At 40.0% G+C, this 288358-nt stretch overlaps 13 protein-coding genes and 1 long non-coding RNA gene across 16 annotated transcripts; 9 read left to right on the top strand and 5 right to left on the bottom strand.

The window, feature by feature from the left end:
* The first annotated feature begins 753 nt into the window (after positions 1 to 753).
* On the top strand, positions 754 to 11660 carry pnp6 (purine nucleoside phosphorylase 6). Its single transcript, XM_080867187.1, has 6 exons — positions 754 to 893; positions 3412 to 3575; positions 3665 to 3768; positions 6876 to 7051; positions 7143 to 7333; positions 9947 to 11660. Exons 1-6 carry the CDS (start codon positions 859 to 861, stop codon positions 10177 to 10179), a joined length of 903 nt encoding a protein of 300 aa, XP_080723313.1. The 5' UTR covers positions 754 to 858; the 3' UTR covers positions 10180 to 11660.
* Positions 11661 to 15566: 3906 nt separating this feature from the next.
* calb2a (calbindin 2a) lies at positions 15567 to 39426 on the top strand. Its single transcript, XM_080874823.1, has 11 exons — positions 15567 to 15730; positions 19938 to 20014; positions 20099 to 20188; positions 22091 to 22171; positions 24220 to 24276; positions 27718 to 27795; positions 29159 to 29214; positions 29352 to 29391; positions 30848 to 30901; positions 36963 to 37034; positions 38703 to 39426. The coding sequence occupies exons 1-11, from the start codon at positions 15637 to 15639 to the stop codon at positions 38817 to 38819; spliced, it is 816 nt and encodes a 271-aa protein (XP_080730949.1). The 5' UTR covers positions 15567 to 15636; the 3' UTR covers positions 38820 to 39426.
* LOC308391981 (uncharacterized protein) lies at positions 31252 to 35704 on the bottom strand. Its single transcript, XM_080874822.1, has 2 exons — positions 34152 to 35704; positions 31252 to 34034 (listed from the first exon to the last, which is right to left on the bottom strand). Exons 1-2 carry the CDS (start codon positions 35526 to 35528, stop codon positions 32583 to 32585), a joined length of 2829 nt encoding a protein of 942 aa, XP_080730948.1. The 5' UTR covers positions 35529 to 35704; the 3' UTR covers positions 31252 to 32582.
* A 17107-nt stretch (positions 39427 to 56533) lies between the features above and the next one.
* LOC308392048 (C-signal) lies at positions 56534 to 64261 on the top strand. Its single transcript, XM_080874895.1, has 6 exons — positions 56534 to 56740; positions 59949 to 60000; positions 60309 to 60496; positions 61694 to 61867; positions 62207 to 62317; positions 63345 to 64261. Exons 1-6 carry the CDS (start codon positions 56588 to 56590, stop codon positions 63456 to 63458), a joined length of 792 nt encoding a protein of 263 aa, XP_080731021.1. The 5' UTR covers positions 56534 to 56587; the 3' UTR covers positions 63459 to 64261.
* Positions 64262 to 71214: 6953 nt separating this feature from the next.
* Positions 71215 to 78433, top strand: syt19 (synaptotagmin XIX). The gene is made up of 9 exons (XM_080875225.1): positions 71215 to 71379; positions 72773 to 73007; positions 73112 to 73185; positions 74229 to 74348; positions 75199 to 75384; positions 75544 to 75690; positions 75943 to 76062; positions 77298 to 77409; positions 77508 to 78433. The coding sequence occupies exons 2-9, from the start codon at positions 72806 to 72808 to the stop codon at positions 77813 to 77815; spliced, it is 1269 nt and encodes a 422-aa protein (XP_080731351.1). The 5' UTR covers positions 71215 to 71379; positions 72773 to 72805; the 3' UTR covers positions 77816 to 78433.
* Positions 78434 to 79889: 1456 nt separating this feature from the next.
* On the bottom strand, positions 79890 to 89991 carry LOC308391673 (myosin heavy chain, fast skeletal muscle-like; the record flags this gene model as incomplete). The annotated part of the gene is made up of 39 exons (XM_080874331.1): positions 79890 to 79910; positions 80079 to 80210; positions 80327 to 80422; positions 80548 to 80652; positions 80739 to 80909; positions 80992 to 81117; positions 81204 to 81407; positions 81489 to 81797; positions 81910 to 82034; positions 82118 to 82283; positions 82370 to 82553; positions 82635 to 82831; positions 82995 to 83113; positions 83225 to 83351; positions 83449 to 83838; positions 83945 to 84035; positions 84131 to 84276; positions 84370 to 84546; positions 84636 to 84878; positions 84968 to 85223; positions 85313 to 85449; positions 86042 to 86165; positions 86248 to 86365; positions 86468 to 86555; positions 86644 to 86708; positions 86819 to 87119; positions 87229 to 87399; positions 87491 to 87640; positions 87823 to 87941; positions 88069 to 88207; positions 88305 to 88408; positions 88490 to 88588; positions 88670 to 88733; positions 88816 to 88908; positions 89003 to 89108; positions 89189 to 89216; positions 89307 to 89463; positions 89566 to 89709; positions 89785 to 89991. 39 exons carry the CDS (start codon positions 89989 to 89991, stop codon positions 79890 to 79892), a joined length of 5799 nt encoding a protein of 1932 aa, XP_080730457.1.
* An 11208-nt stretch (positions 89992 to 101199) lies between these two features.
* On the top strand, positions 101200 to 140066 carry nlrc5 (NLR family, CARD domain containing 5). Its single transcript, XM_080874051.1, has 55 exons — positions 101200 to 101236; positions 102463 to 102812; positions 103970 to 104020; positions 106435 to 106503; positions 108801 to 108986; positions 109186 to 109340; positions 109867 to 109998; positions 110335 to 110650; positions 111417 to 111888; positions 112061 to 112223; positions 112494 to 112624; positions 115239 to 115464; positions 115541 to 115782; positions 118404 to 118487; positions 118585 to 118668; positions 118787 to 118870; positions 118965 to 119054; positions 119326 to 119376; positions 119460 to 119489; positions 119875 to 119958; positions 120202 to 120285; positions 120401 to 120490; positions 120631 to 120711; positions 120957 to 121040; positions 121678 to 121761; positions 122174 to 122263; positions 123159 to 123206; positions 123312 to 123341; positions 123435 to 123518; positions 123613 to 123696; positions 124703 to 124792; positions 124955 to 125014; positions 125456 to 125539; positions 125677 to 125760; positions 126164 to 126253; positions 126370 to 126435; positions 127777 to 127860; positions 128427 to 128504; positions 128658 to 128744; positions 128881 to 128934; positions 129099 to 129146; positions 129420 to 129503; positions 129600 to 129683; positions 133438 to 133512; positions 133660 to 133737; positions 133853 to 133936; positions 134430 to 134519; positions 134636 to 134719; positions 136043 to 136126; positions 136400 to 136483; positions 136581 to 136664; positions 136759 to 136836; positions 137793 to 137876; positions 138028 to 138111; positions 138217 to 140066. Exons 2-55 carry the CDS (start codon positions 102479 to 102481, stop codon positions 138296 to 138298), a joined length of 5727 nt encoding a protein of 1908 aa, XP_080730177.1. The 5' UTR covers positions 101200 to 101236; positions 102463 to 102478; the 3' UTR covers positions 138299 to 140066.
* Positions 140067 to 141285: 1219 nt separating this feature from the next.
* Positions 141286 to 202681, top strand: cpne2 (copine II). Its single transcript, XM_080875949.1, has 16 exons — positions 141286 to 141506; positions 147255 to 147448; positions 163800 to 163979; positions 164167 to 164241; positions 164923 to 164994; positions 166345 to 166428; positions 166603 to 166692; positions 166993 to 167091; positions 168905 to 168991; positions 171150 to 171209; positions 186028 to 186161; positions 187329 to 187383; positions 187804 to 187855; positions 191255 to 191388; positions 199519 to 199755; positions 201342 to 202681. The coding sequence occupies exons 2-16, from the start codon at positions 147272 to 147274 to the stop codon at positions 201447 to 201449; spliced, it is 1644 nt and encodes a 547-aa protein (XP_080732075.1). The 5' UTR covers positions 141286 to 141506; positions 147255 to 147271; the 3' UTR covers positions 201450 to 202681.
* Positions 202682 to 211794: 9113 nt separating this feature from the next.
* On the top strand, positions 211795 to 217510 carry psme3ip1 (proteasome activator subunit 3 interacting protein 1). 3 transcript variants are annotated; one of them, XM_080874722.1, is made up of 8 exons: positions 211795 to 211863; positions 213604 to 213735; positions 213827 to 213925; positions 214950 to 215072; positions 215405 to 215537; positions 216220 to 216305; positions 216500 to 216691; positions 217126 to 217510. In XM_080874722.1, exons 2-8 carry the CDS (start codon positions 213609 to 213611, stop codon positions 217128 to 217130), a joined length of 765 nt encoding a protein of 254 aa, XP_080730848.1. In that variant the 5' UTR covers positions 211795 to 211863; positions 213604 to 213608; the 3' UTR covers positions 217131 to 217510. The 3 variants fall into 3 exon arrangements, with proteins under 3 accessions (XP_080730848.1, XP_080730847.1, XP_080730846.1); XM_080874721.1 differs by lacking the exon at positions 217126 to 217510 and having other exon boundaries at positions 216503 to 217112; XM_080874720.1 differs by lacking the exon at positions 217126 to 217510 and having other exon boundaries at positions 216500 to 217109.
* A 1230-nt stretch (positions 217511 to 218740) lies between these two features.
* Positions 218741 to 221132, bottom strand: exosc6 (exosome component 6). The gene is made up of 2 exons (XM_080874719.1): positions 220391 to 221132; positions 218741 to 219412 (listed from the first exon to the last, which is right to left on the bottom strand). Exons 1-2 carry the CDS (start codon positions 220666 to 220668, stop codon positions 218866 to 218868), a joined length of 825 nt encoding a protein of 274 aa, XP_080730845.1. The 5' UTR covers positions 220669 to 221132; the 3' UTR covers positions 218741 to 218865.
* A 56-nt stretch (positions 221133 to 221188) lies between these two features.
* On the top strand, positions 221189 to 244896 carry aars1 (alanyl-tRNA synthetase 1). The gene is made up of 20 exons (XM_080874718.1): positions 221189 to 221302; positions 223691 to 223846; positions 224024 to 224212; positions 224842 to 224987; positions 228008 to 228199; positions 232998 to 233142; positions 233418 to 233563; positions 233694 to 233802; positions 234370 to 234520; positions 235243 to 235367; positions 236815 to 236959; positions 237044 to 237222; positions 237918 to 238031; positions 238168 to 238374; positions 238479 to 238663; positions 242182 to 242290; positions 242740 to 242853; positions 242956 to 243162; positions 243571 to 243684; positions 243779 to 244896. The coding sequence occupies exons 2-20, from the start codon at positions 223703 to 223705 to the stop codon at positions 243956 to 243958; spliced, it is 2901 nt and encodes a 966-aa protein (XP_080730844.1). The 5' UTR covers positions 221189 to 221302; positions 223691 to 223702; the 3' UTR covers positions 243959 to 244896.
* Positions 244897 to 245398: 502 nt separating this feature from the next.
* Positions 245399 to 267713, bottom strand: st3gal2 (ST3 beta-galactoside alpha-2,3-sialyltransferase 2). Its single transcript, XM_080874144.1, has 7 exons — positions 267167 to 267713; positions 257194 to 257253; positions 256625 to 256758; positions 254780 to 254959; positions 254421 to 254466; positions 253847 to 253966; positions 245399 to 253760 (listed from the first exon to the last, which is right to left on the bottom strand). Exons 1-7 carry the CDS (start codon positions 267563 to 267565, stop codon positions 253587 to 253589), a joined length of 1113 nt encoding a protein of 370 aa, XP_080730270.1. The 5' UTR covers positions 267566 to 267713; the 3' UTR covers positions 245399 to 253586.
* On the top strand, positions 262406 to 264000 carry LOC308391877. Its single transcript, XR_013970711.1, has 2 exons — positions 262406 to 262899; positions 263736 to 264000. It is a non-coding gene; the product is annotated as an uncharacterized lncRNA (long non-coding RNA).
* LOC308391876 (uncharacterized protein) lies at positions 263761 to 266179 on the bottom strand. The gene is made up of 2 exons (XM_080874636.1): positions 265499 to 266179; positions 263761 to 264610 (listed from the first exon to the last, which is right to left on the bottom strand). Exons 1-2 carry the CDS (start codon positions 265754 to 265756, stop codon positions 264356 to 264358), a joined length of 513 nt encoding a protein of 170 aa, XP_080730762.1. The 5' UTR covers positions 265757 to 266179; the 3' UTR covers positions 263761 to 264355.
* Positions 267714 to 288358: the final 20645 nt, after the last annotated feature.

Genomic DNA, 288358 nt, shown 5'->3' with positions numbered 1-288358 from the left:
ATGTGAATAAATGAAAAAAAATAAATGCAAAGAAGTTGCATTAAATAGGAACTATTCATATTTAAGTTGAAATGTTATACTAAACTATTTTTCACTTTTTCTGGAATGTTTATGGTTTATGAGTTGTTGGCTTTAATCCATAACCAGACCTGTTAATTGTAAACTCGTGATTTTTTAAGATAAAATATTAAACAAATAAGCTTTGTATTTACCTTACTTTATCCTGTCTCTGTAATTACATGCAGTACATTGCTCCCCTTTTCTTATGCCTTGTGTCACTGCTTTGTATTAGGTTTTTGTGTGTTTTCACGTTCATTCTTTTCTACTAATCCCTGAGTCAGCACTTTGAATTGTTAGTCAGAGCCACTATTTGTACAGCATGCTTCAGACACATGCGGGATTTCCCCGAACTGGTGTTCAATGGAACATCTGAAATCTGAAATGTTTGTTTATATTTGTGGGGTAAAAAACAATAACAAAAAAAATCCACAACATTACTGTTTAGATTTTATCTTATTATTATTATTTCCTTATCTTTTCCTTTCCCTTCTTCTCTGTCGCCCTCTCACTGTTTCTCCCTCTGTTCCCGGTCTTGTCTCGTCATGAGAAACGGATCAGTAAATTGCCCAGTCGGCTGGAAAATTGGATTTTGTATTCTTCAAAGTGCGACCGGCACTCTGTGTAAGCCCCGCCCCCATCCCCTACGAAATGTCTTGACGTCAACGCGCAACACCCCCTCCGCACTCCGTCCACCCAAGCAGAAGAGTCTCCATCGGCGGCTTTAACTGGCTTACCATACACGGGAAGCACCTGTGAAAATAAACACTAAACGGGACCTTATCGTCGCCATCGTCGGATATGGAAGCGGCAAACCCCTCCAGCAGTCACTGCAGGTAGGAATGACAAGGCTGGATGACAAGGCTGGATGTTAGTGAAAAGAGCCTAATGATTGTCAAGGCCACTACGCTGTCTAATTGGAATGTGGACGGTGTTGAAGAGGGTCTAAAGAATAAATCCTAAGATTTACATAAAGCATTTTGTGCGTTTTGAGAAACGTATAATGAAGGCAAAAGTGACAGGACGCTTATTTCTGAAGATTAGACCAGCCAATGAGGGTTTTCCTCTTATGAAGTGAGCTTGTCATAATATGACAGGTGGAAGCCTTTACCTACAGCGTGAGGGAAGAATAACCTGCATTGTTAATATATAAAAATGCAAATGTCATTGCTATCTATCATAATGATCTAGTCAGACTGGTTGCATGTTCGCCTACTTTACAGGCCTGTCTTGTGTGTCTAATTCAAAGCCTGGGGCTTAGCAACTACCGCGACTAGTCAAGCTGCCTTTTGTGTTTTCGGGACTTTGTGTTCGGAATGCCAGAAATATGTGGCAGTCAGGCTTCAGAGCCTGAATACAAATTTCCCGCAGCACCACGGACAGCTCCACACGATACCAGCCCACCAGTTCAAGGGAAGGAGAGCCCTTACAAACTCACTTCCTGCTTGCTGTTGTATAATTGAACATAATCACAAAGTGAGCTCAAAGACAAACGTAACCTAGATAAACATTGAGCTCAATTGAAAGGCAGGTAGGAGAAAAATCGAAATAAAATGTACTGGCTTACCCATATATTACTCTATATGTTGCTAGGTAGCTGTGAAAAACTACTGCCACAGGACTAAAAAAGTAAATAACATCCAGGTGTTATTAGCTCTACAAAAGCAGAAGGCTTTATAGAGGTTCTGCTTTTAAGATTCTGCTCTGTAAAATTAGAAGCTACTGTAGAGGATGACACGGAAAACAGCTACTTTAACTTATTGCAACTAAATTTGGTTTAGCTAATGAAACATGGATTGTACTGAGTTTTTCACAGTTTTTTTACAAGCTGTCATTTTGACATGACTTTAAAATGCTAACACATAGTAGAAATTGTAAGGTTATTATGTAATTTAAAAAACAGGATAATCTAACAGATTAACACCATCATACAAAGATGGCTAAACATCAAGTTCTTATAATTGTTATTTGGTAAGTCTAGTTGGCTACTCAAAAGTAAATTCATCTTGTTTATGGGGAAAGTTTACTTCCCCTTAAATAAAAGGTTACAGCAGAATTACAGGAATGAGAGCTGTCATCATGTTCTTGCTGAATAAGAGATGGTTTTATTGCTATGCTACATATTATACACCCCTGCTGATGTCTCCATGTTTCCATTGCTTGGGTTTATAAATCACTGATAAAAAAAAAACATGCAATGGTTAAATAACCTGACATGCTGTCATTTATTCTCCACCTTCTAATCCAGCAGACGTTTGTACAGCCATGTGTTAATCTTCCTGACTGGTGTTCTTGTACAAAGCTGAAAATTAGTTATTATTAGAAGAATTAGTTATAGAGCCACAATTGCAACTGACAGACTGGATAATGATTCAGTTACTTTCAGTTTCTTTCTTCTGGATAACATTTTTGATGCATAGGCCCCTGATATATTTGGCAGCTGGCCTACTTTCTTACTTCATGGAAATTTTATGACTTTGACTGAACTCTCCATCCCAGTTGCCAAAACTTCTACTGTTGCTAAAATAATTCCATGCTAGGTTTTTAGCAAAGAAACAGGTGGAATATGGAAAAGATAAGCCAGAACATCTAATTCTAATCAGATATAGCATATATCTTAGATGGGATTTCTAGAGTCTTTGGGCTTTCCCCTGCTTCAGCTTGATCTGGTAAAGGCCACGGCCTGAAGTGTCCCTGTATTTTAACAACAAGGCTTGACTTGAGGCATTGAGGGAACATTAACAAGGTTATAGCTTTACTACCACATTTATAACCAGAATTACAGACTGGTTCAGGCTTTATATAATGTAGTACCTTGGGGCATTCCCAATCAAATCAGCACCCCTGAATTATAATTTGCCTGGTGCACTCAAAATAGCAAAGTAAAAGCCCTTCAGTGTGTTGCACCCTGCATCATTGAATCATATTTTTACAGTGTTCATTTCTGTGGGTTTTTACTCCCACATTTCTCCTCCAGATGATCTTTTCACTTATTTTTAACATCGCTTTTGCTGAATAGTGGGTAACTCTACCAGTGCAATCAGTGAGACAATGAGCATTAGCTTTACATGAGTTGTGGAAACTTTGTCATCACAAAGGGACACACTTTAGCTGGATAGACAGGTCAGGCTAGTTGATCCACACAGAAAAGCCTTAACTGAACAAAACTCATTAATCTTTCTATTTTTTAGAGTTCTGACTTTTAATGATTGCCTATAGAAGTTAAAACAACTTTCAGTTGAAGCTGTTCTGCTGGTTCTTCTGTTTTCAACAATGTCTTACTTTTGTATTCTCAGTTAAAGCTGCACATGTTGACTTGATATTGTTTATGTTCCTTAACACTTTCATATACAGTTATGAAGACTATAAGGAGACAGCGGACTGGCTGCTTAACCGTACAAAGCAGCGTCCCAAAGTGGCCATCATCTGTGGTTCAGGCCTGGGCGGTCTAGCTGATCTGCTGGAGGAGAAGACAGTGTTCAAATATGAGGATATTCCACATTTTCCCACCAGCACTGGTAAGCGGTTTCCTAAAACTCATTATTACTGTCTGGACAGTGTGCATATTCATGCCAGCAATGGCTAATGCTACACGTGTGCTGTGCAGTGCAGGGTCATGCAGGGCAGCTGGTGTTTGGCAAGCTGAATGGCTGCGAGTGTGTCTGTATGCAGGGGAGATTCCATTTCTACGAGGGTTACAACATACAAACGGTAAGCAGCAGTATGTAGAGATAATCTACTGCTTGTGGTACCTTTTATTACCCAGATTAGACCATCTTTTTCTTTTCTGATGTCACATTGGCTACAGCCATCTTATATAGAGTGTATAGTTATTTCACAATAAAAATAAGTAATAAATTACCAATATTTAAACTGGCGTTGTGGGATTACAATTATAAATAGCTGCAGTTCTAAGAAAATGTTGGTTCCACACAAAGCAAAAGTTAAACTATTTCAGTCTGCAGTAAATACAGAGACATGACTGTTTTTAATCATCTAAATAGCAGTGAGGCTAGTATGGCTAAAAACAGTCATGTCTCTGATATGAGTTTTATATTTGTTACAGCCCTAGCAAGTCTGTGTGTTGTGTGGGTGCGTTTTTCTCATCCAGTAGTTTAGCTTCCACCCAGCTCGCCCGAGGAGCCAGTGGACAGCTGGCTTTATTCAGCAATCAGCCACCTAGCAGCATATAAGCAAGTGAAGAGCTGGTTAGTCAGTGTGTGGACCAGTCTTGTGTGGGGAGCTTTAGTTGCGTATTCTGCTTATGTTAAGAAAGCTTGGTGTTTTCTTTGAGCTACTGTGAGTAGCAGATACCTGGTGTTTACTCTTTGGGATGTAACCCATTAATTGTCCACTTCCATGCTCTGCTCTGCTGGGATTATATTTGATCTAACTGCATTTTGAATGGCCTCCATGTGAAAATGTGCAAAGATATACATTTATTTGTTATTGCTTTGCCTCATGAGCAGCTTTCTGTCACAATTTCTATCCCAAATTACAGAAGAAATACAGTAACGAAAGAACAAGACAAATAAAAAGCAGTCATCATTCAGAGTTTTCATTAAAAAGGTTATTATATGCATATGGGACTGAGACTCTGGCTCGGCACACAGACGAAGTGGTGTACTCATTTCACATTCATATGGTGTAGTCGTTCCCTCAGCAGAACATTCAGGGTCTTCAAGACTGTATCAATCATGTTTCATAGAATAGTTTCATAACTCATGAATCAGCATTATTGTGCTGTGAAAAAACAAGCAACTCTGGAACAAATACAACATTTCCATTACACAACCCAACTCGCTTCTGTGTCTTGAGACCTTGCTGATGCAAACGATGCACTGTACTGTAGAATTCAGCCAGCAGTTTAAATTCTGACATAGTCAGTCACACTGAGAAAAACATGCAGTTCCAACTGCCGTCAAAATAGATTGTTGCTCTTTAAATTGATGAGTCAAAATCAGACTTTCTTCCATAAAGCTTATATTCTATGAGAGAAAGCTGTTCTCTGAGACAATTAACCCTCTCAGGCTCAAATTAAACTTTTTGTTGCTAATGCACAACCAAGTCCTGCAGTGGTACTTCTGAGTAAAAAAAAAACCTCATAAAATATGTATGTGGGGTAATCAGGTTGTTAGTTTTTAACTGTTGCAAATCGGCAACGCCTGCCTTGAGAGGGTTAAGACTTTCTCCCAAATAGCCTAGTGACTTTTAATAAGCACTTACATAGAATAGAATAGAATAGAATAGAATAGAATAGAATAGAATAGAATAGAATAGAATAGAATAGAATAATCCTTTAATTGTCCCACAAGGGGAAATTTGGGTGTATGACATCAAGGATCAAGGATAGGTACAACTTGAGGTAACAATTTACCAAGTTTGTAGAATGATCAGCTGAAGTGCTGAGATGACAACCAGTGTGTCACATTGGATTGCCCTTTGGCCTGTGGAGACTGTATCCTGGTTTGACTTTTATTACCTGCTTTCACATGCCATATCCACATAAAATTCTCCATATGACCCCCCTGAATCATAAAGACACATTTTTTTTATAGTAACAGAAGGTCAGATGCTTTATAGTCCTCTTATATCCAGTTAGAAGTATAGACAAACAACATTTTAAATGTCTCTAGATGAATCGTCTGCATATGCCACCCCCCACCTATGCCAGCTTAAGTAAAATTTTCTACTACAAATTTGCTTTTCTGGTAAATGGTAAAATGGTAAATGGCCTGTATTTATATAGCGCTTTACTAGTCCCTAAGGACCCCAAAGCGCTTTACATATCCAGTCATCCACCCATTCACACACACATTCACACACTGGTGATGGCAAGCTACATTGTAGCCACAGCCACCCTGGGGCGCACTGGCAGAATGTACTGGACTTTGTCCTGTGTTATGGTCCTTAAGTCCTACTTGGCAACCTGAAAAAAATAAAGCCAAGATAACATTAGATGGGATGTTTTTATTAACCATGTACAGTAACTGCATGGCTCAGTGTCACTCTGATGTTTGTCCGCACATTTTAATTGTTCCAGTACTTTGCTTAATGACAGAATATCTGCCAAATTAAAGACACGCTTATCACAACTGTCTTGTGGTTAGGCAGATCAGCTATTGTTACCATGGCAATACACTCATCTGAAACATTTAGTATAGTAAAGATTACACCAGCAATAATAAGTGCCTATAATTGATTACTTTGTCTTATACAATGAATATGTTTTTTTAGAAGAAGTATTCCACCAAACATTATATCATTCGTTTGCTTTTAGAGGTTCTGCAGTCCTGTTATTACACACGGCTCTGCTTAAATTTTGTCCATGGAACAAAGTTTGTTGTGGGCTTATAATATGCAAATCCTATATCAAGCATACCAATGTTCCAAAGTGACAGCACTGACCTTATCAAGATAGCAAGCTACTCGATAACATTTCTGCACTAACTAGCAGAGCACTTTCATAGGCAATTCAATCTCTAGGGGAATGTGAAATAGAAAAAAACAATTTCTAAATGTGACTGCAGTGAAAAGTAGCAACAGTCATTTATGGGCCATCAGTTGCCATATAAAGGTTAGCACAGAACCACCACTGTACCACACATGCGCAAAAACCTACAGTAATAAAAATCTTACTGACATCAGTGCATAAAGAAGCTGGCACTTTTATAATGTTTGCTTCATATGATGAATTGTTTGCTTTGCTATTATTCCCAGGTTACCTGTAACTTCCTTCTGTAATTTACTGACAAACACTGAGACCATAAAAGAGTGACAGCTGCTGTCTCTGAAGCATACAATTTTTATCTTTCCAGGTGACTTACCCAGTGCGAGTCTTCTATCTGCTGGGTGTGAGCACTCTGATTGTGACAAATGCAGCAGGAGGACTCAATGACACCTACAGTGTGGGAGACATCATGCTCATTAAAGATCACATCAACATGCCCGGATTTGCAGGACAGAACCCTCTGTGTGGGCACAATGATGAGAGGTACAGAAACACTCGGGCAGGGCAGTGAAAGGAAAATCTGTATCTTATACATTACTCCTGTGTCTCATTCATGCATTAATTATCCCTGCAGGTTTGGAGTGCGGTTCCCATGCATGTCAGATGCATATGACCGTGACCTGAGAGCCCTGACCAGAAAAACAGCAAAGGAACTGGGCTATGACAGCTTCCTGCAGGAAGGGGTATACTGCATGTTGGCTGGCCCAACATATGAAACCATTGCTGAGTGCAAACTCTTGCAGAAGCTGGGGGCTGATGCTGTGGGTTAGTACAGCTCCTTCATCCTCAGTTCAGATAGTGTCCTTTTAAAAGGTACCATAAAGGGTTAAAACTTCATAACAGTACATCTACAAGAGCCACCATACAGACATTAAAAAAATATGAATACGGAGAGACGAATTACTTTGAAGATGTACCAACAGTTACATTTCTGCAGTAATATTACCCCAACAGTTGGAACTAGTGGAAGCTAACCCATATGGAAAAGATATATATAAATCTTATAAAGTTTGTATCTGTCTTGAGTGAAAACAGATATAAGATCCCTTGAAAAAATTATATAAATGAGACTTGTATGTTTTGGATACTTACTAAAACAATATATAAAAGTAATGAGAAAGTGGCCACTTTCATGAGTAAATCATATAAGCCTTATATGATTCACTGTATGAAGTAGGCCACATCTTATGCAAGTCTTTTACAAGTTTTTACTATTTCTTTTCCATATGGGAAAAAAGCATCAGTTTTCACCTGATTCACAGGACAGTGCAAAAACAAGCTTATGTGATACTACAGAGTTTTCCTGTCTGGTTCAATTGTCCGATATTGAACCCCAGACTTAAAGGTACACAAGATATGATGGCTTAACTAAATTAAAGACCTAAAAATGACTTCAAAATCTATGCATGCAAAATGTTGTTTTGTATAAAGGATAGTATTTTTCATTTGGTCCTCCTAGTGATCTATTATGTATTATGTATGAGTCTGTATTTGTTACTTATTTGTTCAGATCATTGACAGACCAACTTGGCACCTGGCTCTCCTGTTATTATTACATAACCTCCAGTTTTTACAAAGTCATACAGTATGAATGACTTTGCAATTCTTCACTCTTGAAAACGCTTCTTCTAATTCCCCTGTTTCTTTCCCCCCACACTTGTTTTTGCACATGTGGTAGTATACAGTTACACACAATTATACTGCACAATACTTTTGTGTTTTTGAAGGTGAAGTTGGTTTAAATACAAGCTCTGTTTTCTTATTTAAATAATTCAGCTCTGTGGTTAAAATAATAATTTATACATGCAGAGTCTACAAGTCAACAGTAAATGGTTTGGATTCAGGCTATGACTGGAACAAATCAGAAAAACTATCTGAGTAGTGTTATTTGTGATTTGTTGTTATGACAATACAGAAGGAGGTTTATGTTACGTGATTGGACTTGCTTATTGTTTGCCTTCATTACAGTTTTATTCACTTGTGCTCTTTAGATCCATCCATGAATAAATTCTAATTCTAAATAATTTGGTGGAGATCAAACTGGGAGCCGTAACACTGCCTCCCAGTTTGCTGTGCTACTTCCTCTCAGTTTGTTCCCTCACTACAAGAGATATTACTGAACCAAGAACACATCATAGAGCTCATATGATTCATTTCCACCTGTGCACATGGATCGAGTACCCTGACTTTCTTTAATTTACACAGATAATAATGGCATTAAATTTTACTTTCAAATTCAAACCAATAACTCCTTTCCAACACTTACTGCTCCGCTTAAGGGGCACAACACAAGACACCTCATCACTAAATCAGTTTCACGTGCACCTTTTTCAGTACCAACTTGAAAAATCAGCTATCATCAGAGATCATTTTTTCATCCTTGTAACCACCGGTTCACATCATATACATCACAGCATACACCCTCTTACTCTTTTTTCACTGTATAGCAATTGATGTTTTGTTTGTGTTATTATGCATCATAATGTGATTTAGACTTTCATGTCCTACAAAGCAAGAACTTGATATAAACCAGTTTTAACTACATCAGATCAGTTGCAGTAAATGTAGCATGTTTAATGGTAAATATTTTCTGTGTAGTAAAATTGGCAGAAAAAGATGATACATTTTGAAAGTTGTTACCTGGGTTCATTATCTTTTTGAGTTTTACTATAGTTTACTTTTACATATGTCAGTTCACAGCCAGAGTAGTTGCTAAATTATAGGAAAATATGCCATTTATGACAGAATAGTTATTACAAGATAGCTAATAAAAATGAATGTCTAAGTTCATGAACTTTCACTGCCATAATCCTTTTAAAAAAATTCAACACTTTATGCTACAGACGCAGCAACAAATGGCAGACAAGTTAATTAGGATCTTAAATACATCATATAACGATAAGAAAATGACTCCAAATGAATTCTTAATAAGCAACTGTTTGCTAAAACATTGGATATACCTATGTTTATTTATGACTTTAATAATATAGTCATATTGGCTTGTTTTGCTGCTCAGAGGAGGGCCACTATCACAATTTTTTAAAACTATCTTAGTACTACTTTTACACTTAAGTTTAAGCCTACTTGTTATGGCATGTTCGTCATGTTCTGTGAGGTGTTAGCTTGATTTGGGTTGGTAACTACACATTTATAAGAGAAAGCCAAGCCATGGAGATTAATTAAGCAGGGATGATCTAATAGAAATTGCTATAAAGTTGCATTTTGTGAAATGAAGGATCCTGTGTGACCTATACCACAGTGCTGAAGTCAAACCACCTTTTCTTTTTAACGTGTCTCTTTCAAGGTTCAGTACTAACTGAGATGTAAAGGAATGTTTTTATGTACTCAATTAAATGTCAACCTCTACCCTCTGTCTAGGTATGAGCACAGTCCCGGAGGTGGTGGTGGCTCGTCACTGTGGCACACGTGCCCAGGAGGACGTGGCTCCTGACCGTCGCTTACGTGTCTTGGGCCTGTCCCTCATCACCAACAAGGTTGTGACAGATTATGAGAGCAATGAAAAAGCAAATCACACAGAAGTGCTGAAGACTACTGAGCGCAGGACTCAGGAGCTCCAGAATCTTGTGAGCCGCCTCATAGCCAACCTCTAGTAACATCATCTACTATCTGATGGACCAATTGAACATTTTAGGCCTTACAGTCAAATTTGTGGTGACAGAATAATCATAGCTTTGAACAAAAGGTAAAAATGGTGCTTTGTGGGATAGATTATTATTTGCTATTGGGTAAAGTGGACATTTAGGAGAAGTTATAAGGTTTAAGATTTTAAGGGATTTAGCACTACCTCAGCAAGAGCTGCACAAATCAACAAATGTGATCCAGGAAACGTAAGCCTGAATCCATGCATCCATTCCAATGTTTCAACTTTCCACAGTCTCAGATATCACAGATAAATAACTGTAATAGTAATACTTTTACAACCACCGGTGTGCATTTCTCTCCTAATGTAAGTGCCGCAGGGTAGCTGGGGTTTTCCCTGTACTCCCTATTATTATCACAGTGGCAGCAAATTCTAATCTGGGTCCTTGTTGAAAACCAGACTTGAGTATCTGAGTGAATCCAAACCTTTAAGATTTGATGGTTAGTTTACGCCTTCCTTCCTCTCTCCCACTCATATTTTTGCTGCATGCATGCATGCTGCAGTTTGTCTTTAGCGAGAGCAATGCGAGCATCTACTACCTATGAATCCACCATTTATCTGTTTCAGGTGCATGTGGAAAACCCTGCTAGCTTATGGACTGGACTTATCAACTGGCATTATTTAGTGGTTTCTTCTTGTTAAGGATGCACTTTTAATAATTATTTTACCTGTAAATCAATGTGGGCATATTTATTATACACTTTAATCAAGAGTTTTATATTTCTAAGCAGGCAGACGACATATCTATCCAATGTATTTATCATATAATACTGGCCTACAAATAAATAGGCCAATCTCTGATATCATTCCTAATATTTAAAGAAGAAATCAATGAGTTTCTTAAAAGTTTGTCAAAAAATGAAAAGCACATGGTTTTAGTAATCTCTTACTGTAGATCAGCAGTTACAGTTATATATATATATATTTATACCATACATATATCATACATAGAGAGAAATCTAACTAATCACACAAAAAGCACACGGTATAGTCTGAAAGATATACCAGCAGTCTTGTTAAATGGTTGTGATGTGTGAGGGTTTTTTTCTTTAGTGGACTGCTTTATTTGCACACTGTGAGGCCTTAACACTGTAACATCAGAGAGGGCTGGAATACCTGCAGTTTTCAATCTTTTCTGTGCTCATCTGGAACAAGTTTGCCTGCCAGCTTGTCTTGACCATCTCATTCACTGGAAAGGCCGGAAAAATAGAAGCTCAGCAGTCCAAATTTGGCAATTTGTTTTAGTCTCTGGTTTTCTGGTCTTTCTTGTGGTTGTACTTTATTGGATGAATTAACCCTTATGTGTTGTTTGTTGATCTTATTTAAAGTACTGAGGTCTCAGGTTAGAATTGTATTCACTTATATAACAATGCACTCTAGCAAAGCAATTATTTGCCACACCAGCTTTTGCTGCTATTAAATAAAAATTTGGAGATGACATCTGGGTAATTGCATTTTTTCTTTGCCATGGGTGACTGCACACATTGGTCATTGTTTGTGTGTGTGTGTGTGTGTGTGTGTGTGTGTGTGTGTGTGTGTGTGTGTGTGTGTGTGTGTGTGTGTGTGTGTGTGTGTGTGTGTGTGTGTGTGTGTGTAAGCAGGCTACTACAGGGGTACAGCCCAAAATCAATCAATATGGAAGTCAGTTTCAAGGAGAAAAGGACTTTCTTCCTCTTTCAACGATAATGAGGTTCAGTGAACAGCGAGATAAAGGCAAACATAGCCCCAAACAAAGCACACACCTCATCAACACATCTACACACTCTCTGTCTGCAGCGCCACACTCTTTCAATCCTTCACTCTAAACATACTTCAAACAGATGAGGTCAGAGTCAGATTGAGATAAAGCGAAAATGGCTGTTCCGTCCACCCCACCTCTCCACTCTCTTATATAATTCATCTACATACAGCGTGCAGCCGTCTGTGGAGCTGAAATATTAATACAAATGAGCCCAAGAGCCAAACAACACACCACTGAGCTTGATTGTATTTGCACATACTCGTAAAAAAGAGTCGCAACTTAACTGCACAGCAAAACACAAGACATCTTCAAAGATATGTAAGATTCAAATAGCTCTCTCTCTGCTTTGGGATGAGAGGAAGTGGAAACGGGACACAGAAAAGCATAGATGATGGGAGCGACTAAAAGAGAATAAGAGAGGAGAACAAAGTGCTTTGACTCTTCAGTCCCTACGGCTTCATCTGTAATGTAATGTTGATCTATCTATTGTTGCTGTGCCAACTGAGGCTGGGGCTCGTTATTGATTATTATAGGGTGAAAAGAGAAGCTGAGGAAATAGAGCGGGACAGCTCTGCTGAGTTGACACTTTTAAACACTGTCACACATTGTCCCACACTCAGCCTTTGTCTCACTCACACACCCTGTGCCCTTATAGACTGTCATGTACCTGTGCTCATATCGGGGCAGCAGTGCCCCTCCTGTCCTGTTACTGAATGTGACTCTTACAAACCCGAGGAACAGCGTTAGTGAGGGAATGTCTCTGCTGACTTTCACACGCTGTCTCCAAATCGTGTCAGCTGCCAGCAGTGTGTCAGCACTGTACCAGTGTGCAGGGTGGAGCTGGAAAATTACTGCTCCAACTCTGTGGGGATGTGACAGGTCAAACTCAGCGCTGCAGCTAGTGGCGTGGTTTATCTCAGTTTATCTGGATTATCTCAATTATTTGCCTGCAGCTTCAAGTTGTGTACTGGTCTTGATTGATTGCAACAAAATTCAAACAAACAGCGCAGACAGCACTGTAATGTGCAAATTGTCCCACAAGGGCAAAACCTTGCAGAGCTCTACTAATAAAGCTGTCGATCAGAGAGTGAGAGAGAGAGACTATGAGTCTGGAATATGGTTTGAAGCGTTTGTGTAAAAGTAAACATGGATCCTTATTCACTGAATTTAATTTTCATAGAAAATAGGTCTACCCAGCCTGTGGACAAAAACACTTCAAATGTAGCACAAAAAATTGCAAACTGAATAACCCTGAAGACAACACCCTCTAAATTTGCATGGAATCATGTAAATATTTTTAAAAAGGTGAACCTACTAGCTATATATTCAACTACCAACACCTCTGGTATTCCCCTTTTACTACAGTGTGGGGATCATTATATCATATGAAGCTGCTAGGTACCTTGAACCAAATAATAAACAAATATATGCACTTTCCTTTGCCTACTTATGCCATAAATTAATTAAAAATGTTATTTAGTGCATTTTAAAATTATGATTAGGACTTATGTTCATGCTGCTGGATGAAATGACTTTAGACTCTAGAGAAAGACCAGTCAGGCCAGTTAATTCCACATGCACTACGCGGACAAAAGTGTTGGGCTCCAGCACTTTATCTTTGAATTCAGGCGTTTTCTAGCCCATTGCCACAGCTGTATCAAAAACCAAGTGCAGTCTGCCTGCACAAACACTTGTGAAAGACCTGAGCGTTGTAAAGAGCTCACTGAAATTCAAGTGTAGGACTGTAATACTATGCCCTCATTGTAACAAATCAGTGCGGGACATTTAATCCCTCCTAGATATCCCATATAAAGCAGCGTCTCCTACTTCCAAACCTGCTCTGACATTAACATCAGCACAAAAACTGTGTGCTCAGTGCTTCATGACATCAGATTCTGTAGCAGACATGAAGAATGTGATGTAATGCTTTTGTCCATTTATTATAACTCCAGTCTTTTTACTACACTCGACTAATTACTTCAATCACCAGCTCCCAGTCTGAAGCTCATAGCTACTGGACAGCTTCAAGCTTCTCAGCTGACTCTTAAAAAAGAGGATTAATAAGCTATAATATCAGTAGCCAGCAAACCTAATGCAGCATTTATGTGCTATGGAGACAAAACTTTCCGTTTGGAATCAGTGGAGACCAATGACTGTAGAAAACAGGGTTTTATCAATGTAAGGGTCATTTACCTTACATTATAAAGCATAGTCAGGTAACTGTTGTTGTGAATTGGCACTATAACAATAGCACTGACATGAATTGAACCAAACAGAAGAGCAAACAGAAGAGTGAATATGTAACAAAGTATCCAAAGGTGGCACAAAATGGGATGTTAGATGAATATTATTATTGTAATAAATCTGCTATCTGTTTAAATACTTCAGATACTGAAAGAGTGTTTATATATCAGTTTCCTGTTTGAAAAAGTCCTTAAGTGACCAAAAATAATAAATAATTAAGTTATTTTTATTTTTTTAACTGATATGAAAAAGATCCTCATTCAAATTCAAATTTTCATTGAATCAGTGTTTAAAGAAGTTTTAGCAGGAAAAAGGAAAAGTTCAGTTAATCACTTAACTAGACTGCAGTCTTTTAAATTATTTCTGCCCCATAAGCTTTATTTTGTGCTTGCATATTGGCATGACTCACTTGGCAACAAGATGAAAAAGAGACATTGTTGATGCTGTAGTTACATCTGCTGACTACTTTACAGTTTAAAAATAATAGCTGTTAAAGTATTGACTGACATCTGCCAGGAAGGCTCGAAGGACCCATGTCTTACAGGATTTCAAGCACAACTGAGTACAAAAGGGAAATATTCTTTACTTCATGTGCATAAGCTTTCTTCTTACACATTTCATCCAGCAGCATGAAGATGCTTCTGGGGATGCTTGCCCTCCTGCTCATTATGGTGTTATGAGTTCATTTTGAATATTATCCCCTTTTGCAGCAAATAGTTAAAGAAATATATAAGAGTCCATTTTTCCCTCCAAGCCTCATTCCGCTAATAGGATCTGTGGTCTTGCTTTGCACACAAGACTGGCCATTAATGAAAATCCCCCTTTTTTTTCCAGAATTTGCATTTGTTATGGGGGCTAATCACCGCTGGCTGGAGGTGGTGTGGGAAATGTGATTAGTGTGTGAGTTCTAATTAAGTCTGTGAAGCCTCACGCGCTGACAGACAGGCTCGGGGAGCTGCACGCTGGGAAGGAGAACACACACACGTATGCCTTTCCCCTGCATACAGAAATGCGTGAGCTCGCATGTATGCATTGCAACAGATTAAACACACACATGGGATCTGAGATGAATGATGATACAATGGCGAAAAAGTCAATCTGCTCACTATCTGCATCTCTCTCCCCGCTCTCTCACACACATACACACACACTCATCAGCCTACTGCAGTGCCCAAGACGTCCTATCACACAGCTACATCAAGCTTGGAAGCACATACGCTGGGACGCTGAGTCAGATGTACACTGTCGGTGGCAGTGCGCCCCCAGTGGTCGTGCAGCGGTGCTACCGCTCCTGCGCCGAGGTTAAAAAGCGGCGGGCGGCGCACTGGGGCCACAGTGTGGGGCGTGTTTGAAGAAGACACAGAAAAGTTAGTAGCGGATTTTTGTCGCGTCTGACTTGCAGCAGCATCGGTCGAGAGCATCATGGCAAACAAAGCTCAGCAGCCTCCTCACCTGCACCTGGCCGAGGTCACCGCGTCCCAGTTCCTCGACATTTGGAAACATTTCGACAGTGATGGTAGGATTTTATTTCCCCTCCTTAGAAATTAAAAGTTTATTTTTAACTCTAAATTAATGAAATATTAAATGATAGGCTGATTAGATACAACTGGTGTGTGAAGTCATCGATTTAATGACTGATGGAAAATGCGAAGAAAAGGTTGGAAATGCTTTTCAGCCTAAAACCGTTAAGCTTAGCAAAAAAAAAAAAAAGATTTTCGCGCAAAAGTTAGATTGTGCAGGCAGAACGACACTTAAGCGATGTGAAAGATTAAAAAAATTAAAAGAAGAAGAGGAAGAAGAAGAAGAAATTGAAATTCTTATGAGCCATCTTTGCAGCTCACAAAGTGAGATTTTAAGAATATGGGACTGTTTTTCATTTGGTCCCGAAGCTGTGATCTATTCTTTGTCTTCGTCGTTTGCCTGTTTGATGGATAAAGCAGCTCAAAGGAGACATTTTCTGGTTAGATCATGTTTAACAACTTCAGAATAGATTTTTTTTTTAAATCAAGAAATACATTTTGGTTGCATGGATTTACAATGAATCTATTTATAGTCACAGTTATAGTTACGCACGGTTTTACGTTTTTGGTTCTCTGATAAATCTATCAATCTAAATGGTAGGTAAACTAACACCATGTGAAAGTCATTAAAGCGCAATTCTGGTGCATGCTGCACAGAGAAGTGCGCCGCTTTTTAGAAATGAAGGCATTTCATTTAAACGCCTGTGTTAAGTGAAATTTTGCAGTCAGCAACTTGTGCTTCCATTGGTCCTTAAACTGCATTCATCTGTGAGCGATGCTGCTTCCACTGAGCTGTATCCGATCACAGCTGATGGACTGATGAACGTGCCATTCCTGAAAACTTCAAAATTGTTACTGACAATTTATTTTCCCATTAATATCCAACATACGCCCTTACGCATTTTTTGTCATCAAATGACTCAGTGCTGTCTTACCTTCTTGTCTCAGTGCTCTTTATATCACTCTTTGTCTGTGTGTGGATGTCTCTATGACAAATTCATCAGCATGTCACCACAGTAGTGAAAGTTTTATAAGCCTGATTAGAGATGCTTTCATTCCATTTGAAGGTCTGCAGACTCCTCAGCAGATTGAAGGCTTTCTGCAAACTGATGGATAGACTATACAGCAGTCTGATAAGAAGACCATCAGTTGCTGCCTGTAAAACCTATAAATTATTCTTTTATAGGTTTTTAGAGTCTTTTTTAGATTTTAAAATAGAGTCACTGTGTGCTTTAATGTGCCACATAACTGGGATCTAATATCAAACTGACAATATTACGAACCCTGTTGAAAATAGTAGTCAGGATCTGTCATCTCATTCACTTTTTCATGAATCTCTGGCAGTGATGTAAACATGATGAGGCTACAACTGGCCATTATTTTAAAAATATACAGTCTACTTCTCCAAGATGTCCATATCACACCTGCAGATGAGGCAAGTGTGCCACACCTATTTGCTTTAAACACATCCTCCCGAGAGTTTATTGTCACCATGATGTGTTTTGATGCTGGCACACTTGCTGAACTGCTTTCCATAGGGAAATCAAGGTGGAGGGACATTTCGGGTGGGGCAGAGAGGTTCCACAGCTGAGCTCCTCCATATGAGCCGCTGTGCAGAGAAGGTTGTTATGGCTCTTATTGCTCATCATGGTTTCAGCGTATGGATATTAGTCCAACCACCCAGGTACTTAAGTTCTTAAGCGGTGGTATTTTACATATTTTGCTCTGCAGTGAGCCACTTTGCAAATCAAATTTAACCAGTACGCTTCCACAGATTTGGCTACTGAGTCTGATTTCTGCACTCATTAATGGGAGTGTCTTCTGGCTCAGCAGAAAGAAACGAGAGCTAATTTGTTTGTTCAGGTTGAGTAAATATCTCTGAGTTCGAGATAAAAATACATGAGAGGCAATGCACCTAGAGATGATGAAACCACATATTCCCCTGGTTGGCCCAGGATCAAATCTCATCTGGATTGCGTCTCTTGCAGCTCCTCTGCTCAAGCGTCCCTCTCATCTTTCCCTGCTGTCTCCTTCGAGCCTTTTCAATTCAGTCACTTCAAAGCTGGAAAAGGAAACAACTGCAGTTTCGTTTGCTAATTATAGCAGATTTGCTGTCAATTATTTCTTATTGACCTGGATAAAAACAATTTGGAACACTAAGCAGAATCTACTTCCTGAATTGACCCAGCTGTGAGCTCAACACAAAATATTTGAATAGACAGGGCTCCACTTTCCTTTGAAAGGCAAATGCACTTTATATAAGCTTTAAATATGCACTTAGTTGGCACAACTGGCCCCTTTGAGAGTTTTTCCCGGTCGGGGTTGGATTATAGAATAAATAACCAGAAGTAAAATCACTTTACCAGCTTGTCCCAATGGTCTAGTGATGCATTAAATGTTTACTAGTGATGAAAAAGTGTTTATTTGGGTCTAAAGTGGTTTTTGTGAACCTTTTACAGTATCTGGGTGCTAGGTACAAACTTTAAGTGCGTGTGCAGAAATACAAAAGTACAAGTTGGCAGGAATGTTCTCATTGCGCTGTGCAAAGTATATATTTGACATTTGAGCAAAATTATCTGGGAGTAAGGTGAAATCAGCCATAAAATGTAGCTGCTGGCAATGATGCACATTCACATACTGCTATTTGGTCTAAATGTCTACACTGGAATTGGGACACTTCAATACAATCCGTACATACTGACGTTAGTCAGCAGCACACACAGCATTTCATACCTTAAACATACTGTTGTTATTTAAAGGCTGCTTGAAACAGAACTTGCTTATCCTGCTTTTGAATAAACAGAGTGTGAAAGCATTAACAGATGGTGGTTTGCACAAATGAATGGGTCTATTGCTGCATCTATTGAGCATATGAGCGCATCCCCAAACAATCATTTCATATATCTGTTTTTATTACATTTTTATGCCATTCGTGTTGTAGTTAATCACATCATACTTACTCTGTTTAATTACCAAGCGGGCCATTTCTCTCTACAGTGCTAAATGTCAAATAAGAGGCACAGGAGGGAGGCTCGACAGCAACAGAGCATTTCACTGTCCCACATTTTCATTAAAACAGCAGAGTTTGTATTCATGAGTTTTGATAACATCACTGAGGAATGCACACGCACGCACACACAATTTCCTTGGATAAAAGATGTTGTGAGTTTAGTTGAATAGAGAGAAGGAGTTAGATTGAAAATGACAGAGGGAGAAAAAGAGAGACAGAAAGTTAGAGAGAGGCGGAAGGAAGTGGATGGCATAATAATCTTTGTTAGCGTTTAATGAGGCAGCACTGCCTTCCAGGGTTTTATTGAAGCAGCTAGTCACATCGTTTGGAGCCATCTGTCCGGCCATTCAGCAGGAGTGTTGAAAGAATATTGGCACCGGTTCACATACTACCTGGGTGAAGCGGGCACCCTCATTTGTCCTCCGAATAGGAACTGTCAGGGCAACAGAACAACAGGAACAAGAATAAAATAGGATGAGAGAAAAATGAAAATCAACTCTGTGGCCACCGCAAGATAAATTTGTCATTAAAGAATCAAAAAAGTGTGATTGACACGATCACAGATTAAGCGCCGCCTGGCAAAAAATGACACTCATGCCATCAGTCATTATGACAGCTTGTCAAAATGACTGGTGGCACACAGCAAACCAAGGTTAAGATATTTTCTAAAGGATTGTAGAAAGCCACACTGTTCTTGGCAAAATATCACTTTCAGAGTTTAAGTTATCTCAAATAAAAAAGCATATATAGGCTAGAACTATATCTAAATTAACCATTTATTTTCGTCTGCTTAATATCTGCCAGATTGCCACTGAATGCAGTATTGATCACTACTGAATAACCGAAGTGGCCCATGAATCATCACCTTGAATATCAAAGAAAAGTTATTTCCCATATATAGCCTCTCCTGGCATCCAATCTTGTGAACACAAAGTCTTTTGAAGAGTGATCACTGTGGCAGTCAATAATGAAATCTTTTAGAAGGAGAGGAAGAGAGTTACTGTTGAAAGGCTCGTGTTTGAATCAATACCAGGGCAAACCCAGGCCACGTTGGGATCTGTTTGACACTGTGACCGTGTCTCTGTTTGGGAACTTTTTGCACATCAGCATTACTGGTAAAAAATAAAAAAACAGAAAAACAATGCCATTTGTGATGTTGCATTAACATGCAATTATGGTCTCTCTGTTCCAAGGTAATGGATACATCGAGGGGAAGGAGCTGGAGAACTTCTTCAAAGAGTTGGAGATGGCTCGGAGAGGAGCGGGGGTGGTGAGTTCAGGGGCCAGGAATTAATCACATATCTCCACACTGACAACTCAGGCTTCACTTATGTTGAGTAAAATTGTTTCCTAGGACCCTACAAATCCTACATTCAGAGAAAAGATGAAGGAGTTCATGCAGAAGTTCGACAAGAACAAAGATGGACGAATTGAGATGTCAGAGGTAAGGCCTCAGAGGACCTCTTTATTTTATAGATTTTATTTAACAGAACAGCTCGACTGCCTGGGAAATATGCATTTTTGCTTTCTTTCCCTGATTTGGATGAAAAGATTGATACAAAACGTTTATATGGAGCTTCACAGTTTAGCTTGGCATAAAGATTAGAAACAGCTAGGCTCCACCAAAGATTGGTTTGACTTTTTGAGAAATATACCATCACAACCTGGACTCAGATATGCAGCAGAAAATGGATAGATGTATGGGTTTTTTCACATTCTTTACAATGATTAAGATAGAAGATCATTGCTCCCACATAAAACAAAAAGAAGTCGTTTATCTTAGCCTAGCTTAAAGCTATAACTACCAGTAATGCAAAGAGGGTGGGTACCCACTTACAAGAAGAAGACAATGAGAACCTAGACTGTCCAATAATGAACGACTGTCAGCTCGGACGACAGGATGATTTCACATTCTCTTTTTTGACAAATTTACTGTAAATAGCCAAACACTGACTACGCTGACAGTTAGCTTAACTTAGCATAGAGTGCATGAGTAATTACTGGTCACTTAAATAGGATACACTAATCAGCCACAACATTTAAACCACCTACACAATATTATGCAGGTCTCCCTTCTGATGCCTAAAATGTTTAACCCAGAAAACCGAGGCCACAGAATCTCCATGAGTGTCCAGTGGTTTCTAGCACGGAATCATTTTGGTGTTGTGGCTCAGCTAGGTGGGGCTTCTTGTGAATTCTCGATCACAGTGGGCTCTGGGAATTTTGGAGCCAAGAAATTTTGGTGCCAAGTTAACAGCTCAAGGAGCTGTTCCTTGAACCATTCCTGAATAGTTTCTGTGGTGTGGTGGAGCACATTGTTCTGCTGGCAGTGGCTGCTGCTGACTGGGAGCACCATATGGAGCGTTGCTTGGTTTGCAACAATGTTTAGTTGACTACTACTTGGCAAAGTAACATACGCATGCAGCACTTCTTGGACCCAGGGCCCAAAGTTTCCCAGCAGAACATTTCATTGTAATGACATAATTAATGTTTCTTGCTTCACCTGTCATTTTTTTTCAGTATGTAAAAATTCCGAAAACAACAATTTGTGGCGTTACATTTACATGTTTATTGTGATCACTTTTAGGCCTATTTCATGTGATCTTTTGAATTTTTAACTGATCTGGGAAACCTTTAGTTCAGATAGCACTGCCACAGTCAAAGGAGGATTGTTATTTCCAGTCATTTACATTTGGCAGAATGACTTTCTTGTGGAAGCTCACTGCCCTTACATGTGCAGACATGGAAAGCTGGGGGCAAGAAGCTCACATGACACACCGTATATGAGTCTTGTGCATTGGATATCAGACCATAAACAGACTGCAAAATAAAGGTGAAGGTTTTCTGCTCATTGTGAGTGATGAGAAAAGGTTCAAAAAGAGAGCTCAGATAACTCAGAGATCCAAAAATAAAGACCCCAGAAGTCTGGTCAATATTTAACTGCTTGCATAAATGCGGTCTTCGTGATGTTCTCTATGGACCATCAGTTTGGGATATTGGTTTTCCTCGATTTGACCACTTTCACAGTGATTTGACAAAGCTGTGAGAAATAGGGCTTCTGCAATATCAATAATCCACTGCTGCCAGAGAAGTAAATGAGTGTGCAGTCCACTTGGTTGTGTGAACATGCAGTTTATAGTCTTTGTCTGAACAGCTAAAAATATGTATTTTAATAAATATTTCTAACTTAGGCATAGTTGTGCTTCTGAGGTTGTGGCTCTCTATTATTTATGCTGAGTTGCCCATTTGAGGCCTTGCAGACAAAAAGCTTCCCCAGTCTCTCCAAGAATATCAACTGTACCATCTTGTGTTCTCACCACTCCCATTTCCCTGTCACTTTTCCTAGCTGGCCCAGATTCTTCCAACTGAAGAGAACTTCTTGCTCTGCTTCAGACAGTTTGTCAGCTCCAGCGCTGAGTTTATGGCGGTAAGAGTGTGTTCCTGAGAATATCTCTCATATATTTTTTTCATAAGAACCTGCCACTCCTCTTGACCAACTTAATTATTTGATCTCTTCTTTAAGGCACTTTTGAACTTTTTGCACAGGAGGTTCTTGTTCACCGTTAACATTGGCCAGGGCGTACTTACTTCACTCAACCATAAAGTTATAGGCCAGAGTCAGTCAGCCTCAGAGGGCTTTAGTAACTGGAAAAAGCTTTAGTAACTTCATGGTGAAAACCATGCCCAACAGGAAGGAAAACAATCACCCCCACAGTATGCAACTGAAATGCTAACAAAATTGAGCCGTAAAAGGCTAATACTAACTGTGGATTATTTTCTGGAGACACTTAAAAATAATAAACATACAACTTTTGCTTATCTTACAGAAACATATGAAGACATTGGATATTTGTCTTATCAGTGATGATGCTTGCTGCATCCCCATTCCTCCTGCTAATAGCATCTATTTAATTCAATTCAATTCAGTTTTATTTATATAGCGCCAAATCACAACAACAGTCGCCTCAAGGAACTTTATATTGTAAGGCAGACCCTACAATAATACATACAGAGAAAAAAAAACAATCATATGACCCCTGTGAGCAAGTACTTTCGCGACAGTGGGAAGGAAAAACTCCCTTTTAACAGGAAGAAGCCTCCAGCAGAACCATCCATGGTGGGGTTGGGGCAGCCATCTGTCGCACCTGGCAGGGATGAGGAACTCTTGAGGAACCCAAGGGTGTAACTTCTGGCAGAACCATCTCATGTCTTATAGTCACAATCGATGTGTTTCTCCTGAAAAACTGCATTTTTTATTCAAAGTTCCTAAAAAAATACTTCTTGCTTCCTTTTTGCTAACAGATAGAATTAACAGGAGGCACTTTCACACAGTCGAAATTCAATAGAGACCAGAAACAGAAATCAACATTTACCCAAATTTGTGGGAAACTTTTGTCTCACATTATTAAATGGTTAAGTGGAAAGTGGAGAAACTCTGCTACCATTTATACTAAACATTTTCTGAAGTTTAAGTGGCACTTTGAATTTTGGATAATAGGTGAAGAGAAGTAGCAAAAAAACCCTCGAGACCGATATAGATTTATATCCTGAAAGGTAGCAGAAACAGAAAATAATCTATTCTACCAAATATCTCAAGAAGATGAGACAAAATGGCAGATTTCATGTTAGATCTGCTAAATGGAAAAAATGAAGCCAATTAGAAACCAATTACATGTGAGGAAGAGGCTGTCCTTGTCTCTTGTGTCATATTGAGAAGGAATAATGAAATGAGAGAAGGGAAACGAATGAAAGAGAAGGTGTGCAAAGAGAGAAGGATACAAAGGGCAAACGAGCGAAAGCAGGAGCAGAGGAGACGTAAATGAAATGTCGATGGGAAGTTGAGAGCCAAAGTTTGAGAGCATAAAACAAGAGAGGGGAGATTAATCAGTCTTTGCTGAAGGGTGCAGGGAGGAGGAAGGGGGCAGAGACGTTTTTAAAGGGTTAGAATGAGGAAGCGGAGCCTTCTATTTTCAGAGTCATATATAATGGATAACACCACTGTAGCTCCTCTCTGCAGAACCCAGAGGAGGAGAGGAGGAGCAGAGAGAGGGGAGGAGAAGGAGGAGAACAAGAAGGGGGAAGGCCATCCATCTTTGATAAGGAGCCCTTCTCTGGACAGGGACAGCTGCTAGATTAAAACATTCATTAAAATGACTTTCTCTCCCCTCTTTCCTCTCTTTGTCCACTGTTGCCCTTTGCTCTGTATGTGGGCAAATAGGATTGTATTGAAAACTGTATGATTACAGTGATGGTCCAGGCATTTGTGGTCGGCTGCTCTGGAATGATTTCTGCTGTGCACCAGAGAAAAAAGGCAAACCCTTGGCATAGTCAAAGAGTAAGCTGGGAGTTGATCAGAGAGGATTTATTCAAGGGGAAAGAATGTAAATCACTCTGGAGACGAGCTTCTCTGTGCTTTTGAGCTGAGAAAACGCTTTCAATCGATTGCTTCAGTTTGTTTCGTTGATTTCTTTTTAGGCATGGAGGCGATATGATACAGATCGCAGTGGCTACATTGAAGCAAATGAACTGAAGGTAAATTCTCAACAACATTAAATCAAATGTTAAGAAGCACTGACACATGTTTATTCATTTGATCATATGTGACCAGTAACATGCAGTGTCTCATTTATTACAAATATTGCTTTAACCTGTTGTCATACTTATTTTATGCATTTTCTTCTCTTTTCTCCCCCTACACACATTCATTTGCACATCAACACACACAATAACAGAGCACACCCCCTAAAATGTAATTATCAAATATTATGAACTAGGAAACTGCACATGTCCCGAAAATCTTTAATCTCTGTATTTTCTTACACCTTTCATTCCAACATTTTATTGACATTTTAAATATATACAATATATCTTTATGTGTACGCATACTTGTATGTATATTTCAATTTTGCGTTACACCTGCATGCTTTGTTTTTGGTATCAAATAAATCAAAGGGGGAAAAAAATTTGTGTCATTATCATAGACTGTATAGCAAAGATGGGCGTACCTAGCGTAACCCATTGTTTATGGAGTCTGGTTTTAGGCTTTGATTTTGGGATTATGGCTAGTTTTTAAACAGTCTATTAATGCTTTTTTGTTTTTTGTTTTCGAAGCTCGTAGCAACCAAATTTGGCTAACAAACCCCAAATACAAAGTTATGAGCTGATGCTAGCTTCATTATCAAGGTGCTTTTAGAGTATCACTCTTCAAAATTGCATCACAATCCAATTTAAAGAAACAATATAATTACATTTAAAACTGTTTCAAAAAGCAGCAGCACCATGAGCACAGTTTAAAATAATGAGAAATCCTGTTCAGTCACCTGAATTAACTTGAGTAAATAGCTAACAGCTACAGCCTGTCAGTATAAACATCTCTAACAAGATGAACTTTGATTTACCTGCATATATTTTGACAAAATTCATCTTTGTATAGTTTTGATCAAGGGGAAATAAGCTAAGAGACCAAAACAGTTTTTGATCAAACTGACTCACTTTTGGAGCCAGCCTCAAGTGGCCACAAGAGGAACTACAGCTTTTGGCTTAATTTTTTTTAAAGAAAAGGATACAGCCCTCGTTCTTGCACACTCACTGTGTCAAGGCTGAATGGCCGGTGAGTGGTGTGGACCCAAACGCAGACAAAACGAGGCGTGAAATGTGAATAACCAAAAGGGGAGCTGTTTCATATAGGCTGAACAGAGTAACGAAAAGGCTGAAGTGAGCTAAACTATAACTAAACCTGACAAAGAACGAATGACAACTCACACCATGAATACAGAACAGGGTAACGAGGGAAGAGGAAACACAAGGGGAAGACAGCTGGAGTGAATAAACATAATGGCACAGGATGAAGCAAAACCGAACACACTGAACACAGGATGCGACACTGTCAGAGTAAACAGGAAACATTACAAGTACGCAGCTTCACATAGGACCAGGAGGAAAGAACAGACAGGAGACCAAGACAGACAGGGGGAGGCAAAGGAAGGTGACACAAAAAGGGAAACACGGAAACAATTAAGGAAGACGAGACACAGAGGGAGAGAGAGAGAGACGAGACAGGTTGGGGAAAACATACATGACTGCACATGACAGACAGGGGAGAATGGAATGAAACATCAGGAGGGCACATGTAAACAGAAAAGGGAGACAAAACACAAAGACGTGACTTGGACCTGGGGAACAAGGAAATGAGACACAGAGAGAGGAGAGACGTAGATGACATGACAGACATAGAGGACACAGAGGAGAGACCAAGACACAAGGGGAACCTAACAGACAAGAAACTAAACTGGGAATACAAGGAACTCAGAACATAGAATAAACTCAAGACTAACCAATGAACCTTAAATCACCATAAAGCATATTCACCAAAACACAGGAAATTCAAAACGCTGGGTCAAATGGCCCAGAAGCTCGAACCGCCATCAGTTATTAATAATCAGTTTAGCATACATTTAGGAAGCAAACATAGGTACTGTTTGCCCAGCACATAACTTTAAATACCTGATAGAAGTAGAAATGTCACATTCATTTATGTTTTTCTTATAACTGAATGTGGCATTCTTTTGAGACGTATAAATTGTTTGCCACTGAATATTTTCAGTGTGTCATCTGTGAGCATATGGATGAGCCTTTTGACTCAGGAGAGATAAATGTCTGCTTCACAGGAAATTCCCCACTGACCTCAAGTGTTTTCTTTTTCTTTTTTATGTAGCGAGGATTCAGATACAAAAAAAGCTTTACTGATTACACAAAGGTTAGTCATTAAAACCCTTCTAGGAAATGTTTTGTCAAATTATATAAAGGAAAGTGCACCACAGTGGCAAGCTGCGGATTAATTGGGGTCAGTGATTACTCGTTGTATACAGATTTGGCTGCTCGGGTAGTTGTGGGAATAAGATCTCTTCCAGCTGACCAGGTGCAGATGAGTTACTCAGGTGTGGCTTTTTGAAAGCTTTAGAAAAAGTGCAGATGAGATCTCAGGAAGCAGACATGTGTCTCACCACATAATTGTGAGCAGGCGTGGAAAATATTGACTCAAGTAGCACATAACTGATACCTTTGGTCTAATGCTACTGGAGTACTTTATTTATAGAAGATGTTATACTGTGCTAAGTTCAGAAGGAATTGTAGTGTTTGCTGCTCTACATGTACTCTTCAATTCTAATTTCAAAACAAAACACCAGATAAACCAATAAATCAAATTATAATTTAATAATTCAGTGTCTCGTTTTTTTCTTCCTTTTTTGTCCCGTTTTCGTCATTTCTTTCTCTTATTCTTGCATTTCTCTCCATACCTAATTTTCACATTTTTTCTTTGTCAAATATGGTAAAGAAAAAAACCCAGCCAGCCCAAACTTCAACACTCATGAATATAACTTTATTTTGCAAGTTTATGTTTTTTTGATATGTTAGGGTTATATTCTCCAGGGCTTATTGCAGATGTTTTGAGTGTTTTAAGTTTTTCAGATTGTTAGCATATGTTAAGTAAATGTAAATGCATCTTCATCTAAGATCTCTGTATTTGTTTTCTGGACATTTTGCCTCAGCTTAATGAAAGACCAGGCACAGCCGCTGGCTCTTTTTACTAATCCATGGGTGCTTTTCATTATGCCTCTTCGCTTCAGTCTCTCGTGTCTCTTTCTCGCTTCCTAGCTCCTCCTGGATATAAGAGAGAGATGAAAGGAAGAGATATAAAGGCGGAGGAGCTAAAGCTGCTGAATGCTTAGTTTTAGTGTAATTTCATGTCACGGCATTTGATAAAATTCTTCCATATAGGATGCGCATATGTTTAATTGCAAAAGCTTTTCCAAAAGCCTTCTCTCCAGTCACTCCTCATCACCCAGACTTGCATTTTAGGGCACTGCAAGATCCTCCATGATGGGCAATGATTTTTGGTTCATGGGAGGAGAGAGAATACAAGGAAGCACAAGTTAGCATAATGAAAAGCACCCTGTGTGTCTCTGTCCTCAGGGCTTTCTGTCAGACCTGCTGGAGAAAGCTAACAGACACTACGACGAGCAGAAGCTGCAGGAGTACACACAGACCATAGTAAGACTTGCTCTCTTGCACATTCGAACGCTCAATCACACAAGCTCAGTTTAACTGGACAAACTTTACACTGGACAAACAAAAAGCTGACAATCTTTAGAAGTTGCTTCACTTGAAGAAAACTAAACTGTATACATTTCTGATAAAAGGCAAATGTCTAGCAATTTGTGGAGGTACTCATTGGCCTGTTATAGTGGTGGCTGCAGCCCTGTGCGGCTCACTGGTTGTGACCCATCATGTCCTGCAGGTTGTGAGACTGCAGCCCAGATGTGCTAACATCTGCTTCTTCCTGGAAGCCCCAGAGCTGAGCTGACCTAATTTTCTGAAGCAGTTTCTTCATAGACAAATTTATTGTTACTTCATCTAGTGCAGAGGGACATATTAGAGATAAAGCAAAAAACAGAGGCTGAGATTAATGTAAAGAATGAGTCATTTTAATCAGCATACTGCTATGATGCAGGCAGTGTTGCTAATTTATGAAAAGTAAGGTGTAAACTAATGACTAAAATTAGTCTTGTAATGAAAAGGAAATAATACAGTACTGCCAGCAACAACGGGCATTATACCCATGCATGATCTCTACTTGTGCAATCAGATTCACACATCGCTGTTCACATCTGTGTCACCTTCAGTCTCCAAAGAATCAAGCTGACCAAATGTTCTTAGATTTTATGCACACACTTATTACATTTAGTTATGACATATGTACAGTCCAAATTTTGACCTCCAAAAGGGTCCAGGAAAAACACCAAACCTTCAATGGTGACATATTTTCCTCCTGTCTTGTTACTCAGAACAAATTAGACCACAGACATGTTGTCAAATGCATCCCACGCTACCTCTCGAAGTAGTTTGAGTGATCCGTCAGTTGTTTTTTGGGTTAATTGTTCAGCCAATAAAAATGCTCATCACTATTTGCATAGACCATAGTGGCATCAAGATGCCTTATTGCATGTGACAACAGTGCAAAACTTCTAGGCATTTTTTACTGTGTGTAGGTTTTCATTTAATAAATAATTTAACACTCTTCGATGTAAAAGAGTGGGTAAGTCTCCATTTTATTATTCTTTTCCTCCAGTGTAACTCTCTTCTAAACCTTCTGACTTATTGTATAAGGAAAACCTGCCATACTGGCTGAAAAACTGAAGCAAGGTTTATAGACCGCTGCTTTTAGTGTTCCTCTGTTAGACATGTAGTATTAAGGAGGAAAAAAAGAAGTGGTGAATATATCATAAATTTATGGCTACTCCTTCGGCGTCTCAGCCAATGAAATGCACGGAACCACGTGTACCTTTACTTTGACAGAGTATACCTATAAAAAGCTTCCTTTCACTTTCTCCTCTGTTCTACTTCTGCTTTGTAGCTCAAGATGTTTGATCTGAATGGAGATGGGAAGCTGGGCCTGTCAGAGATGGCAAGGTAATATGTAATTTTGCTTGTTTTTGCTCATTGTGTAAATGTTGAAGCACACTGCCCGCTGATGCTCATTCACTGTCAAAGAACGTGAATAATTTAACAACTATTGTGTCCACTAATGAAGTCCTTCTCTGCCGCAGGCTTCTTCCTGTACAGGAGAATTTCCTGCTGAAATTCCAGGTAGGGGACAAACATGGGGCTGAAATAAAAGCAAAACAGAAATGATATATTATACTCGGAGAACGCCACTGAATTACATAATACACTGTAACCATTTTATAAATTTATGATTCATAGTCCTGTTTTTGATGATGGTTAAAGTAGATATTCATTGACTCTTCAAGAGTAGCTTTGTATAATTCACAGTTTAAAATAATCCTTATATGTATTATAGTGGATCTTACTGCTTCATATCAATTCATCCACTGTCTGAAAGAAGCTGTTGTAGCACCTCCCACTTGAAGCCAACTTTCATCTGATTGGCTGCCCCTCATAACCGACGGGGTGGAAAAGGCTGTGGGCAGGGCTTCTCTGCTTAGAGACAGAGCTGTGTGCCAGACCATATTAGAGATATCCATCCTCAGCTGACATACAGAGTCAGATGTAGAGAAGACTTCTGTGTGAAATCAAGCTTGAGGTTTTGGCTAACAGCAATTAGTTGACTATAAACTGCCCTCCTTATTTGAAAATTTCACCATGTTTCATATGAGCATAAACCACAGCAGTGTTGGTCAAGTTACTTGAAAAAAGTAATCAGTAACTAATTACTGATTGCTTCCCCAAAAAAGTAATCCCATTACTTTATTTTCAAAAGTAATTAATTACTTAGTTACTTAGTTACTTTTTAAAAACACGATTTACAACCTGAATAGGTAATAAAGCAATAGATCTTTCAGCCCAATTCTACTTTTTCTGCATAACCCATCAGAAAAAGTAGAATCATAATCAAATGGAAACGTCTCTTTTTAAAACTTGTTTTATTAGTTTTAATCTTTTAACTTTATGCATCAAGCAAAAATTAAATTATATGCACCATATTATAAAAATATCAGTTAAAGAATCCGCGAGTTTCTCTGTGAGTTTCCCATTACGTCGTAGCGCACTCGGTGCTTGCTCGGAAGTTTAGGGGGTTTTTTCGCTGTAAAAAGAAGTTTTCTTCCCACGCACAACGGACACTAATGTCACTTTTTATGGAATCAAACTCAAAGTAAGGTCAGTACTTCCACACTTTAAACGCTGAATGCTCATACTCTCTCCCGCACTCGATATATGATCCATTGTTGATCTGCACACAGCTATTGTCACAAATGTCTTACTCGCTTACGTCACTGTCATGAGACATTCTCGCAAAGAAATCATGGTTTTAGTAACGCAGTAACACATCGTTTTTATGGGAAAGTAACGGTAATCTAATTACCATTTTTGCAATAGTAATCCCTTACTTTACTTGTTACTTGAAAAAAGTAATCGGATTACAGTAATGCGTTACTTGTAACGCGTGCCCATCTCTGCACCACAGTAGGAGTTCATAAGTGACAGAAAACAAAGTATACTGGGTCTGAGTTAGTTGCACATATACATGTCTTTATTGATTTTTTTGTAGTCTTGTAATTAAAGTGAAACCTTGTGTTTACAGGGTGTCAAGCTGACTTCTGAGCAGTTCAATGCCATCTTCACATACTATGACAAGGTAGGTGACATGTTATCAAAAGTGGTAAACTGAAATTCAATAAATGTGATTTTTTTTAAAGAAAAATCAAAAAAGAAAAAGAACCAAGACTGTGATGAAACTATTTGGCCTTCTTTTATTTAATCAAAAAACAGGTTTGATTTTTTATTTTTATTTTTAATGACTGATAATAATTGTGGGTTGTGGGGCATGTTTTCCAGTCTCAGAAGGATATGTCAGAAAAAGTTTCAGAACAACTGCTTTAGTGTACTTTGGCAAGAATGGATTCTTTGATCTGTCTTTCTGCAACGTTGGGAGCTCTCCCGGGGATTTCCTCCATGTGTTCTGAGCTAGATTGGCATCTGCAACAACAACACACGAGAACCTCATCATATCTAGTTATTTTGTTAGCGACAGCTCCGTCTCCCATGAGTCTTCCCTATGGGGAAACGTTTAAGGCTTCAGGCTGTTGTTACATGCTCGTGAAATCATTGTGAAAATAATTAATGGTTAGTCCACACAAAGACAGACAGAAAAACAGAATGGAAGTGTGTCTGAATAAGGGTGGGACTCTTTACAGTGTAAAAACACGCCAGCTTGAGTCAAGCTGTCTGGGTGACTCAGTGCTGTTTGTTTAGGAGATCCCTTTTTGTTAAAATCATGAATATGTAAATTCTGTCTTTTACCTTGGGCACTCTTCATTTACCTAGGGAAATGAGTCAGACTTGGCACACCTGTCCTTTTGTAAACAGCCCAGGGTGGCTGAGCAGTGGTTTGGTTAATGGGCATATTTTCCACATTAGCAGTAGAACGGTGGGGAGGGACTATGGTACAAGACGGGAGAGAGCAGCGCTCTGTGCATCTGTTATATCATTTTTCTTGTTTATGGTATCGTGTGTGTTTTGCACAGCTGAGGGACCAGCCATAATCTAAGTAGCTATAAGAAGGCTGACTCAGTTTTTTGCAGAAATAAACAATTCAGTTTGATGTAATACAGCGCTGGTGCCTTTTAGCCCAGTTGTTAGCATTACCTTAATGTTCAAAATGCTTTTCATTTTCCCCCGATTTATATTAGTGATGAAATAGAGTAGTGAAAGTAAATTAATTACAGTAAATTAAAGTATGCGCCTTACTGCTTTTTCAGCAACAGTGATTCAACTGCTGCCTGAAATTCATCCCCTTTGTAACCAAAAGATGGGCAATATCCTAATGTGAACTACATGAAACTACAAAATGCAAAACTTTGAAATGTATTTAGTATTTTAGTATTTAGTATTTATTTATTTATTGTCATTGTCAAGAACAATGAAATTGCATTTGGGGCTTCCATACAACCCAAAAAAAAGAAGAAAATAATAAATACCCCTTAAAACCCAAGTGTACATATTTAACCCAGTGTGACTCCAATGCAATAAGACAATCCTTAGCAATAATGTTCGTAGAAATTCAGACAAAGACCTGAGAAACATGACAAAATACAACAACGCAACCCATTCAATATTATTGTACTTTGAATCACCTTGTTGTTGAATTGTGCTATACAAATAAACTTGCCTTGCCTTGCCTTACTGTGAGATATGATATCAGATATGATAGTTATCTATTTAAGAAAGAGGGGGGGGGGGGGGCAGGAGGGGGAAGAGAATAAAGATATGATGCACCAATGCAGACCAGTTCATTGCTATTAAGAAGTTGGATATGGTTATTGTCCGTGAGAGGGGGGCAGAGAGTTCAGGAGCCTCACAGCCTGTGGATACAGGCTGTTGGCCAGTCTGGATGTTCTGGCCTGTATAGACCTGTACCTTCTCCCTGAGGGCAGCAGATGGAAAAGGTGGCGCGCAGGGTGATGTTGGTCCCGCAGGATACTGTGCACCCTCCTCAGACAGCGAGTGGGGAAGATATTACTGATCTCTGGCAGACTTGTTCCAATAATTCTGCCAGCTTCTTTCACCACCCGCTGGAGTGCTTGCTGATCGGCCTTGGTGCAGCTGGGGAACCACACTAGAAATCCATACGTCAGAACGCTGCTGATGGCACAGTTGTAGAAGTTCAACATCAGAGATCTGGGAATGTGTGCGCTCCGCAGTCTCCTCAGGTAGTAGAGGCGCTGTTGGGCCTTCCGTACAACTGAGGTGATATGGTTGCCCCAGGACAGGTCCTCGGTCACAGTTACCCCCAAGAATTTAAAACTGCTCACCCTCTCCACCGCCTCACTGCCAATGAAGAGAGGCAGATGGTTGTTATGGCCCCTCTTCCGGAAATCTACAATGATCTCCTTGGTCTTTTTGGTGTTTAAGACCAAGTTATTGTCGTGGCACCATGACTCTAGTTGTTGCACCTCTGTCCTATAGTTTGTCTCATCATTGTTGGATATAAGTCCGAGCACTGTAGTGTCATCTGCAAACTTAACAATGAGATTGGACGCACAGGAGGAAATACAGTCATGGGTGAAGAGAGTGTATAGCAGAGGGCTCAGAACACACCCCTGAGGGGCACCGGTGTTGACCACAAGGGTGGAAGAGGTGTTCTTACCCACTCTGACACTCTGTCTACGGTTAGTGAGGAAGTCCACAATCCAGTTGCACAGAGAGGAGTTAAGTCCCAGTTGGTGGAGTTTGGGACGGAGTTTGTATGGCCGGATGGTATTAAAAGCCGAGCTGTAGTCTACAAAGAGGAGCCGTGCATAGGTGTTCCTGTGTTCCAAGTGCTTCAGTAATGTGTGCAGCACTGTGGCGATCGCATCCTCGGTTGACCGGTTCTCCCTGTATGCAAACTGGTGCGAGTCCAGGGATGGTGGAAAAGCAGCTCTGATGTGTTTAATGACCAGTCTCTCCAGGCATTTGGCGGGAATGGGGGTGAGTGCCACAGGTCTGAAATCGTTCAGACATGTGACATTTGACTGTTTTGGGATGGGAACGATGGTTGCTGCTTTGAGACAGGATGGTACCAGTGAACAGGACAACGAGGTGTTATATATAGAGGTGAAGACGTCCGCCAGGTCCGCAGCACAGTCTTTTAGCACCCGGCCCAGCACTCCATCCGGCCCGGCCGCCTTCCTGGTGTTAATGCTCCGGAACACACGCCTCAGCTCATGAGTGCTCAGGACCGGAGCAGGGTCGGTTGAGGGGAGAGGGGACAGGACAGGGTCGGTGTTCTCCCTGTCAAAACGGGCATAAAAGAGATTTAGATCCTCAGCCAGAGTAGAACTGTCGGCTGAGGGTGATGGTGTTCTTCTTTTGTAGTCCGTGATAGCCCTGATGCCCTCCCAGACCTGCCTTGGGTTTGTGTTGTTCTCAAACCTGGCCTCGATACGCCTCCTGTGCTGCTGCTTGGCAGTCTTGATGCCTCTTCTCAGGTTGGCCCTGGCAGCACTGTATGCCTCCTGGTCCCCGGATTTGAAAGCGTTGTTCCTCGTTCGAATAAGTTGTTGAACTCCGTGTGTCATCCAGGGTGGATTATTAGGGAACACACGGAATCGTTTCCAAGTTGTTACATTGTCCACACAGAAACAGATGTAGTCCAAGACAGTGGAGGTGTAACTGTCCAATGCGACACGATTGTCAGTGTCCTGCACCTTGAATACATCCCAGTCTGTGCAGTGGAAACAGTCCTGAAGCATCGGAATAGCGTCCTGCGGCCATGTTCTCACGGTTTTGGTTGTAATCCCAGTGCTCTTGATCTTTTGTGTGTATATTGGGTGTAGCAGAAGGGAGAGATGGTCTGACAGACCCAGGTGGGGATAAGCCTGGGCTCTGTACGCATTCGCCATGTTGGTGTACACCTGGTCCAACGTTCTATCTCCTCTGGTAGCACACTTCACATTACGGTGGAAATTGTGAAGTACAGATTTCAGGTCCGCGTGGTTAAAATCCCCAGCCGCAATAAAGACACTGTCCGGGTGTGCTACCAGGCTGTTATTGATGCTGCTGCTCAATTGTGCAAACGCTAGCTTAGCATTAGCATCTGGTGGAATGTAAACAGCGCAGATGTAAACGGCAGAAAATTCCCGAGGGAGATAGAATGGACGGCACTTTAACACCAACAGTTCTACCTCTGTACTGCACAGTTTTTCCGTTACCGTGACGTTCGTGCACCAAAGGTTGTTAATATAGATGCACAGCCCCCCGCCAGTCTTCTTACCCGAGTCCGCAGACCTGTCGGCTCGATAGGCGGTGCGGCCTGCTAGATCGATAGCCGCATCGGTAATGGCGCTGTCCAGCCAGGTTTCAGTGAAAATCATGCACGAACAGTTATTAAAAGTCCGTCGAGTGGCGATCTGCAGTCGTATTTCATCCAGTTTGTAACGGATTGAACGGGCGTTGGAGAGGAATATGATCGGGAGTGGTGGTTTAAACGGACTAGTCTTTAGCCGTGCCCAAAGGCCTCCCCGCTTGCCTCTCTTCTGCCTCCGCTCGCAACGTCTCCTCCTGCGGCTTGCTGTTGCGGGTAGCCCCGGGGGTTGCTTAACGATCTCCGGGGGGATGAGATACTCGGATGTTAGTTGAAGATCTCCACGGCTTAGTTGTAGTAGATCATCTCTGTTGTATTGAAGTAACCCCAGACTGTGTGAAATAATACACAGTACCTGCAAAAGTGTAGGAGCTCCGGGCCGCTGCGTCTGTGCGCGCCGCCATCTTAAATGTAGCATGTATATTATAATTGCTTCATGTCTTCTATCCTATGACAGAACAGCTACACTGCTCACGTGCAGCCTTGCACACACGAGAAGACAGGATGCAGACACTCAGGGACTTTTTAGGTCAATAACAAAAAAATAAAAATTGGAAATAGTTTTCTGTGCCCTGCTGTAGCAACAAGTAGAAGGGCTGCAAAATGCCCGTTTATCTACTAAGTTCACTTTGAAGCACAAGGCCACACCATGTAAGTCCATGACCTTAAATCATGTCAGTGCACTGACGTTGTGATTAGAAAAAGAATAAAAACAAACAGCTATTCATGTTTTCAACCTCTGTGTTTTTGTGCTCTCTTTTTGTCCCATACTAAGTAGTATGGTTGGCAAATTTGTATAGAGCCGTCCATGGCAGCGATGGGAGGGGGGGGTTGGAGGTTGCGTGCGTATTCATGACTTGAGTCAGACTGAAGGCTTGCACTCTCTTCACTCTCTCTAGTTCACTAGTAGAGGACAGGGTGGAATGTTTAATTATAGATTAGCCACTGCCGTCCATTCATGTAGTCCCCCCTCTGCATATGGAGCACTTGCATTTATGTGTGTAATTAGTTTCATCATTTTGTTATGAGCTCAAGCCCCTGCAGCAGAAACACAGGCATCTGCCGAGTGGCTGGGCAAAGTGTGGCCGGTCAGCTGAACACTAACGTGGCTCACAGTGCCATGGCCCCACACTGTGCAAGACTTGAAAATGTCTGAAAAGCAAGATGGCGTGGAGTGGAAGACAGACTGGCTCATACCTGATGTTGCTCTGCTTTCCCATAGCGCTGCAGAGTGCAGAGTCTTTTATCCTTAAAGGGAAAATAAATAGAATTTACACTTTATTCCCAAGATCTAGGACACTTCAGTCTGGCTTTGTGAACATCAAAGAGCATCTCCCAGAGTTAAAAAAAATATATAAGTAAATTGGCAAGACACTCAGCTCTGAAGTCATCTTGAGACCGAGCCTAGATGAACAGAACATGTTTTGTGCCATTTGCCAAGGGAAAATGTCCAATAATTTGGGCTTATTTTCTGGCCGTAAACTCTCTAAACACGGCTGTGAGACATAGCTCATTAATTAGCAAGGGGGCTCCGTATTAACTTAGCAACTAACCCCATACACAGAGTTTTGAATGGGAAGTCTTTTTTAAATGATTTGCTGATTGCTGCCACAAAATACTGAATGAATGAAGTCGAGTAGCAGCGAATGAATCAAAACATTGTTGACAAAAGGCTGCCTTTAAAGAATGAATTACACGAAGGGAATGAAAATATATATGTGACATCTATATTTTCAAAAGCTGTGGTAAAATTTGGTACAGTATCATTATTATTAACGGTAATTACTTGCCTCCATTATGATTGTTTGTAAGTGAAAATTACAATCATGATGTTTTTGGTGACTCCTTCCAGGATGGAAATGGCTACATCGATGAGCAGGAGCTGGACGCTTTGCTACGAGACCTTTACCAAACAAACAAGAAGGTAAGACGGGTGTTCACTCAAGGTGATCAGACCTACAGCCTGCTAGTGCATACTGAAAAGAGCGCAATGGGGAGGTTTAAAAGATCCTATGATGTATGGTTTGGAGACAGGGGCACTAATAAAAAGAGAGGAGGCTGATCTGGAGGTGGCAGAGTTCAAGATGTTAAGAATTTTATTGGAGTGACTAAGATGTGCATGATTCATGAGAAAGAGTTGGAAAGGCAAGGCTGATTTGGACATGTGCAGAGGAGGGATAGTGGATAAGCTGGAGAAAGGATGTTGAATATAGAGCTGCCAGGAAGGAGGAAAAAAGTAAAACCTAAAAGGAGGTTCATGGATGTAGTATGTAGATGTAGATATGCAGAGGGTTGGTGTGAGAGATGCTAAGGATTGGGAAAGCAGATGATTTGCTGTGGTGACCCCTAAAGGGAGCAGCTGAAAGAAGAAGATTGGCGGATACTAAGATAAGCATATGTGTATGCACCACATGTGGCTTGCCTTTGAACTCCTTAGTTTTTATTTTGGGTTCTTCAATCCAACGTGTTTGCGGTCTAAAAAGGTATTTTAAACAGAGCATTCTGCTAGTCCATGGTATGCCTGGTGCTGATTTAAGGGTAATAATAGTTTATCGCCTCCCTCAACGATGTATTTATTAGGCTAATTAGAAGTGAGCGTATATTACTTTTTGGCTGACATCACAGTAAGGCATACATTAAATCAAACTAAATGTGGGTGGCACAGTGGTGCAGTGGTTAGTATTAATGTCTTAGAATTAAAAAATCCCTTCCTAAGCTGAACCTCTTGGTTGGCTTAAGCCTTTTTGTGCAGAGTTTGAATGTGCTGCCTGTGTCTGCGTGGACTTCTATCAAAACTGAGCACAGACTAAGGATGAGAATGTGGTAGTCCCGTGGAATACACCAGCGACTAGCAACCTGTCCAGGGTGAGACAGAAAAGTTTCAAGATCTTACTTAGTGCATTTAGTATTCTAGCAAAATGAACTGCACATAACTGGAACATTTATAGTCTACAGAGTGTCTCAGCTCTTTTTAGCAAAAGGGCTGTATATCCATACAAAGCCTAGTAGGTCTTTCCTTCAACATTAGCTACCAAAGCTGTTTAAAGCACTCTTTGGAAAGATAAACACTTGAATTCAAGCCCAACAGAACCCCATTTAAATTATCCTGAGATATGTAGATTTTTTCTCCCCCTCGCCAGCAGTACTACAGAGTGATGTTTTGATGAGTGAGTGGCCATATGCTGAGCTCCGGCAAGCAAATGTGGATACTCTAAAAACTGGTCTTTGTAATATATTACAGAAATGCTCCATAAACAAAATGTTTTAGTGAGGAAAAAAGATGATTGCAATCATAAGTTCTTATGCTTAAAATACAACTCGGAATACTTTTCACTATTTTGTTCCAAACCTTTTAACTTCAAAGAGATAGAACAATCAAAACAAAAGAACTTGCCTTGGATTTACTTTTCTGTCATTCAGGTTTCTAGTCAGAAACATAATAACATTTTTTAGTTTCCTCAATATCTTGAAAATAATCAAAACCTAATGCTGGGAGGAGAGTAGGAGAATATTCATCAAAATGAGCTATAGGATCATAACATGTTGCTTTTTGGCCTCCTCAGTGTATCATATCACCCTGTCTCTCATTCAGGAGGTGGACCCCACAAATCTGTCGGGCTACAAGCAGAGCATCATGAGCCTATCTGACGGAGGGAAGCTCTACCGTGGCGAGTTGGAAATTGTCCTCTGCAGGGAGCCAATTGTGTGACTCTTCCTTCTTTCTGTTCGCATATCATCATTTGCTCTGCCTGCCCCACCCTCTTCCCCTAGACCACATCCACTTCCATCTGAGTGGCAACATATGTATATCAGGTGCATGTGCCAGACACCTCCCGCCCCAATCATTACCTAAGCCCCTCCCCTCTCTCAAAGTAACAGGTTCAGATTGAATGATAAGTGCACTGTCAGCACCAACAGCTCTTCTTCTCTAAACCTTGTTTTGTTTTTTGCTACCTTACCTCTAATAATCATGACCCATCTGAATCCCTGTAGCTCTCTCTAGTAACCCTCCCACATCTTCCATTTCTGACCTCATCCCTGCCCATGCTGTGCGTGACTTGCAACTGACCAAAAGTCTCCCTAATGCCACCAAAATGCCCTGATGATAACTGCTATACCTTAACCCCAGCTTTACTGACCCCTTCGTTCCCTTGCTTTTTCAACTTTGAATTAGATACAATATAGTCAAAGAAAACTGCAGACAGATGTGTTTGAATTGATTGCATTTATAATCTGTGATGGAGCTGATATTAATTTTCCATCTCTGTTTTTCCTGAAACTATCTTGTTCAATTAAAACTCTTGTGTATCATTGCCATGAAAGGATTTTGGTTTTCAGTGTTTGTTTTTTGGCTGATACTGTCAATTGAAAATATTAATAAAATATCTTAAGATAAAATCATCTTTGACATGATTTTGTGTGAGTGACTGAGAGTGGTACAATACCATGCAGACCTCCCCTTGCCTATTTCAGCTATGCAGTGTTTCGCTATTCTGTCAGTTGCTTGATACATCCTGTAGTGGTGACCTTTTGCGTACCAGCTTGGCCATTTTTATCAAGGACTCCCAGCTTTTCCTGCTCCCCCACCTTCAATCCGCAAGCCGAAGTGTAAGAAGGATTAACGATGGTTGCAAATCCCAACAAGAGTGAGACGGTGTGCAATTTAAGGCTTTAGTGAAGTTACTTTGGAGACATTCAAAAACTGGAATCAGTTGATGTTAGCCTGCAGTATTAGGCTAAAGCAAGCAAGGGGTCTAATGTTTTGTTTTTTTAACTGTAGCTTTAGTGGGCTAAAGATGATGAAGGGAACTTAGCTGCTGTTATTTACAGGATAACGTCTTTCCTCCATTTGCATAATGAAAATGACTGAAGAAATAGGTGGCAATAGGTAAAATAAAACAGCATTACAGAAATCCTCCACTCCATAGAGATGCAGAAGTAATTCTGGACTGTTGCACAAAACACAGCCTGACCTACGGTTCTCGCTGACATGAATTTAAAGTGAAAATGTAACTGGCTTTCAGCCTTATTCAGTTCTGTGGGAATTAAATGTCAACACCAAATAAAGGACTTTTGAAGTTTACTTAAGTCCAAATATACTGATAAAATATGTTGAGGATGGAATAGTTATTGTGGCTTGATTGAGGTTTATAAGTCACCGGCTAAATTATGTCATCAAGGAGAGCTAATAGGATTTGACTTGACTAAAAAAGTAACTGAAAAGCTTTAAATGTCAGTAGAAACATGTATGCGGAGCCTGTTACATAAGAGCTGCAATAAAATATAACTACAGAACTTAACCTTAACAATTATTTAAACTGACAGCCTTAAAATTTTGGCTGAATTCCAGTACAGGAAGCATTCAACTCCTCCAGTTGAATACAGGATAGGAGGTTTTCCCTGCAGCTGAGCTGACATGTTACTCCTGAGGTAGTAGGACAGTACAAGATATTTCTACTAAAACTCCTGTAATCGGTTTGACAGGCTTTTAAAGCAATGTGAATAATACAGCAGCCACACAAGCGCCCCATCATACTGAGGAACTGGTGCAAATCCACATCAGTTAATCAGGAGCATTTAAATCTTTATACACACATCTGTACTAGAAAAGTGTGTAGATCACTGGCCATAAGTAGCAATCATAGGAAAATGTTAAATTAATCACAAATTAATCAAATCCTAAATAAAGTCACCTGTACAGAAGGTACACCTTACTAGTAGCAGGTTGGAAGCCCTTTTTGCCTTCAAAATGTCTTTAATTCTTCACAGTATATATTTGACCAGGTACTGGAACCAACCCTCTTAGATGATGGTCCATATTGGTATGATAGTATCACACAGCTACTGAAGACTTGTCAGCTGCATGTCCAGGATGCCTGTCTAGTTCCATGCAGAGTGCCATCAAACCCCAAAGGTTTGATGGCACTCTGCTGGACTGAGATCTCTTGACAGTGGAGACCATTTGAGTATAGTGAACTCACTGTCAAGTTCAAGAACTTGTAACATGGCACATAATCCTGCTGGAAGCAGCCACGAGAATATTGGTACACTGTGGTCATGAAGGGATGGGCATGAGCAACAATTTCCAGGTAAGCTGAAAGATTCATACAATGATTATTTGGTTCGAGGGGACCCAAAGCATAAGCAAATATGCATGCCTTGTTAATCGAGCAGATATTTGAAGTTTACACAGCACCGTTCTCGCATGAAAATATCTTAAAAGTTTATTTCGTGACCCAGAAAGAGTAATATTTCAAACTCTGCCACTCTGTGTTCCTCCACCACTGCCTCGTTTGAGTTTTGGACGAAATGGATTCTGGGATATTGCATTTCATCATTTCGAGCTAATTGGAGACCAAAACAGCCAATCAGATTTTTTTGCATCCAAGTCTGTGATTGGCTGGTTTTGTGGCACAACTATAAAGGTTTACAGAAAGAGTGCGCACGGGCAGAAATGTGTGTATGGATAATGGAAAACACTGAAATACATTTTTTGCATGCAGCAATGAATTTTGTTTACTCAAATTTAGCTTTTCTTCGCTCAAAATAAATTTCTCCTCAAAATGCAACACTTGCACCTGCAAATTTTTTTTACGTGCACTCAAATTTTTTTTACGTGCGCTCAGAATAGTGGCACAAAAATAACGCCATACACACTCACCTTAGTTTTGTTTTGCAGCTAAACATGTATTTCAGTAACATAATTCATTAACTACAGTGATATTACAAAACACACACATAAGAGCACTGTTTGGTTTCTAAGATGTATTCTGTTATATTAATTAGGTTTCTCTTTTTTTCAAGTTTCCTGGTTTGGGGAGTTGGCTGTTTCCTGTCTGGGCAAAAGGTGTGGCCAAGGCCTGAAGACTCAGAACCAACCATGTGCTTGTCAGTTAGGGGGGTATTTTAGGTTTAGCTAGGTTATTTTGTGCGTAGATAGTATTGATGTTTAGTTCGGTTTCCCCTTGTGTGTGTAAATCACGGCCATCGGCAAAATAAAAAAAATTGCTCGTACTCATGCTGCCCCGACATTATGCCAGCGCATACTGGGGATGGCATAGGCACTGTCTATCGCCCATTTGCTGGGAGTAAGGGCGCCCTCCGTTTGCAAGGTGCGCCCGCTGCTTGCGGCACAGTGAGGAGAGGGCGGGGCGGAGGGGTATTCTCGGCTGGCAGGAGCAGCATCTAATAACCAACTCGCAAAATAAAGCAAAATAAAAACAAACCAACAAACACGAAAACACCAGACATTATGATACAGACTTATAATTTGCACCGATGTTTTGTTTTTTCGAAATTCTATATGCTAGTGATGTGTCGGTCACGAACGAAATGGCTCTTAGAGCCGGGTCTTTGACGTGAACGACATGAGCCGACTCCTTATCGTGAGCTGTGTTTTTTTTTTTTTTTTACCTTCTCTCACCCTCTCTCGCACTTTTTTCCCGCTTCACTCAGCATGCAAGCCTTGTGCTTTGCGCTGGGAAGAGGGGGGAGGGGCGGTAGTTACACTCTCAGTAGCACAGGAACAGAGCGGGAGGGAAAGAGAGAGAGAGAGCCGGGGAGAACAACGTCACTTTAGAAAGGTATAGTAATCATCCACAACTATTGTGGATGATAAAGGATTCAGAAAGTTTATTCATGCAGGCCTATATGACAGAGAATATGCATCTTCTTTTTGTTTTCATATTTTAATTTATATTTAATTGTGTTGTGGTTTGCAGTGTTTTGTGTTGTTTCATTTTAAATTTGTTTAAAAGGAAAAAGCTGAAAATTTAAATAGTTAAAAGTTGAACTGTGACTAAAACCACTGTTTTTTGTATTATATGATTTATTTATTACATTTTATGTGGAGTGAATACATAAAAGCACGTACAAACTTCAAAACACATAAAAACTCCAAAACACGTACAAAAGACAACAGAAGAGCTTTTGTTACCTAGAGGCTATACAAGCAATTTTTAATTATTTGAATATATATGAGTGCTTGTGTATAAATACACAAACAATACACACATGCTTTCAATTGTGTAATTTAAGTGATCAAGTAGCTCTGTTTTGGAAGTTCAGTTAACGCTAGAAATGCGTTTTGGAGTTTGTACGTGTTTTGTCTCTGGGGGCCACCACATATATTTATATATAAACATATATAAATAAAACCACTTTTTTTAACATTAGTAATTCCTTTTGTGCATATTTTATATTATTGTTAATAATAAATCAATTAAAGCAACAAAACAACCTGAAGATCCGGTTCGGAGTCGAAAGAGCCGGCTCTTTTTAGTGAGCCAAGCCGAAAGATCCGAAAGTGTCATGAATCGCTGTGCGGCAGGCAGGAGTTGGACCCAAAGTGCAGGACTCACAGACTCAGGGAGGTGAACTCAAAACTCAGCTTTATTTGCTGGCAGGGAAAAAACATACAAACTAATCTAAACTGGGAACTTGGAAAACTCACAGAGAGACACACAGGGGGATCCACACAGCAAGAGGGACGACGCGACACTGGCTCAGAGAAACACAGGGTTTAAATACACTGGGAAGTAACGAGGGGAATGAGACACAGAAGGAGGGCACAGCTGGGAGAAATCAGGACTGACGAGACAAGCAAAGCAGGACGCATTCACATGAGACACGGACCATCAAAGTAAAACAGGAAGTATCACACAGAGACGCGAACTTGACACAGTGGAGACAGCAACTAAGAAATACAGAGACATAAACCATAAGGCAGAGGTCTAAGAACCAAAATACACAGGGAAATACTCAGCTGGGAACACAAGAGACTAGACTAGAGAGAGTAACAAAAAACCAACCATGAGAACATAATGCACAATGCAGAGTGACAGAAAACAAGAAACTCAAACATGCAAAGACACACAATTACACAGAACAGAGGGGACACAGGGAGACATGAAGGGCAAGGGATCAAAACTAGAAGCCATAGAATAAATCACACACAAGTACAATAATACAAAAATCACAAAGAACTAAAAACGCTGGGTCAGGAGACCCAGGACCGTGACAGAAAGAGCCGGTTCTCTAAGAAGAGTAAGAAAATAAATATACGCTTTAGGACGAGGGGTAAACGGATCAATAACAATTTAAAAATTATAATTTACAGTTTGTTGATTTAAAGTCTCACACACAAGCCGTTGAAAGGGCGGGAGAGCTGCTTCCAAATAGAGCACATTTCATTCATAATGTTGTAAATCCAAGCCCATTATGGATTCATGATTTGAATCCTGGGTTGTGTGAAATCCCAGAAATACACCTTAGACAAAGTGAATCTGTGAACTAAGGTGTAGGTCTATTAGGTTATGTTGTGGTGATCCTTGGGTTGGGGGATGGGTGTTCATACTGGAGTGCAAAATTAAAACCAAGATGGACTAGAAAAGTTCAAAGCCATCAGCTCCTCAGTTTAGAAAAACGAGAAAAGAGAAGGAGGAGAAACGAGCAAAAGAAACAGGTAAGCAGATTTGTTATTGGATAATGGCAGAGGAAGTTTTCGCCCAGGGCGCCAAACAGGCTAAGACCGCCACTGCACACAGGTGTATCCCTGCAGTCCTCACAAAAGCTGAAAGCAGCACATTTCTCTCCTTAAATTCCTTTGCACTAGTCTTTAACTTGGAAGCCCTATCTAATTAAAATCACAACTTCAGGAAGATGAAAGGTTGAACAACATAAGTCCCTTGCCAGGATTGTGTAAATAATCCAAAACAAAGACATCATCTTTGCGTTTTTTGGTACCTTTTGCCTAAACACTGGAATTTAGTTTAAACCTGCAGGAAGAGACTGAGCTGAAGACAACGCAGAAGGCAGGATGTATCTACAATCCCTGGGTACAGTCTCTAAGTACTTCCTTCTGCCACCATCTGGGAGTAGATTTTACATCTAAAATCAGACTGTTCTCAGGCACACGCAGAATGAACTTTACTCTTCAGCTAAAAAAGAGATGAAAACGAAATTGCAAATTAAAATGACACAACCTTCTTATCTGACAACAAAAGGTAAATGTAAATATATATTTTTGTGATGAGAATATGATTTCTGGCCATTCAGCTCATTGTTTTATAAAGGTTTTACTTTACAGTGTGTTGCATTATAGTTTCTACCATGACGTCTTCTTACTTTTCCACTTGTTTTTAATCATATCAGTGCATCATCAGTCATTTGTAATTCCCAGAGAGGCAACCCAGGTGCTAGTTAAAGCTGAGCTTAAATAGTAGATTTACAAGAATAGCTACATGACATCACCATAAAGAGCATATAACAGATTGCCACTGTGGCATGACCTTTTATTTTGTTTATTCCTTTTACATAGGTTTTTTGGGGTTTTTTGTTTTTTTGTCACAGCTTTAAATCCCATCTTCATCGTAAGATGGGGTTTGTGTGCCTTGATGAGATTTACATAACAACTTTTCTCCCAAGGACCATGAGATAATGTTGACAGTCCATCTGTATCATATTTCAGTGAGAAAAATTAAATGATTTCTGTGTACAAATACCGTAACAGTAATAAAAACTTTTCAGAGGTAGACCTGCTGGTGTGTTTCAGATTAATATAATGTTAAAATGATTAGTATAATATAATGTCTGACTGTTGGTATGATGTGCTTTTTATGAAATGCTGTTTCAGGTTTATGCCAGATATAACATGGCATAAACCTTCCAAAAAGCAAACATTTTCTCTCCTCGGTCCACAGAATATTTTCCCCCAAACTCTTTTGGATCATCAAGATATTTTTGGGCAAATGTGAGACGAGCATTTGTGTTCTTTTGGTCAGGAGTCCCCGTGGATGTCATTTTTACCCTGTGTCTTTCTAACTGTTGAATCATGAACACTGACCTTAAATGAGACAAGTGAGGCTGGGAGTTCTTCAGATGTTGTTCTGGGTTCTTTTGTAATCTCCTGGATGAGTCACTGATGTGCTTCTGGAGTAATTTTAGAAGACACTGTCATTTTCTCCATTAGTGTATACTGGCTCTCACTGTGGTTCACAGAAGTCCCAAAGTCTTAGAAATTGCCTTGTAACCCTCTCTAGACTGATAGATATAAATGCCTTTGTTTCTCAGCTGTTTCTTTAGATTGTAGAATGATAATTTGTTTTTTGATATCTTTAGCTTACTTCACCTAGGCCTGGGTGTAGCTCGTGAAATTGACCTTCACTTTCCAAAAAATGAATCACAGTTAATTCATGATTTAACCAGGAGGCGGAATTACTTAATTTCATGTAAGACCAGGTAGGCTTGGATAGCTTTATTCCCAATAATGAATAAAATCACGATTTAAAAAATGCATTTTGTATTTATTTGTTGTACAATTGACTAATATAAAAAAATTCTAATGATATTAAAGATTTAAGTTTAACAAATATGCAAAAAACTGAGAAATGAGATAATAGGCAAATAGTTTAACATTGATATCTAGTAACAAAAGTAATATTAAAGTTGTGTGAAAGAGCCAATCTATGGAAAGCAACTTCAGTGCTTTGCCTTAACCCATATGTTTAATTTCAGTCAGAGAGCACACTGGTGCTGTCAGTGTGAGATAAAACATGATACTCCATCTTAGATGGGAGACTTTATTGAGCCATACATTTTTAAATCAAATGGATAATTCCAAATTATAAATTCATCAGTCCATTTGTTAATATTCTCATTTGGGAACATGATATATAACATGATTTCCTAAAATGCCGGGATTTCTTTTGTTTCAGAATCATAACATGTTGTTCGGTAACCTGCACTATTTTCTGCCTTGTTCTAGCCAAGTGCATTTCCCTCAGGATACTAAACACTGCTGAATCTTGTGTCATGTTTAGTCCTTTGAATGCAAGGGAGAATGCCATTTTTTCCAGCTACTGAACAAACTCAATAAGTGAACAGCTGAGCAGACTGAATAACAAAAGGATACTGCAGTGCATGTAAACACACTCTTTCATACGTCTAGCCGACTGTGATAAACCATTGTAATGAAGACCAAGGCAGCCAACTATGTTTTACAGAAGAGTAAGAAATAGGAAAATATAGGAGGATAAAAGTCATGATTTATTCATTGATGAAAGAAACCCTGTTATTTTATTTATGATGTCTTTAAATATAGCTCATGTGAATTAAATAAGTGATTGAGAATGGATGTTCCAACCTAGACTCTTGTGTTACACCCAGGCACTAGCATGATTGGAGTCATCTATTGTGTGCACATAAACACATCAATCACACATGCACACATTCAAAAACAGACATAAGTTACTGATGGGAGATACACTCCTGAGCCATGCGTCAGCTCTTTACTGGCTGACTCACCAACTGGGGGGAAAACTGCTACAAAATGTTATAATGATGTTACAATAAAGTTATAATTATGATAAGTGGTTACTGCTCTTTATGATTAAATAGGCAATTTCTCATTGGGGGAAAAATGTGCAGGTTTTGGTCTGTAGGATTCAAATTATTATCAAAAGCAGGCTGGTGAAATGACATGCAGCTACATGTCACTGGGAGAATTGTCCTTTCACATTCATTTCTCAGGTCATTAAACCCAGTTTTGTGCTGAGCTGACATGTTAGTCTTTATATAGATGAGTGTTTTCAAATAAATTATTCACAAAAGCCAGAGGTCTTATTGTTTTCTTTTGTTTATTTTCAATTTTATTTATCATTATTGTGGTTTTTTACATTGTTAACATGATATTGTAGCTGTAAAACAGCCGGGTGCACCCTGAACAGATTTCTTGTCTATGCAGGGTTAACAAATCAGTATGTGCCAACTACAGTGTAGTGCCTCATGTTAAAGGATTTTATTGATTTACACCAATTAGTTATACTGATGATCCAATTTACTTAATAGGATGCAGCAACTTAATTCTGAGGCTCAAACAGAGATTTATTTGGTAAAAATAGCTCATGAATGTCTCTCCTGAAAGTAATGTTCCCAACACCTGACACACATCTGTATGATAAATGTGGAGCTTCTCCTATAACTGTAAATAAGTAAGATTTTGGCTTAAAAGATTTAAATCCAACTAACCATGCTAGAGGTCACTGATAAAGATGTTATAGGTTTTTTAAATCAAAAGCAAAACTCAATCAATCAAAACTATAAATAATCTGTGAATAGAAAATACATGTGTTATCATTCCTTTTGACTGTTTCAGAGGTTCGTTTATTTTATATTTTTTAGCTTTGTTTATTTTCAACTTTAGCTTTAGTTTTTTTGTTTCTACCAAATCCTTATTTGTAATATATGCAGCTCTTTAGCCCACTGTGTCTGTTGTTAACGTGGAAATTAATGCTGTTCAGCCCCTTTTTACATGCTGACATTTCATTCGATACAGTCATGTGAAAGTAGACTTTATGATTTGGTAGTTAGTAGAACCACATTTAGCAGCAAGAACTTGAAGTAATTGCTCTCTGTATAATGTTATCAATCTCTCACGTCATTGTACAGACATTTGAGTTCACCCTTTTCTACAGTGTTGCTTTCCTGAGGCATTACCTAATTTTGGACAAGCTTTAGCTGTTGGACAGATGATCTCACATTCACCTCTAGAATACTTTGGTGCTGTTTCTGATTTTTTGCATCACATGCTGCACTCCATTTTGGTCTTGAATGTCCAAAGACATTGTTCCAGACGTCCCGTTGTTTGTCCTGTTGTCAGATGCAACTTTGCAAACCTATGCTTCTATACTTCTTAGATATAAGAGCCTTTAGTAAACAGCCTGAGCACTGCATGTCACGGAGCTTTCAAAAGAGTTATAAATGCCACCTGTATCGGATGATTCAAAATACCTGACCTGCGTTTTTGTCAGAAATTTCACGGTGAATTAAACTGTAGATTGAGTTGAAAAGTTTGACTACATTAAGGTTTTTCTTTTCATGCTCAGATTCTTGAACATATTAAAGTCTAAAACTTTAAAGAGAGCCTTGCACTGAGCTATTGGCCCTAAAGCCACACGGCCAGGTTATCACATTCACATCCAGTGCCTTTGTGTCACTTTGCCATCTTTTTTTTTAATGAAATTAAAACACTCTGATGCATTTCTGATGAGGGTTTTGAGGGTGGTCCTAAATTTTTTATTTTTCAATATTTGAAGTCCACTAACTATAATTAGAGTACTGTCTGGTCATTCATATAGTCAGCATAGCTCAGAGGCAGCTGTTTTAAGTAATACAACTCTGGTGGACATGGACTGTGTCATTCATTACCAGAGGTTTTTTCTTAGAGTCTGTAAATGTGTAAAGTTGCAGTAGAACCAGAAAAATGGAAACACCATGTTCTGCATGTCCCTCTGCTTTGTCCCTGATTACCAGGCAGACCAACTGCAATATAAGCCATTAACTTGCTGTTGTCTTGTCTTTAGCACTATTGTGTGTGCTTAGGCAAGCCACTTAACACTCTCCAGTTCCACGAGCAAATCTCTGCACCACACATTGTACCACTACCTCATCACTTGCACTGTGCGCTTGGTGCCAAAGTAATGTGTCTGTAAATGGAGGCATAGCAGCCAAATTCCAAATTAACTGACCCTGGAGCAGACCCAGAGTATCTGCCGCTCCCAAGCACCAGAAGCTTTAAGAAAATCTGGACTTAGGAAGCTGCCAGAGAAACCATCTGTGTGCTGTGACTGCATAAGCTCCATCAGCTGTGCTGTCACCCTTATCGCTGCGCCTCCATCTTAGCTTCAATATTTGAAAACGAAATGAATGCAAAGAGTAAGTCCCCTTTATAAATTTAGTATTCATGAAGGCCAGACTATCTAATCATATATTTTGACTGCATCAGTAGAATCAAATTCCCTTAAATGTGATTAATATTAGCTTCTTAGATGGTACTCCTTTCACCTTGTGTAGATTCCAGTAAATTTGAGAAAGTAGAAGGAAACACATTAACAGCTACTGGCTTTAATAAGCATTCAAGTGTGAATGCATGTTCATCAGAGCAAATTAATGCATATGCTAGGCAGTGTCTTTTTTTGCTTTGTCACTATTTCTTTTATAAAGGCACTAGTTATTGTACTGTAGGTAATTCAATTCAATTTTATTCATATAGCGCCAAATCACAACAACGGTCGCCTCAAGGTGCTTTATATTGTAAGGTAGACCCTACAATAATACATACAGAGAAAAAAACCAACAATCATATGACCCCCTATGAGCAAGCACTTTGGCGACAGTGGGAAGGAAAAACTCCCTTTTAACAGGAAGAAAGAACCAGGCACAGGGAGGGGCGGAGCCATCTGCTCCGACCGGTTGGAGTGAGAGAAGGAAAACAGGAGGCATGCGATGGAAGAGAGAGAGATCAATGACAAGTATGACTGAATGCAGAGAAGTCTATTAACACATAGTGAGTGAGAACGGTGAGTGAAAAGGAAAAACTCAATGCATGATGGGAGTCCCCCAGCAGCCTACACCTATTGCAGCATAACTAAGGGAGGATTCAGGGTCACCTGATCCATCTCTAACAATATACTTTAGCAAAAAAGAAAGTTTTCGCCTAATCTTAAAAGTAGAGATAGTGTCTGTCTCCCAAATCCAAACTGGAAGCTGGTTCCATACAGGGAGTCCAGAATTATTAGGCAAGTTGTATTTTTGAGGAATAATTTTATTATTGAACAACAACCATGTTCTCAATGAACCCAAAAAACTCATTAATATCAAAGCTGAATGTTTGTGGAAGTAGTTTTTAGTTTGTTTTTAGTTTTAGCTATTTTAGGGGGATATCTGTGTGTGCAGGTGACTATTACTGTGCATAATTATTAGGCAGCTTAACAAAAAACAAATATATACCCATTTCAATTATTTATTTTTACCAGTGAAACCAATATAACATCTCCACATTCACAAATATACATTTCTGACATTCAAAAACAAAACAAAAACAAATCAGCGACCAATATAGCCACCTTTCTTTGCAAGGACACTCAAAAGCCTGCCATCCATGGATTCTGTCAGTGTTTTGATCTGTTCACCGTCAACATTGCGTGCAGCAGCAACCACAGCCTCCCAGACACTGTTCAGAGAGGTGTACTGTTTTCCCTCCTTGTAAATCTCACATTTGATGATGGACCACAGGTTCTCAATGGGGTTCAGATCAGGTGAACAAAGTGGCCATGTCATTAGTTTTTCTTCTTTTATACCCTTTCTTGCCAGCCACGCTGTGGAGTACTTGGACGCGTGTGATGGAGCATTGTCCTGCATGAAAATCATGTTTTTCTTGAAGGATGCAGACTTCTTCCTGTACCACTGCTTGAAGAATGTGTCTTCCAGAAACTGGCAGTAGGACTGGGAGTTGAGCTTGACTCCATCCTCAACCCGAAAAGGCCCCACAAGCTCATCTTTGATGATACCAGCCCAAACCAGTACTCCACCTCCACCTTGCTGGCGTCTGAGTCGGACTGGAGCTCTCTGCCCTTTACCAATCCAGCCACGGGCCCATCCATCTGGCCCATCAAGACTCACTCTCATTTCATCAGTCCATAAAACCTTAGAAACACCAGTCTTGAGATATTTGTTGGCCCAGTCTTGACGTTTCAGCTTGTGTGTCTTGTTCAGTGGTGGTCGTCTTTCAGCCTTTCTTACCTTGGCCATGTCTCTGAGTATTGCACACCTTGTGCTTTTGGGCACTCCAGTGATGTTGCAGCTCTGAAATATGGCCAAACTGGTGGCAAGTGGCATCTTGGCAGCTGCACGCTCGACTTTTCTCAGTTCATGGGCAGTTATTTTGCGCCTTGGTTTTTCCACACGCTTCTTGCGACCCTGTTGACTATTTTGAATGAAACGCTTGATTGTTCGATGATCACGCTTCAGAAGCTTTGCAATGTTGAGACTGCTGCATCCCTCTGCAAGATATCTCACTATTTTTGACTTTTCTGAGCCTGTCAAGTCCTTCTTTTGACCCATTTTGCCAAAGGAAAGGAAGTTGCCTAATAATTATGCACACCTGATATAGGGTGTTGATGTCATTAGACCACACCCCTTCTCATTACAGAGATGCACATCACCTAATATGCTTAATTGGTAGTAGGCTTTCGAGCCTATACAGCTTGGAGTAAGACAACATGCATGAAGAGGATGATGTGGACAAAATACTCATTTGCCTAATAATTCTGCACTCCCTGTAGAAGAGGGGCCTGAAAACTGAAGGCTCTCCCTCCCTCCCCTCCCAGCTTCACATCAAACTAATGAAAAACTATTGGTAGTTCTGAGAGAAAACTAATTTACCTTCATTTTAGCTTCAGTGTTGTTGTAAATAATTTAGTATAAACTAGGCAGACATGTAAGTGTTTGCAAAATGTTGCACATTTTTCTTATTTTTGAATGTGCTTCAGCACTTTCAGTTCGAAATATAGTAATGGGTTATAAAGTATGAACCAGATAAGATCTTTTCTACTGACACTGAATGTAATCCAGTGTGTATTCTACTTGGAATGGCGAATGACAAAATCAGAGGGAAGTTTGGAAAGCAGCTCTACAGGCTTTTAATGTTCTGTGTAAGGAAATGTGTCCTTTAGGATCACGGATATGGCCCCATCTAAAACTCAATGGCAGCAGACGGAATTACTCACTGGAATATGTGTCATTAGACCACCTAGCAGGCAAGTTACATAGCAGGGACAATGTGTTTGTATGGTGTACGCAAGTTTGGATATTTCTGCTATTCTCTCATGGGCCCTGGTCTACAATGTAATCAGAATCAGAAAGACTTTATTTATCCCCAAGGGGCAATTAACAAATGTAAGCATGTCATTGCTACTTTACATATGAGTATTGCTAACTTTATCTCATAACCAGAGTCTCTGGACTTTCTTTGCCTTTTCTTGGGTTTCTATCACTGCACATAAGTGAAATACAGCCCTTCTGCCTAGCAGAAGTAATTTGGCACTTGTTATGTTTGGTTATTGGGTGTTTTTTTGCCGGTGTGTGTGGTTCAAGTACAAAAATGATGTCCAAAAGTTTTCATTTAGGTGTAGCAGTCTTATCAATATGAGAAGAAAAGAGGTGAACAAACCAAATGTAAATGAGAATATGATTCTTATAAGATTAAAAAAAACAAAAAAAACAAAACTGGTAATAGTAAAACTCCTGTCATGAAACTAATATATTATAGGTGAGTTTACCAGGAAAGAATATGACCAGTTTCACCAAAATATGACAAGCCAGAAAAAGAAACCAGCAGATTTCTGCGACAAAGTTCTTTGAACTGATTACACAGAACCTGTGTGCCATAAATGGGTGAGTCTACTCCCCTTACACAGAGCAAAACTGAAGGCAAAGGATCGCAGGGAAGATACAAAGATTTTAGATATGTGTGGATCAAAAAGGTAGTGACTGATTGCAATACATTTTCCTAAAACATTTAACCAGCATTAATTATTTTATGCTTTTACCTGCACTTCTGTCTATTATAACAATCAAAATAAAGCAGAGACTTGGGACAAACTCTTATTTCCTCCCCACTCCTGCACCTCCATTTCCATAGTTTAATATTCTTGCTCTTTTTTTAACTTAAAAATTATTAAATAAAACCCAGAACTGTGTTTGTTTTTCCTCTATGATCCCTGAACTTATGGATTATTAGCTTTCATTGAGAAATGCACTTTGCTGCTTAAGTAAAGATGACTCTGCTGCAAACACAGCTGTTTGGGGCTTTCTGCACAGTGAATTGTGGAACTGTTCAATCCAGAGCTTCATAGCAATGAAAGTTAAAGGGGCCCCCCTATTTATTAATTTCATTGTCTGCAGTGTTGACGCCTCTATTTTATTTTTCCAACTACTACCAGACTCTGTTTGTGAGGTTATTCTTGGTCAAAGTCTCAGGTATTGTACACAGTGGCCACACTGGCATTTCAGAATCAGAATCAGAAAGGGTTTTATTGCCAAATGTTGAGCAGGTTTACAACATTAGGAAATTGCTGCGGTACTTAGTGCAAACATACTGTCATATAACGCTTAAATAGACATAAAAATAAGAATTAAAAGTGCTAAGTAGATAGTTATATACATGACTGCAGGTGGTGATCAGTGCCAAACATGGAATGATGCAGTGAACACAGCGTAGGGTCATGTGTTAGTGGTGGGAACAGTCATACGGTTATTGTTCATGTGTCCAACAGCAGAGGGGAAGAAACTGTTCTTATGGCGAGAGGTTCTGGTGCGAATGGACCGGAGCCTCCTGCCTGAGGGGAGCAGGTCAAACAGACTGTGTCCAGGGTGAGAAGGGTCAGCTGAGATCCGGGCTGCACGCCGCAATGTCCTGGAGGTGTACAGGTCCTGCAGAGATGGGAGTCTGCAGCCAATCACCTTCTCAGCAGAGCGCACAACACGCTGCAGTCTCTGTTTGTCCCTGATAGTGGCTCCAGCGCACCACACGGTGATGGAGGAGGTGAGGATGGACTCGATGATTGCAGTGTAAAATTGCATCATTGTCCGTGTTGGCAGGTTGAATTTCTTCAGCTGCCTCAGGAAGTACATCCTCTGCTGGGCTTTCTTAATGACGGAGGTGATGGTGGGCTCCCACTTCAGGTCCTGGGAGATGGTGGTACCCAGGAAGTGGAATGAGTCCACAGAGGTGATGGGGGTGTCAGTCAGGATGATGGGGGGGAGTGGAGCTGTGTGCTTCCTGAAGTCCACAATAATCTCCACTGTCTTCTGGGCATTCAGCACCAGGTTGTTGTGGCTGCACCAGGACACCAGACGTTCAACCTCCCTCCTGTAGGCAGACTCATCCCCGTCCGAGATGAGTCCTATAACGGTGGTGTTTTATGCAAACTTGATTAGCTTGACAGACTGGTGGGTGGAGGTGCAGCAGTTGGTGTACAGGGAGAAGAGCAGAGGAGAAAGAACACAGCCCTGAGGGGAGCCGGTGAGGATGGTCCAGGAGTCCGAGACATTCTTTCCCAGCCTCACATGCTGCTTCCTGTCCGTCAGGAAGTCAGTGTTCCACCGGCAGATGGGATCAGGCACATTCACCTGGGAAAGCTTGCCTTGGAGATGGTCTGGAAGGATGGTGTTGAAGGCAGAGCTGAAGTCCACAAACAGGATCCTGGCGTAGGTTCCTGGGGAGTCCAGATGCTGCAGGATGAAGTGTAGAGCCATGTTGATAGTGTTGTCTACAGACCTGTTGGCTCTGTATGCAAACTGCAGGGGGTCCAAGAGGGGGGCCGTGAGGGTCTTGAGGTAGGAGAGAACCAGGCGCTCAAAAGACTTCATGACCACAGATGTCAGAGCCACGGGTCTGTAGTCATTTAGTTCAGTGATCCTTGGTTTCTTGGGGACAGGGATCATGGTAGAGGACTTGAAGCAGGCAGGCATTTGTAGGAGAATATCAGCTTATTTGAGTGTTTGTGCTGTTAAGCTATATACATTCCTGCTACCATTATAGGGTAGAAAAGCAGAAGAAAATGAAATACTCTGTGGAATGAGTCACTGTTAGCACTGTCAACCATTACAACAGCCAGGAATTAATTCAGGGAAGACATCACATTTTTAGTTGCCAGAGATTTACATACAGTGAGGGAAATAATTATTTGTTGCCCCTGCTGAATTTGGAAGTTTTCTCACTTACAAAGAAATAAATCATCTCATTTTAATGGAGAGAGACAAAACATCAACCCCAAATCTCAAAGCTATAAATTGATTTGCATGTCAATACGTGAAATAAGTATTTGATCCCCTACAACCCAAACAGAATTCTAGCTCCCACAGATTAGTGATTGCAGTCAGTTAATCAATTACAGATATTCCTGATCTCAATTTGTTATGTGTATAAAGCACACCTGTCTACAGAATCAATTTCTTCTTTTCCACCCTCTCCTACACCATGGGCAAGACCAAAGAGCTGTCATCAGAGGACACCAGGAACAAAATCGTAGACCTGCACAAAGCTGTCTGTCGCCCTTGATCTGGAGCTCCTACAAAAGGATCTTGGCTCATGGATGAAAATGATCATGAGAAAGTTGGCAAATCACCCCAAAACTACACGGGAGAGCTTGTTAATGATCTGAACCGGAGAATGAACCGGTTTTGATTTGTGTTTGAGATCATTGTCCTGGCAGAACACCAAACTGTGTCCAACTTTCAGCTGTCTAACTGCTGATTTGAGGTGATGTTGAAGAACTGGGGTAGAGTAGAAAATAGTCAGTCATTAAAAGTTTAAAAATAATTACAGTAACTTACAGGTTTAGAGAAATATCCAGTGTCCAAAAACTGTGGGCAGAGAAGAGAGTGGAGCCATGCGTGACTTTTTGCATATTTAAGTTTTTAGAGCAACTGAAGTAACAGCAGCAATTATGTGACAACAGTGGGCTGCAATGAAGAACTAAAACCAGAAGGAGGCAGTAATGAAACTTACAAGGATGGCAATTTAATGAAACTAAGAAGCGCAAGCCCCAGTAGAGCAAGCCTTCCCCCTGCTGGAGGAGTCGCGTGACGCCTGCAGATTATCTAAGAGCTCGCGCACAGGGACATATACAGTCCGCCATGAGTGCTGCTATGAATTTTAAAAAATGCGGCTCTGTGCTGATTACTGGAGCCAGCCGGGGCCTCGGGCTGCAGTTAGTGGACAGTCTGGCAAGTGGACAGTTTTCACCTGGAAAGATAATAGCCACGTGCAGAAACCCTGGTAACGCACAGGTAAACACCAACACGAAACTCGGTGTGCGCATTGATGGCGTAGCAATAATGGAATAAAGCTGATGGACCACTCCAAAGACAGCTATTTGGATAATACAAGTGTGTATGTTAACTCCCGAGAATAGTCAAACAGCGATTCTTCGTATTTCAGTGAATGTCGCTTTGGTCGCATTTAAGTAATCCGTCGGCGCATGCGTATTTGACTCATCTGTGCAGACGCGTGAATATAACACGTTGAAACGGAATAATTCCCCCCCTTCGTTAAAAAAAAAAATAGAAATAGAAAAATATCTTCCAAAAAGTATGAATTGGTTAAAAAAAACCCCGCTAAAAATGAACATTTCGTATAAGTTTTACAACTTATTCGTAAAGTAAAAGAAGAGGTTAGGTATTTATTGAACAAGATGTCATATTTTAGTAAAACTATAAGAAAAAAGTGATGTACACTATATTGATCTTTTCTTTAAAAACCCACAATTTAAATTAAAATATGTTCTTAATAAAGATGTGTTAAATTTAAGATTATTTCAAACATTGTCATGTGTAGGATAAAGGCTAAATAAAGATTTGTTTCCGCCAGCGCTGATCCATGTTTAAAGTGTTTGAGTAAAAGATCATCCTAGAAGTTTCCATACACCTATCATGGGCGTGAATATCATGGTAATTTTGACCCCAAAATGGTCATGGCTGATGGCTCCCTGTCTTCCTGTTAAAAGTCTGCTTTTCCTTCCCACTGTTGCTAAGTGCACGCCCAAAAGGCATCTTCTGGTTGTTGGGGTTTTGTTTATTTTATTGTAGGGTCCTTACCACGTGAATTAAATTCTATTTTATTTTTAGCTAAATTTTTGGAGTTTGTTAATATAAAACAATCTCAGTATACATGGGTAACATAATCGGAAATTACAGTGGCCTGTATGTTATAGTGGAATCTGTGCGTGAGAGAGAGCTAGTCTGGTTGGGATCTCGCATTGTGTTACTTGTCATTATGCTTTTGTATCCTTATCCTATCAGCAGCCTTTGTGTCTTTATGCAGCATTAAAAATACAGCAAAATTTCTTTTAGGTGACATGTTCAAACAACACTCCACTGACAAGGCAAACATGTTGACATTCAAGTAAGGAAAAAAGTACACTGGCCAGTTATTCTCCTCCTTTGAGCAAACACTGATGGTCACCAGAGGGCTGTACTATGAAGCAGGATTTATAATTTAGCAAGTCATGTTGAGTCTGAATTTTAAATGTCACAAAGGTGGTGGTTTGAAATTTATACATTTTCACTTTTCTTGACAATATGCTCTGAGTGTGATTATGGATTTTCTGAGGAAGAAATGCAATTTGCATAAACAACCTGTGTATTTGTCACATTGCTGTAAGTGCCGCTAATAATTGGAAATTGGTCTTTTGCATCAGAAAATATGCACAGCCGGTAAGGTTTTCTTGAGGCAGCTAACACAAACAGACCCTGGCTATCGTGAGCTTGGTTTGTAGTACGCCCCTCAGTTAACATAGAAATGTTAACCAGTGTGTGAATGTGTGTGTGAATGGGTGGATGACTGGTTGTGTGAAGCGCTTTGGGGTCCTTAGGGACTAGTAAAGCGCTATACAAATACAGGCCATTTACCATTTTATTTATTTAGAAATAAACAGGATCCACACATGCATCAACACTACAATGAGCGGGTGGAGGGAGGTTTGGAGTCTTCTCTCACCCCCGTTCTCTGCGGCCTGCTGGAGTGGGGGGCTAGGAGGAGGAGTTGGCCGTCTGGAGTGTGGGGCCTCCCTGCTGCTGCGGAGTCGGGGCGGTCTGCTTCTCCCCACCGCAGGGAAAAGGGTAACACCACCTGGGTCTGGGTGCAGTTCCCCCCTCCAGGGGCAAGGGTACCTAGACCCGGTTCGTAGAGTACGCTTGGGGAGTGTGATCGTGTGTACAGTGTCTCTTCATGTCTGTCTCCACGTTGGTTGAGTGTGGAGTAAGTGCATATGAGAGCATGAGGGTGGGAATGGATGTTTGTATCTGTGTGTGCCTGTATTTCTGTGTCTATATGTCAGGTTGGGTATCAGACGCCACCTCTCTGGGGACATCTCAGGCCCTCCAAGGTTTGGAGGCCTATCTCCCCCCACCACTTCCCCTGCCGGTGGCGGACTCCCTCAGACATCGGTGCGTTGGTGGTTCTTTGTGTCCGGGGATGGGCGTCCAGGTATACTCCGGCTCACTCCTTGGCGGCCGCTTATCGGGGCCTGGAGCCTGGGGCTCGCTCGGGCCACTTCAGGGGTGGGGTGCCCCCGGCCCCTCGGCCTGGGGCTCGGTCACTCAGGCACAGCTGGCTGCCGGCGGAGCTCACGGGCGCGTCACTGCAACCCCCCTGGCTTCTGCTCCACGGCTGCTGAGTGACCCCTCATCTGGGACTCTCCTCAGCTCTTTCTGGGACAGTGGCGCGGCTGCCCCTCTGTTGGTCTTCCTTGGTCTCTTGTGTTCTGGGGGCCTCTGGATGAATGGAGTTTTGATCTCCTCCATACCTGCTTCATGCCCTGGTGGACGGGGCAGTGGCCCCCCCACACCCTCTAGCAGATCATTACATGAAGGAACCTTTTAAAAAAAAAAAAAACAAGTGCATCCATGCTCACAGGTGTACACACGGGTGATCACACACACAAACTACACCCTTTTTGGCTCCTACCTCAAAGCACACTGTGTTCTGTTGATCTTACGTGCTGCACAATAATGTTTAATATTTAGTATTTACTGTCATATTCCCATATATCATTGTGATGTTGTTTATTCTATTACTCTCGTTTTCTTCTGCTTGTTTTCTTTTTTCTTTCTCAGCAGGTGATCCAGGTGATCGATATATGCATTTTTTTTTCTGCTTATTCTGTTGGTTTTTGGTTTTTGCCCTTCTCCCCCGTCCCTCTTCTCAGCTGTTTTTCTTTCCCTCTTTCTTTCTCCCCTTCTTTCCCCCAGTCAAGTCTGTCCCGTATTCAGCAAATGAAAATAAAATAAACAATAAAAGGTGAATCAAATGGACCATTACGGCAAGGCTGGGATGGTCAATTTGGTAAAGTAAATCCGTTGGGCATCTTTCTTCGCCTTTAGACAACAATTCTGATGGCAAAAGAGCCAAACGGGACAGGCAAAAAAAAAAAAAAAGAAAGAAACAGGATCAAGACATCCTCCCTCACCACTATCCAACTGTGCTTTTGACCTACAGGAACTTCAAGAACTGGCGGAGAAGCATCCCAACATCCACATAATCACTTTGGGTAAGACTGAGAAGAACATTGTTTTCTGTGTTTAGACAGAAAAAATTTAGGAAAAATTAAAACACAAAGTCACAGTCTTTATGACAGGCCATCGGCCACTTTTTTAGATACACCCATTGAACTGCTTGTTATTGTAAATATCTTATCAGCCAAACACATGGCTTAATGCAATTCATTGTATTTAAGATCTGAGCCACATTTCATGATCACCTTGTCCTTTTATGGTTCTTTAGCCCCCAATTTCTTGTTGCTGCGAGTGTTGCATGATTTTTTTTTTCAGCTTTGATTAGTTTATGTCTCTTTACTAGACGTAGTGAACCAGGAGAGCATAGAGAAGTCTGTAGAAGAGGTGAGCAAGCTGGTGCAAGAAGAAGGTCTGAACTGCCTGATCAACAATGCGGGCATCAAAGTGGTGGCCGACTTTCATTCTGTTACCGCCGAGATGATGATAGAAAACTTCCACACCAACACTGTGGCTCCTCTAATGATCACTAAGGTAAATTTTATTTATATATTGTGTGCCTCTTGCCACCTTCTGTGCTTTGAATCAGCTACTTAGTAGCTCTAAAAAAGTTTTATTTGGAACATCTTGCATCATCAGACAGTGAAATAACCAAAAGAAAAGAGTGCAGCGTTCTGTTTTCCTCAGTCGCCGCAAGCAGGACCCATGAGTGTTTCAGTTCCTCAGTGCTGGAAGCCAACATAAAGACACGACCTTGATGGACAGAAGTAACAAAACCCTGTTGTCTGGGGCAGACTGAATGCCATAAATATTAATTAAAAGTCAATTATTTTGTCGGCCGCTGATTTTAGGGTGGACTACAGAGTAAGCCTCCTGTGCTGGTAAAACTCAGGCACTGATCAGAAGCATGGCAGATTGTTCCTGACACACAGTTTGCTTCTGTTAAAGAGCCCTTTCTGCAACTGTGCAAGGCCAAATTGCTGCCCGGACGTCTTCTATAATCACCGTCTGCAAAGTTGTAAATGTGGTTTTAAATCAACACTACATCACACACTTTAGAGCAGACAACTGCTTCTCGGCCCTCTCTGCAGGTTTTGGGAGATAATTACACTTCAGATTGTAACAAAACTGAAAATGTCATCTTAGGTCTTTGTTTGTTTTTTGTTTCTTCCAGAGAGTTTTAATGACTGAATGATTAATCAGTAATTTGAGGAAAAACTTGTTTTAACCTATAAAAACCCTAAAAGGGTGTATCTCTCATTTGTCCTAAAAATGCTTGTTTTTAAACAGTTGCTTTGTGGAGAATCAAGCAGTTTGAAGCTGTCTGACTGTATTATTAGTTTTTTTTGGAGACCCATCGTTGATCTCTGCTTCAACTTGTTGATTTTTGCTTTTTGCTTTTTTTGTTTTGATTTTTTTTAAAGTAAAAAATAATAATTAAATAAAAGCAGAATATTTCAGTAGCATCAGTAAAGTTTGAGAGAATTGAAAAAGTGTGTGTGGAGAATTGTGGCTTTTTGCCCACTCCATGGAAATGCTGCCACCAGAGGGCAGCACTAGCGTCATCTCTAAAGACATACAGTGTGAAATGTGTCAGTCTGACAAGTTCATATTTAAAATGTTAAAAGTATAATAATCAGCATGTTTTTTTAAATAATTTTAAACCATTCATAAACTGTGACTTTATTGCTGCTTCCAGCTATAATGTGTGTGTCTTCTTTTTTCTGCCAGGCTTATCTGCCTCTTCTAAAAAAAGCTGCATCCAGAGGAGGGGCAGGAGGCTCAGCTACAATGGGAATCCAGAGGGCAGCGGTTATTAACATGACCTCACTGCTGGGCTCTGTGGAGCTCACTTGGGGTGAGAGGGCCAACAACTTCAAATGGTACCCCTACAGGACATCCAAGGTATTGTTACTGTGATTTAAAGAATAATTACAGTTTATTTAAGCTGTGAGTATTTCACATTAATATTGCTGTTATAGGTGTGTGGACCATGTGGAGTTGCACAAAACATTCAGAACAGTAATTATTGGCTATTAGCAGCTAGCAGGAGCTCCCAGCAACTTCCAGGTTAAAGGAAAGAAGAGTTATTAGAGAATACTGCATAATAAAAAGTAACAGACTGCTAAGGGACATCACTTAACTTGGGTTAACTGTACTGTGATGTGAGTATGAAAAGAGGGGTCAAGGTGAAATTCATTTTCTTTGTGTTTCATGGTAATCTGTTTGTGCTTGTCATTTTAGAGTGCACTAAACATGGTTAGTCGCTGCATGGCTGTAGACCTAGAGCCAGATGGGATTCTCTGTATGGCTATACACCCTGGCTGGGTACGCACTGACATGGGGGGGTCAGAGGTAAGGGCCTGCTCTGAATGACTTTAAGATACGCATAATTGATGAGGAAGGAAGAGAGAATGCATTGGACTTATGAACGGGCTATACCACTGTGATATATACCGTAAATGGTGTGTGTGTGTGTGTGTGTGTGTGTGTGTGTGTGTGTGTGTGTGTGTGTGTGTGTGTGTGTGTGTGTGTGTGTGTGTGTAAAAACATGTCATGGATTGGACTATAGTAGTTAAAAGGACTCAAATATAAGCTGCTGCTTGTAACTATACCAAGTCCAGATCCAAAATAACAAAAGCCTATTGGTTTAACAAAAAAAACCCCAAAAGAGTGTAAAATACAAAATACAAAACGCACAAAAATAAAAGCAACAGTTGCCAGCATATCCCGGGGCAGATCCAGGACACGCTGGAGAGATTATATCTCTCGGCTGGCCTGGGAATGCCATGGTGTTCCCCCAGACAAGCTGGAGGAGGTGGGCTTTTCTGCTTGGGCTGCTGCCCCCGCGACCCAGCCCCGGATAAGCGGAAGAAGATGGATGGATGGATGGTTAAAACACATTATGATGCAACAAAGAACACAGGCAAACTGGGGCTAAAAATAAACATGAAGTAATGAGGAGAGCAGAAACGTAAGAGAAGCGAAACACAGCTGAGCACAGTCAAGGTAAATGAGGAGGTTAAACTACAAACAATACACAAAGAGTGTGATTAGTGAAGTAAAATAGAAACTTATAAAGTAAATCTGAGTGAACTTAACTCAGGACAATAAGATGGAGGGAGACACTGAGGAATCAAATAAACTCTAATACAAATAGAAACTCAAACTGTGAACTAAAGACTGAAAATGCTAAGTAAAAGACGTGAAACCTGAAAATGTAGATGTTATAAAAGAGACCCAAAGAGAGACCTAGCCTTATAATAAACAAGAATGAATTTGAATAACACTCAAAAACACACAAATACCCTGAGAACAGACCTGGGATCATGACAGAAGCGTGTGTTTCATTTGCTTTTCTGTTCTCTCCATCTCTTTCCAGGCTCCACTGAGTCCCGAGGATAGTATTTCTTTCATGTTGTCTGTGATTGGAGGGCTAACTGAAAAGGACCATGGCTCATTTCTGAACTTTACAGGAGAGCAGATACCTTGGTGAACTTGATGTCCATCAGTTATGAGAAGGACTGAGAATTCTTAACTCATCCTAATGGTTATTACTTTTACTCTAACTATGCAAGAATGAATGTATCTACGGCTTTGATTGTGCTGCATGCCACTTTATAGGAGCGTATCTACTAGAGCTTTTTCCAAACCATTTTGCTCTGTCCCCTTCAAAAAGTGCACTGAGCCCTGCGGTCAGGGAAGCGCATGTTGTGTTAGTAAGAGAAAATCACAGACTAGATTTTACAAATGTTAGCACAAACTCCATAAACTTTTCATCGCTCAGGGTGGGCCTGCTGTGTATTTTGGGGGGCTTATATAGGCTTTTGGATTGTCTTGCTGTGAAATAACACCAGCCGTGGTGCAAATCGGTTCTCAGTCCACCAGTGTCTTCACAATGATTACATGTACAACAGATAACCAATAAAATATCCTACATAGGGACTATGTCTGTGAAGGTTCTCAGTCATCCAGGTCATCTTTGCAAGCTTTCTTTGCAAGCTCCTTTGACTACATAGGGACTAGGTTAGCAGCAGTTCGCAGATTTGCCCTTAAACCATGGTATGATGTTTAACAGCCGTATGATAATATTTCGTATTAGGATAGAGAATTTAATTTGCTCATAGTCATCTTGGTTTCTTGGAGAATAGGTCAAGCTAGTGCACCTTTCCTGTTTGTATTGCTTCAAAAGAAGTAGGGTTTGTTAATTTATTTTCCCCGTATTTTGTTTGCTCCAGTGGGAGACTGTAAAAAGACGGAAGTCTTTTTACACATATTTGCTTTAAAAATTTGTTTCAATTTTCAGTTCTAATAAATAATTTACTAAAACAAAACTGTCTTTTGGTTTATTCCTTAAAGAGTTATTGTAAATAATATTTATTTAGAAACTGAAATGAGGTGAAAGGATGATGTTCATTTCTTCAGGGGTTTTTTTTTTGTATAATTTTCTAAACACATAAAGCAAATGACACCACAAAAACAGACAGGCAAATGCACAAAACAGTTATTCTGTAGACTGCAATGAGTTCCTAAGACTAGGACAGAAGCGATAACATTCATCAATACCATTAAGAATGCTAAGTTTATATATGGGTGCCACTGTTTAAGTAGTGGAAATGGATGTAAATGTTAGTTTTAATATAGTCCATTGAGTTTTAGGTTGTCTCGATTTATCTACTTAGTTTCTTGAGTTTAAGATGATGCATTACTTCCCTCAGTCATTGAGAGAATCCAGTTCAAAGTGGCAAATGTAATTTTTGGCTATTTTTTATTCCTAGGAGATACCTGTTGTTCCACAATAGCAAATATGGCCACAAGTGATTGTTTATTTAGTTGAATAGTTATTTTAAAAATGTGTGACAGTGTTTTTAAGATTCAACTCCAATACATACAAAAATTAGGACACTGGCAAAAAGACCTTCAAAGAAGCTGTGACCCAGTTTCAGTCCTTTGCATGTTGAGTGTGCTTGTAGACATTTTAGTGGATTTAGCTTTGCAAAAATAAAGGTGTAACAATTGAAGTCCACAATGCCGTTAGTTATTGCACCTAGAAATTCTCATACCATTGCAACCCCAATAGGGAATTAAAAAACATTAACAGCTACAAAGAATGTGGGAAAAGGTTGTAAAAGTACATGCTCTCTTGGCACCCTACTTCTGACCCCACCGATCTTCATACATCTCCATCACCCTGGGTAAACAGACCTGAATAAAATGATTAGTTCATTACCAGGCCTCTGGAGAACTTCAAGACATGTTGAGAAGGTCATTTAGCCTTTTAAATAAGCTGTGTTGGATCAAGGACACATCTAAAATCTGCAGGACACCGGCCCTCGAGGCCTGGGCTCTGTCCCAATTCAGGGTCTGCACGCTTGAAGTACGCATTTCATAATGTGGATTGCACAACACTGGACATTATATTCTTCATTTCCAGTTAATACTTGTACAGCTGCTGTTATTGTGTATATATTTATTTATATTTCTTCATACATTCTTATATAGTTCTATATTGTGTATTTTGTTGTACAGTTATTTTATTTTCAACTTTAATTTATATATTTTCTTAATCTTTCCCAGTTAAATTTACCCTTCATTCTAATTTGTGTTGTACAGTTACTTCATTTTTAACCTTAATTTATATTTTATTCCTCCCTAGTTAAATTTACCCTTTTTAATTTTTCATATTTATTTCCTATCTTATTCATAGCCTTTTCCTTTTCTTTTCTTTAGGTCACGAGCAGTTGTCCAAGCATTTCACTACATATGGTACTGTGTATGACTGTGTACGTGACAAATAAAATTTGAATTTGAATTTGAATTTCAAGTGCGGTTATGTCACCGCCACGCAACGACGGCTGTCCCAATTCGAAGTGTACTTCAAATGCATACTCCAAATGCGCCGTCGATTTCCCCAAATATCAAGCGTGGTCCGGTGCACGCTTCGTGGTCCCATATATCCCACAATTCTTAGCGCGACGGTGGGTGTGGATAATTTTGCCGCAAAATACGGCAGAAGGGAGCAGCCGAAGAGGTTTTTTTTTTTTTTCAAACTTTATTGAACTTATAAAGCGAACAGTCAGTCATTCCAGTTCAGTTTGTACAGTAGACATACAAGGCAAATAAGAGTAACAATATACAGTACAATGAAATAAGGATAAATAAATAAAGGATAGAAAAGAAAAAAAGGGGGGGAATGTGACAGACTTCATAACAACTTTGTACTTGAAACTTGTGACAGCTCATTCCTTAAACATTTCTGAATGAATTTCAATCAATGATAAACCTTTTTTATTGGAATTTAATGTAAGAGAGTTTAAGTAATATTCAATTTCAATCAAAAACAAATTAAATGATGGGGTTGAGTTTTGAAATTTACATTTATGTATATGGAATTTCCCTAATAAGATGGAGCGGCCGAAGAGTGAACTGTTAAAAGTACTGAATATGACGTCACTTATTTATGTGCGAATGTTTAATAATTAAAGTCAGTCATATATCCTCAAACACAACAAGCTGCAAGTCAGTGATATATGTATATGTGTGTGTGTGTGTATATATATATATATATATATATATATATATATATATATATATATATATATATATATATATATATATATATATATATATATATATATATATATAAAAAACAAAACACCCAGCACCTTCAACCTATCCTTCAAGCTCGGGTCCTCTACCAGAGGCCTGGGAGCTTGAGGGTCCTGCGCAGTATCTTAGCTGTTCCCAGGACTGCGCTCTTCTGGACAGAGATCTCCGATGGTATTCCCGGGATCTGCTGGAGCCACTCGCCTAGCTTGGGAGTCACCGCACCTAGTGCTCCGATTACCACGGGGACCACCGTTACCTTCAACCTCCACATCCTCTCGAGCTCTTCTCTGAGCCCTTGGTATTTCTCCAGCTTCTCGTGTTCCTTCTTCCTGATATTGCTGTCATTCGGAACCGCTACATCGATCACTATGGCCATCTTCTTCTGTTTGTCTACCACCACTATGTCCGTTGGTTAGCCGGACCAACGGACATAGTGGTGGTATGGCTATGTCCATACCACCACCAAGTGGCTTGGCTAACCAAGTGGTTGGTTAGCCACCACCATTTTGTCCATCTGTATCTGGAAGTCCCACAGGATCTTAGCTCGGTCATTCTCCACCACCCTTGGGGGCATCTCCCATTTTGACCTCGGGACTTCCAGGTTATACTCGGCACAGATGTTCCTGTACACTATGCCGGCCACTTGGTTATGGCGTTCCATGTATGCCTTGCCTGCTAGTATCTTGCACCCTGCTGTTATGTGCTGGATTGTCTCTGGGGCATCTTTACACAGCCTGCACCTGGGGTCTTGCCTGATGTGATAGACCCCAGCCTCTATGGATCTTGTACTCAGAGCTTGTTCTTGTGCTGCCATGATTAGTGCCTCTGTGCTGTCTTTCAGTCCAGCTTTATCCAGCCACTGGTAGGATTTCTGGATATCAGCCACCTCCTCTATCTGCCGGTGGTACATACCGTGCAGGGGCCTGTCCTTCCATGATGGTTCCTCGTCTCCCTCCTCTTTCTTGGGTTTCTGCTGCCTGAGGTATTCACTGAGCACTCGGTCAGTTGGGGCCATCTTCCCAATGTATTCTTGGATGTTCGTTGTCTCATCCTGGACTGTGGTGCTGACACTCACCAGTCCCCGGCCCCCTTCCTTCCGCTTAGCGTACAGCCTCGGGGTGCTGGACTTGGGGTGAAACCCTCCATGCATGGTAAGGAGCTTTCTTGTCTTTATGTCAGTGGCTTCTATCTCCTCCTTTGGCCAGCCTATTACCCCAGCAGGGTACCTGATCACGGGCAGGGCGTACGTGTTGATGGCCCGGATCTTGTTCTTACCATTCAGCTGACTCCTCAGGACTTGCCTGACCCTCTGCAGGTACTTGGTGGTTGCAGCTTTTCTAGCGGCCTCTTCATGGTTCCCATTCGCCTGCGGGATCCCCAAGTACTTGTAACTGTCCTCTATGTCTGCAATTTTGCCTTCTGGTAGTTCAATCCCCTCAGTTCTGACTACCTTCCCTCTCTTTGTTACCATCCGACTACACTTCTCCAGTCCGAACAACATTCCAATGTCATTGCTGTATAGCCTGGTAGTGTGGATCAGTGAATCAATGTCTCGTTCACTCTTGGCATACAGCTTGATGTCATCCATGTACAGGAGGTGGCTGACAACTGCTCCGTTCCGTAGTCGGTATCCGTAGCCAGTCTTGTTAATGATCTCACTGAGGAGGTTCAGGCCTATGCAGAACAGCAGTGGGGACAGAGCATCTCCTTGGTAGATCCCGCACTTGATGGTGACTTGTGCTATGGGCTTGGAGTTGGCCTCTAGTGTTGTACGCCACATCCCCATTGAGTTCCCGATGAAGGCTCTTAGGGTCCCATTGATCTTGTACAATTCTAGGCATTCCAGTATCTAGCTGTGGGGCCTTCTTGTAATTAATCCAAACCGTGCACAGGTTGGTCAGTTTGGTCTTGCAGTCTCGGCTGACTGTTCTGTCTGCCAGTAGCTGGTGTTTTGCGCCTCTGGTATTCTTGCCAATTCCTTTCTGTGTCCCGCTCATGTATTGACCCATGTGCCTGTTCATCTTAGCCGATATGATGCCTGACAGGAGCTTCCATGTAGTACTGAGGCAGGTTATTGGTTGGTAGTTGGAGGGGACCGGTCCCTTGGGGATCAGGACCGTCCGACCTTCGGTTAGCCATTCCGGGTGTCTCTCGTTAGCTAGCAGCTGGTTCATTTGTGCTGCCAGACACTCATGGAGTGCAGTCAGCTTCTTTAGCCAGTAGGCGTGAACCATGTCGGGCCCTGGTGCTGTCCAACTCTTCATACTGGAGACCCTTTCTTGGATATCTGCCACTGTGCCCTGTTCAGGGAGGTCGCTGTGGTCTGCCCTCAGATCCACTAGCCACTGAGCATTGCCGTTATGGGTTGCGTCCTTCTCCCATATGCTCTTCCAGTATTGCTCCGTCTCCAGCCTTGGTGGTGCTGTTCTCTTATTATTATTGTTCCCTTGCCACTGAGAGTACACCTTTGCTGGTTCTGTGGAGAACAGCTGGTTTTTTCTCCTACCTTCTATCTCTCTGGTGTACCTCCTCAAGCGGCTGGCCAAGGCTGTGAGTCTTTGCTTGGCAGTTTCCAAGGCCTCAGGTATGGACAGCTTGCTGTATTTCTTATGCACCTTCTTTGTCGCACCTTTCTGCAACTCTGTTAGTTGGCTAACCTCCCTCCGTGCTACTTTGATCTTGCCCTCTAGCCTCCTTCTCCATGGAGGGTACTGCCCCTTGTGGCTGTTCAACTTGTAGCCAAGCATCTCACTGATCACTGTTGCCGTATTGTAGATCAGCTTGTTAGTGTCGGTAATCGTGGTTGTAGGTATTGTCCATAGTGCTGCATTAACATCATCTAGCAGACCTTCTGAGGGTACTTCACGTAATCTTGGTAACCGGCTACGGGGGATCCAGGTTTCAAGCTTGGCCATGATCCTTTTTTTCAGGTCAGTTCCTCTCGCACTCAACGATCCTTCTCCTATCGCACTTGGGGCTATGTACCCAATCTCGGGTGGGGGTGATGATATCTCCCCCCTGACCTGGTGTCCTGACTCCTCCTTGCCTTAGCATTTGTGTTGTACCTCGTCAATCTCTAGCTGTGAGAGCAGTCCCTTCTTTTGAATGTTGGAACACTGAGCTACTAGTTGTTTCGCTGTCATTGTGGATGTTGGGTATCGAAGAATCCATAGGTCCCTCACCCTATTCATGTAGCCCCTTCCGCCGGGGTTACTTGCGTAGTAGCATTCCAACAACGCCCTGTTTTCGTCTCTTGCCCACCGATGCCTTCTTGTTCCAGTAGCCCACTTTTCGTCAGGGTGCCCTGGTTCCTCAACACCTGACGCGGACCTTGTTGATCCGGGCGACGTCCGAGCCGGCATGCCTTCATATTTATCTGTCTCGCTCATGTCTGCGGTAGGCTTGCTTAGCATAGGGGGTCTAGACCCTTACTGGATACAGACGCCCCAGGCAGGAATCGAACTTGCGATCCTCTGTTCCAAAGGCGTGTAGTCTAACCACTACGCAGCTGGATGGCACAACAGTTCTCCAAAAATGAAGCCAAAATGTCTCTATAGCCCCCTGGTGTCCTTACTGCCAAAAGCAAAGCTCTTATTTTTGCTAATAAAGAACAACTCTATCAAAAGTCTTTCTGTTTTTTATGACATCAGTCTCACTTTCACATAACGATGTCTGCAGCTTAGCTTTTTGTATTTACTTTGCTTTTGACATGCTGTCTTCTGTGGATGACAAGAAGACAGCCTTAACCCTGACCCCAGCCCTCTTTGCATCACTTCTGTGAGAGTCTTAACCCAAAACCAAACTGTGCCTCCATTGTTTTGCACTTTGATCAGAAGACACCTTTCATCCATATCACAGTGTTGAAGAAGAAAACTCATGACTCATGCCCACAATGCAATGGTCATGTAATATGAAGTTCCCTGTGTGACGTTTTAAGTTTCAGTGTAAGTTTCATGAAGTAGTTCTTTGACTGGGTTTTTAAAAGTTGCAAAATAAAAGCAATGTTAATTCTGAGAGTGACAAGGAAATGAGAAAGCTTAGTCATCAAGGTTTTCTTTCTCATTTTTCTAAAAACACTTTACCTGTCTTAAGTGTTACTTGATAGGCCAATTTTTACATACATTTCCTTTTCCCATTTGCAGGCCTTGCTGTCAGCAAGCAGTCCTGCAACATATTAGGTGACCATTCAGCAAGACAATTTCAAGGGAAGTGTTTTAAGACAAACAGGGCATGATCCTGGCTGACCTTTAAGCTGTTGAAAGTACGTTACCACTGTCATTTTATAACACCTGTATCTGCAGCCAGCTTGGCCACAGAGATGATAAAGCAGAGCTGTAACTGAACATGCAACTTAGAAAATGCTTATTTTCCAAGTTTCAATAATTCACTTCTGAAGTATCTAACCTGAACATTCAGTTAACAGGCCTGCAAAGGAATCTTTATGAAGAAGAGAGGTTGGGATCAGGTCACACTGAGCTAAGCTCTCTGAAATGTAATTCGTATCTAATCAAACCAGTCTGCCCAGAATGGTGTGTTGATAGTCATGTGTTAGGTGAAAGAGAGAGAGAGAGGGAGGGTGTGTGTCTATGTGTGTGCGCGTGTGTGTGTGTGTGTGTGTCTGTGTGTGAGTGTGTGAGTGTAGAGTGACCAAAGTAGGAGCAACAGTTACATGATAAGGTACTAGTTTGAATTTCTCTTTGCAGAGAAGTTCTTTTGTTTCTGTGGAGATGTAAGTGCGCACACAATGGATTTATAGCACAGGAAAAGGAAAGAAGAAAAAGGAGACCTCAGTTTTTAACTTATCACAGGTAAATATTTAACTGTCCTTAAAGCAATTTTAGCCACGATTCAAGCAGCAACAGAAGGTCTGTGCAGTAGTGAAGTGTATGTCTGTTTTTACCTTTTACCTGTCCTTTTAAATTCTGTGACCTAGCAACACATTGTAAAATTGCCTTAGATTTTTACTTTGTCTTAATAGAAACATTAGGTACTACGTTTTCTGTCATGTTGCACAGAGCAGGTCCAGTGCTCTTTGACGAAACTATTTCTGATAGGAGTTAAGCATTTTTTAGAAAAGAGATACAGCTGTACTGTTTTTCTTTACCTGAGGGAACGCTCAGATAATACCAGGGCGTTTGGACATTTGGTAGGTATTTAGTGTGCACATGTCTGGAATTTTTGGTAAAGGTACAGGTGTAAAACTTTGTTAATGCCACTAACTGTATATAACAGCTTTAGAAGAAAAATGATATTTTTTTCATACTTTCATACTAAGAAAGTTGTAGAAAAATGTTCATCAGGCTCTGCTTTACTACATTCAACATGAAGGAAAACAGTAGTTAAGCTGATATATGTCTAGACTCATTTGTGCTTTATTATTATATATTATGTGCATTCAATCCAAGTTCCGTGCCTCAAAACTGGACTGTGGATTCAATTAGTTAGGCCAAGTTATAACAACAGTCACCAACAACTAGAACATTGTTTTTCCCTGCAATGCTTGTTTGATTTTCTCTTTGAGGAGAGTGCAGTTAATGGGTTTGTTTGTTTTTTACTTTTACCAAAAAGTTTTCAGCGAAAAAGACCAATGACCAAAAGACCAGCCGAGATTTTAATTATTGGTCAATGATCTGTCACTGAGTGTCCTTTGCTATATTTTAATAATGTGTTGATACGTATTATTAGCTATTAGTCTAAAAATATGAGAATAGATTTTTTTTTTAATCCAGTTCCCAAGTGTCCAAGTAACATCTTCAAACTTTATATTGTCATACACATGCGATCTGAAACTGTAATAGATTAATCGACATTAATTGATTCTTCCTAACTAGATGATCATTTCAAAATCAGTGCTGAATATTTTTGTAAATTCCACTGTTGGTTAACATCAGAAATAATGTATTGTTGGAATCTTAATTTTTTTTTAAAAAGCAACATGCTTTACTATTTTTTCCGGCTTTTTTGTAACAGCAAATTTGAAAACTTGTGGATAACAACAATAATAATAATTTTGATTATAGTGCTGATGGATTAAACATTAATGTTAGTTTAATTCACTGTGGCATTACATGGATAGTAGTCTAATAATTTTTTTAAGCACTGTATATTTTTTTAAATACATTACATTACATACCTGCTATTAGCAGGTCCTTTAATCCACCCAGCTATGGTCCTCACATGCTCTGTGTTCCTGTATTGCAGAGGTATGTGCAGACCACATGGCCGCAGAAAGCCATGGTGACTCTTATAGACTACCCAGCTCCTATGGAGCTGTTTTCAAAAGCTGGAGAGCTGAGAATGCCATTTTCTGATGTGGTCAAATACTGCATTCTGGGTATCTCCATCATTCTCCTACTGCTGGCTCTGGGCATCTTAGCCTGGCAGATCTACAGATTCTGCACAGAGAAATACACTACATACACCCAGCAAGATGCAGGTGAGTAGGAATTACAGTAATACTCAGTGTAGTGCATATTGACAAGCCAGAGGGACTGTGACACAAATTATTAAATGTATGGTTGTGTCTGTTTTCTGCGATAGGGCATAATGATTTGCTGTATTCAGACGAAGGGCCAACGACAACAGGAAACTACTCAGGAGCTCCAAGTACCAAAGTAAGAGGAAACGTTTTCACAATTGAGCACTAATGTGCACATGGTCTTGACCAGACTGTATAAACCAGGTTAAGAGAAAATCCTGCTTCGAGGAATCTGCTGTCTTTCAGTTGATACTTGGGATTTGTGCATCTGAACAAGGTGAATCTCTGAAATGTAATATATTGCTGCTAATTTCTTTTGGACACAGTTATTGAGTTACATGTTAAGATTCTGGAACAGAATTGGTGAGAAATGCAGGAAATATTTAGGACTGCTTAAAAAAAATGAAGTGAATTTTTCTGAAAATTGTAGATTCACGGTGTAATCAGGTAATGCCAATTTACTTAAACATGAGAATTTTCAGTAGGAAATTAGTAAAACAGGATGATATAAATACCACACAATTAAGAGTTTTAATATATTTTGTACCACAGAAGTCAGCATTTAGCATGTAACTTTACTAAGGACTGTTTTAGAGGACTGTCAGACAGAAGGCAGATAAGTAAACCACAGGCTGGGTGGGGTGTTTGTGTGGATGTGTTTGAGAAGTCGGGCAGTTTATTTGGATAGTCTGCTGTTTGCTTCATACCACATGACTGACCCGTGTCAGGAAAAGTTCTGCTGAGTGTAAAAACTTCCATGTAGAGTGTTAGAACAACGGCAAATGATAGCTAAATTAAGAGTGATGAAAATTGAGGACCACAGATGTAAACCTGAATGTAGGCAGCATTTTAATGTAGTATTACAAGCTGAAGCTACTACATCTAAATCACCTTGAGCACCTTTGTGATAGAGCAGGCAATAACAACTATGATGCAAGTGAAGGACTCTAGTCTAAGGACAGTTATAAATTAATACCCTTGACTGCTATGTACATGAAACCAGATCCATCATGACAGCGTGTACATGTGAAATATCTAAGTATTTCCTCGATAGATGTGAGTCTTTAAAGAGTAGAGGCTTAAAAATTAATTGTGCTCTGTGTTATAAAGGCTTATACAACTAGCCTGCTTTCTTTCTTAATTCCTGGGTAAATAGTGCCCATTTGTGTGTGCCTGCAGCTGGAGGATGTCAGCACAGAGGCCTACAGACTGAGTCGCTACCTGTCTCAGCCCTCGTTTCCCTCCTTAGCATCCACCGAGGCAGCTGGAGACAAAGAAGAGCAGGCAACTATTCAAAAGGTAAAACTGGTATTTTATCCAGTTTATATATTTTATTTTGGACAGACAGAAACCCAAGGTCCAGTGAAATTATTAATGAGAGACAAAACAGGAAGTATATTCATTTAGTGCAGTGTTGCTCTGTTGGTGTTTCTACAGTTATTTAAAGATCCAAAACTTAAAGATTCATAAAACAACACCAGCAACATCCGGCAATGAGCACCAATTATGCACAGCTTTTTAAAATATGTTATGAATGTATCACTTTTTTTTATTTAAAGTCTGCTAAATAAAGCTGTCAGATTAATTAAGTGGTGTAAAATTGAGATTTTCCTATCATTAAATAGAGATGCCAACGTTTAGGTAAACGCTACAAGCTGCTCTCTTACTAGTAAACCATAAACATAACCACATGGTGGCGCCAAGAGTGAGTTTATAGAGAGACAAGTTAAAAAATGCAGTGTAAGTATGCATACAGATACCCTTGCACTTTTGCATGAATTAAACTTATGCTCACAGATACATGTGCAGACTCATTTCTCTGGCTGTAGAAGCACCTCACCACAGTCATTAGGATTCATCTTCTGTCAACCAAAGATCTCTGAGCTAAATGTCCTGTAAATCCTTCTGGCATCTGTTTAGATATTCAGGATGAATCAGGTTGACTAAAAGATAAGCAGGCTGAATTTAATTTTACATTCTTTTCCTAATTCTTTTCCTATTTGAGTATGTAACAGAAATTTAAACATCATTAAAAAAATGTCCCATCAATCCTCACAAAATAAGATTAACAGTAAATGACTGATGACACAGTTTCAGGCAAAATCAACTACAGTCTTTGGGTCTTTCCTAACATATCCTCCCGTATCAGGTGGATGGATCATTACGATTCTCCGTCTACTATGATCAGATGCAGTCACGTCTGGTGGTCACCGTGCTGCAGGTGGAGGGGCTTTTGGAACAGAGTGAGAGCCGAACCCTCCAACCATTTGTTAAAATACTGCTCATGTGGGCTGGATCAGAGGCTGTAGAAGTCGAGGGCTTTAAAGATGAAGAGGTAAGTTTGTCGTATTATTATTTTCCGTGAACTTATTTTCTTCCTTTTCTTGATACATATTTAAAAAATACAATCCACGCTGTCTTTGAGTTTTCATTCAGCACAGCATCTCTGTACTAAAGACAAAGGTGTCATAAATTACTGGTGTGATCCTCTTAGGGGGAAGGCTTGTCGCCTGTTCTGTGGACAGTACTGCAGGAGTGGCGTACTCGCATTGTGAAAGGCAGCTGTAACCCTTTATTTGGAGACCAGTTCAGCTGTGTTTTACAAGAGGAAAAGCTTCATCATATCAACCTAAGGATGGAGGTTCTGCACTACATATCTCTCATTCTTAAAAAATATTTGTTCAGGACTCAAACGGTATTGCTTGTATTAAATCATGCATGCAGTTTGCATGTTAGCTGTCACATTTCAAGGGCCAGAGAATTTAAAGCCATAAGCACTACAGCTATGTTACAGTACTTTAGTCTCTTTTCACTTGTTGAGAGAAAAAAGTATGAATGATAAATGTTTTTATCTGTTGTGGTGTAAATCATTTGGTGTCTGTATGCATCTCAGGTACGAGACTTTGATAAATTCTCCAGAAACACAGTGTTAGGAGATGTGAGGGTTCCTTTAGGACAGCTCAACATCTCCTACCCTCTGGAACTACAGGAGGATCTAAAGATACCCCAGAAGGTACTGCAGGGGGCGCACACACACAACACACAGCATGCACACAGGACTGGCTTTCAGTAGCATCTCAAGTAGTTGATGTTATGTAAAGGTGAAATACAGAGTATGTCAATATGATTATAAAACTATATAATAACTATATTTAGCCATAATAATAAAAATGAAAGCTAATATTCGGGGTGGCTGTAGCTCAGGTGGCAGAGCAGGTCAGCCACTAATCAGAAGGTCGGTGGTTCGATCCCAGGCTGCATCCTGGCTGCATGCCAAATATCCTTGGGCAAGATACTAACCCCATGTTTGCCTACTGGTGGTGGTCAGAGGGCCCGGTGGCGCCTGTGTCCGGCAGCCTCGCCTCTGTCAGTGCGCCCCAGGGCAGCTGTGGCTACAATGTAGCTTGCTATCGCCAGTGTGTGAATGTGTGTGTGAATGGGTGGATGACTGAATGTAGTGTAAAGCGCTTTGGGGTCCTATGGACTAGAAAAGCGCTATACAAATACAGGCCATTTACCATATTCATTGTGTAAATGGAAATAATTAAACAGACATTTACAGACGTGACAGATGATAGTAAAAATATAATAGAGTACATTGTTATAACTATATAATCCTTCTTCATAGTCCACACAAAAATTGTTCCATTTTCAGAAAAGCAATCATTTTTGTTAGTGTTTATAGTACCTATGCCTAATATTTTGTCCACAGCATTAATGTACCACGAGTGAGGCAAAATATTAGGAGTAATTTAGAATTGCACAGGTGAACCCAAGAGTGCATTTGTGTAGCTAGAATTTTATTTTCCACAGAAAATTTAGTTTAACTTTTACTGGTTTGTGTAATTTGTGGATCGTATGGTGCCATCATTATTGTCAATGATATTTCAATAACTGAACATGGCATCCGTCTAAGCATCTAGCTTACTATAATAATGAATTATTATATTGGGGCAATAATAATTCATGTAATATTTTTTTAATTGCTCAAAGAAAAGAAAAATATATTTGTAACACTAGTGCAACTGAAACCACAGGATGACCTTTGCCTCTTTAATTTAAGATCAAACAAAAGAAAAAGATGTTATACTTTTGAGTTATGACTGTGGCCATTTAATACATTTTGTGCTTATGTGGTGATTTTTAGCCCTGCTGAATACTGTCATTTATGTTTGTGCCTGCAACTATATCACTTTTTTTTTTTTAAACTGTGCATAAATGTACATTATACTGATGCGTTCTCCAAAGGATCTTGTTGGAGAGGTGCTTTTGTCCCTGAAATTTCTTCCCACGTCTCAGAGGCTGGAGGTTGGCCTGCTAAAGGTCAAAACTGTCCTTTCTGAGATATCCCCAAATGCAGGTAAATTAAAAAAAGACACCTTCACACAAAAAAGACGCCAGCTTTGATGCACATACGGTTATAAATTCATGTAATCTGTGTATGTGTGTGTTGCACAGCCCTGTATGCCAGGATCAGCGTCCAGTGCAATCAGTTCAAGCTAAAGTACCAGAAAAGCTCTACAGTGGCTCGGTGCCTGGTGACTGTTTTCAATGAGGTCCTCTTGTTCTCCCTGCCAGAGTTTCATCTGGAGCGGTGTAAAATTTTGGTCTCTATATATGAAACTCGCCCAACAAGCAAATCAGCCAAACAGCTGATCGGACAGCTGAGTGTGGGGAAGGAGAAGAGTTCAGAAGATGAGCACTGGACTTTGATGATGCGCTCAGTACGTCAGCCAGTAGCAAAGTGGCATGGCCTACTGATCTGAAACACAGCAGAACCACCGCTATCATCATGGAGTGTTGTATTTGTATGTTTTTACCCTGAAAGCATGTGTATCAGACTGTTCAGGCATCTGCACTTGCTGAGGTAAAGACCAGACATGCTTGTCCTCCTGATCTCACAGTGACACAAAACTTTATTACTCTCCGTACTTACTGCTACTCAACGGTAAACGTGATGTTTGTAACAATGCTCCACTTTCTCAATGCCACACTAACATTACTCTCATTACTCAGTTTATGAGAGGCATTATTGACGAACTGTTGGTTCAAATGTTTATTTTGGTTGCTAAAGCAGAAACTGTACTTGTTGCTATCTACATGTAATTAGCGTGTACCTAGATCAGTACGAGAGGACTCGAAAAAATAATGAATGCCACAGTTATGATGATTAGTTGCTTTTTTTTATTTTTTATACAATGTGTATCTTTTAATCCACAATTTATTCTATGAAATGTAATATATGAGACATTAACTTCACAAGATAGAATGCAGTTGTTTAAAACTTCCCATGAATCCTTAATAAATTCCATCATTTGGTAACGGTCACAATAATGTTATTGGAGTATTAAGCCATGATTAACGTGATATCATTTTTAGCAGAATGGCAGTGCTGCGATAAAAGAGTGTTCTGCATATCACTCTTTTTGTATGAAGGGTCCAGCACAACTGAATAATTTAAATAATAAGTGCTTAAAAGCACTAAAATTACAAGTATGTTGACTTTTTCTCCTGATAATCAACATGTCCTCACCCTGCTCTGTGGCTAGAGTGCGCCATTTTGTGCACATGTGTGATAAATTGAACACAAGCGGGCGACTGTGTGCGAAGACAAAGTGTGAGAAATACTAATTACATTTACAGTTACAATTTAAGTATGAAATAAAAACATACATTAATGAAAAGTTTACAAAATAGCAAAATAAAGTGACTGGACAGAACAAAATTAAAGTAATTACCGCAAATTTTAAAAAGAATTAAAAAGTATAGAATATGTACCTTTGAAATAAGGTGATTAAGTGGAAGTGACAAAGCCACACGTGGAATATCAGAACCATCATAATTTCTTTGAATTTTACAGTTGACTAATCCCAATAATTGAAGTTATCAAAAATGAAGAAATAAAAAAAAAAAAAACAACAACAACAACTTTGAATACATGTTTTAAAAGACTTGCTTCTGCTTTTAAGTCTCCTTTTTTAGGCTGTCAGGCAGGATGCTTTATCACCCAATCCATTAATGAGAAAAGAAAAAGAAGCCAGAAATGAGCTGAGCATGATTGGACAAAGGTTTAGGAAACCAGGGAGAATATCCACACAGCAAAGAGCAAAAACCCATGGTCAGGTGAGTAATATACAGGTACAGTGTTGTATTGCTTTTATTTTAGCTATGCCAGTCTCATTCAGCTAGCATGTGCTTCACGAACAGCAACGATTAGTTTTGAATCCTCATTATGATTGTTATGCAGAAAGCCAGGCTCTTTTTAAAATGTGATCCAATGAGTAAAATAAGCTCTTTGTTAAACATTCTTCTCAAACTCGGTGTGTCACTTTTTTTCACTGCACACATTCTGTAGCTGAATTTGAAACGGATTATGTGGGGTATGTTTTTCAAGCTAGAGCACTGGATTACAAAGAAAGCTTAAAATACACAAGAATGCATTTTGAATGAAGTTATTAATGTTACCTATTTATTTATGTTCATGTTGATTCTTTAAGTGCAGGTTATTGTGATTGTTTTTTCCCTCCCAAACCACTGTCTCTAACTTCTTATCTACATTCACGAGTCCCTCTGGAGTATCTTCGCTCTGAGTTGTTTGTGCTCAAAGTTCTAAGATGTTAATTGAGATATACTTCTATGTATTCATGCCTAAATTAATAACTGAATGCAGGATACCTCAGTAAAGATTCATTAGCACTTAGATTACCCGTGTGTCATGTTTACTCTCTTGTTTATTACTATGAAAATATCACAGACAGGAAATTGTGATAAAAAATATTTTATTGGAGTGTATTTCACATCATATTATATGATTAGAAATGCACAGTTCACACGTGTGCTTTACTCAGCTGCATCTTTTCCCTGTAGAACAAAAGAAAACAGTACATATGGGTCTGTGTGTATAAAAACAGAGCATTCAGTGAAAACAAATCAAATTATTGTCTGTAGCCAATTTTATGAAATTCAAAGCAGAATTGGGATATTTCTTCTTATAACTTTGTGCAAAGTCTAAAGTGTGTGTACATTTACCTTGCCAGAGTCGCGGCTCTTAGCTCTCAGCTTGTTGACCTGGGACTCGGCAATGTCGGCACGTTCCTCGGCCTCCTCAAGCTCATGCTGGATCTTCCTGTACTTGGACAGATGGACATTGGCCTGCTCCTCCTGTAACATTGTAATAAGTCAAAATTTCTTAGTGTCCAAAACGATGACAGTTTGTTTGCACAAAACTAAAATCTGACATAGAGTTGAGGGGTTTTTTTTCTGTGTGTGGTCCTTACCGCTTCCTCAGCCTGCCTCTTGTAGGCCTTCACCTTGAGCTGCAGCTTGTCAACCAGATCCTGCAGCCTGTTAATGTTCTTCTTGTCCTCCTCAGTCTATAAAAGAAAACACATTTTAAAAATGTGATCCACTGGTTGCTGGAAAAGGCTCCAGCCCCCCGCGACCCTGATAAGGATAAGTGGAACAGAATGGATGGATGTAAAATGTTAATGTGCTTTACCTGATAGGTGAGCTCCTTCACTCTCCTCTCATATTTACGGACACCCTTAACAGCATCTGCACCACGCCTCTGCTCAGCTTCAACCTCAGCCTCCAGCTCACGCACCTTCAGAAAATTGAGCAAACTTTTAAAATCCATGGTTTATATATGTGTGTTTTCACACATATTTTTCAGTTGCACATTCTTCTTACCCTGGACTCAAGTTTCTGGAGCTGTTTCTTGCCACCCTTCATAGCCAGATTCTCAGCCTCATCCAGGCGGTGCTGCAGGTCCTTAACAGCAGCCTCAAGGTTCTTCTTCATCCTCTCCAGGTGAGCGCTAGTGTCCTGCTCCTTCTTCAGCTCCTCAGCCATCACAGCAGCCTTGAAAACATGACCTCAATTAACAGAGTGATGAAGACAAAGCTGAGTTGTATCGTCGTAGTGGACATGTGTATAAACCTACATCAGTGATGGCCTTCTTGGCCTTGTCCTCTGCATTTCTTGCTTCCTGAACAGTGTCATCCACTTCACTCTGGATCTGAACCAGGTCAGCCTCAAGCTTCTTCTTGGTATTCAGAAGGCTTGTGTTCTAAGACATGGAAAGTTTACATTTTAGGATGTTCATTTTAAGTTTGTCTAAAGAAACAATTAAAGTGTCTCTTCAAAAATGTTCACCTGAGAGTGCAGCAGACCAACACGCTCACTGGCGTCCACCAGCTCCTGCTCAGCGATTTTGCGGCTTCTCTCTGTCTGTTCCAGGGCAGCTCTAAGCTCCTCAATTTCAGCTACCATGAGACCGTTCCTGCGCTCCACCATAGCAGCTTGTTCCTTGAGGTCATCCTGAGACCTGACAGCATCATCCAGGTGCAATTGTGCATCCTAGTAAAAAAGAATATCAAAATTATATTCACATGAATAAAAAAATGCACTTGTGTACAACAGCTATGTGCTCTATCATACCTTCAGCTGTGCCTGGACATTTCTCAGCTGTTTCTGGGACTCAGCAGCCTGGCGATTAGCATGGCTCAGCTGAATCTCCATCTCATTCAGATCACCCTCCATCTTCTTCTTGATTCTCAGGGCATCATTCCTGCTCCTGACCTCAGAATCCAGAGTGCTCTGCATGGAGTCAGTCACTCTCTGGCTGTTCCTCTTGATCTGCTCAATCTCTTCATCTTTCTCTGCCAGCTTCCTGTCTACTTCACCTTTGACCTGGTTGAGCTCCAGCTGAACACGCAGGATCTTAGACTCTTCGTGCTCCAGAGTTCCCTAATCATATGAAAGAATGAATATGAAAAGATATTCATCTCTGCATTTGTAGATTTTACTTGTGTATAACTGAATATTTATTTTCAGAGGAGCTCCTCAGACAAAGATTTACCTCAGCCTCTTCAAGAGCTGTCTGGATCTCAGACTTCTCTGTCTCCACCTGCTTCTTGGCCTTCTCCAGCTCATGAATGCTCTTTCCAGTCTCACCAATCTGTTCAGTCAGATCGGAGATCTCCTCTGCAGAGGCATGTGTGATATTGTTTAGTCTTAAGACATTAAAAATGAACACACGTTACTTGCACAGCATAGTAGGAACTCACGTTGCAGGTTCTTGTTTTCACGCTTCATGGTCTCCAGCTGATCCAAGGCTTCCTCATAGGAGTTCTTCATCTTGAACAGTTCAGTGCTGAGAGAACGAGCCTCCTTCTGAGCTCCTTCCACCTCTGCCTGACCCTCCTCATACTTCTGTTTCCACTCTGCCAACACCTATATATACATTCGATGCAGTTATTCACCCATACTAAGAGAAACCATGAGTTTGTGTCTTGTTCAAGCAAAGTAAATGATGGTACCTTGTCAAAGTTCCTCTGCTTCTTGTCCAGGTTAGCGGCCAGGCCATTAGCTCTCTCCACATCAATCATGAGGTCCTCCACTTCACTCTGGAGCCTCTGTTTGGTCTTCTCCAGAGAAGCACACTTGGAGTTAACAGCCTCGATCTGCTCCTCTGCCTCCTGAAGGCGCTGGGCCAGCTTTTTCCTTTATGAAAAAACATTGTTTCAGTAAAAGCTTATTGTTTTACTTGTTTTTTGCTCACATTCTTACTAACTAAATACTCACTTGGCTTCCTCAAGCTCCTCAGTGCGCTGGATAGCATCAGTTTCATATTTGCTTCTCCACTGAGCCACCTCACTGTTGGCCTTGGACATTGAACGCTGCAGCTCAGCCTTGGCCTCCTGCTCCTCTTCAAACTGTTCCCTCAGCAGGTCACAGTCGTGGCGAGCTGACTGCAGTGCATGGGCAAGGGCATTCTTGGCCTGGTGTAAGACACATCATTGCATGAGCAAAATGTCGGAATTACCAACAAAAAACTATACGCACTTTTACCATTTATGATGGATTCAAACTTGGGCCTTACAGCATAGGGATCACCTGCTCTGTCTGGTAAGCCATACCAGCCTCCATTGAAGTGTTTCTTACCTTAATCTCCTCTTCAATGTGTCTCTTCAGCTCCTCAATCTGCTGTGTGAAGGCCTGTTTGCCTCTGGTCAGCTGAGAGACGAGAGCTTCTTTCTCTTCAATCTGGCGGCTGAACTCACCTTGTGTAAAAATAGTCATCAAACTTTAGTTTGTGTTCAGTTTTTCTATCGAAAACAGAAGATCACTATAAAGGACTAAGTTCGGATCACTGCATGTTGTCTTATACAAACCATTTTCAGTAAGCAGACGTGCTCTCTGTGCACCCAAATCATTGATCTGACGGACATTTTCATCGTTTTTGGCCTTCAGTTCACTAAGTTGGTCCTCAAGAGTACGGCACATCTTTTCAAGATTTCCCTAGAGAGGGAGAAAAAGATTCATCAGTGACAAGCTTTTATATCATCACTATTTGCTGGTGATTTAAGTATTAAAATAAATGCATTTTGTTGTTTACCTTTGCTTTAGCGACAGCTTCCATGTTGCTGGACAGGTCGTCAATCTCCATCTTGTATTCACTCTTTTCCTTCTCAAGCTTCTGCTTCACACGTTGGAGGTTGTCGATCTGCTCTCCCAGCTCAGCAACGCTGTCAGCCTGCTTCTTGCGCAGAGCAGCAGCGGTGGCTTCATGCTGCAGAGTAGACTCCTCCAGGTCACGACGGAGCTTCTGGAACTCAGCTTCACGCTTCTTGTTCATCTCAATCTGAGCAGCAGTTGCACCACCTGCTTCCTCCAGCCTTTCACTGATCTCTTCAAGTTCCCTGGAGAGGTCAGCTCTCTGCTTCTCAACCTTGGCGCGAGCAGCACGTTCAGCCTCAATCTCCTCCTCCAGCTCTTCAATACGAGCCTGTTGGATTAGATGTGTGTCTCCTTTGAGTAAACTTTCAAATTTAAAGTACAACGCAGAAAATATGTATGGACTATCATTTGATGTAACATCATGTATCATCTACCTGAAGCTCCTTGATCTTCTTCTGAAGCTGGGCACCCATTGACTGCTCATCCTCAATCTTGCTAAGGAGCTGACTGATTTCAAAGTCTTTCCTGTGAAAATAATAAGTTGCATAATTAATAAATGTACATATTATGTCCAATCCTTAGAAGGATGCTTGTCATAAAGGGGGAAAAAATGAAAGTACTTTTTCAGTTTCTCATCAGACTGCTGCTTGTCATTCTCAAGATCCATAATGGATTCCTGGGCGAGCTTCAGATCACCCTCCAGCTTCCTCTTGGCTCTCTCAAGGTCCATACGAAGCTTCTTCTCTTGTTCCAGAGAACCCTCAAGCTGCACAATGACATGACTTTGTTATTCTCTTGTTCAAGAAGAGGTTTCTTTTCTCTCTCTGTTTTGCCATCACCTGTGACATTTTCAACTTACATCATCAACTTGCTGCTCAAGCTTGGTCTTGGACTTGGTCAGAGTGTTGACTTTGTCTTCCTCAGACTGGAGGTCATCAAGAGTCTGCTGATGAGCCTCCTGAAGAGCTTTCTTCTCCTTAGTCAGCTTAGCGATGCTCTCATCTTGAGAAGCCATCTCTTCAGTCAGATTCTTCACCTACATTTGCAATTACAGTGTTATTAACATGTGACTGTATTGTTGTATACATGTTGTTTAATCTGCTAGGTATAATCCAAATGTCAAACCTTGTTCTCAGTGGCATGTTTCTCCTTCTCTACTTTAGCCAAGGTAAGCTCCAGGTCATCGATATCTTTCTTGAGCTCAGAGCATTCATCCTCCAGCTTTCTCTTCTTGCCAGTGAGCTCGGCATTGATTTCTTCTTCATCCTCCAGTCTCTCAGTTACCTCTTTGAGTTTTGCCTCCAGCTGAATCTTGCTCTTGATAAGTCCCTCACATCTCTCCTCAGCATCTGAGAGATTCTCTGATTCCTAGTTTGCATTGGAAGAACACACATGAACACGTTAACATTTTATGGTAACAAAATAAAAGGGCACAGCTTCTCTTGATATCTACTTACAGATGCCACTTGGAGCTGCAGATCGTTCTTCTCCTGCAGAAGGGACACCATCTTCTCCTCTAGTTCCTTCTTCTTGGCCAGGGCAGCAGCCAGATCTGTTTTCATCTTCTCATAATTCTCCTTCATCTGCTGCAGCTCCTTCTCAGTTTCAGCACTCTTGAGCAGAGGCTTGATCTTGTAGTACACCTTCATCCATGGCCAGTGTTTGACATTCATGAATGAGCGGATGTTGTACTGGATGGTGTAGATGGACTCCCTGTGCACAAGAGATTTCCATTATTGACAAAGTTATTTTTCACTGTTTTTATTCTGGCTCATTGCTCTTAATTGCTGTGTTCAACATACCTCCTCTCCGTCATTTTGACATACTCCTTTCTCATGAGGAAACCACGGCAGACAGCCTGAGTCATGGTGACCAGAGCTGCCAACTTTTCATCTCTCATCTCCTCAAGGGTACCCAGGAGACCAGCCTTGAAGAACACCTAAATGATCACAAGAGAGAATTATATTATAGTAAGCATTCAATTAGAAATGATTCAGAAAGTAAATGTAAATCTACATCAGGTTTGCGGAATTTTATGAACGTACACAGTGAAAGGCTTGCTAAACTAATGACATGCTATTTGAGAAACCTTGTGCCTCCTGTGTAGACACGTCTGCATTACATATGGGAGTTGGTTTATTGTCTACCATACAATATCTCATGTGTGCACAAAGTAGCATAATTTATGTCAAATGAGCCACATAAAATAATAAGAATTTTTAAAACAAAAAAGAAAACATAACGATAAATGTGTCAAATAGTTGATTAAATGTACTTTGAGAAAAAATAGGAAAATTTTGATTTGAACTTCATGTGTAACTATGATAATAAATCCAGGGCTATTGAAATTTGGGGATGGAAACTTGTTGATGTTTTACTTGAGCTTCTTTTTAGTTTTCATCCAGTTCACTGACCTTACTTCCTTCAGTTTTGTCCAAAAGTAATTGTTTTAAGCAGACAGATTTTTAAAAATTAAAAAAGTAATTTTATATTCATGCATGGATCTATAGTAATGCAATCAGGCTGTTTACCTTAGTGTGTCCAAATCTGTACTGGTCGTGATCAACATCAATTGATCCAAGCAGTTTCTCTGCAGCCTTCTTGTTGTCAATGAACTGGCCCTCAGGGATGACGCTGGCATTCAGTACCTTGTATCTTTTGTGAGAGAGTGATTTGTCAGTGTCAGCATTTTCTTATCATATTTTGAATCAAAAGTCCACGAGGATATTAATTGCACCTCTGTTTGAAGTCACCATAGAGGATTCTGCTGGGGAAACCTTTTCTGCAGATTCTGATACCCTCCAGCACACCGTTACACCTGAGCTGGTGGATGACCAAGAAGTTCTCCATCAGACCTGTAGAACAAAAATGTTTGAGTTCATACTGTGAACAAACACTAATTTGCTGTTTTCTAATCCAAACCTGTGCATGCAGGCACACAAATTATGTTGGGTTACCTGGAGTCTTTGACTCGTTAGGGATCAGGCAACGCACAAAGTGAGGATGGGTGCTTCTCAGGTTTGTCATTAGCTTGCCCAAGTTCTCCTGTAGGTACACAAAAGTACATTTTTGTCATGAAAAGTAAAAATAAAAAATGTATTATTTTACATTTAATTTACTTCTCAAACCTTACCCTGAACTGTGAAGACACAGTCTGCATGGAGCCACCCTTCTTCTTGCCACCCTTCTTGCCAGTCTCTGTTTTTTGTTTGTGAATTGTAATTAAAAACATTGTGAGACTCGTAATACCAAACAAAACTTAATAACATGTAGAATATGGAAAATGTATGTTTTCAGTTACATCATACCTTCAACTACAGGTGGATACAGAAGACTCAGCAGTTTAACTGAGGACTTCTGGTAAAGTTGCAGCACAGACTCATTCAGTGGGTCCTTGTTCTTATCCAGCCAGCCACCGATGTTGTAGTCCACAGTGCCAGCATAGTGCACCAGGGAGAAGTGGGCCTCAGCCTTGCCCTTGGCAGGTTTTGGCTTCTCAAATGCTTTGCACTTGCCAAGATGCTGGTCATATAGTTTGTTCTTGAAGGATGTGTCAGTTGCCTTGGGGAACATGCACTCCTCTTCAAGGATGGAGAAGATGCCCATGGGCTTGATGAAGGTAAAGAAAAGAGATATGTCACCAAGTGGCACTTTTCCTCTATTATAACAAAACTGACACAAAAAAGATATAAGATTCAAACATGAACTTGAAGTATACCTTTTCAATAAGCTCAATGCAGGCAGCCAAGTCCATGCCAAAGTCAATGAACTCCCAGATAATACCCTCCTTCTTGTACTCCTCTTGCTCCAGGACGAACATGTGGTGGTTGAAAAACTGTTGCAGTTTCTCATTGGTGAAGTTAATGCACAGTTGTTCCAAGGTGTTGAACTGTGAGGGGAGAAAAGGGTAGGGAAAAAATCACTAAGCGGGATCTTATAATTGAAGTAGAGTTTCCCCATTTGTTAGCAATAAAGCTTACATCAAAGATCTCAAAGCCAGCAATATCCAGGACACCAATGAAGTAATTCCTTTGCTGCTTTGTGTCCAACATCTGGTTGATACGGATGACCATCCACAAGAACATCTTTTCATAGATGGACTTGGCCAGGGCTGTCACAGAGTTCAGCACCTAAAAAAATAAAAAGGGAAAATTTGATTGAATCACAAAATGCATTTAAGACCAAATATTTAACAAACATATACCTGGCAAATAATTATCTATTAAATCTGGTACATGATTATGTTTCATTTGATCCAAATACGCTCTGATTTAAGCAGCGCATGTTTTTTGTACCAGTTTGTCTCATTTACCTGAGGTACAGTCTGTCCCTTGGTGACATACTCATTTCCGACCTTCACTCTGGGATAGCACAGAGCCTTCAGCATGTCAGCAGAGTTCAAACCCAGCAAGTAAGCAACCTTGTCAGCATCTGAAAACAGCAATTTATAACATTATTATACAGTACATACATTATACAGTATGTGACAAGGATTTTTTAGTCTAATTGGCAACCATACTGCTCTTATTCACAAGTATTTTTTTAACTAAGTACTCACCCTCTGTGCCATCAGGCTCAGCTTGCTCCTCACGCTGCTTCTGCTTGAACTTCATGTTACCATGATGAAGCACAGCACCAGTCATTTTGTAGATGCTCATCTTCTCCTCATTACTGAAGCCCAGGATGTCAATAGCATTCTGTTCAAAAGTGTCCACATAAAACACTGCATAAACACTTTTTTTTCTTAAAGACAAACATCATTGATATTTTAATTATAAATCAAATCTCACTCACATCTGTTGCTTCCAGCTCAACTTTGTCATCAATGCTGGCCACAGTAATCTGACCCATGCTGCACATGGGGAAGTCGTAGGGGTTGGTTGTGATGAGGGCTATTTCTGGAAAAAAGAATAAAACACAAGTGTTTAATAAATTGTTTAAAATGAGAACTGTGCAACAACATTGGTTTTGCTGCTTACCAAGCAGCTCTGGCTTGTGGTTTGTCATCATCTGGTAGAAGATGTGGTAACCTCTCTCATCGGGAAGCTGGAATGTCACTCTAGACTTCTCCAGCAGATCTGCAGATTTTGATCAAATTTTGAAGTCACAGTTTGTCCCAAAGTCAGATGAGCTACTCACATTGTGAATTTGTCACTTACATGTCTCAATATCAGCACTAGCCAGTTTGCCAGTTGTGCCAAAATGAATCCTGATGAATTTACCCTGTTTGGAACAAAAGGAGCTGTCAAAGTCACGCAACAATCATAACACTATTTCTCCTATCTAAAGATCACTCCATACTTACAAAACGAGAAGAGTTGTCATTCCTCACAGTTTTGGCGTTACCGTAAGCCTCCAGCAAGGGATTGGCTGCAATAATCTGATCCTCCAGGGACCCCTTAAACCCAGGTTTAAGAAATATATGAGAAAATTATTTTTCTTACTGAAGTATATTTTGTAATGATTTTACTAATCTTATCACGTTTGTGTACCTGCATTTTGTTTTGGTCCTTCTTCTTATCTCCACCAACTGAGATAGTGGCAAAGTACTGGATGACACGCTTGGTGTTCACAGTCTTTCCGGCACCAGATTCTCCACTGGGTGTAGACAAATACTTTTAAGAGTTTGTTCGAAATGCTGAACTATTTTAAACAAAGTCAAACAATGTGACACTTACGTGATCAAGACAGACTGGTTCTCCCTATCTGTTAAAATGAAAAAGGAGTTCACTATGTATTTCTGTAGTTATCACCATATATATGATTAAATATTTGATTTTTGAGTTAAAGGCATACCAGTAAGCATGAACTGATAAGCGTTGTCAGAGACAGAGAAGATGTGGGGTGGAGCCTCCATACGCTTCTTGCCTCTATAGGCAGCGACGACTTCAGAGTCGTACACTGGGAGCCACTTGTAGGGATTTACTGTGGCGCAGAACAACCCAGAGTAGGTCTAAAAGTGGTTAAAGAGATTTTTTAAAAAGTGGATGTTAATTAACAGTTGCTGTTAGAAGAGTAATTTTAAAAGTTTTGCTTCTTAGGAAGACAGTCTCACATAGATCATCCATGCTGCATAACGCTCTTTGAGGTTATACAGCACAGAGGCTTCATTGAGGTGGGTCATCATGGCCATGTCCTCAATTTTGTCGAACTTGGGAGGGTTCATTGGGGAGACGTCGTCTTCTTTGACTGTCCTGTCCTGCAACAGCACATTGATCACGATGAGAATTTGTCACATCTGACTCTCAGTAAACTCTAACTTTATAATACCGACCTCCTGAGTGTCCAAGACTTTGACGGTGACATTGGCACCATCTTTCTTGATGATAGTACCCTTCAAGTACAGCTCTTTGGCATCAGTCACATAGCAGGCAGACTTGGCATCAAAAGGTTTGTTCTGAGCCTCAATTCTCTCCTTCTCTGGCTTACGGAGGTAAATGGCAGCTTTGCCATAAACGGCCATCTCTGCGTCCGTACTCATGGTGGCGGTTTACTTCTATGATGTTATGACAAATAAGTGTAATCTTAGACAAATATGTTAGAGTTATCGCTGAGTTCTTGTGAGTGGACAGCTAACACCTTAACATCAAAGACAAATAATCCGTCCATCCATCCATTCGCTTCTGCTTATCCTTTGCAGGGTTGCGGGGCGTGCTGGAGCCTATCCCAGCTGTCATAGGGCGAGAGGCGGGTACACCCTGGACAGGCCAGTCCAGACGCCAGTCTGTCGCAGGGCCAACACACAGGGACAAACAACCATTCACACTCACATTCACACCTAGTGGCAATTTGGATTTTTTCCAATTAACCTATCCCCACAAGCTGCATGTCTTTGGACGGTGGGAACCCACGCAAACACGGGGAGAACATGCAAACTCCACACAGAAAGACCCCGGCCTGATGTTGGAATTGAACTCAGGACCTTCTTGCTGTGCGGCAACAGTGCTAACCACCGTGCCACCGTGCTGCCCAAAGATAAATAATATAAAACATAAAATACTGACAATTTTAAATAGTTAAAAGTTGTCCATACCTGACTCTGTTTCTGTCAAAAGTATGTTATATTGCACAATCCTGTTGAACACATATGAGATATTGTCAATTACTTGGAAAATACTTGTTTTTAAAAAAGTAAATAAATGTATTTATTTAAGTACTATTATAATAATAATGAAGATACTACCAGTTCCAAAGCAGATAGAAGACAAACCTACCACAAGCAAAAGTCTTCTTCTTCTACCACAGAGTGATGTGCTCTCGCGGACTGCTTATATTCAATGCAGCATGCTTACCCGACAAAGTTATATATGGGAGAAATGCCAAATGTGGTGTGGATACCAGAGTGAGCAGACATCCGCTGAAACATAGTGCAAGGACATACTGTACATCAGCTTTCACTTCTAAACATCCTTTAATTAAAGCTATTTTTAAAGAAAGCAAAGGATTTCTCACTTAAAAACAATTCAAAGTATCATGTCCACATTAAAGAAACAAGGTGCAAAAGAAAAGGGGATTCCAAAAAATGCTTTGTGTTTTTTCAAGTTGCAGTTGTGAAGCTGATTTATTTTATGAAGCATCTCCAAAACAATGATTCCCCCTGGTTGCCTTTGCCATATTTTACACTACAGGTTGTATTTCAGCTGTATTTTTCAGGACAGTGTCACACAGATGAAGATCTACTTACAGCTGAACTTTTAATGAAAACAGCTGTCTGCACAGGCTGCAAAGCGGCTCATTTTTCACTGACGGTGTATGAGTGTAACCACAACTCCAGTGTTTAGAGACTTCAAGTCTATTTTCTAATAATATTTGAAGATAGACTTGAACAGTACCTTATTGTTACACTTACACAATGATTTACTATCATTTAATTCCATTGACCTGTATAAACTTTGAAATATTTTTGTTTGTTTTTCTTATTAATTTATTAGTACAAAGTATTTGTATTTGTAATATGTTCCTACTGATTTACCAACTAGATTAAGACGGGAAAGTAACCGCAAAAATGTCTGATTTTCATGAGCAGTTTAGGATAATGCCAAAGATATCCCACTTCTCTTTTGATACAATCACAACCTGAATTGCAAGCTAAGCTCATACATGATGCTATCTGAGACTCAGGATGCTTCATTAGAAGGATGAGGATATAAAAACATGAAAGAAAACATTAAAAACTATAAACATCGGTTTATAATTAAGGAGACACTGAAACAATTTTATACAATTCAACAGTTTCTTTCTGTGTCTTAGGGTCATTTCTGGAATGCCATAAATCCAAGTTGGCCACAGCTGTTGCCATGCCACACAGATTAGTTAGAGATATATGTTGGAATGGCAACGTTCAATGCTTCAAGTGGGAATTGTGTGTTGGAATTTATTAACACTAGGTCAAGTCTGCGGTGCCAGGCCAAGTACAAGGTCAAGTTTTTACTGTAGGTTAAGGATGGCAACTAAACACTGTGACAAATGAATGTCGTGTTTGCTGCTTTGTAGATGTTTTAGCACAGCTAATAATATGTGTGCCTTACGAAACAAAGTGAGCCTTCTTACAAGGCTCATTTTGAAACCATTGCTTACTTTTTGAGCGCTGCTGACAAGCTGCACTCAGTGGAGAATCATATGTGGGGCAATAGCAATGTTATTCATAATTATGGTAAAAACAATAAATAAACAGACAAATGCAGGACAATAGTTAGATTTCCAGACTGTTTCTTTAAAAAACCTTTTTGAATGAGCTATCAATAACGTATCAAACATATACAGTTAGCATTAATTAATATTAAACTATACTGCCAAAGTATATAATAATTAAGGTGTTGATATTCATATTAATATTGATAATCTGACCACAAATACAATCTTCTACAGCTCACACAGACTTGAATGCACTCAGTGTGTTTGCTTACAAAGCATACATTAAACACGGCCAGGAAGGCAGCTCATGGTTACTTGAGTTCAGCATTTGTCGCTAGTACGTGCATCAAATGTTTCATACTTCCATCAGCAAATGCACACTGTTAATAATCCCCACTTGAATTAGCATGAATATAAATTATATAGGGGTTTTAAAAACACAAAAAGACACTTTGCATTCTATCTTTCTAATTAAAAATGTTAATTTTATTTGATAAATTTATAATATATAAATACTAGGATGATTCGAGTGATGTAGGTCCTTAGCAAGAATATCCAGATTTTTCTGTTTGATTTTCTTCTCCCTAATTTGCATCCTCATATGCACCCAGTGTCTGTTTTGAAAAGGAATATTGCTTGCTTTCTGCCACCTGGTGACAGGCTGCACTCAGCTGAGATTTTCTTATGTCTATAGAAAAAATGTTATTGTTAATTACAGCAAAGAATAAAAAGACAATGCAGAGCAATAGTTGGATACAATATTTTTATTACAAACCTTTTTGAATGAGCTACCAATGATTTATAAAACATATGCAATAATAAGAAAATTTAATTCATATTTACTGAAGATTAAACAATTTGTCTAATGCATTTTTTATAAGTGGAAAAAAGTTATATACATATATTTATAGGTAATTTATAGGTAATTAATTATTTAATGTTTTTATACACTTCATAATTTTAAAAGCACATAATTGTTGGGCCAGAGTGATCTAACACATAAACATATTGCACAAACAACTTTCACGTCTTCTACTACATACACAGATATGAATGCATTCAGTGTGTTTGCTTACAACGCATAAGTTAAATATATAACATAAACCAAATATGGTCAGGAAGACAGCTGATGGGTACATGAGTTTAGCATTTGTCGCTAGTACGTAGATCTCATGTGTCATGTTTCCATCACCAAATGCACATCCTGAATTGTTCATAATCCCTACTTAAAATAGCTCATGTCAAGTCCCTTGTCAAATGGTTGGACCAATTAATGACAAAACACACATTTCAAACTTTTATTAATGGATATATTTTTAATTTTAATTAAAAATATTAACAAACAGAAAATGATTTTTAAATTGTCATCAATAACTTGTAATGCCATTGTGTAATAGTTTCATAATAACTAAATTATACAAATAATTTCATGTGATTAGCTGTAAGAGATATCTCTCAGGCATTCACACTCATATGTCAACCTATTAACACTTCAACCGACTCTGCAGACACAGCTTCAAGTCCACTTTTGGCACATGCACATCACTGCAGTTTCAATGTCAACCTAATTCCACTTGTTGTGCAATACAGTCACTGAAATGTCACAGTCTTTAGTATGACAAACTTCTTAAACATTTTGACATGAAATTTTCACTCGGTAAAAACACAGTCTTGGAATTTGGATTCTCTAATGTTTATTTTGACACTTGTGCTGGTCAATAATACTTTTTAATGTAAATAATATATATATATATGTGTGTGCATGTAAGAAGCTTTCGTGATCATGGCAAACCTAAGAAATTTGGCATTTAGGTATCTTTGATTAGCTCCTTCATCCTGATACAGTGACAGCAAGTCAAGCTCTATCATGTGGTGTGTTTATGATCCCAATAAACTGAGGCCACAGCAACAATGTGAACTTGTCATCGAGCACATACAGGACAAATATATTACATTTCCAACTCTCTTGCTAAGTAAGTGCAATAATGATAAAACGAAGCTTAAGTTTGTTTTTCTAATCTCAAGCTTCTCATTTATTTCACTTTCATTTCAGTGGGTTTTATTTTTTTTTTTGGTTTTGGTTTGGATCTGACACGCTTCATTTTGGCACGTCTGACAATTTTAGAAACTTTGACACACATATACTATGTCCCTTTACAACTAATTTTTCTACACAACAGAAAGAACCTCTAGAAAAAACTGTTTTGCAGAATATACTCAGAATTCTTTTTCTTTGTAGTAGTTTTTATCATATTTTTAAAAATCTGCAAAGCTTGCTATGTGTAACTTGGGATATTGTCTGTGACTTGGGATGTTCCTTTCACTGTAATTAAAATTTTTTCCTTTCTATGTGTATAAGACCCAGATTTGAGAAAAGTGTTCGTCCAGCAGAACCAGTCAAAATATGGAGCATTGTCTCAATTTGTGGGACAGGGGAACAAAGAATAAAAATGCTTCCACAGAAAGAAGTTCACCCTAGGTGTGGTGTGGATGATTTATACTAGGAGTGTCAAACTTAAGGTTTGTGCACCACATCTGACCCACGAGATAATTTCATATGTCAATTATTAATGGCCCGTTGGTATGTGAGAATCTTCAGCCCTGCTGAGAATCCATGCTGGCAGGGGTGGGATTTTATGTTTTATTTTGATGGGCACAACACGCAACCAATCCCACGTGAAGACAGACTAGGATCGTACCATTATGTGAATGAAGGAAGGGGGGCAGAAAGAGGAGTTGGCTAAAGTGATACCAATTTTTATTTTTCAACTATTTCCATTGTGGAGGACAAAAGGTTTTAAATTTGTTCAGGCCTATGAAAACATTATACACCTTATGCATACAATTTACAGTTCAAAATTGAATATTACATAAAATAAGCTTTATACAAAGTGTCTTTGAATAGCTCAGTGTCTGAGAGTCTAAATTAGTCTCACAGACCTTAATGTGCACTTGAAGCTATTTATAATTCTTAATTTGGTTGATCTTGTTGGTTGCTAGCCTTGACTATCAAGGCAAGCAACCAATAAATCCTGCCTAATTCTTAACTTTCCTGTTGTCCTCCTTCATTGATTGTGGTTTTCCGGTGTTGCTGTCTCCTTCCTTCCTTTGCCTCCACCATGGTGGGGTGGACGTAACACAAGTGGGGGCTCGTCCAGGATCTTTTTATGCTGTGGACAACTTAAATTGATGAAATTGTGTCGTGAGTTTAGGGTGGCTATGTTTCATGGTTGCGGTTGAAGATGAGTTTTGACCTGCTTAATTTTGTTAATCAAGCTAGCATTGAAAAGATTGACTTGTGTCGCAAAGACGACTTGTTAAGTATTGCTTAACAGTGGTGTGCACTTGAAGCTATTTATAATTCTTAATATGGTTGATCTTATCCTCACTACAGACAAGCATCAGTTTTGGACTTTTAACTATTTTCATAACTTTTACAGCCTTTCCTACCTCCCTTTATATTACAGAAAGAAATTAAGCAATAAACAATTAAATGACAGAAAAATTTGTTTTTCACTTTCTACTATAGAATTTCAGGTTCTTTTACCACTACAGTTAAAAAACAACAACAAAAAAATGGACAGTGTGGGGAATGAGCTACAAGAACTTTTTCTGTAATTTTACCCATTTAAGTCCATAGAGTCATACTGACAGATTTCTTTCTTCGTCACAGCAGCGTTTTCTTTATCATGTAGAAAAACTGTTAAATATGTGACTTCTTTACACTGACTGAAAAACGAGTTTAAATGGTTCAAAGTGGGCTGTATGTGGCCCGCAATGTAAAATTCTTTTCACACCCCTGATTTATAACATTAACTGATAAAAAATTAATTGATATTTAAGTAACTATTTACCATATTACATTATATTTCTCACTTCTGTTGCAAAAAGCCCCAAAACATTAGGCAAAGCGATTGTGGCTAACATTTACTGTACAGTTCTACATTAACAATATTTTTATTTACTGACAGAAAGAATATTTAATATAAAGGTCAAGTGATGATCTGTGACAGAAACGTGTTACAAACAACTGGTATTGTTTTATATTTCTCAAGATCCTTAGTGCTTCTCAAATCAAACGGTTATGCTTGACGTGTATTAAATCCTTATATTAGCTACCTTTCACAGATAAAGAAAAAAATAAAGGCAAAGGATCAATTTAAGGGCAACCATTTAATCTTTATTGTTTCAACATAAACCATATCACATTATATGATACAATAAATTGAAATGAAGTACAATTTACATATATTAATATAAATAAAAGAGAAAGTGTGTGTTTACTGCTATTTGAGATATTGTCTAAACTGATATATATATTTACCTTCCCAGAGTCATAGCTCTTAGCGCTCAGCTGGTTGATCTGAGACTTGCAACATTAGCATCCTCCTCATCCTCCTTGTGCCTGTACTGGATCTTCCTGCACTTGGACAGGAATTCCCTGGAATACAAACACAGCAAAATATCTAAATGTTCAAAACATGTAAATGTTGGAAATGGACCATTAGATCTATTGTCCTTGAAAAAACTGAATATTTTTACTCACATTTTAAGTTATAAATGCCTTTTTAATTAATTCCATATGTGTGCTTGTCCCTATAACATCATCTCATTTAACTGCTGATATTTTAACACTCAGTGGATTTTAGTGTGTTTTATTTTACAGTGATTGCTTTAAAAACCAAATTGCATGTGAGGAAAACGCTTTTTTGTACTGAAATAAACAATTATACTTGAGGTTTAAAACAGTCTGACTGAATATACACAGTGGAGGTTGGTGACAGTCGATTTAATGGTCTGAAGGAGCCGATTCTGTTGTTATACATAATAGAGGGTTTAGTACTTTTTTTTAAAATGTACAAAATTCTGGGCAGCTTTTCTTTTTGGAAAGATTTAGGTCATTTGTTCTAAATAATAAACTGATATAGAAATTGTATAGTTACTGGGGTCTTTTGCATGCAAATGCAGGCACATAGGTATTATTGTAAAATATTTGGAATGACTTTGAGCAAAGATTTAATTTGATGTAGTTCATGTTAATTCCCTTCAGGTTAATGTAGTTTCAGAAAACCTCCATGTATAACATTCTAAACTATTTTGACTTAACTTTACAGGAATGTCCAGTGTGCCCCAGTCTCTGCGAGAACTTTTGGCCTTCACTTTTGTGTGAGTGCGGTTTAGTGTTCAGAGTGCACCAGTTGTTTGCTAACTTGGAGTGCAGTAACACACATGCTAGGTCTGTGTGTGCAACATGTTTTAGGGCTCCACTATCATAGCCATGAAATATGAGTAGTTATAAAGGCTACTGCAGTGGTGATTGTAAGAGTGAGCATGTGTTTAAAGAATGGGAGGGTAAAAAGCTGTCTCTGAGCTGCTCCAGTTGTTCACCTGTCACGAAATACCTTTGATTTGACAGTACTTAGTGTTCTGTACTGTTCACATTGGCTACAAATTATCCGAAAGCTTTACATGCAATTTTTTAAAAATGAATATGTCACATTAAACTGCCCTGCACAAAAGAAATGAAACTGTTACTGTGCTCAGTTGCATAGATAAAAGTGTTTGCTTTGTCATAAACACTTAAAAAACACACTGCAGCCTCCAACAGAGCTCTGAGTTTGTTCAAAACTTCTGGTTAGATAGCTGGAAGCCATTACTTAACTATTCATTGTGAAACAGAACACACCGTTTCGGTTTGAGTAGTAAAAATGCTTGTTATTGCTGATTCGTGACAAACACAACGCCCCTAGCAACATACACCTATTAATCTTATGATATATTTTAAAAATTCATTTCTTCCCGTGGTAATCCAGTTGTCTTCATTTAAGCAAGATAGCTTTTAAAACCAGGAGTAAATGAGGAAATTGGTTCCTATGCACCTCCCCTATGAGGAAAGGGGAAGAAAACAAGAGCCATGCAAATGATATGGAATTTTTTTTTGTCTGGGGTGACTGTCACTGAATTATTAATGGTTATGTAATATAATATATATTTAACTTTTTCCTGTCATGTTTTCAGTTGCACTGACCTCACATGTTTATGCTGGCTCACAGAAATTTAATGGTACACACACAAACAGATTAAATTTATAGATAGATGAATGGATTGACGGATGGTGCTAAATCATGGTATGTGTCTATGTACATGGATTAAATCAGTCATCATAGTCTCAGTCTGATGATGAGAAAGTAAAAGCCATATCAGGTCAAAAGGGTGGTGTTATATATTGATATGCTTAGTTGTTGTTTGGCAGGAAGCCGTGGAAAGAAACAACTGTGGGGAAGGTCCAAGCCCGGCTAAATAATGAAATACAATATGTTCTGGACCTCAGAGCAAAGCTACACACATTGGCGGGGTTGCCACATGCTCCAGGCCCAGAAACAGGACGACAGAGGGCTTAGACTCATTTTCACCACGAGAAAAAGTGCTTGTATTGCTCCCTTTTTTAGCTCCAAATTACTCATCAAGTGCCAAGGACCCTTTGTGGTCACATGGCAAAGGGGGCATGTTGACTATGAGGTTGTACAGTCTGACAGGGGAGGAGCCACACAGATATATCACCTCAACCTCTTGAAAGCATGGAGAGAGGCTGAAACTGTTTCTCTGGTGAGCATGGTTCAGGAGAGAGATCAGTTCAGGCCGGAGGTGCCACGTTCCACCATTCCTGCCTCCTAGATTATGATGATCATCTCACACAGGCGCAGAGAGCAGATGCTACTTTGCTGCAAAAGTGGTTTGCAGATGTGTTCTCCCGCCTGCCCAGCCATACAAATTTCATAGATCACCATTTTGAAATGGCGCCCTAGCATGACAATGCGTTTTTGGCCCTACAGGTTACCTGAACATAAAAGACAAGTTGCTTAAGAAGGAATTGGCTGCGATGCTTGATATGGGAGTAATAGAAGAGTAGCACAGTGCGCGGTTTGGCAAGGATGCCATAGTTTTTACAGTGAAGAAAGATGAGTTTATAGGGTTCTGTGTTGGCCACTGCAAAGTGAATGAAGTGTTGCAGTTTGATGCTTATCCAATGCGCAGATCAATGAGCTCCTGGTTAGGCACATTTTTTTAACTACACTGATTTTAACAAAGGGCATTCCACTCTGCGCGGTTTGTACCAATTTGTCACACTTCCATTCAGCTTGTTCAGAGCCCCTGCCACGTTCCAGCTCCTTATGGACCAGGTGCTGCATCCACACGCTGCATATGCTGCCGCCTACCTGGATGATGTCATAATCCACAGCATGTGCAGCGAGTGGCTGTAGTCCTGGCGTCTCTAAGGCAGGCAAGCTCACAGCCAACCCAAAAAAGTATGCAGTTCCACAGAGGGAGGTACAGTATCTCGGGTACCACTTAGGAGTCAAGCAGTTGCACCCGCATTTGGAGAGAACTACAACCATCACATCCTGCCCGCATTCCAAGACCAAAAAAGAGGTGAGATGGTTCTTGGGGTTGACTGGTTATTACCAACTATTTGTGCCAAACTTTGAGGAGCTGACCAGCCCTTAACCAATGTCACCCGAAAGGGGGTGCCAGATCTGGTCCAGTGAACTGAGCAGGATTTGTGCATGTGATGAAGGCTCTCTGTGGGGAGACCCTTTTCACACCCTTTAATTCTGCAGACTGATGCCTCAAACAGAAGAGTGGGAGCTGTTTTGTCCCAGCTTGTAAGGGGGGTCAACTGCCCGGTTGTATACATCAGCTGTGAAGTGTTAGAAAGAGAGGCCAGATAAAGAAGGAATGTCTGGCCATCCGGTGGGCGGTTGACTCGTTTCACTATTACATCCTGGGACAGTCATTCACCCTCTGTTCAGACCATGCCCAGCTGCAATGGCTCCACTGCATGAAGGTGGTCAGAGGGCCCGATGGTGCCAGTGTCCGGCAGCCTCGCCTCTGTCAGTGCGCCCCAGGGTGGCTGTGGCTACAATGTAGCTTGTCATCACCAGTGTGTAAATGTGTGTGTTAATGGGTCGATTACTGGTTGTGTAAAACGCTTGGGGTCCTTAGGGACTATAAAAGCGCTATACAAATACAGGCCATTTACCATTTACCAAGGATGCCAATGGCAAGATCACGCAGTAGTATCTGGCTCTCACCTTTGAAGTTAAAGGTGGTCGGGGGCGCAGATGATCATGGGGGATTTCCTCTGGCGTGGGGGATAGGCTCTGCCGGATGGCTCCCTGGCCTCAGTCAGGCAATGGCAGTATGTGGCAGGGGTGTGGTCTGCTCTGCTGCAGAGAAGTGGTGGGGCAGTAGGTTTGGTGGGCAGTGCCTGAAGGCTGGTAGAGCAGTTGGGACTAATTTGGGTGATCAGTCCTGCTATTTCAGCTGCCAGCTGGGACCGGAGGAGAACACTATGCCAAGAACAAGCCAACTGAAAAGCTGTACAGAGCGATCGTGAAAAGTAATAAAAAATAAAACACGAGTATACAGTGTGTATGTATGGATCCTTTGTGGCACAGTTAATAGTTTTAATCATGTTTGGTACAATGAAATTTTTCTTAGTTCATTATTTTTTTTTGTGTATGGTCTTTGACAAATAAAGAAAATGAAATGAAAGAGTGCCGACTGGGAGGTCAAAGATCAGGAAATGTGGTCAGGGTGGGGATTTTGAAGGACGAGATGGCTGTTGAAGTTCCTTTAAAACCGAATCACCAAAGTACTTAAAGAAGTAAAACTGCAATACTTCGTCTGAAAAAAGGTGGGTGACTGCAGCTCGTAAGCCTGGAAATGAGTAGACATGTTATCGCATCTAAGTCCGCTTATGAGGCGCTAAACTTAAACTGTGACGTTTTTGACGTTGTAGAGCTTCACAACAGAGATATAACAAAATACAAAATATCTGATACTCATGTATTATAACAGGCACCAGTGTGTTTTGGATGATGTAAAATAAACGCACTATCAGTCCATATTCATTTTTATATATTATTTGTGGGATAAAGAGAAATAGCAGCAGCTACAACATTTTGCCTTTGTTTAAGAAGCTCCTACAATATGTCAAAAGCATCTTGTCCAGACTGAGACTCTTTGGGAAAACACGGAATAGAATGGCGAACCGCCAGCAACACGCGCTCCAAAGCTCTAGCTCTTCTGTAAGTAAGAAACGGGTTCGGAACTGGAATAATCCAATAAACTAAACCTGATTTTGACGCGCAAAGCAAGCAGTACTCACCCACCGGCCTGCCCGCATCTAATACACGGGATATCGCACTATTAAACCCATGGCATTTCCTGTGGTATGGTCATTCGCTTGCCATCAGATGTCTTGGGAACCCATGAAATTTGCTTTAACACAAATTTCTGCCTGGTCACGCAGTCGTTTAAATACCCAAATACATCATTCCTCCAGAACCCTACTATTTTATATCTCCTTTGTTCATCTGGAGGAGGCCAGCGTATGCCACTGACTTTGCCAATTTGGTGGAGCGTTACACGAAAACGAAACAAAAACTATGTAGCCAGCCATTCCATGAGTTTCGGTTTAAAATGATAGAGACACTGGCTGGCCGCACTGAGTTGCAATCTGCGCCAAGTATTATTGGTGAGTCTTTATTTTATTTCTGAACATTATACTGTAACCCTGTGTCGCAGACTTTTGCTTGTCCGCGCAGCCTGAGTTTGTTAGCTTTGCTGAGCTGTACACAATGACGCAGTCTTTGATGCGCGTTACCTTAAACGACCTCGCCTCGAAGCCGTTTGAGGACAGGCTCGAGACAACGCAGTGGACGTCGATATTTTTTTTACATAAAAGTTTAATGACGAGAAAAAAGAAATGAATGTCGGTATGACGTGTCTACATAAAATAATAATAATAAACGTATAAAAAGCGCACACTCACACAAATGATTCCTAATGATTCAAACGTCCCTCAAAATCGCTTTTTTTTCGTTAATAATGAGCGAAATTCACCTAAATTAGAGCACAGTTAACGCTGTTTACTTATTGGAGCACTTTTAGTTGTTTAAAGTGTAAATCTGTGAGGTCGATGGACACATAGAAGTATGTTTTACTGGTTTATCAAGGGCGTGTTAAAAAGTTTCATGGTTTTTTGTCCATGTATGCCTCACTTTCAGTGAATAAAGTGCGGAGCACGTGGTCTCCTGCAAATGCAATGGACGATCGTTTTGCTTTGTGGCTTTCTGTGTGATTATAATGTTAATGCTCACAGTGTTGGGTTTGAAGCATCGACTACTATATTGATGTACGACGATATGAATGTATGATTTGCATGTTTGCTACTTGCTTCCTTCAGTCAAAGCTGCATTTCACAGGTAAGATTGTGACTTTATTTGTGTCTCCCCCTCTTTATTTGTATCAGCCGATGGAGTCTGACCATGGATGAGGAGGTCAACCCTGACCATGAAAATGTGAACTCAGTCTTGGCTCAGGACTCCATTGAATTGTTCCACATCCTCAGCAGTCAGTCGCACTCAGTCATAATGGAGCTGTGTCAAATGATGCCCAGTGAAGCTTGGCGCCAATATCAGCTTGACCCCTCAAGCTCTTCTGCAGCAGGAAGGCCAGAACTCATCAAAACCATGTTGGATTACTTCAGGTCAGCCAGTGCTCGAAAATGCCGTAACTTCCTTCAGAGCGTGTGCTTCTCGTGTGAGAACATTCCCATGCTTCTGGAGTCGAGGCTCATGTCAGTGGCAGGATATGACAACAGTGAGTATAAACTGGTGTTTGTCCCGGACCAAAGCACTGCAATCCTCAGTGACTTTCACTTTGAGGTTTACTTTACTTGTCTGGGTCCTCTGTTCTGTCAAAACAGTAGAACAAAGTGAAAGATCATTTAAAGCAGTCTTAAAAATAGAGTTTTGTTTGGTGAGCAAATGCATAATATACGTGTTTCATGCATACAGTACCAGTTAAAGGTTTGCCTGCTGAGGAGAATAGGGTATAAGCACTGAGGTTGACATGGAAGTGGTTACATTTATTTGACTGTATACGGAAAGAACCCAAAAATCAACCCCACAGTACCCACAGCATCAGCAGTTTTCTTCAAAGTAACACACTATGACAGCATGAACTAACTTTTACTGTATTAACAAACTTGTTGAATCACCAAATTTAGTATAAATGGTCACTAATTTCTGTTGAATAAGGGTTGGTGTGCTCAGCTCTTAATCTGTTATATTTAGTCAAGTTTTAAAAAAAGAATTAGGGGTAGAGGTTTTAATTTATGGTTGCTCTTCTGTAATCCACACAGTAGCAAATGTATACATAGAGGTTCGTATATATTTGACCACTGGGCAGATTTATATTAAATAGGTTGGTGTCCTGGTATGGAACCAGCTTTTAAGTGTAGTCCACAAATTTGCAGTAGGGTTGAGGGCAGGGTTTAGGAAAGCAATTCCACTTAGCCGACTTTATTTATTCCAATGCTAATACACTTATTCCCATGATGAGTGTATGTAAACTTTTGACCACAACTATAAATGTGGGGCACAGACATCAGAATCCCTTTTTATTGTACAGATTATAACTGGAGTATTTTAAATACTATTACTATAGTTTTGGTGTTGCTTCAAGCATTTTTTATGAATATAATGGTCTTATTTTGGGGTCACAAATTTTTTAGGAGCTGCATTATTTGAGGTTCTTTTGTAGTTGGCATGATGGACTACATTTAGCCTTTCTAGTATCCCTAAGTTGTCACTTAGATGACATTTACATAAAGCCATAGAGACATTTGTTGTCATGTTTTCACAGCATGAAGTTGAATAATACATAAAATATATTTAACCATAGTAATTACAAATGTAACTATAGTTGTGCTTATCTGCATGGCTAACAGTGTGACTTTGTGCTTGAATGTTTAGCTGATGATGTACCATCTCCAGCCGCAGAGGACGTGTCTCTAGCAAACACAGGTAGACCACCTCTGTTTGCCACTGTCTCATATCTGTGTGTACAGAATAATTGTGTGGATGTGTATGTGCATGTAAAGATTTGTAGTTTTATTTGTGCTTGACCTAACCTCTAAGCTTACTATAAATGCACATATTTGCAGTCTGCAGGTGATTTTCCATAATTTGGTGTTTTATTTTTTGGTTTTACATCAGACTGACCACATTGGGTCACATTTCTCTGGCTTGTTTTGTGTGTTTACTGAGCACACCCAAAGCATCTTCCAAATAAAATGTGGCTCAGCCATAAGATCAGGAGCCAAGATTAAATGATAATGAAACCCAAAATGAGGCACTAAAAGAAATTCATCAGATGTTAATGTTTTTGAATTCTCATACGCTTTATTTTTCTAAGTAAAAATAAAGTAAAAGTAAAATGTAATCACAGTAGTATAACACAAAGTCAGTTAAATTTCGGGGATACCAATCTGCCCATTTTGGAAGGTTCAACTATTGTGAATCCATTTTAGCTGCTTTAGTGTAATTGAAAGTGACATGAGGTGCACTGGAGTGGCAACAGCAAGATGATCTCAGAAGAGGAAATAGTTTCGCAAGTGGTTTTGCAGACCATTGTTGTCTCCTTATACTTCTTGACTGACTCTTTTAGCTGGTGTCGTTGTCTTTGCTGGAAGCATGAGATAGCACCTGCAGCCCATGCAGGTTGTAAGAGTTACTTTTGCTCCTCCAGTGTGCCATGTCAATGTGCTATCACAAAAAAGTTTGCTGTGCCTTCCAGCCCCGTCTCAAGATAGTAGAGGTGATGCCTATCTTGTGGAGTCTGTTTCTGACAGTTTGGTCCATGGAGGTTATTTTTTAGGGGTCTAGCTGTGTTCCTCCTGCTACTGCTGTTGGGTTGATGGCCTTCTAGTGCCCTGTCCTGCTCTACTCTTCTAATGGCCCGTCTCCTGGTATCTCCTCACAGTTTTATAACTGTGCTGGGTGACAAACCTTTTTGTGATGACCTGTGAACCTTAATGGGATGCAGGTACTGTCTCAGGTAATCAGCAGTGACAAGTTCAACAGCAAAAAGCAGAGCTAGAGGAAAATCAGTCAGGAGGGATAAGGAGAGAGCAGTAGTTTCTCCATCACCTGCAAAACCATTCCCTAGTTGTTGCTGCTCCGGTTCCCCCTCACTGGTGTTTTACACCAAAGCAGGTGAAATAGGTTCACAATGGTTTGTACTGATATTTACCTGTGTTCCCTTCATTTTTGAGCAGTATAGTCTTCATTTATCACCCACGGCTGCAAAACAACCATCACTACCCTGTAGGGGTGGGGGGGGGAAATCGATACTGTGTAGTATCGTGATATTTTGTTTGCTAATAATGTATCGATACAGGGACAGCAGAAATCGATATTTTGTTACAAAAAAAGTTTTTGTGGACTGGAACATGCTCTGACTTCAGAGCATGTTGATCCTTTTTCTGAGCAAGAATCCTGACACTGTCCAAATGTGTTTAACTTTTTTTTTGGCAGCAATAAACATGACAGTTTACTTATTTTAATTTAAGACATGTTTTATTTTAATTAAGTTTAAAACTTTTTTTATTTAATGTAAAATTATATTTTGTTTTAATTTACTTTCAAATTCTTCAGTTGCTGAATGGGCTGCATAGTTTTCATAAATTGCATAGTTCAGAATAGCTATAATTGTACCAGATGGTTGCATTCAGTTAAGTTGGACTAGACTGTAGTACAAACCGTTCAGTTTGTCAACAATAAAACTGACTGACATGAGAGAAAGACTGAGTGTGAGACTTTGATATTAGATAAAATGAATATTGATAAGGTTTACCTTTATGTACAGAATCTGAATATCAGAAATCTTTTTTAAAAATTGCAATAATATCATATCGTGCGTTAAGTATTGTGATAATATCGTGTTGTGGGATGTATGGTGATTCCCACCTCTACTACCCTGATGGTGACAATACCACTATAACCATTCTACAGCCACTCAATAGTTATGCCTCTTTCTTTCTCTTTTTAGAAAAGCTTAAATTAGTTTTTTAATTTTTCTCATTTATTTCAGCAATCACTTGTATTAGCTCAGTTTAGTTTACAGTAAAGGCTCAAAGAAAACACACTCAGGGGAAAAGTGAAACCAAAAGCTTAAGATTGTTGTAAATAGGTTTGCATGTATCAAAAAATGTACGTGACTTATTCGTTCGTTTCACTTTGGGATTCCCCCAGCATTTTATTTTTTTGCGTTATTGGTGTGTAGATCATTTCAAAACTGATAGGAAGGTTTAAGAGGTGTAGCTACAGAATATTTGAACGTCTTGCAACACACTTTATTGCATTCATTTTTTTGGCATGTTATACTTTTCTGCAGGGTTTTCATGCACTGTATGTTTTCTGTGGCTTCTGTATTGCAGACGGTTGTGAAAGTTCTAGGCCTGCTGTAACATCTTTAGAGCAGCGGCTCATCAAGCGCCCACGGATCGGTAGGATACACATGTGACTTTTAATTATTCATGCGTTACAGCTACATTCAGACCATCACACAAACCAACAAAGAGAAATATTTAATTCATTGATTTATTAATAAAAACAAAAACAAGAGTTTATGATAAGAAACTAGGAAGAGTTAAAACACAATACAGTAAGTGTGCAGCTGACAGTGGAAAGACTGGGATCCATCTTGGAAAATTTCCAGTACCTATCTAGTTCTCACAATAATTAATCCAGCATGGTGGTATTGCTAATTTAGGTTAAAGTTTTAAAGGACTTATCACTTTTTTTAGCACTCAAACCCTTTGCCTTATCTTGGCAGTAAAGCCTGTGCTGCCAAAAAAGCTCTGCCCCTTTGACACATGGACCTACAGGGAGTGCAGAATTATTAGGCAAATGAGTATTTTGTCCACATCATCCTCTTCATGCATGTTGTCTTACTCCAAGCTGTATAGGCTCGAAAGCCTACTACCAATTAAGCATATTAGGTGATGTGCATCTCTGTAATGAGAAGGGGTGTGGTCTAATGACATCATCACCCTATATCAGGTGTGTATAATTATTAGGCAACGTCCTTTTCTTTGGCAAAATGGGTCAAAAGAAGGACTTGACAGGCTCAGAAAAGTCAAAAATAGTGAGATATCTTGCAGAGGGATGCAGCAGTCTCAAAATTGCAAAGCTTCTGAAGCGTGATCATCGAACAATCAAGCGTTTCATTCAAAATAGTCAACAGGGTCGCAAGAAGCGTGTGGAAAAACCAAGGCGCAAAATAACTGCTCATGAACTGAGAAAAGTCAAGCGTGCAGCTGCCAAGATGCCACTTGCCACCAGTTTGGCCATATTTCAGAGCTGCAACATCACTGGAGTGCCCAAAAGCACAAGGTGTGCAATACTCAGAGACATGGCCAAGGTAAGAAAGGCTGAAAGACGACCACCACTGAACAAGACACACAAGCTGAAACGTCAAGACTGGGCCAAGAAATATCTCAAGACTGGTTTTTCTAAGGTTTTATGGACTGATGAAATGAGAGTGAGTCTTGATGGGCCAGATGGATGGGCCCGTGGCTGGATTGGTAAAGGGCAGAGAGCTCCAGTCCGACTCAGACGCCAGCAAGGTGGAGGTGGAGTACTGGTTTGGGCTGGTATCATCAAAGATGAGCTTGTGGGGCCTTTTCGGGTTGAGGATGGAGTCAAGCTCAACTCCCAGTCCTACTGCCAGTTTCTGGAAGACACCTTCTTCAAGCAGTGGTACAGGAAGAAGTCTGCGTCCTTCAAGAAAAACATGATTTTCATGCAGGACAATGCTCCATCACACGCGTCCAAGTACTCCACAGCGTAGCTGGCAAGAAAGGGTATAAAAGAAGAAAAACTAATGACATGCCCTCCTTGTTCACCTGATCTGAACCCCATTGAGAACCTGTGGTCCATCATCAAATGTGAGATTTACAAGGAGGGAAAACAGTACACCTCTCTGAACAGTGTCTGGGAGGCTGTGGTTGCTGCTGCACGCAATGTTGATGGTGAACAGATCAAAACACTGACAGAATCCATGGATGGCAGGCTTTTGAGTGTCCTTGCAAAGAAAGGTGGCTATATTGGTCGCTGATTTGTTTTTGTTTTTTTTTTTGAATGTCAGAAATGTATATTTGTGAATGTGGAGATGTTATATTGGTTTCACTGGTAAAAATAAATAATTGAAATGGGTATATATTTGTTTTTTGTTAAGTTGCCTAATAATTATGCACAGTAATAGTCACCTGCACACACAGATATCCCCCTAAAATAGCTAAAACTAAAAACAAACTTAAAAACTACTTCCAAAAACATTCAGCTTTGATATTAATGAGTTTTTTGGGTTCATTGAGAACATGGTTGTTGTTCAATAATAAAATTATTCCTCAAAAATACAACTTGCCTAATAATTCTGCACTCCCTGTATGAACTCTGTGGTATCTAGCATCACTGTGTTGGTGGCGAATTGTTTTTATGTTGTATGTAGGGGATAGGGAAATTGGGCTTACGTGGATGAGTGTTACACATCATCCCACAGATAATCAGTTGAAATTGATGAGGAAGTCTTTAGTTTAGCATTTAGTTGTGCTGCTTCATGTAGTTGAGCAATTATTGTACACTGCGGGAAGCTAATGTCATCAGAGCGGGCCTATGTCTTAGATATCAAAATAAGATCAACCTGAAACCCAGGGCTGACATTTTTAAGCAATACAATCGCACTGTAAAGAGATTATCTGTGTTATTCACTTCTAACTTTTATAATGGGTTCCACCCACAGATCACTGGGAGCAGTACATCAGTGAAGTGAAGAAATTCCTGCTGAAGAGATGGGAGCGACTCACAGCTGGCCTGGTGAGGGAGGTCCAGCTGGAGAATGTATGGGTCAGCCCAAGAGCGGCAAACAGAAGCAGAGACAGACCTGATCAAACCCCTGGCTCAGCAGACAGAGGGGGCAGAACACCAGGTCAGCAAGACTTCCTCTAATTGTACCAGTTGATGATTGGGCTTTTTTTTAAATAAAGGGATTTTTTTAAAGTATCTTGTGGTGCACAAAGAAATAAAATCATAGCAGTTTTGTATGTTCTAAGCTTTTCATGTAAACTTACCTAATCATGAATATTTGAAGTCTGCTGCACACCTCACATCTTTCTCACCAAACTCAGAGCCCGATGGGGATTACGGGTATTTGGAGTCCAGAGTGACGTTGGAGACGTTCCTCCAGGGATGTATGGGTAAAGTGACAGTTCTGGTGGGCCAGACTGGATCAGGAAAAACTCTGCTAACATCCTGTTTAGGACAGCAGTGGGCTAGTGGATTAGTAAGTTCACTTTTTGTCAACATTTATAATTATTTGCGTTATCAGACATGTTCTATGTTCATCTGTATGGCTAGTGCTGGTCTTATTTGTATTCAGAGGAATAAAGGAAGAGCCATTGTCCCAGAATTTGCATGCTAGTGTTATAAAAACATAGAGCAGCTTTATTTCCATACTGTATCCATACTGTATTTACTGTGGTTATCATTATTAGAGTATGCTGTAGGCTTAGGAACCATCACTGACCTTGCAGAGGTTGCAGATGATCCAAACTCTGCATTCTCATTGTTTACTGGAAAAACCTAATCAATAAATTATCAATTTGGTGCATTAAGAATAAAAGTAAAGATACTCCTGCTACTATCAGGCAGCTACTTGTTCAGCCATTTTTCCACTGCAAACACGTTTCTTCTGGAGCCAATGAATGCTTTTTACAACTTTCACATTTGTGAAACTACCTAAGCTGTGCAAACAGAATTTGATATGACTTTTTTCCTCTGCCAATTGTTCTCCTCTCCATCTCATCCAGGGTCCTATCCCTTCATCCTTTGTGTTTGTCCTGCTGGAGTTTCGTCAGCTCAACCTACTGTCACACCCTCTTTCACTATCAGAGCTGCTTTTCCAGTACTACCTCCCTCCAACTGGGGGAGAAGATGCAAAGGTACGCACGTAATGCTTGAGTAATACTTGTTATAAAACAGTACATTTGTGATACTAAACATAGGGATGCATTTCATTTAAATCAAAATCTGGTTTGAGCTAAACCCCTTCACATAGTTAGTTATGCTTTGCACTCTGGGATGTGACAGAATATCATATCATATTAGTGGTAAAATGAATGTAAATTGAAGATCAGAGTTGTGTTTGTGTAAGAAAAAAAATGAATCCATGGGAAAAGGGCTACAGTTTTATGAACTCATCAGCTGATTTGGGCCAGAGTAAACAAACTACAGGTGTGAAATTCAACTGCTTCTAAACGTATTCTTCATTTGAACAGAGAGCCATTATCGACTACCTCCTTACTAATCCAGAGCAAAGCTGTTGGGTACTGGATGGCTATGATGAGTTTCACGGCAAACTCAGCAGACAAGAAGTGCAGAGGAAACCGCTGCACTTAGAAGATCCTCTGCCTGTCGCAGACCTCATCTCAGGGTTGCTAAATCGCCAGATTCTTCCAGGAAGCACTGTGCTGGTCACCTGTCGTGTACGGGATCTTATAGATTTGGATGGCATTTCAGATAAAGTAGGCCAGCTGCTGGGCTGGGACCAGGATGAGATCAAGGAGTATGTAGACAACTTCTTTGGTGCAAAAGGTGAAAACTTTATTTACTTGTATTTACATTGTTGTTGGGCTTTATTTAATTATTTTATTTGTTTTATTTATTTCTGTAAAGCTTTGAGGAAGTGTTGTTTTTGGCTCTTCTGTATTAACTTAATTTTTCTCTGTGGAAGTTGGTGCTTAGTATATATAATCAAGGCAATACAATTATATCAAGTTAGAAAAAAAAGGAATAATTCACTTATTACTACTTTTTTGTATTAACTGATAAAATATGGTTTTCTGGACATCAGATTTTTGCTGCATATTCATTTCTTGAAAACATCTAACTCTCTCTTTCCCCACAGCCAAAGTTGTCTCTGATATTTTTTCTCGCTTTCTCTTTGACTCTTACTTGACACTTGTCTGCATTTTTTATTTTCTCTTCAGTTATGGTTGCTGTGGGTTTCAAGACTCACATAAATATCAGCCAAGTTTGAACTTGCATGTTTATTTTACTTGTTGGCAGTATCTTATGTAAATAACCCTAATCTGGGATTATCTACATTTTTTGCAGTGCTATATTTGCTCATTTAGACCTGCAAACCAGCACCTGTATCCAGGTATAACTGGCAAATTGCTAAAATTTAGACTTTCAAACTAGTAGAAATGAGTAATTTCCACATAAAACAGGACCTCATGCGTAATAGCTGCATTACTAACATGAAAAAATTGGTGTAAAAATAATAAATAAAATTCTTGTGCACATCTATCTTAAATGTATGTTGTCTTTAACTAGTTTAATCATCATTTACACCCAGCAGATGTAGCTCTTAGAGAGCAGGCAGCACAGCTCCTTCTCTCCAGTCGACACCTCCTCGCCATGTCTTCCATTCCTGCCCTATGCAACATCTGCTGCATCTGTCTTGAGCATTTACTGCTGCAGTGTAGAGATAAAGACACAGGAGGAGCACCGATGCCTGACGAAAAAGGAAGTAAGGCAAGGACAGATGCTCAGGAAGCAGAAGGAGCACAGATGTCAAGAGAAGCCAGAGGGGAGGAGGGCAATAGAAGAGGAAACCCTGCACAAAGGAAACAAGAGGATGGAAAAAGAAAAGGGAGCAAAGATGTAATAATGGATGGAACAAATGGCAGACCTCAGCTGACTCCCACTTCACTCCAAGTCCCCGCCACCCTAACTCAGGTCTACCTCACTGTTCTGGCCTCATTTCTTAGCCGAGCCCCTAACCACGGAGGAGATGGCAAGCCAAAAACTAAAAGATTTCCTCACAGGTAGAGACGGAGCTGTGAACTCACTCTAGTGTATCACCATCTTGAACATTATATTTCAAAAAATATAAAGTAATTAAAAAAATGACTATTTAGAAAAGAAAGCACCAGTGTAGCAAAAAACGCGTCATGCTTCAGTTTATGGATTATCTCTGTTTTCTGTCTTTCCGTGCAGTGCTGTCACCACACTGACCATTCTGAGTCAGTATCAATCGGAGCTGTGTGAGCTGAGCCAGCTGGCTTGGAGAGGCTTAGAGGAAAGCAAGATACTCTTTTTGAAAGAAGAGATTCCACAGGAGGTTTTAAAGTTTTCATTGAAAATAGGACTCTTATCACAGGTCAGACATGAATGCATGCATTAATGTCCTCCTCATATCTGTGAATGTCCACAAAATCCTTGTTGTCGAGTGTTTGCATGCTATTTATACTATTGATACTATTAATAGATTTGCTTAGTGGGCAAAAGTTATTTGTGTTTCCTTACAGTGGGCATAGATAGGGCTGTGTGTAGTAAACAGAGTAAGGGTAGATAAAGGTTGTCCCTTTAGATGACTTGTCATGTTTGTAAGATATTATTAATAATAACATAATTACTTACCTGCTGTTAGGTGGAGCTCAGACGTCAGGACGGGATACTTGCCAATGCCTACTGCTTCATTCATCTGACAGTGCAGGAGTTTTTAGCTGCACTGAGAATCATGACTAGTAATGATGTTAATGACGCACAGCTTAAGAAGAGGTAAGGAAGCCAAATGGAGAGAAATATGGGTGTAATTTTTAAGATGATTGCAGTGTTAAGACCTGTTTAGGTTATATAGCCCACCTGATGGAGAAACTACGGAGTCACACGGCAGAAGCTCTCTACTTTTGGCATCAAAACACGGTCAAGATGACCTGCTGAAGTTCTGACCAAGTATCAGAATTGGGAAGAAAGGTGATTTAAGTGACGTGGCGTGGTTGCTGGTGCCAGATGGTCTGGTCTGGGTTTTTTTCCGAAAATGCTGATCTACTGGAATTTCCCCACATAACCAACTCTAGTTTTTACAGTGAATGGTCTGAAAAAGAGGAAATAACCAGTGAGTGACAGTTCTCTGGGTGAAAATGTGTTGGTGATGGGAGAACGCGCAGAATTCTTTGAACTGAAAGAACAGAATTGATAATTCTAAGAACCACTTGTTACAACCAAGCTGTCTACAAGAGCATCACTGAATAAGTTACAAGTTGAAACAGATGTGCTACAACAACAGGAGGCCACACCGGGTGCCACCCTGCCAGCTAAGAACAGGAAACTGAGGCAACAAGTCACATGGGCTCACCAAAATTGAACAAGATTGCCTAATGGGTCTGGATTTCTGCTTTGACATTTAAACAGAAAGGTCAGAATTTGGTATAAGCAACATGAAAACACCTTGCTGAGTCTGTACCACAAATAATAAAGACAGTTCTGACGGCAAAGGGTGGGGTGGGGGGGTGGGGGGGTATAACTCAAAATTGGCAAGGTGTACCTAATAAAATAGCCAGATACTATTTTAGTCTACCGGCACATACACAGTAACCCCTGCACTTTACTCTCTCACTGGTGAGGGACAAATTCAAATGACAGATAACAGTATAACATTCACGACATTATTACACATTGATTGATTAAATTATCCGCAAATTTACATCCTGGAAACAATTTTGTTAATTAACCAAATGAACAAAATGTCCTAAATACGGTCACCTTTCTTGTTGCTGCCCTAGCTGAATGACGCTTCTGTGTACACCTGTCCTCCCAACTTGGTGCTGGGCAGTCTCTGCCTGGTCCCGAAATAGATAAGTTCCTTTCAGATCAGGTAGACACTAGTGTGTGATGGAGTGTTTGAAAAGCTGTGGAAACAAAAGTTTGTCGCCTAAGCTAAAAGAGAAGCTCACACACACAGCAGAATCATGATGAATATATTTAAAGATTCAACAGTTAATTAATGAATCTCATTTAGAATATGTGGAAGAAAGCAAGATGGAATTTGACTATGTAAAGTCACACGGTATACTAGGAATAACTCTGCCATGGAAGCAACCTGAGCTGTGCGAGTTAAGCACGCTACAGTACGAGACATATTTGTCCTTAGTCCTTACATCAGAAAACACTGATGTAGGCATAAAGTGACGGCTCAAATCACACTGCGAGAGTCTGTGAGACTGTGCAAAGGTGGGGGCACTGAAATTGAAATATGGCACAGCTGACATAACTAAGCAGCAGGCGACCACAGTCACTCGCTAAGAGGCCTCTTGTATGTGGCTACATGTAGTTTAACATATATCACAACCCCGGGTTGTACTCCACCACATGCTACTGCTTCCTCTAAAAATGACAATGCAGCTTCATGGATTTATTTATTCTTTTGTGAAAGGATGTTGTTTTTATCACGAGTCATTTTAAAAGCAGGAATTTAATTGCATCAGAGCCCACAGATGCTAAGCTCCACCCTCTGACATCCAAATTGCACCCTTCCCTTATAGAGCTCATCTTCCATCCCCTTTTCAGCTTCAGATCCATTCTCATATGTCCAAACATATATAGACTTGAAGCTCCTTCTCTAGGACTTTTTTAAATAACTGCAGCCACGACACAGTAACTTGTGCTTTAGAGTATTTAAACAGGGGGCACGCATTCATTAATGACTTAAATTTTAATTAATTAATTGCTTTTTTAATTGCTGCAGCACTCAGGTTTACAACACCATGAAATCTATTCATACAGCTGTATTTTAATAAATCTCACATTGTTTCCCCTAAAGAATCACTACATTTTTTTGATGTGTGATATGGATTTGTTCACACTTTAATCATATTTAGTTGACAAGGTGGATTGCAAAAAGGACCTCACCCATACCCAGTTCCTTAAATGATTAGATAACAGGTCTGTTTGCTCACACTTCCTCATTTAACCCTTTGATTTCACATGTTTCTGAGTGAGGTTCTGGAGGCGTCTGGTTTGAAATCAGTCAGGCAGCTGCAAAATGACTAGTTCAGTTCTGGTTTTGTTGTGTTTCATTCCGTGAGCATTTGGGGAATGTAGTAAAATTAATGCACCTGAACAGAAGAAAAGATGCAAACCATTCAAACTGGTGTACTGTGCTTTCTTCCCACTCTGTTTGCTTTGTAGGCTGCACTGTAGAAGTTGTTTGTTTTTGTCCTACCTGTTAAATCTTAAAATAATATTATTTATTGTATTTCAAAGTATGCCAGGTCATATTATTATTATTCACATCTCCCAGAAGAGTGTTGAAACTATCATCTGGACAGTGTTGTAACATGCTTTAATTTGCATCATAATTCAGAAGTTGACTTTCCTCTCATTATATCCTCAGATTCAGTCTGAAAACTCGCTGGACAACCAAATCAGACCAGAAGACGGTCTTCACTGACTCACTGTACCTCTATGTTTGCGGTCTGGCTTCCTCAGAATGCACTCCAGCCCTGGTTGAGTTAGCCAAGGTTTCTGGTAGAGCCCAAAGTTGGGTCCAGAAACGGCAAGACCTTGTTCTGACATTGCTCAAAACCATGTGTAACAGTAACACTCTGACCGGACCAAAGGTAGAATGAAAAACAGGAAACAGATTTTATTTTCTGTCTCTTTGTTACTGATCTTTTCTTTGCTATATTTTGCCAGATACTCCAGCTTTGCCACAGTGTTCAGGAGAGCCAGAACCACCAACTCGCCAAGCAGGTTTTTGGTGTGAGACCCAAACTGGAGCTGCGCAACATCTGGCTGTTACCGAATGATATCGAAGCTCTGGCTTTCGTAGTTAATTCAGCCGATCATAATGACATCGGTCTGGACTTCGGAGCGTGCTCCATGGAGCTGGAGTGTTTAATAGTTCTGGCCAGGTGTCAGGGCATTCATAACCTCAGGTGAGGCTACACAGATGTTTACGAGTTACAGTAGTTAAAATGTAACAAAAACCCTCCAGAAACCTACGTGTAATTTTTTTTAGCTAACCTAAATAAAACTAGCAAAAATAAACTATTAATTAGAATACAAAAGTTTATTTTGATTTTGAGACAAGGGTTTTTATTATATTACTGTACCATCCTGGATATGTTAAATCTTACAGGTCAGCATTTATTTGAAAAGGTTTCACAGGGTTATTAATATGATATTTGTGGGAATGCACTATAGGACCATTGGAAAGCCATCATTGTGACACATGAGAGTGTTGAAATGGACGGTGTTGATCTGTCAGAAATTATAAAACCCATGTTTAGCCCACGGACATGCAGAGAGAGGACTAGTCACACAGCAGCAGTGAATGTTGTTGTTAATAGAGCTGCAGCTTTGCCTTTGACATTCCTCAGCTGACTGGCCACCTGTCATACAGTGACAGTGAATGAGCTCAGTATTCTTGTTACAAGAAGACAGAAAATAGTCTGGACTCAACTGCAAAAACACAACCACTGATTCTTTGAAAGTATTTCTTTATCAACTCGAAAAAGAATGTTTTTCCACACAAGTTTGCACTTGCATGTCTTGAAGAGTGGGTGGGACGGGGCCTATCTGTTTAGCGAAATCTGTAAGCTGCACGTTGTCATGTCACATTGTGTTAGTCATCTGTTTATACTGCCTAATTCTGAAAGTTGAAACATCTTTATTGTTAATTTTATATAATTATGCACACTAACATCTAATGTCTGTCTAGCGGGAAAGCTATCCCTCCTTAGTTGCTCTTCCTGATGTTTTCCTTATCCGAAACAAGAATTTAATGACAAATATAGCGTAACCCGTACATATTGTGAAACTAAGATATCTTGGTATCAAATAAAGTTGCATTGACCATAAAGATTTCAGCTCAGACATTAAAAGTAAAGCGAGACAGTGTCTGAAAAAGTGCTGCAGTGATAGCTCATTAATGTGTGTGTAAAACAAACCGAAACCTCAATTTTATTACGAACACCAGTACATCTGCTTGTGGTTATAAAGAGAACCAGTATATAAGTATACAAGTCATAAACTGTAATGATAACTTGGAAAATTAGAATGAGGAAAAATGTGACTGTACACAGCAGTCTATAAGTATGTTCAGAACAGCAGCGTAGGAACTCTATACACAGAAAATATCTTGTTGACAAGATGCAGAAGGTACCTGAAATAGATATTTACAGCTGTGGTGAGCAGAAAATGTTGTTTTACTGACAGTGGTTCGATCCTCCTGTGCAGACTAGAACTAGTGAACAGTCAAGGGTGCAAGCAGAACTTATCAGCTGTTCTCTACAGTTCTCACATAGTTACACCATAATTATTTCATGTGTATACTTTATCTCACCCAGGCACAAGTAAGCTATTAAACTAGATTTTTTATTTGGGCAGTCATCCAACTCTTAATCCTAAACCCAGTACCCGGTTCTTGATCTTGACAAATATGAAAACAAAAAGAATACCGGCACATATTTCTTATTTCATTTTGGACATGACAAATAGAGACCACCCATACATAGAACCAGATGGGCTCCAAACACCAGAGAGTATACAGTGTGAGAGAAAGCATGTGCAAGAAAAGCCACCTGGAAGGCAGCCAATGAAAAGACTATTGAGTGAAAAAAAAGTTGTTATCATCCACATGTAAAACACTAACAATACTGTTGGTACATGTAATAAACTATCCGTCATTATATGATTTAGAAATGTGAAAATTATAATTCAGAAAACTGCTGTAAACCCCCAAACCCTGTACAAATTATACAAGTAAAGCAAACATGATATAACCGGTGTTCAATCCCATCAAATTACCTCTGTCACGGGGATTTAGTTCCAGTTTATTCTGGATTACATAGAGTGAATTATTAACCCTGTAAAGCCTGAAGCATGGATTAATGCCAGACATTTGATTTTCTTTTAATTTGACAAATTGGACAAATGCTGACAATTAAAAAAATCAATAAATAACAGTTTCCATGTATGAGGTTTCATTTTTTTTTTTTTTTTAGAAACATGCTGATGATATAGAGGTCTCAAAATCTCATGTATCAAATATTATACAGGGTTAAAAGAGATTACAGGTTACAACTCCAAAGCTCCTATAAACCTTACTTTGGCTTTCAGTTTGTAGTCTGTGAATCTAGTTTGATTCCCTGCGTCACAGAAATCTGTCTCTGTCACCACCTCTTTAAGAAAGAGTTACCATTTTTTATATATTTGAATGCCTCCTTATTTAGTTATGTTCAGACATTCACACTGACATTTAAACAAATAGATCTCATCTCATATTATGATTCTGGGAATCCGAGTCTGTTTTATCCTCTTTAATTAAAATACTACATTCAAGAAAAGATTAAGCATTGGAATTTCCCACCTGGCGGCTTAGATAATAATTTGTAATTAAAAACATAGCAGCATCAAGAAATATTCTATCAACTATAGAGATGCTGGTAAAAAGCAGTTTGTTTGTTTTAAATTGAGGCTTTGAACTGATTGTTTTTCTTTTTGCAGTTTCTAATCTGATGCTTCCTTATGAATAATTCACTATGTGTCCTTACAGTTTTCACAGCCGCAAATATGGGGACAAGTTTGCTGAGAAGTTGTCGTCTGTTTTGCCTAAATTCACATCCCTGCGAAAACTAGAGTATGTTTTATATCGTTGCTTTATTCCTGCGAAAAATATATTAAAGGTAATTGTCCCTTAACGACAATAATTACCTGTTTGTGTTTGTGTTCACAAGGTTTTCTGGTGCCAGCCTGACTGCTACTGGAGCAGCTAGTTTGGCCTCTGGTCTTCAGGAGTGTCCACACATCACTGATATCAAGTATATCTTCTGTTGTTCAATATAGTGCACGATTAGCTTACTGCTCGATTATCCAGATGCTTTTAATAATGCTGAGCTTAAAGTTTCTGCTCATTTTTCTTCTGGGGGTTTTTTTCAGCGTAAGTGACAACAATTTGAGGGATGAAGGAATCAGTCGCATTGCAGAGATTTTTACCAAACTACAAAACCTTTCGAATGTAGCGTAAGTTCTCACATTTCTAATGCAAAGACTCGTCTGTACTTAACAATGCAGAAGACTTTGTGTGGTGATCATATGTGTGTGTGCTTCTTTGTAGGCTGGGACGAAACAGCACAACCCTGAATGCAGTCGACTGTCTTATTAAAACGATGTCTTCATGTTTGAACATCCAACATGTTCATGCAGAGTAAGACCACACACACATGCACACGAAGTGGCGGTTAAGGCACAGTTATGGCACACGGATTGTTGTTTAAAAGAAATAAAAATTACACACATTTTAACTCGCTTTTGTCAGTAATGCTCACTGCACTATTAATATTTTCTCAGTCATAGAGATTTGAGATTCCTGAAATTCAAAGTAGCTGATTGCTATTGATGAAGTTATAATGACAAGACCAGGTAAACATAAGTGTGTCATAAACGTGTACTCCAGTCCAGGTTCTTTTTCTTTGCAGGGGGATCAAAGACTTGACAGTAACTTTCTTCCAAAAGTCAGATATGAACAGGTGACTTTTATGCTTATAAACTAAATAAAGCAATAAAATGAACATAGTAAAATTCTGATATATTTATATTTTCCGCTCTACAGCCATAAATCTATACTTGAATCAACAATCAGGTAAGATATGAAACAAACAAGTCAGTTTACCGTAACTGCCTTACCACAGAGATTTGCCAGTTTCCTTGATGAACTTTGCACCTTTAAATGGGTGTCAGCCAAATGTGCATTCACCTTTATTGTTTTCTTTTGTTTGTTTGTTTGTTTTTGGCTTCAAAAGATCGTGACTAGAAAGGACGTTTATGTGGATGTTGATTTATTTTTTTAGTTTTAATTTTTTTTTTTTAAATGTTTATTGAGCATCAACAATGTAGTACAAAGATATACATGTAGCAAGTCCACAATGGATATTGATTTAAATGTGACTCTAAATGTCACAGTTTAGTATTTTTGAGGTTTTTTGTATCATGGACATTTGCATTATGATGGTGTCATTTTTCTCCAGCTTGCTGAACCAGAATTGGAACAAGTCGGAGATGCAGAAACTTGCTGAATCCTTGGCTCAATGCCCTGCGCTGTCTGTCCTAGAGTAAGATTTCATAAGTACACACCTTCATAATTAGAAAAACCTATTCAGAGCAGATGACACAGACAACATCAGTAATGAATAGAATAGCAACAATGCACTAGTTATTGACTTACTGTTTTCCCTCTGCTAAAGTAGTTGAACAATCTGCAAACTACACTGTGTGCATATTACATTGGTAAATGAATGCTAGCCAAAGGCCTGTCAATGTGTGTGGCTGTTTTACTGTATGTCTTTGCACTCTAGTCTGTCTGGAGGCCAGTGGGATGAAGACATTTTAAGGACACTGACTGAGTTTTTGCCAAAGTTCAGCATTACTGACAAGCTCATGTAAGACTAGGTTTTAAAATAAATCAATTTTTTGTGTTGTGCTTGCTGTGCACTTTGCTATACCTGCACATAAAACCCAGCAGCATTTAGCTGATGTTTTACAATCTTTTCTCAGCATTAATGACAGCTGCTCATCAGTGGAGGGTTTGGTGGTTCTGACTGCTCTACTGTCTGATTATCCTCCTGTGATGGAGCTTCATGTCAGGTACAAACACGCATTTAATCTTAGCAACCATAGTTGCAGGAACTTCTAGACATACTGTACCAGGAAATGCAAAATTAGATTTATGTTAGAGTTATTGCTGTCATCTCTGCTCTGTATCTGAATGTTTCTTTATGTTGCAGATTACAGGTTCCTGTTAAGGTGTCTATTGTGTTTGCTAGGGGAAGGGAAAAACCTGCAAGCGGAATATCCAAATCTCTCTGGTATGTTAATGCTTCTGTAACACAAGCTTACAACAACAATATATTTGATGTTGCAGAACAATAGTAGGGTAGCATTTAGAATGAGTAAAGCGATCATTTTAAGCTGGTAACCAACAGACCATCAGTTATCTAGCAAAAAGTTTTAATGTTTTAATTGTTATAATGGGTTGTTCAGGTGTATCCTTTGTCCAATAATGATATGTCATCAGTATTAATGATAATCATTCAGCTTTTGCGTCTTTCAGCCTCAGCTTCTGCAATCTGTATCCTGCTGATCTGGAAAGTGTGTTGAGATGTCTGGGAACCTCTTCTGATCTCACTATGCTGGAGTAAGATGAGCAAGAACCATGAAAGTGCACACACCATGGACAGATAATAAAAATAGGACCATTTCTAATTAGTAGATAATAAATTTATGTGTAAAAAGCCTAGAAAGTTTTCAGGGGGAGCCGTATGAATACAAGTGTCTACAATTACGAAGATAATGGTGCAAAGAAAGGAAAGATATTTACAAAGTGTGTCGGGCAATCAAAAAAAACTTTCTACTACACATTTGTGTTAAAAACTGATGTCTTGGACATTATTCTAAAAATGACAGTGTATGCTCAGTTTATGAAGTAAACTGAGCATCATCCTAAACCACCTCTTAAATGATGCACCATCATGGTTTTTGCTTACAGGTAACCATTAGATAGCTTATACAGTGCTTAACAAATTTATTATGCATGTCACACACGCATATTTAATTATATATAAATATTGTAAATAACTGTAATTTGTAGTATTAATAGAAAGATCTCAACAAATGTATCACATTTAGAGGAAAAAGAGACCACTGTTCACACTCATTACACATTTCAGGTGTGTGTGCACTACTGATATTGATATACTGACTCATTTTTGTCATGTTCTCTTGATAAATGTACAAACACTGAGTTGTAAAGCATTTTTAACCTTTCTTTTCAGTTTGTCCAGTAACTGTTTAGGCAACAAGGGTCTGAAGAAGTTGTTGGATTTCCTGCCTCGTCTTAGCAAAATCCAGGAAATTAAGTAAGCTCACACGCATGCATTTATTCTCTCTGACCGAGGCTGGAGCTTGTCATAGGGTGGCATAGGGTGTCTGTAGGGGGGTAGATATTTGGACAGGCTGCTAGTCTGTCACAATGCTCACACACAATCATTATAACTAATAATTAATTAATAATTCTACCTCTTTTAAAGCTTTCCTTGAGATATTTATAGCTAAAGATACCAACAACTATATTGTAAGTGACCCTGGTGGTGGAATTTCCCTCTATTGCCTCTCTAGTAATTTGCGAGTATTTCAATAGAAAGATGACTCTTTGTTTTTTACATTGAGATATACAAAGTAGGTAGGCAAATGGTAAGCTGTTTTCTCACCAAACAGGTTCCAAACAGCCAACACCAACTTCCTTGTGCTAATTGCTTTTGTTTTTTCCAGTGCCAGTAAAAATGACATCAACATGGAAGGGGTGGTAATGCTGGCTGCAGCTCTATGCTCGTATAACACCTTAACAGAAATTCACATCAGGTAATCTTTGTTTTACATTGTAGCTATTTAATGATACCAAGAGCTGCTTTACCCAACTGTTTGTGCCTCTTATCCCGGTCTGGGTTTAAAAAATCTATCTGTTTGAAAAATACTATAAATACATAATTACATACAATACTACATGTCATATACAGTGATGGGAATAACTGCATTAAAATAAACAGCGTTACTAACGCTGTTACTTATTTCAGTAACAGATAATCTAACGAATTACTTTTACTATCGTTAAAACACTGTTACCATTACTAAGAAAAAAAAGCGGTGTGGGTGTGTTACTATTTTTAAACACACAGATGGTTGACGCTTATGTCATCTTACCGGGGGCTAGGGGTGCGAAACAATCGCACGAGTGCTGCTGATTGGCTGAGGAAGAGTAAGGTAGTCATGGTAGTCATAGTGTGTTGTATTGTTCTATCTAGAGTTTATCTGATTGGTGTTTTATTTCATATTTTCATAAAGTAACATTTGAATAGTTTAGATTAGTGTACAATGTTTCTTATTAGTTCCTTCTGTTAACTGCCCATTTATTTCAATTATATTTTCAGTTTTATAACAAACAGCTGAATATATATTTTAGTATTTTCAAGTATGTTTAGCTATTTATATGTTTGTATTTTAGTAAGTTCCATTAAGAGGGGATTCTTATACATATTTAAACATTTTTTTAAAGTAACGCAATTGTTACTTTTCCTCGTAATTAGTTGCTTTTATAATATTGTGACTCAGTTACTAACTCGGTTACTTTGTTGAAGAAGTAACTAGTAACTATAACTAATTACTTTTTCAAAGTAACTTGCCCAACACTGGTCATATAGTTTTACAGTAATCAGTCAGGTTAATTATAATTGGCTGTTGTGCTCTGTTGGTTTTACAGTGGCGGAGGCGAAGAGGAAGTCAATCTAAAGTTCTGCCCAGATGAAAGGTAGAAGACCTGCATCTATGCAAACGTTCACACAGTCTGATTCTTGTTGTCTCCGTTTAGTTTTTCTGTTTAATAATCTAACTCTCTACTGTATTTCTATGTCAGTGATGACAAGCAGCAGCTGAAGATGTTCCGGTACAGTGAGCAAATAAAGACATGCAGAAAAGTACAAATCTGACCTCTGACTATGAATACAAAAGAATGATCCCCTTTTATTTTTCTTTCTAGAGTAAAGGACAGCAGCATCCTACCATCTGATATAACCAAAGTATGTAGAAAATTGGTCCAGAGTCGCTTCCATTGGGAGTTAGAGTAAGCTTTATTATTGTATATCTGCAAATTATTCAACAGTATTTAAAGTAGTGACTGAACACGTTCATGTTCATGCACTAATGTGTTCTGTCAGGTTATCTCAGTGTTCACTTACCGACAAAGCCATCAAGAATCTTCTCAAAGTGTTGCCAGAGATGACGTCACTGCAGAGACTCAAGTAAGGCATACACACTAATGCAAGTATTAATAATAACACTGGATTACAACCTGCAATAGACAGTCAGATTATGCGGATGTGCAGTAGGGAAAAGATGTGAAGATATGGAAAAAAGCTGCTGAGTACTTTTTAAAGGACACCCTACTGAGATTACTGAGCACAAAATTTGAATATTTGGAAGGTGATTTTAAGTGTAGTTATTTTTAACTAATGGGTATCTATGCTATTCCTATCACAGGGTATATGTTAGGTCCATAAAACAAAAAAATTATGGAAGATCACTATTGTTATAGGAGATTGCAGAACGTTGCAATCTCATCTACACTGCAAGGAGATTTGCAGAAATTCTGTTGTAATTTCACTTTATGCTGTCGACTCTAATTGGAAGTGTGATATTAGAAGTGTATAATTTTTCTCTAGACATATTCATTTAATTTTATTATATATAGTTTGTGACATTATGTAATTACCTTGTAGTTAACTGGAGAAAATCCTCTTACAGATAAAAAACATCAACAACATCAATGAAAATGTATAATTAAACCCTGCAAATAGTTAACAATAACTTTGAAATGCCTTTAGGTGTAATTCTTGGTCCTTTTTATTCAGTCTATAGATGAATTATTTATATTGATTCATTTTTGTCTTTATTTTTATACTGAAGTATTTAAAATTTAATGACTTTAAGAACAAAAAAATAGATTTGCAGATATTTATAAATTAAAAACTTTGATGTTTAATACATAATATCAGTATGTTTTTCTTTTACCATATATATGCTTCTGTCACTTACATATTTTGCCTTTGTGCATTTGGTGTCTTTATTATTCATTAACGCTATCAACCTACCAGAGACTACAGATGAAGTTTAGCCTGTATGGCTAAATCTGGCAAAGCAAATTGTGGCTATTCTATGAACTATGTTTGGAAATTATTTTCAGACTGTGTAAGATACTAAGAACCTCATCAAATGAAATATACTATATTCATTCTGTATTCCTAATAGTGTCAGACAGAGCATCACATCTGCAACCGATGCACTCGAGCTGGTCAGCTGTTTGAATCACAGTCAGCGAGTGACGTCGGTTGAGCTCAGGTACAGTGAATACTTTTGTGGCACTCATCACAACACACCATGCCATATTTGAGTGTTCATGTGATGCTCCTTTCCCTACCACACTTTTTAGTTGTAGCTGCAATTACTTTAATTCTCTAACTGACCTGTTTTGGTTAATTGCTGCTTTGATCTCTTCTTTAGCCTTCGGGGTGACTCCTTCATCAATTTTGATACAGTGAAAGTGGAACAAGTGAGCTGCAGGTCTGTGATCCGCAACATTTTCACTGCTTACTGATGACTTAACAACATTTGTAGGTGTTTTCAGACCGCTCACTTTGTCACTTACCCAAGTATTCACGGCTCATGCACTATAGCAGTTTTAGCTGCTCATTTTAAACTGCATTTCAAGCTGTGTTTATTTTAGAATTTGACTGAAAATATATGTTGTCATTTTCTGTTTTATACATAGAACTGTAGAAATGCGCAGTTTAATTAAAGATTTTATGGTACTCATTGAAAAAGACAATATTATATAGTGTGAAGCACATTGGGTGTCCTGTATTTTACAATCTGCCAGTTTAATCACCGCAGAATTAGAAAGTTCAGGTAAAAGAGGGCATCTTACAATAATTACTATAACTAGTAATTAATCAACTTCATGTGCTATGTTTTTTTTTGTCTCCCTGATTGTGTGTAACACAGGTTAACTCATTTTTGCCTGAAGGGTGACCACTTGAAGAAACTTCTTGAGATCCTGCAGCAGGGTCCCCAGCTTTCAGATCTTGAGTATGAGCCACACAAACATTTAGACACACAATCTTAGAATCATAACCACACACCCATGGAGCCATGGATAGTCCAGTGTTTTCTTCCTGAGCTTTTATCCAGTAAGGATGCTCAGCTCTGCTTTTCTTTCATCACAGTTTGTCAAGTAACCAGCTGGAAGATGAAGACGTGGGCTCTTTTGTGCATTCCCTACCAAGGCTAAAAATCAGCACCTATGTCAAGTAAGACTTTAAACATATTAAGTTCTATATTAAATATAGAGCAGAAGAGTAAAAAATACTTAAATGTACACGCACCACCGACTTTATTAGTTAACCTGTTTAAATGCTTGTTGACACAAATATCTAATCAGTCAGTGACATGACAGCAACATGTATTTAGGCATGTATATAAGGTGAAGATGCCCTAATGCAGTTCAAAGTGAACATCTGAATGGGTTAATAAAAAAGGTGATTTAAGTGATTCTGAACATGGCTAGGTGTACCTAATATATTGTCTGCTGAATATATAATAAATTAAACCTCAGGTAGACTGAGAGTATGAAGCTACAATATTTAGAAATGATGTGTATTGTAGTTAATGAGTAAAATATAGACTAATTCTTTTCTGAATCTTCATGTGCAGTCTCACTAACAACAGACTGACCCAGCAGGGGCTGCTGGCTGTGGCCAGCACATTGTGTACCTGTGCTAATGTCTCTGGTGTGGAAGTGAGGTAAGTCTGCACAAAGGAAAGAAGTTAATGGAATTCTTCTAAGTAATCTATAATGAAATATTTGTCCATGTCTCTCTCTTTGTCCATGGACTCTACTTTCTGATGTCTGCTGGTAGCTTAGGAGAAGAAGAGCGATGCCTCATCTGGTTCAGACAAAATGAAACTCGGGAAAAAACTCTGAGGTAGGAGTTCCATCCAAAATTTCAAAACACTGACTCTGATCCTGAAACGGTGCCCGTATTAAATGGTAAATGGCCTGCATTTGTATAGCACTTTTCTAGTCCATAGGACCCCAAAGCGCTTCACACTACATTCAGTCATTCACCCACACATTCACACACTGGCGATAGCAAGCTACATCGTAGCCACAGCTGCCCTGGGGCGCACTGACAGAGGCGAGGCTGCCGGACACAGGCGCCACCGGGCCCTCTGACCACCACCAGTAGGCAAACATGGGGTTAGTATCTTGCCCAAGGATATTTGGCATGCAGCCAGGAAGCAGCCTGGGATCGAACCACCGACCTTCTGATTAGTGGCTGACCTGCTCTGCCACCTGAGCTACAACCACTGAGTCACTTTGATGAGGTGAGCACAGTGACTCGAGTAAAAACACAGAATTCACACCTACTGGTTTTTTGCTGTATACAGCAAAAAAGAAACCAGTAAAAATTTTAAACATTTTCATTTCAGATAAAGTAAAAAAAAAAAAATGAGCTGATGAACTCATTAACACTCATGAAACTTTAGCACTAAAGTTTAGTGCTAAAGCACAATAGCCCTAAGTGGTGAAAGTCACCACTTAGGGCAACGTAGACAGGAAATTTGAAGAGTGTTAAAATGTTGAGAGGAGGCGTGAACTAATGCAGACGTGCAGAGCTCCATGCAGCACTAGTGTGCAGACAGAAAAGAACAAAAGGAAACTTACATGTGGTCTGATTGTATAAGTCAACAGCTGATGTATTCAAAGTAACAAAGTGTCATTGTGAAAAAAAATCAGACTCTCTCTCCTTTGGCTTTGTAATTTTTCCTGCGTGAGCAGCACAGGAAACATCTCACCGGTATGCACAGATATGTGAACTCTCTCTACATCTGAAGGTTCATGCACTGAGTCGGTAAACTGACTGACTGCATCAGCAAAGATGAACGGCTGAAAACTTCTAAATCCAGCTTGCACACTGTGGGCGACAAGGAACTGACTTTGCATGTCAGAAGTAGAGCTGAGCATAGCAGTGAACCTTAGAATGTAAATATTCGAAGACATAATTAGTTTCTGGTGTCTGATCGATTTTAGCAGCTCTGAAAGTACCTTCCTTAACTCTAGCACTCACAGTAACAAGGGTTCAGCGTCCTCCAGCTCTCAATAAACGTCCAGTATATAATACTATTACAATGTAATTTGGGGGCTTAGTAGAGGTTAAGGCCTTTTAAAGATTTTAGTACATTTTGGATTTGGCACTAACTTTGCAAAAATCTAAATTTCTTTATGCTTTTTTTTTGCCTTCTCTGCTTTATTTCTCCATCAGAATCAGGGAAGGTAGTTTGAAGCATGAACATCTGATCCGATTAGCAGAGATTGTGTCCAGTTGTCCCCATCTGGCCAAAGTGGAGTAAGTATCCCTCAATCTTAAGACAAATTTTTGGGTTTCATCAGATAAAAACAATGGCCTCTTTTTAATTAGTTATTACACTTAATAAAACTGGTTCATAAACTGACTTCTTGTAAAATATGGAAAGATCACAACAAGGCCATATTTCTTTGTTAACATTTTAGATTTGAAACTACCAGCAAGAAATTGCCTGATTAATGATCAAGTCACTGACCTCACAGCCCATTGCTCATTCAGTGGTGCTAGTTTCAGATATTGTGCAAATGTACTGTTTATAAGGTTGGAAAAACCTGCAGTCAGCTAAGATTGAAGAAGTCACTTGGATGAGTGACGAAACGTTTCTCCCACTTAAAACGCTAAGATGAACCTTTTTGGGATTTTCTTACCAGGATGATTGAGCATGCATTAAGACAGCAAGGAACTGATTAGAAATGCATCTATTATTTATTAAAAGTCTCTTTATGCTAAGAGTCTCAGGGTATTCAGGGTTTAACCTTCCTTTCTGGCCTCCATTATCTAACCATGATCAGAAAGTACATAGTGATATGTCTGTGGTTCATCTGCAGATTAAACCACAGCTTACTGGAGCAGACTGAACATTTCCTACAGCTGCTGAGCTTCAGTCAAAGTGGATGTGTTTTCAGGTGAGACAAAAGAATCTTTACTATTATCTCTTCTGTCAATGTTTTCAGGCTTTTTTCAAACTACAACTTATCCAAATCAGTCATGGCTGTTCAGTGAACGGCTGTTAAAGCATTGAATTATAATGAGTGTATTACACGTGCTTTTCTACTCAGTATTGAGGAGCGTTGGATCAGCGCTGAGAAAGCGGTTGGATTAATGCTCCACTGTTTGCAACTCAATAGCAATATTCAAACTGTCAGGTAAGATATGCATATAGATGCAAATGAACACAGATATCAGGAAATGCTCCTTTTAAACAAATCAAACATATTGTAACATTCCCCAAATAAAGATACAGTATGTGTGTCAAAGCTGTGAACTATATTCATTTTCCAGGATTCATCAAAACACACTCCACCTGACCAGTTCCACTGGACTGACGACAGATAGGTAATGATTATTGTTTAATGATTGTTATATAGACAGCAGCTGTACTCTTCGGGAGTTTATTGATTAAAGTGTAAATATAAAATAACAGTTATTTTGAATTTAATGTTTCTAGAAATCAAATGATTCCGATTTTTGATTTGTGTCTTTTGCTTGTTTGTTTGCAGTGATCTCTCTGGAAATGCAGCTCAATCGAGTGCCATAAAGAAAATTGGGTGCTTTTTTATTTTATACATTATATTTTACATTTTCATGATACCTGCAAGGAATGCACACTTTGATTACAGCCTCCACGCACTGCTATATTACTCAGTGTATATGCTATATATTTAGCTTTCCTTGCAGGAAAAAAGAAAAAGCCCACTGTTGTAAAGGTTGTTCTTTTTTTCTAGTAAATTGTATTAATTTACACCACACTCTGGCTGAATTCCTTTGAAAGTAAAGACAGTATAAAGGAAAAACGAATTCCTCTTATCTCTCTGCTTTAGCCTTGTGGACTGTGCAGTAAATGTGTATCAGCTTGCAGCCATAGAGAGCGTCATCCTCAGTTGTCCATTTCTGACAGAACTGGAGTAAGTAGTCACATTTCAGTATTTAACATTGGCATGTGCTCTGTAGTACTCAAGGGAAATAAATTAGTAAAAAAAAAAATGTTTGTTCCCATTCAGGTTTTCCCACAACAGCCTCGGTGTAGAGGGAGCTGAGTTTCTCTGTTCTGTTCTTCCCCGGTTGCCCAATCTCACTTCACTCAGGTCAGAACCTTTTCAAATTTGACCAACCTGACTTTTAAAGATCTCCTATAACAACTATTTTCTCTGTCATCCACAATATTGCTTCCAAAGAGAGTGATGTGACTGTGCTCGAGACATTGTCACAGGTCTTCCTGCAGCCTAACACAATTCAGCACTTAAAGTGAGCAACACATTTTAGAACTTGTCCGAAGCATTTTTAGAACATTAATTTTCAATTCCCCTATTGATTCATTCATTTAGCAACACTCTTCCACTGGACATTACAAATACCTACATGGCCAATGCTCCATTCAGGATATCTGGGAAATTAGAGCATTCATAAAAATAATAATGATAATAATATAAAAAAGCAGCTGTGGATTGCATGATTCCAAAACCTTGAAAAGGTGGCCATATCTCAGATTGTCATAACTGCTGTTAGGATTTTATAATGTTCCCAATTTAAGGAGGAATTATAACACTTTCCTCTGTTTCCCTTTGTTCGGTCACCATCAGTACTGCTAATGACTGCTCCACAGCGCTACCTATAGTGCTGTGCAAAAGTAATGAGCCACCCTTTATTTCTTTGTAATATGTTTCCAGCAAACCAGATTTTCTTGTACCTGAACGTTTTTGTAGGAGTGTTTTTTATTCAGCCATTTAACACTGACTCATGGATTGTTCAAACGCAGAAAAGACACTCAAGTTGAACCAGTGCTGTGCCTACACATAAAACTTGGCAAAGAACTATTTTCATTACTAGCAGCCTGGAGCATAATTTGTTCTCATTTAGTTGATAAATGTCAAAGCTAGCACAGTTTCAAAGGCATAAAACAGTATTTTTCACCAATACAGTAGTTCCCAACGAGCTTTTAGTCAGAAACTTGGTATATGTATTTAACAAGTGTAGTGAAGACGTGGAGGAAGAAGTGACAGGCTCATAAAAAACCCAAATATATAAGCCATTCTTGGTGAGCAGTGTTGGTCAAGTTACTTGAAAAAAGTAATCAGTAACTAATTGCTGATTACTTCCCCCAAAAAGTAATCCCGTTACTTTACTGATTACTTATTTTTAAAAGTAATTAATTACTTAGTTACTTAGTTACTTTTTAAAAACACGATTTACAACCTGAAGAGGTGATAAAGCGATAGATCTTTCAGCCCAATTCTACCTTTTCTGCATAACCCATCATACAAAATGTAATCAAATGGAAAAGTCTCTCTTTTTTTTAACTTGTTTTATCAGTTTTAATCTTTTAACTTTATGCATCAAGCAAAAATGTAATTATATGCAACATTCTCTGACTTGAATAAATTAGTTTAACATTTAAACCTATTTTCTGCACATTCCAGCACATAAAATAAAATAGTTTTTGTGTTTACACTCACTCTTTCAAATAGATGCAAGTAAAACACAGCAGAAAATAAATAAAGTCAAAGACTCAGCGGTCCTGTTGCTCTATTTTCACCTGTAAAGCAGGAGTGGGGCAGGCGGAGGTTTGCCCTGGTGCAGGTGTGTCGTGGTCAGTTGAAGAATCCGCGAGTTTCTCTGTGAGTTTCCCATTACGTCGTAGCGCACTCGGTGCTTGCTTGGAAGTTTAGGGGTTTTTTTCGCTGTAAAAATAAGTTTTCTTCCCACGCACGATGGACGCTAATGTTTTTGTCACTTTTTATGGAATCAAACTCAAAGTAAGGTCAGTACTTCCACGCTTTAAATGCTGCACGCTCATACTCTCTCCCACAATCGATATGTGATCCATTGTTGATCTGCACACAGCTGTTTTCACAAAGGTCGCACTCGCTTACGTCACTGTCATGAGACATTCTCGCAAAAAATCACGGTTTTAGTAACGCAGTAATGCAGCGTTCCTACGGGAAAGTAACGGTAATCTAATTACCGTTTTTGCAATAGTAATCCCTTACTTTACTCGTTACTTGAAAAAAGTAATCAGATTACAGTAACGCGTTACAAGTAACGCGTTACTGCCCATCTCTGTTGGTGAGGCCCAGAATAAAGGCCCAGTATGATAAATAAACACCTTTCCCTTCACACCCCCTGGTGAACTGTTTTCATGATCTTCTGTGGACAGGTGGATCCAATGTAGAGGCTCACTGCTCAAAGTAATGTAAAGTAATTAAAAGTGATGCAGTAAATTACTTAATTTCTCACCAAAGGAAGGATTTGTTACAATATTCGTTACATTACTTTCATGTTACTCTGTATAATGATCTAAATGCATTGTCACCAGTGTTGGGCAAGTTACTTTGAAAAAGTAATTAATTATAGTTACTAGTTACTTCTTCAAAAAAGTTAGTAACTAAGTTACAAGATTCTAAAAGTAATTAACTACTTGAAAAGTAACTATTGCGTTACTTTAAAAAAATGTTTATCCCTCTGGGGTCCAGGGTAGAATTGGCCATTTTAACTACTTTTGATGTTTCCTCTACATTTCACCTTTAAAAACTATTTACTTTGCCTTGTTTGGTATCATCCTTTTCAGCACAACCTCACGTGTCTGAATTTACAGTTATGTTTTCATTTTGACATACTGTGTTAACACAATTGAGCTAAAATCAAACAAAAAACATCAAATCAGAGTAGAAAAAGTGATATTTTTTACTGTAACAACCACAAACATGTTTAATGAAACATATTTCATAACTTTAAATGCAAAAATAAATTGTCAATCTTAAAATCCTATCCTAAAGTTTTGCAAACAACAAAGTTATTTGCAGCCATTTACATTTTACCCTTTTTTTAATAACCATTTCAAACTATTTACAGAACAATCAGCTGTTCTGCATTCAATAAGATGTCACACAAATTATTTGTGCCACTCCAAATATTTCTGTCCACTATGAAGGAGAACATCACAGCCTGATACCTGCAGGTCTGACAGCAGCAGGTGTATCACTCCTCCTGTTTTCATTCAGCAGTCACCTCATTGTTCTGACACACAACACAAAACTATCCACACCACTACACTAACTACACAAGACAACACATGAACTAGACGCTCCAAACATGCTAAACGTCGCAAATTTCTCACATCTCAAAACTCGCTCTCTCTCTTTTTCTGCTGTCTCTCTCTCTCTCTCTCCCTCTCGCCGTCACTCCTAAAACTTCCCCCTCTTCCTAAACAACCACATGTCATGTTGCCATATCATTTTTTGATCGGTCAACATGGTACATTTTTCCACCAACACGAACAGGCTGTTTTTTGTTTTAATTTTTTTGCTCATAAGCAGAGAGTGCTCGCTGCGCTGTCCTTAGACAGTAAACGTGACGAAACTATTGAGGAAAAAACGCCGCGTATATATTGTTTATCATGACTCTGGTTTTACGTGGCCCATCAACACAATTTAAAAACTGGTATATATCACCTTGTTGCTTTGTCATCTTTAAGTGGTCATGTGATTGGCTTACCACGACTACTTTATTCTTCCTCAGTCAAACAGCAGCACTCATGCGATTGTTTTGCCCCCTTAGCTCCAGGTGTTGTGCCAAAAAGTGATCGTCTACCAGCTGATTGTAGCACAAACACAAGAAAAATAAAGGCTTGTTAGATGTTTTTTGTTTTTTTCCTTTTTGTCTGTCTGGCCTATTGAGCCTTTGTAATGCAAGTAGCAACATAAGTAAATGTAATGTAATACTAAATTTAGTAATATAGTAGTAATATATTACTGAAAAATGTAATGTGATTACAGTAAGAGTTACTTCAGAATGTGTTACACCGAGCACTGGGGGGCTCTAACCATCCTCTGTTTCTTCCAGTCTGTCGGGTCATCAGATTAGTGAGACGGCAGCTCAGAATATGACCAGGTTTCTGCCCTGTCTACGATCACTTAAGTAAGCATTTATGATATATAAGATGAGTGTGGATGTACATGACTGTGTGAAAAATAATGTCTAGAATATGAACTTATATTTAGGCTGCTGTAAAATGTTACACACAGTGAATAAACATTTGTTCACAATGGAACTTTTCTGCTGTAGTCTTTCCCACTGTGTTTTGCCTGGAGGACTGCAGCTCATTGAAGCACTGGGACAGTGTGTTATTCTTGAAGACCTTTGGTAAGGCATGCACACACACACAGATACAACAATACAGCTTGTTTTTTCTGTTGGATAAAATAAAGAAGCTGTTAAAAAATGTCAGTTTTTTTCTGTGTTTTCTGTGCACCCTAAGTTTGGATTCTGTGGCACTGAATGAGGAGAGCAGGATGTGTCTGGCACGAGCTCTAAAACATATCAACTCTATTCGCCGTCTCAGGTAAGAAACACTCTCTGTTTCTTTGCAGTAGTCAGAATCCAAGAGCTAAAGTAAATCTTGGTTTGTTCTTTACCACATAGTCTTCAGGATTTATTGAACAGAGATCAAAACTCTTCCAGGCAGACATCTTTGCTGTTTTCACCATAGTGCACTTCACTCTGCATTTACACTATAATGCACATGATGCTTTTTGTTGGCCAATGTTGGTGCTGTTTGTCATACCAGCATGTCATCAGGCTCTTATGAACCTCGTAATTAATTAGTAGGATCTGATCCTACTAATCCCCCCACCGCAGGGACAAATTTGTCCCTTATCGTTCCCAGTTCTCTCATAGCGCTAAGCTGTAAAATGTAGCTGGCAAGGTGCCTGGTCAGCATATGTCAAAGCCTTTTATGCATTTCTAACATACAGATCATATTCCCATGGCTATAAATCCTCATCAAAATACACATCTACCTAACATAACTAATACATTTTGTGTGTGTGTACCAGGCTGAATGAGATTGTCACAGCAATGGACAATCTCAGCGTTCTGGATCTCCTGGCTGCCACGAAGGGACACGCACATTTAGAGCAGATAGAGTGAGTCTTTCATTCATACCTAGCGCTCACTGGACATTACCATTCACCTTCTGTCAGTCTGTCATTAAAAAAAGAAGAAGCTTGGCTTTGAGAATGTTGGATTTGCTCTTTCTCAGGTTGGGGGGCTGGAGGATGGCTTGCAGAGGAATAGAAGAGCTGAACAGGCTCATTCCGAACTGGAAAGAGCTCAGGAAGATAAAGTATGTACACAGGGGGTGGAAAACATAGAAAGTTTGTATTTTACTGATCTCCAAAACCCTTTAGCTGCATTTCCAACATGTTTTCTCCAGGATATGTTCACCTTCACCCCAAGAGAAATAGTAATATTTTTATTAATGCTTTAAAATACTTTGTTTATGTCACATGACCAATCTTCTGTAGATTATACTCATGCCGAGTTCCATTTATCCTGTCATATACAACATGAGTGTGAAGTAGTTTCTTTGCCTTTTTTGTAAACAATCCAATAATAAAAATATTAGTACATGCTGGGCCATAAATCAGAACCACAGGTTGAGACGTGCAAGTCATTCAGAATGTTACAGCAATTTTATCGTTCCTTTATGGGGACCAACTGTTTGCACTATGCAGCAGGTTCGTCCTTCCAAGTGTGTTTGACTGACAGCCACAAAATGTCTACAGGCTCAAGATGTTTTTCATATTACCGTCCCTTATGCTTTTATGCTTATTTTTTTTAAAGAGAATGGTCTTTTTATGCTTATACTTCATATTTACATATCCAGCTCCAGTTTGAACCCCTGAAGTACTCATTTAAATGTGCACAAGTTAAACTCTTTGGCTTGAATGAAAGCTTCCCAAAATTTGATGAAGAAATTTGCAACTTTGTTGCCTCCACTGGGCTCACTGTCTCTACTTCCTTCCACTTTTATTTGTAGATCCCAATGAATAATTGTTGTGGCAGGCAGTAAACCTATACACATCAAGTAAACTGAAGGAATTCTGAATCTGAGGTTGCATAGCCAGAAACAATGACCCAGATTAAATTCAATCCAAAGTTCTTCCAGTAACTAATGCAATCTATGCCATAAGGACAAAAGTACTGGGCCAAATCTCGTAATCTTTGAATTCAGGTGTTTTCAGTCCATTTGCCACACATCAAATCAATCAATCAAATCAAGCACCCAACCATGCAGTATGTCTTTGCAAACAGTTGTGAAAGAACAAGTCAAGTCAGCTTGTGAAATTTCTTTGGTCCTAAATATTCCGTGATCAGTTGTAAATGATATTATTGCAAAGTTGAAGCGTTTAAGTAGTTTATGGCACAGTTTCAAAAGGGTTTCCAGTTACCTATAGAGAAGATTTAATTGAGCTATATCAATCCACTGTAATGTGTAGGGTGTCTATTATCCATATAATTTAAAAGTAAAGTTTGAGTTAGGTTTGGCGCCATCAAGTGGAATAATCAAAAAAACAAACTATTGACAGAACACTTTACATGGTCCATTAACAGTTATTAAAAATGAGTAAATTTGCTTTTCTTGCTGTGTGTGTTTATCCTCCAGGCTGTCAAAGAACCTTATCAGTGACCAATCAGGAGAGAAGCTGCTTGAGGCTTTGAAAGCCTGCAGCCACCTGGAGGAGCTCTGGTGAGAATGCGTTTCATTCCTGTAAATGTGCTTTTGGCATTTGATTGCAACACTGTGCAAGAGTTTGCATGTGCATGCATTTGGCTAAAGAAGTGCACAAAATAAGCCCTCAAAACTTTTGAGTGAACATTTTAATCTTCAAAATTGTTTATTTTCCTTGGACAAGCTGAGTTTTATATATTTGGCTATATCATTAATTGGCATTTAACTCAAGCAACTCAAAGATTGTTTTAAAATGTACATATTTATATGTCTTTTTGTGCACTCTTCCAGTCTGTCCGATAACAAACTGGGAATCCTCACTGCTGCCAGGATGGCCCTCATTTTCCCATCACTGACACACCTCAGTGTGTTAGAGTAAGTCTCACACAGTGTTACATGTTCTTATTGATATGTGTTTCTCCCCTCACTTATTCAGCCTTTTTGTTCTTCTGTATTTCTGTGTCATTTATAGCATTTCGCTCAACCACATTGACCATGAAGGCTCCAATAGCCTTTCCAAAGCCATAATGTGCATGAAGAACCTCAAAAAGATTAAGTAAGACTCATTTGCTTTGATTATTTTCAGAATCACAGCTCACACAGATGACTACACTTACTGATTGTTTTTTGTCTTTTGCACAATAATTCAGCCTGACCTCTGTTGGGACTTCAGAGCTGCGTCCTGTTGTAGCCAGTCTGGCTCACTGTCCCCTCATACAGGAAGTTGGGTAAGATAAAGCAAAGTGATCAAACATTTAATAATCTGGTGCTGTTCTGTGTTCTACTCATGGACATGTCAGTTCTATAAGAGTTGGCACACACTGTATGTAATGATTTGTCAATCTTGTAAACTCATGTTTTATTCACAATAGAAAACACATCAAAGGTTTTAACTGAAATGTAGCATTTAAGAAAAATATTAGCTCCTTTTAAAGTTACTATGATCACATATGGCTTCTTCTTTACATGCACTAACTTGCACTTGTAGATGAATCACAAACAGTGATTTCTGGAAGTATTCCTGAGGGAGTTCTGTGAGAGAAGCATGCCTGTTTTTAATGCATTTCCATCCGAGGGAACAAAGATCACAGGCATCCAATACTGATGTTTGACCTTGTCCCTTGCACACAGGGATTTCTCCAAATCTACTCAATCTTTCTGATGATGTCATGCACTGTATGAGAAGATATTCAGGGTTTTTTTTATTGCAGATTGTTCAGCCTCTGTCCATCACTGCTTCTTTTTATACCCCACTATGTGACCAACCCATTGCATTTTAACCTAATTATTTGCTAAATGGTCTCCACATGTTTCTTTATAATGCCACTTTCTTTTCCACCCTTTTGTTGCCCTTGTCCCAGCTGAGACACTGTAAACCCATCAAATACAAAATGAGTAAATATTTTTCTCAGTTTAAACACTGGATGTTTTCTATTGCCGCTTATGAACAGAATATGGATTGAACTCTGCAGATTATTTCATTCTGTTTTTGCCTAAATTTTACACAGCACCACACGTTTTAAGGAATTGATTATTTAATTATTTAAGGTATTGTTGTACATAACACTCTAGTTTTTAATTAAAAGTAATTTATGATATTCGCATCTTAGGATAACATTTTTGCGTGATGCTTCAGCTTCTGTTCATCAAACCTCTCTCTCTCTATGTCTTGGTGTCTGTCTAGTCTGGGTTGGAATAACTGTCGTGATGAAGTGGCACTGGAAGTGGCCAGGGTTTTGCCTTTCTGTCATACGCTGACTCAGATAGAGTGAGTAAAACACACACATAAAGACCCGCAACTGCAAGAGTTTTGCTTTTTTCATTCCACTTTTCATTTAGGCTTTCTTATATTTATAAAACCAATAAGGAAAACAACTCTTGTCTCAGTACATGAGAGATTAAGTGTTTATTTCTCACAGTCTCGAGTGCAACAGCTTGAGTGTTTCTGGAGCGGAGGCCCTGCTTAAGGCCTTAAGGTTCTGCCCTGCTCTGCAACTCATCAGGTAAACTTCCTGCACTGCTAGACCTGCATTATCCAAGGAAACCTTATTAATTTCTAATGTTGTGGTAATGTTCTGGCCTTTATAAGTTATTGAACTTGGTTTCAGACTCTGGAAGAACAAAATCTCTGACGGTGATGTCCATAGGCTCGGTCTAAGGGACAGAAGGATGAATTTCTCTTCCACCTGATATGATCTGCACTGCTTGACAGTTGAGAAGCACAATTCCAGTTCATCAGCACCAGTGCAGACGAACAGTCCAGTACTTTTTCTGCCAACACTGACTTAAAAATCTGTGAGAATTTTTTTTTTTTTTTTTTTTTGCTTGAAGTGTTTTGGGGGTTTTTTTTCTAAGTGCTGCTCTATTGAAACACAGCTGTACAGTTGAAATAAGTTTGTTAGAACAAGAAGAAATAATGTATTTTTGAAACTATTTAAATCCCTGACTTTGCACTGATTGGCCTTTGGTTTCACAAAGCAGGAGACGGGTGGAAGCCACTGAAACCTTTTTTTCAAAAGCTGCTGTCAGATTAACAGGGGAGCACACAAAGAGGTTTATGGACACAAATTGGGAGAGGTGGCACGCTCAGCTGATCAGTAGAACACCACACTAGATTTTGAACAAAAAGTGTTTTCTTCAAAGCCACTGAAATAACACACTTACTTTTGTAATCAGTCGTAATAATCAGCAGTAGAATTAGTTTTTTTTACGGTAGAGGGTATACTGTCATCACCTTCCCAGGCAGGCGAGTAGGTGGGCGAGGACACCCAAGTGAGTGATGCTGAGAGACTGGCCAGCTGCTTCCTGTTTTATCATTGAATTCCTGGGAGAAAGGAAAAACACACACATAAACAAAGCAGGTCCCGCCTGTTCACTTTTAACTAATGTATCACACTCATGACTAAATTCTTCCCTACTGAATTGAACAGATAATATTTTACTGTTATAACGGGACTACAGTATTTCCCATATGACATGATCATTTCAAACTTGTTACAATAAAATTAGAAAAAATCACAAAGTACATTAAAGATGGCTTTTAAAAAAAAGATTACACTAACTTATGTATGCACTTAAAAAAGTGTGAAATCACTAAACCTGTGTTGAGCCCCGCCTTTCAGTAGCACACCACTGAGCTCCCAAACTGCTGTGAAAATAAAGGCCACACTGTGTTATTTTCCTGTGAGGAAATGATGAATATATCTTTGCAGACTCTGATACGAGGAGTCAATTTGCATTGTGGAATGTTTACAATAATTAGAGGCCACATTACTGAAAACACAAGAAATCACAAAGTCACAGTAAAAGAAGAGTTACCTGCTCCTATGGTGACTCTAGGTCGTGGTCTCTATCCAATGTGCGTATTTATTTCTGCTGTTTATCATAGGAGGACACAAGAAATTGTATGTATTTATTGACCTGTGATTGAATCAGGGTTAAAATTTTTAAAAAGAAACATTTTTATAGGAATGTATTTGCTTTGTGACCAAAAGAAGATACTGTAATTTTTGCAGGTCGCACCAGTTGTATTTCTGACTTTCTAAAGTCATGTTGATGCTTTGATTTCTGAATGTAATGCACCTTATTCCTTTCTCTTTTCCTGTGTGTAATTGTCCGTTTTTTTGTTTTGTTTTGTTTATTTTTCCTTTGATTTTTGGAGCAACACTGGCTCTTACTGAAAGGATTTAAAATTGCTTATTTGTTAAATATAGTTTTTGAAAGGTTTGTGTGCAGGTTGTGCTTGACAGAAAAATTGCAGATACTTTTGATATTCCCTGACTATGAGTTGCATTAAGATGTGACCTGCTAATTAGAAAACTTTAAATTGAGTTTCTATTTTTTGTTATGTCAGCGGTTTTATAAAGTATGATGTTAAATTTAAACAGGTCAACAAGACACAAACTCAGCAAAATCTGCTCTAGCAATACATGCCAGTTAAATAAAGTCTAATACAAAAATATGCACCTCAACTATAATATACAACTTAAAAAAATTCTGGTTTGTTCTCAATGTCAACAATTAAAAGTTGATACCTGATTGCTTTATGCTTTGTCTTTACATCGTTTTGGTGTAGATTAGGTCATCTTACGTCCTGCTCATTGTGGAAAGCACAATTTATACCTCTCCTGTTTCCTTGTCAGCGGCACCAGCAGCTGCGTTCGCAGCTGTGGACGTCAGTGAAATGTTATCATTTATGTTCGCTTTCCGCCCTCTTGTGGTTAACAGTGGTACTGCAGAATGGGCTGCATGAGGATTACCAAAACTTGGGTCCTTTTACTTCAGGTGTTTGTGTGTGGATTGAAGCACTCGTGAGTCCTTAAAAAGTTAGACACAAATCATTGTAAACATTTATGAAGGTTAGTTTACGCTTGTGGATCATATCGTACGCATTTGCAACCCTTTGGAGGCAAATTTCTCTCCGTAGAAGATGGATTTGCTTTGCTTGCTATTCTTGCACAATGTTCATATGAAATTATCAGAAAAATGTTGTGTATACCCCAGGATCAACGAGACTCTGAAACTGTGGGCGTGCTTACACGCAGCACATAAAAACATGCAAATGTGACTAAAGATGTCAAGTTTTACAAGGGTAATTTACATTTTATTGAAATTCAACTAAATAACAATGGAAACTAAAATAAGACTGAATACATAACACATAAAATACTGCGCATGCAGATGTACATGCTTTGGCTTTGCTGCGTTTAGCAGAAGCAAAAAATACTTTCAAAATAATGCTTTAAAGTGCTGATTCTTTCGTGCTTTTGAGTACTGTAAATAGCCTTATTTTACATCTAATGTGGCTGTAGTGTTAAAAGAAAGTTAACAAACTTGGGGCCTGGTGTCTGTACTATTCACAAGGAAGAAGATTAAAGTCATGTTTTAGAGATAAACTAAGTACTTAGTAAATTAAAAAAAATCAAAATAATAAATGTTTTAAATGTGGAATAAATGCATTCCCCGTATTAACTAGGGTATAAAAACATGCATCTTTTCCCTGTTCTGTAATTTTATGGAAAACATAGACACTGATCGCTCATGAATGACTAACCGGAAGTAGTTTTTTCTGCTTGACTCTTCCGCTTTTGTTTTGGGAGTGGGTTTGTCGTACTTCCGCTGTGAGGCCACCACTGTTGGCTTTATTAAACTCCGTCCTTCAGTGGCCGGGCGCAGAGAGCACAGTCCAGGCTACGAGGATGGTTTGTGTTCACACACTGTTGCGCCTTCCAGGATACTCCGGTTAAAAAAAAAAATTAATAATAAAAAAAATGTTAACCTCAGCTTTCACTCCTTTATAGGAAAATTGGCTCTGCTTTTCCTCTCTCTTTACTGTGCGCAGCACTTAAAGATTTTTTTAAGTGAAAAGCGGCGGAGAAGTTGTTCGTCATTTACCGAGGTGAGTCGGTTTCACATTTTCCTGTTGGGTTTACATTAGAAGAAGAGATCTGACAGCAGCTCCCGAGTCAAAGGGGAACCGGGGAGCTTCTAAGACGCAAAAATAACCCTTGCAGCCAAAATGTACAGTCGGTGTGCTTCTCTTGGAGGTTAATCACGGAAGGATGTGGGGAAGATGTCATGTTTTGACGAGCACCTTTCATGTAGGACCAAAAAAATATCACAGGAAATATGGTACAGAATAGACAGGTATTGTGTTTGTGTGTGTGAAAGAGAGTTTTAATGGTCAAGTTGGCACATCTCTCTCCTTCATTCAGATCTGGAGTCTACTCTTCACTGATGTTGGCCACTTTGGCACCAATATGGCTCACCGGTCTTGTAATTACACTTAAAGCGTGCTGATCCTTCCGCTAGTATTAACAAGTTGGCATCTGCTTCCATGCTTTTTCCGCCTCAGTCAGTCACTTTAAGCTGCCTGCCCATCCTGCAGGTGTGAGCAGGTGTGAAGCTTTTTGGCACGGTCAGTACAGTCAGAGGCCTGCACCTGGACCTGGATTTTGTTTGTGTTTTCTTTCTACAGTGCACTCATACACAAAGTGCATCATGTAGCCAAAAATGATGCAATAGCAGCTCTAGGTCTTTTAGAGCCACAGTACAAGAAACATGCAGTTTTGTGAGGTTCAGTTGCTTTTAGAAAACATTCATCCTGCTCACCCCCCCCCCCCCTCCCCCCATGTCTCAAATATTGCGGACCTATCCTGAATCCAGTTAAAGTGCAGCACAGTTCACTTGAGCAATATACTGCACACCTTTTAAAGCTGCTCTGGTGCATTGTAGCATACTTCATGAAGCCATGTTTTCTTTGATAATGCTATTTGGCAATCTGTGATGTCTTTTTATTCTTAATCATTCAGACTTCTATATAAGGGATAGAGCAGGTGTCAGCTTAAAGCTGGATTTATCCCACTCTCTGCTCCTTCTCTCACTGGAGTTGTTAATAGCATCTATAAATACAGGAGACTGCCACTGAGACCATAAACAAGGAGCGAGTGAGTAAAAGTAGTTGAGCCAGTCAAAACACGCTTTTCTCCACCTATGAATGATAAAGCGAGTGAATGAAAATGTTGCACTGGTATTTTCAGTGCATCACCACTACCAGTTTGACATCACAGTGGAGCTGAGCGGGAGGAGCACGCTGCTTATGACACATTAGTATCTTAGCAACAGACAGCATCCTTTTAGCATGCCGCTGTGAGAACAAAACCACTGATCTGGACACGGGTGCGGTGCTGTTTGTATTGTCCTTAAAGCCACCTGGGAATTATTTCAAATGCAATACCACTGAGAATATATTCACAACATTTTTTACTAAAATCAGCAATTGTTTCAAGATGTGTGTGTGTGTGTGTGTGTGTGTGTGTGTGTGTGTGTGTGTGTGTGTGTGTGTGTGTGTATTCCCTCTTTCTGTTTTTTCCGTTCCTAGCCTGAGGCTTCTTTAGTTTAGAGGTAATGGCTTTGATCTGGGCTCAGGGCAGCGTGTGTGTGTGTGTGTGTGTGTGTCTTTGCAGTGCTTAATCCTGGGTATCATTGGGTTTATCACAGGGTAACTATGACTCTCATAATGCCCCCAGTGGATTTTTTTTTACACCAGTGTTGTTTTATTTGTACTCATTGGGTATTTTTAGCCAAACAGAACCATTTGTGTGATTAAGCCGAATTCTCAAGGTGATCTGATGTAATGGGGATTTACTAATTCTGTTATCTGGGTAAACTTCCACTCATTTCGTTAGATATCACATATGTCAAACAACTTAAAAAAACAAACAAACTGTGACATTAAAATGTTACTTCCATTCGACAAATGTCAAACACTGATTTCTGTAATTGTGCTCTCTGCGTGGCAACAGATACAGACACCCAGGGTGTTGGGAGCATCTCGTGTTCTCTCCTCAGCGGTGTCTCCAGTAATTTAGGATTTGGTTGGATACAGCGTAAGATGAGCACATGCACATGCTTGTCTGTTAGAGTTACGTCAAGGAAACTGCGGTTTATCCTGGACACCAGCCATCTGTGTGTATGTAACAGCAACCTACAGTTTTACATTTACATTACATGAGAGTAGCACATTTATTTACTCACTCTTCATGGCACTGGCAGACACTTTTGAGCTGATGGTGACCATAGGTTATGAATAATATTGATATTGGCTGTTTATCTTTTTTTCATGACAGCCTAACAGGAAAATCTCTGCACATCTGTTTCTGTCATTTTAAGCCTCGGTAATGTTTCAGCCAGTTTCTGTACCTGCACTCTGTTTTAGTTTGGTCTAATTAATTGTCCATTTACTGAGCAGCCATTTTGGCTCAGGGTAAACACAGGTGTAATTAATAACTCTAATTATGGCTCTGTTCCATTTGGATGAGGTGCTGGCATTGTGTATGCTCACTGACAAGAATGGCATCAACATGCTAAATAGAACAGGACCATAACTTAGTTTTATCAGATATACCTGTGTTCACCGGTGTTAAGCTCATAAACACATGTTTCATTCACAGTTGCATGTAGAAAACATCAAATGTTTAAACTGAGAAAATGTGTCATTTTAAGATGACTTTGAATTGGATGACAGCAACACATTTAAAAAAAACAAAAGGCCGTTAAAGTAAGTGGCACTAAAAAGAAACAGCTGGAGGAACATTTTGTGACTAATTGGGTTAAGTGGCAACAGGTCAGTAAGATGATGGGGTATAAAAAGAACAAGTAACGATGGGACAAGGTTCAACAATCTGCAAAAAACTATCTTCACAAATTGTGGAACAATTTTCAGCATTTTTCAGAATCAATATAAAACTACAAAGACTTTGAATATCTCCTCACCTACAGTACATAATATCATCAAAAGAGAATCTAGAGAAATCTCTGTGCACAAGTCTGGAAAACATTATTTAATGCCTGTAATCCTCTGGTACTGCATTTACAGTGGGGCAAAAAAGTATTTAGTCAGCCACCGATTGTGCAAGTTCCCCCACTTAAAATGATGACAGAGGTCAGTAATTTGCACCAGAGGTACACTTCAACTGTGAGAGACAGGATGTGAAAAAAAAATCCATGAATTCACATGGTAGGATTTGTAAAGAATTTATTCGTAAATTAGGGTGGAAAATAAGTATTTGGTCACCTCAAACAAGGAAAATCTCTGGCTCTCACAGACCTGTAACGTCTTCTGTAAGAAGCTTTTCTGTCCCCCACTCGTTACCTGTATGAATGGCACCTGTTTGAACTCATCATCTGTATAAAAGACACCTGTCCACAGCCTCAAACAGTCAGACTCCAAACTCCGCCATGGCCAAGACCAAAGAGCTTTCGAAGGACACCAGGAAAAGTATTGTAGACCTGCACCAGACTGGGAAGAGTGAATCTACAATAGGCAAGCAGCTTGGTGTGAAAAAATCAACTGTGGGAGCAATCATCAGAAAATGGAAGACATACAAGACCACTGATAATCTCCCTCGATCTGGGGCTCCACGCAAGATCTCATCCCGTGGGGTCACAATGATCATAAGAACGGTGAGCAAAGATCCCAGAACCACACGGGGGGACCTGGTGAATGACCTGCAGAGAGCTGGGACCAAAGTAACAAAGGTCACCATCAGTAACACACTACAACGGCAGGGAATCAAATCCTGCAGTGCCAGACGTGTTCCGCTGCTGAAGCCAGTGCATGTCCAGGCCCGTCTGAAGTTTGCCAGAGAGCACATGGATGATACAGCAGAGGATTGGGAGAATGTCATGTGGTCAGATGAAACCAAAGTAGAACTTTTTGGTATAAACTCAACTCGTCGTGTTTGGAGGAAGAAGAATACTGAGTTGCATCCCAAGAACACCATACCTACTGTGAAGCATGGGGGTGGAAACATCATGCTATGGGGCTGTTTTTCTGCCAAGGGGACAGGACGACTGATCCGTGTTAAGGACAGAATGAATGGGGTCATGTATCGTGAGATTTTGAGCCAAAACCTCCTTCCATCAGTGAGAACTTTGAAGATGAAACGAGGCTGGGTCTTCCAACATGACAATGATCCAAAACACACCGCCCGGGCAACAAAGGAGTGGCTCCGTAAGAAGCATTTGAAAGTCCTGGAGTGGCCTAGCCAGTCTCCAGACCTCAACCCCATAGAAAATCTGTGGCGGGAGTTGAGAGTCCGTGTTGCTCGGCGACAGCCCCAAAACATCACTGCTCTCGAGAAGATCTGCATGGAGGAATGGGCCAAAATACCAGCTACTGTGTGTGCAAACCTGGTAAAGACCTATAGTAAACGTTTGACCTCTGTTATTGCCAACAAAGGTTATGTTACAAAGTATTGAGTTGTATTTTTGTTATTGACCAAATACTTATTTTCCATCCTAATTTACGAATAAATTCTTTACAAATCCTACCATGTGGATTCATGGATTTTTTTTTCACATTCTGTCTCTCACAGTTGAAGTGTACCTCTGGTGCAAATTACTGACCTCTGTCATCATTTTAAGTGGGGGAACTTGCACAATCGGTGGCTGACTAAATACTTTTTTGCCCCACTGTAAAGTGGGCACCATTCTGTCATGGAAATCATCTAAAGGGCTCGGGAACACTTCCAGGAATCGCTGCCTGTTAACACAGAAATTCTGTTTGGAAAACATGGACCAAAGAGGAGAGGGATCATCAAGCTTGCACCTTGGACCAACTCGAGTCAAAAGCCTGTATCTTGTATGTTAGGGTGGTGCATTAGTGCCTATGGAGTTAGCAATGTGCCCATGCTGAAAGATGTATACAGGTTTTAGATCAACATATGGCTGCATCCAGTCGACCCCTTTTTCAGGCAAGGCCTTGCATATTTCAGCAAGATAAAGCCCAACCACAGCTACTCCAACAGCACAGTATAAGAGCTCGGGTGTTAAACTGACCTGCCTACAGTCCAGACCATTTAGCTGTTGGAAAAATTTAGTGCAAAGAAAACATACAACAGAGATCCAGTGCTGCTGAGCAGCTAGAATCCTATATCAAACAAAAATGGGATGGCTTGCCTCTCCCAAAAGTCCAGCAGCAGGTCTCCTCAGTTCCCAGACATTTATACACTGTTGTGTTGCTGTCAGCAATTTCATAATGACCTTAATGCTGTCTTAAAATAGTACATTTTCTCATTTTAAACATATGATATATTTTCTATGTTCTATTCCGGGTGGCTGCAGCTCAGGAGGTATAGCAGGTCATCTAGAAACCAAAAGGTTGGTGGTTGATATGCCAGATATCCTTTGGTTGCTCTCTGATGCTCCCATCACACAGTGAGTGAACACTTATGCAAAAAAGTACAGAAGAAGGTGTTTATAGGAATGTGAGTGAATGTGCGCCTATGCTGTGATGCAGGCTGTAACAGCTCTGCTATGATGGTACTCTGCAGAGGATAAATTCATTTAGTCTGTGAAAAAATAACCCTCACCACTTCACAGAGCCAAAGGTAGCATCTTCAGGTGTAATGTTTCCACCAGCTAACTGCACGTAATGCAGAGAGTTTTAGTTCACTGTCATGATATCACTGCACATATTCTCATTGCACAAGCTGAGAATGTGCTGAGATTTGTTATTAATAATCACAGCAGCTCTGTTTTATCTTATTTTTGTCAATCGACAGGATGACATATTTGGTTAAGTGTCAAGAAGTATGAAACTAAAAGTCTTTCTGCCTACTTCTGCCTGTTTGCTTTCCTTCAGGGTGATCAGGTGTGACCATGGCCTACACACTGGGCTTGGCCACTGATGGCCAGAAGCGCAGTGTCGGACCTCAGCACTGTGTCACACGGGTGGAGTTGTCGGTCACTGCGTCCAGCCTGCTCGATCGAGATGTAGCCTCCAAGTCGGATCCATTCTGCGTTCTCTTCCACGAAGTGGATGGAAACTGGGTGGAGGTACAGTAAAGGATGGAGAGACATACATCCTTTATAAGATAAGATAACCTTTATTAGTCCCACGTGTGGGAAATTTGTTTCCCACACCTTTATGAACAAGTGATGAGAAAGACTACAGAAAATGACACGAGAAATGAGAGGATTGTTTTGTTTTAATGGTGCAGAATCAATGGAGAATGGAATGGCAGACTGAAGAGGAAAGGCCGAACAGAGAGTTGATATATTACTGTTAAGATCATAAGTAGTCAAACCCATGTTGGCGCTTCTTCACACTGTGTATAGCGACTCCTGGGAGGTGGAGAGAGAAGATTAAAGTGCAGAAATAAAAAGATTGAGGGGAGGATGGAAAATTTGAATAATTCTAAGAAGTGCTTTTAAGGTTACATCCACCATGCTGGCTCCTCGAGGAAAGGGAACCAGAAGGTTTTGTTTGTAGTCTATGATACTCTGCAGGAAGAGCCTATAGGTTGTGAGTCAGATCCAAAGTCATGATGTCTTGACCATCTGGCATCAGCCATGGCATGCTGAGCCCAATAGGATGTTGCAAGATTTATGAGCGGCATTCCAATCTAAGACAAGTAGTGTAGACTCGGGCAAAGGCACAAAAACCGGAAAGAGAGTCAGTAATACATGTTTGACATTTTTAAATCATTGCCATAAAATCTCAGGTTTCACGAGGATGCATCATCATGTTAAACAAAATTTTTTTTCTGATTTAAACTTTGGAAAAGCACCAAATAAGGGGAAACACCAAAAGCTGCTACTGATGACATTTCTCTTAAAGGTGCAGGGTTAAACTGAAGTGAAAGCCATATTTCCAATTAGAAGTGTGGCTTTCTGTTGCTGCATTTGAATTGCCTGGAATGGAAAAGGAATGTGTTCACAGAATATAAGAGAAATTTTTACAATTTGACAAGCTTACTTCACTTTAACACTCAATAACTGGGAAGTTGAGGATTAAAAATGCTTTGAGATAATCAAAAATTAACTAGAAAAGCATTTAGCTGTAAAAAAGTGACGCATTCTTTCTAATGACATCCAGTTGTGTAGAAATTTACAGGAAAACATCCATCAGCTCCTTTGCTCCTTGCCAGGCTAACTACTTGTCAGTCACTGCCCTAAGTTTCATAGTCAGATTTCATAAAGCTGAGGTATTGATTTTGAAAATGCTTAGGTTGAGACTTTACTGTGACCTTTACCAACCAGCGCGTGGTATCATGGTGGCTACGTGTATCTTTATTGAACAGGCAGTGGAAAACGAATGCCTTTGGCTGCTGCATTAGCTGTTCATTGGATTTTAAGGCCTTTAGTGTTATTTTTTTGACATTTATAAGTCAGAAACTGGTAACTATGTGTATAGTGGCTTGGTGGTCCATACCAGTGATGAGAAATGCCCATCGGGGATAAAGCCACTCAGGTGGTTTTAATCATTTTGACTGTGTTGACTCTCATTCACTCACCTGTTCCTTGTATCCATTACAAGATGGCACTGAAGTCTAGTTGAATGGCATAAAACGTCACTTTATTCTCTTTAAACCAGAGCACAGGTCCAGACAGCATAAAGAAGTGATTATACCTTCGTTTTTGTTGTTGTTGGTTTTTACCGTTGACAAGAAAACTAACAGAGAAGTAAACAACAGCTGTACTGAAATCCTTTCTGGTCAGTAGAGGCTCTCACTGATGTGTGCTCATGACTCAAAGCAGAAAGTTACTGGTTTGAAATCAGCTGCTAATTCTTCTTCTCTGCTTCGGCTTTATGGACAGCTGGAGAGTCCAAAGCAGAAGAAACAGATCTTAGCTCAGTAGCTTTGATGCACCTTTAATTTATCTGCCGCAGTACCCGCTGAATGAGGGGAAGGAGTTAATGGTACAAATATGTGTAAATACGTTTTCCCAAAAGCTCATTGAGATGGTTTGCTAAGGCAAACAAAATGCTAGGAGAGCATTATTAGAACAGTAGTATGATTGTGATTAGGGCAAGCCTGGCTCGTTTGGGTTGTTTCCTGCAAATAGCAACAACTGGGGTAATAGGTTGAAGTGCAGCAACTCTGTTGCTAAATTCCAGTTTGTATCAGATCTTGGTCAGTTGGTTTTGCTGTTTGTTAGCTATTTTTATATAGTTCTCAGTTCACAGTAATTATGTATTTTTCTTGGGTTAGTTTATATTAACAGGTCTTCAAACGCTTCATCCAGCTTTGTGAAGTCATCTTTTTGCCATTACTAATTCACTTTAAGCGCACTTGAGGCGCAGTAAAAGTACACAGTGCACGTCGACTGTTGCTGTGAGCTTGAGTCAGGTTTGAAGCGTCGGTGCAGAGGTCCAACATGAGAAGATGGTAATAATCATGAGGCCATTTTCAAGACTCCAGCACACTGCTCATGAAAATCAATAGGCAGAATCATTGCCAGCTACTATATTTCTAAACAGAGCAGCTTAGCAAACATCTGTTTTGAAGATTTCCAGAAACGTGGTGCATGTGATGGAGACGACTGACCGTCGCAGTTGGAACGGACATTTGATGACGTTTAAACTACCAGCCCACTTGCTCAAAGTCCATATTATGTCGGAACAGCACTGTTAATATTTTGTGCATTCACTGCTAGGAAGTGGCTGTCATGTGTCCTGATCATACATGGTCTATCCATGTAGACCCACTGAGGAAACAAGTTGAAGATGCTCAAGAGGAAGACGGTGATGAAGCTTTGGTGTGTGCAGGCTCCTCCTTCGAATCTTCTGCAGCTAACAGCTGGTCAACAGAGCAATCTGGGTTTTTTTTTGTGTGTGTGTGTGTGTGTGTGTGTGTGTGTGTGTGTGTGTGTGTGTGTGTGTGTGTGTGTGTGTGTGTGTGTGTGTGTGTGTGTGCCTGTGTGCGTGTGTGCGTGTGTGTGTGTGTGTGTGTTTGTGTGTAGGCGAGTGCCTCGGGTTGCAGCTAGCTGTCGGTCAGCAGGGCATGTGGCTCCGATGTGAAATTGCCAACAGTTACCATAGCAACGGGAAGGGAAACAAAAGCTTAGTGCTCCTAGAGTGAGGCAACGATGGAGGAGGCGAAATGAGGCCCGAACCTTTTCGCGGATATTATCCACAGCTCGCTGTTTTACTCACGCTCAGCTTTCTCACTTCTCTGATCTCCTCCTGTTCCTTTCAGTTTTTTTCTCTGATTGTCTTTCTCGTTCCTGTCGCCAGCCTTCCCCTCTCTAGGTCTCCGTGTCTCAGTCTCTTGTCTATCTTCGTCTGTCTTGTGAGCTAGAGGTGTGAGAAGCAGCTGGGTCCATCGGGGAGGGGAAAGAGAGAAAAAGTGGGTACGAAAGGGTAAGAGTGTGAGAACGAGGAGGTGCGAGAGAGGGAGATGAGAAAAGGGTGCAGCAGAAGGCGAGGGGGAAATTATCCAGAGAAAGACAGGAGGATGAGGAGGAGGAGGAGAGAAAGACAGCGAGGTGATGACATGAATGAGTGACAGAACAAGAAGAAGGCAAAAGAAAGTGAATGACTGTAGCCATAAATGGGAGATAGCAGCCAAAGTTAGTGTTAGAAAGTCTTTGAAGAATGTGATAGGTCTACAGAAATATGGATCTCAGCTATGTAAATGATGTGGCACCCAAGTATCACACTACCGAGGCTATTTTCTAAATCCAAGGATTTTTTTTCTCCGAGCTTCCAACTCCAAATCCCAATACTAATCTCAACACGTGTTATAAACCGAGATATAAGCCTGTAACACTGTAAGTGAGAACTCACAGGCAGTGGCATATTCAAACCAGAGGGTTTAAAAATCTAACAGTCCTCTGCAGTAAATGCAGCCTTATTTATTAGATCTACATTTGTGATACTAAATGATACTCAACAGTAAGTTTTGTTATAATTCATTCCAATGTAAACTGGCCTATGCATGGTTCACATTAAGCCCCATATAACTGACATTTTGTAGTAATTTTCATCTTTAAATACGTTATAAGAATATTAAAAAATGTGTCTTAAAAAATAAACACACCTCTACATTTATCACAACTTCAAAGCTCTACGATTAGTCCCCAGAGTTCCAAGTTTCCAGTAATTTAAATTCCTACGTTATTAAATTTAGCTGTTCGATCAAAAGAATAGAAATTCAGCACACGGACAGTCAGTTCATACAAGTGTATGATTAATATTAGGTTTAAAACTTTCCACACCAGAGTATTGTTTTGAATTTTCCACTCGTAAATGATTAAGGACTCCCCAGAATATTTGATATGTAATTACACATATCAAAAGTAAGAGCAGAAAATTAGATTTTTTTCTTTTTTTTTCTCTTTTGCATAACATGAAAACACTCATTGCTAGAATATTATTTCAGTGGCGGTAAAGGCTCCTTCGTATCATCTGTAAATAGACTGAATGACTGAAAATGTTGTGCGCCAGACTATTTTAAACTGAAGCTGAACATAATCTGCTCCAGATCGGGTTATGCAGTAAGCACAAGTTACCATGGTGATCAATCCATGTTCAAAGAGACACTGAAAACTCAGACTTTCAGCTCAGTAACCCATAACATACAACAAAGTTAGTGAGTGCACAATAAACACGGGATATTTAGAAGCCTCAGTAAATGATGGTAAATAGACTGAAGCTTAAAGGAAAGTGAACTTTGGACATGATTCGGGACACAAAGAAGACACAAATTATATTAAAATTGTTGTAGCTGATGACTAAATAAGTAACTTTTGCTGACAGCCACTGTGTTGCATTTTTTATGGTTATAACACATTAAATTTAAACTGTAAAGCCAAAGCACACTTTCACTGGTACATTTTTGCACCTGCCAGTTGTCAGTGTTTAGCAGAGATTGTTTTGGTGCTGTAGGCTGGTCCTAGTGATTATTTATTAGCAACATCATCACCGATGTCTTTAGAGCCGCTTTGGTTTGTTTCATTGATTCAACATCTTGGTATTGAGCTGTTGGGCTGAAGTGTCCTTGTTATGTTATGGGGTGCGGGTTGTTGGGGGAGGTTCACCCTGTCTGCTGAATGAAAAAAATAAAAGTGTCCGCTCAAATCTAAGGCACGAACACTTATAACAGATTGCTTCTAAATTCCTTTAACTCACTATAAATTAAGCTGCGGGATGCACATCCATTGCATTTGTTTTGTTAAAAGTCTATTTATTTATCTATCATAACCCTATCAGTACCTGTACTTTTCTTCCTGTACCTGTTTCCTCCAGCTGCAGTTCTACAGCTTAATTTTTCCTGCAGCGGGCAGTGCCTCTATCTGAAGTAATCTCAGTGACCTGTATTGTTGTTTTTCTTTTTTATCTAGTAGTAAACATAAACAGATAAGAAACGAAAGGAGGCATGAAGCGCCAGAGGGATCTGATTCATTTCTAAAGCTCAGTGAACCAGGATCAAATCCACAGAGGCACTGCTATGAGATTTTAGCCTGCTGGCGTGCTGTGATGTCCCAATAATTTGAGTTTTTAAGCTACGAAGTGCAGCCATTCTCCACTGCTCCCTTCCCATGAGTCAGACAGATGGATAAGTGCTGCAAGCACCGGTAGCAGGGTGAAGTTAAAACCTTTTTCCTGCTGGAGTATCTCAGTTCTGTACTAATATCATTACCTACAGTCAGAGAGAAATGTATCTTAGATAAAAGCATTCACAGAGGCACGAGAAAGGTACATTTTATAGAATAGAATAGAATAGAATAGAATAGAATAGCCCTTTATTGTTATTGTACATGTACTGGACAGAATTAAAATAAAATATAAATATAAATAAAATGTAAATAGTAAAGACATCAGGAATAAATAGCAAACAAGAATAGTGAAAGGAGTATATACAATATATATGAACATTGGAAGATCGTATGCAACCACTGGGACCCATCAGGATCAAGGAATTCATTTCTCTACAACTGTTGCAGGAAATAAAGATGAAAGAAGAAGGTGTAATTGCATAAGAACAGCTAAGTAATAGATGGCGGTACTGCTGTTTGCTGCAGGGGTTTTTGAGTAAAGACTGGTGAATAGAAAATATACCAGGATTCTGCAGAATTGGAGATTCGTTTGAGGTTAATAAACTGTCTAGATGTGCCTTCAGTAAATGTTACTATGAATAAAAGTGTTAGATGTTGGGAAATGGGCTCAAGAAAAAAACTGTTCGATGTTTGGCTGGTCTTAGACACTATAGGGCAATAGTGATGGCTCCATAGTTTGATGGTTGACATATTTGCTTGGCAAACTAAAGGTCACTGTTTGAGTTCCAGCTAGAGACACAAATCCCCTTTTGGGTTGTATCAGGAGGGGTATCTGGTTTAAAACTGCCAAATCAAATATGTGATGGTATCTGACTCTTTATGTCAAAGGAGCAGCATTACAACAGCATACAATTATTGAACAGATTAGCCTATGAAAATACGTCTACTGTACAAGTGTAAAATTTACGCCCTCCTTCACATTTTCAAAATCCGTTCAGTGAGACAGATTGGAGTTATTGGAGGCTGATTTTGGCCCCTGGGCTTTGTGTTTGACACCAAAGGTCCCATAGGTTTGGAGATCATCAATAAGAGTTTTCCTTTCAAAAAGAATTTCACTTTTTTGGTGTGTATCAAAGTTCAGTTAGTTTAATTTAAATTCTCCAGATTGAAATTCTAGACATCCAGTGGTTTGCATTTCATCCCTCCCGTCTCCGTTATAGGAATGAGCTGAACTTTTTTAAGGCCTTTTATATTCAGTGGTGACAGGCTGAGTATATGTGACCTCGTTTAATGATTGTACGTGTCGTGGGTGAGTCAGGCTGGAGAGTAGTGGGATGAGCCAGTCAACTACCTGGTTTAGAAGAGTCAGAGCAAAGAACATGACTCTCACAGCACTCTTTTCAGGCACCCACACCCTCTTATCTGTCTGCTGTCTGGACTGCTCTCTGGGGCCATGAGAACACAGCGCATTGAGAAACATCAAAAACAATGGCTTTAGGGGAAAGGGCCCTTAAATTGGATAAAGTGCTGTCAGACGGCTGCAGCTTTTTAGGACTTTGTTTTGGTTTAAGGATACATTTACTACAGCAGGCTACTTTAAAAGTTTAGATAAATCTGCTGTTCTTTATCAACCCAACGTCAGACAAAGGTTTAATATTTATAGGAATCTATAGTAATTCTGGGGATGGCAGGTAGGAGGCACATTGTTGGGTCTCTGTCTAACACACTCCCACAGATTTGATCATCACTGGCCAAGTTTGTTTTGTTTTTTTAGCTGCATCTTGTTATCGGGGGGAATCCTGGCTTCGAGTGGGCGCCACAGACTTTACGACATGCTGGTGTCACAATCAGGGATGCTGAAGAGTTGCCCGAGGCTGATTCTTGTTTAATGCATTCAGTATTAAATGTTTTTAGAGAAGTGTGTGTCAAAACTAATGTTAAGACTACACATCATTCTCTTGGAATTTCTAGAGTAAAAAAGATTGGAGAAACACAGACACGCATATGTAGCGACTCAAACTATTTTACAGTCGTTTGGTGCGTTACAGTTGCCAGATACATATCAGTATCACTTTATTAAATTGCATACTGTATGCATGTACATGCTTTGCTTTTTGTAAACACAAACAGTAATATTTTTATACTATATAAAAACTTGTTTGTTTTTTGCAGCTTTGTAAAATTCCAAAATAAAATCCAATTTTAATTTTAATTTTAATAATTTAAACTTTTGCAACTAAATACTCAAAAGTTAAATTGATGATTATGTATGATAGTATTTACATGTATTCATACTAATAATTCAATTCATTATTATGTTTCTAGTCATTTATTTTTAGTCTTTTAAGCTTTCATTAAGAATTTACAAACCTTCCGTATAAATTGCCACATGTTGCAAGATTGCAGATTCTACCCAGTCTTGCAGTTTTCCACAACAGAAGAGTCACAGTTACTTTAACCTATTATTTTGGCATTCAAGTCTTGTTTAAGGAACATGGACAGAAAACCAAGGGAAAAACTAGCCACTTGTGTTTTGCTGGAAGGGACGGAGCTTAGATTTTGTGGTGACTTTGAGACTGTTAGATGCAGGTGAGCAGCTATTTTGGTAATGTAGTGTCTACACAAAACCAGACTCTACAGGCAGGATTAAATAAAGCTCCTTGTTAATGGTGGTAGAAAGCAATCCAAAACACAGGAACAAGGAAAAAAGGTCCAAACTCAAGACTCGAACTGGTAGAGGACACACAGGAAATCATAACAGATGTCACAACAAAGGACAACCAAAGCTCTTTCTACAAACTGACACACTAAGACTAATCAGGATAACAGGGAACAACTGGGTACAAGAGGTGAGGCTAATGAGGTATAACAAAACAAAGGAAGTAAAACTAAGGATAAAACACAGAGGACTGCCAAAATAAAATAGAAACCAACTTAGCAGAGAGATGAAGACCTGACAACAGGACACAAGAGCATTCTGTTGAGGAAGGAATAACCTAGGTCATGATCAATTAAAAACAAGCGCTGGACAGAGCTCGATAGTTCAGGACCAGGACTATGACACGCTTGTGAATCGTTAAAAGGGACAATAGTGGAATTATTTAATTTTTACAGCATTTTTACCCTCCTCAGGCGGTGATGCATTGCCGTCATTTACGAAAGTTGCAGTAATATACTACCTACTACTTGTTCACAGAATATAAGAGAAATTTTTACAATTTGACAAGCTTACTTCACTTTAACACTCAATAACTGGGAAGTTGAGGATTAAAAATGCTTTGAGATAATCAAAAATTAACTAGAAAAGCATTTAGCTGTAAAAAAGTGACGCATTCTTTCTAATGACATCCAGTTGTGTAGAAATTTACAGGAAAACATCCATCAGCTCCTTTGCTCCTTGCCAGGCTAACTACTTGTCAGTCACTGCCCTAAGTTTCATAGTCAGATTTCATAAAGCTGAGGTATTGATTTTGAAAATGCTTAGGTTGAGACTTTACTGTGACCTTTACCAACCAGCGCGTGGTATCATGGTGGCTACGTGTATCTTTATTGAACAGGCAGTGGAAAACGAATGCCTTTGGCTGCTGCATTAGCTGTTCATTGGATTTTAAGGCCTTTAGTGTTATTTTTTTGACATTTATAAGTCAGAAACTGGTAACTATGTGTATAGTGGCTTGGTGGTCCATACCAGTGATGAGAAATGCCCATCGGGGATAAAGCCACTCAGGTGGTTTTAATCATTTTGACTGTGTTGACTCTCATTCACTCACCTGTTCCTTGTATCCATTACAAGATGGCACTGAAGTCTAGTTGAATGGCATAAAACGTCACTTTATTCTCTTTAAACCAGAGCACAGGTCCAGACAGCATAAAGAAGTGATTATACCTTCGTTTTTGTTGTTGTTGGTTTTTACCGTTGACAAGAAAACTAACAGAGAAGTAAACAACAGCTGTACTGAAATCCTTTCTGGTCAGTAGAGGCTCTCACTGATGTGTGCTCATGACTCAAAGCAGAAAGTTACTGGTTTGAAATCAGCTGCTAATTCTTCTTCTCTGCTTCGGCTTTATGGACAGCTGGAGAGTCCAAAGCAGAAGAAACAGATCTTAGCTCAGTAGCTTTGATGCACCTTTAATTTATCTGCCGCAGTACCCGCTGAATGAGGGGAAGGAGTTAATGGTACAAATATGTGTAAATACGTTTTCCCAAAAGCTCATTGAGATGGTTTGCTAAGGCAAACAAAATGCTAGGAGAGCATTATTAGAACAGTAGTATGATTGTGATTAGGGCAAGCCTGGCTCGTTTGGGTTGTTTCCTGCAAATAGCAACAACTGGGGTAATAGGTTGAAGTGCAGCAACTCTGTTGCTAAATTCCAGTTTGTATCAGATCTTGGTCAGTTGGTTTTGCTGTTTGTTAGCTATTTTTATATAGTTCTCAGTTCACAGTAATTATGTATTTTTCTTGGGTTAGTTTATATTAACAGGTCTTCAAACGCTTCATCCAGCTTTGTGAAGTCATCTTTTTGCCATTACTAATTCACTTTAAGCGCACTTGAGGCGCAGTAAAAGTACACAGTGCACGTCGACTGTTGCTGTGAGCTTGAGTCAGGTTTGAAGCGTCGGTGCAGAGGTCCAACATGAGAAGATGGTAATAATCATGAGGCCATTTTCAAGACTCCAGCACACTGCTCATGAAAATCAATAGGCAGAATCATTGCCAGCTACTATATTTCTAAACAGAGCAGCTTAGCAAACATCTGTTTTGAAGATTTCCAGAAACGTGGTGCATGTGATGGAGACGACTGACCGTCGCAGTTGGAACGGACATTTGATGACGTTTAAACTACCAGCCCACTTGCTCAAAGTCCATATTATGTCGGAACAGCACTGTTAATATTTTGTGCATTCACTGCTAGGAAGTGGCTGTCATGTGTCCTGATCATACATGGTCTATCCATGTAGACCCACTGAGGAAACAAGTTGAAGATGCTCAAGAGGAAGACGGTGATGAAGCTTTGGTGTGTGCAGGCTCCTCCTTCGAATCTTCTGCAGCTAACAGCTGGTCAACAGAGCAATCTGGGTTTTTTTTTGTGTGTGTGTGTGTGTGTGTGTGTGTGTGTGTGTGTGTGTGTGTGTGTGTGTGTGTGTGTGTGTGTGTGTGTGTGTGTGTGTGTGCCTGTGTGCGTGTGTGCGTGTGTGTGTGTGTGTGTGTTTGTGTGTAGGCGAGTGCCTCGGGTTGCAGCTAGCTGTCGGTCAGCAGGGCATGTGGCTCCGATGTGAAATTGCCAACAGTTACCATAGCAACGGGAAGGGAAACAAAAGCTTAGTGCTCCTAGAGTGAGGCAACGATGGAGGAGGCGAAATGAGGCCCGAACCTTTTCGCGGATATTATCCACAGCTCGCTGTTTTACTCACGCTCAGCTTTCTCACTTCTCTGATCTCCTCCTGTTCCTTTCAGTTTTTTTCTCTGATTGTCTTTCTCGTTCCTGTCGCCAGCCTTCCCCTCTCTAGGTCTCCGTGTCTCAGTCTCTTGTCTATCTTCGTCTGTCTTGTGAGCTAGAGGTGTGAGAAGCAGCTGGGTCCATCGGGGAGGGGAAAGAGAGAAAAAGTGGGTACGAAAGGGTAAGAGTGTGAGAACGAGGAGGTGCGAGAGAGGGAGATGAGAAAAGGGTGCAGCAGAAGGCGAGGGGGAAATTATCCAGAGAAAGACAGGAGGATGAGGAGGAGGAGGAGAGAAAGACAGCGAGGTGATGACATGAATGAGTGACAGAACAAGAAGAAGGCAAAAGAAAGTGAATGACTGTAGCCATAAATGGGAGATAGCAGCCAAAGTTAGTGTTAGAAAGTCTTTGAAGAATGTGATAGGTCTACAGAAATATGGATCTCAGCTATGTAAATGATGTGGCACCCAAGTATCACACTACCGAGGCTATTTTCTAAATCCAAGGATTTTTTTTCTCCGAGCTTCCAACTCCAAATCCCAATACTAATCTCAACACGTGTTATAAACCGAGATATAAGCCTGTAACACTGTAAGTGAGAACTCACAGGCAGTGGCATATTCAAACCAGAGGGTTTAAAAATCTAACAGTCCTCTGCAGTAAATGCAGCCTTATTTATTAGATCTACATTTGTGATACTAAATGATACTCAACAGTAAGTTTTGTTATAATTCATTCCAATGTAAACTGGCCTATGCATGGTTCACATTAAGCCCCATATAACTGACATTTTGTAGTAATTTTCATCTTTAAATACGTTATAAGAATATTAAAAAATGTGTCTTAAAAAATAAACACACCTCTACATTTATCACAACTTCAAAGCTCTACGATTAGTCCCCAGAGTTCCAAGTTTCCAGTAATTTAAATTCCTACGTTATTAAATTTAGCTGTTCGATCAAAAGAATAGAAATTCAGCACACGGACAGTCAGTTCATACAAGTGTATGATTAATATTAGGTTTAAAACTTTCCACACCAGAGTATTGTTTTGAATTTTCCACTCGTAAATGATTAAGGACTCCCCAGAATATTTGATATGTAATTACACATATCAAAAGTAAGAGCAGAAAATTAGATTTTTTTCTTTTTTTTTCTCTTTTGCATAACATGAAAACACTCATTGCTAGAATATTATTTCAGTGGCGGTAAAGGCTCCTTCGTATCATCTGTAAATAGACTGAATGACTGAAAATGTTGTGCGCCAGACTATTTTAAACTGAAGCTGAACATAATCTGCTCCAGATCGGGTTATGCAGTAAGCACAAGTTACCATGGTGATCAATCCATGTTCAAAGAGACACTGAAAACTCAGACTTTCAGCTCAGTAACCCATAACATACAACAAAGTTAGTGAGTGCACAATAAACACGGGATATTTAGAAGCCTCAGTAAATGATGGTAAATAGACTGAAGCTTAAAGGAAAGTGAACTTTGGACATGATTCGGGACACAAAGAAGACACAAATTATATTAAAATTGTTGTAGCTGATGACTAAATAAGTAACTTTTGCTGACAGCCACTGTGTTGCATTTTTTATGGTTATAACACATTAAATTTAAACTGTAAAGCCAAAGCACACTTTCACTGGTACATTTTTGCACCTGCCAGTTGTCAGTGTTTAGCAGAGATTGTTTTGGTGCTGTAGGCTGGTCCTAGTGATTATTTATTAGCAACATCATCACCGATGTCTTTAGAGCCGCTTTGGTTTGTTTCATTGATTCAACATCTTGGTATTGAGCTGTTGGGCTGAAGTGTCCTTGTTATGTTATGGGGTGCGGGTTGTTGGGGGAGGTTCACCCTGTCTGCTGAATGAAAAAAATAAAAGTGTCCGCTCAAATCTAAGGCACGAACACTTATAACAGATTGCTTCTAAATTCCTTTAACTCACTATAAATTAAGCTGCGGGATGCACATCCATTGCATTTGTTTTGTTAAAAGTCTATTTATTTATCTATCATAACCCTATCAGTACCTGTACTTTTCTTCCTGTACCTGTTTCCTCCAGCTGCAGTTCTACAGCTTAATTTTTCCTGCAGCGGGCAGTGCCTCTATCTGAAGTAATCTCAGTGACCTGTATTGTTGTTTTTCTTTTTTATCTAGTAGTAAACATAAACAGATAAGAAACGAAAGGAGGCATGAAGCGCCAGAGGGATCTGATTCATTTCTAAAGCTCAGTGAACCAGGATCAAATCCACAGAGGCACTGCTATGAGATTTTAGCCTGCTGGCGTGCTGTGATGTCCCAATAATTTGAGTTTTTAAGCTACGAAGTGCAGCCATTCTCCACTGCTCCCTTCCCATGAGTCAGACAGATGGATAAGTGCTGCAAGCACCGGTAGCAGGGTGAAGTTAAAACCTTTTTCCTGCTGGAGTATCTCAGTTCTGTACTAATATCATTACCTACAGTCAGAGAGAAATGTATCTTAGATAAAAGCATTCACAGAGGCACGAGAAAGGTACATTTTATAGAATAGAATAGAATAGAATAGAATAGAATAGCCCTTTATTGTTATTGTACATGTACTGGACAGAATTAAAATAAAATATAAATATAAATAAAATGTAAATAGTAAAGACATCAGGAATAAATAGCAAACAAGAATAGTGAAAGGAGTATATACAATATATATGAACATTGGAAGATCGTATGCAACCACTGGGACCCATCAGGATCAAGGAATTCATTTCTCTACAACTGTTGCAGGAAATAAAGATGAAAGAAGAAGGTGTAATTGCATAAGAACAGCTAAGTAATAGATGGCGGTACTGCTGTTTGCTGCAGGGGTTTTTGAGTAAAGACTGGTGAATAGAAAATATACCAGGATTCTGCAGAATTGGAGATTCGTTTGAGGTTAATAAACTGTCTAGATGTGCCTTCAGTAAATGTTACTATGAATAAAAGTGTTAGATGTTGGGAAATGGGCTCAAGAAAAAAACTGTTCGATGTTTGGCTGGTCTTAGACACTATAGGGCAATAGTGATGGCTCCATAGTTTGATGGTTGACATATTTGCTTGGCAAACTAAAGGTCACTGTTTGAGTTCCAGCTAGAGACACAAATCCCCTTTTGGGTTGTATCAGGAGGGGTATCTGGTTTAAAACTGCCAAATCAAATATGTGATGGTATCTGACTCTTTATGTCAAAGGAGCAGCATTACAACAGCATACAATTATTGAACAGATTAGCCTATGAAAATACGTCTACTGTACAAGTGTAAAATTTACGCCCTCCTTCACATTTTCAAAATCCGTTCAGTGAGACAGATTGGAGTTATTGGAGGCTGATTTTGGCCCCTGGGCTTTGTGTTTGACACCAAAGGTCCCATAGGTTTGGAGATCATCAATAAGAGTTTTCCTTTCAAAAAGAATTTCACTTTTTTGGTGTGTATCAAAGTTCAGTTAGTTTAATTTAAATTCTCCAGATTGAAATTCTAGACATCCAGTGGTTTGCATTTCATCCCTCCCGTCTCCGTTATAGGAATGAGCTGAACTTTTTTAAGGCCTTTTATATTCAGTGGTGACAGGCTGAGTATATGTGACCTCGTTTAATGATTGTACGTGTCGTGGGTGAGTCAGGCTGGAGAGTAGTGGGATGAGCCAGTCAACTACCTGGTTTAGAAGAGTCAGAGCAAAGAACATGACTCTCACAGCACTCTTTTCAGGCACCCACACCCTCTTATCTGTCTGCTGTCTGGACTGCTCTCTGGGGCCATGAGAACACAGCGCATTGAGAAACATCAAAAACAATGGCTTTAGGGGAAAGGGCCCTTAAATTGGATAAAGTGCTGTCAGACGGCTGCAGCTTTTTAGGACTTTGTTTTGGTTTAAGGATACATTTACTACAGCAGGCTACTTTAAAAGTTTAGATAAATCTGCTGTTCTTTATCAACCCAACGTCAGACAAAGGTTTAATATTTATAGGAATCTATAGTAATTCTGGGGATGGCAGGTAGGAGGCACATTGTTGGGTCTCTGTCTAACACACTCCCACAGATTTGATCATCACTGGCCAAGTTTGTTTTGTTTTTTTAGCTGCATCTTGTTATCGGGGGGAATCCTGGCTTCGAGTGGGCGCCACAGACTTTACGACATGCTGGTGTCACAATCAGGGATGCTGAAGAGTTGCCCGAGGCTGATTCTTGTTTAATGCATTCAGTATTAAATGTTTTTAGAGAAGTGTGTGTCAAAACTAATGTTAAGACTACACATCATTCTCTTGGAATTTCTAGAGTAAAAAAGATTGGAGAAACACAGACACGCATATGTAGCGACTCAAACTATTTTACAGTCGTTTGGTGCGTTACAGTTGCCAGATACATATCAGTATCACTTTATTAAATTGCATACTGTATGCATGTACATGCTTTGCTTTTTGTAAACACAAACAGTAATATTTTTATACTATATAAAAACTTGTTTGTTTTTTGCAGCTTTGTAAAATTCCAAAATAAAATCCAATTTTAATTTTAATTTTAATAATTTAAACTTTTGCAACTAAATACTCAAAAGTTAAATTGATGATTATGTATGATAGTATTTACATGTATTCATACTAATAATTCAATTCATTATTATGTTTCTAGTCATTTATTTTTAGTCTTTTAAGCTTTCATTAAGAATTTACAAACCTTCCGTATAAATTGCCACATGTTGCAAGATTGCAGATTCTACCCAGTCTTGCAGTTTTCCACAACAGAAGAGTCACAGTTACTTTAACCTATTATTTTGGCATTCAAGTCTTGTTTAAGGAACATGGACAGAAAACCAAGGGAAAAACTAGCCACTTGTGTTTTGCTGGAAGGGACGGAGCTTAGATTTTGTGGTGACTTTGAGACTGTTAGATGCAGGTGAGCAGCTATTTTGGTAATGTAGTGTCTACACAAAACCAGACTCTACAGGCAGGATTAAATAAAGCTCCTTGTTAATGGTGGTAGAAAGCAATCCAAAACACAGGAACAAGGAAAAAAGGTCCAAACTCAAGACTCGAACTGGTAGAGGACACACAGGAAATCATAACAGATGTCACAACAAAGGACAACCAAAGCTCTTTCTACAAACTGACACACTAAGACTAATCAGGATAACAGGGAACAACTGGGTACAAGAGGTGAGGCTAATGAGGTATAACAAAACAAAGGAAGTAAAACTAAGGATAAAACACAGAGGACTGCCAAAATAAAATAGAAACCAACTTAGCAGAGAGATGAAGACCTGACAACAGGACACAAGAGCATTCTGTTGAGGAAGGAATAACCTAGGTCATGATCAATTAAAAACAAGCGCTGGACAGAGCTCGATAGTTCAGGACCAGGACTATGACACGCTTGTGAATCGTTAAAAGGGACAATAGTGGAATTATTTAATTTTTACAGCATTTTTCTCTCCTTGTTTCTTGACCTTTAGCTGGGACGCACTGAAACAGCTGTGAACAACTTGAATCCAGTGTTTGGGGTGAAGTTCCAGGTGGACTACCACTTTGAAGAAATCCAGAAACTTCGCTTTGCCATGTTCGATGAAGACAAGTGTGCCACACAGCTCGACGAGCACGACTTCCTGGGAGCATTTGTTTGCACACTGGGAGTGGTACTGAATGATTTCTTCTTCTTTGGTTTGAAGTATATTCTTTATAACTACAGGTATAGTCTAGAGAAGAAGGGATAGGATAAACTGAACTAGATGGAATTTATTCTTACAATTAGATGCAGACTGTATTTTAAAGTGGATTTTTGCTCAATTTCAAAAATAAATAATTGTTGTCCTGATCCAATAGATTGTGTCCAATAAGAAACTTCACAGACCCCTGATCTTAGCCAATGGGAAGCAAGCTGGCAAAGGATCCATTACAGTAAGAATGTCTACTGTCTCTTAAAAGAAAATATTATGAACTATGAACTGAATATTATGAATATTATGAACTTATTTGTTTTTTAAAAACTTTATTTACAAAAATAAAATAGGAATGGTCCCGAGAAGAGACCAGATTATTTAAGGGTAAGTTCCCGTTGGATCGTCAGTTATGTTGGTTTAAATAAATTAAGTAAAGACACCCCAAGCTTATTAGCGTTAGTATTTTCCTTAAACTGGGGTGTGACGGGTCGCCATGTTGCCCCCAGATCTAATTAGAAGTAAGAGACTCAGAGCATGACCGCCATCATAAACAGCCCTCAGACCCTCTGAGGATCTGTTTAAAGGGTAGTCAGCAATCTAATAGTGCTGTATAAGGAATATATGGAAGTCACTAACCTGGTGACCTGGCCATGCACCTGATTGAAAGGTGTCAATGTCTCAATGCACTTAATGAGTTACAAGACAAATGTAAAAAATGCACACTGTGCTGTGTCACCTAAACTTGCTGTTGTCTGTGATGTTTACGTGAACGGTATGGCTACAGTCGCTGATCTTGATGTCATCGAGGCTGCTGCCGTTACCGTGTTTCCCAACGGTTCCTGTTGCTGTTGTTGATGTAAATGTTAATATTTGTGAGTGCTTCTGCTGCCGCTAATGTTGTGCGGTGCTCTTATTTTAGATAACAGCGCAGGAGTTGTCTGACAACAGAATCATCACTTTGACCCTGAGTGGGCGTAAACTGGATAAGAAGGTAGGCAGTTAGACCCCCGCATGCTCACACACGTACACACACACACACACTCAGGGTGCAAATCCAAACACACACATACACACACACTCAGATATATTTGAGCATGCATACCACTTTAGGTCACACAAATACAGCCCACACAGACGAGATTTAAATGCTTTCATAGTCTTCACCTTTGTCTGCCAAACAACAGGCTATCAGGTGCTGGGGTAGCTGGAATTAAAACTGTTGTTTTGACACATTAAATATGTATTTTGGGATGTTTGCTGAAACAACTGCAACCTCCAACAGTCATTCCTGCAGCATTTAGTATTGGCAGATAATTTTGATTTAGTTCTAGTCGTAGCCTTTTGACTAAAGCATAAAATGGCTTCAGTCATAATTTCGACATTTAAATTCTTTTGATTTCAGTTTAGTTTTAGTTTAGTATAAATATCATAAGATTATAGTAAAATAAAAAACAAAAAAACCACTGTATAATCTCCCAGTGTCAATTAAACCTTACTGCATAAGGTCGCTGATAACAAAGACTATAACAAAAATAATTTTTCAAAGAAATTTATTCAATAAAATTGTCCCTAACAACACTTTGTTTGAAACCACATTAAGGAAAAATTACATTCCCAAAGCCTGTTTATATCAGACTAAAATCACTGGGTGAAACCAGGAACCAGGACAAACAACATTTACAGGAAACGCACATTTGGGCCATATGTACTGCGGGCATGATTGAACTGAAAGTGTATTGTGTGTATTGTGTATGATGCTAGTGATTCTGGGATGTTAAAACAGGTATGGAAAGGGGTTTGAAGTATCCGGTGGGTTTGTAACAGCAACATGTTTCTAAACCCTGAAATATTAAAAAGTAAGTGCGCACAATGACTCAGCTGCCATAATAGGTGCTACCTTTATGTAACATTACAAGGTGTTTTGGCCTATGGTACAATGCACTGTGTACTACAGTACACATATGTACCTTTTAAACACTATCATGTGGTGTTATTTCCGATTGAAGGACAACTTTAAAAATTGTTGATATTATAAAATTGTTACATATTAAATATCGCCGTTTAAGCAGCTTTGATATACTGCAACTCAGAAACATCATAACTGTGAGTAGGATTCAAGCTCAAGCTGTGTACCTGCTGTATGCTGTAGTTAAAACTCCAGTGAATTAATTAATCAATCTGATCTTTTAAGTGTTCGAAGAAACTTTTTTTTTTAGAAATCACCTGTAGTTTTGCAGTTGTCATACAGTGGTTAGTGGTTGCAGTTTTGTGAAAGAGATAAGAGATGTAAACAGACAAAAAAAGACATGAGGGCAAATTCACCGTGTGTTTGTTTGTGCAGGACTTCTTTGGGAAGTCAGACCCTTACCTGGAGTTTCACAAACAGGGAGAAGATGGTAAATGGATGCTTGTGCACAGGACAGAGGTGAGTCATTGGCAGAGGTTAAACTTACCTTCATCTGACTGTTATTATCGTTCACTGTCATTTTCAGCTAAACTTGGCCTCACACAAAGTGGTACAACTTTAATTACAGACATAAGTTCAGGTAATTGCATCATACATCTGCTCCGCTGCCTATTTTTGTGTCTGTGACTTCAGGTCATAAAGAACACTTTAGATCCAGTGTGGAAACCTTTTACCGTGCCTCTCATTTCTTTGTGCAATGGAGACGTGGACAGAAGCATCAAGGTTAGTAGTGAGAATTTTTACTTTCTCTATTAGAAGACATGTTTAGTATCTAATGTAATCTTCACTGAATCTAACAGGTGAGATCCACTGTGAAAAAAATAAAAAATAATTTTATCGTGTCCTTTGGCTAGAATGTCAAACTTGAAAAAAATTAAAAAGGAAGTGAAGAGTCAGTACAGAAGTGAAAGTAGGACACAGATACCAGAAACCACATAACCGCTTGAGTTTCCACTTTTATTTATAAGCTGCCCATGTGAAAGAAAAGACTAGCATGATGTGATGCATTCTGCACAATTACAGGTGCTGTGTTATGACTACGATAATGATGGAGGACATGACTTCATTGGAGAGTTTCAGACCACAGTTGCAAAGATGAGTGAAGCCCAGAACTCAGTGGAGGTAAAACACTGACATGATTGTGCTTGTGGCTCCATTTTAGCAGGTGGCATGTTAGCATGCTATTCGCTAGCAGATAACACAACTCAAACATGATTTAACACTGTTTATTGATAATAAAGGTGACAGGCTCATGAGAAGAAAATGATCTAGGTCAGAGGTTGCGGCTCGAGAAAGAGCTTATTCAGGATAAGCGGTGCCTCCCAGGTTTAGGATATCGCTGTTACACATATGAAAGAGGCGAGAGTAGGGGGATGCAGGGTGGGCCGCAGAAATGCTAACAAATAGGTGTGCAATCCAGGAAGGCAGTACGTGCAGCATACATAAAATTAAAGCTAATGAGTTTAAGCATTTGAATCCTTTTGTAATGCAGTGTCAAGCTGTGTACACACTGGAAGCAATTGGGCCAACATTGCAACAAGAAACTAAAGAAAGTGAATCACATTCAGCGACTTTGAGCCAATACGGGCGAAATAAAAGCTGGTGATCAAAAGTGGGCAGGGCCCAAGATAAACTTGACGCAATTTCTAGACAGGACCTGTATATATGACATATGACCTGGATGTGAACACATTAGAGGGTCATCTAAGCAACCAGAACTTGGAATGTCTACAAGCAACCAGGCATCGTACAGCAGTGTGCAACTAGTGAATCGTTTCCAGTGTGTACAGAGTTTAGTAGTAGGGTAATTAGATAATAATAAAGAGACATTATTTAAGTAAATACAATGTAATTACTAGACTTATAACTGTGCAATTGCTTGGTAGTAAGAGTACACATGGGTATATCTTAGGTTAGACTTTGTCTTATGCGACACAGTAACAAACTTGTGATTGGGTTTTACTTTGGTAATTTCATGATATTTATCAACTGATATCAACTTATGAGCCCAAGGGTTAACTTGTAATGTGAAGTGCTATAATTCATTTCTTACCACATGTCTGTATTTCTGCCTGTTGTGGCTTGATTTATAGTTTAGAAGCATTCATTTATACATTGGTATTGTTTCTAATTTTATTGAGATTTATTCTTTTCGCATGTGAGTTCCTGATCTGTCAAAGATGTATGATGCACTGATAAGAACGTAGGTCATTCATTAGCAGGTCTGTGTGTGCGCGCGCGTGTGTGTTGCTAGTGAAACTGCATGCATGCATGTGCCAAAGCGGCCTCATGACTTGTTCTCCCACTGGGTCTCATCATGTGTGGTAATGATGTTGGGTGGGGGAAATAGCAAGGAAATAAAGATAAGAGGCAGGATGGAGAGGTGGGGGGGTGTAAGCAGAGCGAGAGCGAGAATGGAATGGATAAAAAGAGAAGTGCTTTTGAGATGTAAAATATCCCTTAGCTGAGCCTTAGTAACATGACAAGGCATTTAGAGTTACCTGTCATATGAATCGCTGACTGACTAAAATGTCTGTTTTGATCAGACATTGCCACCTAAGAGTGTGTCTGTGTGACTTACAGTATTAGCAGCCATCCTGTCCTTCACTTTTCTTTCAACAGCATCACATAAAATTAAATCTTTCTGTTTTTTAACACTGTATTGTTTTCATTTTCACTGTATTAATGGTACTATATCACTATAGTTTGACAGTCAAGGTGAACCTGCTCTCATCATTATGGGGAAGCTGTGAATCTTTCGATCGTCTGCCTCTCTGATCATTTTCCCATTTCACACCAACTCTTTTCAACTCTGCTGTCATCTCAGCTTTTCCTCTCCTTGTATTGTCCCTGCTAAACCCACTCCTCTGTTACTGATAGTGACACATTCATTTTAATTCCTTTCATTTCCTCTTACCCGTTCCTGTATCTGCAGGTGGAGTTTGACTGCATTAATCCCAAGAAACAGAAAAAGAAGAAGAATTATAAAAATTCTGGAGTTATCATTGTCAAGTCCTGCAAGGTGAGGACGGATGGAGGTTTCTTAGCAATCTTAATCTTCGGTTGCATATAAATTTAGTAGAATTGCAGTAGATGTATTCTTTTTCTTACTGCTGTCACCGACACATTCAACTTGTGGCTTCACATATCAAACGTGTTTCCAAATCTAAAATCAGATCAATATTTTTAGATTACCTGGCATATACAGCTTTGTTGTAAACTGGGGAATCTGTACTCAGTCAGGAAATTGAGTGATATTTTAAAAGAATGAAAGCAATGTTTTGGTTTTACATGCTCAAGCATTCATCATTATTAGTTGTCATGTTCTGATGTTTCCATATGGTTTAATGTTGGTTTTAACTGAAAGCTTATAGCTCTTATACAGGTGCTAAGTTTATAGTAGATAAAAAAAACTTTAATAAAATAAAACACTGTGATTGTTACTGTTATTAAGTAAATTTTGCTAGTCGTGGTTCGGAGCCCCTTGTTGCCTTTATAACTGCCTTAATTCTTCATAGCATACAAGCTGCTGGGAACATTGCTCAGAGATGCTGGTCCATGGTGACATGATGGCTTCACACAGCTGCTGAATCTTTGTCAGCTGCACATCGATGCTCACTTTGAACTTCTGCATGGCCACATGCACTAGATCGCTACCGTGTTGATGATTGAAATTTGTGTTAACAAACAGTTAAAGTCCCCTGAAAAGTTTTTAGGAAGGGGGCAGAAGAAACAGAGCAGTGATGTTTTTCTACAGTTCCACTTATTTGTGTTTTAGTTGCTCCAGCTTCGGAAGGAAATGCTCTCCATTTAGCTGCTACATCTTTACCAGCCGCTTGTATACTTTAACTTTCTGATATTTTGTGCGAACCACCTTGCATATCTTTGCGCCAGGATTTATAAGTGAACCATGAGGCTTCACCGGAAAGTTCTGCAGTAATTCCTGCAGTAATGAACTAAACCCGTCCACACAGAGCAACACAGATATTTCACAATGAATTCAGCAGCACAATTGAGTAAAGTTTGATAATACCACTGGTATATCAAACTTTTGTTTTAACCCTTGTATGGTGTTCGGGTCTGTGAGACCCGTGTTCAGTTTTTTTCAAAAGAAAAATTAAACAATTAATTATTTTTTCACGTGTAAATGTGTTGTGTCTTTCCACTCACTCCACTTGATTATAACTGATTTATTTATAACATTTTATATAAAAGAAAAACGAGAAGCACATAAATTCATAAATGTGATCTAACAAAGGTAAAGGGAAAAAATTAACCATGTTTGCTGTTCATATGTCTTGTAATTGGGATGAAGTAAACATCTGTTGAGTAATTTAACATAAAATTGTTTGATAGTGTTAATTTGGAAAGCCAAAACTCTAGCGGGTCCACCAGACCCATGAACACTGGCTGAGTAACAAAAATACGAACACCACACAAGGGTTAAATATTAGCTCAAGAAGTTTGATCCATTAGCAGTCTAAGCAGGAGCAACAAAAATAACTCACCTACAGTAGCAAATCAAATAAATTATCCGGCCTCTCATCACGTCTTAATGATCCATCTTAACACTCGACTCAGTGAATTTCAGTTTTGATCAACTGACGCACTTCTAACTGGGCGTTCATAACTCCACTTGAATAGCTAATTAGTACGATGGCTCAGAGCCCCACAGAGGACACATTAAGCTGAACCATGGAGTCTTTAGATGCCTGTTGGAATAACATTAAAGCTGTGTGCGTGCAATGACAAGCTTTCATAATTGATTCCTTTCCTTCTTTCCATCTTTTTTTTTCTTACACACAATCATGAACAAGCCTTTGTACAGAGACACACATAGGGCACAGCGCATGAAGAAAATGGCTAATATAGTAATTATATTTGTTGGCTGGCAGCAGGGATTAGACTAATGACGGTAAAATCCATGCTAAATATTCATTGTAATTGGAGTGCTCAAACAAGATAAGTGGTGCTCTTCTGGTTGCACATTATGTCACGAAAAACATATGTCAGGTTTGTTTAAAAAATTTAAAAAGAATAATGTCTGTGTTTATGTTTGCAGCAAACTTAATGGTGAATGATAGAAAATATAATTTCATCTATAGATCTGATCTTCAGCAGATCAGTTCTCACTTGCACACTTATTTTCCTGATTTCTTGCTTTTTTCCCGTGTCTCTAGATTACAAGGGACTACACTTTTCTGGATTACATACTGGGAGGATGCCAGCTCATGTTTACAGTAAGTACAATATTAGCTTGCATGTTTATATCTCTGCAGTAATGTTATAATGGGATATCGATCCAACTCTAACCCTGTCTTTTATAAACCAAAAGAAAAAGGGTTAAAAACAGAAAGGTGGTACTGATTGTTGTAAAGAGGAGAAATTGGGTATCGTGAAATGTTGAAATGGTTGAAATGGAAAATGAATGAGACAAATGAGGAAAGAAAGGGAGAAAGATAAACAACAAGAAGATATTTTACCAGAGGGAGGGGGAGAGACAGAGAGGCGTCATGGTCTATTTTAGTCTCTTGTTAGTAGAAACTCTTGTGTGTCCCCGATGATGTCACACCTTTTTGTGCAACTCAGTGAATGAGAGAGAAAGAGTCCTCTTTTATAGTAGCCAGGCGCAATCGCTGCCACACATTGAGTTGTTTTATTAATATATTTCCTATAGCACTCATGCAATGAGAGAGTACACACATGCACTTCACTGCATGTACACAACAACCCTTTCCCCCTCCTTCTCTATCTCTCCAACAATTTTCCAGCTTTGTGAGCTAGAACCAGGCTCCAGATGTAGCAGAATGAAGATAACATAGTTCCTTACATTTTGTGGTATTTCTTGTAAAGTGTGTTCTCAGATTGGACATCTGTGCTCCACATTGTACAGCTATATTTGTCAAGATTCATGTTTTCTCTACAGATGTACTGCAGGAGAGTTGATCGTTTCTGATTATATAAAATATAATGGATAGTTTAAATATCCTCCATGCACTTTGGTTTTATTCTCTAATGCTGGAAAAAAATACTTTGAGTACTCATACAGAGTAATGTAAAAAAAAAAAAGTACACCCTTACAGTCTGAGCACCTCTGTAAAAGTATATGTTTTGTCATTTTGCTAGCCTGGAGCATTCATGTGTATGTTAACACAATGCCAGCCAAATTCACTTTAATCTCGTGTTGTGCGATGCTCAGAAAATCTGCAAAAAAATCTCAGTAAATGTTAAAGTTTATGATGGTACAATTAGAAAAGACACTGAATAAGAATGACTTGTTTAGGAAGGGTTGCCTGGAAGAAAGAAAACACAATAATCCCAAAAACCCCCACCCACATGTCAGCATGGGTTAAGTTTGCAAAGTTGTATCTGACAACAATGGACAGACAAGACCAAAGTGGAGATGTTTAGCCACTAAGTAAACCGTGAACTCCTTTGAACAACAAAGTATTGCAGAGTCAAATGTGAGGCCGATATCTAAAATTTGACTCAGATTAGTTGATGCCACAGGACGATGATCCCAGCAACACTACAGCAGAATGTCTGATAAAGAAAAAAATCATGGTGTTTCATTGACCCAGGCTTCAGCATGAAGTGCTGTGGTCGGACCTTAAGATAGCTGTGCGTTAAAATCAACGCCTGCAAACCTTAATGAACTGAAGCAACACTGTAAATAAGAGGGGGCTACAATTCCTCCACAATGATCTGAGAGACTGATACAGAAAATCAGAAAACAGTTTCTCCAAGTTATTACTGAAAGTGGCTCTACAACCTACTGAATCATGGGGTGGATGAGTTTTTGAAAAAGTCGCTGTTACATGATTGCAAATGTTGGTATTCAAAAAAACGGCAGAGAGAAAATACATAACCACTAGTGCTGGAGAGATATAACCTGTACTCACAACAATAACTCATACAATGTGAAGTCAGGAAAAGAAGTATTTAATTAAATCGATGTAGCTCTACATATTAAACCAGCCAAGACAGGAAAGGCGATATTACATTTTTAATGCAAAGCATCTGGCATAACAGTTGATTTCCATTATGTTTATTCTATTTAAGAAGGAAAAGGTTTAAATATTAACACGTGCACTTAGGTCCATCATGTAAATTTGCTAGATTTAGCTATATAGGCTAATTTTCATTTGCAGTCACTGGAGGTTAGTGCTATTCATAACCAAATTAATGAAATCCTAACATCTTTCAGGGAAAACCCACATGTGAACACATGTTGTGAGAAAATTAGTGTTGTGGGAATGGGCAGTATGCTGAATTTATCAGTCGAAATTGAAATGCGTAGGAGTTTGTGCTCAGTCAACGAGTTTATATATATGCTGATTACCTTTTTGACATAAACTCTGTGTATTTAGGAGGACAAGAAGCAGTTTTGCCTCAAGGCTCTAATGTTTCCCAAGTGGACACATACATAGAAGTATCCTGTTTTATCTACTATACCTAGTATCTATTTAGCAAGAAGGCATGTGTGTGCATGGTGCAAGGGATCGTACGAAAGTTCATACAATTAGAGCACCCAAAGCTCACAGCACAAAATATCTGCATAGCCCCTCACAATAATGCACTTTCACAAGCTACATACACACACAGTAATAAACCATCGGAACAATGTGATGCGTGAATACCTGTAAATTACTACTTAAATGTTAAATAGATATGGAAATGTCATCATTATCCACCCAGGAATCTGTTTTCATTATTTGCAACATGTTGACACTGCAGAGTAGTTTCGGAGTTTCAGAGTAGCTTCCTTCTGTGATAGAAGGCAGTGTTGACTATTTTTCTGGTCTCAAGAAAGCTGTTGTTGTGCACTGAGCTGTTGAGGACTACATTTTGTCTGAAGCAGTTAGCTGCTAAAGCTGCTAATAACAATGATAACCTCCAGTGTCAACCTGCTATTTACACCTGAGCTTATTGGTGGAAATGAGGCTTTAAAAGAAAAACAAATAGTTAGACACTTGACTACATATTTACAATATGATGTACAATTTAAGTGAACATATGTTTCTCAGTTTCATTTAATTTGTCATTATTTTTGGTCTAAAATGTCCAACTTTTCAAACAGTGTCCATTACATGCTGCTACATGCTCAACAGTATGTGGTGCTGTGATGAGAGCAAAACACAGATTTTAAAGAATTTTGTTTTTAATTTTTCTCAGTAACTAAGATGTTTTTAGACTTGCTAGATTTTAGTTTGTCCAGCTAACTAGAGTATAATGGAACAAGTGGTTACATAAGTAGCTACTTACTGTAGAAAGAGAAGCTGATTTTACCCACTTTGTTTGTAATCACTGAACAAAAATTACAGCCGATGAAGCCGTTAAAACAGAGGCATTATATAATCATGCTGTAGCCTCCAAAGGATGCAATGCAGATCCTATTTCATTGCTGAATTTTTGATAATTCTAGTATTTATTGAATGCTAAATGGGCCTCAGTAGCACATAATTCCTCTTGTATATACTCTACTCGGCAATTGACAACCTGTTAAAACTAGAAGTTGGATTTCTGAGTCGTCCAGCTGTGATAGGCCTTGAGGTTTAGGGCCATTAGGACGCTCTATGTCCAGCCTTCTCTCTTTTCAATGGCTACCGTGAAGGTGAAACACTCATCCCCAGGTAATCAGCCAGCAGTCAAGTGCCCCAACAAAAGGTTGGACAGCTCTCAGCCATGGCAATGTTTCAGCGTTACTGAAAATGCAAACATCCAACACAATGTGTTGAAATATAATAATTACTGGAATTTGCAAACAGGTTCTGACTCACAGAATTGCTTAAATACTTTTTAATCAGTTCCTCACTCAAGGCTCTGCTCTTCTGGAATGTGTTGAATTTCAGTGCAATGGGAACATTTTCCTGCAATAGTGGTTGGTAACTTAAATCCTCCCTGCTCCCTCCTAATCTTTTGGCGTTTGTCACAAACCTGCAGCTCTTTCACTGAGTTACACACACACATACGCAGAGATATTTTACCTTCTCCTGCTGACACGCGCATTTACTTCACACACGTGAGCACAAACGTATATCCTCCACACTCCATACTTCACACTAAACACTAAAATTGATTTTAAATGCAGATTCCATGGGTAAGTCATGACACACACACACAAAGCACAAGTTCAAAACTCACTATCTGTGTTCATACAGACGTTTTCCTACTGCGCTCTGAACAACCGTGGCGTAGGTGTACATGCACACGTACACAAACATTACACCTCACCTTTTTATGCACGCTGACTGATTCAGACATGTATAATCTCGCGCAGATTCTCAATTACCAAAGAGTTCTCCTCACGTACACACTGGCATTTATATGCTCGGATTTTAGGACCTCGCTCTCTTTCTGTGTTCTCACGTACGCGGGGAAGCGGTCGTGTACAAAAAAGCCCATCCTCACAGTCACACACACATGCAGAAAGAGCTGTTCTCCGGTGTTCAATCAGACTTAGTATGGCTATAATCCTAATCTCCGCAAAGGGGAAGTCTCTCCTCTGGGCTGCAGGAGGTTGAGGAGAGAGCCGCATTTCGGTTACACACTCCAACACAAAGAGACAGCCTGCTACTGCTGATAGGCTGTTTATGAAACATTTTTACTAAATTAAGATATTATTAATATCATATGTTTGATATCATTCAGGGGCCATATAGAGAACAATTAACCTAATGGATTTTCAAGAATCAAAAGCAGACTCTTAGAGAGTATCTGTAGCTTGTGTATATTGTGTGTATATTATACCACAGTGAAAGAAACCACTTCCTGCAGTATAAGCTGAAACTCATATTAGTAACCGCTGTAATGGTCAAATCCATTAGTGTTCATGAGGAGAGTCATTGCTTAGCTTCCGTGTTAAGGAAAATTCCAGTTCATTTCAATGTGTTCTTTTCTACCTTAAAGACCATTTTATTAGGTATCTATTGCCAGTAGTAGGTTGAACTCCCCTTTGCTTTCAGAACTGCCTTTATTTATGATGATTTGTGGCATAGATTCAACAAGGTGATGGAAACATTCCTCAGGGAGTTTGGTCCATATGACACCATCGCATAGTTGCAGCAGATTTGTCCACTGCACATCTGTCATGCATCATGTCCCGTTCCACCTATTGGATTGAGATCTGGTGACTGTGGAGGCCATCTGGGTATAGTGGATTCACCATCGTTTTAAAAAAAGTGTGCCAAAAAAACATCACCCACACTATTACACCAGCAGCCCGAACCAATGATACAATGGATCAATGCTTTCATGTTGTTTACACCAAACAGCAGAAATCGTGACTGAGCTAGTGCAAATCGTAGCCTCAGTTTGCTGTTTTTAGTTGAGAGTGGTGGCACCCAGTGTGGTCCTCTACTGCTGTAGCTCATCTGCTTCAAGGGTTGGCACGTTGTGCATCGACATGGCTTGGCTTATTTGAGTTCCTGTTACCAGCAGTCTGGCCGTTCTTCTCAGAGCTAATCTGGCCAGAGAACTGCCGCTCGCTGGCTGTTTTCTCTTTTTCAGACCATTCTCTGTAAACCCTAGAGATGCTTGTGTGGGAAGATCTCAGTAGATCAGCAGTTTCTGAAATACTCAGACCAGCCTGTCTAGCACCAACAAGCACACCACGTTCAGTCGCCTTTTTCCCCCATTCTGATACTCGCTTTGAACATGATCAAGCAGGTGGTCTTAAACATTTGCACTCTTCATCTTAATCATAGCGATTCAGAGTGCAAATGCATTGCAGCCACTAGCAGCATTAGGGATCTAATGCCACGCCGGCCTGTTTTGCATCTGTAAGGAAGTGAAGAGCTTTCAAGGATGGTAGTAGGTTTTGCTTGTTGTTTCTTTACCTTTTATGGAGATCTGATTGTTTGTTCTGGTCAATCACTTGTCTTTTTTTTCTTAGAAGGGAAAAACACGATTGAGACATTAATGTTCATCGGAACTAATAATAATGGATTGGATTTATATAGCGCTTTTCAAGGCACCCAAAGCGCTTTACAATGCCACTATTCATTCACTCTCACATTCATACACTGGTGGAGGCAAGCTACGGTTGTAGCCACAGCTGCCCTGGGGCAGACTGACAGAAGCGAGGCTGCCATATCGTGCCATCGGCCCCTCTGGCCAACACCAGTAGGGTAAAGTGTCTTGCCCAAGGACACAACGACCAGGACAGAGAGCCCAGGGATCGAACCAGTGACCTTCCGGTTACAGATACGCTTCCCAACCACTTAGTTAGTTTAGTCGCCCCACTAAACTAACTAAAGCAACATTAGTGGAATTACTCTTAGTAAACGTAATTTAAAAAATACAGTTTACTCATTTTTCTTTTGGATTCAAACTTTTCACAAATCCTAATGCCAACAGCATCTTACGCAGCTTCTCTTTTCAAGATTTTGTCAGCTTTATGTTGTTAAATGCAAGTGTAGCAATCAAATCTACTGTGATGATTAAAATAAAGATGATCGATCGCCACTTTCCTTTCCCTGCTGATATTCAGATTGCCAGCAATAATAACGATGATTACTCGACTCAAGTAAGTAGGCTCCCAAATTTAAATCCTCTTATCACGGTTATCTTTTTGCAGTGGATCTATTTTTGATTATTTTTAACTGGTTCACATCTCTTAAGCTGAAATTGTCTCGTGAATTCATTTAAACTCATTTTATTTTGACAGGTGACTCATAACCCCTTTTGATCAAACATTTCAAAATTTAAAAAAAAAATGATAGAGAGACGTAAACGATGGAAGGAGTCAACCTCCATTCAGTTACACATTCTGCCTTTCAGAATTTACAGAATTTACAACATAGTTATTCTCACAAATATATTTTCATCATTTTCTTATCGTGACTACCTCGGCTGAAAAAATGAACAGAATGTCATGTTAATAACAGCTGCTGTGCTGCTGCAGAATGACACCGAATCAAAGAGAAAGTCGGATGCTACAATCTGTTCTACTATACCTTTTTTGGGCTAGTCCAAAGTCGGTGAAAGTGATTTCCTGCAGTTGCATCACATTTCACATGTAAAAGGGCGATTATGTCTTTAGAGCTAGTCATTTTTTTTCCTCTCCTCTTTTTTTATCCATGCTTTTATTTTGTTTATCTAAAAAAGCATCAGCGTGGATAGCATGTAATTTTATTTCAAAGTTTTTAGTCTCTGCCGAGGTGGAATAATTAGTGTGTCGATAAAAACAAAATAGAACAGAACTGGTGAACAAATCATGACATATAAGAAACACAAACAGTTTGTGTGACTAGCAGCAATGTGGACACTAAAATGTCAGTAAAGTCGGCAGCTTGATAGGAAAGATAACTCGAAAATACTGTTTATAAAAGACTGACATAGCTTTTGGGTCTTTGTGCTGTGCTGCAGGGGTGTCGTCGTTTCTCCCCCCCCACCACCACACACACACACACACATTTAGAGGTTGCCACGGTGCCTTGCATCCTTTTGTGTTACTCAAGCCATCTGCATGTGCTCCTTCACACATCCATGAATCTTCTTTGGTCTTTATCTTTTCCTCCTGCCTGGCAGCTTCGGCTTCATCATCCTTTGTCCAGTACATCCACTATCCCTCCTTGGCACGTGTCCAAAGCATTTCAGCTTTGCCTCTCCTGCTTTGACTCCAAATCGCTCAACCCGAGCTGTCCCTCTGATATACTCATTCCTAATCCTGTCCATCCTGGTCACTCTCAGAGAAAATCTTAACATTTTCAACTCTGCCACTTCTAGCTGCGCTTCTTGTTGCCATCTTGTCAGCACAAGATGACTCCTGGTAGAAAAAAGTCAGATTGTATAGAAATCACTTTCTTGTTGAATGCAATTTGATATTTATTTTCAAAATTATTCTAAAATAAAGGAAAAATAAAGTGAAATAGATAACACAAGTTGTGCTTCAGGCAGACCTACTTTGTGGCCAAGTCACTGCCGTATGAGCGTGCAGGATTTCTTAACTTCTCATTCAGTTACAACCTTTGCTCATAAACTGACTGTGATAATGGTGATGGCCAAAATGCTTAATTCACAGTCTTCACAAACCAATGTGTGACATCACAGTGGTTAAACCTTTCTTTTATATGCTGTCTATGTGTCAGCTACCAAGTTACGGGCAAGTGGTAATTGATTGTAATTGATTCACTCCACTAAAGACACAAAAAGTAGTTTTAAAAAACCCCACATTGTTGTACATATCATAGCAGTTTGCCTACAAGCACTGAGTCATTCATCATTAGATACTTGGCACTGCTGTGATTTTTATTGTTTTCTTTAAAAAGCATCCAGTGGCTCCTGTGTACCTCACAAAAGCAAAAATATACAACCACAACCAACAAGACAAATATGAACCAAGAGCAGGCTTTCCCACAGTGGGCTGCAGCTTCTGCTTGTCACTGTCTCTTTATCGCCTCAGAGTGAGACAGAGAACAACTCCAGAAGATGTTCACACAGGCTCTAACACATTCATCCATCCCTCCATCCATCTATGTGACTGTTTAACTGCAAATGAGCCTGAGAGGTTCTGGCACGAGAACTGGCTCATCAGTACTCGACAGGGTGCAGCTGAGAAAACTCCAGCGTGATTGTCAGCATGTCTGTTATTTGACAGTAATTTGGCAGTAGTCGAATCCATCTATGTAATGCGGTCACAGACGTTTTCTGCCACATTGCTGCGCTAAAATATCCAGTAATGAAATGCTCCTCCGTCACCCCATGATCATTTTAATTCTTGTACTTGCTTGTTAAAACTGTGTGTTTGTCATGGTGTGTTTAGTCTGCTTGTGTGTTCGCAATTACCAATAGCTTGAGGCGAGGAATAAGTTGGAAACAGAATGGTGTCATCTCCTACTGTCATCAAATACACAGCCATCAAACTAATAGCATCTGTCACGGGAGAGGCCACTGGAGGAAAGATGCTGTAACAGTTTAGGGATGATCTTATGCCATCAATTTGGCGTACATATTTTCAGCTTCATAGTAAGACAAAATAAATGACACCAGAGGGGGAAAATATGTACTACATGAGGGAAACAAAAAGCCTACTATACAATAAACCTTTTCTTTTTCTGCTTAGTGGTGTACCTGCAGTACTGTGCTTAAGTCTTAGGCTGCCTCTAATGTTGTTATTTCTTTGCTTCCAATGAGCTATTCTGTAATTTATTTAATAGATTTTCTGAAGGTCTTTCAAAGTACGTAACTCACATAACAGAAAATGTTTTGTTACTAGCACTTTTCTCCCATTTCTTTACTTACAAAAATGCCAAAAACAACAGTTTCATAGGCATAAAATAGTCGTTTTCCACCAACAAGGTGATTCCCTGAGCTATTAGCTGAAACCTTGGTGTATCTTGGAAAAAGAAAATATCTACAGCAGATCAACAGTGTATTTAAGTCATGTCCTTAAGAAATATGAATAAAAAAGTCCCACAAGACTTAAGATCCATCTGGCCCTTCAATTGGTACGTCTTCTTTTTGTTGAAGTCATTCTTAATGAAGGGGAAAGTGGACAAAAGGCTGATGTACGCCAAATTACACATGAACTGAACTGAAAATCAGTGGAATTATGAGTGCAGAAAAGTACCGTCATATTTTGATCTGCCATGCAATAGCATTGAGATGGCATCTGAATGGGAACCGCTTCATTCTTTAGCATGACAATGATCCCAAATACTCTGATAATTCAGTAAAAGCATACTTGGATAGAAAAACACACAATGGTCAGTCATGGATTGGCCTCCCAGGCAAAACAACATTGCTGAAGCCTTGAGGGTTCATAGTAACAGAGAACTGAACAAAAGGCAGCCAGGATCCAAAGAAGAGGTTTGAATGTCTTAAAGAAACCTGGAGAACTATTCCTGATAACTACTTAAAGAAATTCCAAAGGAAAGCTTGCTTGAAAGAGTTCAGGCTTTGTTGAAGTATGAAGGTGGTCATAAAAAATGTTGACTTTGAACCTCATTGGAATTGTACAAACTCTATTTTCCCTTATATAATGTACTTACATGAATTTATGTTTCAATAAAGTACTCCACCTGTTTTCCATCTTCCTAGCAAAACATTAAGAAATGTGGAGAGGCTTTGCACAGTGATGCAGTCATCCGTGCTATCACAAATCGTAAGCAGACCAAATAGAAAAACTAATATGTTAGCAGAAATCTGATCTTGGCTATGATACCAGCAGTGAGAGATTCTAAAACACTTGACCTGGGCAGCCCTGAGCCAGGCTTTTTGAAGCTGCGAGACCTTCAGGAACATACAGGGAGTGCAGAATTATTAGGCAAGTTGTATTTAACCCTAATTTTATTCTTGAACAACAACCATGTTCTCAATGAACCCAAAAAACTCATTAATATCAAAGCTGAATGTTTTTGGAAGTAGTTTTTAGTTTGTTTTTAGTTTTAGCTATTTTAGGGGGATATCTGTGTGTGCAGGTGACTATTACTGTGCATAATTATTAGGCAACATAACAAAAAACAAATATATACCCATTTCAATTATTTATTTTTACCAGTAAAACCAATATAACATCTCCACATTCACAAATATACATTTCTGACATTCAAAAACAAAAACAAATCAGCGACCAATATAGCCACCTTTCTTTGCAAGGACACTCAAAAGCCTGCCATCCATGGATTCTGTCAGTGTTTTGATCTGCTCACCATCAACATTGTGTGCAGCAGCAACCACAGCCTCCCAGACACTGTTCAGAGAGGTGTACTGTTTTCCCTCCTTGTAAATCTCACATTTGATGATGGACCACAGGTTCTCAATGGGGTTCAGATCAGGTGAACAAGGTGGCCATGTCATTAGTTTTTCTTCTTTTATACCCTTTCTTGCCAGCCACGCTGTGGAGTACTTGGACGCGTGTGATGGAGCATTGTCCTGCATGAAAATCATGTTTTTCTTGAAGGACGCAGACTTCTTCCTGTACCACTGCTTGAAGAAGGTGTCTTCCAGAAACTGGCAGTAGGACTGGGAGTTGAGCTTGACTCCATCCTCAACCCAAAAAGGCCCCACAAGCTCATCTTTGATGATACCAGCCCAAACCAGTACTCCACCTCCACCTTGCTGGCGTCTGAGTCGGACTGGAGCTCTCTGCCCTTTACCAATCCAGCCACGGGCCCATCCATCTGGCCCATCAAGACTCACTCTCATTTCATCAGTCCATAAAACCTTAGAAAAACCAGTCTTGAGATATTTCTTGGCCCAGTCTTGACGTTTCAGCTTGTGTGTCTTGTTCAGTGGTGGTCGTCTTTCAGCCTTTCTTACCTTGGCCATGTCTCTGAGTATTGCACACCTTGTGCTTTTGGGCACTCCAGTGATGTTGCAGCTCTGAAATATGGCCAAACTGGTGGCAAGTGGCATCTTGGCAGCTGCACGCTTGACTTTTCTCAGTTCATGGGCAGTTATTTTGCGCCTTGGTTTTTCCACACGCTTCTTGCGACCCTGTTGACTATTTTGAATGAAACGCTTGATTGTTCGATGATCACGCTTCAGAAGCTTTGCAATTTTGAGACTGCTGCATCCCTCTGCAAGATATCTCACTATTTTTGACTTTTCTGAGCCTGTCAAGTCCTTCTTTTGACCCATTTTGCCAAAGGAAAGGACGTTGCCTAACAATTATGCACACCTGATATAGGGTGTTGATGTCATTAGACCACACCCATTCTCATTACAGAGATGCACATCACCTAATATGCTTAATTGGTAGTAGGCTTTCGAGCCTATACAGCTTGGAGTAAGACAACATGCATGAAGAGGATGATGTGGACAAAATACTCATTTGCCTAATAATTCTGCACTCCCTGTATTCTCAGCTATATCCATATGAAAAAGAAGCAGAACTTTATTTTTGCACGTGCTGTATGTCTCATAGATTATTCATGAAACTTGCCACTTTCACATCTAGTAAGACAGACAACCACACGCTTTCACATCCACACACACAGCCGATTTACACTCCCCAATTAACCTAACATGCATGTCTTTAGACTGTGGGAGGAAGCTAGAGCGGAATCCTATGCAAACCATTACTTCACACAAAAAGGCCCCGGCCAACTCCTTTTGCTGTGAGTCAACAGTGCTAATCACTATACCACCATGCTGCCCCTCATGCAACATAATTATAAGGATTAAGTGTGACTCAAGTAAACATTATATATTTGAGAAGAATGCAAAAGAGTCCACTTTGATGATGAGTAAATCGTAGTCTTGTGAGACTTGCATGAAAAAATAAACATGTACTGTTAAAGACAAAAGAATATATAATATTTTTTTCCTTTTTCCATATGTGTATTGTGTTGATGAAAGGAGTGAAAAACCAACACATTGTGTCAGTTTAGAGGCCTATAGGAGAATGTGGGAGAAGTGAAGATGAGGCTTCTTGGAAGTCCTGCTGGGAGACTTCAGAGCTCCTACTGAGTTTGACTGTCGAGACACACGAGAGACTGGGAAAGAGACACCAGCACGTTCTTTTTTATTTTTTCGTTAACCTGATCAACTGTCTTCTCTTTTCTACATTTTAGACACATCACATGTAAAGATGAATGCCAAGCTGCATCCATATATATACTCTCTGTTTGCAATGCTCAGACACCTATTTAGCATCAAGTCACAGAAAAATAAAATACTCAGCTTTCACTTACTAAAACTGAAGCACACACTTTTTGGACGTGCTGTTCTGGGGGCAGCCTCAAGTGGCCTTCAGAGGAACTGCAGCTTTTGGCACCGTTCACTCTTCATTTTCAGACCCAGAGGTTGTCACTTTGTTTTAATCTGTCTTTTGTAATGGCCTGGACCTGCACTATTTAGATTTGTACACAGTGCAGATAACTCGAATGGCTGTAATGAGTAACTCATAATGAACAGATCTCCAGGCTGAATTGCCTATTTAGAATTCTAATAATGATTTTGCAAGAAGTAGAAAAAATATCTTTTTTTTTCCTTCTCGGAGACGAAGGAGAAAGCCAGTATTATGTGGAGACTGCTCTCGTCTGACTGTTCTCCGGTGACAGTCAGTTTTATATTGCAGCTTCAATAATAAATAATAAATCTCAATAATAAATTTGACCTGCTAAAATTCCAGCTGGCACCAGCTTTTGGGGGCAGATTTTTGTATGGTGAGGCATCGATTGGTTGATCTGAAAGTACATGTGTCATCTGGAAGAAATTATTCTAAAATTAACCAGGGGCAACAGTTCAAGGCTAAATTCAGGCTTAATCAGGGCAATCTCTACGAGGATTTAGTAAGCTGTGAAAATTCAGGTGTAGCGGTCAGAATTGGAAGATAATAACGCTTCAGGTAAATTTTACTTTCCCTCTGGAAGCAAATCCAATGACTGACTCAACTCTGCTGAAATGAAACTCCTTCACTCGGTAATGTTGCTGATGCAAAAGTGTGTTTCTGAGCCAAAAGATGAATGGATGTTCTTGTGTCCTGTTGCTTGGTTTCCGTGTTAGCTATGGGTTTACAGATAATGGCCTCATAAAACGTATTTGTTCGCTTAACACCCTGAAGTGCGGTTTTTACACAGAGTGCCGAGGAACAATTTTAACAGCTAAAAGTAAAGGAAGGATGCTTTCAAAAACAGTTGAATTAGTGGATTTCATCTAATTGAGAAAAAGTAATGAAAAGAAACAACGTAAATGGATAGTAGACCAAATGCTTGTGGGTGTTTAGGCTTGTTTTTCTGCTGCAGAACGAAACCAATATGATCAGAGGCCTCACTGATTTGAGTGCGATGGATAAGAACGAAAAAATCTGTGCCTAAAACTTCTGCACAATTCTGTATGTTGTTGTCACATGCCCACAATACAAAACACAGCAGCACCCTAATTCTGTCACCCTGCATTTCTGTACCCGTCACTCCTGCTTCTCCTGTTGCTCTTTAAACTCTTTCCTCTCCTTGCCCTACCACTCCTTACCTCATTTTCCCAATTTTCTCCCTTGTACTCACTCACCCCCCACCTTTGCTCCCTTCTCCGTTATATCTTTTCTCGGTCCTTGTCCTTACTGAACTAGAACATTGTTGTCTTATAATACACCAAACGAAAGACAGAAGAAGAAGATCGTTTTAGACTATGTTTAAGCTGATAGGAGGGAGGCGGAGATTGTGGGTCGGGTTCTTGTCAGCACACAAACCACTATTCACTGCCTGAGGAAAAGCCTGTCACTCTTAATCTCATATTGGGTTTGGCTGCACTTCCCTGCGTTTGTGTTTTCCAGTGTGTGTGTGTTTGCTGCATGTGGAAAGTGTCTGTGTGTGCTCATATATGTGTCTCCTGTACGTCACCCTGTGGTAATCTGTGTTAAAAGAAAAAAAATCTCCATATGATTTCGGGGTCATCGCATGATTTTTATTTGTCTCTATTTACCCCAAAACATATACTGTGGAACTGCATTTACCTTCAGTTTTACTGACTAGAATTCACTGTACATATCCTCGAGGCTCCAAATGTACTTTCACGTCTCTATTACAAATTACATAAATATCAGTTAGCTGTATAAACCTGGGGTTACAGTCTCACATGCTAACACAAATTCCTGTCTAATAAGGAAACACGCACAATGTTTCTTTTAGTGTTTAAGTTTGAACACAAATCCAACAACACAAAGTAAAGTTAAAATCCAGCCCAGAGAGACTTCGAAACGAACACCACAGTGATTTTACTTTAGGAACATGTACAGGTGGAAATGAAGGCTACAATGCTACAAGCCTAGCTGCTGTTCACTGGTTTTGTCCAGTGGTTGCAGGGTTGGGATTCGCCATTCACACAGCTAAAACATCACTCTGGCTAGCTGTGTGCGTGCATGCTGTCTGCAGGTGCTTGCAAAGAGCTGATGTTATGTTAGCAGTATGATGCAGGTAATTCTGTCCTGGACACATGTTGCATTTCACTATTTCCTTCTTGTTCGTTAATGAAAGAAAAATAAAAGTAATGCCAAAGTAATCGCCATTCCTCAGAAGTTTCAGACCCTCCACCATTGTCCTCCTCCCTGCACATGATTTGGAAACGAATGCAATGTGATAACTACTGATCTGTCACCTCTTTGTATTTTAATAGGTCGGTATAGACTTCACGGCATCCAATGGGAACCCCCGAGAACCGTCCTCCCTCCACTACATCAACCCACTGGGCAGCAACGAGTACCTCGCTGCCATTTTAGCTGTTGGACAAATCATACAGGACTATGATACGTGAGTATTTAAATCAAATCCTGTGGGGTGGTGCAATGTTTTTAGTCAGTTTAGTGCAAACATTTACATTTTGCATACGTTTCTTGCAAAGAAAGGTCGCAGTAAGAGATGAGTGAGGCTAGTTGATGTAAAGGTTTATCGTTTCACTGCTGAGATCCATAAACTGTACAGATAAGATGGACTTAGTCTCTGTATCCTCATTTTTATATATTTTTACTGCCTTGCTGAAGCGTTGAGCCTTTATAGGAATCTCTCAATAAAAAGGCAGGCCTACCCAAAATTATACCCTGCTTTATCATATATTTTACTCTAAACAGCCCCAGAATTTATAAACTAATTATCATGTTGCACTGAAGAAAAACTTGAAACTGCTGATTAAGACCACAAACTCATTACGAAGTCAAAATTAAAGTAAGCAGTGATGTCATTTTATCATGGAGCATTCAAACTCTGCTCCCAGCGGTTCATCAAAAAAATAAGAGTTTAGAGTAGCTGCGCATTGACTTTTCAGACTATGCCATGTTTATATACAGACTATGCTAATCATATTAACTTGTGAACCACAAAGAGAGTGACTGGGGTCCTTAAAAGAACAACAATGATGCATTGGTTTCAGAGCATTTTGACGAAGACATTTACATATTCCAGTTTTGAAGTTTGAGCTTCGAGCAGTTGAGGCTTTGTGGAAAGAACTAAACAGGTTTATCAGTTCCCTAATACCCATCTTAATCCCATCATCTACACAAGCGCCACTGCACAGAGCTGTAGCAGGGGCATCGCTTTTGGACTTTAAACACACAAACATCTATTTGTTCTTTTACATTTTGTGTTAAAAATAAGACAGTATAAACACCAATAGCATCTATCGACTGCTATTCCTCCTCTTTCAGTAAATAATTGTACATCAGTATGTCTGATTTTCTGTCCTGTCCTGTCTTTAATGTTTTTCTTTGTGAGAAGACATTTTTCCTCACTGCATCATTTTACCACCAGTTCTCTTCTTGCTTTTCTGTAAATGTCTTTGAATGTGTTTCTATGTGAACAAGGTAACAGGATTTTTCCTGCTATCTAAATCCAGCTTTTTGAATTTGTATGCAAAAAAAAAGGAAGAAAAAAAAAAGAAGGTTTAACTAATGTTCCAATCTGTTGTCATGGTTTCCTCCTCAGTGACAAAATGTTTCCAGCTCTGGGATTTGGAGCCCAACTCCCACCAGACTGGAAGGTATGTGTGTGTTGATGGTGTTGTTGTTGTTGTTGTTGTGCGCGTATGTGTGTGTGTTCCAAACACAAACGTAGGTGATACATGTATATGCATGTGGCAAAGAGAGAGGAGGGTGGGTTGTCATCAGCGGACTTACAGTTAAAGCCGAGATGTATTATTTTACACACAGACACACAGGGAGACACACAAATAAAACTATAAGCATTATAGATGCATATTCACATGATTACGCAACTGTCAACCCATCTGTGTTGCCATGGCACTGAGCTGATGAAAAGGACAAAGAAGAGAGAGCAGCACACAGAGGGATGGAGAGAGGGTGGGAGGGAGAAGGTGGGAGAAATGGACGCAATTTCTTAACAATATTGTACAGCGTAGTGAAGGATTATCATTCGATTCATTCATTTCTTTTCTCCTCAGGTGTCACATGAATTTGCCATCAACTTTAACCCAACAAACCCTTTCTGTTCAGGTGAGTTACCACACAGGAGGTTATGATGTCATCTAGACCTTTGCAGCAACCTTATAAGTATTTACAAATAGTTCTCATTTTCATTCATTTTTTTATTTACCCCATCTGAGTTCTGTCTAGTCTAGAAGTCTAGATACCCCATTTACATTTTTGGCCTTTCATACATGATATTAGTTATTTTTCAACATAAACCCATACCATAAAAACATACTTTGATATGTTTACACTTATAGGATGTTGTCATGTTTTTGGATGCAAAAAATAAAGCCACTAACTAGTTAATAGGTGTAAAACCTGTCATTTACAGATAGCTATATAATTAAGGTTATGGCAGAAAAAACACTGTGTGATTAAAAGAAACCACTAATAAAAAAAAACATGCCAACTCCAGATCATGTGACCGCAGCAGGTGGTGCACTCCTCTCTAAGTGCCTTGCTGAGTAAATAACTCCTTAACACATCACCTACACTTGCTACTTTGGATGCTCGTCTAAATTAGAAGTATGAACGCTAATGCACATTATGACACCAAACAGTTCAGAGCAGTGAAAACAGTCCATTCCTTCACATTTAAATATTAAAGTAACAGTGTCTAACAACTCTGACTCTGGGAATCTTTACACAGATTGATTAAATGTTACAACACTCAGGCTTCTGAACAAAAAAAATAACATAAAAAAGAGTAGTTTTTACTATTAGCCGTGGCTACACTTACGCTTTAAACACTGGACTTCAACTTGAGTGTGTTTATTGAGTATAAAGCACCATACCCGAGCAAAGCCTTACAGAGCTGCTTGCATGGCTGCAGATCCTTGTTTCTGAGTAAGAGTAAGTGCATACCCTCACCTTCATCGCACAAAGATGACTTGAAAAGATTCATAAATTGTCAGCACCTCGCTGTAATAACCTCATAGTAAGCTCTCCTTTTACTACACTGAGCTTGCATCTGCTAACACGTTTGAAATGTGTAGGATGCAAACATATTTATTGACAATTGCAAATCAATTGAGTGCCAACTGCTAAAAGCACATCTGTGAGACCCAGAAAAAAAAATTGTGATTGTGTAACACACGTTTTAGCCTGACTGAGGCAAAGAGGTTATGTTAAATAACTCCATTTATACTCACCCCTGTGGTGAAAAAGGCCCGCGTCAGAACATGAAGTTCAGCTTGTGTTTATTTAAAAAAAAAAACTGCCTCTGCAAATGCCCTTTTCTTTTTAGGGTTAGCTTATTTTCTGGGCCAATACAGCCTCCAGTGCACTCTGAAATGAAAAATTCTAGGCCAAAGGGAAAAAAAGACTTCAGCTGTTATGCAAAACTTTATTCTTGAAACTGCAATATGCAGCTGTCCTGATAACAGAATGGTTTTATGTTCTCAACTATCGGTGTGCAATGTTTTGAATAAGTGCACATTTGTGCGGCATGTTTTTCTCTGAATGTGTATATCTTTATGAAGATGCGAGTGAAGGGAACACAAGTTTTTATATGTATGTATAATTCATATATATGAATATATGAATTATACATACATACATACATATATATATATATATATATATATATATATATATATATATATATATATATATATATGTGTGTGTGTATATATACACATATATATATATATATATATATATATATATATATATATATATATATATATATATATATATATATACATATATGTATGTATATATATATATATGTATGTGTGTGTGTATATATACACATACATATATATATATACATACATATATATATGTATATATATGTGTATACACATACATATATATATACACAGAGAGCTCTTCTCTTCTTTCTAGCGGCCTCTTCATGGTTCCCATTTTGTACCTGGGGATCCCGCAGGCGAATGGGAACCATGAAGAGGCCGCTAGAAAGGCTGCAACCACCAAGTACCTGCAGAGGGTCAGGCAAGTCCTGAGGAGTCAGCTGAATGGTAAGAACAAGATCCGGGCCATCAACACGTACGCCCTGCCCGTGATCAGGTACCCTGCTGGGGTAATAGGCTGGCCAAAGGAGGAGATAGAAGCCACTGACATAAAGACAAGAAAGCTCCTTACCATGCATGGAGGGTTTCACCCCAAGTCCAGCACCCTGAGGCTGTACGCTAAGCGGAAGGAAGGGGGCCGGGGACTGGTGAGTGTCAGCACCACAGTCCAGGATGAGACAACGAACATCCAAGAATACATTGGGAAGATGGCCCCAACTGACCGAGTGCTCAGTGAATACCTCAGGCAGCAGAAACCCAAGAAAGAGGAGGGAGACGAGGAACCATCATGGAAGGACAGGCCCCTGCACGGTATGTACCACCGGCAGATAGAGGAGGTGGCTGATATCCAGAAATCCTACCAGTGGCTGGATAAAGCTGGACTGAAAGACAGCACAGAGGCACTAATCATGGCAGCACAAGAACAAGCTCTGAGTACAAGATCCATAGAGGCTGGGGTCTATCACACCAGGCAAGACCCCAGGTGCAGGCTGTGTAAAGATGCCCCAGAGACAATCCAGCACATAACAGCAGGGTGCAAGATGCTAGCAGGCAAGGCATACATGGAACGCCATAACCAAGTGGCCGGCATAGTGTACAGGAACATCTGTGCCGAGTATAACCTGGAAGTCCCGAGGTCAAAATGGGAGATGCCCCCAAGGGTGGTGGAGAATGACCGAGCTAAGATCCTGTGGGACTTCCAGATACAGACGGACAAAATGGTGGTGGCTAACCAACCGGACATAGTGGTGGTAGACAAACAGAAGAAGACGGCCGTAGTGATCGATGTAGCGGTTCCGAATGACAGCAATATCAGGAAGAAGGAACACGAGAAGCTGGAGAAATACCAAGGGCTCAGAGAAGAGCTCGAGAGGATGTGGAAGGTGAAGGTAACGGTGGTCCCCGTGGTAATCGGAGCACTAGGTGCGGTGACTCCCAAGCTAGGCGAGTGGCTCCAGCAGATCCCGGGAATAACATCGGAGATCTCTGTCCAGAAGAGCGCAGTCCTGGGAACAGCTAAGATACTGCGCAGGACCCTCAAGCTCCCAGGCCTCTGGTAGAGGACCCGAGCTTGAAGGATAAACCGCCCGCAGGGGCGTGCTGGGTGTATATATATATATATATATATATATATATATATATGAATAAGCTATATATATGAATAAGCACTAATGATGTAGGACTTGTGTCTAGACTTATGTCTAGTTTTCAATTTTGACCTTGAAATACTCTATATAAACTTTTTCCCATCTCTCCCAGGACTTTACAAACCTCTCTCCCTCTTGCTTTTCTCTCTGTTTCTTTCCTGCCCTCACTATTTCCAGCTCATCTTCACATTTAAAGTGTATTTGAGTCTAAATTGTTTCTCTCTGCCTTTCTGCATCTTTAGGTGTGGAGGGCATTGCCCAGGCCTACTCTGCGTGTCTCCCTCACATTCGTTTCTACGGTCCGACAAACTTTGCTCCAATCATCAACCATGTAGCACGTTTTGCTTCTCAGGCCCTTCAACAGGAGAAAGCAGCGGTGGGTGGCTACAACTTACCTATTTACCTGCTTTTTACACTCTTAGTTGTTCTTTAGTTAAACCTCTCAAGACACTGTACTCCACAGATAAAACTATTTATATATAAAAGCAGGCTGTAGTCCACAATCAGCTTGACTTTTCTATCTTGTTTGAGAGGTTGACTGTGTTGCCAGAGAGGACTTTGTGTATTCCCAAACGCAGATGCTGATTCTAACTGTAACCACTGCAAATCCAAGCTTAAACACAACCAGACTTTCACTGCAATATGTCAGAATGCTCTCTTCTTTTGGCGCACCTGTCCATCAAGGCTGTAGGTTACATATACATACTGAGTTTGGTAACTTTATATATATCACTGCTCACTTAGTTACATCTTATTATACCGGGCAGGATCCTCTTTTACCTTCAGAACGGCCTTAGTTCTCCTAGTCATAGATTTAACAATGTGCTGGAAACATTCCTCAGAGCTTTTGGTCCATATTGACATGATTGAATTTGCAGCTGCTGCACATTGATGATCTGAATCTCCTGTTCAGCATCCCAGAGGGGCTCTAATGGGTTGAGATCTGGTGGAGGGCATCTGATTACAGTGAACTCATTGTATTAAGACGAGGAATGGAGGTATGCTGCGGTGTTTATCATACAGTTGATACTGAGGTTCTGCGTAATGTGCCAAGGAAATATCCCCTTCGTCATGAGGAGCGAATGCTTATGCAGGATTCTGAGTCTGTTCAGTTCTGGTGAGCCTCAGTTTCCTGCTCTTAGCTGACAGGAGGGACACTTGTTTTGGTCTCCAGTGTTGTGCATTCAGAGATGCTCTTCTGCACTTCATTGTAACACGTGGTTATTTAAGTTCCTGCTGCCTTCCTATCAGCTCTTAATAGTCTGGCCATTCAAAGACCTCTGGCATAAACAAGCCATTTTTGCCCAGAGAACTGCTGCTCACTATTGTCTATTTTTCTGGCCTTTTTCTATACAGGGGAGGGGGGTAGAGGCATGCTTTCACCTATCCCAGCTGTCATTATATACAACAGTTATAAAACAGAAGTACCATTTATGTCAATTTTGTTGTATATAGCCTCTCCCCCCTGAACCACGGGTGACCGTGCCACTTACCGGTGTTGGCCAGAGGGACGATGGCGCGATATGGTAGCCTCGCTTCTGTTGTAGCCAGGGCAGCTGTGGCTACAACTGTAGCTCGCCTCCATCAGTGTGTGAAAGAATAGTGGAATTGTAAAGCGCTATATAAATGCAATCCGTTATTATTACCAATTCTACTTTAAGTAAAGACAGCACATTTTAAAGCTGGAGTGTATGAGTGTTACATTAAAAATCTAAAGTAAAAATGTTGAAAGATTTAGCTTTAGAATATCTCAATATCTTGCAGCTGTTTTTTTCTGTTGTTATCTATGTTACCTATAGTAGCTGAGATAGGCTCCAGCCCCCCTGCAACCCTGAATGGGATAAGTGGAAGACAGTGGTTGGATGGATGGTATCTCTCACAACCTAAGGAAACAAAGAAATCATTCTAGAAAAAAAAACCTACTCTTTTCTATATTTGAATTTTCAGCCACCACACACAGCAGATAAATTCCTAAACTGGATTCCTACATTGAATCATTCAAGCCCTTTATGAAGGACCGCATACAGTGCTGAATTAGCCCGCTAGTCCCAGGTATTGTCCCTATTTCACGGTATACCAGAGTTTTACATTAAGGATCTGGAGTGACATTTCTATGCAGGACCACAGGTAGTGATGTTTTACGTCATCCAACAAGGACCGATGTGCCTCGACCTTGAGAGGGGAGCATCTGTAGTGATGGACAGCGACTTCGCTACAGCTGTGGCTGCACAGAGTGACAACAACATAGGACAGCTCACGACAGAAAAAGAAATAGGAAGTGTTGACAATGATTTTCTGAGGCCAGGATTATACTTGCTTGCGGACGTGGACGCAGACGCTGCTGCTGCTCTATTATACTTTTTACTTTTTCTTGGGGGCTATTCAGTTAGTCAGTTCCCGTGTAGTGCCTGTCATGAAAAAATTGCTGCCACATGGGCAGGCACGCAGAGCCCTTACTTCCCTTGGATCTAAGCAGACCCTTGCATTCTCAAGAACGTGGAAATTCCAACACTGTCGTGTTTATAGCATTGTGTAACTACACCAGAAGGAGATCAAATCTGTTAAAATCAGCTCAGGTGTGACAATTAAAGGTTTTAATTTTCCTTCAAATGTGAACGAACCCTGAGTTAGTGCAGCTAGCACAGCTTAGAGCTGACATTGCCCAAAGCACAGAGGGAATGTCTACACCTGTGCTGCCCTTAACAGCTGCAGAAATACACATGTACTCTCTGTGATGCTACCCAGTTTAGTTTATAAAGGAAATTAAGGAACAAAGAGAGGAAAGGTCACATAAACAGTTAAATCAATACATGTCGTCGTCTGGGGAAATTAAACACTGACTGAAAATTTCAGGCTACTCGGAAACCTAATTCGATTTCTTTCTGATTGTCAAGCTTTTTTAATGAAGGCAAAGGTCAAGCAGGGTTCCCTCTAATGGAAGTGGTACCTAATTTAATTGATTTTGATTAAGGACATTAGAAGTCTTATTTTAGCTTGAGTTTGTACCTTTTTTTTGAGGGGGCTGGTTGCCTTTTTTGTCTTTAATTATAATGAAATGTAATATTGTATAAATTTCAATCTTGTCATTTCCATTTTAAAAACTTATAAATGCAATTTTTGTGACATTCCATTTAAATAATTTTCTTTCTCTTTAAAACTGAACGTTTCCCAAGCACTCTAAAGAGCTCCCTCCAGTCATTTGTCTCCAAACCTATGATAACGTTGCAAGGGATTATCAAAATATAAAATAAAACTTTGATTTAATGTGAAATTATTCAATGAATTATTTTGAATCTCATGTTAGCGTGATGTTTGTGGGTTTTTGTTCATGTTTTGCATTTGTATGCTTGAAATTAGAATGTCAGTTTCAGTTGTTGTTCATGCAAAGTACAAAATACATCAGGTCTGTATTATTCATGAGTGTCAAAAGGTCCCCTCTCTACCTGTGAATTAATTCATATTTTGAAAGATTATAATAGAGGATCCAGGTATTAGGTAATCCTTTGACTTGGGATGGAAATTATTTTTGCTTGTGTGATTCTCTGCTAATCCAGAGAGACCATATACCCAACAGATTGCATGTTATATGTATATGTGTTGTGATTTCTTTGATCAATTGTTTGAGTATTTTCTTTATTCCCATTCAAGTCCATTGCAGTCTGATTAGTAGTAGTTGTGGATTAAAACATAAAAGCTAAAGTGTAAGCAGAACCATAGGATGAAGCACGTTATGTTACTGTATATTCCTGGAAACAGACAATTATTTTACTCAATAAAAATTCTACTTCAACAAAAAAAAGCAAAAACTTCTTAAAACTTCATTTTACAATTTAGATTTGATCAGCGATTCTTTATATGCAGGTTTTTATGCCCAAGACACCGATGAAATTAAAGTTAAATCAAAGTTAATTTTGATAGTTTTTAAAAGTAAATGTAAAAAAAGAGACATTTCTGATTGGATGCCAAGAATCAAATTAGGACTGTGCTGGAAGGCGCTCATTCACTTTGATATTTTATAGCTTCATACTTTATGGAAAAGTTGAATTTATTTATTTACTTTTAGTGATTACAAACTCATTTGGTTTGCACTGAAATATCTTGAGAGTTAAAAAACCCAAATCTACCTGGTCCTATTAATCGCCCTCTAAACCTAATGAGCAGTAGACGGATTAGTCGAAGGGCCAGATCAATCTCTCAGGTACTGTGTCAGATCTGGCTTACTGGATTTTTCCTGTTTCTTGTACATGACTTTTAAATAGAGTTAATCTGCCATAGATAGTTTGTAGGCCTGCCACTTCTTATTTGGGCCTCCATTTACCCAGTTTCCTCACATTTTTTAAGGACACACTGAGTTATAAAAAAATAAACATTCACCTTAGAAAGTCTGTAAACTATCTATATAGGCCAAACATGGGAGTCTGTGGGCGTTGACTGACTGATGCCTTCTTTCACCTTATGTTTTATTGTGATTCTGTGTCACAGGTATTTAGGCTCTTTTTTTGATTCAATCTCAGTTTTTGTCATTTTTCTGCTTTTGCTGTTCGATGGTGCTCTGCCCTTTATGGCGTGCAGTTAGTAAGTTTCCCTTCATTCAATTTAGTAGCCATATGTATACATATGTCATATCTCACACCAGAGAAATGCAAACATTACACTAATATTTATTTACTAACCAGTAATAGTCGACAGGGAATGCCTGTCAGGGAAGTTGATACTCACAATTTATCTACACTGATGGCTGACGGAGCTAACAAGTGTGTGCATCTGTTGGCTCGGTCTCCTGGTATGTAGATCAGCGTGTCAGGAAGGAAGGTGGCAGACTGGAGTGACGACGTCTGTCCTAGCTTCTTCTATCTTACACCTCATTGCAGCTGAGACACTGACCAGGGAGGCTTCTTGTTTTTTCATTCTCGTGCCAGTGGCTCGGTTCTGGGTAGGACTCAATCAGTCGCTGCTGGATGGACTTGTTTAAAGTTTGTCTGTGATCATCGGCTTTTGACACTGTTGACCACCACATCCTCCTCGAAAGGCTTAAACATTGGGTTGGTGTATCGGGTACTGCCTTGGAGTGGTTCTCCTCATATCTACATAACTGATCTTTTTCTGTGGTGGTCCCCGATTTTAGGTCATCTTCTACCTCCCTTACTTGTGATGTCCCTCAGGGTTCGGTTTTGGGGCCTTTAATGTTCTTAATATATCTTCTCCCATTCCAGCATTTAATGGGCTCTTTTGAGGACATCTCTTATCACTGTTATTCTGATGATATTCAGTTGTACATCTCTTTTAAGCCCCAGGATTTATCTAAGCTTCAGCTTTTAAATGACTGCTTAGATTGTATCAAACATTGGATGGCTGTAAATTTCCTCCAACTCAACGAGGGGAAAACTGAAGTCCTCATATGTGCTCCGGACAGATTTGTATCCCAGATAGTGAAAGCCCTTGGTCCTCTTTCTGTGTATGTTAAATCCTCTATCAGGAATTTAGGTGTCACTTTTGAGTCGACTCTTACATTGGATGGGCATGTGAAATCTCTGGTTCAGTCTTGTTTTTATCATTTAAGAAATGTGGCTAAGTTAAGCCCTATTTTATCTCGCCCTGAACTGGAGATTGCTATACATGCATTTATTTCCTCACGCTTGGACTATTGTAGCTCTTTGTTTATGTGTCTAAGCAAAGGTTCTCTGGATCGTCTGCAGGTTGTGCAAAACACTGCAGGTAGACTGTTGACAAAATCCTCCAAGTAGTCACATGTGACACCATTGCTATTTCAGCTATACTGGCTTCCTGTTGAATTTAGAGTACATTTTAAGATCCTGGTCTTGACATTTAGAGCCTTGCATGGACTGGCACCTCCCTACATTTCCGGACTCGGTAGTTGTTTTCAAAAAACAACTCAAAACTCACCTTTTTAAAACTGTTTTTGGTTCAATTTCTGCCTGTTTTATATTGTCTGTTTTACCCTTTTATTATTTGTTATCCTATGTGCAGCACTTTGTGATTTCTGTCTAGAAAGGTGCTATATAAATAAAATTTTATTTATTATTTATTTTATTTATCTTTTATTTTTAGTTCATTTTAGATAGCCTGAGCGATCTTATCATAAGCGCAGTTGTGCTTGCAGCAGTTCTACTGTAATGCTGGGTACTTTCGAGACACATATACATCCCAAACACCTTTAGCAGCAGAAAAAGTCATGAATAGCATATTTCAGCTGAGCTTGCCTGATCTGAATTGGCTTTCATGCAAAAAAACGACTGAACTGCAACATGCTGTACTTCCAGTGGCTTATTATATGTCAGTGAAGCTAACACCTAAAACCCAAAATAAGAGCAACCCTAAGGCTCTATGACACATCCAAAAAAGACGTTCTATTTTGGCAGCGTTTCTTGGTAGTGTTCCTCGAACACCGGGGCCGACACATTCTTATGATTTATCGTAACTTCCTTTTATGATATTTATCTTTGTGTCAAAAACAGAATTATGCCACGTTGCTCTTCTGCTGCTTTATAAACACTATAGAGTGTACAAAAACAAACAAAAAGCACCGGAGCAGAGACAGTGTTCTCATGCATAAGGCTCCACGTGATGTTGTCATTGGTATGAGTATATAGATGTGCAGCACTCGCTGAAGTTTGGGATCTACAAACTTTAAACATATACATGTCCTTCTCCTGTACATATCCACTGGCATTTCTACTGCCTATATGTGACGAGAGTGTAGTGGCTGGGTATCATTATGCTCCCACGGTGCTTTTTGTCCCTAATTGTACCCTGTCACCCTGTGGAGAAAAAATACATGAGCAGAATACACAAAGGCTTGTACTCGTCTGTGTGTTGTGCGCCAGAATCCTTTTGTTTCTGTAAGGAAATGATTGCAGACCCTTTTCTTGTCTTATATTACAGCGAGTTCAAACACGGGTTGAAATTAGGAAGGAATAACAGACAATGAGGATGTAACAGCTGCAGCACAAATGCGCGTGCGTGCGCACAGGCTACACGCTGAGTTACTGGTTAGACTGGTGTGTGTTGGAGAAAGTCAGTGGGTAGGCTTCACAAATCAGCTACTCCTCAGCCTTGGCGTTTCTGTTTCTCAGATAATGAGAGAACCTGCGACTGCAGACTGTGCGAGTGTGTATGATCACGCTCCTGCCAGTGACACGCGTACACACCCAGGCTGCAGGCCAGCGCAGTCTGTGCGTGCCTCAGTGTGTGAGCGACCCTGTCTGTCTGTGTGATAATGATTCTCTAATGAGCGCTGCTGTTAGCACATTAAAGAGACAGGCTTCAGAGTCGTCCTCGCGTGTGTGACTGTTTGCGTGTCACGTGGAAGTGCGATTTTCTTCCAAGAAAAGTCAGTGTGCATCGTCACCTTGTCTGTTCTTATCGTAGGACAACCATTTGCATTTCATTATGCAGAATTGATGCATGCTATTTTGTGCCAGAGAGAGATATAGTCCAGCAGTTATGTATTTGGACAGTTTTATTTGGGTTTTTTGTTATAAAATAATCCCACATTAAAGCATGTAGTCTTAGCTTCTTCTTTTTAAATACATTTGCATCAGAACACAGAAAGAACTATTGGAGATGTAGCTTTTTAAACACATTCTGCATCCTGCTCAGTGAGGAAACGTCGTCCACTGAGTTTTGCTGCATCCTTATTGTTTTTCTTCTGTCAGCAAAGACACATTTGCACCCATACATGCTGGACTCGTAACACCACCCCCCACCATTTTTCAAAGGTGCTTTGGTCAGCCAGGGGTCCTCAGCTACATTCATATCTATATTTTGATAGAGGGTGAACATTTGAATTATGAATTTTGTTAAAGTTGACTAGAAGTTAGCATGAAGGTCTCCTGGGAGCATCCTGGGAGGCAACTACAATGCAAATAATTTTATGCTCATCCACAAGTCTTGTTCTCATCTGTTTGACTACTTTTTTCTTGTTTTGTAGTTTTCTTACTCTTTTAGAACTCAGTTTTTTCTTTTCACTGTTGCCAGGTGTTTGCTTATTGGGGTCTCAATAATACGGTAGTCTTTATCTTGGAGTGCCTTAAGGCAACTGTGTTTGTGATGCTATAGAAATAATCTTGAAGTGATCTGAATTTACTTTAACGCCGAAACTAAGTTACAATAAATCCAGCCATTTATCTTTCACTTCCATTATTTTGTCATGATTTTTTCTTTTCATTGGCACAAATGGAGTTCAGATGGAGTTCAGCTTGATGAAATGCAGAAAGGCTTTATTTCTGCATTGTATTTGACTCTTCTTCACCATCACTCGTAATAATATCTGTTTTGTTTTGTTTTTCTAGCACTCTTTTTCCTCTTCATCCGCAATATGCGACTCTGTTTACCATTATTCACAGCATAATGATCATTACTGAATTTGTGTTTCAAGTCTTTTTGTAGTTGTAGATTCATCTTCAAGAGCTCAACTAAAAATAACTTTTTGTTGTTTGCTAATTCTTCTCATTTTTTCTCGCACCATCCTTCTTCCCCTCTGCAGCAGTACTTTACACTGCTCATTATAACAGACGGTGTCATCAGCGATATGGATGAGACGCGCGACGCTATTGTGCAGGCATCGAAGCTACCCATGTCCATCATCATCATTGGCGTGGGCAATGCCGACTTTGCCGCCATGGAGTTCCTGGATGGGGACGCCAGCGTTTTGAGGTCCAGCACAGGAGAGGAGGCTGTTCGGGATATTGTGCAGTTTGTCCCTTTCAGGGATTTCCGCAACGTAAGTATTGGTTTCAGTAGATACACACAAATATGTATAAACACCCAGTCTGATATGTTCTTATTCTCCAAATTGGCTGATGCTGCCCTCGAATACATGTAACACGAAATTCTTTCTGTTTACATAAAAAGAATTCAGTTTCTTCTCATAATGTTGCAGATTTCACATAATACACAAGGCTGAAATGTGTTCATTTTAATGAGGCTTCATACATGCTTGCTGCAGGTCAGCACACTGGTTAATTAGTGTGTGCACATTTTCAGGCTGTGCACAGGAGGGCTCATTAGGGCATTTTGGGTTTTGTCATCGTCTTTTTATGTGTTTATTTTTTGTCTGTGTGTGTGTGTGTGTGTGTGTGTGTGTGTGTGTGTGTGTGTGTGTGTGTGTGTGTGTGTGTGTGTGTGTGTGTGTGTGTGTGGGCTGATGGTGGGCGAGTTGATTTCCTCTGTAGTGGGAGGAACAGACAGTGTTTACTGGCTTCATTCCAGATTGTTGGTGGGAGGTTAAGAGACAGCAACTGACTGAACAGAGAGGAAGAGAGAGAAATGAAGCCTAAGACAGAGAGGAAATGTGGAAATTAGAGTGACCTGATTGATAAGCTGTGCTGGGAGGGTAGATTCTTTTGTACTAATTATTATCATTAGGGTTGTATAGTGCTACTTTGAAAGTTAACAGTTTTTTTTAACAAGTTAAAATGGGACTTGATGCTCGGTTCAAGCTAAGTATGATGGGTCCTGGGCTCCACTAAGGTAGTGTTGTTTCCCAGTTTGATTAGCTGTACCTCAGGGGTTTGGGCAGAGATGACCATATTAACAGTAGAAAATCTATGAAACAGAGTGTTTAGAGCTTTATGAAGGCTGCTGTACAGCTTTTGGTATAAAGATATTACTTAGCAACCTTTTTACTTAAGAGCATCTGTCACTGTACCTGTTTAGAGATGACAGGAAATAAGGAAAAGGATTAAACATTTATAAGTAAGGTGAAAGCAGTCAAAGCATTAGCTTTAAAATACTGAGCTTTACCACATGACATCATTGACACACTGAATTCAGTTTAGCTCAGTTTTATTTATCAAATTGTTATTTTTCCCAGCGAATGCCATCAACCTCTAGCGACCACTTGCAGTCACTCAGGGAATATTCATTTATCCTCTCACAACCAGTGGTCGTCAGATGGTCATAGACTGGTCTCTAAGCCTTTGAGACTGGGGCATTATTCACTTGATCCTACATTGTCATCACGATTGTCACACACTGGTGAACAAGTTAATGTGCTTAGTGGTAACTTGTCTACAATACCTCAACACTTAGTAGTATAAAACGTAAGAGTAGTTATTATGCATTTATGGTTAATTTAAGAATTCTGTCTTCACTCATATGGACGCTGTACACATATTGCACTTGGTAAGTGACAGGGTAAATGGCTAATGCACAAGCCGACTGTTTTGAACACACTCCACACACAATTTCACAGTGAGTGTATTAAAAAGGCCAAGGTTTCTGTACGAGAGTGAAAATGTCTCATTTTAAATCTTTCACTTTATTCAATCTAAAACGCAATGTGTTGTTTTTTTCTCTTCCTCTCAGGCGCCCAAGGAAACCCTTGCAAAGTCAGTTCTGGCTGAGCTGCCTCAGCAGGTCACCCAGTACTTTAAACAGCGGAATCTACCGCCCATTAACCCAGCACCAGAGTGAGACGCCCCGAAGACGAGAGCCCACATGAGATACAAGAGCTTGACGAAACCCCTCCTTTTTGTTAATGGCAAACAAAACAGAACGAAACTGTACAGTATATGTCAGCAGTAGACAAAAATTAGTTGTGGAAAAAAAAAATCCAACGTTGAAGACATCTCTAAGTTTTCACTGATTAAAGAATGTTTGGTCAGTTTTCAGTGTAAACCCATCTGAAGTGATACTCTTTCTTTCTTCAGTCTTTCCAGCACACAGATCAGTGATGATAATGTGTAGAGTACCTTGCATGTCCAAAATGTGCAGATAAAATGCAGGTGAAACACTGGCCTGTTTAGGGGAAAATAAATTAACTTATCAGGATGTATTTTTTTTCTTTTGCTTTTTGCATGTGTATGTGTCTTGTGATTGATACCATGTGATACATACAACTCCTTTGTGTGAAGTCCTCTTTAAGCTGAACTGTATCAGTGGTTGATTCCTCTTTATTCTTGTACCTTTTCAGGTAGCATATCAGATGAAAGCTGTTTGCTTTTGTGCTCATGTGTGATGGACTCATACACTGAGTCTCAACAGAGCAGCATTTATTTAACCCTCCAGGGGGAAGGGTTCTGTTTAAAAGTTTTGATCAGCAGTTATCTGGGAGGCAGATTTAATGCTCCACTATCCTTGGTGAAGTAAAAAGGACATAACCAGAGAAGAATGAGGCATACTGGCAGCTGTAGCACTACCACAGGACAGATGTTGGACACTGAGTGTATTCAGTAGGCTGTTTTGCTAGCTTTTAAAAAATCCGTGTATTTTACTTATGACTTAAGTTCATCCTGCATGTTGCCAGTATCTACTCACTGTTTACAAACTGATGATCACAAATGCATGATGGGTTTTTTTCCTCAAATTATGTACTTACCAGATTTTGTAAATATTTTATGAGATTCTGTTGCAAAGAAAGTATTACGTGATAAAGACAGAGGCTGCAGCTGTCACAGCCTTAACAACTGGAGAGGGCAGAGAGAGCAGAGAAGGTTCTGATATGCATATATCGAATGTATATTTCTATGACACTGTTTATGTTATAAGAAGCCAATGTTTATGCCATGTTTTTAATGTACTTTTTATGCAGTGCTGAATCGTGTAATTAAACTGAAATGTGTATTGCTGTGCATCTTTGTACTAAATGTGTTGCTATTAATTTTATAAAGTTGTGTCTATGTCCACACTCAGGATAATAAAGTAAAGGAAAAGTCTCTTGGCCTCTGTGCAATGCCTATTGCACAACTTCCATTGAGTACTTATGAGACTAGCAGTATGATGCTGTAACTTTGAAACCACGTGTTATCCTGGTTGATCTATGATTTTAGTTGCATTCTCTTTGTTTTATAGTCCATTAAATTTTTCATTGAATGGCGGCTCTGAACTGTAGGACCGAGCCACACTCTGATAATGTGGAGAACATTGACTTCCCTGAAAATGATGTCGGGACAGCAGCACATGTTGCTATAACACTTGGTAACGATGTCTTCAAACATTGCAAGTTACCAAAGATCTGTGCACTAGTCTAGGCTGTGCACTTATAAGTCTCTGAATTTTTTTTTAAAGCACTACCATCTAAGAACCTAAAGATCACAGCCATTCAGCATTTATCTGGATCCTTCTGACTTATATATTGAAAAATTCTCCAGATTCTCTGAATGCAAATGTGACCTGTGGTCTTTAACAATGTGGTTTTAACAGAGAAGTGAACCCTGCCCACTGATACCCCTGCCTCTCGGAGTTGCTCTTTTTATACTCATGTTGCTGACTTTTGTCCGTTAACCAAATTAGATGTAAAATGCTCGATCCGGTGTGTTTTTCAGAATTGTATCCATCCATCCATTCACTTCCGCTTATCCTTTTCAGGGTCGCGGGGGGCGCTGGAGCCTATCCCAGCTGTTATAGGGCGAGAGCTAGGGTACACCCTGGACAGGTCGCCAGTTTGTCGCAGGGCCTTGTTTCCAGTGTTGTTGAAATGGTTTTTTTTAGTAATAAAATTTCATCAACTTTAATGTGCAAAAATCACAGTAAATTTTGGGGCAGCAGTGGTAGTCGTTTTTGCAGGTGGTGCATTGATTAGCACGTTTGGCTCACAGCAAAGGTCCTGGGTTGTCTGTCTCCATGTGTTAGCCCTGCAGCAGTTTGGCAACTTTTCCAGGGTGTACCCTGCTTCTTGCCCAATAACAGCAGAGATAAACTCACATGACCCACATGACTGGATAAGAGGAAAGCTGGATGGCATTGTGTTTTTATCTACAGCTTTTGGAAATAACGCTGTATGAATATTCTCAAAATAACCACAAAAAAGTAGCCACAAAATGATGCAACAAAACTAAAAACAAACACCCACAAAGAGATACAAAATTATCTGAAGCTATGCAACATAGAAACAGCTACAACGCAATGTAAAGGGACCACAATAAGACGTTTAACACCAGTGATGCAGGGTGACTATGAAGAGTTACAAAATTACTACAGAAGAGGAAATGCAACCTTTAAAGCAACCACATAGAAACAAATAAATACAAATAGATGTTCACTCACCCCAAGCTTCTACACCTGCCTCTATACATAAGAGCAAATTTTACAGACACAGAGATGTGGGTGGTGGACACTTATATACTTTAACTCCACATGACTCACCTCTGATTTTTCCCATTGGTTTTGCTTAGACTCAAGAGATCATGAATTACAGCTTGCCGCTATTAAACAGACTAAGGAGACTAATTTCAGCTTACATAAAATTTGGCAGCTTAGAAACATGAAATACTACAGAGAGGAAAAGAAACTTCTTGAACCTCTGTGGACAGACTGTGGATTTTATAGTCCTGTGGTTTAACACCTCTGACTTTGATACAAACTACCTTGGACACACTGTATGTAATAACTGCCAGATTAAAAAACAATGTTGCTCCCGGGTGTGTGTGGTTTGCCTCAAAATGCAAATTACTTATTGACATTTTCGTATATTATTTGTCTGTCAGGTTGTCATAGCAACGCTTTTTACAGCGGCACCACACTAAACTAAGACACCCATGCCATCCTTAATGATGCCAGTGAACTGAGCTCAGATGGACTGAAACACTTGTTTCTGACCATCATCACAAGATCAAATCACCTTCTAGTCCCATTTGACAAACTATGTTTCTAAAGGCTTTGAGATTGAGTCTCTTATTTGAGCAGCAAAGATTTAATCCATTAAAGAGAATTGAAAAATTCTATGTTAAATGTTTAGCTTATCAACACACTGGGAGAATTTAAATGTTATCTTCACACCTTGACTGTCACCCTGTTTTTCAATCTCAAGTCAACCAGCTGAGCTCAGCTCCAGATGTACAGTTCTCCTGCCAAGATCTTAATGAGAACTGAATACACATCCCACAATCCAATTAACCAAATTAATTTTGATCTAGTCCAATTTTGCGCATTAAATTCAACGCCCATGTTAGTCTGATTCTGAGCCACAGTATTGTGCAGACAGATAACAGGCCCTTTCATATACAGTCATAAAGAACCACCTGCGGTGACAAGAAGAACAAGAAGTCCGACAACAGAGGGTTTGATCCCCACAGAGCACTGATGTCAACTTCCTGAAGTCAGTCCGGATTTCAAGGAAGATACTGAAGACACGGAAACAGCTTGAATCCACAAAAGACTCGTGCGACAAGATACTTGGAAGAAGCAACCTGCTAAGATTCTTGGAAAACTGTGCACAAAGTCTACCTAGAACAACAGGGACTTTTTCGCTTTTTTTTTTTAAGTCAGAGTGGTAACACAAAACATCTCAAAGCTGTCGGAACTGTCACCAAACTGCATTGTTAGAAATATAACAGAAGGTGTGTAGTGAAAATGATTTCTCTAGTTTAGTTCTAGATCTTCATTTTGTGATTAATTTTCTTCTTAACCATCACTTGTTAACTTGAAGTACCCTTAAAGGTACATTGAGAGTGTAATTACATCTTCCAACAAACTGATTTTCTCAAAAAACAAACAAACTTGGAATTAATCAATTTAAAATAGACAGGAGTGGGTGAGAGTTTGTGGAAGCTACCATGTTATCCCACTATCTTGAATACAGTGGCTGAGATGGATATTGTCATTCTGCCAAATCATATTTAATGTGTGTGGGTAGAGACCAGCCACTTAATCTGTGGTAGGACAAAGATGAATGAGTAGAGAACTCGTATGTTCGTGTGTCATGGAGGCAAATTTTAACTTTTGTCTGCACTTACTGACTTGAGATGTGAAGGATCGTACCATTTTATAAGGGTTACCTTCAACAAAGACGTGAAAACACAAATGAACCCTCATCCTCCTCACTTCAAGCCTCATCTACCTGAATGAATACGGGGCTTTAAAACAAAAAAAAAAAAACATGTAAAATTACTTATTGTTAGGCTCGAGTGATGTATACAGTCAATATCGATTAATGGGAGCCAGAGCTGTTGGATTATGCGCTTGAACTGGGAGGGGTAAAATCAGATGACTACAATCTGTAGTCTACCTGTTATTATTGTTTCTTGTGCACGCTTACATATTTTCTTGCCCATCTGAGCACCTGAGAGTGGAAGCCTACACTACTTCCTTTTTTAATGACTTTTATCTGACCCTTTAACTGAAACGTCTTGAAGAGTGAGATTTGCTGATGAAATGCAAAGGCATTTTCTTTGTCTTCTGTGCGCTTGACAAGAGAGTCACAAGAATTCTGCATGTACTTTTACATTTTACAATCACTGCTAGGTAGATTTTGTTACTTCTGGACAGAACCAGGATTGTTGTTTTCAATTTCCAACCTTTCCAACACACACAGAGAGCTAATTATTGTTAAGCAACAGATTTTAAAAAATACTAGACTTCTTGGACCATTTGTACTTCACAGCAGGCCATATTATTTTTTAAATACCTCCATTATAAATGCACTAAAAGGTAAGAACACCACAAAACGAGTCCCAGAAGACAACTGAAGGCTACAGGAACCATTCCAAAAAACTTTAATACAATCCAAATAAGTGAGTTATAAGTAAGATTCACCCCAAGACGGTTGTTATTAACCTTAAGTAAAAATACTTAAACCCTTTTTTGTACAAGGCTCTAAATATGTTCATCACATGAACTTCAGTTTCTGACTTTTCCACTTTTTCTGCTTAATTTTCAGCCTTTCGGGTTACCAGTGTGGAGAAAACTGTATTGCTCCTCCAGTGGGTACAATATGAACAAAAAGTGTAATTACAGGTTTTCCTTTTCCATGAAGCTCCAGCTTTCAGCAACACTTTCTGAGAATGTTAGCTGCAATGGCAAAAATCCAATTTTAAGGTGAATAATCCATAATGGAGCCCTGGAGAGGGAGCAAAGAGCAGGGCTCAGGTGCAGGTAGAAAGGCAGAATATTCAACAGGTTCTGTGCTCCCTTTAGGGGCAGCCATTACATCTCTACATTACCGTGCTGGAGAAAGTGACACAATTCTGATGGGCTAAGAAAAGCACTCAGGCAGAGAGGCAGAGCGAGGGAGAGAGGGTGACATAGATAAAGAGACTAAAACAAGAACAGGAGATGGACAGAGCTCAGGAGACGTGAAATAGGGTCACGATGCAGAGACAGAAGAACATGGAGACAGAGGTGCACAAAGGTTGAGCAGTGGACACACAGTTGGCCAGTGTGTATATGCAAACTATAGAATCTTCCTGATTTTCCACAGCATTAGTTTAGGTCTGCACCTCTGTTTCTGTGTGCACTTTGTGTTCACAGCAGCAAATGACTGTATGCAATTGTCACCGTAGCTACCAGCCTATGATTCAGTTTCCACGACAACCCATCCTCTTCTTCATCTGCAGAGAGCCTTTCGGTTAGAAACATGTGTGTCTCCAAAGACGAAGAGAGAGGGTGACAGTGAGGCTGCAATGCTCAGAGACCAGCCACATCGGGAAAGTAAACATTTCTAAAGCTATTTCAGGTGTACGCACACCGCCGAGCTCTGGTGGCGTAGGATCTGGCTCTTGAGTTATAAATCTAAACTAACCCTCCTGCCTTCTTGGGACCTTTTTGTGCCACTGCTATGTGTTAAATGGCTGCCATTTCCACTGTGTTCAGTGGAATATAACCAAACTTGCCACAGGATAGTTTTTACCTGTCAATGTTAATATTCCAGTGTGAATTCTTTAAATCAGCCTAAAATGGCTGAGCAGCAGAAATCCCCACACCCATCACCCTGGGGACCATTTTCTGCCCATTGACTTCCATTATAAACGCTATTTTTCAACCCCAAATTATCATCATATGATTTTATTTTTTCTTCTTTTCTTGGATGCCAATGAAGACTCAGGGCCTTGAAGTTTTAATTTTTAAATTGCAAAAAAAATGCAAAAAAAATAATGGCAGGTCAAAATGTATGTTGGTGCCAATCTTTGGTCCATCTAAAGGCCTACTTATAATGACAATCACATATTACTTCAACTGGTTTTTTGTGGAAATATTTAGTTTCGTTTTTTGGTTTTTGGGGCTTATAACACAGGGCGCTCATGTAATAACACTGGGATTTGAAGGGTTAAAACAACAAAAATATAATTAAAACTTTACATGAATATTTCAGGGAGAAGTAGTTTTACAAGGTTGGCTAATTTAAAGTGGAATAAAATATGGATATATGGTCTTTTTATGGCGTGGCTGAGAATGGTCCCTAGGGTGATGGGTGTGAGTTTTTTAAAGGATGGCAGGAGGGCTAATGTCTAACATTTGTACAGAAACAGACAGCCAACAAGGGCATGATGCAGAGATTGGCACTGTTGCTTCTGGTCAGCTGGGGCCTTTCTGTTCGGAGTCTGCATGTTCTCCCAGTGAGTGTGTTTGTATTTTATTTATTTATTTATTTATTCATTTATTTATTTATTTGAAAGTCAGGCTGATCAGTAACTGATTGGCCCTGGATGTGGATGGGAAACAGCGTGGTTATGTTGTTGTCTCTGCAAATCTGAAGGATCAGAGTCAAGTTTGTATTATGTTATTTGTTTATGTAAAATAAAAAATGAAATTATTCACAGATGCAGATGGGGAATGAGTAAAAGAAAACAACAGAAAGTGTCATAGCTGTTGGTGGCTTCACTGGAATTTGGCATTCTCTAGAACTCTACTGGAGAGATAAACAACAATCATGCAACACATATTCTTTCACCTGGTGATGGAGACTTCAAAATACAGATATTTTGTTGGGTTGGATTCAGGTGACTATCAAGACCACAGCGTGTGATTCACATCATTTGGATACTCATCAAACCACTCTCAACAAGATATGAATGTTTCATCTTAGGGAAAAGGTTATCTCTCCCTACAGCTGTGTATTGACCTGCAGTGACCCTTCCCAAACACAAGTGGATCCAAACCACAGCATAACAGGGCCACCACATGCCCTCACTGCAGGGGTCAGATGTTCTTCTTTTTCCTTTAATTCCTTTTACTGTATTTAGAACTACTGGATTTTTTTAAAGCCTACACAGATTATTATGCATACAAGTATTAATATCAATATTGATCTGATGCCAAATCTACTGTAATGTAAACAGAATTTTACTTTTACATCTGTAAAAATCTTTCAATACATTTAATAAATTAAAAGTGGCAGATAAATAACATAAAGTCTTTTGCTCCAGCTGAGAAAATACACACAGGTATTGCCACTTTGGTGGAATGATAACATATCTGTTGTCTATCAGGCGGACCATTTTCTCAAAAGATTCGTTACTCGCCGTGCTCACTGGACACAGAATGAAATGCAATTGCATTGGTGATTTCAGTGCGTCTTTGTGATGTGGACGGATACACAGACGCGCGCTGTAGCCTACAGGCTCGCTATTATGGACGCCTGAGTTGATGCTGGATGATTCACGTTAGCATTTCATTGTTTTTCTTCGCATTCATGAATTAATTCTGCTGTAATTTGTGCAGTTTGAATACATTGTGTTGCTTTGTGTTGCAAACACACGGCACTCGTTGCATTTGATTTCTTCTTTATTACTTTCCGTAATTTAGATGTTGATCCGCTTTGAGGGGCAAGCTCTTCATCCTCTGCAGTGACTTTCTGTAGTGGCATTTAAATTTCGTTGTATATTTGTGTCCAGACTGCATCTAAGAAACTTGAAGCTGCGTGCTGCAGGGAACAGCGGCGATCGGTACATGTACACACGTGGTGCTACATTGATTTTAGGGAGCGTCTGATTTCCTGTTGTTTTGAGTTTTAACAGTCGGGGCGATGCTCGTTAAATAGCGGAAGGCCAAATTAAAATACAAATAATTGGGCAGCCCTACTTTTATTTAGCCTGTACAAAATCTTTTTCTTTTTTTTCATGCTTGCATACGTTTACTAGCTGCTGCCTTATCGTTGCAGTCGAAACATCAAAACTGATACAAATCCCAACACCCATAAGTGGTGAACTGTTCCTTTAAAATATGACTGAGCTTTTAGCATTAATCTCCATGGTGCAATGCATTTTATCACAGGACCTGACAACATGTTGATAATATAAATAAATAATAACCTCGCTGCATTTGTGGAAGCATGTATAATTACTAAAAGGCACTGAAAGGCTCACTCCCCAGCTGATTGGTAAAAACAGCACATCAGACTGACTAATCAACCCACAAGAACATTTGGGTTTCAGTTATGTGCATGCGTTTTGAACAAACAACAGTTATTTTAGAGACACTATGGCTGAGGCCATTACTTTCATTGGACTGGGACAGAATATATTGTCTTGTAATTTCAGTTTTTCAGCTTAGCAATCATCAATAGTTACTATTTTGGTCGTAGTGCATCATTAAATGAGGAATCATTTATAATATCTGACTTAACTTCGATATAATGTAACCCTCAGCTGAATAAAACCATTGGAATGGTTTTCTTTTCTTTCTTTAGGTTTTATTTATATAGCACCAATATACAACATCAGTGCCCTTAAGGAGCTTAGAGATCTTAAAGTAAATGCCCTACTTTATTAGAGATAAAACTCCAACAATCGCATGATCCCCCTGATTAAGCACTTGATATGGCTGGAAGGAAGAACTTCCTTTTAAAAGCAACTGACTTCTAGGAAAACCAGGCTCAGCGACGGGCAAACACTTACTGCAGCAGGTTAGGCTGTCAGAGGTTGGACTATTAAACCGGAACAAATTTTCAAAATATAAAAGTGATTCTAAAAATAAGTTATGCTTGAAAAATTGTGTTTGCATGATGTGAGGCCAGTGATGTCATCCACTGGCTTTTGAAGTCACGTGTAAGAAGCTGCAAACCTCGTGTTATACTTATCATCCTTTTTGCTTTTTGAAAGCAGATGTCACAAGAACGGGTTGGATCTGACTGTGAAACTGAAGGTTACTTCATGGCACTGTACAGTCATGTGATAGCAACTTGCCAATCCGTAAAGCATAACATGCTTCTGGACAAAAATGGGAACCATTTATTACAAATGAAACTACATGTTTCCTACATTTGTCCAGCAACACTTGAAACTATCCGTGACACTTTAAACTAGCCAAGAAAGTGTTTGCAGAGGGAAAGAATTAAGTGAGTGGAGGATCATTTTTCTTTAAACTGGACTTTGCTTTAGCAACACAGGAGGCTGTAGCCTGTGGGCGCCGCTTGCTAAACGTACACATTCCATCATCTGGAATCTGTCACTTAAATCGAAAAGGCACTTCAAGAGGTCATCGTGAACAAGACGAACGAGTAAAATAAATTACCATCTACCCTTAAAATGTAGCTGAACAGTCCTCCAGAGATACCTTTGGACCTCATTAATGGATTTTAGGCGCCATCTTGTGATCAATTTAGTAACTGCTTACAATCTTATTTTTATGGGTTTACTTATACTCATTAGTTAATCTGAGAAGGCAAACTTACAGGGAAGGTCGAATATATACAACTTTGTACTGTATATTCACGGTTTTATCTGCAAATGTAATTTATTTGAAAAGCTTTAGTCTTTTGTTATTTTCATGTTTATTCCGTCTTGTTTTGAGTATTGTTTGTTTAGACCTCTATTTATTTGAGGTTTTGGTTTGTTTATTTTTTCTGGAAAATGGAACTACAAATGGTGCGTATAATTAAGGGACTCTTTAATTATACGCGCAAGAAGCACACGATGTAGATATAATTAATAATTGACAACAACTGTGTCTACTAATAAATCTAGGTCATCGGTAATATTCGGTAGGCCTTTTCTGTTAAAAAATAAATAGAAATAATCTATTAACATATATTGAAAACAGAGCAGCGTGCGTTTAACAACAAAAAAGTGAGTCGGAACTTAATTCGAACGCCGTATTTCGCGACGAGCCGTCTTCAGCGTGACACAAAGATCATTAAACTGGAGCGCTATTTTAGCGAGAAGCCTGGATCTTGGTAAGGTTTATCCACATACAGGTCTTTAATCTTGATACGAGGCAGTCCTAAACTAAAGACTTCTTGGTCATGCATCTGAAAATGTTTCTTTTCAGACTTGACATGATGTTCTGTTGCTCTTAAAGATTATTTTTAACGCTAACGAAGCTAACGTTAGCCGCGGCTTTGCAACGCACAAGGCATCTGCGAGTTCAGAGTTTGCTGCTCTGCTATATAGGCAAGAGGTCAGGTGTGTGAGTGTTTCCTTTCATCTTTGTGTGTCCACAGCTTTAAGGGACTAACTTTGTGTAGCGGCTGGCGTTGTTCTCGCTGTTGTGTGTAACAGTGAGTGAATCATCAGGGCCCATTATAAACCAAATGCTTCGGTCAGTTAAGCAGATCTCTCACTTAATTCACTCGTCACCTTATTTCACGTCAGTTAAAGTTTTAAAATGGCTTCAATCTTCATATTCATCAGAGGGCTAAATAAAACCACGCAGATCGGTACAGCTTAGTCGAAATATTGTGCAGTGGTGTTGTCCAGCTGTTGCACTTGTTATTATTGCTTTGTATGTGATGAACTGATAAAAATAACAGGCTTAATACTATCTGCTGTAATGCCAACCAATGAAAGCTGTCACGTGATGGCCGTTTTCATCTTTTGTACCTTATTTTTAAAGTCACCAAAATATTTTGCAGGAAGTGTGCAAGCCAGTAAATTGATTTGTCAGGAAACGTGGCAAAATAAACTATCGTGAGACCTGTTATGACACGTGGTTTGGAGATGTCGACAACAAAAACACAGGAGGCAGTGCTGGATGTGGCAGAGTTGAAGATGTTAATATTTTTACTGGGAGTGACCATGAGGGACAGGATTAGAAATGAGTATGTCCGAGGGATCGATCAGGCTGAGCGGTTTGGAGACTAAGTTAGCTGGGCAAACAAGACTTGGATGGTTTTTACATATGCAGAGGAGGGAAAGTGCATATTTTCAAAAGATGTTGACGATAGAGCTGCCAGGCAGGAGGGAAAGAGGAAGGGCACAGAGAAGATTCATGGATTTCATGAAGGAGAACATGCACAGGGTTAGTGTGACAGAAGAGGTTGCAAAGCATGGGGTGAGTGGGAGGCATATGATCTGATGTGGCGACCCCTAAAGGGCACAGCTGGAACAAGTAGTAATTGTTTTTGTTTTATTTTTTTAATGCAGAGATGGACATTTCATCAGAAACCTGTTCTAGTGATGCCATTGTGTTGTACAGTACCATGTCACATTTATTCAGCAGACTGTAACCTCAGGTGGTTGTAAACAATTAACACTTGTAAGTATTGGGAATACGCAGTAGTCAGCTACAAAGTCTTTTAAGGGTTTTGCGTATTTTAATGGAATAGACTTATTTTTTGCTGAGCTATGTCAAGAATCAATTAATATTCTGTGTTCTTTGAGGAAAACCCAGAGGTACTGATTGAGCAGTCACTTGTAAATGGTCTGTGTCCAGTGCGGAGATGGGACAACACATTTTAGAATGGTATTCAGAGCTTCTGTGTGGCTGTAGAGCAGGTAGTCTAATCTGAAGGTTGGTGGTTCGATCCCCGACTGCTCCAGTCTGCATACCAAAATTCTAGGGCAAGACACTAACCGAGAATTGCTCTCCAATGCGTCCATTGGAGTGTGAATGTTACACAGAAAGCACTTTGAGTGCTCAGAGTAGAAAAGCGCAATATAAGAGTCGGCCAATTTCTGTGTTTTATGTTGCGCAGTTGTAATGGAAGGAGCAGAAGGAACAGGTGTCGACCTCAGCAGGAAGTTTGTGTCTGAAGCAGAGCTTGATGAGAGGAGGAAAAAGAGACAGGAGGAATGGGAGAAAATCAGAAAACCTGACGACCCAGAGGGTAAGAACACATATCCAAAACTATACAAAACCTCTAAAGGATGTCCCACTGTGCATGTAACCCCTTTATATTTGTCCTTTGTACTTCTCAGAGGTCCCAGAGGAGGAGTATGACCCACGCTCCCTCTTTGAGCGGCTGCAGGAACAGAAAGACAAGAAACAAGAAGAATATGAGGAGCAGTTTAAATTCAGTAGGTCTTTGTGGGTGTTGCTCCACTTTTCATTAGGGTTTGAATGAACACTTTTCTTCTGTAATTCTGTGATGTAAGAGATAATGAATAATGTATTATCAGCAGTATGTGTCAGTACACTTTAATATTCAGTTTCTAAAGGTTGTTTTTGAACAGCTTCATAGCAAATGTAACTTAAGCTTTTTAGAGCACAAGCCACCATTTTTAGACATCATTAAGGTCCACTTATTAATCCAAGTCCGAATCAGCCTTAAAATTGTCTTTGGCTCTTGAGGAAACTTTGTAAAGTCTGTAGATTTAATCTTGAAGAGTTTATCAGAGTTCCAGTGGTGTGAAACTTTGTGCCCCTTCCTGATTTTCTTGTACGTTTGTCACTCGTAAATGTTTCAGATCATTAAACAAATTGAAATATTAGACAAAGATAACACAAGTAAACACAAAATGCAGTTTTTAAATGAAGGTGTTTATTATTAGGGGGGCAAAAATCCAAACCTACATTGACCTGTGTGGAAAAGGAGATTAAAGTGGAGTAGATCAAAGGATCCTTAAAAGCCAGACATCACACTGTGATCCAAGGAAATTCAGGAAAACTCTTTCACACCACTGTATGTCAGGTTGGGAATTGAGGTTCTTCTCCCAACAAAATAATGGGAATAACTACTCCCATAATTTGGTGCTTTTAATTCTGATGAAATTCAAGATTTCAAAAATGTCTTCACAACTTGGAAGCAATGATTACATTAAGGGAAACATTGAAATTTATTCTCCTGCTTTGAGTATCAGACAACTTACCCCCAGTTTTTACGTAGAGCTTATTTGGAAAAGCTCTCTTCAGTTTTTTCATTTATAATTCCATATTCAACATTTTTGCAAGTGATGTTAGATTTTTGTTTTCAGTGCTTCCTCAGATGACGCTACTTTGTGTGTTTGTGCAGTTTTTATGGCAGATTGTCTCTGGTTTGTTTTCGGGGAAATGCAGTCACTCTCTTGTCATGTGTTTGAGAGTATGTTTCTATGGTAACAGAGAACATGGTGAGGGGATTGGATGAGGATGAGAGCAGTTTCTTGGACGAGGTCTCCCGGCAACAGTGTCTGGTGGAGAAACAACGCAGGGACGAGGAGAAAAAGGAGCTGTTGGAATACAGAATATCCTTCATATTCAAACAGGGCACTTGCACGGTTGAGATTGGAGTCGTAGAAGCCAGCATGCAAACATAAAACCAGAATGAGAGTTGCATTTAAGTTTGCGTTATATTAAAATCAATAGCAATTCGAACTCTCATTCAAATACGAACTGCCTCCACAGCAAGATTTCTACTTCTGAGGTTGAGTTTTACATTCATATTCTTACTAGTTTGAGTAAAGCTTTCCAGTCTGCTCTCTGGTGTCTCCCTTCAGTTTTTAATCCCCCACTTTTCCACGCTAGGACCCCATAAGGAGTTTTTTTTTTTTTTTTCACCTTAACTGTGTAGCTTCACAGCGCTCTAGTGAAGCAAGCATCTGCAGAGAGCCGCAAAGAGCCTGAAAAGAAGGTGGCACCTAAAGGGGTGGAGCACAGGACCAGCCACCTGTCACAGGCCCATTTATTAGTTGGAGCTGTAAAGAGACGCAAGTATGCACATGAACATGCACCATCCTTAAAACGTGTTCTTGTTGTTTTCACCTGTTCTCAGCTGCATTTGAATAAAACGCCAAATCCACCGTTTTACTTTTAAGCTTAAATTTTAAAACTTACTCTTTTTTTCCATTTTAAATCATGCTTTTTATTTGTTTCTGTTTTTTATTGTCTCTGTAAAGCACTTTGAATCACCTTGCTGTTGAATTGTGCTATATAAATAAACTTGCCTTGCCTTGTTTTTTAGCTGCCATTAGCCTCTGCCCTCCACCTGCCAAAATCCAAATTTGACTCTCCTTTAATATTACTTTGTAGCCAGAGGCTCTTGGGTCTCAAAGTGGAGGTTCTTTATAAACATGCTGACTTAATGCTATCTTTGCTCAGGACACACTATTGAAAATGACTTCAGCTTTCTCGTTAAATAAAGGAAAATTAGTTTTTTAAATACTCCAGTGTTTTCACCATCTAGGCCCTAACTTTGTCTCCTTTTCTTTATTGTCTGGCTCAGACTTGTTTTTGTTCAAAGTACAGAGCTCAAAGAGACTAACAGTTTCAACAGCACCGACAGAGTTTGTTGATAATTGCCACACTCAGGAATTTCACAAAATTGCTGATATAAAAATATTAATTGGATCAGCTTTAAGTCTTGTTTTTCTAATCTCTTTGTTCTCTCTCCAAGTTCCTCACAATCAGACAGCAGTAAGAAACAGAAAGTGGAAATCACGGCAACAACAGCAACAACAGGAAATGGAGAAAAACACACAGGTGGGCAGCAGCCAGAAAAACACATTAATATGCAGCTCATATAATATACAGTGGAGTTTGTTCCCTGTGAGCCTGTTAAAAAGTGGAAATGGATGCAGATTCAGTGGACCACTCTTACTCTCTTTCCTACAGTTCAAATCACTGTGACTGTTGTATGTTGGCACAAGGTCTTACACTTAAATTATGCTTTCCAGAAGAGGGGGGCGGAGCAGGAGCCAAAGATCAACAGACCGTCCCTGGCGTCACTGCAAAGCCGCCCTCAGCCGCCTTGAGCTCCGGCCAAGGCGTACTACACTTGCCGTCGGCGGCCGTGTGTGTCGGTGTTTTACCAGGACTCTGCGTTTATTCCGGCAGCAGCGACTCTGACAGCAGCTCGGACAGCGAAGGTAGCGTGGACGCAATTATGTCGCCGTACCCACGGCACAACAGGGCCTACAGATAGACATACAGCAGCATCCACACACAAACTGACGCATGTTGGCAGCAATTAGAAAAGGTGACCTCACATAACACATGCACACACAAACTGATTAAAGTCATTTATAGAGGCGTATCTGCAGGTAACAGGAGTTATTGTCAAGTAAGTCGTACACCTGCAACACACAGCAAGCAAACATTTTATGAATTCCTGTTGTTTTCACAGCTGTGAGTTTAACTGTTGCTCTTCGTCATCAAAGTTCAGCCCAGTGATACAACCCTAATAAACCAACTTTAAACTCTATTATGAGCTAAATCTGTGTATCTATTTGTGTTGTTTTGCAATTGTGGCACCCAAACATGACGCCTCCACCCTTCCTTCCCTCAATTGCATGTCACGCAGTTTAAGCCGAGCAACCAATCCCGCACTGCCTACCCTGATGACATCCTGCCCCCCCTACACTCCCTTCCCAACCCAAGCCGCAACGGCTGCAAGCTGTGCTATTGGCTGAGGGAACAGTGATTGACAGCTGTGGAGCAAGGAAGAGACTGCTTTAGACTGTCACATGACTCACACCTTTTAGCTATCTGCAGCAGAGGAGTGAGAGCAGGACTGCGTTTGGGTTGAATGCCGAGTCTGTTTGGATTGAAAAATTCTGTTTTTATTTGTGTGAAGTAATGTATGTTTGTTTAAAAGTTGCGTTATTCTGGGAAGATACTGGACTGTTTATTGCTGTCTCAGACTTTGGGGCGTCTGAGAAGAAATAAATAAAGAGATTTCCCTGTGTTGTGCCGTGTTTTACTTTGGAGTTTCTGAGAGTACAACAGAAACATTATATTTACAGGAAGTTTTAAAAAATGGCTCACGTTTAGGAAATGGGCATGATTATTCCTTTTAATTTGGTGCCTCTAAAGAGTGTAAATGTCTGTTTTTCTGAGAGGTTATAGGAAAAGAGACAGGGATTCATCTAGATTTGGTGTTTTGGGGGCCTCAGCCCCAGTCACAATATCATGCATAATATTAATATTAATGGTAAGCAACTCTCTTCACATTTAACAGTTGGGTACACATAACAATTTTAACTTCCAAAGCAGCTTAACTAGTGGAATGACCTGTTGCAGTGACTAAGAATAATTCTGAATAAATAATGAATATAACACACCAGTTTAAGGGTGGACACTAGTTATCAAATATGAATCAAAGGGTCGATAATGTTGACCAGAATTTTCCAAAGTTAAAGTAAGAATTTTGCGAGGAGAAAGGAGAAACATGCTTTACATTGTTTCAGTCTGTTATGAATGGGATGTCACCAAAGTTCATGCATGTGAAGGCAGACAAGCTAATACTTTTGGCAATACAGTGCATGAAAGAGGTGGTCTAAAATAACATGCATATTTAACAATTGATTACAGTTTGACAGGCAGGGAATAATCTAATGTAAATCTATGAGGCTCTAGCTTTTTCAATAAAGTGTTTTCTATTTTTATTCTGTATTGTAGATGATTACCATATCTGTGTCACCAAACGTAACTTTGTTTCTTACATTTTAAGCCAGCAACATGTGACAACTTCTGCATGTAGAAGGCAGAGATAGGTCTCTATGATGCCCTGCAATAACTAAGCTCTTTTTGGCAAACGCTCTCTTGGTGCCAAAAAAATAACACAAAGTTTGGTACTCGGGATTGTGGCCCTGGGTATGACCCGTGGACATGATTTAGGGTTCATCAATGAAAACCAAAATAAAAGAGGGTTGTATAATTGTGTAATTAATGGTTGTGTAATTCTGTTTGTGACAGAAGGTGTTGACAAACTTTTTGTGACCAAATCCATCTGTAATTATATTGCATATATTGCTTTTATGAGGCTATTTGCACTGCCAGAGTGCACCTACTAAAAATATACCAGTTGAACAATTTCTCTCCAGTGTTGTGGGAAGCATTTAGTTTCAAATCCTGGGAAGAATATACATTAAATATAGTCCGTTAAATAATTTAATGAGGAAATGCAAAGAGGCGAGTCTCAGTTCATTTTTTCTTTTAATATATGAACTAATACCACACATGGAAAAATAGATCAAGTTCTTTAGTAACGATTGGAAATGATCTACAGGAAAGACTATAAACGGAGGAGTTCGTGGTTCACTCAGCTCTCTGATTGTGATGGCGCAGCTTTGCGCACAGCCTTTGTCAGGGCATGCTGGATAACTGGGTACAGTTTATAGCATCCCTCAATGCAGGTCCTCACTCCAGCGGTTAGAGTCTCTTCAGTCATTTCTCCATCAGACTGTAGTCCAGAAATCTGGTTCAGGCTTGGGAGGAATGCGACAGTCAGACCACCCTGGTTCTCACAGCTTACCGAGTTCCAGCAGTTTTCCTCCATGTAGGAGGGGTCAACCACATAGGAGGTGCCATCCTGGCGCATGGAGCAACCGAGGACCAGATCATACATTTCGATCCCCGCATCTGCAAGCGCAAGAGAGGCGCATGTGACGGCATGGGCCAGAACTGAACCGCTGTTCTCAAGAACCATCACGTTGACCTCGATCTGAGAGCGAGGGTATTTGTGGAGACATATGGCAGGCTGCAGGCTCTCATGTAACATCAGGGAAAAGTCCTTGTCCTGACTCCCCTGAATCCAGGAGCCCCTCTCCGGGCAGGAAAATGGAGCAAAGCGCATGTCGGTAGTCAATCTGGACACAGAGAAAAACAGTTGTGGTTGAGTCTTTTTTTTTCTAAACTGTCACAGATATCAGTGTCCACTTCAAACTGAATGCTTTATTGGTATACCCACATAAGCTCAGTTTTCAAACTAACTATGGTACTAAATAATAGTTCACAGTGAGAAGTAATACAAAAACTCTTTTCAAACACAAGGAGTTGCCTCTTTGTGCACATTTATGACTTATGGATATGTCAAAAAGGCAGCACGGTGGTTAGCACTGTTGCCGCACAGCAAGAAGGTCCTGAGTTCAATTCCAACATCAGGCCGGGGTCTTTCTGTGTGGAGTTTGCATGTTCTCCCCGTGTTTGCGTGGGTTCCCTCCGGGTACTCCGGCTTCCTCCCACCGTCCAAAGACATGCAGCTTGAGGGGATAGGTTAATTGGAAAATCCAAATTGCCATTAGGTGTGAATGTGCGAGTGAATGTGAGCGCGAATGGTTGTCTGTCCCTATGTGTTAGCCCTGCGACAGACTGGCGACCTGTCCAGGGTGTACCCCGCCTCTCGCCCTATGACAGCTGGGATAGGCTCCAGCGCCCCCCGCGACCCTGAAAAGAATAAGCGGAAGCGAATGGATGGATGGATATGTCAAAAAGCGTTTTAATCCCTTTAACCCCCCCCCCAAAAAACCCAACAACAACAAAAAAGTGCTGCATTTGGATTAAGTCAATAATGTCTCCAGCAATTGTTTTGGGCAAAAGTTAAAATTCTGTTGCATTTCAATTGTTTATGTGGTTTATTAAAGTTTAGACTAGTTTTCACGCATGTGTAGTTCAGAACAGTGGGGGAAATAATAAAAAAATCCAAAAATTCTGCTATCCATGTAAGACACAGCAGGCTGTATTTTTATTATGACTTCACAGTTTAATCAGCAGAAAACGATTTCTTTGTTTGTTGTGTTGTTAGAACAGTCAATATGCTTAAAGATTTAAACAAACAAACTCCATACCTTCCACATTTCATATTCGTCTCATCCTTCCGGTCTGTTTCTCTGGGGCCGTAAACGCAGCACATCAGCTTGGTGTTTCCAGCCTCCAAGTACGCGGAGCCTTTAGCTTGGCTCACCAGGCCACAGCGGACGAAAACGGGCCGCACGTCGACCTGATCCCGTCGCCGACCGTCCGCTCTGGGCCCCTTCGAGGGCAGAACCGCCGCCGGATCGCACGAAAAGAGAGACGGGCTCTGAGACACTTCTGGACCACGAACACGTTTGGTGTCAGTCGGCATGTTGAAGTAAATGAACCAAGCAACCGGTCCCGCACGAAATCTCTTCCCCTAGAAACATAGCATGCTGGAGAAATTCTTCCGCTAATATACGTACACTGAAGGATATTACATCAGAAATGCGAAATATCGAGTACGTACGGATGCATCAATATTTCATCATTATTACTAGTCAGTTCGTATGCCATAAAATAACAGTCACAAAAAAGTGATACATGTTATTAATCAAGGACAGAATAAAATCATTTCTTTTAAAAAAAATGTAAATAGATAAATAACAACATTAGTTTAAAAAGTTAGAGTACTTAAAACAAAAGCTGGCATACATTGGGCTTGCGGACTTTTCTCACATTTCTCTACATCAACTAACATATTTAAAAACGACAACAAAAATCTGAGCTGACACCGTTTAAGTTGCATCAGCCAAAGCACAGAGGTTCGTGTCGCTGCCGTGGCGGGCTCGGTTAAGAAGGACAGTAGATTTGTCCAATAAGAATCCAGAATTCTTGACTTTTCTGTGTAGCCGGACCAGTTGGAGGCTGTCGTAGGCGTGCCCGCTGCTTGTGCTTTCCTTCAGTTTGAGCAGCGTGGAGTGAAGGAGAAGTACCTGATTCATTCTGCGGGAATAGCGGCTTCTGTGAGTATTTTCATGTGTTTAAATAAGTTATCTTTATTGTACTGTTCAGCAGAATAGCCTTTCAATTAGAGCAGTGTGCCGAACTGTCTATCTCAGGATGAGCGCAGGGAGGTAGCTTGAGTTAACTAGCTAACACATTAGCCTGCTAACGTCAGATCAAGCTAGTGCCTCTGCCTACAATAACAATTATAGTCAGCTGACTAGCTTATATTGAAGACTGTCGGTTTTTGGTAGAACTTTAAGAGGAAATATGTTGTATCACATGACTGTCACAAATTTGTGTGGTCTGGAAGTTTATGTTAGGCTTGCGAGATTAAGTTCACTGATTTTGTGCCATGGAGACAGAGAACAGGGCTGTTCCTGTTACTAACCTGAAAGATGGGTCCAATATTTATCATCAACCTGGTCTCCGTCTACCTGTTCTATGATTATAAATGTCCTTATTTTGTCTTGAAAATGGACCATTATTTATTTCTCAAAACCACTGGGCTAATACTTCCCACGTCTCTTCTTTCTCTGTCTGCCCGCTAAATGCTTTGTTGTCAGGACGGGGACATGGGCTATTTGTTACCCAGAAAGCTGAAAACACCAGCCGAGGTTTGCTTTGGCAGTCAGTTTTCACCATTGGGAATTGAGCTCTGCTGCCTTTTAATTATATATGGTATCACATTTTAATGAAATATGTGTACTCCAAAAATCCACAAAGTGCTTACAAATCAATTGTAAGTTGCTTTTGTTTCCATTCTTATCTAAAATTGCATCTGACTTCATATTTAAGATCGCAGCATTGTGTGCCTCACCTGTCTCACTGGATTCCTGAGCTGCTGTTGTTTATGAGAAGAGCGTCAGGCCAATTAGCTGCAGCTAGGTTAACATCCACACCCTACAAACAGACTTAACTTTAAGCTTTTGGTGTGGAGTGGTAAAATCAAAACATGCACAATTACTATAATGACCGATAAACAATTTCATAATGTTTTGATACTTTATGGACAAAAAAATGTATTTTCGGACCAACACTGGACAGTTCTTTAACCGGCCTTTAAAAGCACTGACAAATGTATAATTCTTTTTTTTTTTTAATTAAATGGGATTGCCTTGAATGACATTTTAGTACATAAAAAGGAGCTACTCCAACAGCTTCCAACAAAGTACAGCACTTGCATATAAAATATGAAAGAAAATTGTTGCTTCTTACGGTGAAAACAACAAGGTGGTTTGTACAACCCCTTATGCACCAGCCTTGCCAGAGCTCTCGCTAGTTGCGCAGTCATGACAGGAAGAGAAACCCATGGGAAATTGCTGATGCTGTTAATTGATGGTAAGCCAGTGTTTTAAACAGCTGTTTAAAAAGCTTTACCCAAGATGTGACACACACACACACACACACACACACACACACACACACACACACACACACACACACCTCTTCTGTACTTGCTAAATTAGTATTTGGGCACGAGCACTGAGAGTGTACCCTTAAGGGGACTACTGCCTGAAAGGGAAGAGCAGGCCTTAATTGTGTTCTAATAACTCGGTAGTAAAGTTGCTGTTACTCAGACCAAATAATCATCCACCTCTCTAAATGGGACCAGTTTCTGTGAGTTAAATTATTCGTCTTTCTGTGACCTGGAAAAATTTAATTGGCCCAAGAATTAACTTAAAAAAATCACTGGCTGCATACAAGACCTCTTTAAGTCCATCCTCACCTCCTCCATCACCGTGTGGTACGCTGGAGCCACTATCAGGGACAAACAGAGACTGCAGCGTGTTGTGCGCTCTGCTGAGAAGGTGATTGGCTGCAGACTCCCATCTTTGCAGGACCTGTACACCTCCAGGACACTGCGGCGTGCAGCTCGGATCTCAGCTGACCCTTCTCACCCTGGATACAGTCTGTTTGACCTGCTCCCCTCAGGCAGGAGGCTCCGGTCCATTCGCACCAGAACCTCTCGCCATAAGAACAGTTTCTTCCCCTCTGCTGTTGGACACATGAACAATAACCATATGACTGTACCCGCCACTAACACATGACCCTACGCTGTGTCACTGCATCATTCTATGTTTGGCACTGATCACCACCTGCACTCATGTATATATCTTTCAACGTAGCACTCTTAATTCTTATTCTCATGTATATATCTCATGTATATCTCATGCACATATCTTTCCACGTAGCACTTTTAATTCTTATCCCTACTTTTATTTTTTTCCATGTCTATTTAAGTGCTATTTATGACAGCATGTTTGCACTGAAGCACCGCAGCAATTTCCTAATGTTGTAAACCTGCTCAACATTTGGCAATAAACCCCATTCTGATTCTGATTCTGATTCTAAATGTGCTTGATAGCTAAAGTGTTTCTTTTCTCTGTGTGTAATTTTGTTCACAGAGCTTCTTCAGAATGCACTCCTCCTTGAATGCAGCTCAAATTCGCCAGAAGTTCATTGACTTTTTCTGTCGCTATGAGCACCCGTACGTTCACTCTTCATCTACCATCCCCCTGGATGACCCCACGCTGCTTTTTGCCAATGCCGGCATGAACCAGGTACACACAATGTCTTTCCCAACACTGCTTCCTACACCATGGCTCTTCTTTATGTTCCCACTGATTCACAACTTTTAGAATAAGCTCGGAAATCAGATCTAGCAAACTTTCTTGAAAAAAAAACAAACTTTTTTTTTTCTCAAGATTTTTCTTTTTTTTGCACCTCATTTTCTTTAGTTCAAGCCCATCTTCCTCAACACTATTGATCCATCACATCCCATGGCCAGGCTGCGTCGTGCTGCCAACACCCAGAAGTGTATTCGTGCAGGAGGCAAACACAATGATCTGGACGATGTGGGTAAAGATGTCTACCACCACACCTTCTTTGAGATGCTGGGCTCCTGGTCCTTTGGGGACTACTTTAAGGTATTACATTTTCTCATCCTTCACATCAGTTTCACTTTTTTGTTACTTGTATTTTTAGTCCCACAGATTTAAATCCTGTTTGTTGAACAGTGCTCGAGTACACACACACACATATTGCTGTAGGACCTTTCACCATTTATAAATTTCTCCTCTGCAAACATTTTGTTTGCCAAGTACTTTGTGATAAATGTATAACTAGGCAATATAATCTGCTCCCTCTCAAGTGACTCTACCAACTTCTTTGCCTTGGACAGCAGCTAGCAGTAGCTGTTCAGCTCTGTAGCATTGGTGAGCTCATTGTAAAGGCACAGGAAAAAGGCACTTTCAAAATAAGAGTGAGGGGATTGTCCACTAGTAAAAACATACATAGTGTCATTATCTTAGGTAAGTAGAGAAAAGGAGATAATTCTAATACAAAAATGCTTGAACATATGAGCCTGGGGCTCATCTAATTCTTTTTATATTTTCGGTTGAAGTGGTTAAAGTTGATCTATGTGAGAATCTGGCTGTTCTCTCCTTTTTGTCAATGTTGCTTGTTATATTACAATGACATATTCATTATCATTATTAATGGATAAGACATTGCCTAAACAGCTCTAAATTGTTATTGCATCATTTTTGCTCTCCAGGAATTAGCCTGTAAGATGGCCTTGGAGCTGCTGACTCAGGAGTTTGGTATTGCTTTAGAGCGCCTGTATGTCACCTACTTTGGAGGTAATGAGGATGCAGGCCTGGAGCCTGACCTGGAGTGCAAACAGATCTGGATGGACTTGGGGTGAGTGAGCCTTGGGAGCATTGACTGTATGTAAAAATAGATAAAGCTTGTGATACAAAAAGTGAAACGAGTTTGCAGGTTTAAGGCACTTCCAATCTTTTTAATGGCAAGAAAGAGGCAGCGACATTTCTGTACAATCAAAATGAGCTATAATCTGATATATATATATATACACACACACACACACATACTAGGGGTGCAACGATACACAAAATTCACGGTTCGGTTTGATACTTTTTTGATACAAAAAAAATGTTCATGCTTTTTTAATTTGTCATTTATTAAAATTATAAATATATATTTTAACTCAAAAGTACAGTTTTTAAATTGAATGTTGCTGAAACAACAAAGTAATAAAAAAATTAATCTATCTGATCGAGAAATCGCTCATCTTTGGAAAAGAGAGTTTATTACAGAGAAATGGCTCTTTCCAAAATAAAAGCTATACTATACGCTTCTTCTGGGCTATATTCTCAGCAGCATATTAAACATATCAGGTCCCCATAAGGAGAATCATGTGCTAACGGCTGTCTAAATGACTCGGGTAAAGTTTGTAGCATGCGTGCTTGTTGTTTTTGTCTGCTTCCACTTGTCTTTGCACTAGGATGATGTCGGCGTAAATGTGCAGTCATATTCATTGTGTTCCCACTAGTGCTGTCAGCGTTAATCTCATTGAAATGATGTTAACGCCATAACATGGCAAATCTCCGTTAACGAGCTACCGCGGATCTCCCCGTGCATGGGGCTGGACAGCGTCAACATGTTAAAGAGCAAACTGCGCTAACACACTAGTTCCCACCAATGTAATTGAGCATTGCGTGGCACATCCAACATACTGTTTTACTCTTGTCCGCTTACCTTCAGGGTCATGCGTCACATGAAAACCAAAATAGTTCCAAACGCCAGATCTGAATGAGGGTGGGAGAGGTTCAATTTGCCATGTTGCAAGGAGAGCTTAACTTCTGTCTCGCTAGTTTTCCCTGCGCTCAGTGAATCTGCGCTCGACTACTCCGCCTAGGCTGCACTGTCGAGCGCAGATCCACTGAGCGCTCAACACAGACAGCATCGTCAGAAGAAAAGTTGATAAAATAAATTAAAAATGTTGTATTGTTCGATACATATGCGTACCGAACCGAAAGCACTGTATCGAACGGTTCAATATCGATACGAGTATTGTTGCACCCCTAATACATACATGCATACATACACCCAGCTGGAAACACTTCACGCAAGTCGAGCTGCCCGAGATTCACAGAAAATGTTAAATTTTTGTGATTTTATATCGTTATCGGGATGATAGATGTCTTATATCGAGATATGAGATTTTAGTCATATCGCACAGCCCTAATACTACACCTTAAAATAAAAAAACAAAACAGTAGTTCAAAAGTATGCATTACAATCCTGGTGATCTCCCTTTGGTCAAATTCCAAAACCTCATCAGAGGACAGAATTTTGTCTGTAGGAAAAACATTTTTGCATGATGTGAATTAGAGCAGGGCGATATGGCCAAAAATATTTATCACGATATATATTTGAAAATTTGCGATAACGATATAACCGACGATATAATTGATGCGAGACAAAATACAACTCCACAACATTACTAGCGCAAAAAGACAACCTTCCATTTATTTTCACTTAAACAAGAAGCTGGTTTTTATGTACATTAAAGCTTTATAAAAATGTAACAGTGCAAATGCAAATTCCTTGCTGAAAGTTTAACCAAAAGGCATTTCCAGTAGAAATGGGCTGACATATCCTGAGCATAACCATGTATAATATCCACTGAAGTTAAAAAGAGGTGCTTTGCAACATTAAACTGCAGTGTGCAGTACGTATTTTTCGGACCATAAGGTGCACAGGATTATAAGGCACATTAAGCGAAACAAAGCAGTCAGATAAATCAAACTTGATTAAACTCATTCTTCTTGCTTCCTCCACTTCTGTACCATTGATTCATTAATGTTGAATTCTCTGGCAGCTGCTCTATTCCCATGTTGCAGTATATTAATGACTAACCTCGTATTGTGGATGGATTATCTCAGTTGTTCTCCTGACTGAAGTTTGGTCCGTTTACAGCATCCTGCCATGCGATTGCATTTGTCTCTAACCATGAAGAACCTTAACGTTAACTTTTATAAGTGGAAAAGTGTTAGTGAAGCTGGAGGACGAACACTGTTTATGTTATGCTAATATAGCTGTGTCGCTAGCGATCACGTAGCACATCATTATATACCAGCTAGCCCAACTTCAGTAACCCTACAAACGTCACTGCTGTTTAGTTTCCTGTCTTCATTTATGTTGGAAGTGATAGCAGAGCTGTACGTTTGATTTTTTTCAGAAATCTCTCAGTCAGAACATGCTATATCATGCTTAGGTAACTAGCAAAACTAGCGAGCTAACTTCCGCTAGCTTCCTGCTAACTTCTAACTCCGTTAAATGTAATAACTTTTGTTTTCATGGATGCCTGGAAGTTAAACTTTATAGTTACACCTGGTAAAGCAGCAATGCTGATCGTTTTATTAAAGATGAAAGAATTGAGACAGTTTTTAACTCTCAGTGATGCTGCAGTGTTGTTTGACCTGAACATACGGAGTTTAGGACCCAGATTACTCCCAGATTTAAGAGCATCTTAGTCCGACAAATACGACAATAACGACGGCCGCTTGCATGTTCTGCAAAAAAATGTGCTTTGTCGTGTATCTGACGGACAAACACCAAATCAGTTCCACATCACGGAAGTTTCACCATTTTTACAAACCAATTCTGGTTCATCTGTTTCACTCAACAATCGGCCATGTGCGTATGAAAACAAAGGCACTGCGCATGCGCGTTTTACTCCCATTCTATCGCGATATTTCATTTTTCTATCGTTGCCTAACATTATACCGGTATTACCGTGAACGGTATAATATGGCCCAGCCCTAATGTGAATGTTAAATTAATGATGAAAGTCTTTCTCATCTTAAGGGAGTTGATTCAACTTCTGCCTCTCTCTGTTTCTTTGTTTGGTTTAGCGTGGATGAGGCTCGCATCCTGCCGGGCAGTATGAAGGATAACTTCTGGGAGATGGGAGATACCGGCCCCTGTGGCCCTTGCAGTGAGATCCACTACGACCGCATTGGAGGGCGAGACGCCTCTCACTTGGTGAACATGGATGATCCCGATGTGTTGGAGATCTGGAACCTGGTGTTTATCCAGTTCAACAGGTAACACACTCACACACACACACAGTGAAAAATGATCTTACTAAGAGGACTTTATGAATCGATGATTGCATCCATGAAGCAAAATAATTTATTGAAGGAATAATGCTTTTGCATTAAATTCACACATTTTTTTTCACACACCATCACATGCTGTGTTAAAAGAGTAATTTATTCTCATGCCTTATGAGGCAGTGTAAAATCTTCTTGGTTCATTGCATTCGTTTACACCTTGTGGTGTTTTGAAAATGACTTCCAGGATTAGTCCTGTCAAGGCTGCTGGGCTACACTAATCCATAGTGTTGCTTTGTCCTCAGTTCCAGCAGGGCTCGGGTTTGCTTTCACATCCATAGTTGTGCTCGTTTGGTGTGAGCTAAAGAAAAAAATGATATGTTGTTAAGTTCTTTTTCTAGTCTGTGTTCACAAAACTTAAGCACCCAGCCTTTTGAACTTGCACTCAACATCGATCCAGTAGTGAAATTAGATCCTGTTGCAACAATGTAATGTTTGTTATGCGTTTATGTCTTCTGCTGTGTATAAAAGCTCATTTTTGGGGGGGGGGTATTTAGAAATACTGATAACAGGTATAAGCAGAATGAAATGCACTGGAGGAACTGCTGGAATACAGGGACCTGTAAAAGCTCGGTGCACCTTATATTAACTTAATATATTTCCATGTTCTGAACAAACAGGGAAAGACTGTATTCACATGTACATGTGGTATGTAGGCATTTTCATTCTGATGTTTTGTAGTATTTCCCATAGAGGTGGGAATCACCATACACCCCACGATACGATATTATCACAATACTTAACTCACGATACGATATTATTGCGATTTTTTTTTTTTTTTTTTTTTTTTTTTAATATATATATATATTTGCAATATTCTGGGTATTGCAATACGATATTTTGTGATTTATCACATATTTTTTCTACTGCAGATTTTGTCCATAAAGGTAAACGTTATCAATATTCATTTTATCTAATAATAAAGTCTCACACTCAGTCTTTCTCTCATGTCAGTCAGTTTTATTGCTGATGTGATGGACCGAGCAGTGAAGGAAACTTAGGCACAGGTTAAAGTCCAAAAAATGATTTTTTATTTAACCCAAAAAACATAATTGGTTAACTCATGCAAAAAGAATCAAAATCTTGGGCCCATAAAAGAGGTCAAACTAACAAAACTCTACTCAAAGTTGACAACACAACTGGTAACTCAAACAAACTGACCTAACTTAACGAGACAAAGGGGAAACTTAAATAGTGGCTGATCAGCCCACAAAAACAGGAAAAGGGGTAAAACACACAAAACCTAACTAAACCAAACATAATGAACTCCAATTCCCCCCCATGGTCCCGAGTTATGGCGTGAACCAATTTGTAGCCTTCCTTTAAAGCTCGCTCCGCCCCTTTTCCACCTCTTGGCTCCTTAATCAAGGGACTGGAACAGCTGCAACTAAGGTAACTCAGAAAACAAAAGATTAATCATACATAACAGTGTAAACTAAAATGTGCGCACTTATTTTAGAATGCAGTGTTATGTGGATATGTGAATGAATTCTAAACCAAAACCAGTTATTTATTGTTCTGTAAATAAATTCCTATATTTAAAGAAAGAAATGTGAATGCAATATTACTTATAAGCCTCTACACTAACATGGTGATATTACCACTGTGTGGCTGTAAGTGCAGCCATCACAGCTGACAAAGTGAACGGTTTGTATAACAGTCTAGTAACCAACTTAACTGAACGTAACTATCCGGTACAATTATAGCTTAAAACAAAATATAATTTTACATTAAATAAAAAAGTTTTAAATTTAAATAAAATAAAACATTTCTTAAATTAAAATAAGTAAACTGTCCTGTTTGTTGCTGCCCTAAAGTTAAACACATTTGGACAGTGAAGCAATGTCAGCATTCTTGCTCAGAAAAAGGAGCTGATCAACATGCTCTGAAGTCAGAGTGCTCCGTTTTGCTGTGACGATGTCTCCAGCGGTTGAGAAGACTCTTTCAGCCGAGACACTAGTACCTGGGATACAAAGGTATCTTTTTGCCAGTGTGGCCAGGAAAGGATAGACTTCCTCATGGGATTTCCACCAGCTTAGTGGGTCTTCTGTGAGTGCCAGTGACGTGACCTCCTGGTATCTTTTCACCTCCTCCTCAGCTGTGGCAGATAATGATTTTGGTGGGGCTCCAACATCACCATAAGTCTGACCAAGCAAGTCTGTTAACCCACAAGACTTCCTCATCTTGGCTGGTATGAGAGGGGGTCTGAGATTTTGTTCAGTCTCGTCAGGTTTCTCATGATGTTCATGGGCTTCTGGCTCACAGATGGGCTGCTACCTCTTTTCTTCCTGTAGAAAACTTCCTGTAGGAAGAAAATAAATATTTCATATCTTTTAGTATGCAGTAATATGTTAGCAAATTATAATTAATGTATTTAATTGTTAAATAGAATATTACCAATATGACAAAAATATCACCGATCTACTAATATTGTAAGTAAGTTATTTAAATTATAACACCAGAATGTTTGCTTACCTGAAGGGTTATAGCCTCAGCAACCACTCTGGCATAGGTTTCCTGTCTTTCCTCCAGTGACAGGAACGGCAGGGTTTTAAAGCGTGGGTCGAGAGCTGATGCTGTGTAGAGGGTGTTCCTCTCGACTGTGCTGGCATATCTCTTCTTAAGATCTTGACTGATACTTTGCTTGATGTTTCTGACCAGCGCTGTGTCACCAATGTTGTCTTGGGTGTCGTGCAACAGCTGTGCTAGCAGCGGTGCTACGAGAGACAGAGTAGGATTCTTTTCCTCAGACATCACAGTAGTCGCGACTTGCATTGACTTCAAGGCCCGGACAATTTCTTCAGTGTTCCCAATATCCGTCTCGTTTAGAGTAAAGATATCTGTGCTACTCTTTCTGACTTCGGGAGACAGCAGCGCTGCACAAATCGCAGGTTGTTGTTCAAGGAAACGCTGGAGCATGTCATAAGCACTGTTCCATCTCGTGCAGACGTCGGTCTTGAGCTTGTGAGTCGGGAGCTGTAACATTTTCTGTTTTTGCTCCAGAGCGTGGTTTGCCACTGTGCTTCTATTGAAAAACCCAGTTATGCGCCGCACTCTTCCCAAGACCCTGGCTACTGCAGGCAGGTTTAAGGCTCGTTGTGATGCCAGATTGAGCGTATGGGCGAAACACTTCACATGCAGGTATCCCGCTAGCTGAGTGGCAATTGTCATATTAGAAGCATTGTCGGTGACAACCACCAGATTTTTGTCGGCAATCCCCCATTCCTGTGCTGCATTTTGCAGGAGATTTGCAATGTTCGCTCCAGTAATTTCATGTAATGTTCGAGTTTGGAGAACGTAAGACAGCAGATGCCAGTCCGCTGTGAGATAATGCGCTGTTATAGTCACATATGAATCCACAGCCCGCGAGGTCCATGCGTCGCAAGTTAATGCAACCCTTTCTGCTGTGCTCAAACTTTCCTCAACTTTACGCTTCACATCTATGTAGAGATTGGGTACGGCTGTGTCCGCGAAAAAACGTCGTGATGGTATCACATACCTGGGTTCCAGCGTCTTGATCATGTAAGAAAAGCCCTCGTTTTCCACAATGTTGTAAGGACGCAGGTCTTTGCAGATGAAGTACGTGATAGATTGTGTTATTTTCTTAGCTCGCTCTGAATTGGGAGATAGCTTTGCTAAGCTAAGAGTGTCCAGCGTTGGTTGATTTTTCAGTGGAGCTGATTCAGAGCTAGCTTTCCCGTCCGCGGTTAATGCTATTTTTGGATGGTGCCGTGTAAGATGGGCCCTCATGTTCGTAGTATTCCCAGAGTACTTTATTTTCATACGACACACCTTGCAAATCCCGTGTGTCATATCCATCTCATTTGTTCCATCCTTGTTAAAAAATCCAAAGTACGTCCAGACATTTGATTTAAACGCAGATGGCGCTTTCCTGATCTCTTTTTCTTCCTCCATCTTTGTTTGATCTATTTTCCCATGTGCTGACCTAACCTCTGCTGACCTCACTAGAGAAAAAGCTCAACCGTACCATCTGGTGGACTGGAAGTTTTTGGAACAAAATATCGATATCTGCTGTCCCTGTATCGATACATTATTAGCAAACAAAATATCGCGATACTACGCTGTATCGATTTTTTCCCCCACCTCTAATTTCCCACCATATTTGAACCAAACAACAGTGAAAAGTTATCACTGACAGTAATTATCAACACAACAGCAGCCGTGTGCTTAAATGGGTTTCAGATTCACCTGAGCCTTGTTACTTGTTCAGCAGGTGACAAAAATAAACTAAAATGAACCTTTGTGGCAGCAGCACACCCTTACATGAATCTATACAAGGAACACGGGCTGGAATTTGGACACACCTCTATCTGTTTTGGACAGAATGTTCAAGCTAGTAAATCAGATGCACACTCCCACTTTCCACACCACTTAAAACTAAATCTTTTGTTTACGCATTCCAAGAAATTTACTGTCGCGGATTTTTTAAAATTTATTTATTTTCTCTTATAAAAGTAATTCTCACCAGTGGGCCTATTTTTATGGAAGAGCGTAAATTAAATACAGGGTAGCAGTAGTCTTTTTTTATTTTTTTATAAACTGCAAACTACAATGGTAAATAAGAAGATCAATAGTTGCATATAAATTACATATACATGTATGTTTTAAGAATAACATGTGTGCACCTCTATAACAAAACAGCACTGCCAAGAGGTCTTAAATCTTTTTACTGATCAGTGAATCTGTGTTTTTTAACTGTTGTTTCCAGAGAGTCCGAGACGGAGCTGAAGCCGCTGCCTAAGAAGAGCATTGACACAGGGATGGGTCTGGAGCGCCTTGTGTCTGTACTGCAGAACAAGATGTCCAACTATGACACTGACCTTTTCATACCGTACTTTGAAGCCATTCAGAAGGTACAGAAGTGTCAAGGATTTGTGCGAAAGAGAGAGACGATCTATCCTTTACTTGACAGTTCAATGAAAGAGAAATTATGATTAGATTGGGCAAGATCCAGTAAATAGTAATAGCTACTGAATCAAAATATCAAAACTTATTCCTATAAATTAATCTGGTAGTATGAATCCACACAAAGTTGCCTTAACAGCAGCATTTATCAACGTGTTTATTTACATTAGAGGAAGACGTTTGGGGCCCACATATCTAACATTAAGAATATGATCTATTTCAGGGTACGGGTGCTCGACCTTACACAGGAAAAGTAGGTGCTGAGGACGCTGATGGTATCGACATGGCTTACCGTGTGCTTGCTGACCACGCCCGCACCATCACCATCGCCTTATCAGATGGCGGTCGGCCTGACAACACAGGAAGAGGGTAAGACATTGTTAATTGTTTAAATACTCAACAGACTTAACAGTAAGTAATATGATTGCTGCAAATGAAAAGTTTTGTGGAGCCTTTTTTACACATCATTAAAATATTTTGTTGTTTCCACCATATTTAGCTACGTGTTAAGGAGGATCCTGCGCCGTGCGGTCAGATATTCTCATGAGAAGCTGGGCGCTCAGAGAGGCTTCTTTGCCTCTCTCGTGGATGTAGTGGTCGATTCCCTGGTGAGATTTTCTTTCCTTTGTAGTCCAAGTAGGCATTACAGACACACAACTTGCTGTTGTTTGGGTTATTGTCATGAGGGTTACGTTAATTTTTAGCTGTTTTATTCTCTGATCTTGTAGTGTGACTGGGTTAATGTTGAAGACAGTTTTCCTCTTGCGTTTTTAAAAAGCATTTCCTACTTTAGAAGCCAAAAAAACATTTGTTCTTTTCTACCAAAACTAGTTTAATTCCATTTTTCTTTTAATGCTTAATTGCATTTACTGGATGACAGCAGTGAATAGAATTCACTGCAGGAAGCATCCTTATTATTAATATTAGATTTCACATGAGATTTTGTTTTATATATTCTTAATTGTGAGGTGTGTATTTTGTATTTTTCAGTGTTGTGAAAAAACATGACTGTTTCAAAAAATCTTGGTGTTTAGTATTAGTTAATATATAACACTTAATAAACTCTAAATGATGTGTCTCTTTTTTTTTTTTTTTACTCCTCCTTTTCCGTTTCTTTCTTTCTTCCCCCCTCTCTGTCTACATCTCCATCTGTCTACTTTGACTGCATTTTCCAGGGTGAAGCATTCCCAGAGTTGAAGAAAGACCCAGAAATGGTGAAGGATATTATTAACGAGGAAGAGGCGCAGTTCCTTAAAACCCTCAGCAGAGGGCGCCGTATCCTGGATAGGAAGATAATGAGTCTGGCTGACACAAAGACAATCCCAGGTGAGAGTGCGGTGTTTAGTGTAATGTGTGTAACTTTCTTTTGAGAAGTTCACTGCTCTGTTTTTGTTACATCCTCCCTGAATTATCCTCGTCATTTTATCCTTTCTTCACCTTTCATCTGTCTTCACCACCCACATGACTTCTTCTTTTCTTGGCTCATTTTTCTGTCATTTCTTCCCTCCTTCAGTTGCTTTGTTTTCCCGCTTTTAATCCCATCAGAATTTGTTGGCATTATGGTTCAGTCTCTCCCTTCATCTTTTTGTCTGATTGTCATTCTCAATGCCTCAGAGCTTCTCAGATCAGTACAAAAATACTCACTAAAGGGAAGGAATTAGTTTGAAAAGCTAAAAATTCATCAGTTGATGTTTCACACTATAAATTCAAGCGACATAAAAATTGATGCACATTCAGCTTTGCTTATAAACGTAACCCTCCAGGGTTGTTGGTGTACACTGTAATGGATTTTTTCAAAAGTTGTATACCTCAGGCAAACTAATATTTCTTCATTGTCACAAAGTGTGTCCAAATCATTACTGCACCCTGCAAACATAAGCTGCTACAAAGCAGTTTATTTGTTCTTTTCATGCTTTTACTTATCCAAACAATGCCTCCAGTCCATCAATATTTTTTTTTAATTGTCTGACTCAAGGACATAAGTGTTTAAGCAGTGTTGTTTCAGACACTCACACTTCTATCTTTTCTCCCTCTCTCCATGCACACAGGTGACACAGCATGGTTGCTGTATGACACATACGGTTTCCCTCTGGACCTCACCTCCCTTATTGCTGAGGAGAAAGGCATGGAGGTTGACCTGGCTGGCTTCGAGGAGGAGAAGAAGGCTGCACAGGTGAGCAGATGATTGTTTGAAAATGGCCTTGACCGTCCTGACTCTACTGAGTCTCGCTAACTACCCTACTGTGCCACTCCTATGGGTGCACTGTTTTGCTTTGTGTCAGCATTCTCCAGTACTGCACTGTAAGTCAGAATCAGGAGTCATGCACCTGCTGTTTAAATAAGCCTACATTTACTTTACAGCCCGGTGTGAATCCCTTGTTGTTTGATTAAGCCAAAAGATTGATTTGCTTTCCGTAAAACTGCAACCTCTGATTTCTATCCCACACATTTCATCGATTTTGTACGAGTCTCATACCAATACTGCAGTTCTCCTCATTCCCACTTGGGGGAGTTTGACACAGAACACAATCACTCTACAATATCTCCTTAACCTTATATAGAGTTACCAGTTTATTAGATACACATGTGAAGCCTCAAACCAGTTTTTCTCAGCGTTTTAAAGAAATAGTATCACATAAGTACTTATTTATTATTCAAGTGTGTCTTGAAGAAGGAGAACAAATTTAGGAACATTGCAAACTTCAAATGTTCTCAGTGGTCTTTAACATGTGAAACTTGCATTATCCAGAAAATATCTCATTACATTGCAATATAAAGTGCCTTGAGGCAACTGTTGTTGTGAATTGGTGCTAAATAAATAAAACTGAATTGAATAAATATACAGAAAAAGAAACTTGCAAAATATCTCATAAGTGGGATTTCTACACTTCTGGGTTTCTACAACTATACTGCATTGTCCTCTCTTTCCCCCAGATTTTGCTTCGTCATGGCTGTAATTTCTTCTCCCTTTATTCTTTTCCCCTCATCTTACTGAGCTGCATCCATTCTGCACTAAAGCACTACATGTTTTACAAATCCAATTGCTCATTTAACTGTTATGTGCTTAAGCAATGGATGCAGTCTGAGCCAGTTTACCTGAAATTTGTCTTGTGGCTGTCCCCTCACTTGTTGCTGTTTCCTTTTGTTTTTCTGAGTTGATTAACATTTATGTTGGCTAGAAATCAACATATGCATCTTTGAAACCTGTCTGTAAGAAAGTGAGAGAGCTTATAATCTTGTAAAGAAAAGGAAAGAGAACTCTGAAAGTGCTGCTTGGGTCTGATTTTGTGCCATCTCTGTAGCATTCCCGCAAAGTCACTCCATCTTCCACACTGATATAAATGTAGAACGCTTAAAATTATTAGATATTGATGTAAATGTACAGGAATTTAACTCATATCTGCTACAGTTCTGGGAACTGATTGAATGCATGAATTATGCACAATCTTGCACAGTCATTATTTAACAAATGTCTAATCTTTATTGAATGATTATACCAGGCAAATTGTGATTGTCTTTGCTATCAGTCATTCTGTAATTATGTAACATTTTAATTGTAAATGTTTCTGTATTTTGGGGGTTATGACTGAGCATAAGTCTGTGTTTGTGTGTGTGTGTAGTTGAAGTCCCAGGGTAAGGGTGCGGGAGATGAGGACCACATCATGTTGGACATCTACGCCATCGAAGAGCTGAGAAACAAGCAGATACCCGCCACAGATGACTCTCCCAAATACAATTATACCTCAGATGAAAACGGCAACTACCGTAAGTGATGCATAGAAAAGCACTATATAACAAGTCCATTTACCTTTTAAAGTCAACTGATCTGTATCCTATTATTGTACCCAGAGTTCCAGCAAACCTCAGCTACAGTGCTTGCCCTCCGTCACGACCGCGCCTTCTGCGATGAGGTGACCACGGGTCAGGAGTGCGGCGTGGTGCTGGACCAGACGTCCTTCTACGCAGAGCAGGGTGGACAGACGTTTGATGAAGGCTACATGCTCAGAGAGGATGACAGTACAGAGGATGTAAGTGCAATAAAAATAAATTGAGGGAAACAACACCTAGGTTCATGTGCTTTTTACACTTCTGTAATGAGCTCTGTTAATCCTGTTTGCGTTGTAAAAAAGAGCTTTGATAGTTTCCCTTCATTAGGGTAATTGTCACAGTTGGAGTTTGTTTTTCCTCCCGAACACATTGCAGGTACAGAGAAATCGAGCTTTACCTTTTGTCAACTTTTAACTGGGCGGATGAGAATTGCACAGTCTATCTTCAGAGCTAACACATTTGTTCAAATAGCACTTCTGGATCTGATAGCTGCTGGAAATCATGGCCGTGAGCAAACAGCCCATCTGCTTGGCGAAAAAGCCTGCGAAATGAATTATCATAGTTCTTACAGAAGAATGAAGAAAGAAAAGATAATAAATTGGTCTTGTCTCTCGTCCATAACTGAGAACTTGAATGGCATGAAAACATTCATATCAGTTTTAGCAGAACATCTGTGCCAGCACTTCATTTCTTTTGTATGTCTTTATGTATTCTTCTCGTAATTCTCATATTTGCTGAGAATGTGGGAACTTTCTATAAAGAGCTTTTAACTTATTAAGTCATCATGTTCTCCAAAATATTTAATCTCATAGACACACAAACCATCAGACTGCCTTCAGTTTTTCTTTTTGCCTATGAAAACTTTTGTTTGAATGTACTCTTCTGCTTTTTGCAGCGCATGGAGTTCTCGGTGAAGAATACGCAGGTTCGAGGAGGTTACGTTCTCCATGTGGGTACAGTCTATGGCACACTGAAAGTTGGAGACCGTGTCACCTTACACGTAGATGAGGTGAGAATTGAAACCGGGATATTGACCCTATTTTTTAAAAACAAACAAACAAACAAAAAAAAGCCAGCTAAGTAAAAGAGATTCTAGGTAGGTTGAGCTTTATGTAGAGCTTTATCTATCCACACACACTTTCCAGGCTCGCCGTAGACCCATCATGAGCAACCACACTGCCACACACATCTTGAACTTTGCCCTGCGTGGGGTGCTAGGGGAGGCAGACCAGAGGGGCTCCCTGGTTGCCCCCGATCGCCTGCGCTTTGACTTCACTGCTAAAGGTGCTCTCAGCACGGATGAGATCCACCGGACTGAGGAGATCGCTTGTACCATGATAAAAGATGCTAAGGTCAGTGGATGGAGTGAAATCACCAGCCAGTTTTTTTGAAGAGAAAAAAATGTTGATCCTCACAGACTTTTATTTAATATTAATATTGGATTTGAACTTTCCAGCCTGTGTACGCAATGGAAGCAACCCTCGCAGAAGCCAAAGCGATTCAGGGTCTGCGCGCTGTATTCGATGAGACATACCCCGACCCGGTCCGTGTCGTGTCTGTTGGCATTCCTGTCCCAGAACTGCTGGCCGACCCCAACAGTGCTGCTGGCTCCCTCACCTCCATCGAGTTTTGTGGTGGAACGTGAGTATGACACTTGTTTTCAGTCTTTGTGCATTTCTGCTCACACTTGACGGGGAATGCAAATCAACCACATGGCTGTTAACGTTGTTGGGTCAACTCAGCGTGGTTTCCTCTTAACAAAAAGTTTTTATATGTGATGGGTCTAAGGAAGCCCGTTTCCACCACTAAAAAAAAGTAACTCTTTCTCGAAATTTTGAATTATTTTCTCAAAATTTCGAGTTAATACGTTTCGAGAAAAGTAACTTGAAATTTCGAGTTAGCGGTGTGGATATGTCAAACACCCTTTAGACTTATGTATTAAAGTGCTTAATTTGAGCCAATTGTTTAAATTCATCAGATTTTTTTTCAGTATTATTTTGTTTTTCTTTTATTATTCAACCATTTGGATTTTAAGTCTTACATTTAGGGGCAACTGTGTCAGCAGAGACAGCTGTACCTACTAGGCTTCAGCCTGAGCTGAACTGAAGACTGCGTTTCTGATAATGGATCTATATGAAAAATAATATGGCTGTTTTTTGTGGTACAGTCTTCCAACAAGTTATAATTATAGTATTATTTTTTATGCCTGTTATTAGCAGGGTATCTGTATCTGTGCGTTGTCCCCCATTCTTTAAAAAAAAGAAAAAAGAAAAAGAAGCTCGCTAAGCTTGCTATGGTAGGGACCAACACACTAATGTTTAGACTTTAAAATGTGAACTCCAGTGGTAGATAGAGTAATAGCTACAGTGGGGCAAAAAAGTATTTAGTCAGCCACCGATTGTGCAAGTTCCCCCACCTAAAATGATGACAGAGGTCAGTAATTTGCACCAGAGGTACACTTCAACTGTGAGAGACAGAATGTGAAAAAAATAATCCATGAATCCACATGGTAGGATTTGTAAAGAATTTATTCGTAAATCAGGGTGGAAAATAAGTATTTGGTCAATAACAAAAATACAACTCAATACTTTGTAACATAACCTTTGTTGGCAATAACAGAGGTCAAACGTTTACTATAGGTCTTTACCAGGTTTGCACACACAGTAGCTGGTATTTTGGCCCATTCCTCCATGCAGATCTTCTCGAGAGCAGTGATGTTTTGGGGCTGTCGCCGAGCAACACGGACTTTCAACTCCCGCCACAGATTTTCTATGGGGTTGAGGTCTGGAGACTGGCTAGGCCACTCCAGGACTTTCAAATGCTTCTTACGGAGCCACTCCTTTGTTGCCCGGGCGGTGTGTTTTGGATCATTGTCATGTTGGAAGACCCAGCCTCGTTTCATCTTCAAAGTTCTCACTGATGGAAGGAGGTTTTGGCTCAAAATCTCACGATACATGGCCCCATTCATTCTGTCCTTAACACGGATCAGTCGTCCTGTCCCCTTGGCAGAAAAACAGCCCCATAGCATGATGTTTCCACCCCCATGCTTCACAGTAGGTATGGTGTTCTTGGGATGCAACTCAGTATTCTTCTTCCTCCAAACACGACGAGTTGAGTTTATACCAAAAAGTTCTACTTTGGTTTCATCTGACCACATGACATTCTCCCAATCCTCTGCTGTATCATCCATGTGCTCTCTGGCAAACTTCAGACGGGCCTGGACATGCACTGGCTTCAGCAGCGGAACACGTCTGGCACTGCGGGATTTGATTCCCTGCCGTTGTAGTGTGTTACTGATGGTGACCTTTGTTACTTTGGTCCCAGCTCTCTGCAGGTCATTCACCAGGTCCCCCCGTGTGGTTCTGGGATCTTTGCTCACCGTTCTCATGATCATTTTGACCCCACGGGATGAGATCTTGCGTGGAGCCCCAGATCGAGGGAGATTATCAGTGGTCTTGTATGTCTTCCATTTTCTGATGATTGCTCCCACAGTTGATTTTTTCACACCAAGCTGCTTGCCTATTGTAGATTCACTCTTCCCAGTCTGGTGCAGGTCTACAATACTTTTCCTGGTGTCCTTCGAAAGCTCTTTGGTCTTGGCCATGGCGGAGTTTGGAGTCTGACTGTTTGAGGCTGTGGACAGGTGTCTTTTATACAGATGATGAGTTCAAACAGGTGCCATTCATACAGGTAACGAGTGGGGGACAGAAAAGCTTCTTACAGGAGACGTTACAGGTCTGTGAGAGCCAGAGATTTTCCTTGTTTGAGGTGACCAAATACTTATTTTCCACCCTAATTTACGAATAAATTCTTTACAAATCCTACCATGTGGATTCATGGATTTTTTTTTTTTTCACATTCTGTCTCTCACAGTTGAAGTGTACCTCTGGTGCAAATTACTGACCTCTGTCATCATTTTAAGTGGGGGAACTTGCACAATCGGTGGCTGACTAAATACTTTTTTGCCCCACTGTATAGCTGTGTTTAATATACGGTTTATGGCTTGGACCCTTCAACCTCAGATTGTACAGTTTGGTGCTGGATCTCAGGTTCTATCGCTAACTATGTTATTGATGGGTTTCTTGTCTGTGATTTAAATCAGTTGCAGCCGTTCCCCATGAATAATGGACTCTAATTGTCAGTTTCTCAACAGTTTCTCAAACAGAGAAAATGGCCTTCTGTTAGTGTTTGCCTAAAAACCTCAAACCAGTTTTTCTCAGCTTCACTCCTTTAGTTTGGAGAGCTGCTTCATTCATTATCATGTTGTGATAATGAATGGTGACAATGCCTATTTGTTTAACAGTGTATTTCACAGATGTTAGTGATGTTTGGGAAAATGCACGGGGGGAAAAATGAGCAGAACGACAACATGTGGCAGGATGAAAAATCCAAGCATGCTAACATTTTTCTTAATTTGATATGCTGCATTGATTCAAGTGTGTTTGCCGTGCCATTACTGTGTGTGCGCCCTGAGTGGAATCAAGTGTGCAGCGTGAACACATCAGTGTACAAAAGTCCAAATACGCGCATTTGCATTGGGCCGATAGTTTTCAGACCAGCCCAGGGGCGGTGTGTAAAGTGGAAAGCGTTAATTGGATTTGTGCATCTTTATGGTGAGACGAGCGTGTCCCTGTGCAGACAGAGGCCTGGAACATTTCGTCAAGCTCAATCCACTGATTAGACTTGCTCCACTGACTCGTACAGTGTCTGCTCCTGGCTGTAAAATTCACCTGAATGCCCAGACATCTCCGCTCTTTCACACGTTGTGTTATAGCCTGGCTTTTTATGCCATTTTGTGCTGCAGGAGCCAATATTCCGAGCTACATTTGATGCAAAGGCTGCGAGGGTCGGTTCAGATTTTAAGCACCGCAAAAGACATTTGCATTAAGCCCATTCTATCTTCTTTTTTTGGTTTTAATTGCACATCCTTCCACCTCAAGCTGCTTCAGGTTTCAGTAAACTGTTGGTGTGCTTCTTGATGCTGTCTTTGATGTTGTTTTAATCTGCAGCCACTTCAAAGAGCCTCTCATTCCTGCTGCTGTTGTTTGGTAATGTTTTCCTCTCCCTCTGCTCCTCATCCTTTGCTCCTGCTCGCCCCTCTCCTACTTCTCATCTGCCTCCCGCAGTTGTGTAACGTTTTTGTTTTCTGTTATCCACAGCCATCTGCAGAACTCGGGTCACGCCGCGCCGTTCGTCATCGTCTCAGAGGAGGCCATCGCTAAGGGCATCCGCCGCATCGTTGCAGTGACAGGAACAGAGGCCCAGAAGGTCAGGACACACACACACAGCTTACACTTACTGATGTACTCGCTCAAAGCGTTACACTCATGTACTCACTTCCACCCCCACATACAGAGAAGGGTTTAGACAACATTTTAAAGACGGTAGCCCCACAGAGGGGCGGGGGTGTCTTGATGGTGAAATGTTCACACTGGTAACTACAAACACGACTGATTAAAGGAAAATTTGTCCCAGACAAAGCGACCTTTGGGTTTCTGTGATGAAACTTGAATGAATGTTGGGGTGAACACTGTAGTAGAAAGAAGAATGTAGCACCCCTCTCTCTTCAGGCCCACAGGACAAGTTTACTATGTTTAGACAATTAGTCTTTCATCTTTTCCACCAGACGTCTTCTCTTCTCATTCTTCCTCCTCGTGTTTCTTTGCCCTTTTTTATCTTTGCCCCTGCCTCACTCTGCTGTGTCGCATATCCATCAGGCTCAAAGGAAAGCCGATGCCCTGCGCCAGTCTCTGTCTGCCCTTGGAGACAAGGTGAAGCAGCAGACAAGCCCAAACAAGGACATACAGAAAGAGATTGCTGACATGACTGAGGTAAATGGGATGTTTGGTTTAGAGAGACGTTCTGAGGCAAATAAAAAAAATTGTGAAAAAATTGCAAATTGCGCTGTGGTAACATTTCCGTCTCCTCTGCAGTCGATAGGCACCGCTGTAATCTCTCAGTGGCAAAAGGATGAGATGAGGGAAACCCTGAAGGGCCTGAAAAAGACCATGGATGACTTGGACCGCAACTACAAGGCTGACATCCAGAAGAGGGTTCTGGAGAAGACGAAGGAGGTGATTGAAAGCAACCCAAACCAGCCGCTGCTCATCATGGAGATGGAGACTGGAGCCTCAGCAAAGGTGAGAGTCAAGACAGAATATTTTTGGGAAGGCAAGTCTAAAAATCAGTAGCAGAATTCTTATAAATCTCTTTACGTGTTATTCCATAAAAGAACCATGTCCTTGTTGGATATACAGAGCATAAAGAGAGAGCAAATTTATAATCCAATCCCCGAGACTTCATCAGCATCCTGTACAGAAATAAATTAGGAGTGCAAACAGTATTAAAATTCACTTTATCTCTGCACATTTTCTCAGGCTCACTTAGCTTATCTCACTGTGTTATTGCCACGGGACTAAATCAGCTCTGTGGCCCATTAGTTGTGACCTTGAGACATCAATAGTGCTGATTAGGAGATGTTTTTTATTCTTCTCTTCCCACTTCCTTTTACCCCTCTTTACATCCCTCTTTCCTTCTTCCTCTCTCAGGCTCTGAATGAGTCACTGAAGCTGCTGAAGTCGCAGTCCCCTCAGACAGCTGCGATGCTCTTCACTGTAGACCCAGATGCTGGCAAGATCACCTGTTTGTGTCAAGTCCCACAGGTATCGTTCAGTGACATATGCTAGAAGCCTTGCTCTGAGCATTTTCCATGAATTTAACCCTCCGCTTTCCACCCTCCACCTTTCTTCTCTGCAGGATGTGGCTAACCGTGGCCTGAAGGCCAGCCAATGGGTTCAGGAGCTGTGTCCCCTGCTGGACGGCAAGGGAGGCGGCAAAGACATGTCTGCACAGGCCACGGGCAGGAACACACAGTGCCTGCAGGAGGCGCTCCAGATGGCCAACGAGTTTGCACGGCTCAAACTGGGGGAGAACTAAGAGTCGCGAGGGTGGGGTCTGTGTGGGAGGTGCGGTTACAAACATATCGGGGAGTGAAGTGGAAATTAGTCTGAAATCTTCAAACATCCTGTCTTCGTTTTCCTCTCCTCTTTTAGACTTAGAAAGGCTGGAAAACTAGCAAAACTCAACCACTGATGCTCAGCCAGCAATAAATGAGCCACTCGTCTTTACTTTCTGCTTTGCCCTGTTAAAACTCGTCTCTCTGGGAATAACTTGAACACATAAGATCCACTCATAACTGGAGGATTGCAGATGATTTCTACTTTCCTGTTTCCAACTCATTTTTGCATGCAGAGGAAAAGAAAAGGGACATACATTTGATGTAGCCTCCTACAAGTACTGTGCAGCTCAGATAAATTGACAAAAAATTCCCACCTTGGAGCACAAAGTGGGCTTTCGACATACCACCATCCTGCCTCCGTGTTTAGTTTCATCTCACTGTAGTCCTGTTTGTTTAGAAACAAGCCCCCAAGGCACTTTGTCCTTCTTTTGGCTTCCTGTACCACTTGGGCTCAGGAATAACAGTAAAGTTGACCCAGCTTGGACACAGTATAAATAATGTTTATCCTTTATTGGCAGAAAGCAGTTTGGCTCCGTCCATGTGTATGACAAAAGCCTGTGTGCTCTCCTGTGATTAGCTGGACTTAAGTTGTACAGTACATGCAGTAGCTGTATTATAGTCTTCAAATAACAAGCCATTTTCTGACATGTAATAAAATAATGGGTTTAATTTAGTAAATTAAGAATTCACTAACTGTAAAATGATCACGAACATGTCTAGTAACCAATCTTTGCAATTTCATGCTGCTGACATTTAATATTGATTAATTAAATGCAGAAAGTTTTGTTATTGTATCTGCTTCCTGTCACTGAAATGTCACGCTATGGGATGGAATAAATACAGCTGACAAATGCCACATGTCTGTGTCATTCCTGGTAGATCTGTGATGAACTTTGGGTTATTCATTTCAGATGGACTGTTATGGATTTGAGATTGATCTAAACTCCAAGCACTGTTCATAAACTGTACGTAAAAGATGGCTGTAGCTTCCACGTCTCAGTGTCTAATGACCAGCAGGGGGCGACTCCTGTGGTTGTGTAGAAATCTGCAGGAAAACGGCCCTTTATGATTGAACAGTTGCTAATGTATGAGCTTCACATTCAAATCCAGCTCTCACTGGATTAAAAAAGATAAGAGTGTGACAGCCAAAACTCAAATTGAGGTTATCTCTTATAGTCTATTGATACTGACACAATCAGCTACTAAACAAAAATGTGACCCAATATGACCTGTTAAAAGAAGTGAGAGTTGCATACCTTGTACAAGCTTTTGTTGTTTACACTATATCAGCACTGATTTATTATCATTACAAATCCTTTGACCATTTGGCATCACAAACACAGCATCAGGCCTTAACCTCATCTTTCATGAAGCTTTTATTTGTACAATGCCATAAGATACAAAGAGTCTGTTCACATATCATACAGATGTTTGAGTGCAGTAAATACATGTTGTCCAAAAGGTATTCCTACCAAGGAATGAGACATTAAAGCCAGACTAGACAATGACAAATCCATACAGCAATAACGGGAAACCGTCCACATGGAGAGGTCTTAACCCTCCAAACGTTAGTGTTTAAATATCTGACTACTCGTTTTGTTGTTGCGACAGATGCATTCACTAAGCAGCCTTTAAGCCTACTTTATAAGACTGGTGTTTTGTCTAGCTCACTGTAGAGTACTGGGACAACAGCTAACGGAGGTATGTATGAGTGTTGGCGTTACAATCCACAGAGACAGTCTGACATGGGCTGTCTGCAGCTCACTGACTGTTGCTGCTGCTGCTGCTGCTAAAGAGCCGTTTCTGTTCAGTGCAGACCAGTGAACTGATGAGGAAGGAGCAGCTTGTGGCTGTTCCCACCTCAGCAGGCTGGCAGGAGGAGCCGGCGATGTAACGTTGCCAACAGCCAGCACTGGCAGTGTTTTGATCATGATGTATTTGTTCCTACAAACTCTTTTTCAAACAGCCAGTGCAATGTCTGTCCCTACTGCACAAAGCTATTCTCCATTACTTCAGAGTGACACAGAGATTCAACCACAGCAAATGGAAAGAAACAGAACGAGGCGAATGAATTAAACTATTAATCCGGCACAGGTTATCTATCATTTACCTCTGCTAGACAACCACAAATTGATCCAATTTTATTTGTTCCTGTCAAATTAAGTAATGATTTAAGATTTATTTATTTTTTGACAAAAACTCAAAATGCCTCATCTGTCCTCATACCAGTGCCTCTAAAGCTCATTTATTAACATGCTGCATCTTGTTTGTTTATCATTAAAGACTAAAACCTGTCTATGGGAACATAGACTGTATATAAAAGATGGGCATAGCTTCAGGTTTAAAGAGAGCGCCAATGGATAAATATGTTAAATTTATCACATTTTTAAGTACCTTTATTGTGAGTCAATGGTCTTAACTGTTAGCTGAAAACATAATGTTCATTTTGCAAATTATGGTTCAAATTAGTTTCCAGAATAATGATGAAGCGGTGTTTATCTCCTGTGCAACGGACACGTGGTGAACCAACGAGCAGTGTCCACCAGATATGGCCTGCTCTTAAAACTGCTGGTTTCAAAAACGCTCATCTCATTCACTAACAAATGAGTGATGTCACAGTGGCTACTTCTTTCTTCTATAAACAGTCTTTGGGTTCCACCCCACCTGAATTTCCTCCACTGGTCCCGCTTCCAAACTGTCTGTTCATATTAATGGGTAGAAAATACGTGGAGCACAAAGGGGTTCAGATTCCATCTTTCAGGGAAAAACAGTTTTCTTACTAAATGTGTAACACTAAAACAAAGCACTCAAAAGCACCAGTCTGCATTATGTTAGCTTCATTAGTTTTCGGTTCAGTGCCCGGCAACAATTTGCCGTATTGCTGCATGGGAGCCAAATCTCCTAATCCATGTTGGTGAAAGCAGGTCAGTCCACAATTAAAATCATTATAACTCAAACATTAACCTACAGTTTGGTAGGTTTTGGTAGAGTTTTCTGATTTTCCCTTTAAAATTTCTGTATGTGACGCTATAAACATTATTGTCCAGCTTCCTTTTTTTCGCTGATCTGGTGTTTTGAAATGGTCTTAGTTCCCTTCACTCATTCTTTTTGATTACCCCATAAACAATGCAGCCAATTCGTTTAATGTGCCTCTGTTTCTATCCACGAAAATGGAAAGTGTGGTAAACTCCCCGTGCAGCGTCACAAAGCTCGATAACATAGTTTCAGGCGATCAGTAATTGGGTGATGTTTGTGGCTTCACCGAGCAGCAGCACATGACACGTGAGACAAAACTGAGTAAAAATAGTCCTGGATGTATCGGGGACCTGGATTCCACTGACAGCACGAACAAATCAGCTTTTAGCACAGGGATGGTCGGGGTAGTCCGATCTAAAATTATTGTATAATTGTATTAAATCAGTCCAGTTTAAACTCAGCATTTTCTGTAAGTCAGCCTCAGTGAGCCACGCAATCAAATTTCACAGCCTAGCACAAGCACACAAGCACAAATTTAACTGAAATGCTGTCAGTTGTTTCCTACAAAGTTACAACACAGAACCTAACCAGAAAACTGGTTCTCCAGGAGAAAAGAAAAATGAGTGTATTGGGTCAGAGAAAAGACCTACTTTAGATCTGTGTCATGTAGGTGGAGGGAAAAACTCCACACTAATCTAGGCTGGTACACCCGAAAGGGATCGCCCTGCCACTTATCTCTTTCTATCACGATGTTCAGGTCTACAGCTGTGAGCCAGGAAGCTGAAAACTGTTTCAATGTCAGAACAAGATCTGGTCTGTTTGTGGGGGGGTGGGGGGGGTGGGGGTTACAGTTACGGCTTTTGATAGGAATGTGTTACACTGCTACCGGAGAGCAACATAAATAATGTCTGCATAAAAGCCACATTATCTCCAAAACAATTTACACATTCATTCTGAATGTGGCAGCTGACGATTTTAAGAAAACACCGAACCAGGCTCAAGTTCACCACAGAAGCAGTACAGTGATACGTCTACGATTTTAGCTGCTTTGTTATCATCTGCATCTGCTGTTTTACACTCGCGGCGTGCTTCAAAACAGACAAGAACAGGACAGGTACCCGCAGAGTCGCGGACTTGAATAAAGCAGATTCAAGCTCTCTCCGTCTGCCGTCTATCTTGCCTCACGAGTATCTACCCTGTGTCCCAAAAAGAAGCAAAGGGCCCAATATGAATTCACCGTGAGTCACGCTGCATCACGAGTTTACATCTCTCCCTCAGCCATCTTTAGAAAACAATGACAGTAAGGAGTGAACACCAGGGGACTTTTGTACCGTGACCAGAAGGCAGAAGAGCGTGTTTCATGAAGGTGTGTGCATGTACAGCTCAGAAGGCACAGTTCTCAGCCAGAAGATGTGCATGTGTGTGCTTTTGTGTGCACGTGTTTGTGGGAAAAAATGGCAAATGGTAGCAGGTGTGTGTTGCCGATGGAGCAGCTGTAGGTGAGAGGATGTCCAGCAGCAGGACAAGGCACGAAAGCATGAGTGTACACGTGTGTGTGTGTGTGTGTGAGAGAGAGAGAGAGAGATAAAGAGTGTCCAGAATCAGCCACAGCAACACCAAAACATCCTGTAAAATCTGTTATGTGCAAAGAAGAAGAAAAACACTGAAATCAAGTACAATGACAATACAGTAATACACCAACGGAGCTCATATCAGAAGCACAGGCACAGCTTAAAGTGGACTTCTTATGCTCATTTCCAGCTCCATGTTTGTTGTGTTTTTATTCTTGGGCTCTCACAATAGCCTTTAATGATTTATAGCTCAAAGTAATCTTTATTTATCATATACTGGGTCTTCAGCTTGCCACTGAAAACAACCAGTGTTGGCTCTTTTCCCTTTAAGCCAGCTTTCTTCTGATTAGCTGAGACGAACAAATTAGGCACAGACCCCCCCATAACTGTCTGAAACTGGGTGATTAGAGCAGGCTGAAGCCTTTTTCACCTCAGTGCTTGAAATTTTGGCTATGTTTGATATGAGCATCCACTTCTGTAACAGTATATATATATATATATATATATATATATATATATATATATATATATATATATATATATATATATATATGACAGAAAATTAGGTAAAGCATAATGGATACTCTTTAATCGTTCTCAGTAAGAATGTTGGTTAAAGTACATGTAAAATGTAAAACAGCTAATAAGAACATACCTCAGTAATAATGTCAGGGGATGATATCCCCGAAGTTATAACAACAATCTCGGAGAGATGTGATTGTTCTCTCACACAGGTCTTATTTCACATGGATGAAGCAGGTGCTGCAGAAGTTGGCGCTCACAGTTCCTACGCAGCTTCTATTGACAAATCTTCATAACCATTTTTAGGGGGGTGTCAGATTTGGTATTTTAACTCAGCGCATGCCACATTATGAGTCACTAAATACACGCTGACTCATAAAGAAAAATATTCAAGCTGTACCTAGCACTTTTCTCACAGAGCAGCATGCTCTATGAGTCTGTCTGTGCTGTTTGCCCTGGGTTAAAATAGGAAGGCCGGATGTGGAAAAATGTGAGATGAAACAAAACAAAAAACATAAAAACACTGCTGGTGAATTTTGGGAACCTCATAGAGCAACAGCGGCGACAGGGCCTGCAGAGGTTTTGTTTCTCTGTAAGCATATCCTGCAGATCTAACAGCCCAGCTCAATGCTTTTTCCTATTCGTAAAACATTAACAAAGCTGATTTAAACACAAAACAAAACAAAAAAACTAAAAGCCATCAGCAGGGAAAACCATTATATTACTACATTTTCTAATTTTAGATGTATGAAAACAGGACACGCTGCTCCATAATCTTGCCAGTGGTCAAAAACTCCACAGGATGCCTTTAACTCTGAATGTTGTTGGTTTCCTCATAAATATTTAATACTATTTTTGAAATACTAAGTGTTTAGACCCTTTAAGTAATTTATGACTTACAGTTTGACAACTCACCACTGAATCGAGCCTGTGACTGACAGAAATATTATCAAATAAATTTAAAGAAAATGTTAAAAGGGGCCATTAATGCTCATTTTCTGTTGTGGTTTCTGCTTGATTAGCAGTTTAAAAAATGTTTTCAATAATTTACCTTATACTGGCCCTTTAAATATTTCGAATTTCCCAGAGGAACCCACCCGAGGGATTAATAAAGTTCTATCTTATCTTAAATAGCCACCCAGCGCATCATCTAAATGAAACATTCTGGCCTCTTTGTTGTGATTGGCTGTCTTGCACCCTTGCCTTCTTATCTGGTTGTTCAGTGATGACGCGACGAATCCTACTTCCGGGTCTAAAGTAGTCTGCGTTTAATATGGCTTTTGCGTTGTTAACATGTTTAATGTTATGTATTTCCTTCTATTTGATCTCAAAAAGCTCCTAAAACAGTCAGTGATCACTGTTGACCTCCCTCGGCTTTTATTACCACTAATCATTTATTTAAGCTCAGTTTTTAAAACCTTAGGATGTAACTACAGCCCAGCCCATGCAGCAGTATATGAATGACTAACTTCATATTGTGGATGGATTATCTCAGTTGTTCTCCTGGCTGAAGTTTGGTCCTTTTACAGCATCCTGCCATGCAATTACATTTGTTCCTGACCACCGAGAACACTCACGTTAACTTTTATCGAGTGGAAAAAAAAGTTAGCTTGTTTATATTATGCTAACATAGCTGTGTCGCTAGCGGTCACATAGCACATCATTATATACCAGCTAGCCAAACTTCAGTAACCCTACAAACGTCACTGCTGTCTAGTTTCCTGTCTTCATTTATGCTGGAAGTGATAGCAGAGCTGTACGTTTTAATTTGTTTCCAAAACCCCGCAGTCAGGACATGCTATATTGTATTTAGATAGAAGCTAGCGAGCTAACTCCCTGCTAACTTCTAACTCCGTTAAATGTCATAAATTCCGTTTTCATGGATGCCTGGATGTTAAACTCAATTGTTACACCTGGTAGAGCAGAACGCTGATCATTTTATTAAAGATGAAAGACTTTAGACAGTTTTTCAACTCTCAGTAATGCCATAGTGATCATTTGATATATGGACCTGCAGCGGAGTTTAGGCCCAGACACGGCTAGTGACGTCAGACTGAACATCCGGATTGTAGGAAAGCCAGAGCTGTGGCTGACCATATAAGGAAATATGCACCAAGCTGACATCAGATAGACACAAGAGCAGAAAAAAACATTAAACTAAGCCTTTAGAACTGTGTAACATCTGGGATTAGAGCTCACAGCAGTTACTTTTATAGAAGCTTACCTTATTACTTGAAAATTTGGCAATATTTAATATGGGCATCCATATTTGTAACATTATATATATGAAAGAAAACAAAGAAAAGCACATAAAGTTTCAAAGCCACAGCTCTCAGTACAAATGCTGCGTTTACGATAATGATTCAAATCAGTATAACTGCATTAGGTGCGAGTGAAGAGCGAGTTGAGTTCACTCTGCCAGTTTTTCTTCATGTTTTACAGACCTGCGTAGGAACCCTGAGTACCTTTCATTTTCAGCCTCCACCTCTTTATGACCACATCTCCAAGGATGAATTTACAACCTCAGCTTAAACCAAATACTTTCGCCCATCTACCTCTCCTCTAGAAATGGTCTAGCAGCACATCCTAAACTATCATTTGCTTGTTTTCTTGTTAAAGACATATCAACTAACAATGGCGAATATCACAAGTAAATCACTACTACTTGATGGTGACAGAAACACATTTTTTTTCTAAGGTGATCCTCAAATCAAACAAAGCTAAGCATGAACTCTGCGTTCTGCGGGGGGGTGGGATGTCATCACGATGAAAACAACGGGACAGGATGTGCAGTTTTATGGCAGAGAGGTCAAGTGTAAGGCGACTGGTAGCTCCGCCCCCTCCAGACACAGCTGAAAGTTTTAATTGGTTGAAGAGGGACTGGAGCTAGTGGTTAATGATGCTGAGCTACTTATGAGTTAATAACTCTAATATCTGGTGGAGGTTTCTTTCACTCCATTAAATGGGCCTTAATTTGGGATGAAGTGCTCCGAACAGTTTCTAACTCCACTGAGGTGTGGGAGGTTGCCAGAAGTCTTAGCTTCTCCATCTTTTCCAAACCAGAGCGGTGAGTTTGAGTAGCACTGTGCAAGCGGCTGCACATAAACAGCAGCGACGCGACGCCTTCTTCGTTTTCTGCTTCTCATGCCGGCTTTGTCAGTCTGTTTCTACAAGCCCCAGCTCTTTGTTTTTAGTCCTCTTCTCCCAAATTAGACCTGGACAGACCACATGAGGATTAAACTCGGGGCCCAGACACCAGCATGCCTCCATCCAAACATAAAATCCCCGGAGATGGGCTTTTGGCCTCACCACAGTCAAAGCGTCATTCTCCCAGAACATTTCCTCTCCGAGTCTGAATGTGAATAAAGGCTGTAGCAGGGGCCTGTGGTTGTTGTGGCATTTAAAAGCAGGATGCGGTGCTAGTGCTGCAGTAATCTTTCTGAGTCAGAATGGCTGAAAGGCAAAAGTCTCCATTGTGCTTCTGTGGGTCAGCTGCATGGTGCTAATGCCTTGCTGAGACTGTAAGGACTCTGGGGACTTTAGAGGACAGTCATATGCTATAAACCCAGAGCAATCACACACTGTCTTTTAAGGAACCATTTTACAACCCATCACTGTCAGACAAAGTCCTTATAACACTGTCTTCTCCAGTAGAAACCACATAAATATGAGTTTACAGTGAAAATTGTCAAGATTTGAGAAGAACAACTGTTTATGAAGTGGCCTTTTAAGTTCTGGCGTCCTTTAAATGTCCAACATTACACTTTTGCGTCTGCAACCTCAGCCTTTTCTGAAGGTCTGTACCTAACAAGGGGAACAACAAACGATGTAGAACAACATTTCTCTAGACGCTGACCGTTCAGCTTCTGTCGTCTTTTCAGTACATATGATGGCGTGTCTCTGTTATTTATTGAGGATTAGGTTGTCATCCAAGGTGAATATTTCCTCTGGATTTAGTCCAAAAGTGGGACATGCTTTTCCTCCGTTTCCTTCTCCAGCATCCTCCACGCTGCAAACAAAGTCAGTATTTATTGTCATTGGTTAGGTTTTCCTCCATGGGCCCTCATACCTGTGTTTGTACTGTCCTTTGCCTTGACTTTCAGTCCAAACGCAGCCCACGTGAAATCCTGAGCCTTTTGCTTCTAATTTGAGTCTCAACTCCCACTTTTAGAGCAGCGAAAAGAGTCACGTTGGATCTACACAATAGTTGTTCGTAGCTACTTAACAGATGCGACCTGCAGCTCAACAGAGGGCATTCATTTAATATGAGGGGAAAGTGAACGGAGTAAAGTGTTGAGTACCAACTGTGATCACTTTGTCTCGTCTTCTGTAGCCATTTGGTTTTATTTCAGCTGAGAACCTAAACTTGTGCAGGTAAGTGAAAGCAAAAACATGATGTAAGCAGCCTGTATAGTGTCTGTTTGCTGAACCAGCCCTCTAACACTAAACTTTAGATATATGCAGGCTGGTTTGCTGGTTATTTTCCAGGAAAGACTGTGATTTTGCCGGCTTTGGCCAGCCGCTCAATGATCTGGGCTTCGTAGTCTGCGTCGTGGACGCCGGTCTTCCTGAATTCTCCGGAGTAGCGGTTCTGTTCCCAGTAGTGGTGCCAGTTTCCACGGCTGTCTGCACCGAAACCAAACACGTTCACCTAGAGGAGAGCAGAAGTTAAAACAAGACATAGGACACAAGTGCCACGTTGATGCAAATGCAGAGAGAGAAAGAAGAAGAACAGACCTCATCACAGACGTGCAGAGCAAAGAACAGCACTAGCATCCCAGTGGAGGGGTAGCGGCCATGATGTCTAGTCCAGCGGTCGTGGATGTATTTAAAGAATGCTGGGTTGAAGATCTGGACCTGGGTCATGGAGGGACATGTAGAGAAAGGGAAGATACCATAAGATAAAGTCTTATTCACTGTGAAATCAAAGCAAGTAAGTCTTTTAAATCTATAATTTTGGGTCGGCCACAAAGATGCTGTAAAAAAATTTTTTTAAATAAATTAAAACTGAGTCTCTGACCAGGCGAAGATATTTGCCAAGTCTTCACATGACAGGGATTAGTCTGAGTTTATTTATTTTCACGGATTAAAAATACCCAAAAACGAGCAGATTAGTGAAAACAAAGGAAGGGTTTATAATCCAACTGTAATCCTTCATCAACAATGGGAATGGGGCGAAACAGTTGTAGCAGACCAGGTTCCCTCTTTGTGTGTGTGTGTGTGTGTGTGTGTGTGTGTGTGTGTGTGTGTGTGTGTGTGTGTGTGTGTGAGAAAATGGCCAAAATTAATTGCACTCAATGAAAATACATACCTTGTCTTTATCTACTCGGAGGAACTGCTTCACTGGAGCGTAAGTACTGAGAGGGAGAGAGAGAAATTGATTGACTACATTCAATCAGCACTTTATGTGATTGCTGGAGCTATGAATTCTGGATGATTGACAGCTGGCAGATTGTTCCACCCCAAAAACTCTCTGGCTTCTCACATCTCCACTCCACGTGTCAGTGCATGTGTGTTAAGAAAATTTTATTTATTCCCCAAAGATACTCTTCTGTGTGTCTGTGTGCCCTGAAGTCAAATGGCAAGTTTCAACATCCCTGTGCTGCAAGCAGTATTTGACATGTCTTAATCCATGCTTATGCATATCTGCGTGCACGTGTCTTGTCTTACAATCGAATCTGGCCCGTGGACAGAGCGCTGGTGATCCAGACCAGATCCAGTGTTTTGAAGGGAACGAGCACGAAGCTGACGTTGGCTGCCAGGTTTTTGGCACTCTCTGGGTACATGAAGTGGTGAGTGGTGTGGCTGCCCGCGTCTTCCTCGTAGCCCACTGTGGGTGCCAGATTTATCCTAGGAGAGAGTGTGACGGGGGAACAGCGTGAGAGATGAACATCATCAGGTCACAGGCTGTTAGAAATTGGTGTGTGAGGCCTTGGGTTTTACCTCCAGCTGGACTCAAACTGGTGCCAGAGTACCTTCACATGGATTTAATTTCACACTGACTTGCCAAATTCCTGATGCAATTCCTGCTCATGTTGCTGGAATCAATTTCTTGAAGAATGACTTCATGACCTCATAGAGCTCAATATAGATACTAATTTAGGCTATTATGGGTCTATGGCAGATATATTGGTATACAGATATCAGCTTGCGTGTTATTCAGCAATTTTGTAACTGATAAAATAAGTTTGAGAGCAAACAATACAGTTGTTTAAAATGTGCTTAACTTAAATAAAGTAAAAATAAAGCATGTCATAAAAGAAAATGGGCTCAGTTTGTCACACTTTACAGCTGAGGTGATTTCAGTGTTTCAGTGTTTTGCTGCTGAATGCAGTTTGATTCAAGGTCACACAAACAAGTTCTTCACCTATAGAGCGCTGTTCTCAGCGACTGTTTGTTTACTTGTTCTCTACATCATAGCACAGCTCCCATAGCAGTGAAAACACTTTACGTTTATCACAGTCACACTGTATCAAGTACACATATGCAGAGTATACAGTAATGTATATTATATGCAGGAAAATCAGTCAGACAGTAACTAATCACTCAGCTGCGTTTGAGCCATTCATTGTATTTACAGTAGCTGTGACTCACTGTCTGGAGGAGTGATCCGTTTATGTAAACAGTTGGTTGCACTTGGAATTAAAAAGGTGGCTACTGACTTCACCTTACCATATGCCAGTGAACAAAACAGATGTTGTTCACACAGCAGGAGTTAAAAAGCACGCAGACAGGCGGTGGGTGGTGATAGTGAGGGGGACTTTTGTGGGTCAAGCTGGTTGAAAAACAAATGAAAATCAAAGCACAGCATTAAGAAATCGTAGCAGGAGATGGAAGTTGCAGGCTGCCCACACGGGTCTATTGAGAATGCAGCTCTAATGGATTCCATTGCCTATAGCAGGCAAAAACACATTATATCAGTCACTCCTGCTGAGTGTTTCATGGCACTGGCATGTGTCCTCGACACTAACTCGCGCGCAGTGCAGGAAACTACATATAGCTGTGCTCATGAGCTGGATTGTTTAAGAACAATCAGGCTTTGTGATCCGTCAATGCGGCTCGGAAACAGCTGGGGAGCAGACTGACACAAAAGGATTTATGTGCCTCTGTGCATGGGCGTGTGTGTGAGACAGAGACGCAGCCTATAAGTTCAAATGTCTCGGGACACAAACGCTGGGATTACTTTTGCTATCGCACACATATCTGCTGTTTGCTTCTTTGTAAGTACACCTCCCCATCCTGTACACACATGCACACACAATCTAGATGGCTATGATGATGGAACTTTAATGGCACATACTGAGCGGAGTGAGAATACAGTGTAATCCCCACATAAACTCTTTTTTCTTCTTCCCTCCAGCTGTCTCCCTCCTCTCCTCTCCCTCCTTCACCTCCAAGCTTTGGTCTTACAGCATAATTTTACTTCTTTGAGTCGTGCTTTTATCTAATAGTGCCCTGCATCCACTCTGTTTTGTCTTGCTCTGCTCATCTATCCGTTGCAGCCGTCTCTCTCACCTCATAATGTAGTTGTGATCATCAATGGTTGCGCCATATCTGGCCCCGCGAAGGTTCCCGGAGTTCCCCACCACAGCGCAGCGCAGGCAGCGTCCCGGATCCCACGAGCCGTACGGCGACCTTCCGGGAATCACCTGTGATAAACAACCATGATTAAATCAAGCAGACTGGACCGAAGCTACGGAGGAAATTAAATACATCACAAATACACATAAAACGACCTAAACTGCAGCTCAGACCTGACTGTGAAAATACATGCAGCTCTCAATATTGGGGTGAATTCTTTATGAGAATCTCCATGAAAAATACATGAACCACTTCAGCCCTAAGGGAGCCAGACTAAACCTACATCCTTATGGGAAAGCACTTTAAGTGCTTTGAGAGTCCGAATATAAAAAAGTCATACGGACGCGCTGGAGAGGAATGAGCCAGGTTTGAGATAAACCAAATGTCAAATAAAGACAATCTGCTCCCCCTCCACTCAGTCTTTGGACGGAAGTCTGAATTAATGACTTGGCTGATATGAAAGCACTACGGCAAAGGAAAGATGAATTAATAATATAAAATACCTGGAACAACCTCAGCAGCACCTGCTGGATGCTGTGGGGTTTAAACTGGGGCTGTAACATCTAGAGAGAGAACAAGAGAGAGAGAGAGAGATAGTTAGGATGTGTAGTTTCTCCTCTGCAGACAAATCATATCTGACAAGAGACTTTAAATTTAGTTACATTCTGTGTGCCCGTGTGCATGTGTATGCATGCACTCGCCTGCATTCAAGAGAAAATAAGTAGATGCTTGTGCCTAAGTGTGTGCGTGTGTGTTTAGGTAACAGCTACGTGTCAGACTGACAGGATGCAGTCAGACTGTGGTCAAAGGAGCTGAGGCATTGCCGTCCACATGTCAAAAACAAGCGGAGTGAGAAAATCTTTTTAAAAAAGAAAAGAAAGCAAAGGTTGTTTCAGAGTAAATTATTTAAAAAAAAGATTTGGTAAATGTAAAGGTGCACAGAAGAGGAAAAATAAGATCTAAACATAGCTCAGAGAAAGATGAAGAGAGGAGGAGAGTGATACAATAGGTCGCTCTTAAGCTAGCTGTCTGTCAGAGGATTAATGGATAAATAACACCATAAATGTGAAGCTACTGGTGTTTTACATTGAAAAAAAAACACCCTCAGATTAAGTTCCTGCCTTTGGCTACTGTGAAAATGGGTTTAATGCATTGTTCATCAGCTTGTCAGAAAACATGAATAATAATCTAAGCGCTTTAGCTTAAACAGAGTCCATTATAATTTTAATGAGGAAGGTCACTTAGAAAAAAAATAAAGCACGGCACCTCACAAAATTACCATACTTAAAAGCTCCACCATTTTACAGGGCACATTTGAAATGAGCACAGAAGTATCAGTCTACCCTCTGACCTGTGGCTGCTGACTTTTGAAGCCGTTTTAATGTGAAGCCTTAATAGCTTTTAAACCGGTGAACTTTAAAAAGCGCTTAAACCGTCTTGTCATGTTTGTCCTCATAATAAATTATGGCATTTCAACACATGAGACTATGGTAAGAGACCATGGGCGTGACTACTTCTTGAGTCCTTGAGCGTGCAAACTAGTTTCATCTATAGGCGAAAAAAGTGACAGCAGCACCAGCAGAACAATCTGGGTGTCACCTGCCACATGTGAAAATATTAATTTCTTGGTAAATGATTTGGTAAATTTCACTTAATCAAATACTTAAAAACAAAAAACGCCCCTCCAAACACTAACCAGATTTTCATCAACCTCAGCTCTGCTTTGGTTTAATGGTAATTTTAAAATGTTAATCGCTTCCAGCATGTTAGCATCGTGACATTAGCATTTAGCTCAAAGCATTGCTGTGCCTAATTATAGCCTCTCAGTGTTGCTAGCATGGAGGCACCCTTCATTTTTAAAGCTTTAACTCACGAAATGCCCGTTTTTTAACTTATCCTTTAACTTCAAAGCTTTCTTGGGCAGGCACCAGTCGCTTTACATCGACAAGTGATCTTAAAGGGCATGAAGTATATTGAAGCCACATGTTTACAGTTAAGAAAAAAAAATTGTTTGCTTTATTCATGTCAGTAAGAGTGTTTTTCATTTCTCTGGATCACGGTTTGAGTGCCCTTTTGTGGTATGATGATGCTTACCAACTAACAAACAGAAGTTGTCCAATTAAGAGGCAAAAAATAAATCCTGGCTCATTTGAGCATCTGCCAAACCACACAGGCAAATGTGCAATCATGCGTGAAAAGATAAAACAAGCACCTGCACAAATGTAAAAAAACAAAACAAAACAACAACCTATAAACAAAGAATGCAGTTTATGGCATCCTATGGATATCCATCGGGGTATTGGCAGCTGAAGCATGGCTCCTCCTATCCATAACCATCTTTTCTCTGTCTCTCCCACACACAGCAATCTTCATTTTCACACTCCTTTGTCACCCCTTCCTTTGCACCCACCAGTGCCCTTAATTCGCTTCTTCCAACACAGATCTCAGTCTTCAAGATTTTCATTCATGCATCTTCTCTATCAGCCTTTTTGCCCTCATGTCTAACTCCTGCTCTTTAACTTCCCCTTTCCGCTCTGCCTTACTGCTGCTCCTCTTGTCTATCTTCATCTCCTTTTCTCTCTGGGTTGCTTGTGCACGAGGCAGATCATAAGCCCTGATCAGAGTCCACTAATCTTTCTTTCACACCTTCTGACTTTGTTTCTCTTGCTGTTGCCTCTCTGCTATTGTGTCTTTGTCTCTGTTTTTTCAATCCTCCTTGATCCATCCATCCCTTTGCCTTCCTCGGTCTCTGACTGCATACACGATACCAGAGCCAGCTTGGCATTCGATACCGCTGTTGTTCAGGGGCTACTAATTTTTGGCGTTTGTTTTCTGGCAGCATAGCTGGATGCTGTCGAGCTTCCTTCATGTCAGCCGTCTTCTGACTCCCAAAGTTTCCTGGCAACTGCATCCAAGGAACTCTAATTTTTCTTTTTCCATTGAAACAAGATTTCACTGCTGTTTCCAGAAGCCACATTAGATATTCAAAATTAGCCCTGTTATAAAATTAGAGACAGATGCCCAGTGTGCAAATTTTAAAAGAAATTGTAAAATTACCTTAAAAAGTACAATTATAACATTGGAGAGTTTGTGCTTAAAATGTTTCTTTCACTGCGTGCTTGCATTGTGCCTCTCCTGAGGCAGGAGTACACATTTGCACATTAGGTTTGATTGAAGAGGTCCAATCACGAATACGCATTAATCGCTTGTTTTCATTTCTTTATAGCGCTGCTATTGGATTTGGGAATAAAAGAAAGTCGACCAATACTAAAAACAAACAAATCAAATAACAAAGGAGAAGTGTTTTTTTTCACTGGTTGCATCGGGTGCATAGACTTCCCATAACAAATCACTTTTGGACTGAAGAGGTTCTCTCAGAAGAAATAAAAGGAGGTAACTGACTAGGGAGCAGCTACACAGATGATCCCTACTGTGAATTGCTGAAGTCTGCCTCATAAAAGTCTTTACCAGGAAACAATGTCTTTTTCTGTTTTCTGATTCCCAAATGCAAGGACTGTAAGTCATCCTTACTTTACATTACAGCGCTCAAAGATAATACTAGCTCGAAACACAACCATATAAACAGCAGGCAAGACACTAGACAGCAAGCCATTATTACTCTTGAGGTCTGTGGCCATTCCTCTCTCCATTCTCCACCCAGCCATCCATTAATTCCTGTTAAGTTAAAATGGATGTATTGATTAGAGAGTGGAAATCTGCTGACTGCAGTGTGAGAGAATAAATATTGTGTAGTTGCTAAATAAGGCTTGCCTTTTAGGTTTGATGTCAATTCTTTTGAAAAAGTCAGAATTCACGCATGACTCAATTAAAGACTCTGGAGTATGTCTGCGATTGTAATTCTCAGCAAATTTCCGCACAACTAATTCCAGCAGTCCAACAATTCTTGACTGTGATATGCAGGGTTTCTCTTTTCAAACAGATATAATATTCTAATTAAGTTCTAGTCAAGTTTTTATTCTCCGCAGTACCCTCTGCAGGAGAGGCCGCATGAATTTGAATTATTTACATGCCTTGTGATCACTCTGGGCAAATTGTTAAGCTTCATTCAGGGTGCTGTGACATTTTTCTACTCTAAATTTATGCAGACAACACGTAAACTGGCACTTTTCACTGTGTCTGCAGTAATTCAGAAACAAGGACAGCTGCCTGTCTACAACACTTATCTCTCCAAAGCCTGGTGAGTTGTCTTTGCCTTCATAGGAGGCTAATAAATATAATTTACATTATGTTCATTCTTACAATATTTTAAGGAACATTCTAAATTTAGAGAAAAATATGGAAACTCTCTATGAAGTTTCCAAATTTAAATGTTAAGGTATTTTAAGATAGGTAGAGTCCTCCCCATTAGCATTAGCAATGATTTTAACATATCTGCCAAAACTACACTCCAGACCTCAAGTTAAGGGGTCTTCAAGGTCAGGAGTTCATGGTGCCAAACAAACACACAAGGTATATGCTATATATTAGAAATCAAGCAATAACAACATTACATACGTGGTGTAACCAACACAAGTCGTTCATTAAAATGACTGCCTACAGTGGTCAAGCAATGTGACTTATTGGAAGTCCATTAAAAGCAGATGATTACATTTCTGGACTAATTAAATTCAGAAACCACATTTGATATAATTAAATTAATATAATTTAATATAAATGTATTTTAGATCTGCCCATTCCTTTCCTATCCACTCCCCCCCCCACGCCAGTTCATCACCACCCTGTTACCCTGTGTGACCTAATGACTTGGCAGCTGTTGGCCTGTGTTTGCAGTTTTTTGCCATTTCAGAGCTTAGCTGAGGATTCGGCTTTGAAATAAGAGTCTAACCCGGCCACTGAAGGACACTAAACTGGATGACACTTACTGCAGATGCACACAAACACATTTGCACTTAGATTTGAGTGGACATAGAGAGACAACGCATGTACGTAAATAGTTACAAATCAAACTAAAAGGAGGCATTTACATAATGATCCTTTAAGTGCTTCCTGTGTCTCACACTTGACTAAAAAAAAAAACTCATTCTGGGGTTTGTTTGTTTGTTTTTTACACATTACTATAAAACATTTTAAGGAAAACCCAGAGGCCAACCTTGTTTATTTGTTCCACTTTTCCACAAATACCATCACATATGACTGGCAGGGATACTTGAGAAGCATGTAGGACTTGTAAGAGGGGGATTGGTTGGCTCAGAGATGAGGCAGGATGAGGAGGACAAGATTATTATGTGTTACTCCCCCTGTGTTAGTGTTCTATAAACTTATGTCTTCCATGTAACTTGCAGCTCCCCACGCTCTCTATATACATAAATAGAAAGTGCTTGATAGTGCTCCAGACAGTGGCACAAAGTTATTTTTGTTTACTGTGGTTCAGAGGAGAATGATGCTATATGCTGTAGTATAATACATGATCTTATTATTGTGTTTCGCTTTATGAAGTTAGAAACATTAAATCACCCAAACGCAGTCTGCAGATTTAGTGTGAAGTATGCAAACCAGGTGTTTTACTCCAAAACAAGTAACTAAACCACATATACAAAAAACGCAGCATAGCATTTATAAGTAGAACTTTAAATTTCTGATTTGGAAACTTCTACAATTTGCATGAACTTGTGGTAGCATGCACTGGATACCAATTTCCCTTCCAGTCAGGGACATCTGACCCTGGAACACTGAGATAAAGGGCTAACCGTGTGTTCACACCGAACGCGATGGACGCGAATAGAGCGTCAGGTTTACATGTAAAGTCAATGGAAAGGCGCGATGACGCGCGATTGCGGGTCCCGCGAAAATTCGGAAGCAGATTTGCGTCGCGAAAACGCCAAAACGCGTGAAACGCGCGTCAGTGTAGCGCGTCTGGCGCGTTTGACTCGCGAATAAAACCACGCGCGTGAGTTTTTGTGTTGCATTTTGTGCATACGCGCGTTTCGCGTCTACCGCTCAGTTGGAAAAATCTGAACTCCAGCGTCAAATCGCGCCGCGACAACCAATCAGGAGCCTGGTGACGTGGCTGTTACCTAGGTCAAAGGGGCAGATCCAGCCAAAGCCTTTCATACTTCAATGGAGGGGAAGGCTAATCAATGCGGTAGCAAACAACTCGGAGCTGTACAACACCAGCTGCTTTCAGTACCGAGACAGGAATAAAAAGGACCGAGCTTGGAGGAAGATATGTGAAGAGATCGGGCAACCTGGTAAGTTCATTCATTTCTCTTTTGAAAGTTTTCACTGACCCGGGAAGCCGCACAAAAGCTAGCAAGCCACCGCTATTTTCCCACTGACGTACAAATACCGTTCTGCTTTTATGCATGTTGTCATTTAGGAATATATTTTATTGTTTATTAATAAACAGCACACAGTGGTCCCGCTGTTCATCCGTCACTGCTTTGCTTTTTCGCTGATTTTTTATTGCACAGTACAGCATTGCATTCTGCAGCCTGATTGACAAATCTCCTGCGCTTGCCAAATTTATCACGTTTGGTTTTGATAACCATCGCGTCCAATAGAAAAAACAGCACAAAAACACCCATAACTATGAGCCTCATTCGGAAATAGACACCTGCACCGTGAGGGAAAAAGGCGCACGAAAGTGGCGGGCAGATGAAGACAAACCGCGGCATAATAATACTTTTACGTTTTGCAATCTACAAAGGTTTGCACTTTGAGAATCAATTGTGAGAACTGTGACCAGGGGCTAGTTATTCTGAGAACCCCTGCAATAAATGAGGGACCACTGTCTACTCTACGATTATTATATCCAACCTGTTAACATTTAATACTGTATTGATAGAACCAACTGATTCTGCAGCAGAGCATCCCCAGTCCCTGAGCTCCTGCTGCTGCACCCACAGATATGTACAGCAAGCACTGATACCTTTTTAGTCGGTGGGATTCCCTTGTGATCACCTTTACTAAATATCTACAACCAATCTGATTATATCCTGTTATTGTTTTTGTTTTTTTTTTCAATGTTGAAATTAAAATCTAGTAGCAGCCTTCTCATTTCTTTGTGTTTTGTGCTGTTTTACAGGCCCACAGAGGAGGACGGCTCCGAGGCAGATGAGGGACGGGTCCCAGGACGGTCCATCGGCGGTGGAGCTGGCCATCCTGGAGTCCCTGAAGAGGCCACACCAGTCTCCAATGGAGCATTTCCTCCTCAGCCTTGTTCCTGCTCTGGAGAGCAGCTGGTCCTTTTTATTCCTGTCTCTCTGTAAATTCTTATATTTTATATATTTATGTTTAATGTTTTTCTGTTTGAGACTTTTAATATTATTTCAAATAAATGTTTATAATGACTAATGTCTCAGTTCTACTACACAGCAAATGTTGGCACACGACTTGACACATGTAGAATTTATTTCATATTATACTAATGACAAAATATACTGATACAGTGGGATGCAGAAGTTTGGGCAACCTTGTTAATAGACATTATTTTCCTGTATAAATCGTTGGTTGTTACAATAAAAAATGTCAGTTAAATATCATACAGGAGACACACACAGTGATATTTGAGAAGTGAAAAGAAGTTTACTGGATTTACAGAAAGTGTGCAATAATTGTTTAAACAAAATCAAGCAGGTGCATCAATTTGGGCACCACAAAAAAGAAATGAAATGAATATTTAGTGTATATCAATGTGTGTGTCTCCTATATGATGTATGGGGTGCCTTTGTCTGGATGTGCTTCCCATCCAGAGCTGCACAGCACAGAGGAAAGTTCCAGCGCTCCTGGAATCCCTCTGTGATGGACCGCCAGTCTCCAGGTGAAGGCACAGCCATGAAGTCGTCCACTAGACAGTCCCAGATGGACGTCGCTGCCTGGGGGGTGATCTGGCTCACCGTGGACACACCGACTCTGAAACTGAACGCGATGGTCCTGAAGGAGTCCCCGGTGACAAGGAACCTGGACAAAATTGTTCAAAATCAGTATTATGTGTACTGCAGTTACAAAATACATTATTCAAATTCCAAAATACTTTTGTGATGTCAGATATAAATCACAAAACTTAAATCTTACATAAAACATTTTGTAATTATAAGGATAATTACAAAATGTATATTAGATAATATCTAAAACAGTTGTGTTTTGTTTTAACTTTAACATATCATAATTTGATTGGTAGCAACTTTCACAACTACAGTGAGCCAATCACTCATAATTCCTAAACATGTCAATCAGGTAGGAATGAAGTAAGACATTAATAGAAATAAAGAGTTGTGTGTTGACATGTAGCCCTTTCCTTGCTTAAATCATTAATATTTTTGAAAAATTAATCTGTGATAAGACAGCTTATCAAGATAGAACCATGTAACTAGAGATGAATCAAACTGTTCACAGTTTTATCTAACTCTGTTTTAATAAAGGCTGTGACCCCTGCTATAGAGTCTGACAGCTGCAGGGATTATATACAAATATTCAACTATCCCAGAATTAAACCAGGTCTAAATAAAAAGGAGTGAGTATCACTACAAAGGTTAACTCAGTGGTCCTAATGCTACAGTTTGATATCAGCAAACACCGAGCGCATACATTGATGTGACACCACAGCCATGCTATCATGCAAACACTGATAACAGCATAAATCGAATTAAATCGGGACTTGATGAGACCTTCTGAGTATCACTAGAAATATTATAAAGAGTCGTCTCTGTACCACAGTTTGCTTTCAGTAAACACCGACAGCATTCACTGTTAGCATAGCACATCCATGTTAGCATTGTATAACTGGATGGATTAGCATATTAGCACAGATATCAATAAAGGACTACCGTATTAAATAGTTTTACTAACCTCAGGCAGACGGACAGGCGCTCTGCAGGTGGGATTGAGCGTCTGTAGTTGGTGTCTAGGCGGGCGATGCTGGGACCGGAGGGAAAGCAGGTCCTCAAACTGGCCGACGGTGATAGCGCTGGAATCGGCCGTCATCCAGGCGCAGCTCCTGGAGCAAGTGGTGAAACTCACCAAACTGCTCATGCCTCTGGAGGACCTGATGGACCCAGGTACGGCGAGGACGTCTTTTACGCCGCTGCTCTGCTCTCCACAGTACATAGAGAAGGGAGACTCTCTCTTCAAGCGCTAGCTCGATAGCTGCCATCTTGCAAAGATACCAGTCTGGCACAACTCCCTCCCACATTCCTCCCACATTTCCGGTTCACGCGCGTCAAAATATCATATTTTGAGGCGCGATGGATTTTTCTTGGACACGCGTTGAGACGCGAATGTACACGCGTCAAATTAGGGGCGTTTGGGGCGTTTTATTCGCGTCCATCAGACAGGCGGTGGAGAACTTATTGCCCTTACTATTGCTGGATTTTTCCATGAATAATTATGAAAGTGAATTCAGATCCTGGCTTTAAATTATTTAATTGCTCACATGTAAATATACCAACAATCAAATGAAACCATTGTAAACATTATAAGTTTACCTAATTAAGTTGTTTTAAAGACTGTATGACACTGAGGGTTTCTGCCAGGAAAACTGTGGCTGCTGTAACTCGTGGAGGGATAAGTCGGCATTTTAATGAACACAAGTGAACGAATAGCTCAAGAATGGACAAAGTATGACTTCATAACATTTCTTTCTGGTTCCTTATGACTACGTTTTTAAAAAACAATCATTTAAAGTATTTTTACATGTGTGAAAACAAGAACGGTATGCTAATAAGACACATTAACTAACTTAACAGCTGTAGCATTTGTTCTAGTGCTTAGGAGCAGTGTGAGATTTAGCTCTGGCAGGCACAAACCCTGCTAATATTAACATCACATTGTATCAATCACGTATGGACAAACTATTCTGTTTGTATGTTAATTATAAAGCCAGACACTTAACATAACAACAGGAAGCAGTGGAATCAACTACGCAGGCTGTGTTCAAAATTCAACTAAAAGTTCATTAATCTTAATCTTATATCTTGCATGTTTATTCTATAATGGTTTTACAAGGGATTATGTGCTGTCACTTAGAAGGGGGCAAACAAACTAACACGATAACACCTGTTAATCAGTGAGCTTTAGAAGAACTGCTAAGAAGATTTTGTTTACTTTGGAAATGCCATGCTGTCTCCAGCCTTCCAGTCTTTGTGCTAAGCTGACACGCTCTTGGATAGAGCTTAATATTTACCGATTAGGAGCAATAAGTATATATGCAAAGAAGCTAAGCTATTAAACTTGTAGTATATTGAGGGCATAGGCTCTTTGCTTTATTCGAATATTGAGAAAAAAAAATCAAACAGATGTCAGGAACAAAACAAACTTGCACATGTAATAATGCGTCACCACACCTAATATAGTACAGATTTACAAAGATGTAGGAGCCCTGGTTGTGGAGGTTATTAATTTTCCAGACTTTGAGATATGTTACAATAATTTACTGCTTTAGCTGATGTGAAAAAAACAAAAGAAAAACACTCCAGACTGTTACTAACTTACATAACTTTAGAGATTAAAGTTACTTACCACCCACCAGTAGTAGACATCAGAGGGTAACTGCATGTTGTCTCTTGTCCAAACAGGAGAGATATCCGGGTCGTAGTTTTCATCGAACCAATCAGAAACTCCAGGATCCCCGACACAGCGCTGACAGGCACACGTCTTCTGCTGTGGGGCATCAGGTGATGACAGGCGGTGCGCACCCATGTAGCTGGGCACGAGCTTCACACGCCGTGACTCTTCCCACCCGGGTGGTTCCAGGTAGTTGAATCCGACGCCCCCGCGAAGGGACACGGACAAGAATAGGGAAGTGAGAAAGATGAGAACCAGGGAGCCGAGGAGAACCCAGATTCTGCGGGAACATCTCACTCTGCCTCCTTTCTCTGATCCACCTCCTACCCCAGTACTACCTCCACCTGTAACCATCCCTCCACTTAACCAAGGCCTGAGCTCTGAGATTCTGGGAGCTCCCCTGGATGCGCCCCCGCTCCAGGACCCCCAGCCCCAGCGTCTATCCCGGTGCAGGGTGGAGGACGGTATGCGGCCCCCCCAAGGCCATGTCCCCACCCCTGGGCCTGCCACTGTCCCCAGCCCACAACTACCTCCTCCTCTTCCTCCTGTGCCTCCACTAAGCAACCACCACGGTCTGGTCACAGTGACTGGGACGAGCCCCTGGCTGCCAGTATGGACCACACAATCACTCCCTTTATCGGTCTGTCAAAGACACGCACAAACACACACACAAAAATACAAAGGATAGTGTCAGAGTCGATCTGTCTCACAGTCAAGCTGTTCGCTCACCGGAGCTCCTACGCTTTCTCTATGTCTCCCGCTGGATTCTCTCTCTAACTGCTCCACAGCCATGCACTTGTCTCACACACTGAAACGCCTGAACAGACACGAACACACACACACACACACACACACACAGGAGTCGCCGCTGAATCACACACAACTGGAGCCAGACTGCTTCAGAGGTCCTTTGTTTTCAGTGTGAGGTGATCTCTCTTTCAGCTTCGAGTACAATCCCAGCGTATTTGCACCTTTGTATCTTTCGTCCACTCCCTCCTCTTTTGAACTTTATAACTTTCCCTTTCCTGGCTTCCTCTGTCTGGATCTCTGTCACTTTTCCCTGCCTCTTTTTATTTGATTAACTGCAGTATCCATCGTCAGTGAAATCCAACAGCTGGATGCGGCAGGTCTTTCTCGTTTCCTCTGCCATCTGTGTGAATGTTGAGCTTGGCCGCAGCGCTGTGCTTTCTCTCTCCCTCCGTCTCTCTGTTTGCACTGAAGCGACGTAGCCAAAGACAGCCAGCAGACTAGTCGAGAGCGGTGGAGAGAGGGAGGGAAGAAGGAAGGAGGAGCAGCAGAAGGGAGGTGGTCTGCCCTGAAGGGTGTTCCATCACTGCTCTAGCCACCCTTGACAATAAAAAAAAAAAATCCAGTTTTTCCTTTATTTTCTTCCTTTTGTCTTTCTATCAAGTTTCACCTCGCCCAGTGTCACCCTCTTTCAAGGTCTCTCCTTTTTTTCTTTTACCTTTTTCACTCCATTGTCTGAATCTGCCACTGAGGAACGCTGAGCTACTTGACTGAGAACAACTGCGTTAAGATTAAAGCTCTCCTCTGATGTGGCTCTTCTTTACGCTCTCCTCAAACACAACGTCTTAAAAGTTAGTATAGAAAGTTTCAGTTCTTTGTGTGTTATGATGAAATTGTAATGAAAAAGAAGTGTATAAAAAAGAACCCTTTGCGATAGTTTTCATCACACGCTGTAAAGGAATACAGCATTTCCTTCTATCACCTCACTGATGTTTCACCAATTTGGCATCCACAGTTCAGAAATAAAAATCAGTCAAGAAGTCCTGTCACTGTTCATTTCAAACTGGTACAGATGTCAGATTTTTATGATGACTATTTGTCCATGGATGAGGCTGCGCCGTGGAAAGGCGAAAGTGGTGGATGGAGTGAGGCGCACAGGGCGTGATGGAAAAATAGACAAAACCAATCAGCCCCAAATCTCATCTTCTCTCCAGCTGGCTTTGAGAGGATGACGGGAGGAGGGGAGGGCGTAGCATCTGTCCTCTACCCCAGACTATGTGTGTATGTGCACATCTTTATGCCTGTGATTTAATGTGTGTATGGTGCAAAGCTAGGTTTGCACACCGTCTGCCAAATGCACTAATTTAATTGTGTTCTACAGCTGTGCCAGTGAGTGTGTGTTTGTGTGCAGATGTTTTTGTGCATGCTCTGTTGGCTAGAAGCGTGAGTTTCATGGGGCTGGTGAGCTTAAGGTGGTTGCTGCTTAGCTCTAATCTGTTAAACTGTAATCTAAGGTCCAACAAGAAGTTTCACTTCCTCTTCAGCTGGAAGACCTGGAGAAACAGAGAAATAGGGATAAAAGAACGCCATTAGTCTCATTAACCGCATCGATATCTTTAATCTTCCTCTTTGATCCACTCACTTCAAGCCATCTCATTTAACCTCTTCCTTATTTCTGCTTTCTCTTCTCCCTTTCTTTTCATTCTTACTTTGATTCTGCTCTTCTTTCGTAATTTGTCTTTCAGACATTCACTCACTACAGACAAGGGCGAACATTTGGGGAAGGGGGGGACGAAAGACTTGGTGTCCCCTGTTTCTGAGTGTCTTGATTGGAAGTGAATACATTTCAAAATGTCACTATGCTGAACTGGAAATGCTGAAACAGACTGACAGCATACAGATTGAAAGAGCGGGGGCAGAATACTAAGCAGAGAAACAGGCCCCTCATATAAACAAACTCCTGTCATATCGGCTGTCTTCTGTGTTTATTGCTGCTGTACTGGATGATCGCGCATCTGTGGCACATTTACTAAGCTCAATATAAAATGTCAGGTTGCACAATTTTGCATCACAGCAATATTTCAGTGTAGATGACTGAGAGAGAGACAACTGAGGCTACAGACTAATTAAGTCCTGCTCATTAAGGTTTAAACTCAGTGGGGTGTTTGGACACATTTCGCCCGTGTCTGGGAAATGACACAAAAAAAGCACAATAGAAAGTGTTTCTTGCTGGCGGATTGGTTAAACAAAAATATTTTTAGAACTGCAATGTTTATTCGTCCTGTAAGAAGGCGGCTGCATGAGGAAATGTGAGTTAAACTGCCTAACGTCATTGGCTCTACAGAAAGATTAGCAACTGAATAATCACTGTGGGGGATTTTGGTTAAGCTTTTAAACTCTTGAGTTGATTCTTGCTGTAAACAACAATGATAATAATATTGAAAATGATAATTAAAAGACACTGGACTGGACTTCCAGATGAGTACTTTAAATTAAGGCAAGAATGCAATTTAAGAAGGAAATCAGAACGGAAGCCACATCACATCTGTCGTATTGTTGTCGTGTTCATTTTCTGCCATTTCACACGCTAAGCCTTCAGTGGATTAAAAAATCTAAAATAATCAGCAGTGTAATCGGCAAGTGGTAGCTGAAGCCCCTCTCTTGCATTTTCTCAAAGCCAAACCTTATAGCGGTTCATTATAAATAAGGAGGGACATCATTTGGGAAACGAAGGGCTGCAAATTCTTATTGCATATCCCAATATGTAGTTGTGTAGTGGAATGCTCTCCTCTTTGTCACCTTTAATTATAAGGATGTGATAAATGGAGCAAAGCTTGCTAGCCAGAGTGAAGTAAGCAACACATTTAACCTGCTCACTCTAGTCACATAATATACCAAACACAACCTCCCAATTTGGCTGTCTATTTAAGCTGCACACTTCCCACCTCTCCCTTCATCTCTGCCTGCTGTTTCAACCCCTCCACTGCCCCAGCATCCATTTGTCGGCTTCAGGGGGGACATTTACTCATCTCTCCCCAATCTTATGTGTAACATGTGCGAGGAGAGATGAGCTCGGAGCCTAGACACCGATATCTGACTACTTCTGCTGTAATAACTGAATCATTTGAGGTTATGAGCAGTCTGACTGAAGTAATTATATGATGTGATGTGTGTCTGCTTCTCTTTTGTGCCATCAACCTACCAACACACCCACCGAGCAGCCAACGATCATTTTCCACTACTCTATTTTTGATGCATTGCCATGGCAGCCAGCAAGTGATGCAGAGTTGTTACAGCAACACAAACCAGTCCCCAACCTTGACCCGTCTAATCAGTGCAAGAGAACTAGGGCAGACTTTGGTTCCAGTTGACATAATTTTTCTTTCTTGTTAAGTTGCATTTCTATATTTGCTGTATACGTCCACATGCTTCTGTGCTAGAACTTTTTCATCTTATTTTATAACTTGGTCTTTTTATTTTAACTGCACACCCACTTGTTGGAAAAGTGCATTAATAAACAACACACATATGCAGCTGTATAGAGCTGGCACAGGTTCTAACATCCCAACAAGCTGCACGTTTACAGTATGGTGTAGCTGGTCGGCTTTTCCACACTTGTTCGAATTCATTTTTCAGGTTCCCCTATAAATTCTTGTTAGAATTCCTTCCATTTGTCACTGAAAGCCAAGGGAAACAATTAATTTGAGCATGAAGCTCGCCTCTGCCCCTTTGGCTTTAATGGGAAATTCTGCCAATGCAACCAAGAGCATTCTTTATTGTATCTATTACTCATTTCGGAGAGAGAGGGAAGGACAAATGCAGAAAGAGCTCCACCGTGGCAGCTGTTAGTGAAACAGCTGTCAGGATTTTCCACTGGATTTCCCACGGTTATCTATACTGTCCTTTAGAGTCCACACAGCTGTCAATGAAATCGCCTGTTAAATGATTCACTGCATCCAGTTTTCACTAAACAAATGCATGTTTCTCCTCAGTTATCGCCGCTTATCGCTACGCAAGACAACACGGTTAATGTATGAAACATTGATGCCACAGAGTCCTGCTCATGCTGCAGCTCAAATGTTACGTTTTTATGTGCAGACACATCACCTGTCTGAGTGTTAATACATTTATACACCTGAGGAGCAGCTTTCAGGATGTGAACTTGACTTCTGTGATTTGTATGCTGTCCAGTTTTTGTACACTGCCCTGCTTTCTGAATGCTAACACTTCTGTTGCATTGATTTCAGTCCAGCTTTAATAAGAGCACACCACTTTCAACTGTCAATCACCTCTCCCACGTCCCCCACCTTCGTTCTCTCTATTTTCTGCTTTTGGCACAGCAATTTCCCTGTCAAATTCCTGCAAGTCTGATGCCATCTCAGTTTTACAGCTAGCAATTATCACCCGATACCTCCAGTCACCCTTCTTTCTGTAGCAAAGGCTGTGAACAGGTGTCAGAAAATTTCAGTGTTTTTCTCTTACACTGCCTCCTGTTCAGCACGCTAACCTATGATACCCTGGGTCTAGTCAATCTTGTTTATTTCCTAGGTGAAGTTGTCCAAAGATTGAAGAAAATAATGACTAACACAAAAACAAATCTACGCCCTTGCAAATAGATTTTAGAGATTTATTGTTCAAAGCTGAGCACAGATGCTCCACAGTCCATGTAAGTGGCAGACAGTTCTCTATGTCCTGGCAGCAGCTTCATGTCACATTTCAGTGGACTACTTAAGAACAGTGAATATGAGCATAATCATTAGTATTAACACTGAATATGTGCCCCAATAAACTGACAGCTCTGTTCAAGATCTGTATTAACTGAAAATGTGACAATTTTTTTTAAAAGTTGCTTCATTCACAAATTCTTTAGGTATATATTAATGCAGATTATGGTGATGTGCAAAAGTCTTGAATCACCAATCATGGAAAATGGAAAATTGATGCAAACATATATGCAACTACAGTATGCGGTGCAAAAACAGAGTTTGTACAATTCTAATAAGCTTGAAAGTCAATTCCAAGTCCTTGATTCTTCAGCACAGCCTGAACTCTCTTAGTCAAGCTTTCTTGTAATTTTTTTAAGTAGTCTTCAGAAATACTTCTCCGTTCTCCATTTTGTTTATTACAGGTGTCTCATATTTTCAGTGAATCATACTTGTTATTAATCTCGGTCTCTCTTCTACAGCATGCCTTCTATCCTGTCTTCTTTCTGTCACCCCAACCAGTCATAGCAGATGGCCCTGCCCCGCCCTGAGCCTGGTTCTGCCGGAGGTTTCTTCCTGTTAAAAGGGACTTTTTCCTTCCCACTGTCGCCAAAGTGCTTGGTCATAGGGGGTCATTTGATTGTTGGATTTTTCTCTGTATGTATTATTGTAGGGTCTACCTTATCTCACAAAGTGCCTTGAGACGGCTGTTGTTGTGATTTGGCACTATATAAATAAAATTGAATTGAATTCATATACCTCCCCTGCTTCTCATGGTCACGGACCATTCTTTCCCCTTTTGTCTCTCTGTATGACCCCCTTCCCTCACCTTTTGCATCTCTCCTTTCTTGCCAATAATAATGTCTGTAGTCTCTCTGTCTGTAGTCCCAGCCTGCTTCAAAATGGCCACCATCGTCCCTGTACCCAAATCCTCCACCATCTCCTCATTGAACGACTGGCGACCTGTAGCCCTGACCCCCATCGTAAGCAAATGCTTCGAGAAGCTGGTCAGGGACTTCATCTGCTCTGCACTACCCGACTCACTGGACCCTCTACAGCTCGCATACCGCCACAACAGGTCCACTGATGATGCCATAGCCCTGACACTACACACTGCCCTGTCACACCTGGAGAAGAGTATGTGAGAATGCTGTTTGTAGATTACAGCTCAGCATTCAATACCATCGTTCCCTCGAAGCTGGACAGGAAACTGCAGGATCTAGGACTGAGCAGCTCCCTCTGCAGCTGGATCCTTAGCTTCCTGTCTGACAGACGCCAAGTGGTCAGACTGGGCAGCATCACCTCATCCCCCGTCACACTGAACACTGGTGCTCCACAGGGGTGTGTACTGAGCCCTCTCCTGTACTCACTCTACACCTATGACTGCACAGCCACTAACAAATACCAACATCATTGTGAAGTTTGCGGACGACACTACAGTGGTGGGTCTTATCACCAACAGTGATGAGACAGCTTACAGGGAGGAGGTCAGCGCCCTGACCCACTGGTGTCAAGACAACCATCTCACCCTCAACGTCGCAAAGACGTTGAGGGTGAGCGCTGCTGTGGAGAGAGTGAGCAGCTTCCGGTTCCTTGGCGTACACCTGGCTGAGGATCTTACGTGGTCAGTACACATAAACAAAACCGTGAAGAAGGCGCAGCAGCGCCTCTTCTTTCTCAGGAGACTGAAAAGATTCGGCATGAGCCCCCGCATCCTCAGGACCTTCTATCGCTGTGCCATTGAGAGCATCCTCACTGGATGCATCACCACCTGGTATGGCAACAGCACCGCCTACAACTGCAAAGCTCTCCAGCGAGTAGTGCGGTGCTCTGAACGGATAATTGGAGGTGAGCTTCCCTCCCTCCAAGACATCTACAGGAAGCGGTGCCTGAGGAAAGCGGGGAGGATCATCAAGGACTCCAGTCACCCCAGCCATAAACTGTTCAGACTACTTCCATCAGGAAGGAGGTTCTGCAGCATCCGGTCCTGTACCAGCAGACTGAGAGACAGCTTTTTCCATCAGGCCATCAGACTGCTGAACACTTCATAGACACCTCAGCTTCACTACTGGAACTTTAACATTATGCACTCCATACTGTACAGTAATGCCACTGTTTTGCACATGTCTCACTCTGTATATTTTATTTTATTTATTTTAAATATTCTACTTATTGTTTACTCTATTTAATTTGTAAAATATGTGTACACACACACACACACACACACACACACACACACACACACACACACACACACACACACACACACACACGTAGAAAAATATTTAGTATACACATCCAGAAATGCATATACTATTATATATTGTACATATATTTATTAGTTTCAGATGTAGCCATTCTTGTATTTTGCTTGTTTACATTATTGTATTTTGCACAACTCTGTTGCTTGTGAAGCTCGCACACAAGAATTTCACTCACATGTGCTGTACCAATGTACCTGCACATGTGATGTGACAATAAAAGTGATTTGATTTTGATTTGATTTGATAATGCGTCACTGCAATTTCATTACAAGAGGCCACCATCAACATAAAATCTAAAAGAAATACATTTCTTCATTATATTTAGATTTCAGCTGACAAATTTAGAAGAACCTAATGCATACTTCTGTTACAAAATCCTTCATCCACTTGCACAGCTGTGCCGCTTAATTCTCTTTTTGTTTTTCTTTTACTTTTGCACATTTTTTGTTTTTGCATCTGCATTGAATATCTTCCTGGATATGCTCCTCTTCTTTCACCTAATCTCTTTAGGGATTGCTACAGTGGATCATCTACCTTTTTATGTGCACATGTCCAAACCATCTCAACCTTTTGTGTCTCTTGTGTCTTCAGCCTGAGCTGTCCCTCTTACATACTCATTTCTAATCGTGTCTATCCCACTCTACCCTCCCTGCACTACTGCTTCAACTCTCTTGTGCTCAGTCTTTTATCTTTTGCATGGTTGACCCCAGGTAATTAAACATGCTGCTCGCTGATCATCACCCTAACTTCAACAATTCTTTTATTCTTTATTTATCCCTCTGTAGTTGCTATAGCTCTGCACATCACCATAGTTCTTGCATTGTTCTTGATGCAAACATAATGCAACTAGAGTATGTGGTGCACAAACACAGTTTATACAATTCTAATAAACTTGAAAGTCAGTTCTGAGTCCTTGATTCTTTAGCACAGCCTGAACTCTCTTAGTCAAGCTTTCTTGTAATTTTTTTTACGCAGTCTTCAGATATACTTCTCCAGACTTCTTGAAGACCAATCAAAGCTCTTCTTTGAACGTCGGCTGCCTTTTTGTACTATTCTCTGTCATGATGATCCCACACTGCTTCAATAATACTGAAGACCATGAGATTCATGCTCGGTACTGTTCCACTGTGTGTTTTTTATATCCAGTTGTGCTTTTACTGTGCTGTCAGCATATTTGGGATCATTGTCGTGCTGAAAATGAAGGAACTGTTAAAATTACACTGTTGTGTAATTTAATGTACCTCAACCTTTTCTTCCTGTTTCCCTTCTTCATGAAACTTAGTTACAGCGCTTTCAAAAAGACATCTACTGTGATAAAGTCGACTCTCCACTGCTGTGTAATCAATTATTGTAAATGTAAATGTTATCGGGAAATGATCAGACAGGAGAGGGTTTTCAGGAAACACTGTTAAATGTTCAGTTTCTATGCCATATGTTAAAACAAGATCTAGAGTGTGATTAAAGTGGTGGGTGGGTTCTTTTATATTTTGAGTGAAGCCAATTGAGTCTAATAACAGATTAAATGCCATGTTGAGGATGTCATTTTTAGCATCTACATGGATGTTAAAATCACCCACAATAATTATTTTATCTGAGCTGAGAACCAAATCAGATAAAAAGTCTGAGAAATCAGACAGAACTCTGTGTAAGGCCCAGGTGGACGATAGATGATAACAAGTAAGACTGGTTTCTGAGTTTCACAGCTGGGGTGGACAAGGTTAAGCATCAGGCTTTCAAATGAATTACAAGATATGCCACATTTGTAGCTAATAGCTCTTTGGGAATCACCTTGTTTGAGCAAAAAAAAGAATTTTATGCCTGTCAAACTGTCTTTGGCAATTTTCATAGATTCACATGGAAAACAAACAGACAAATATTTATTTTTTTCTTTCTTTTTGCAACAGACTGCTAGTAATAAAGGTTCCTAAAGATATAATTTAAAATAGGTTATTTGCTACTTGGTCTGTTATGTCTAGACGCAACACTGATTAATCTTTTCACTTAAGAGCCTTTTTATGTTTGAATGACTGTCAGTACCAAGTGGTTTAGGAAACAAATAATTCCTCCAGAAATAATTAATTGCAAGGATGGGACTGAAAATGAATGCAAATGTCCAAAGACAAACTTTGAAAGATCTTCAGAAAGCCTGGAAACTATTGTCTCTATTATTACTTTTATAAAGTCTCAAGAAAGTCATTTCTTGAAGATAAAGTACAAAGAAGAGAGGTAGCTCAAGACTTTTGAATAGTAATGTATGCCCTACATCTAACAAAACAGAACCTGAAGGCTTAAATCTGACCCGCAGACCCTTTTGACTTAAGGTAACCTGCAATCACAGCACTGCTGCTTATGTGCGCAAATGAAATTTACATACTTAACACAGGGATAGCCACTGTGACGTGACACATTAGTTTGGGACTCTTTGTTTTGGAGTTTCGACATCAAGATTTTGGCAGTTGAAGTTATCTTTTATAGACTGTGGAGGGCTCATTTGTCAACTAATACTAGCAAGTTTTGTTAGCAAGCTGTATTCATAAACTGTATGACCGCAATGCATAGACACACACATCAGCTTAATAGTGCTCAGTAACCGACAAATACAATACTAGAATTTCATGCACCATAAATGAAGCACAAACTTCTATAATGTATTTGCACTTGAACCACACATGCAAAACAAGTTTTATTCTACACACTTTAAGCTTTTTATCTCACAGCTATGGCCCATTTAGATCACCACCATAATCTAACATGCATGTCTACTTAAGGCATGCAGGCACAGAAGGAGCAGCCAAACGGCACACAGTTAACAATTGTTAATTCACACTAAAGGTATGTCTGTGTCTGAAGGGGAAGAATGTTATAAACTTAAGAACTTGGCAGCGAGAGATGAAAATTCAGCCTCATCAAATTTTTTATGAATACCAAACTAAGTGTGCATCCATGGCAACTACTCACCAAATTCATTATTTAGTCCTGTTTGAAATTACAGAGCTCTGATGCAATTTTCAGAGGTTTGCATCTTCACAGGAAATAAATGGGCCACAGACTGTTAGGAATATCAGAAAATGTTGGTGTGTGGACTAAAATATTATCAATTTTGTATTAGCCATGGGAAAATGTTAAATATCCCCAGCTTTATTCTTTAATTGATATGCTGAACACTCCCTCTTGAAAATTTAAAGGTAGGCACAGATGTGCGACACATTAAATCAAAACATGAACCCCTGCAGAGAGGTGATCTGGTGGCTTTGTTATGCTGTGGGGGCATTTTTCATGGCATTGTTTAAATGCACTGGTCCCTTAATAGAGAAAAATTACTTCTGATCAGTGCATGTTATTCTGGTTAATCACCTTTATAATATAGAAACATTTTCTGTCCTAATAGGAGGAGCTCTTTTCATAAGGCACGAGAATCACTGAACTGTTTGACAAGACGGAAATGATGTGAATCATATGCATTAGTACTCCAGCAGAGTTCAATGATAGGAGATTTTAGACTGATGTGTCAGACAGTGCTCTCCACCACCTTGATCCAAAGACCAAATGAGGAGATATCTTTAGCAAGAAATAGATTTATTCCTCCGGCTGAGAGTGGGAGATTTAATGTTGAAGTAAACTGAAGCTGTACATTTTGCACAAATATCATCATCCCGATGTCATAAAGTATTGGCTGAGCATAACAGCAGCCACTTGAAGCTTTCGACATGTAAACTAGTGACTCTTCACCTCATGACACTACATAGATGAAATCATGTATATAATATGTGGAGATACAGAAATTCTTTTATTGCTGCCATATAATCTGCATCATTATACCTGCATTAATAACATTCTTTACAGCATTATTTCATCTAATAATATTTCTCACAGTATTGATACTGCATTACAGTTGTTTATTGAAGATGTCCATTTGAGGATCCTTCCATTATGTTAACTTTTATTACAAGTACGGTTAGGAGTATTTTATACATATTGCATATCTGTGCCTATCTTGAGTTGATGTTCAGTTCATTAAGGGTTTTAAGCTTCACTGGCGTGACTGTCCAGGTGATACATGCTGAGGGAAACTAGAACATAGAAGGATAACTGCAATGCATGCTTACAGTACATATAATACATATAATCTAGGAATAGGCCTCAGCAGAGGCCCAAATGTTTCCAGCTTCTTGTTGCAAACCTGTTGCATTTTATTCTACTTGGTAACAGATGAGCAGAGTCAAGAATTAGCCTCAGAGACCCCGAGGGCTTAAGATTATTACCTTGTATGGAAGGTGTTATCAAAATGAGAAGTTCTATGTCTGTTTATAGCTATTAAAGATGTACAAGATGTACGATTAACTGTGACTAAGGTCTGGAACCTATTTTAATCTGTCATTGCTTTATAAGTGTCCACAACATGTATTTTGGTCAGAAGACACATGTTGATGTTTTCTCCAGGCTGTTAATAAACGCAACGTTTGATTGCACTTTTCTGGGGCCTCCGTGGTTTGTGACACTGCTCTGCATTGATCGATTTCGCGACAAATATAATGCTGCATGAACCGAGGAAACATTTACAGCTAACTTCACATCTAGTAACAACATCACCTTGCCTATGTCGATGCTGCTTTTAATTGTCTGGTGCTGTTCAGTGTCCAACAAAACAACTTGCTGTGTTAGCCAGCGTGTATTATACGACTTCATCTGGATGAGTCCCCTTCCAGGTTTAATTACCATCTTTAATTACTTGCCTTAACTGGTGCTGTCACTAGGACTGTTGTTGCCTGCCTGCCATTAACCTATCTGGATATCTGTTCTTGGTCAATCAATCCTCTTTTTCCCTCCTCGCGAGGAAAAGAGGAAAATATCCCTTAGCAAAAACATGTTATTAGCAGCTGTTATCCAACCATTTTCAATTATCTTTGCCAATCATCTTCTCATAATAGGCTATCCAACCACCCACTTTTAGTCTGTCTCCTCATCTCTTTTTCCATTAGTTTCTTATTATTATCCAGCCCGCTCATTCATCTCTATCTTCTGCAATTATGTCTGCAGTTTGACTGTGTTTATGACAATGAAAGATTGATGCTGTCATTATCTTCATCTCCATCATGGTTCTACTCCACTTTCCATCCTCCCATTGGAGGCAGCTGTCATTGGCAGTTCACGTGATTGAGGTCCAAAAGGTTTTAATAATTTTCCATCACAGTTTTTTTTCCCTTTTTTGTCTCTCTCACCCTTGCTGGATGTCTCATTTGTCATTGTTTTTTACCGTTACCCTCCATCAACCTCACTCTGTCTTTCGGTTTCAATCACAGCCGCAAATGGCATGAGTCAGAAACAATAAAAATCAGCCATTCTGTTTATTACAGGTGTCTCATATACCTCCCCTGCCTCTCATGGTCACGGACCATTCTTTCCCCTTTTGTCTCTCTGTATGACCCCCTTCCCTCACCTTTTGTCTCTCCCCTTTGTTTCCAATAATAATGCTTCACTGCAATTTCATTACAAGAGGCCACCATCAACATAAAATCTAAAAGAAATACATTTCTTCATTATATTTAGATTTCAGCTGACAAATTTAGAAGAACCTAATGCATACTTCTGTTACAAAATCCTTCATCCACTTGCACAGCTGTGCCGCTTAATTCTCTTTTTGTTTTTCTTTTACTTTTGCACATTTTTTGTTTTTGCATCTGCATTGAATATCTTCCTGGATATGCTCCTCTTCTTTCACCTAATCTCTTTAGGGATTGCTACAGTGGATCATCTACCTTTTTATGTGCACATGTCCAAACCATCTCAACCTTTTGTGTCTCTTGTGTCTTCAGCCTGAGCTGTCCCTCTTACATACTCATTTCTAATCTTGTCTATCCCACTCTACCCTCCCTGCACTACTGCTTCAACTCTCTTGTGCTCAGTCTTTTATCTTTTGCATGGTTGACCTCAGTTAGTTAAACACGCTGCTTGCCGATCATCACCACTTTTCTCACCCTAACGTGAACAATTCTTTCCTATAGCTTCATGGTATGGTTAGTCAACTTTATCCCTCTGCAGTTGCTATAGCTCTGCACATCACCATTGTTCTTGCATACTTGTACTATTATACTTCTCGATTCTTAAGGCATCCTCTCATTCTCCAGGATCGTGTTAAGCAATCTGGTTAAACAGTCTGCTGCATCTCTCCTAGACATCTCTATACTTCCACAGGTATTTCTACTCTTCATCATCTTCACAGCTGTCCTTTGCTCCGTAATAATCATTCTCATAACTTCAAAATTCATTCTCATAACTTTCCCCTATATGTCCTCCTCTCTCTCTCATTTGTGAGCTCCTCTTTCCATCTTCTTAACATACACACCTTTCATATTTTGTCCTAAAGAACACAAAAAACCTTTAGCAACAACCTAGATCTTTGTGACTATTTTTGTGTCTCCACATCTAACACTGCGACAGCACTGCCAATCTGGAAATAGAAGAAATCATGACCAGCCTTAAGCAAAAAGAAACAAAGTGAAAACACAGAATAACTGAAATAACAATGGGAAAAGAAAATCTCATACACAGTCAAGGATTGGCTAATCTGAAAAGAAGATAAAGGGTTATTTATCGCAAAATTCAAAATTCTCTCCATTTTGATAAATGCAAGCAGAAAGCCCTGCTCTGCAACTGGGCTGTAGCCATGGAAACCCACTATCTATATCCTTTGAAAAGAGATTATTTTTTCACTCCTGCCTTCAGTTAATTGTGTCACTGAACCATTCTGATTACACAAAATGACCAAAGACCTGCTCTTTAAAATGCAGTTGGTACATTTTAAAATTGCAAAAGTATTTTTTATAAATGTCATGTTGGCTATAACATTTAGTGCAGACTGATGTGACCCATTTCAAATCATTAATTTATCAGGACTGAAACTCAGGATTTATTTTTCACCAATCATACTGACTTTTGTAATACAGTTCTTGTTGAAATGTGTATATTTCCTGTGCACATAGATGACTTTGCAAGGAGGCATGATTTTTGACTGTTATTTATCTTATTATGGAAAATGCAGTTTTGTACTTTAGTAGTTCGAGCTATAACGTAACATTCTCTTGGAAGCAGACAAATGTACCAAAAGTGGTTATATCTGAGTTTAAAAAGCACAAACCTTAAAACTAAAGTTACCCAGGCGTTAAAAAAAGAGGAGAGCTATGACAGACATTAGACAGGCACACTACAAATTCTTTGACAGCCTCTGTAACACATTCATAGTGTTTCGCTGGCATCTTTTAAATGAAAAGTGCCACAAACAGAGTTGGAACAAATGATAAAAAACAGACTAGAAAGATGATATCAGACTGTTGGTTTCTAAAAGTTACAGGAATGTTTGATGCAGTGCTTTTAGTTTAGACATGAGTAAAGTGGTGGGGGATAGGGGGCTCTGAATCCACCTAACCATCTGAGTGTTTCTGACAGGGTATGGTCGCCCTTTAATCATAAGTTTTTTGTGATGTCAATACTTGACACTTTTCTTTTTTCTCAAAGAAAGTGCTTTCCAACAGAACCTCTCAAATGACATCTATAAATAAACACAATATGATCCCCATGTACCACCTTTCTTAGTCTCTACTTTGTACTTTAATGCCTAAAAGAGAGATCGCTCCAAGTTTTGCATTCAAAGTGTGATACAACCAGAAGTAGAGCTAAAGTCCCTAGCAGTCAGAAAACTTTAAAGGAACTTATTCTTTTTAAATCTTTACAGAAAATTATGTTGAATAATGTCGAGGAGACACAAGAAGTCAGTATAAATCAAATAGAGTACTGTGTGCAGTATGTAGATTCTTATTTTTGTCTTTACCAAGACCACACCAGCAACATTTTGAATAATTCCAAGCTCTGCTTTTGCTGAGTGCAATTTCTTACTTTAGTACTGTCAGCATGTCTATAATTAGATGAGCCTGGCTCCTGTGGCAAAGGATAATTTCAGAATAAAGTCTCCTGACCTGTAAAAAATGTAGACAGCGCGACTGGATTTACAATCCTTGGACAGTTAGTTTTGCTACATGTTCAATGTCACCTTAGAAAAACCTGTATAGTGTAATGTGAACAAATACGGCTATTCTGATACAGTTTTTATGATAAAGCAAGTGGTAGAAGATGCAGATAAAACTGTGCTTTTTGCTGTGGTACAGATTGTTTTATGCTGAGAGCTGGTTCTATAATTTGGCCAATCACATACATATAAATAGGGATGATAAAAAATGGCCAGCAGCTGCCAAAATAATGCTGTCAAATTCAAAAACACCTATAACTACAACCTAATGTTTGTCACTGGATGGTTTTTACATTTCCAACAATGTCACAAAAAACTCTTTAAGTATCACATCATCATATATTTCTGCTTATATTAATGAACTATAGATGCTACTTTTTGAGCAATGCTAAATTTAATGACTCACATAAATATTCTGACATCTCTGGTATCATTTTACACATACATATTGAAGCAGAGACATATGCTGATACTTTAAATTACAATTTACAATTAAGCTGAGCTGCTAAGTATGAGTGTGCAATTACGGACACTGAGGTTAACGAGGTAGGCTAAAAGTTTTTTGCTCTGGAAATAAATGCAGCAGCTCTAGTCTCCCCAGAGGACTCAGAACCTGACAACGAGTCACAGAGATAATCACGCCAGATGGAAATTTGCATCCTAAGGAACAACACAAAGTTCACGGATTCAGCAGGGAAGGCAAACTGAAGGATGTTGAGGACATATGGTAACGAGACTGTCAACGACATTTTATAACAGGGGTCAAAAGAACATTCACTGTGGGTGGTTAAAATGTGTTTTTGTTTGTGTTGCCCACTGAACCATTGATATTAATTAATTACTGTTATTACCTTGTTGCTAAAAGCATAATAAATGTGAATTATGCGTATCCTCCCACACAGGACATGACACCTTCACATGCAGGAACATGGTTGGTTTTATATGTACAATTCCCAGACATTGTTGAGCAAAGCTGCATAAAATCTCTCAAGAACAAACCTGACCTTTATTCAAAGAGGCAGGCAGCTTGGCAGGGCTGAAGTGTTGTGTATCCTGTGCTGAGTAGATTAGGCTTTGAGTTGTGGCTCAATTCTAAGGGTAAGCAAACACCAAGGAGTGACCTCCAGAGCTGAAAAACGAAGCCAAATGCACGTCGCAAAGACTGCAGTTCTTCTAGAAGCCACTTGAGGCTGTCTCTAAGAAGGACAATTCCCACATACCCCATGATAAAATGTACAAAATTAAAGGTTTGAAAAGCATAGCCTGGTACAAAAAGCTCTAGAGATAGTTTCCCACTTCATAACAACTCAGAGGAGGGGACTTTCTGGGGTGGCTGTAGCTCAGGTGGCAGAGCAGGTCAGCCACTAATCAGAAGGTCAATGGTTCGATCCCAGATCCTGTTAAAAGGAAGTTTTTCCTCCCTACCACTGCAAAGTGTCTGCTCATCGGGACTTATTCCTTGTAAGGGTTTACCTGTGTGTTTGCTGTTAGTTCCTTTTGGAGTATTTTTAATTTTATGTGACTAGTATTGATTGCTGTGTAGTACAAACCATCCAAGATATGTGTGCTTGAGTGTTGGTGACTAAAAGTCTGGTGTTTAATTACCCCTTTAATTAGCTGACATTTGTCTGTGCATTGCACCTGTACAATTTATGCTTTTTAATTCATTTCAAATCAATTTCTTTTGTATAGCCGTGAACTAAAACAACTGCTGCCTAAAGGCACTTTAAACTTTTAGTAATGTAGGAGTACAAATCACAAAGCTATGACCAGTATTTAATCTTAGCTAATTAACATAACTAGAGAAAACACAGTAAATTTGATGTTTTATCTTCATTTAAATATTTTATTTCATTCATTATGGCAGCTTTGACCAGCTTTGAGTTTGCCTTTCCTTGCTTTCTCACACGAAATATACTTTAATGATGATTCAAATTCAGCAGCATAATGCTAAAAACTAGGGCTGGGTATCGTCACTGATTTCTAGAATCGATTCAATTCCGATTCACAAGGCCCCGAATCGATTCGATCCACGATTCGATTTAATTCGATTCGATTTAAATCTGGGAAATTTTGACAGTCAGAAATATTATAATTCAGATCAGTACATTTACATATTTTTGTATCAATAAAAAGGAAGCTGACACACGCAAGACTTTATCACAGGTGTGAGCATCACAGCAGAGGCCTTTGTGTCAAAGTAGCTGAGGATAAAACACAGAAAAACATGAAGGTGATTTTCCTGGCCTGGGATTTTATAAAAATATTCTGCAGTACATCAAAAACGAAAGAAAACCATTAATCAACATATGAACATCACCTCTGAAGTTACAGCGGTTTTATTACAGACACAGCGTTTTGCATTTTGAATAATTTTAAAAAGTTTAAATTTGTTCAGTATTGAACAGCAGAAATGAGGTTTTCTTTTCGGAAGAATGTAAAAGGGAAAAAACAGCGGCCGACAGCCTGTAAACAACAGTAGACTTGTGCGTAACAAGCAAGCAAATAATGAAGAAAGGGAAACTGTTCTTGAAGTACAGAGAGAGAGCTGTGCATCGCAGTGGAAGCAAAACAGTAAAAGTCTGAGTGAATTCATGACGATGTTTATGTGAAGCGTTTGGATCTTCTTTTGCTGCTGGTTCGGTCAATATTGTTTGGAGAGAGATCAAACTAACAGCTTTAGAATCGGCGCATAAAGGGCGTGCACACAAAGCGCAGACCCGCCGACAGATCAGAGTCAGCGAGCTGTCGGCTTTCAGCCCCGACTGTGAGAAAAGCGACATCTAACTGATTCTGATCCGCGGGTCCCGCTGTGTGTTTAAGTCTTTGTGCAGAATCCGTGTTCCTGCTCTCATTTACTGTCTTAACTGTTTGGTGGTTCTTGAAATTTTGTGAGATTTCACCTGAGATTCTGGCATTTTGGGCAAAATAAATTTATATTAAAAAATCGATTCAGGATTTTAATGAATCGATTTTACGTTATCCAAGCCAGAATCGATTTTAATCGATGAATCGATTATAAGAACCCACCCCTACTAAAAACCAATTTTCTTCACTTAGAGCAGAACGTGTTCCAGCGGGACTACACCTTGGACCACAACAAAGAAAATAAATGCAAATGCAATATTTCAGTTTTTCTAAAAACAACTATTAAAGGTCAAATATTTGAAAAGGAAAGTGTGATGTAAAAATAACCCCAGAAAATAATTCTGCCTCTTTGGATTCGCTGTACATGACAGTCCTAGTGAGTCTGGGCTATCAATCATTGTTTTCAGCAAGTTTAATCAGCTGTCAGGCAGCAGCAAAGGGGGGCTAAAGGAATGTAGATGTGTGGGGATGGAGGATGAAACAGAGACAGAGAGAAAAAAACGACACAGGGAAGGAGAGAGAGAGAGAGCTGCTGGAGGAAATCAAATGAGTAATGTTCAACTCTTAATGTGTGTGACTCTGATATTGTGTCATTTTGTTTGTGTGAGACAGGCAGAAAAAAACAAGGCAAGTGAGAATAAACGTGTCATCTAAATATTGAAGGATTGAAGTGACTGGATGTAGTGATGAATGTTCACTCCAATACTGTTCTGCTAGAGGGTGCCAAATACAAATATACAAATATATATTTTTCTTCTAAGGGCCTAATTCCTGAACCAACTCATGAACTATGCTAAACATCTTAACTCCAAGAAGACATTAGAAAAGATGGTTCAATCACCTCTGTTAGCCTTTTTATTATTAACAGGAATGTGTTGTGTTAGGGATGGGTGAGGTGTCTGCCTAAATATGCATGAAAAATCATTCTTAATGCACAGGAAATATAGTCTTGGATATTATTTTAATACAAATAAGAATGACAGGTTTTAACAGCTACAGCTCCTGAAAGACAACTGGAAACCAGAACCCTGACACAAAACCATAAACGTTTCTGGATTGCATCTTAGTTTTAGAACTGTGACTATCGCAGTTGTGTTACTATCACCTCCGAAGACTCAAGTTAATGAGATGTAGCATAAAAAACGGACAATTGCTAAACCACCCCTGAGTTAAAATAATGCACAGGGTAAGTCTTAGCCTAAATTAAAGTCCATCCTTTAGCTTCCGCTTCCCTTTTTCAGGGCCATGGGGGGGGGGGGTCGCCAGTCTGCAGCAGGGCTAACACATAGACAGAGACAACCAATGGCACTCACATTCACTCCCGCATTCACACCTATGGGCAATTTAGTGTTTCCAATTAACCTATCCCCACTAACTGGATGTCTTTGGACTGTGGAAGGAAGCCGGGGTACCCAGGGGAACCCACGCAAACATGGGGAGAGCATGCAAACTCCACACCATGTGCCACCATGCCGTGAGATTACCCAAAAGCTAAATGAGCACCCACACATTGGATGAATAGATTTGCATTCCCAAAACATGCGTAATACAACTGCAGACACACAACCACAGAAAGGCCAGTAAGATGTTAATTCTCTGTTCATTTATGCCACAAAACTGTGAGATACACGTCCCATTTCCTGGACCTAATTTACAACTTAATGCCAGAACAATGGCCACTCTGTAAAATGAGTTATTATCACGAGGTAGCACCTGACAAGACATCCTTTGTTCGCAAGAGAAGATGTTCATTTAAAACAGGGGAAATGTTTTACTTCTTATCCCAGATACAAAGCATACTGCAAAGCTGCAACTCCACCGGCTGACCCTGTCACACCACAGCTGTGTTGAGACTCTGCCAAACTCACATTCTTTCAGCTCACACTGACCATCAGCATGACGTGAACCCTTTTCCACCGGCAATGGCATGGCAATTTTCCTTTTCATGTGTCCGTTTCTGTCAGCATCCTGTGAAACCCTTGTATTATCTAGTGTGGGTAATTTTATCACGGATATTCAATCTGTTGGTCTATGTGACAACAACTGCAGGTTCTTAGGTCCCACTGTACCAATCTCCCCTTTGCAATTTTTACTGAATCAGGTCTAATTATACACCGCTGATTTAAGTAAGTAGGATGCTAAAATATTCATAGTTTACTAAGTGAAGTAATGCTTTCAAATAAATTGTTGCTGGGAATTTATAAACAACTGCATCATGACTCCTCCTGCACGCCTCATCAAATGCAACAAAACACAAACAACAAATTTACTTAATAAGTTAAACTAATGCTCTTTTCCCTGTTGTGCAATTGATCAGTTTCTGTTATTAAGAGAATGTTGTACAGTTGAGTTACATTAGTTATTAAAATGATAATGAGTTAGGGTAAAAAGCAGCAGAACTAATGGAGCATCTCATTCAACCCAGAAAAGATAACAAACCAGACTCAGTAATACTTAAATACATCACTTTTCTTACAACCTCTGATTCTGTAAGTGTGTTACTAGCTTATTCGACATGTTGAGGATACAATATACAGCTGAACTG

The sequence above is a fragment of the Rhamphochromis sp. 'chilingali' genome (assembly GCF_963969265.1).
Source record: "Rhamphochromis sp. 'chilingali' genome assembly, chromosome: 2".
Taxonomy (NCBI): Eukaryota; Metazoa; Chordata; class Actinopteri; order Cichliformes; family Cichlidae; genus Rhamphochromis; species Rhamphochromis sp. 'chilingali'.
Note: the sequence above shows the minus strand (reverse complement) of the source record. Positions and strands in the feature narration are given on the sequence as shown.

Excerpts from the sequence above, each read along its gene's own strand:
- pnp6 (XM_080867187.1), top strand. The coding sequence starts at position 859 with ATGGAAGCGGCAAACCCCTCCAGCAGTCACTGCAG. Across the intron at positions 3,576-3,664 it reads ACATTTTCCCACCAGCACTG|TGCAGGGTCATGCAGGGCAG; the intron begins GTAAGCGGTTTC and ends TGTGCTGTGCAG. Across the intron at positions 7,052-7,142 it reads TGTGGGCACAATGATGAGAG|GTTTGGAGTGCGGTTCCCAT; the intron begins GTACAGAAACAC and ends TTATCCCTGCAG.
- calb2a (XM_080874823.1), top strand. The coding sequence starts at position 15,637 with ATGGCAAACAAAGCTCAGCAGCCTCCTCACCTGCACCTGGCCGAGGTC. Across the intron at positions 27,796-29,158 it reads AGGAGTACACACAGACCATA|CTCAAGATGTTTGATCTGAA; the intron begins GTAAGACTTGCT and ends TCTGCTTTGTAG. Across the intron at positions 29,392-30,847 it reads ATTTCCTGCTGAAATTCCAG|GGTGTCAAGCTGACTTCTGA; the intron begins GTAGGGGACAAA and ends TTGTGTTTACAG.
- LOC308391981 (XM_080874822.1), bottom strand. The coding sequence starts at position 35,528 with ATGCTACATTTAAGATGGCGGCGCGCACAGACGCAGCGGCCCGGAGCT. Across the intron at positions 34,035-34,151 it reads ACAACACAAACCCAAGGCAG|AACACCGACCCTGTCCTGTC; the intron begins GTCTGGGAGGGC and ends TTTGACAGGGAG.
- LOC308392048 (XM_080874895.1), top strand. The coding sequence starts at position 56,588 with ATGAGTGCTGCTATGAATTTTAAAAAATGCGGCTCTGTGCTGATTACT. Across the intron at positions 56,741-59,948 it reads GAAACCCTGGTAACGCACAG|GAACTTCAAGAACTGGCGGA; the intron begins GTAAACACCAAC and ends TTTGACCTACAG. Across the intron at positions 60,001-60,308 it reads CATCCACATAATCACTTTGG|ACGTAGTGAACCAGGAGAGC; the intron begins GTAAGACTGAGA and ends TCTCTTTACTAG.
- syt19 (XM_080875225.1), top strand. The coding sequence starts at position 72,806 with ATGGTGACTCTTATAGACTACCCAGCTCCTATGGAGCTGTTTTCAAAA. Across the intron at positions 73,008-73,111 it reads ATACACCCAGCAAGATGCAG|GGCATAATGATTTGCTGTAT; the intron begins GTGAGTAGGAAT and ends TTTCTGCGATAG. Across the intron at positions 75,385-75,543 it reads AGGGCTTTAAAGATGAAGAG|GGGGAAGGCTTGTCGCCTGT; the intron begins GTAAGTTTGTCG and ends TGATCCTCTTAG.
- nlrc5 (XM_080874051.1), top strand. The coding sequence starts at position 102,479 with ATGGATGAGGAGGTCAACCCTGACCATGAAAATGTGAACTCAGTCTTG. Across the intron at positions 112,625-115,238 it reads GACGCACAGCTTAAGAAGAG|ATTCAGTCTGAAAACTCGCT; the intron begins GTAAGGAAGCCA and ends TTATATCCTCAG. Across the intron at positions 128,935-129,098 it reads ACTGGACTGACGACAGATAG|TGATCTCTCTGGAAATGCAG; the intron begins GTAATGATTATT and ends GTTTGTTTGCAG.
- cpne2 (XM_080875949.1), top strand. The coding sequence starts at position 147,272 with ATGGCCTACACACTGGGCTTGGCCACTGATGGCCAGAAGCGCAGTGTC. Across the intron at positions 147,449-163,799 it reads TGGATGGAAACTGGGTGGAG|CTGGGACGCACTGAAACAGC; the intron begins GTACAGTAAAGG and ends CTTGACCTTTAG. Across the intron at positions 187,384-187,803 it reads AACTCCCACCAGACTGGAAG|GTGTCACATGAATTTGCCAT; the intron begins GTATGTGTGTGT and ends TTTTCTCCTCAG.
- psme3ip1 (XM_080874720.1), top strand. The coding sequence starts at position 213,609 with ATGGAAGGAGCAGAAGGAACAGGTGTCGACCTCAGCAGGAAGTTTGTG. Across the intron at positions 213,926-214,949 it reads TGAGGAGCAGTTTAAATTCA|AGAACATGGTGAGGGGATTG; the intron begins GTAGGTCTTTGT and ends CTATGGTAACAG. Across the intron at positions 216,306-216,499 it reads AAATGGAGAAAAACACACAG|AAGAGGGGGGCGGAGCAGGA; the intron begins GTGGGCAGCAGC and ends TATGCTTTCCAG.
- exosc6 (XM_080874719.1), bottom strand. The coding sequence starts at position 220,668 with ATGCCGACTGACACCAAACGTGTTCGTGGTCCAGAAGTGTCTCAGAGC. Across the intron at positions 219,413-220,390 it reads ACGAATATGAAATGTGGAAG|ATTGACTACCGACATGCGCT; the intron begins GTATGGAGTTTG and ends CTCTGTGTCCAG.
- aars1 (XM_080874718.1), top strand. The coding sequence starts at position 223,703 with ATGCACTCCTCCTTGAATGCAGCTCAAATTCGCCAGAAGTTCATTGAC. Across the intron at positions 233,143-233,417 it reads ACTTTGAAGCCATTCAGAAG|GGTACGGGTGCTCGACCTTA; the intron begins GTACAGAAGTGT and ends GATCTATTTCAG. Across the intron at positions 238,032-238,167 it reads TCACCTTACACGTAGATGAG|GCTCGCCGTAGACCCATCAT; the intron begins GTGAGAATTGAA and ends CACACTTTCCAG.
- LOC308391876 (XM_080874636.1), bottom strand. The coding sequence starts at position 265,756 with ATGTACTGTGGAGAGCAGAGCAGCGGCGTAAAAGACGTCCTCGCCGTA. Across the intron at positions 264,611-265,498 it reads CGCCTGTCCGTCTGCCTGAG|GTTCCTTGTCACCGGGGACT; the intron begins GTTAGTAAAACT and ends AATTTTGTCCAG.
- st3gal2 (XM_080874144.1), bottom strand. The coding sequence starts at position 267,565 with ATGGTTACAGGTGGAGGTAGTACTGGGGTAGGAGGTGGATCAGAGAAA. Across the intron at positions 257,254-267,166 it reads ATGTCTACTACTGGTGGGTG|ATGTTACAGCCCCAGTTTAA; the intron begins GTAAGTAACTTT and ends TTCTCTCTCTAG. Across the intron at positions 256,759-257,193 it reads TGCTGCTGAGGTTGTTCCAG|GTGATTCCCGGAAGGTCGCC; the intron begins GTATTTTATATT and ends TGTTTATCACAG.